We start from the raw sequence: 288,358 nt of genomic DNA, 5'->3' as shown, positions 1-288,358 counted from the left end.
ACCCTGCCTGCCCCTCCACCCCAGACTTTATCTGTTTCCTCTGGTGCCTTGTGCTCCTAGTTTGGGGCTCCTTGCAGTTCCTCCAACTGTCAAGGTTTCTACAACTACATGGCCTTCACATATATTCTCTTGTCAAGCTGGCATGCTCTCCAGATATACGCAGGGCTCACTCTATCTCTTCATTCAAATCTTGGTTGAAATATCTCAGTATTAGTTAGACTACTCCAATGAAATCAGTCCCTTAATTACCATACCACTTCTTCTGATTTATTTTTCTTCATAACGTTTGTAATTATATAATGTATTATAATCTAATACAGAATATTGTTACATATTATATGTAATATGGGATATATATATGTGTGTGTGTATACACACGCACACACACACAAACAAAACAGCAAACATTCACAAGCAAAATTCCATCTTCTTTCTTGTATGCACACTCCCTGTTACAAGAACTTAAATCAGTTTTTGCCTGTGCCCTCAACTTTTCTTCCCCATACACTCATTCTTCCTAGCTTCTTTTGCCAGTCATCTTTTCCTGCACGCACACATGCATATCAAAACCTCTCAGTCTTACATCTAGAATAGAATCGTCATAAAACATACAATTTTACATTGCCAACCCACAAACTACTTATTACCTGATAATCTCTTTTCTCTCTTAAGAATAGAGTACTAAAATATTGCCATGACATTACTTATTTTTCTACAACACCTTTGTTATCAGCAATACAGTGTTTCACTTTATAATTCCATAAAATAATTTATGTATTCAACCCCTTTTTTGTCTTTTAGGCTATTTCTCATTTTTCACTATTACCAACAGACTTACTATGAATATCCCTGGGCTTGCTTGCTGACTCAAGGGCTTAGCACCTTGTTAAAATTAATAATCATCTTCTAGGATTATTAAAACAATTTGCACACTTAGCAGCAATGCCTGAAAAGGCCCATATTTTATCACCTGCACAACACTGTCCTTTTAATCTTAAACAATGATGGACCAAATGGCACCCATCTCATTGATTTTTAAATTTATTTATATAATAATTGCTGAGTTTTAACACTTTATATTTAGTAAATATTTGGATATGATCATTTGTGTACCTGATTTATGTTTTTGAATCATTTTCTGTTACATTATTTGCTTAAAATTTTACATTTAAATAAAGTGTATCTTAAGTTTATTTACTTTTATGTATGTATGTATGTATGTATGTATGTATGTATGTATGTATTGAGAGAGAGAGAAAGCATGAGCAGGGGAGAGGGGCACAGAGAGAGAGAGAGAGAGACAGAGAGACTCTTAAGCAGGTTTCATTCTCCATGTGGAGCCCTATGCGGGGCTCAATCCCAGGACCCTGGGATCATGATCTGAGCTGAATTCAAGAGTCACATGCTTAACTGACTAAACCATCTAGGTGTCTCTTTACTTCTTTTCTTTTAAGTAATCTCTACACCCAACCTGGGGCTTAAACTCATGACCTTGAGATCAAGAGACACATGATCTGCTGACTGTGCCAGCCAGGCGCCTCTAAACGAAATGTTTATTAAGAGTAATAAACATTTACAGGTAGAAAATATTTTATTAAAGTTTTGCATTGGTTCTTTAGATGGCCAAGAGTAAGAGGACTTTGTTACCTGGGGCCTTGGAGAAACCATGGATAAGAACTACAGGTTGCCACTGACGGTGGCCCAACTGTCCTCTATGAATTTCCTTTGATGCTGTCTAGGTTTGGAATCTCATATCTTCTCCTGTCTATATTAGAGCTCTTCCTCAAAAAAATTTTTTAAAGGGCACATGGGACTAACTTTCTCAGCCTAGAATATCTCTAAAGTTCCCTATTTTCTGTTTTTAAGTTAGTTGACAATTTTTAGCTATGACTTCATTGTCATCTAACATTCAATATTGCTTTTCAAAAGGTCAATTACATTGTAAGAAGACTACATGAAATGACTGGTTGGTATGGCAGGACACTGACTTATCCTCTTGCTTTAGTTAGGATAGCTCTGAAGAGCCTTTTCAGCTCCTGAGCTGGTAGAATCAGCTTAGGCCTCTGTTGCAAGTTCGTCTCAGTTCAGCTTTTTTTTCCCCTGCCTAGTCCTGTGGCTCACCTTTCTCTCCCAGGTGTTTGTTTTTGTTTTTCTTTTTTGGGTGTTTTTTTGTTTGTTTGTTTGTTTGTTTGGGGTTTTTTTTGGTGAGAATACTCCTAGCAAACTTCCTGCATGCAAATCTGCATCTGTGAGTCTGTTTCTTAGGGCACCTGATCTAAGACAGTTGGTCCAAAGAGCGGACTGAGAAAACAGACCTTAAATTGGGTTGTTGGAACTGGATCATTGATGAATGGTTGGTAATGGGTAACATCATTGGTGGTTGGTGGAGTACAGGTAGGCTTTGGCACACCCTGGTGATACAGTTATTAAAAGTTTCACCAATGGTGAACTGGCATAGGAAATCAGAAAAGGACTTCACTGACAGCTGCAATATTTTAGGGGCTTGAGAGGTTCAGGGGAATTAGTAATTGTATGGAATATGGAATCCTGTGGCTCTTGATGAGTACAAGCTGTGTTTTGAGGAAAGATAATGAAATATGAAGAATGATTGGTCACCACTTTGATGTTAAGTGTAAAAATCAGAATGGATCCTCCATGGCATATGAAGGGATGCCAATTTCTTACAGCCAGAGAATAGAAAAAGCCAAAGATAATGCCTAGGACTTAATTAAAAAGATAGTATAGACAGAGTTCTTAGTCTAGCAAGTTTGCTGTGCTCTGAACCTGGTTGGGAAAGAGAGGGACTTTCAGCCTGGGATGGGATATCTGAGTCAATGCCTTCAACAATATTGAAACCCCATATCTCCTTGAATCCTCTGGGTCTATAGAAGTGCTTCACTCCTTACTGTTAAGTGTTAGAACTTCACACTTAAATAAAATGCAGAGAACTCTGTTTTACAAGGCAAAATGTGTTCTCTCTCTCTCTCTCTCTCCACATTTACCTTTATGGCCTCTCTGGTCATAATTAGGGTGAAAACCCATCACAAATTTGGGAAGATTTTGGGCTTTCCAAGGGATAACGGCAATTGTACATTGAAAGAGAAAAAAAAGAAAACAAAAAAACCCTAGCCAAGATATACTAGCAAGAACCAGGAAAGTGGGTTTTGACTGGAACCTGACAGCACTGGATCAAGGAGGCTAGAATCAGAAGTTGGACAAGGGAGAGTATATTGACTTGGGAATTCTTTCCTGTGGTAAAGGATTTCATATCCTGGCAAAGATCCTGTCAGATAGTGCTTCCAGGCAACTAGATGGGAACTTGGAAAAAGCAGTAGTCTATGCTGAATTAACTATAAGTGAGCTATTGAGGTTCAGGGACCCCTCACATTAGTGAAGTTTATGGCAGTTGATCAATCTGAGGCATGCTAGGACATACTCTCCAAAGTAAAGTACACATTATTACATTTTCCAGATCCCATCATGAACAAGGAGTGACTCCTGGTAAACCTCTTTGGGTGACAGAAGCTGCTTAGGCCACACTTTGGTAGAATACCCATCTACCAAATGTCATGGAAACTGCCAGCTTTGAGTGTGGCTCACAGCAGGAAAGGACTTTAAAATGTTCATACTCTAATGGGCCATGTGACCCAGCAGACTCTATGGTGTTAGAAGTATCTGTGGTGAAAACTGTTCTGTAGGGTTTTTGGAAAAACCTCAAGAGGAGGATCACAACATAGATATGTGTGGTTCCAGAGAAAAGTCATTACATCTGTAACAGATACCTATGTGTCATTCATAGCTCCTGGCATGTTAATTGGTCCCTGATAGAGATGGAGTGCCTGCTTCTGGGAGATTAGGTAGCCAGGCAGCCAGAATTACTCGTCACGAGCTTAGTTCTCTCAGTTCTAGTAACTCATAAGGCTAGATGGTCTCAGTCACCATCCATTGCAAATTGGAAATGTTGCATCCAGGATCAACATTGCTAGGCCAGAGGGCACTTAATAGCAGAGGAGGTTCAAGAATGGGTACTGGCTATACAATAACACCACCGAGGAGTTAGCAGCCTGGATGAGTTATGGAATGACTCAGCTGTGTCACCAGCTTGGAGATAATACCCCATGAGAATAGAGAGCTATTCTCCAAGATGCATGTACAAATCAATAACTTCTATATAGTGCTGTATCCCCAACAGGTAGGAGACACATGGAGCCAGAGACAGAATCTGATTTCTGTTATTCCTGGGAAGTTACTTGAGGAATTTGTGCTTCCCGTTCCCCCAGCTCTAAGCTTTGCAGGTCTGAGGTCTTAGTTCTAAGAGGGGGAAACGTTTCTATCAGGGAACATAGCAGTAATCCATTTAAACCTAAGTCTTTGACTGCCTGTGATCACTTCTGATTTTGGATGGCTAGGATTCCTTATGTTTCCTTCCAGCAGGCAAGAAAAGTATCCTGATCATTAGGAAGAGGTAGGGCTTCTACTACACAATGGGGGCAGGGAAGAATGCTTGTCATTTAGGTGATCACTGGATGTCTCTTGATATTCTTCTGTTCAGTATTTAGGCTAAATGAAAAGAAAAGCAGCTGTAGGCTGAAGAGATCATGAAGACCAGGGGCTCAGAACAATATGGTCTGGATCATCCCATCACAAACCACTTAGACCAGGAGAGGTGCTAGCTGAGGTTGAGGGAAATGGAGAATCTTAGAAGAGGAGGGGGATAATGAGTATCAGTTGTAGCCACAAGAGTAACTGTAACAGCAGGGACTATAGTTGGTCCTACTTACCTTCCTCTTATAAGTTTTCCCAGCCAGAATTCTGGAGGAGATGCCCCTAGATGGGTGTTAGAAGATGGAGGATGGTTAGTAATGTATCCTCCAGGCTGAGAAGGCACTTTAATAACAAAACACAAAGGAACTCTGTTAACACAAAGCAATTCTGTTAACAGTGTTAGCGACTCTGTTTATTCAGAGTAACTTACTGATGGAGGAATTGGACAGACAGCTCCAGGCGGTTCACTGCTGCCCTGCACCCCGATTGGACTCTCTGCCTCTATATGGACCTTGATTCTCAGCTTTCACGGAGCAAGGGGCATGGTGGTGAGCTCACAAGCTAGTTATCTAAAGTGGCACCATATGTGCACCAGAGGATTGGTACTCGTTATCTAAAGTGGTGCCACCTGTGTGTCAGAGGGGAGCACAAGGTGGATGGCCAAAGATGGGGTCAGTGTTGTCAGCACTCCTGCAATGGTATGCTTACTGTATGAAGCAAGTGGATCTTAGTAGCCTGAGCATGATCAGTAGTGGATGATATGGTGCAGCTACAAGATGCCTCTGGCATGAATAAGGCACTCATTCTTCCAGCTGCCAGGAGTGCTGGATGCTGACCAATCACAGCTGAGTCCCTCCCCTAGCATTTTCTTTAGCCACCCACTTATAGCCCTCTTTAGGGGAAGCTTGTATGCCCTGACTGGTCCACGGAGGCCTACAGAGGCCTTGTTTCAATTTGGGAGAGCTCTAAGAGCTTTCCCAGCTCCAAAGCTCCCTGAGTGTTTGGCTAAAGCATCTGTTACAACACCATCTCAGTCCAGCTTCTCCGACAGCACAATCCTGCCTTCATTTTCCATCACAGATGATGTTCCAGAGATAATAAACTTTCCATACTCTTATTTCCATCTCAGGGGCTGCTTCTTCCGGGAAAATAAAAACAAACAAAAACCTAAAACGGAAGATGGAATAAGTGGAAAGGCATTGTTTTGGATGATAAGATTCAACACCATTAATATGTCAGCTTTAGTTAATTTTTCAGTTTATTGCTGACCCAATAAAAATTTGGACAGATTTTTTAAATTTGTCAAGGTGATTCGAAAGTTCATATAGAAAAAGAAACAATAAAGAATATCTGATGAGCCTGGGTGGCTCAGTCGGTTAAGTATCTGACTTCGGCTCAGGTCATGATCTCACAGTTTGTGGGTTCAAGCCCCGCATCAGACTCTGTGCTGACAGCTCAGAGCCTGGAGCCTGTTTCAGATTCTGTGTCTCCCTCTCTCTCTCTGCCCCTCCCCCACTCATGCTCTGTCTCTCAAGAATGAATAAACATTAAAAAATTTTTTTTCTTTTAAAGAATATTCAGCATAATGCAAAGAGAAGTTAGTTAGTCCAGATCGTTCTATATGTCAGAATGTCTACTTTTTTAATACTACAACTGTTAAAAAAAATCTTTTGTAGAAAATGTAGTTTTTTCTTTAGAATTTATTTTGAAATCATGTTTATTCCATATTGAGACAAAAATAGCAAGATATATTCAAATATATGTATTCAGTGAGTGGGGTTTTTAAATAATATATTGAAATTCTGAAAGAATTCATCTATCACCAAGGTGTTTCATATACGACTTGGACCCTTCTTACCACCGAGCTCAATCTTGTCTCATTTATATCTTATATTCTTTTTTTAAGTTTATTTATTTTGAGAGACAGCGTGAGTGGGGGAGCAGCAGAGAGAGAGAAAGGGAAAGAGAATCCCAAGCAGGTTCCCTATAGTGCAGAGCCTGATGTGGGGCTCGAACTCATGAACCATGAGTTCATGACCTGAGCTGAAGTCAGATGCTTAATTGACCAAGCCACCCAGGTGCCCCTATATCTTATATTCTTATAGCATAAGCATAAGCTTACTCATGACTGACCATTGTTTTATTAGTACTATTTTTTTTCTTTTAATAGTATGTTTTATAATGCTAAAGCAGTTACATTAAATAAACCTAATGGGACATCCATCATTAACTTTTAGGAAAAGATCAGGATGGTAAACATTACCGGGGAAAGGTGTTATGTAGCTCAAGTACATAGAAATTAATTGTCTGTGGTTTGCATTTTTCTGTTTTATAATGGCAGTAATAAGTCATAAGTACTGACCTCTAAGAAGTCAGCAACTGGCTGAAAACATCTGACCTGTAAGCTCAGCTAAGAATGTGTAGATACTAATATAATTTTACTGTTCAGTTAAATCAATGGTTATTTTCTGATTTTCTTCACAGTGAGACAAATACTTGTCACATGAGGAACTATACCCACAAGCTGTGTGATATTTTAGACTGTGGGTTTAAGGGCAAGAGAAACTAGGTTCATTACTAAAATGATACTAGGGGTAAAATAACTTGTATTTGTAATTGTTGTATGAGTTCCTTGCACTCCCCTTTTATGCAAAATGTGGCTATTTCAAGAAAATAATGAGTTGATAATATGGGGTGAGATAAAAATTCTTTTTATAAGGAATCCAGCTCTCTGATTACTTCTAAAATTTTATGGTATCTTTGCCTTTACCTCTCTTACCTCACATCCACCATTGGGAAATTTTGAAAAAAAATATTGGAGTGTACTTATAAATTAATAGCTAGCCCACTGGAAAATAGGCAACTGTATAGCTATTTTTGTAGGTGAAGCTTTATTCAAAAATAAGCTATTTTTTTCAACAAAGCAAGAAAGAATATCCAATGGAAAAAAAAGCAGTCTTTTCAACAAATGGTGTTGGGAAAACTCTACAGCAACATGCAGAAGAAGGAAACTGGATTACTGTCTTACACCATACACAGAAATAAATTCAATACGGATGAAAGACCTAAATATGAGACGGGAAACCATCAAAATCCTAGAGAACACAGGCAGCAACCTCTTCGACATCGTCCTTGACAACTTCTTATTAGACTCGTCTCCAGAGGCAAGGGAAACAAAAACAAAAATGAACTATTGGGACTTCATGAAGATAAAAATCTTCTACACAGTGAAGGAAACAATCAACAAAATTATAAGGCAACCAACAGAATGGGAGAAGATATTTGCAAATGATATATCTGATAAAGGGCTAATATTCAAAATCTATAAAGGACTTACACTAATTAACACCAAACAAAAAACCCAAAGAAACAAATACCCACCACACCCCATACAAATACACACACACACACACACACACACACACAAATAATCCAATTAAAAATGGGCAGAAAACATGAATAGACATTTTTCAAAAGAATACATACAGATGGCCTACAGACACTTGAAAAAATGCTCAACATCACTCATCATCAGGGAAATACAAATCAAAACCACACTGAGATATTGTCTCACACCTGTCAGAATGGCTAAAATTAACAACATAGGAAACGACAGATGTTGGCAAGGATGCAGAGAAAGGGGAATCCTCTTATACTGTTGGTGGGAATGCAAACTGGTGTAGCTACTCTGGAAAACAGTGTGGAGGTTCCTCAGAAAGTTGAAAATAGAACTATCCTATGACCCAGCAATTGTACTAATAGGTATTTACCCAAAGGACATAAGGATACTGATTTGAAGGAGCACATGCACCCCATTGTTTAGAGCAGCAGTAGCAACAATAGCCAAATTGTGGAAAGAGCCCAAACGTCCATCGACTGATGAATGGATAAACAAGAGGTGGTCTATGTATATATATGTATATGTATATATATATGTGTGTGTGTGTGTGTGTGTGTGTGTGTGTATATATATATGTGTATATATATATATAATGGAATATTACTCAGCCGTCAAAAAGAATGAAATCTTGCCACTTGCAACAATGTGGATGGAGCTAGAGTGTATTATGCTAAGCAAAACAAGTTAGAGAAGGAAAAATACCATATGATTTCACTCATATGCAGAATTCAAGAAAGAAAACAGATGAACATGAGGAAGGGAGAAAAAAAAAGAGGGAGGCAAACCACAACTATAGAGAACAAACTGAGGGTTGCTGGAGGGGAGGTAGGCAGAGGATGGGCTAAATGGGTGATAGGCATTAAGGAGGGCACTTGTGATGAGCACTGGGTGTTATATGTAAGAGATGAATCACTAATTTCTACTCCTGAAACCAATATTACACTGTATTTAACTAGCTAGAATTTAAATAAAAACTACAAAAGGTAAGAATAAACATTTTTTTTCTGGGATGCGTACCCTACCACCTGTATCCTGTATTTCCTACTCAAGGAGCTGTTATGTTTTGCATCAATCCAGGACTTTGCTAGTTCCATGTAACTATTTGATTCTGTTTGTCATCCTTATTTCTTAACCCTGACTCTGCTACAACCAAGCTGATCAATAGGTTGTTGCTGTTGCCCACAATTTGTGTTATCCTGCCTTAGTGGCATCTCGACCATTCCTTCTTTTATCCACATTCAGTACTCCCTTCAAGAACCAGCTCCCAAATTCTCTCCTTCCTAGAACAAGGCTTGCTTTTACATTACCTTTTTGAGCTCCCAGACATTCAAGTTTTTTTTTTCTTCTTGCTCATATTTACTCTACAGAATTTAAATCTTCACATTTTATCTACCCCAATTAAACTCAAGGAGCACTGTAATTGTTACCTCATATCCACCTAAAGAACTGATTTGTTTACATGGAGGCTGATACATACTGTTTACTGTACATAACTTTAGAGAGATAATTTTTGTCTCTTGTATTTTTTTTTTTTTTGCTGTGAGCTGTGACGAAGTGAAGGCAAAATAAAATAATTGCAAATTTCGACTTCTTGGATAGTCATCACCTAATGTGGTCGTAAACGGAACATGATTATTTCCAGTACTCTGGCTCTACCTTCTCATCTACAATTATGTTTCCCCAAACTCTTCCATTCTCAACATCAATGTCAGACTTGTGTCACTACGTAAGATTCAGATGTTTATTAAAAACAAAACAAAACAAAACAACAACAACCACAACAAAACAAGTCACCAAGGAGTACAGTTGGATTTGCAGATAGTTTTGCTACCCTGTTTCTTTCAATTGAAGTAGTTGTTGAATTTAGGGCAGAAGATGAGCCAAATATGAAATGAAAACCACACGTTAGCAGGAGTTGTGTGGGGAGGTGGAGGTGTCCACTTTGGCTCATTCAAATCAGATCACCTGCTGCTTAGTCTCTTAGGAGGGTGAAGGCGATGATCTGGTGAGTTTTGTGTTCATAGTGGCTACAGTTCTGTGGAGAAGGCAGTTCTGGAACTTTAAGGGCACATTTCATGGAACCTAGGGTATGCTCAAGTACATTTGTGGAGTAAACAATTGAATTAAAAGGAATGAATAAATGTCATTTTCTAGTTTTTTGTTTCTCAGACAGTCAGCCATGTCAGAGATAACAGAGGCAAGCTTCATGTTGACAGCCACCACTCATAACGTTAACAAGGGTACAACTGTTAGAAATTGACGTAGGGAGCTCAAAGCACACTGAACAAAATTTAAAATCAATGTGCAAATAAGATTTTTTTATCTCATTGTAAATCTATGTGCATTATACAAATAGGATCAGTATACAAAAATTACCAGTAATTTCCTCATGTGGCAATCAGTTTTGTTCTCCTGCCCTTTTATGCCATCTTCTCTTTCACATTCCCGAAGTTTCATATGAAAGATTATTGATATACTGATGACAGGCTTTAAATCAAAGCACACAGCTAAGTGGGTCTTTATTTGAAAGCTTTCTTTAGCATAAAGCTAAACAATGATTTGTTCTGCATCAAGCTGATACAGAAGTGGAAACAAGTGTTTGAGGTCACAAAATGAAACATGGTTTGCCAACGTATAAGTAATCTTTCCAGACATTACATATTTCTTGAACACTTAGTTGTAAAGTTCTGTCAACTGCTATGGATTAATTTGTAAAAGAATATGTTTAAGCATGGGTCCTCAAAGAGAACGCAATCTAAAGTGGGAAAGACCCACTTATATATGATAAAGACAGAACACGTATATGTGATCAAAATTATAATAAAATCCAGTAAGTTCCACATAAGTGATGCAAATAATAGAAAAGCAGAATCGCAGCTGAGTTTTGAAAAAGAATGACATTTTGTAGGTAACTCAGAGAAGGCTTATGCCTTTCATAGTAAAAATAGCTCCCTGAAAACAGGAACTGTAAGTCAGCCTCCTTTAAACCCCATTTTGGCGTGTGAGTGATATCAGTGTCAGCTGCAATTTCTCTGAATAAGAAGAGAGGTTATATATGAGGTATATAGGGGCAATAATATGATGGCAAAAATAATCATTCCACTGGCAAGTCATGGAGTTCATAACCGGCCAGAAGCACACGTGTCAAAGTAACTTCTGTGTTGAACAAGCAAAACTCAGGGGATGCAATCATAAAACAACTTTATATTAATTTCCTCTCTCCATTTAAATTCATCTCAGGGGCTGCTTCTTTCTCTGTTCCTGGCAGACCTCATAACATTTCTCCTTACTCTTAAATAAAACATCTTCTAGTCAAGTGAAATCACAAAACATAGGCTCAGTTCAGTAATAAGCATGATCAATACCATCAGAAGCAGGTAAGATTCAGAACCCCAAATTTATTTAAATTCTAGACTCCTTTCCTCCCCCTGTGGCGGTGGGAAGTCTACTGCCAGGGCAAGAGAGTTGGTGTTTTCTCTTTTCCACCATCTGAGGATTTTATGCTCCTTCCCCTAGCCTGCACAAAGCAGTACTTCCTGACCACTGGGGGTTGGTGACTGGGAAAGGAGGAGACGGAAGGTGTCAAGAAATATCCTAATATACTGGTGTAGTTGTGAATTGATGCTGTTGATTTCTGGATCTTGTAGGTGTCTGAGGCTAGCAGTCTATTGCTATCACTCTGTCTCTCTTCTGAGCATTTCATGGCTTCTTTGGAAAATTCCCCTATTTCTGAGGATTTCTCCCTGGGTTCCTCCAGAAAGGTCAAATACATCTCTATTCTGGCTTGATGGCTGATTCCTTCCACTTCTCTGAGGAACCCAGTCATACCTCTAGCTTCACTAGTCTCTCTCTCCAGGCAGTCTTCTTGCATAGCCCTAAGAAGAACCATGTGGGTCTTCTTAGGTCCAAGAGAATCACTCCTACACCTACATATGAACTAGATGTTGAACACCTCCTGTGAAAAATTTTCACTTGATCTAATACTTTTTGTCTTTGAGCCACAGCTGAAATGTAACTTGTTAACATCTCTTTGTATGAGTATAGTATATGGCTAAGGAAAATAAGCTATATAACTTGAATTTAGTCAACTCTTCTAAGCTCTAGTGTTCTAGTCTTTTAATTTTTTATGATTAAATGATAATATTTATGCGTAGCACTTAACACATGGCCTGTCACATAGTAAGTGACCAGTATTTATTTGTAGAATATTTGTACTTGAGAACAAGAAAAAAAATTAATTTTCATATATACTCTCAAAAGATGTGTCAATCTTGTAATTATTGTTATACTTTGAGATTTCAAAATAATAAATATGTCCAGTGACTTGAGTATTTGCTGAAATGTTTATTCCCTCCTGTACACGGTTTGGATGTCTTCAACATTTTATTTACTCTCATGGTTATGCATTTTTCCCCTTTCTAAACTGCTCACTTTACTTGAAGGGGAAAAGGAAGGGGGGTTATTAACATGCTCTGATGTGTATGTCCTTTCCTAACATTGCTTTTTACAGGAAAAATGTCTTTTGGTGATAGAAACAGAGTGGTGTGAGTAGGGCAATAGTAAATCTGTCCTAAAGCCACTTTCCAACTGTAAATCATCATTATGGAGGATTGGCTTTCTGCTCATGGTGACACTTTACCCAGTGAAGTGACCGGAAGGATTGGAAGTGATTTCTACAGTATCGGCCTCTTTGGCATGATTCATTTCTGCCCTCCTCTCTGCCTGAGCAAGTAGAAGCTTAGTTTCTGGTACAAAGGATCAAAATATGGCAGGCCCATCACAATGAAATCTTCAGACATTACTGTAGCTCCCATGGTATCAGCTTCCAGTAGATAAAAATTTCTTGAGGCAGTTATGTAGTTTTGTCAATACTGCTCAAAGTTGCATCTGTGTCTAGCTTGTAGGTATGATAGTCATAAAATAATAAAATAATAGGCTAATTATTTAAATTACTAAGAATTCACAAAGATATCTTAAGTAATTATACACTTTGTACAAGTATGTTATTTTTATAGTGAGACAAATTATTTTAAAGTTGGTGTAAAATACTGATTGAATATAAATATATTTTTCTTTTAATTTAAAGTTTTATTGTATAGTAAAAGATCCAGAGAACTATACCAAACAAATGTGTAGCTTAATGACTTATTTCAAGTAAAAGTCTTGTAACCACCACCCAGGTCAAGAGCTAAAATTTTTTTGGCCACGGTCTCTATTTTTTTTTTTTAATATATGAAATTTATTGTCAAATTGGTTTCCATACAACACACAGTACTCATCCCAAAAGATGCCCTCTTCAATACCCATCACCCACCCTCCCCTCCCTCCCACCCCCGATCAGCCCTCAGTTTGTTCTCATTTTTTAAGAGTCTCTTATGCTTTGGCCACTGTCTCTATATGTGCCTTATTTTAATCTTTACTTTCTTCTTCCCCCAGAAGTAATAACTCTACTGACTCTTCTAGCAATCACTTCTTTGAATTTGTTTATAGTTTTATAACCCAATGTGTGTCCCTAAAAGCTATAATTTTATTCAGTTTTTTATTTGATGATTTTAAAATTTTCTGTTAATCTAAAATTTCCCTGTTTGTAATTATCTTTTTTTTAAGTTTGTTTGTTTATTCTGAGAGAGAGAGAGAGTGAGAGAGAGCATGCATGCAAGTGGGAGGGGCGGAGAGAGAGGGAGAGAGAATTCCAAGAAGTCTCCTTGCTGTCAGTGCAGAGCCTGACGCAGGGCTCGAACTCATGAACCACGAGATTATGACCAGAGTCAAAATCAGGAGTTGAATGCTTAACTGACTGAGCCACACAAGTGCCCCAATTCTTTTCTTCATCATGTATTTTCTGAGGAACATAAACCTTTGCCCTGCACAGTTTAAAAGACTGGATATTACTTATTGAATACTATAGGTGCAGTTCTACATGTTCCTATATTTTCTGTATTTCCTAAAATTGGGCAGGTAGTTGGATGCAGAGGATTTATCAGAATCAGGTGCAATCCCTTTGGCAAGATTTTAGGTGTCTTCATTAAGAGGGCAAAATGTCCACATGTTTCTCCTTCTGTGATTTGAATAGCTGTTGATGTTCAACACCTAGTTTTATTAATTTAGGCAGTTGCAAAATATGGTGATAGTCTAATCTCATAATTGTTTTTTCATTATTAGATAGAAAACTTAAAAAAAATTAATGTTTAGTTATTTTAAGAGAGAGAGAGAAAGAGAGAGAGAAATAGAGTGCTAATGGGGTAGGGGCAGAGAAAGAGAGAGGGAGACACAGAATCCAAAGCAGGCTCCAGGCTCTAAGCTGTCAGGACAGAGCCCGATGGAGGGCTCAAAGCCATGAACCATGAGATCATGACCTGAGCCGAAGTCAGATGCTCAGCTGACTGAGCCACCCAGGTGCCCCAGCCAGACAGAATACTTTTTTTTTTAATTTTTTTTTAACGTTTATTTATTTTTGAGACAGAGAGAGACAGAGCATGAATGGGGGAGGGTCAGAGAGAGGGAGGCACAGAATCCAAAACAGGCTCCAGGCTCCGAGCTGTCAGCACAGAGCCCGACACAGGGCTCGAACTCACGGACCGCGAGATCATGACCTGAGCCAAAGTCGGCCGCCCAACCGACTGAGCCACCCAGGCGCCCCCAGAATACTTTTAAAAAGGGATACTTTCTCTCAGATACTATTTGGCTACCCAGTGCTTCCATTTCCATACGAAAAGTAGGATCATTGCTTGATTTTTAAAATCCATTTTTAAGAAAAGTGATTAGATTCTTAATCTCCAAATGTAACATATAACCATATTTTTTTCTTTTTTAAAATACTTATTCTTTTTTTAAACATTTATTTATTTTGAGAGACAGAGACAGAGCATGAGCAGGGGAGGGGCAGAGAGAGAGGGGGACACATAGTCCAAAGCAGGCTTCAGGCTCCAAGCTGTCAGCATAGAGCCTGACGTGGGGCTCGAACTCACAAACCATAAAATCATGACCTGAGCTGAAGTTGGATGCTTAACTGACTGAGCCATCCAGTTGCCCCTAAAATATTTATTCTTTAGTAACTTGTGGTTTAACATATTTGTGTGGATTTCACCCAGTGGTTGTTATTGACATGACTGGAGCTCAAATTGTCCCAGCTTTGGCCTGTGGGAGCCTTTTCAAGTCAACTACGGAGTTCTTTTGACGCAACTGTAGTAGATTTTGCTAGCCCCCTTGCTGACTGGAATGGCACATGCTCCAGTTTTATATTATTTATGTTCTGCTGTAGACTTGGAATTGCCATTTTTTCGAGAAGCTTTAGGTTCATTTAATGGGAAATAGTATTTCAAGACCACCGTATGTATCCACTAGAGAGTATTATTGGTCTCAGTTATTTGGTCAGTGTTTCTAGGCCTTTTGAATGGGAAGAGTTAGAATATATGTGCACATGTGCGTGCATGTGTGTGTGTGTCAGTGACTCATGGTTCATACAGATACTTCTAATTCAAATATAGCACTATAGATTTTTTATTTAACCTCTTCTATAATACATACATATTCCCTTTCTGTGGCACCCAAAAGCCTGATTCTCAAGGATAATAAGGGATTGGGACTCGCAGGTGGCTCAGTTGGTTAAGCATCTGACTTCAGCTCAAGTCATGATCTAGCAGTTCATGAGTTCAAGCCCCGTGTCAAGCTCTATGCTGACAGCTCAGAGCCTGGAACCTGCTTCAGATTCTGTGTCTCCCTCTCTCTTTATGCCCCTCTCCCCTTCTCTCTCTCTCGCTCTCAAAAATAAATAAACATTAAAAAAAATATTTAAAAAAAATGTAGTATATAAGGGATGACAGAATTAGTATATCCCATACTATATACACAACAGCATCAAAATAACAGTAATAATACTCCCATGTACTAATAGATACATGATATTAGTACCATGTACTAATAATACTAATATGTAACGGAAATTATTTTTAAAAATCCCTTGCATATTCTCCTGCCACATGCCATCTTATACAGTTATGTTATTTTTAAAATTTCAGAGCATACAGTTATTACAGATCATCTCCTTTTAACCTTCATTTATATTTCCATATTTAGTGCTTACTACCAGTGCTTATGTCAGAATTTCTCTGGTCATTTTAATGTCTGGTGATTGTTCTTTATTTTTCAGAAGGAACTCATGGAAACAATATTGCCTGTCTTTCTGCATGTGATAACAGTTTGTCTTTGTTCTTTGTGTTTGAAAGTCAGTTTTGCTGGGTAAAAAATCTTTGGCTTTTGTTCTTTTTTTTTTCCTCGTACGTATTGTGTTACAGTCAATAAATCTAATAATTTAATTTTACATCTTTTATAAGACACTTCCTTTTTGCCTATATGTGTAAACTAAGATTTTTTCCTTTTTATTTTAGTCCAGTAACTTTGCTAAAATCTCTACTAATATTGTTCATTCTGAGTTTATAATCTCAGATGTAAGCTCTTTCAATATCTAAGATTTTTTAAAAATTTTAAATGTTTATTTATTTAAAAATTTTTAATGTTTATTTATTTTTAAGAGATGGAGAGACAGAGTGTGAGTGGGGAAGGGGCAGAGAGAGAGGGAGATACAGAATCCGAAGCAGGCTCCAGGCTCTGAGCTGTCAGCACAGAGCCTGATACGGGGCTCGAACCCATCAGCTATGAGATCATGACCTGAGCCGAAGTCGGACGCTTAACCAACTGAGCCACTCAAGCACCCCAATGTTTATTTATTTTTGAGAGAGACAGAGTGTGAGCAGGGGAGGGCTAGAGATAAAGAGGGAGACACAGAATCTGAAGCAGGCTCCAGGCTCTGAGCTGTCAGCACAGAGCCTGAGGCAGGGCTCGAACTCACAGACCCGTGATCATGACCTGAGCCAAAGTTGGACGCTTAACTGACTAAGCCACCCAGGCACCCCTCAATATCTAGTTTTGAGTGGGGTTTAAAATTATAGATTTTAAGCATGTTTTCTGGAAATACAGCTATGGTTTTTTCCATCAGGAATCATTTTACTATATGCTCTGTCTTTGTTGCCTGTCTTAAGTTTTTCCCCTTTTTTTCCTTTTTTTTAGTTTAAAAAAGTTCTTCCTTTTGTCTTCCATTTCTCTTAAAGCATTAACCTCTTGTTTATTCATTTATTATTTCTCATTTATCCTTTGTTTCTGATTTTTTCTGATTGTTTTCTGATTTTTTTTAGCATGTTATGATTCATGCTATTCTTTCATATCTTTGATCATTTAAAAAAAACCTTTGAGCTTGTTTTGAAATAGTAGGACACAGTTGGATCTGTTTTGTGGACATGTCTTTCTGGAATGCTTGCAATTTTTTTAGGAATGTTATTTTGGTCTTTGTTTTCTTTCATCTTATAATAACTTTGAATAGAATTTGACATTTTTCTTTTTGTGTTGTTCATGTTTTTGGTGAAATTAACTTTACTGGACTTTTAGAAGGAGGTGTGGTTCAAGATAGCTTGTAAATACACCTTTCCTCTTTTGTCATTTTGTTTCATAGTCACCAACATGTCTGCTCAGTCACAGAGATTTCCTGGCTCTGTTTTTTCTCCAACCCCCACATGTGCATCTGAAATTTCTCTTTTGTTTGTTTATGTTGTCTACATATTGCTGAGCAGTTTCTCCTCACAGTGGGTCCCAGATCATAGGAGTTGGTCTGCTCTGTCCCCTTCTTACCTTAACGTCAGGCCCTTGGACTCACCTGTTGGGTCAGGTAAATGCCTCCCTGTTCAGCTGCTTCTCTCAAGTTCAAACACCAAACATCCAGGGGATTCCTGGGGCTATTTGGGGATTCTCTTGTATTATGGTCCACTAAATATCTGTTGCTTCTCTCTGCTTTCTTCTTTGCTGGCAGTGACCCCAGGAACACCTTGTGCTGTGGTAGTTTGTCCCTACCTGCTTGTTTTTGTGGGCAGCTTTTCATCTAGTTTTGTTATACGTATTATCAAGGGGGTTTTGGTTTTACCATCTAGTTCCTCTAGTCATTTTGGTATGGGGATCTGAAGAAATTCAAAAGCCATGATACTACTACTACCTTTAGCATTTTCTTTTTAAACAAAAAAAAATTATTAGAATCGTTTTCTAATATACAGATAACACACACACACACACACACACAGAGTGTACCATAGTCTCTACATTCCAGCTGTTATTTTTAAAATAATAAAATGTGATACAGAATTTACAGCACAGAGTTTATTTTTACTTTTCTCAATGAAATCTCAAAATTCAACCAGGTATTATTCTTCCTCTAAAGCTCTCACAATAAATTCAAAGTTGGAGAAATGTTTTCGTTCATGTTGAAAACCTAAACAAAAAAGTACCATGTGGCCATTGAATTGACTTTTCCACTTTGATGTTCAATATATACAGAGAGTGTGTCTTTGGTGTCACTTATGGAATAACACCATATATGTATAGAAATAGAAAAACAGTGGTTTCATGAGTACCTTAAACAGTCGTAACTGAGTGAAGAGATAATAAGCGTTGCTTTGTGCATCTTTTCCTTTGCATTTTGAGCCTAGTACATTTGTAAAGTAGAAACAACTCCCATTTGACATTCTATAGGTTTTCAGAAAAGCCATCATCAGCTTCTATTAGTTACAGTAGGCCTGTAATGAATTCATACCTGAGACAATTGCCTTATTTTCAAAAAGTAGAGCAGTTGTAAATGGGTTCTGATGATCCCATCTGGTGATATTGTCTTGTAGTTGTACCTGTAATAAAGAAAAAGAAATTAGATTTTTGATATCCCCTTTTATCCTAATGTATCCCCAAGTGTGTGACATAATATCATAAATCAAAAAGTTTCCTTTGCAATGCTCACATAATGTTATCTAGTTTTATGTGATTTTTCCCAGTCTACGTAAGAGACTCTTTTTTTAAAGAAGTGTTCTACTTACTGCTATGTTGCCTATAATGTGTTGTCATGTTTCCAAATTGCAGCTAACACAGACTCATAGTAACACGCTTATGCTCAGTCTTTCCTCCTTGATAACAACATTTGATAATTAGAATAGCCTCTGCCACATCTAAAGGCAAAGTGAGATCGTTACTTGGAGAAGTTTGAGTCACTAGTAAGAAAAGAATAACTAAGTTTTTACTCAATACTATTTTATTTAAGTTGAAACGAGCAAAAAGGGAGGTACCAAAACATTAAAACTACCTATTTATGTGTGTTGCTACTGCCTGAAGAGTTCCATAGTCTCATCAATGAGATTAAAATCTTTTCCTACATCCTTTTTCAACAAGGTAATTTTGAAATTTTGTTTTTATGTTTATCTATTTTTGAGAGAGAGAGAGAGAGAGAGAGAGAGAGAGAGAGAACGTGAGTGGGGGAGGGGCAGAGAGAGAGAGAGAGAGAGGGAGACACAGAATCCGAAGCAGGCTCCAGGCTCTGAACTGTCAGCACAGAGCCCAACAGGGGATTAGAACTCATGGACCACAAAGTCATGACCTGACCCGCAGTCAGACATGTAACCGACTGAGCCACCCAGGTGACCCTCAGCAAGGTAATTTTGACACCTGGTCAACTTCAGAGCACAATTTGAAGGTTGACTTTTTCCCTTCTCTCAAGTGCTGATTTCTGAGGTCCAAATGTGTTTTAAGGTTTAGCTTACTGTAGACAGAACCATTCTTCAAATGTGGGAGCCGAGTCTTACAAAAGAAAACCAATGTGTTTTGGAATCATAAAGCCCTTAGTTCGTTCCTGGCTCAAAGCCTCCTTGTGTGACCTGGGACAAGTTATCTTCCTTCCCAGTTCTATTTCTTCATGTATAAAATAATTATAAGAATTTCTTATTTAGAATGTGGTGTCTAGATTTGGAGTTTGGTGTATTATATATTGAAGACATTAAAAAATTCATTCTCTTGTCATATGCGAAAGAATATATCTTCCAAAGTAAATGAAGGGAATATATCTTCCAAAGTAATTGAAGGAAATATATGTGACTTGAAAATCTCCCTAGATGACTTTCTATGCTCCCACTACTCCTGAAGGCTCAATACCTTAAAGTTCTTAGCTTTTTCATCAGAGAAAGCAAAGCTTCCTGGCACTTATGACCAAGCAACTAAACAAATCAATCTCTTAGATATTAGTCACCAAATAATTAATTTGAAATTAACTGTCATTGTTCATTGATACTTTATTTGTTTAAATTAAAAGTTATTTACTACTTATATCCATTACATTTGTAAAAGATCTGATTATGATTCATTTAAATGCCACCCATGCTTATAAAAACAAAGCTGTGTGAATCTTTTTCTCAGGCTAATATTTAAAAGTAAAGTACTTACTTCTTATGTAAAGAACTGATTTGTTGTTTTCACTTTAAGGAAACCCTTAGCATCGGAAAATGTAAACTTACAGAAAGTGGGATTTCTAAAAGCAAAGGAGCACTGGATAGGACAGGCAACACATTGACATTATGCTAATTTGAGACTTGAATCACTGACACCTGCGTTGCTTAGTAGGACACAATGCAGCGTCAAGGTCTCTGTCCTTTTGTTGATTTAAAATGTTATCCTTGAAATATCAATGTTATAAATATTAATAAAAATACTAAGAGCTTGGCAAGTGGATTCCAGGAAGACTAATGACTTCCAGTTAAATATCAAGTCATTATTCTAACAGACCTTTTACTAGGCAACAAAGATGGAACAGCACTATGAGCCCTTCATAAAGGTCTTAACAACTATTCAATTGAGACAAAAATTCCATCAACTAGCTGTTTGACCTAAATAGACTGATTGTTTCTGGGTGAATTAATCAGCCTTTGCTTATCATCTCTCAATACCAAAAACTGGTCTGGTTGAGTTTTTGACTCTAATTGGTTGTCTTTCCAGTTGGGGCACGCAGACACACACACATACACACACACACACGCACTTAAGCCTACACAATTATTTGTGTGAACCAATAATTCATGTCAGTTCATTCCCAGGTAGTCTGATGTATGTCAATATAGATACATCTCACAAACATAGAATAAGCAATGAGGGTAAGGTGCATAAGGATATGTAGAGTAAAATATCATTTTACTGTCCATTTATCAAAACTATACTGTATGTTGTTCATGGATGCAAATTTATGTCAATAAAAGCACAGAACGTAAATAGAATGGATATGCATTAAGTGTGCAAGACTTGTGTATAAGAAATGGTTGGAAGATTGGGGCAGGGGCAACAAAATGGCAGAAAACAAGGGGCCATGTTATGACCAAAAATGATTGGTCACAATAGTGTGATTAATCATAGTAATCCTACAGTAGAATATAAAAGCTAGAATCTTTGTTTTAGAATATGGGCATTTTTCAAGCTGACTTAAACCTATTTAGCATGTGAAATGACAAAATGGTGTCATTCCATTTCCCCTGTGCCAAGTTCAGTGTGGAAATGATAGGCGTCCCTTAAGTAAGCATCCCAGTTCCAGCTGGACCTCAAAAATCCTTTTGACGTGAACTGGCTGCTAATTCCAAATTCCACTACACACCTTGGCTGATCTGGCTGTTTGTGCTGGTGGGGAATGTTTTTTTACTTCACTAAAATTTGTGTTATCAATACTTTCCACCTGTAATAGATTTCATGTAAAATTCCACAGTCAGGACATCATCAATTTAGCTTCATTGTTAAAAGAATAGTTAGTGGAACACATTGTGCCTTACAAATACAAAATACCATAGAGAACATGATGCCCTAATATTTCGACACAGAGAACACTTTCAATGTGATAGGCTGTAGAGAGTTACTCTTCTTAGAGGTTCTGAAGATGAATGCAAACCCGTTTAAGATTGTTTGTGTCCTGATTTGTTGCAAAGTTAGTAGATCTCAACAGTGCAACTTGATTGCCAATCTTTGTCCATACTACATCCTAAATCATAGAGTGTTCATATTTACATTAAACTCTTTTTGTGGACACGCACATTTTACTTTGTAGCTGTTTGTGTGACATAGTAACTTTCAAGGGCCACTTTTTTCCCCTTTAAGCCTGGTGTTTTGAATATAGTACAAAAAATGTGGAATAAAACTGTAGCCTATTCATGCTGATGCATTCATTTCACAGAGAGGTCTTCCTTTGAGATCAATCAAATCAAGGAAGAGAAAATTCTCTGTAGTCAACAAAATATACAGTGCATGTCTCTGTTTCTTGTCAAGTACCTCAGATCTGCATATGAGGATGCCCTAAAACCCTGTTAACAGACTTCAAGAAGGAAAAAAACCAGCAGGAGTAAAAAAAATGTAAATAATTGCCCATTTCTATAGCAAAGTTCAAACTTTTCTCTTGAAATGGTGAACCAACTTAAATAACAACATTAGGGAATGTCCTTGTTTAGGGATAATTAATGGCCTTGTACTTTTCTCGCTGTTTATTGTGTACAGTCAAATAGGAAAAGAAAATGTTAAGAGCTCAAAGGCTAAAGCTACAGTGAAATGTATACAGCAGATTTATATGTTTTCAGTTTTTGTTTTGAGAAGGTGCTCATTTTAATTTCACATGTTAGCTCTATTATACAGAACAAAGAAAAATACATTTGTTACTCATGCAGGACCCGCAGGCATTTTTTAAAGAAAAACTTTAAGCTGTGTCAAATCTATTGAGGTATCTTCTACTTAATAATGTCAAACGACTGAGTTAGTTTTACATTTCAAACTTTAAGGTGGGTAGGTAGGAAATAATGTTTATCGCTAATAACCCAGCAACAATGACAAAAACCCACAATACAGAGTGATGCTCAAATATTCGAAAATGTTAAAATATAAACAGAATGCTAGAAAATATTGTACAAGATAGGGAAAAGATAAACATTATTGTTACCTCAATGGTTGGTAATAGCAATTGACTAGTGAAATGGTTTGCACAAAACTGTGCTTTTCTGAATGCAATTTCAGTAATATGGAATGATATATCCCAAGAAATATGGGGGAATGTAGGAAATTGTTGCATAAACTGCTTTGACTAAAGTAGACATTGTGATGAAGTATAATCTCCCCAAGTAAACAGTTATTATGTTAAGAATGGAGAAGCAATCACACAATTTAACTATTTTGCCTTGGCATCTCTACTCTTATTTCCCAGCCCTGCTTTACCCTGGGATGATGCATTGCAGCTAGTCCACGACTTACAAAAAATAGGCAAGGGGCCAATACATATAGGAATCAAAACCTGTAAAGAAAGCAGTCCTTTTTAGCGAGCTGCTAAATGTACTTAGACCTACTGTCTTTACCTTGACCGAAAAGACTACTAATGGACACTGCATCCAGATGAGATATCTCAGTTGACTGAAAATATTTCTGTGGCATAAATCACACTGTGCGGCAGATATCAGCCTGAGCATCACCTTTTGAAACAAGCAAGGAGAGAAAATTATCACAGACTCCACTTGTTATATTCCCTGTACGGTAGGCTAAATGTACTTCCCTCAACACCTGTCCTGTGCTCCTTCCCTCATGCCCTCATTTTTTCCCTCAGCTCTACGCTAAATAGATCTCAAAATTGCCTCACACTAAGGCAGTCAAGACTTGACTGCAAAAAAATGTATATGTACTTAAAATATCATCAGGTGTCCTATGCATCCCTAATAGTAGTTTTTCTTTCACTTCAGTAGGCACTGATTTTCCTTTAAATATTCTGGGAATCCTACCCAGGACGTGGCATGCATTCTTTTGATTATCTGTAGTGATGATAAAATTTTGTTCTCCAGAGCAGAATTTGATTTGGGGTGAAGTCATACAGATAAGATGGATGCTGAATCTTTTTGGCATTCTTTTGGCTTAAGAGGACAAAAAAAAAAAGGATAGTGATTTTATTTTGCAACTTAGAAACTAGTCCTAAAGGCAGTTACTAAAGAGGTTTCCAAAACATGTTGAATAACAGTATTTGGAACTAATCTATGGCCATCTAGTGTGACTACTTTGAAAAGCAAGATGGTGTGTTTGTCTATAGAACCTCCGGGTGCTTTCAAAGCTCTCTAATAGAAAATTTCCATTACTGAGGCATTGAGTTTATCTCCTGGAAGATATGCAGATTCTCTACTTGTTAAACTGTCATTTACATACACCAGATGATGTCCCTAGCATTTGAGGAAACTGCTGAAGCATGTCACAGTTGCTGCTACCAGGAAGGAAAGAACACACTCAGCAATTCAGTATTTTTTAAATCTCACTAGTTTTTAGCATAAGTCGCATATCTTGAGTTCAAATTTCAATTCTCTCATTTATTAACTATGTGGCTTTTGGACAGTTTACTAAAATGTTTTGGGTATTATTTTCTTCATCTATAAAATGGGGATAATAATTATACCTGCTTTGTAGGACTGTGGTGAGAAGCAAATAAATTAATTTGTATATTCATTCTTGGCACATAGAAAACATTTAATAAATACTTGATAGACTTGCTGATTTTATGGTGATACTTTATAAATGTTATGGCTTAAAGCATTATTCTTCCTACTTTGCTTCTCATCTTAATAAGGTAATAATGGTTTTACCTAAAAATAAGTATATTATTAAATGAACCTCAGACATAAAGACTCATTAAAGGATTGAGAAGTATTTTGAGGCAGAATACCCCTTTACATCAAGCTTCTTATTGTATGTGTTTCAGCCTAAAATTCAGTGAGACTATTTGTTATCATCTACAACTTTGGTTTTTGCCCGTCTGATAATCTCTCACATAACTGAGGGTCATTCTTCCAAATCAATATAAAGGGGTAAAATTTTTAAAGTATGTTATTAAGCACGTTTTTCATACCTTTTTCAGGCCTAGAAATAAATACCAACATATATGCATGTTAAAAGGTTTTTTTAAATGTATTACTCTACAATGAAGATTTTTATTATTTATATTCTGATTTCAACTAGAAGAATTCTAAAGATAACAAAACTTTTTTATTTGAAAGATAAATTATATAATTCATTGGGTGTGGTATTAAACATTTTTAAATTGTTGCATAGATCTCCACACAATTGATAAATAAAGATACGGCAGATAAATACATAATCTTACAAATTAGCAAGGGGGGGTGCCTGGGTGGCTCAGTCGGCTAAGTGTTCCACTTTGGCTCAGGTCATGATCTCATGGTTTGTGATTTTGAGCCCTGCATCAGGCTCTGTGCTGACAGCTCAGAGCCTGGAGCCTGCTTGGGATTCTGTGTCTCCCTTTCTATTATCCCCACCCTCTGCTTGTGCTCTCTCTCTCTTTGTCTTTCTCTCTCTCTCAAAAATAATAAAAAAATAAACATTAAAAATTTTTAAAAATTAGCATGGTAAATTTTGTAACCATTTAGACCTCTAGGCTTGACACTACCTAAGCTTTTCTGGTTTACCTTGGCTTTTCAAATGATAACATGACCCAAATAGTTCCTGAAAGGAATGCAAAAGAACTGCATAGTTTTAAAAACTGTATTCTCAGGATGGGTAAAATGGGTGAAGGGGAGTGGGAGATACAGTCTTCTGGTTATGGAATGTAGAAGTCATCGGGTTGAAAGGTACAGCGTAGGGACTATAGTCAATGGTGTTGTAATGATGTTGTATGGTGACAGATGGTGTCTACATTTGTAGTGAGCATAGTATAACCTATAGATTTGTTGAATCACTATATTGTGCACCTGAAGCTGATGCAACCTGGTGTGTCAACTACAATAAAAAATAAAATAAAATAAAATAAAATAAAATAAAATAAAATAAAATAAAATTAAATTAAATTAAATTAAATTAAATTAAATTAAATAAAGACTATGATCAGGACTAAGTTTTTTAAAAAAGGGAAATGTTTAAAATTTAAAATAAAAGCTTGTATGTGGGGATGTCTTTGAAAGTTAATGGCTAAAATAGATTTTCCTGAGAATCACTTGACTTGGTGATGTCTGTGAAAGATTGCAAACACTGAATACAGAAATGTGTTGCCTTACTTTGGGTTTCCCAGAAAGTAGTGCCGAAGCAGAGGGTTTGTATGCTGCTACTTTATTGGAGAGTGTAATCCTGGGGAGTAGAAGTGGGGAGAGCATCCATGGGAGGGAAACAGGAAAGGAGAGAAAGTCAAATGATGGTGCATTTATTTAGTTTACCATTCAGAAGAGCAACTCATGGCCTAATCCCACAGCAATGTTTTTTCAAGAAGCCAGAGATGCTGTGTCTTAAGACAATCCATCAGGGGACAAAAGGGAGAATTATTTGTCAACTGGCTTTCTGAATGGTCAAAGGTTCACCTCATGAGTGTAACACCTTGCATGGCTGGTTCTCAGGACACAGAAGGAAAGGTCTGAGATGAAGCACTGTCAGGATGTGCATATATGAGATGGCTGGCCAAGAAGCAGGCGAAGACTTTTGCTTCTGGATTATAATGAGTTCAGAGGAAAAATCATCCACTATATTTTTGCAACCCCTGGCTTGTCCAGTTTTTAATGTATTTTCTCTCCATTATTTGTTTTCTATACCCAGTTTGGATTATTTTATGTAAATGTGATCTCTTCTAGTTCAGAATTGTGTTTGGCTTTAAATAATAAAAACCCAATGACCCAAAGCACAAAACTTGAGGATAGGCATATGAGGACTATATAGGTAACTCATTTTTGCCACCAAAGAAGTAAGTTCTTTCTGTGGCCTGTCCCACATACATTCCTTATTAATGGCTGTTCCAGGTTATTCCACCTGACCATTCTTTAGTCAAAAAAGACAAAGTAAAAAGGACAGTTGATACATAATTCTGTGTATTTATTTTTAGACAAAACTGAGTTACATGAGATAACTTAAAACATCTACCACTTGAATGAGTTTTACGTATATTTAAAAATTAACATTATAAAAAAATAAGTACTTTCCATGATATGCTGGAAGTGCATTCTACTCAAGAGTTATGTTCAAATATTAGTGTCTAAAAGCAATTTCCTACAATCAAAATCATTCTTAAATTGATTTAACGTTCTAAAATTGATCAATATAATTCACCACATTAACTGAATAAAGGAGAAAGAATAGTATGATCATCTCAATACATGCAGCAAATGCATTTGATAAAATCCAGTACCCATTTATACTTTTTAAAATCTCAACCATCTATAAATATTAGGAGGTTTCTTCAATATCATAAAAGCTATTAAATAAAAAATGCTACAGTGAATATCATACCTGATAGTAAAATACTGAATGCTTTCCCCCTAAGTTTGGGAATAGAACAAGTATGTCCACCATCACTCATATTTAACATTGTGCTGAGCATCGTAGCCAGTGCAGTAAGACAAAAAAGAAATAAAAGTTATAGAAAAAAACATAAAACTGTCACTAATTTCAGCCAACATGATTGTATACAAATAAAATTAGAAGAATATATAAACTATTGCAGTTAACAAGTGAATTTAGTTAAATTTGCTAGCTAGAATCAAAGTCAATATACAAAAATCTATGATAATTTTCATAGACTAGCAAAAATTAGATAATGAATTTTTTAAATGCTATTTACAATAACATCACAAAAACATTAAACCTTTATGAATAAACCTAGTGAAAGATGTGCAAGTCCTTTGCAACAGAAAGCTCAAAACACTGATGAGAACAAATTAAAGACTTAATAAATAGATATACTATGTTTTAGAATGAAGACTGGGGGCACCTGGGTGGCCCAGTTGGTTAAGTGTCTGACTCCGGATCAGGTCATGATCTCATAGTTCGTGAGTATGAGCCCAGCATCGGGCTCTGTGTAGACAGCTCAGAGCCTAGAATCTGCTTTGGATTCTGTGTCTCCTTCTCTGTCTGCCCCTTCCCCACTCATGCTCTGTCTCTCACTGTCTCTCAAAAATAAATAAACATTAAAAAATAGAGAATGAAGACTCAATATTATAATTCTCCCATTTAAATTCTCTTTACTCTCTCATTCTCTTCCTTTCATTTCTTGCCCTTTCACCATTTCTTCCTTTTTTTTTTTTGTAAGGTAAGAAACATTTCATCATGACTGCATGAAAATTGTCTCATGTAGTATTTTCCTTCATGAAAAATATATTTATGAATCTTTGATCCTATCAGTAAATTTATAGCAAGACTCAACAACTCAGGAGTCAGTCCTCTTGAAAATTTGTTTGGAAGTCAATTATTTGGAATTTTAAACAAGTTTGAACAATATTTAACATTTGACATTTAACAATTTAACATTTAACAATATTTAATGTTTTAATTTAAACAATATAGATGCAGTATTAAAAAGGATAGTTTGTCTCCCAGGTCAGCCTATAAAATCCCATTTACTTCATAATATAATTTTTTGAAGTTTATTTTTATTTATTTTGAGAGAGAGAGAGAGACAGTGAGTGGAGGTGGGGCAGAGAGAGACAGAATCCCAAGCAGGCTCTGTGCTGCCCAGAGCCCGATGTGGGGCTCGAATTCAAGAACTGTGAGAGATCATGACCTGAGCTGAAATCAAGAGTCTGACGCTTAACTGTCTAAGCCACCCAGTGCCCCAAACTCATAATATAATTTATAAATCTTATTTTACAAAAAAATGAGAAAGAAATTTGTTTTAACACTTCTAATTAAACAAAAGACCAAAATATAACGAGAGAATTTTTAAACATTTTTGAGCTAGAGGAAACTAGATTTAATGAAATGAAGATGAGGTTAAGTTACAAATCGACTCTCATAAGTGTTTGCCAGGCACCCTGTGAGTATTGTCTATTGAATTCAAAACCTTACAGCAACCTTGTAAGGAATATATTATTCTGATTTTGTGGATGTATACTCTGACACTTAAGTTTAAGAAACTTACCTAGAGTCAAATAGCTTGAAAGAATCTAAGCATGAATCTAGGGCGACCGGCTACAGTCCACATTCTTCCTCTGTGCCATGCTGTGAGGAGTCCTAGGGAATTTCAGTTCACTTCCGAAGACTTCATGCCCAGTCTTCTTCCCAGATTTCCTGAAGTGAAGAAACTCTTGAGAAAACTTTTTTTCCAAACCTATTACTTTACAATTGAGAAACTAAAGCTTGGAGAATTTGAGGGACCCCATGAGGGCAGGGGCAATCTCAAATTCTGTTCCTTTAGATTGTAGTGGCTGCCTTCTCGTTTCTACCACTGGTCACAAAATTCAGGTCTTCATTATTTCTTGCCTCACACTATTGCAGTGGCTTCTCACTGATACCTTTGTCTCCATTTAATAATCCTATATACTGCTGTCTGAATAAACTTATTAAACACAAATACTTGTCACACTAGGGATAATAAAGGGTTGTAAGGATTATAAGAGATCATACATGTGAAGCTCTTAGCATAGGGCTATGCACTTAGCACCCAATAAACACTTGCCATTATCAGTTTTCTATGCAGGGCCACAAATGACTTTCCACTGTTGATGGTGGGGGGTGGGGAGACCCTTTCCCTAGGTTGGGCTTCTTAGAAGCAGAGGGTAGGAAGAGATATCAGAGATATCAGGTGCAGGTGATTGTCTAACAAGAAGTTCTCTGGAGCAATTGATAGTGAAGTATAGGAATCAGGACAGGGAAGGGGAAAGATCCAAGCAAAGGCATGATTTCAGATGACATCTTAGTACCAACCAGATCTCATAGAAGCTCTGAAGGATATATTACACCTCAAAGTGTGTTCTACCTTGAGGCACAGGAGATGGGCTGGCTTTATCTTCCTGGCCAGTCATTGGCTATAAGCCACCCTGGGAGGGACATAAACTCCCAGCATTTCTGGCTCTTGGCCTATGTGTTTAAAGCATCTAACATAAAAAGGTCCTCAGAAAAAAATTTCCAGGTGGAAGCCATAGAAGCAAAGCACACAAAGGGCAGGGGATAGGTGCACAGATGTGAAGGGAGGGTGGGCAGAGCACCAACAATGTGCAAGGTTTCTGCACTGGAGTTGCAGTCTTTCTGCTAATTCAGCCTGTTTCGCATGGCTGCTTTTTACTTTTTCTGTGCTCCGGCCGAGCCCTACCCCTCATTCACACAGCCAGGCACTGTTCTAAGTGTTGGGAAAACAGTAGTAAACAAAAGTGTCCTCTCTCATGGAGCCCATATTCTCTTGGGGGAGGAAAATAATAAAACATAACCAACATGCAAACATACAATCTCATAAGCTATCAGGTAGCGATATGTGTGATGAAGAAAAATAGAGTAGGCTAAGAGGATAGAAGGTTAGGGCTTTTTTGCTGTTGTTTTCCTTCTAGACAGAGGGGTCAGGAAGGGCCTCTCTGAGGAAGAGGTGACTCAACAAAAAATATAGGTGAGGTGCAGAAGTGAACAAGGCTAATATTTAGCAAAAGAGAATCCGGGGGAGAGGGGAGCCTGTGCATGAGCTCTGAAGTGAGAATGTCCCTTGTTTCTTTTGAATGACACAGAGGCTATGATGGCTGGAGTCTGGTGGGTGATAGAGAGTGGTAAGAAGTAGGGTGAGAGCCAGGAACTGCACGGTGTAGGTCTTGGAAACTACAGCCATGGTGCAGACTTTGGTTTTCATTCTAACCATGGTGAGAAGTCACCAAAAGCCTTTAAATAGATGAGTGGCGTATGTGTCTTATGTTTCCAAGTGATCACTGTAGGGAAGTATATCAGGTATTTATTGCTATTCCAAAAGCTATCTGAAAACTTAGTAGCTTAAAACAACAACCACTAACCTAACTTGCATATAGTTCTGTGTGTTGGCCATTTGGGAAGGCCTCAGCTGGGATACCTTGACTATGCCCCCAGCATGGTTGCTGAGCTCACTCACACTTAGGGGGTGAGTTGGTAGTCAGCAGGGGGCTGGTTGGTTTTGGAAGGACTCTCTCTCAGAGGTCTGACAGTTGGCTCAGGCTGAGAGCTGGGGGTGGGGTGCTTGGTTCTCCTCCACTGGTCCCTGCATGTAGGACTCCTCACAAGGCCTATGGAACACATCTGAGCAGGAAGATCTGGAAGTCAGTTATGGTTATGTGAAGTTGAAAATATTCGTTAGCTGTACAGAAGTATTAAGTAGGCATATGGTATATGAGCATGGATTTTAAAGGAGAGATCGAGTTGGGGATATATGTTGAATTGCTATTTAAAGCCGATGGATTGCATGAGATCATATAGGTTGTGAATATACATAAAGAACAGAATAGATTCATGACTTAGTGGTTCTTAGGTTGGGCTAAGAACTTGATTCAGCTAGAGACTGGCAAGAAGAAGGTGTTTAGTATGTTGTTAAGCACAGTATAACTAATAAAACAAGTGTAGATGGTGAGTATCATGAAAAGAAGAGTGTGTTTCATCTAATTCTGTGCACCTTTAGTTTTCAAAATGAAGAGAACAAAAATTATTTGATTAGATTGCACTCTATTTCAGTGATTTTTCTTTCTTACTTTCCTATTATTTTAACTTCTACTCTTCAAAAGCTTATTCACACCCAAGTTCTGAAAAAAAAATAGATGGAGAGCAAAATGTCACCTTCTTTACCAGTAAAATGCAAGTTGGAGGATATAGCTTCGTATTAGGCAGACTTACCACATGGCTGCAGGCAGCCCTAGACAACCTCAGGCCTCCCCACGTGCTAGCCTTACCAGAAGTTTCTCAACTACGTATTTTGTCTCCCAAATTCTACTGTTCTGTTTTTATTTTTTATGGATGATGTAGCAAATGTAACATTTGTGGAGGTCCAATAAATAGCATCCTACTTCCTTGCCAGGATTCAGAAAAAGTGAAAAATAAAACAAAAGGATGGCCAACAGAGATCAGAATGTCAGTTGTATTATTGGCAAATGCTAATTTGGAGGACTTCTCATAGTTTGAGGGCCAAAGGAACGAAGCTTCAAAATTAGGGAGACTTACCAACACATGACAAGCAGCACTGGACCCGGGCAGGCCCAGCTTGTGGAGGTGGGCAAAGAGCTGCCCTGGGAGAACAGTGGAGAATAAATAGCTTCTGCACGCAGGGCAGTGTCAAAAGGGAGAAGGGAGGTTCTGGTCATATAAGTCTTGTTTAGGGGCTCCTGGGTGGCTCAGTGGGTTGAGTGTCCGACTTCGACTCAGGTCATGAACTCGTGGATTGTGGGTTTGAGTGCCGCATCGGGCTCTGTGCTGACAGCTTGGAGCCTGGAGCCTGCTTCAGATTCTGTGGCTCCCTCTCTCTCTGCCCCTCCCCAGCTTGCACTCTGGCTCTTTCTCAAAAATAAAGATTAAAAAAATAAAACAAAATAAGTCTTGTTTATTCTTCCTCAAATTATACCTTCAACCCTGATGGAGTAAATAAAAAGGTAGAGAGAGGAATGAGGGTAAAATTTTGCCCTCACAAACACTCAGGACTTTTGCTTTGTAAAGGGTATATTATTGGGAGTATTTCATATTTAACTGCTTTTTGGGAGAGGGTACAAAAATGAATCAATAGTAGTATTTGTAGAAGTAATTGGAATCCTTAGAAACTGTTACAACAACATCCTTTTATCGATATTTTCATATGCAAAAGGAATGAAATAAAAATTTACATGTATGTGTATTCGGGAGGTGTTAGGAAGTTGGAGAGTGGAAGCTTGGCAGAAGAATGAAGCACGTGACTTAGGCTTGATTCAGCTGAATGGGATAAAAGGAAATGGCAGAGGAAAGACAGTGAATATAAAGTTCCCTGAATGACCATGGTGAAAACATGGGCTCAGGGGCACCTGGATGGCTCAGTTGGTTAAGCCATCCGACCTCGGCTCAGGTCATGATCTCACGGTCCATGGGTTTGAGCCCCTCAACGGGCTCTGTGCTTACAGCTCAGAGCCTGGAGCCTGCTTTGGATTCTGTGTCTCCCTCTCTCTCTCTGCCCCTCCTCCACTCATACTCTGTCTCACTCCCTCTCTCTCAAAAATAAGTAAACTTAAAAAAAAAGAAAAAAAAAAAAGAATACTTGTGATGCTGTCCAGAGTGAAAGGTTGGTGGAGGGAGAAATATACTGTGAAGTTCAATGTTCAGAAAGTGAGTATTCTCACTCTAGAGTAAATGGGCCAATGTCAGAAAAGGAAGGAACATAACTTACCTTAACACCATTTCCTCTCCTTCAGACAATGACACTGGTGTCAGGAATCTGCTGCTTTGATTTGGCCCTGAACCCTTAAGTAGGGAAATGAATTCTGGTGTATCCCAAACAAAAAGCAATGCTTCCTAATCCTTGCCCTAGGCACACTTTGAGTCGCACCTCCAAAGTCCACTTAATTACTTTAAGTTGACAGCTACTCTTTCAGGCAGCCCCCTGAATGGCAGTCACTCCGGGGAGCACCCCCAACACACAAAACTGCAGGATTGGGACCACATAAAAACTCTTTTTGAGAATTCCACTTGAACGGAAGTTCAAGGATACATACCCCCTCCCTCTGGATATGTTCACTATTTTTTAATGACGTTATCTGACATTTAACAATGTATGCAGAGCAGCAGAGCCTTGAGTTTGTTGTTTAAATATCTTTGATGCTGTGTCATAACAAATTAGTTTCTAAATGTTGCCAATTTGGCAGACAAAGCTGATTATTTCCTGCAATCGCACTGCATATGTGCACAAGATTATAATTAATGATCAGGGATGCCAGCCATACTTTAATAATGATCCTTCAGTGTTTAGGAGCCGATTAGAGCACTGGCATTTGTGCCCTCTATTGGGGCAGAGGCTAGAGAAAGGAGGCAGTGAATCTGGATAGATCTATCAGTGTCAGAGAATCAATAGTTTGCTGATTTCCCTTATAAATTTGAAGATTCTGGGGGAGTTATTGACAAAGCTGCTGCTGTGAATATTAACAGAGTGTTTATGTAGCCTTCACTGAAGCAGTGCAAGTCCTAATTAGATTGGAATTGGTCTTTTGGCAACTTTGCAATATTTGCTTCCTCAACGTACCAGTATGCCACACGAGGATTCTGGATTAGTGATATATTTCTGAAGAATTATGTGAGCACAAAATGTCAAGATATGAAAGGTGTTCCATCATAATGAAATGAGATTTATCAACTCTCACTATCCAAGATCTCAGCTTTCTAAAAAACCATGTTTTCTTTCTGTTTCTTGGCAAAAACTTGGCTAACGAGTGAATGTTCTTAAGTGAAGATGGTGGCATCGACAATAAAAATAAGGAGGGAGGGAGGAACAAGAGAGAGAAAACACAAATCTTCATAAATGGAACCTATTTTAAGAGTGTGTCTGGAGCCCTAGAATTCCAAAGCAATTAAAGTTCAGAGTCATTCCTTGGTTAACCAAAGGATTCATCCGGGGTAGTTTTAGATTGTCTGGCATTAAAAATAAAGCTCGATTTGCTTACCATTTAGGACTATCTTCTGTACAAATTGAAGTAAATCTATAGTCCCGTGACCTTTTTGAGATGCTGCTGAGAAGCAGCATATGAGAAGCACATATGGACAAATACTATTAAACAACTCATAAATGTGACAAGACTCTGGAATGCTTCACTGGGTTCAGTGGTCACATCATCCTCATGGATATGGTTACTTCTGCTTTGGAAGTAAAGGAGAAGCTGCTTTATTCTACCTTGGAAGAGAGAAGTAACCAGTGACCTTGCCTCTACAACACATCTTATTTGCTAGCTGTCCAGTGTTGATAAATTCGTTCCTTTGCTTTCTGTCATTTTACCTTCCACTTTGAATGTAACTTTGTCTTTGGAGAAAATGTTTATTTTATTATGATGACCCTGCAGACCTGTGTATGTAGTGGGCGCTAAGCGCTTTGGAAATGGGTTGGAACATTCGTTTCTCTGGAACTGCCACATACAGAATCGCACCATGTGCTCTGTCTTCTGATTCTGACACTCTGCCAAACTGAATCTCAAATTCTTCATTTAGACTTATTGAAAGATTACTAATAATACATTTTAGAAATGTTTCCCCTGCAGGGTATTTACATTTTAATAAGGTTGTAGTGCAGAAACTGAAGGCCTGAAGCTCAGAAAAGAGAATTTAATGTCTCAGTTAATAGATGGAGGTGGATTTCAGGGCCCATAAAGACTCTCTGATGCCCTTATTTTCAAGCATGGTGCTGTTTGTTGCAGGATGTATATTGTATAGATATTAAGTGTCCAAGAAGTCTTGAAGAAAAATTCACTAGGCGACTGATAACATGTGTTCCAATTTTAGGAAGACGTATATTATAGGATTGCAATCACATACATGTTGTCTAAGTTAAACAGCAGCATATGTAAGCCAGTCATTTTTCTTACAACCTGATTTCTTAGGCTAAGTGCTTCCCAGTATCTGTATAATATGTGATGTATATCTTAACACTCTTTAATTAGCAAGTATTTATTGAATCTTGTATGTCCTTAACCTTTTCTAGAGGAAATATGAGACAGCCATTGCCCTTATAAAATTTATAATGGCAAAAATTAAAGAAAATTCAATAATGAGCTGCAGAGAATTTAAGAGGAGTTCAAATGGCTGGTGAAGGCAGTCTCATTTTGGAAGGTAGGGTTTCCTGAACTCTGAAGAACAGACATGTTTCGCAATAGCTTGAAACTTAACAGAAAGTCAGGAGAGTTGAGGAAGAGTCATCTTGCAGAGAGAAGAGAGTACTGTTGTGGGAATTGGTGTTCTCACTTTTGTTCTGAGGCTAGTCTCAAATGTACTTTGATTTTTAAAAAAATTTTATTTCTGAGAGAGAGACAGAGAGAGAGAGAGCGCCTGTGGGGGATGAGGGTGCAGAGAGAGAAAGGGAGACACAGAATCCGAAGCAGGCTCCAGGCTCTGAGCTGTCTGCAGAGAGCCCAATGCAGAGCTCAAACTCACAAGCTGTGAGATCATGACCCGAGTCGAAGTAGGACGTTTAACCGACTGAGCCACCCAGGCGCCCCTCAAATGTACTTTGAAACACTTTTTCAGGAGTGAGTGGCCAGTGTTTATGGACTTATTTTTGGTGTTATGCTTATTTATTTTTATTTTTTTTTTTAATTTTGTTTTTAATGTTTATTCATTTTTGAGAGGGGGAGAGAGAGAGAGAGAGAGAGAGAGAGCATGAGCAGGGGAGGGACAAAGAGAGAAGAGCGGCAAACAGAATCTGAAGCAGGCTCCAGGCTCTGAGCCATCAGCACAGAGCCTGACTCAGGGCTTGAACTCAGGGACCGGGAGATCATGATCTGAGCCAATGTCAGAAGCTTAACCAACTGAGCCTCCCAGGAGCCCCTGGTTTTGCTTTTAATTTGTTAGTATCATACTATGCAAAATAGTCCATGCACCAGCAGCTTGGGTATCTTCTAGGGCCTTATTAGAAATGCAGATTCTCAGGACCTCATCCAGACCCACTAGATCTGAACTGGCATTTCAACAAGATCCCAGGTGACTCATATGCACAATAAATTTTAAGGACTACTGCTCTGCAAAACTGTTGCTGCATCCTAGAATCACTTGGGGAGCTGTAAAAATCCTGATGCCTAAGCCACACTCTGTATCCATTAAGTCAAAATGTCATGAATGGGTACCTGGGCATTACAATTGTTTTTTAAATCTGCCCAGGTGGTTCCAGTGTGCACACAGGTTGAGCGTCAGTGTGTGAGATACTGCGGCATAGCACTTGGAGCAGCGTCAGGTAGAATTTAAGAGTATCTCTCAATACTTTATAAATTCTGATTACCTAACTTGCTTCACAAATTCTCATTGAGAGCACACAAAGTATTAGCATATCCTTTTAATCTGTGTGTAAAAATTTAATTAGGTGTCATATGAGCAGCTGCTCTTGAGACTGGCTTTTCCTTTCTCAAGATTTTTCTTCAGACAGGTTTGGCTTTGCAAAATATAAAACATTGAAGTTTTTTGGTTCCCAGAAGGAATATGCAATAACAACATTTGATCAAAGATAAACAGGATGAAATAAAATAGGATATACTGCAAAAGAAACATATTCTTTCTATATGAGAATTCATCTGAAATTCCTTTTTGTTTGAGCAACTTCCCTAATGAATAAGAATATTTTTGTCTTTTAAAATAATTATTTCTTTTTTGTAATCCTTGAACCATAAATAGGAGAGTATAATTTAATCACTTATAGTGATAAAAATAACCATTTTTAAAACAGTAAGTATTCAAAACAATAAAATGTTAGAGGTTAGACATTTGGGGAAATCAAAGAGACTCAATCAATATGTTGGAGAAAAATAGTTTTTGCCTTTTCCTATAAAACTTGTAGAAGAGGCTTATGAATCCAAATTGGAATTAGAACTAACAGAATTAAGGTTTTCCTTTTTTGTACATTGTTGATGCAAATAATTTTGTGGAATTACATCAGTTTCACTTACATGATGTAAGTTTCATTTTCACTTACTTTATTCTTCAGTAACTTAAGTATTTTTAGATATAGTTAAGGTCAAAATAAAAAATAAAGTGGAAGTCAAAATGAAAAATAAAGGGAAATCTCATTATAATATAGTATTATAGTGTGTGTATATATATGTGTATACACATATATATATGTACATATATAGTATTATAGAATTCTGAAGTTATGTTTGGGGATAAGCCCAGTGGATATAAACATATTTTTTTCGTAAATCAGATTTTGTTATTTTCCTCACCAAATATGTGCATGTGTTTATTTTATTTTTTTAAGGTATGTAAGTTTTTAAAAATTGAGATATAATTGACATATGGCATAATATCAGTGTATTAGCTTTGGGTGTACAACATAGTAATTCAACATTTGTATATATTATGAAATGATCACCATACTAAGTCTAGTTAACATCCACCCACACATAGTTATAATTTTTTTCCTTGTGCTAAGTCCTGGGGATGTAATGTACAGCATGATGACTATAGTTAATAATACTGTATTATATATTTGAAAGTTGCTAAGTGTGTGTGTATGTTAAAGGATTATTTTGAAATAACTTTAGATCTGCAGAATAGTTGGAAAAATAGTATTAAAGGAGCAGAATTTTGAAATTTGCTCCTCACTTAAGACAATAAAAACACTGGCAAAATTGTTAAAAATCAGCTTTTTCAGAATTCTGAAAACAGCTAAAGTTTTTCAAATATTCAAAAAAAGAAATTTATTCAACAAATGACTGCATATTAATAATAGCAGTGGGCTTGCTTTGTGACAGAAAACCCACTGTGTGACATCCACTGGAAAGGGAAGAATAGATTGTATACAATCCCTAGGTCATTGGAGTGTTGCTAATCAGCAGCAAATGCTTAATATTGATGTTGCCTCAGATGGTGATACCAGTGGGGGTAAATAAGTGGTGAATAAAAAAAAATTTACAAAAAGATCTACAAAATGAGAAGTCCAAATGTGACTTTAGAAAGTTTCTATATGTTCCTGGAAACCTAAACCATGTGCATGCCTAAGCTGTGCACATGTGCAGGACTGTGTGCATGCTAAGGAAAGACCAAATCTCTCACATCTGGTCAACCTTGGGGTTTTTAATCTCTCACCTCTGGTCAGCCTTGGAATTTTTCAAGTGAAAGTTAAAGCAGAGTTCTAATTTGTTGGAGCGTTGAAGCTATGCCCCAATGCACACAAAAGGCCTTTTGACAAAGGGTATATGACATCGGTTCAAGGCATTTAAGGAACTATCTGTCTAATCATTAACTGAACATTAAGCTAATCAGAGACTTAGATGGCTACACACAACAGAGACTATAGAATTTACATAATTAATCCAGAAATGTTACTAAATAAACAGAATGCAACAACAAAAACAGACAGAAACAACAATAGTAGCAACCAATCCTGGCCAGGGGATCTGATTTCCAAAGTTGTCATGCTATATTATTTAAAATATTCAATTTTCAAAAATAATTTATGAGACAGAGAGAGACAGGGAAGTATGGCTTATACACACACACAAAAATCAATCAATAGAAACTATCCTTGAGAGAGCTCAGATGTTAGATTTACCAAATGCAGTATTTTTCTCTTGGCAACATAACGAATTATCCAAAACATAGTGTCTTAACAATATAAATGTATTATCTTACAGTTTTGTAGGTCAGAAGTCTGACATGGATCAGCAGGCTAAAATCAAGGACTCAGCAGGACTGAATTCCTTTCTGGAGTCTCTAGGGGATATTCCATTTTGTTACCTTTTTCTGCTTTTAAAGGTCACCTGCACAACTCAGCTCATGCATTATTTCTTCATCTTCAGAGCTAGCAATGGAGGATAGAGTTTGTAGAATTTTGTATGTCCCTGGATCTTCTTTCATATTTACATCTCTTCTGACTGCAACCAGGAAAGGCTTTCTGCTTTTAAGGACTCATGTGATTAAATAGGGTTCATCCAGATAATCCAGGATAATTTCCCAATGTCAATGTCCCTAACCTATATCACATCTGTAAAGTTGTTTAAATCATGTAGCATAGCATATACACAGATTTAAGTAATTAAAGACTGGACATATTTGGAGAAGAGGGATTATTTTGCCTCCCACATGGGGCAAAGGCTTTATTTTTTTAATGTTTATTTATTTTGAGAGAGAGAGAGAGAGAGAGAGAATGGGAAGGGACAGAGAGAGAGGACAGAGGGAGAATCCCAAGCTCCCTACTGTCAGTGCAGAGCCTGATGTAGCGTTTGATCTCATGTAATGGCAAGATCATGACCTGAGCCAAAATCAAGAGTTGGATGCTTAATTAACTGAGCCACCCAGGTGCCCCATGGGACAAAGACTTTAAATCAGCTACTATACATATGTTCAATAAATTAAAGGAAACTATGTCTAAAGAATTAAAGTACAAGGGTGATGTTCTTGCTAAACAGAGTATATCACAAAGGAAAAAACTGTGAAAAAGAATCAAATAGAATCACTGATATTGAAAAATTAAATAAAATTTAAATTTTATTAGAGGGATTCAATATCAAATTTCACTTGGCAGAAGAAAGAGACAGTGAACTGTAAGACAAATTAATCGAGATTATACATTTTGAAAAAAAAGTAAATAAAATAAACAGAATTTCACAGACCTGTGGAACACCATTAAATGTACCAACATACATACAATGGGAGTCCCAAAAAGAGAAGAGAGAAAAAAAGAGCAGAAAAAAAACTTTGAATAAAGAATGGGGGGGCTCCTGGGTCAGTTAAGCATCCAACTCATGATTTCAGCTCAGGTTATGATCTCTCTCTCTCCCTCAAAAATAAATAAATAAACATTAAAAAAAAGAAAGAAAGAAAAAGAACAAATGGATGAACATGTTCCACATTAAATAAAATACAATCTGTGTGTCCAAGAAGCTTAATTTTATTCCAAGTAAGATAAAGTCAAAGAAGTCTATAATTATACTCGTCATTGTTGAAAGTGAAAGGCAAGGAGAAAATCTGCCAGCAGGAAGATAAAAATGGCTCATGTTGTGCAAGAGATTCTCTTTAAGATTAACAGTTAACTTCTTATCAGAAATCAGAGAGACCAGAAGACACTGGAAGGACATATTCCAAGTACTATATGAAAAAGACTGTCAATGAGCATCCTACATCCAACAAGGCTATCCTTTAAAAATGGAGGATATAGTAAGATATTCACAGATAAACAAAAACTGAGATTTCATCACTAGATGAAATCCCTTAGAATACAATAGTAAAGAGTAAGATGAAAGGACAATAGACAGTAAATCAAATATATATGAAGAAATAAAGAACACTATATAGGTAAGTATAAAAGATAATTTAGTCTCTATAACCCTTATTTTGTTTCTAAACATTTTTAACCCATCTGATTTAAAAGACAAGTTAATAAGATAATAATTATAAGTATGTGTTTATGGGCATACAATGTATAAAGATGTAATTTGTGTGTCAATAATAGCATAAAAGAGAGGAGTTGGATATATAGAAGCAAAGTTTTTGTATGCTATTATAACTTATTCGTATTAATTTGAGCTACATTATTATGAATTAAGAGGTTAATTGCATTGCCAGAACAACCAGTAAGAAAATGACTAAAAAAAATATGGTAAAGAATGACAACAGAATTGAAAGACTTAAGAATTGCAAATATATATACACAAAAGAGCTGGAAAATGACAAAAAAACCTGACAGACTAAAAGGACGAAATAAACATTGTAACATAAATATTTAAAGAGGTCAATACTCCACTTTCAGTAATGGATAGAACAACTAAGCAAATGATCAACAAGAAAATAGAAGACATGAATATTATTAAGCAACTAGACATAAAAATACCTGTAAATCCTCCACCCAACAATAGCAGGGGGCACATTCTCGAGTGCACATGGAATATTCTGTAGGATGTGTGAGACCTTAAAAGAAGCTTGGACAAGCGAAAATAATTTGTTATACCAATTATGTTCTCCACGACAGTAAGATTAAATTAAAAGTTAACAACAGAAGGAAAATTTGGAAATTCATAAATATATGGAATTTAAATACACTTCTAAATAACCATCAGGTCAAAAAGGACCCCCCCAAATGAGAAAATAATTTCAGACAAATGAAACTGAGAGCACAACAAACTGAGACTTATGGAAAGCAGCTAAAGCAGTGCTGATAGGAATTTTCTGTATAGCAATAAATGCCTATATTAAAAAATAAGAAAGATTTCAAATTTATAACCTAATGTTTACACCGAGAAACTAGAAAAGAAGATCAAACTTGACCCAAGGCAAAGAGAAGGAAGGAAACAATAAAAATTAAAGCATAAATAAATGAAATAGAGAATAGAAAAATAACACAGAGAATTTTTATAAAATGTTGATTCTTAGAAAAGCGCAACAAATTGACAAGCATTTAACTAGATTGACAAGAATAAAGAAGACTCAAACTAAAATCAATAATGACGGAAGGGGTACTATTACTAAACTTAATAGAAAAAGATCATAATGAAACACTATGAATAATTGTATGTCAAAAATTAGGTATCAAAAGAAATTGAAAAATTTTTAGAAAGATACAAACTATTAACAATGAAGACAAGAAGAAATAATCTGAATACACTTAAAACAAGATAAAGAAATTAAATTAGTACTCAAAATCTCACAAAGAAAAACCCAGACCCAGTTGACTTCACTAGTGATTTCTACCAAACATTAAAAAAGAAAAGAAAAGAAAAGAAAAGAAAAGAAAAGAAAAGAAAAGAAAAAAAGAAAATATTTGTTACCAATCCTTCACAAATTCTTACAAAAAATAGCAAAGAACATTTCCCAACTCATTCTATGGGGACAGAACTAATCTGATACCAAAAGCATAGAAACACATCAGATGAAAAGAAAACTACAGAACAATTCCCTGATGAATATAGCCCCATAAATCTTCAAAATAATAGGAAACCAAACCCAACAACATATAGAAAGGATTATACACCATGATCAAGTAAGATTTGTCCAAGAAAAATGAGTTGGTTAACATCAATCAAAATCAATCACTATAATACATCATATTATTGGAATAAAGGATAAATACCACACAGCCATGTCAGTAGATGTAGAAATGCATTTGATCAAAGCCAATACCCTCTCATGATAAAATACGTAACTAACTGGGAATAGAAGAGGACATCCTCAACCTGATAAAAAGTATGTACAAAAACTCACAACTAAAATCATACTTAAAGGTGAAAAAACTGAATGCTTTCCTCTAGGTTAAAGAACAAGATAAGGATGTCTTCTTTCACCACTGCTATTCAGCATTGTGCTGAAGGTTCTAGCAAGGGCAATTAGGAAAGAAAAAAAAAAGTTCTCTAGATCGGAAAGGAAAAGATAAAGCTATCATTATTTGCAGATGATATGATTTATCTATCTATTTCACATCTTCATCTACTCCCCATCGATGGACACTTTGGTTGTTTCCAAGTCTTAGCTATTGTAATTAGTGCTTCAGTGAACATGGGAGCAGTACAGATATCTTTTTGAAAGAGTGCTTTTATTTCCTTCAGATGTGTATCTAAAAATGAAATTGCTGAATCATATGATAGCTCTATTTTTAAATAAAAAAAATAATGTTTATTTATTTTTGAGAGAAAGAGACAGAGTGTGAGTGGGAGAGAGGCAGAGAGAGAGAGGGAGACATAGAATCTGAAGCAGGCTCCAGGCTCTGAGCTGTCAGCACAGAGGCCAAGGTGGGCCTCAAATTCATGAGCGGTGAGATCATGACCTGAGCTGAAGTCGAACACTCAAGCGGCTGAGCCACCCAGGTACCCCTCTGTTTTTTAATTTTTGAGGAGCCTCCATACTATTTTCATTAGTGACTACACTAATTTACATTCACCAACAACACACAAGGGTTTTTTTTCCCTTCACATTCTTGTCAACACTTATTTCTTATCCTTTTGATGGTAGCCATTATAAGTATGAGGTGATAGCTGACAGTTTTGATATGCATTCCCTTGATGATCAGTTATGTTGAGGATCTTTTCATGTACCTATTAGCCATTTGTATGTCTTCTTTAGAAAAATGGCTATTCAGGTTCTTTGCCCAATTTTTTAATTGAGATGTTTATGTTTTTTGCTATTAAGTTGTATGAGTTCCTTATGTGTTTTGGATATCAACCCCTTATCAGATATATGATTTGCAAATATTTTCTCTCATTGAATAGATTGCTTTTTCATTTTGTTGTTGTTTCTTTTGCTATGCAGACGTTTGTTAATTTGATATAGTCTCACTTGTAGATTCTTGCTTTTGTTGCTTGTATTTTGGTGTCATACTCAAAAACTCATTGCCAAGACCAATGTCAAGGAAGCTTTTCCTGTATTTTTATATTCTAGGAATTTTACAGTTTCAGATCTTATTTTAAATCACTTTATATACATTAGGATGGCTTTGAAGAAATTACCCAAGAGAAACAAAACATGGATCAACTCAAAAACTTGTACATATGTATTCTTAGCAGTGTTATTATAAGAGTTCACTCCCTCCATAGATGAATGCAAATGTCTGTCAACTAAAATGGATAAACAAAATGTAGCTTATCAATGCAATGGGATATTATTCAGTAATAAAGTAAATGAATAAGAGATACGTGTTGCAACATAGATGAATCTTGAAGACATTATGCTAATTAAAAGTAGCCTCTTTCTAAGAACCACATATGTATTACTGTGTTTATATTAAATGTCCAGAATAAACAAATTCATCATACAGAAAGTAGGTTTGTGGTTGTTAGAGGCGGAGTTTAGGGGAAAATGGGGAGTGACTGCTAATGAGGTGATGAAAACAGTCTAAAATTAGTGGTGATTATTGTACGACTCAGAAAATATACTAAAAATCACTTAATTGTACACTTTGAAACAGTAAATATAATATAATGTATATTTATATAATAAATAAAATGGGTATATAATCTATTAGTGGTGATACTAACTTTGATCATTTGATTACACATTTCTCTACTGTAAGGTTACTATTTTTCCCCTTTGTACTTAATGAATATCTTCTGGGGATGTACTTTGGGATGGTGTAAATGTCCCACTTTTTTCCATCATGACCTCACCTATTTAGTTTTAGCTTGGAGAGATATACATGTATATATTTTTTCGGCAGCATAAGAAGTTAGACCAAAGCATGTGTTTGTGCATGCCTGTGTGGTAGGGCTGGGGGTGTAGTTGTAAAAGCGTAGGAAATTAAAAACTGAGTGTACAAACATAAATTTCCTTATTCTGATTAATTTAAGCCCTCCATAACTTGGATTTAATATGACTTTCACATCTGAGAAAATGAATTATAGTAACTTTGGACAGTGTTTTTAACACTGAAAAGATTTAAGCTGCATAATTGATATCATGGAATAAAAAAATGAAGCTAATACATATTTAACTGAGTTCCGTAAGTTTTCTTTTGTTAAACTCAATATCTATGCTTCTTAAATATCATGTGTTGTTTCTTAAAGTATTCTACATATGCACACTGAGTGCTTAGCGAAGAGTATGTCATATAATCTTTAATCTGCCTTCACATGTATTTGTTGAAAGCTAAAACTTAATCACCTCAGAATTTACGGAAGTACATTAGTCTGCTCATCTGCTCAGATTTTAAAATACTTGTAACCAAGTATACAGCAAACCATTATACCAAATCTGGACCTTAATGCACCTCAAAGTTTCCATAGCACTCGAAACATGTGGGATTGACAGGGACCGGAAGCAGGACCATCTTCCTCATTCTTTTGATTTGCTCACCCACAAAGGACTCTACTCTCATGAGGACCCAATTTTTTAAGGATTTATAGGAAAAAGGATGTCCAGATGGTTTCCTGTAATCTGTGAAATAAGTAGGCTAAAATTATGCTGCATTGCACAGAAGTTTTGCTGTCTTTGAGGTGAGGTTCATCCAGCAGAATCACGTTTCACTCAGAGCTTAATTCAGAGAGAATAAAGCTCCTCCAAGCAATTCCTTAAAGTTTTTTTTTTCTTCAACTTGAGATCTCTATATACTTTAAATATCCATGACCTACCAAATGAAAATATCATTTTAAAGTGATCTTCCTACCAAGTAGATAATTGCTTAATGTTAAAACTCAGTATTTCTAGGTACACATTTTAATGCTTTCTGAGCCTGTTAAATTCTATCCCTAACAACCTTGCACCCAGATATAGCCATTTTTATGATAATGAAAATCCCACTTTATATTTATATGGGTCACCCTCTGAATTTTTATCTCTTTCTATGTCTCCACTTGTATGTCTTTCACAGTCACTCTGAAAGTAAGACTCATTATCCACATTTTACTTTATTTATCTCTATTTTAGAAATTTGGAAAGTGGGACTCAGTGAGGGTATTTCTAATGATGCTGAAAGAAAGAGAAATCCAGGTCTTGTGAATTTTATTCCTATACTTGTTCTCTTATACAATACTGTTGTTCCACCTCTTAATGAATGGGATAGTTTTGAACACCCAGGAATGTGTGTTGGGGTATTTATTTTCAATGAAGTACTATGTCTGTCTTGTGAGCAGGTACAGTGTGTGGTCCCTTTTTAAGCCAACTCTGAACTCTCCAATCATGTAAACCAAAGTCCTTAGCCATGTTTACTAAAATAGTGACTACATTTTTCTGTGTGTTGTATTTTACACAAAAATGTGGTAATGGAGATGGCAAGACAGTCTTATAAAGCAAGTGGTTTCTATGAACTATAAATCCAGATAAATGGCTGCTAGATAAATGGGGTTATAAATATATATCAGTGGTTAGAATTTGTGTATGATTGGTTAACATAAATAGGCTAAGCCTTGGTACCATTCTGTGGATTGCTCCATAATATTTAACAATTCATATTTAAAACCAATTAAAACCATCAACAAGTCCCTGATTGTCTCTACCCTTTGGACAGTCTAACATGTTTGAGGGAATATAGTTGCCCTGTTTCACTTTGCTGATCTTATAGACATATTTGCCTCTTTGATGTACGATTTATACTTTTTATTCAACTACCTCATGTTTTTGAGGTAATGATAAAGCCTTACTATTTTTGTTGTGGACATTTAGAAAAACTCACTAATTCTTAGTAGCTGAAATGGCTCCCTGAACTTGAAACACATAAAACCAATAGGCGTGCTCTTCAGTCTCAAACTCGGTGCTATTCAAAATGCTTGAAAGACATGCTGAACTCAACTCATTTTGTTTGGTTGAAAATAATTCTTATGCCTTTTTTTTTGGTGTGGTTTAATTAGAACTATACTTTCTTCCTGAAAGTGTACAAAATATGTTGCCTTCAAAAATAAAAATGAAACAGTATTCTGGGTGTCTAAAATGGACACTCTGAAGAGGGCAGGGCAATGGATATCTTAATCTCTTATTTATTCTCAGTGCCTGACATACAGGAAGTGTTCAGTTCTTATTTGCTAAATGAACAAATGTTCAAATGAACAAACTCTTCCTGATATTACACAGACCAAATTTGAGAATGGGGATTGAGAATTGAATCATTAAGTCGTTTTGATTAATTCTATTGGATCCCATGTAATTAGGCAAGTCTGAAGATTGTACTTGATTTTTCCATGTAATTATTTCTGAACTTCTGCTTACTGCCTACAGTGTACAAATGGCATGAGTTAATTTCTTTCTGTCACAGGATTTCTCAGGATGGTTCATAGCTGTACTAGTCATTTTTCTATAATATTTTCTAGAGTATCACATTATCTTTTGACAGACTGGTAATTAACCTACATCTTCATTAGATAGAGAAGAAGATATATGGGTTTTATGCATTCTTAATAATGAGATGATGTATTTCTAATCAAATTGGGATCTAATATATTAGTGATAAGTATTATAGGGCTTACTAATTTCATTTACATTCATTTATCTAACAAACATTATTCACAGTTCTATGAACTTTATTATAGGGCAAATAATGTTTACTTAAGTATTCTAGTGACCCTTTGAAACATGATAATTCCTTGATCTATTTGAAAATAAGGTTGAATTCAGATTGACTTAAGGGTGTCTGTGCTTGCTGTTAGCCTGTTAAGGGCAGGCATTTAGACTTCTTCAACATCTGTATGTGTAAGACAATAAGTAGGTTATTGATAAATAATTTTTATTCAATTGATAGATACCTCCTATCTGAGGTATTTAATAAATTGCATTAGAAAGAATGAGCTATGTTATGCTGAAGAAACAAACTCAATAGCTTAAATAATTGTGGTATAGATTATATTATCATTTCTGATTACTTGCTTTCCTTGCTGTCACAAGATCATACATGCCTGCTGGTTCCCATGTGACGTACAGCATCTCCTCGAGGGATAATGTACACCCCAATCTTGTTGACATGAGATTAAGCCATTTGTCTTGCCTTTGCCAACTGCATGTGAATGAGTGTCATGTATACCACATTCAAAACAAACACTTTTGTAGCCATTGTGGGATTCTACTTCTACTCTGGTTCTTTTCTCCATAGCATTAGTTCAAGACAAGGGGGCTTTCGAGGTCTGCATCCTGGGATGGGGAATACACCTAATAATAGAAATTCAGAGGTGTGGCTGACTCATGGCCATGATGGAACATGAGAGAGAGAGAGATAAGCATTTGTTTTTTTGTATGCTTGTTTGTTTTTATTTTTCAAATGTTTATTTAGTTTTGAGAGAGAGAGAGAGACAGAGACAGAGAGACAGAGTATGTGCGAGGGAGTGCAGAGAGAGAGAGGGAGACACAGAATCCAAAGCAGGCTCCAGGCTCTGAGCTGTCAACACAGATGCTCGAACTCACCAAGCCTGAGATCATACCTGAGAGGAAGCTGGACACTTAAGTGATTGAGCCACCCAGGTGTCGCAGAGATAAGCATTTGTTATTGTAAGCCACTATTATTTGGGGGTTGTTTGTTCCTACAGCTTTATCTAACAAAAGCTGACTAATACAAATAGCAGAGTTATTTGTCACTTATTCCACACATCCACCTACAATTCCACTCTACATGTTCCATGTGGTGTTGTTCATTGTCCTCCCTCAGGGACCCAGTCTGACAGACCTTTCACCATCAGAAACATTGCAACTGGTGCGGCAGAGGAGAAGCAACATGACAAATTATGGTTCAGCAGTTGAAGTCTTTCTCTTGGAAGGGACTTACAACAAATTTGTTCACATTTCAATGACTAAAGCAAGTCACATGTGATTGTAGACCTTGAATTAAGCTAATTCATGGGGGTGAAAGGAAGACAATTAACAAAACTAGTGAATGGTAAACTGCTTACCACACAAACTAACAATCCCCAGTCTACGATCTCTTTCAGGACTGACTGAGTGCATCAACTTCTGTTTGCAAAGAATTCAGGTCTGGCTTCGGAATATTCTCTCAGAAAAGACTTTGATACACAGAACTGACAGGACTAATACATAATACAACAAGATTGAGGTGACAAATGAAAACTAAATTACATTTATAATTTGAGTGATTCCATGACCTATAAATTGATATTTGAGGACAAAAGCTATGACAGTCCATTAGTTTGTAATACATTTTTGTGATGATGGAAATGTTATATTTCTGTGCTGTCCAATATGGTAGCCACTACCAACATGTGGCTGCTGAGCTTTTGAAATATGGCTAATACAAATGACGAACTGACCTCTGTCTTTTAAAAACTTAAATTAGTTTAAATTTAAATAGCCACAGGTAGACTTTTGTATTAGACAAATCATGTTTAGAAGCAAATGCATGTCTTTGGAGAAAACAGTTTTATCTGTTCTCGGTTTATCTTAGAAAAGCAACTTATAGCTTTTCCCATTTTAGGTTTTCCTTTTTTATAGATGCAAGATTTCCCAAAGATCTGGGTCTGCCTGCCACGATCTTCAAAACAATCAGAAATATACTGACCTGGTTCCTTGCAAGTAATAATGGCCATTATGCCTTATTCTTGAGAAACATGCCTTAAGGAGCCCCACAGATTTCATTGTATGAGTCTCCTCAGGAATTTTTCTGTAATACGAAGTTAAAAGATAGAAAATGGGTGTCATTTATAGAGTAGGGACCATTTGCTTTGCTATCTCTCCCAAACTCTGGATATGAATATATAAACATTACTTCACATGTTTGTGTTGGATGACTAATAGGTATCTTAGATTTAATATATCTAAAGCCAAAATCTTTATTTGCCTTCCCAGATTTACCTGCTCCTAGCATTACCCATCTCAAAAAATTTACTCATTTGCAAATAAAAAAAATATTGGAGTTGTTTCTAATTCCATTTTCTCTCTCATGACCATTACCCAGTGAATCAGTAAATCCCATTCCTCAAAATATTCATAGAATCCAAGTGCTCATCATTCCCTTTACTGCTATTTCCTAAGTTATAGCACCATCACTTTCCTCTTGGACTGCTCTGATGCTTGTTAACAGATCTCTTACTCCTAATGGTCTCCCTGTTTCCTTACTGTCTTTTTCCGAAGAAAGACAGAATTCTTTTCAAACATAAGACAAATCCCATGACTCCCCTAAACTAAACCATGTAAGGCCTATAAAGCCCCTATCACTTGGCTTCTGCCTACCTGTTTCATTTTAGCTAAAAAGTCTCTGCTCTTCATTGAACACATCAGATAACTTCCTGCCTCAGGCCCTTTGCACTTGCTGTGCCTTCTGCTCTGAATGCTTTTTTCCCCAGAGATCTGTAGGGCTTGCTTCTTTTCTTTATTCAAGATTCTGGCTCAAAAGTATTTCTTTAGAGAGGCTTTCCCTGACCACATTGTCTAAAATTTTTCTATTGTCTGTCTTCTCACTTTGGTGTCCATTAATTTCTACCTGACTTTCTATTGTATATTATTTATTTAGATTGTTGTTTGTTTTAGTCAACTATCTTCTTCCACTAGAATGCAAGCACTTTAATAAGGCCAGACACTTTGTCTTATGTATAACTGTACCTCACTTCCTAAAACAAGGCAGGGCATAGGATGGAGGCTACTTTTTGAATAAATGAATGAATTTCTGAAAAATTGTGCAAGCTTTAATTATACTCTTTGGTAAAAGGATTTTGAGATTTGGCAGTAAGTTGCCTTAGATGGAGTCCATTAAGAAATCATTGGTTACCTACTTATGTGGTAATTCCAAACACAATTAATTATGAATAGAAGACAAATTAATTTTATGTACAATGTATTAATTTTGAATCATACTTTACCAAAACTTTACACAAATTAACAGAAGGAGTTATGGGCGTTTAGACTAAGTCAATTTCTAGTAGACTTTCAAACTGTGGTATTGTTTTACAAGTGGTTAAGTGGTTATGCAGTAATTCATATTTTTGGAAAAGTTACTTTTAAAAAGAATTTACCAATATAAGTTGATGTACAGTATATAATATGTGGGCAACTCACAAGAGAGTTTTCAATTACTTAAATTATTATGTGATTCTAGAAGGCCTCATAAGCTTTAGTCACTGCTTACTAAGGAAAACATTCAAAATATTCCACACTTTCATGAGTCTTTAGGGCATCTTGTTTCAGTAGGAAGAAGCCTTCAAGGACCCTCAAGATCTAGCAGACACTGCCAGTGTGAGTGTTCACCTGGCCTTTTGAAGTGATCCAAGACAGGGGTGCCTGGGTGGCTCAGTCGGTTAAGCGGCCAACTTCAGCTCAGGTCATGATCTCGCGGTCCGTGAGTTCGAGCCCCGCGTGGGGGCTCTGGGCTGATGGCTCAGAGCCTGGAGCCTGCTTCCGATTCTGTGTCTCCCTCTCTCTCTGCCCCTCCCCCGTTCATGCTCTGTCTCTCTCTGTCTCAAAAATAAATAAAAAAAAACGTTAAAAAAAAAAATTTAAAGTGATCCAAGACAGATGTCCTTAATGCCCTTGAATGAATTGGATTCCCCAACATCTTCTTGTTCCATTGACCTAGCTCCTCTTGTCTCATCTTGTTTTCCTATTTCTCATCCCTCACCCTTTTTTCTCATCATGACTCTGAGGCTCACCACCACAGGTCCAAGATTGTTCCATTCAGGCTTCTTCCCCTTCATGCCTGTGAAACACATCTAGAAATCCTACCTGTAGTCTCCCTCTGACTGCAACTGTCACATAGCTTCTTCGCTAAAACTGCCTTCATAATTCCTGAGTTCAGTTTTGTAATGCTCTATGTCACACTGTTGACAAGAAAAATTCCCTGGGTCTCTCTATTTTAGTAGATCTGTTGTTTATTAAACATTCAAAAGGGGCTCCATTCTTACAAAATTGACGATGGTAAATGCTATTAATTGAAAGGCTTACCTTACTTTAGTGCCCCAAAATTTGAGTGATTCTCATTTCTCAGACAAAACTGAGTCTCAAAGAAATGACTTAAATGATCTTCCCTAATTTTCCTACGGTAATATTTGATGAATTCGCATTCAAAAAGAGTTCTATTATTATTGTAAATTTTCTTCTGTGTCTGCTGCATTGCTATTGTAAAGCATATATATTTAAGAAACAAATTCTAACATGCAATCGATGTTAAAAAGGAAAAAAAGAAAGGCTCCAAATACCTTAAAGTCTTGTATCAGAGAGCTAAAACTGGTACTAAAGCCTTAAAATTAAATTCTGCTTTTAATGTTCCAGGAAGGAGCCTTTGGCATTACATCATTATTCTTTCCAAATTTAACTAATTTAAAGGTGACATGAATAAAATATTCATTAAAACTACAGTAGCCATTTATCTATGACCTTTAACAAAGCTGCTATTAACTTTCAATTGACTCACAGTTGTAGATTGAACCTTACCTAATAAAGTATCCATTCTATTCTAAACCTTCCTGGTAGAGTTTTGATTTACATCCAAAAACTGTCTATAAATACTCCACCTTAGCCAGCTGCATGCCTCCTACTTCTTATTTCTTAAATCACTGTAATGCTTCAAGCCAATATTATTCCTAGTATTTCAGTAAAGAACATCTCTATTAAGTACATCTGAAGCTCTCTATTTTAATTACTGATTCCTTTAATCTAGATTTCCTTATAGGGAATAGCAATGCCAAATGGTTTTTAAAGGATTCAAAAATGTTCCCAGGTGAACTAATTATGTTTTTTTATTTCCGTAACGATTGTAGTAGGACCTTCTGAGGAATATTTCTGATGGATCTATATCCCTTGCCTCTCCCCCCAAACTCATTCCTGATATCTTACACGCACAAAATACACATTTATAGTTGCTGTAAGGTTAAATACTCATCATCTGTCTGAATCTAATCTGCCTAAATTTCTAAAGTCTAATTGATTTGAAATTATATTTTAGTGTATAATAATTAAACCTGCAGAAGAGCCAACAAATAAATGGTAGCAAAGTTAGAAATTTCAAATCCCTTTTGCTCTAGATATCTCCCACTTTCCACCCTCTCTACCCTACTTTGCTCTGTATCCAGAGATTGATATGTATGTTTGGACTCCAAACAGTGGCTTCCTATGCCCTGTAACATCTGGTTGGGTTTGGTAAGTAAGGGCCTGGAAAGGGAGAAGGGGATTCATGTATTCAGAGTATTCTGGGTATTTATTTCTCTGTAGGGAAAACCCTCTTCTTACAGTGTTCTTAGGTTGATTGCGACCCTCCAGCTAAGATCAGCTTACTCTGTATGCTTCTCTTCTGGATCTGGTCATGGTTTCTTTATTTCTTAATGTCTAGGAGTTACAGTCCTTTTACTGCTACTAATCACAGGTCATTGCACGCACTATCACTTCTGGTTCCCCTGGACCCAAATTAGGGCTTTTGCAAATAAACTATCCCTGATTTATTGTAATTTTTAAAAATTTAATGTTTATTTGTTTTTGAAGGAGAGGGAGGGAGGGAAGGAGGGAGGGAGGGAGAGAGAGAGAGAGAGAGAGAGAGAGAGAGAGAGAGAGAGAGAGAGAGAGAGAGAGAGAGGCATAGCACGAGCAGGGGAGGGCAGAGAGAGAGGGAGACTCAGAATCCCAAGCAGGCTCCAGGCTCTGAGCTGTTAGTACAGAGCCTGACACAGGGCTCAAACCCACCTGAGCTGAATGAAGTCTGATGTTTAACCAACTGAGCAACCCAGGAGTCCTTGATTTATTGTAATTTAAATGCACCGTTTATTTCCTATTAGGATCTTGAGTGTTACATTTACTTTTGAAACCCAGAAAATATTTTTTTTAACTGTATATACTGTACTCTTCTGGAAGTCAGGAACCATGATTTGGTCTCTATGAAAAGTACTAAATTTGCTCCAGATTGAATAACATTGAGTCGTTTCGAAGTAATTCTTTGGTCAATTTTATACTTCCAAATTCATATTTTCTCATGTTACCATCATGCTTCAAGTCAGCCTTATTCCTCAAACTCACTTATATATTTCAGAAACAACACCTCTTTATTAAGTGCATGTAAAACTCTTGATTTTATTCAACATCTTTTAAAACTAGTCTTTATATTTTGGCATTCCTGAAAAAAATTAAATTAGGTGTTTTATTCACTTAATTTTATTTTTAAGCTAATGTTATTTAATTTTTAATGAATTGCAAATATTCATTAGTTGTGATACAACACAAGGAATTAAACATAACATGGGAACTCTGATTGTATCCTGAGTTGTCATAATGTGAATTTTCTGCTCATTCAAGTATTACTGTAAGTTCCTCAGTGGCTCTGTTTTTTTATTTTGTTTTGTTTTCAAGTTTTTATTTAAATTTTAGTTAGTTAACATACAGTGTAATATTAGTTTCAGGCATAGAACTTAGTGATTTATCACTTACAACACCCAGTGCTCATCATAAAAAGTGAAGGGCTCTGGTTTTTTTTTTTTTAATGTTTGTTTATTTTTTGAGAGAGAGAGAGAGACAGGACATGAGCAGGGGAGGGGTAGAGAGAAAGAGAGACAAAGAATCTGAAGCAGGCTCTAGTCTCTGAGCTGTCAGCACAGAGCTGAACATGGGGCTTGAACTCACAAACCACGAGATCATGACCTGAACCAAAGTCAGAAGCTTAACAGACTGAGCCACCCAGGTGCCCTGTGCTCTGTTTTTTTTTTTTTAATGTTTGTTATCTTTTATTTATTTATTTTTAATTTGATAGAGAGAGCAAGCAGAGAAGAGGGGCAGAGAGAGAGAGAGAGAGACTATTAATCAAGCTCATTGCCCTAACACAGGGCTTGATCCCACAACCCACGGATCATGACCTGAATGGAAATCAAGAGTTGAATGCTCAACCAACTGAGCCACCCAGGCACCCTGTGAAGGGCTCTGTTTTTAAAGTAAGTGCCTGATGATAACTTTGGGGATTTAATCTTCAGACTCACTCATGCTTGTGGCACACAATGCTCCTCTTGAAAAGAGGTAGAGAAGTTTGATGAAATACGACAACCATCTACTTGGAAATGGTGAGGAGTGGTTCAGGTTAACATGCTGGAGAAGAGGAATCACAGGGAGAAATGTTGGAAGCCAGGAGAAACAATTAGCACAGTATTTCAGCCAGAAACAGACTCACACAAATATACCAATTGATTTATGATAAATGGTCTATGGCTGAGGAGTAGGGAAGAGAATGATCTTCTCAATAGAAGGTGCCAGGTAAATGTGACAATTAGGTAAGAAAAAATTAACCTTGACCTGTACTTCCAACTATAAACAAGTATTTATTCTAATTGGACTGCCAGTCTAAATGTGAAGGATAAACCAATACAACTTCTATGACAAAACCTAGTAGAGCATCTTCATGACCCCAGGGTACAATGTTTTCTGAAATGGGATGCAAAAGTACTAGCTGTAAAAACAAAACAAAACTTGGAGTACATTAAAAATGAAGACCTTCTGCTTATTAAACAGTATCATTGATATAGTGAAAATGTATGTTATACAAATAGGATAAAGGACTGGTATTTAGACAAATTGACTTGAACAAATCAATAAAAAAAAAAATCACCTAATAGGAAGATGGTTAAGTAGCACCTGGGTGGCTCAGTCACTTAAGCGTCTCTTGATCTCAGCTCAGGTCTTGATCTCAAGCCTCTAGTTAAAAAAAAAATGATCAAAAGACTTCAACGGGCACTTTATAAAGAACTATATCTCTAAAAGCCAATAAATGTAGAAACAGTGACTTATTCTCATTGATCATCAGGGGAGTGAAAATTTAAATGACAGAAATACCACTAGAGATACACCAAAATAGCATCCATATGAAAAGACTGAGAATACCAAATATTGGTTAGAATGTAGAGCAACTGGACTTTTCTTACACTGCTTATTGTGTGTAAATATTACACTCCTGAGATCTGTTTGGCAGTGTATACCAAAGTTGTCATGTGTACACTTTGAGACATGAATTCCACTGCTGTATATATGCCCCAAGGAAATATGCATCCCTGTTCATTATAAGACATTTTAAAAAAGGTTCGCAGAAGTATTATTAACAGTAGACAAATATAGGAAGTGACCCAAATGTCAATCAGTAGTATAATAGATTAAACACATTTGGTGTGTTTTTACAGTGGATCATTATAAAGCAGTGAGAATGAAGGATATATTGCTATACAGTAACATGTGTTGAGTGCTATAAACTAGGACAGTGATTGCAGGAATAGTGACAGAGAAAGCATAAAATAGTAGATACTAGTAGTATTCTTTTTCTTCAATTTAAAGCTGGTTACAATGGGTGAATGGTTATTGAGCTGTATGTGTGATATACTTCAGCCAAAAGCTTTAACTAAAAAGAAAAAAAAAAAAAAAAAGAGGTATCCCTGTTCCAGGTAAATGCCAGCAATCTGACTGACTCTTCTGTTTAATACGAAAAAACAAAAACAAAAACAAAAACAAAAACAAGGGTGCCGAGGTGGCTTAGCCGGTTGAGTGTCCAAACTCTTGATTTCGGCTCAGGTCATGATCCCAGGGTAATGGAATCAAGCCCTGTGTCAGGCTCTGCATTGAGTATGGAACCTGCTTAAGATTCTCTCTTTCTCTTCCCCTGTCCCTCTTCCTCACTCGTGCTCTTTCTCTCTCTCTCTCTCTCTCTCTCTGTCTCAAAAATAAAAACACTTAAAAAATGAAAAACAAAACCAAAACAAACAGTACATTACATTTTCTGAGTTACTAGTCATCACAGATAAGCTTGATGTATTTAGGAGGTATCAACAGCATCCAATACTTAACTACTACATTAAACAGAATCTTTTAATCAAGTACCATTGATATTTGAGATAGTGGTGTTGAGAGGAAGAGTTTATTTAGTTCTTTGAAGTGGTTTCTCCAATCTCTACAGGCTTTGGAAATTTTTGAACACAGTTAGTTTTCTATTTCTTCTACCCTTTTTCCATTTTCTTTTTACCTGAAGGAGCAGCTCAGGAGCAAGTACAGGAGTACCTTGGGGGCACCTGGGTGACTTCTGATTTTGGCTCGGGTCATGATCTCATGGTTCGTAAGATTGAGCTCTGTGTCTGGCTGTGTGCTGACAGTGTGGAGCCTGCTTGGGATTTTCTCTCTCCATCTCTCTGCCCCTCCCCTTCTCATTCTCTCTCTTTCTCTCTTTCTCTCTCTCTTCCCCTCTCTCTCTCAAAATAAATAAATAAACATTTAAAAAAGGGAACATGAGATATTTGGAGGTAACTTCAGAAACTAGTCTCCTTCACCTTCCCGTCACGTCAAATCTCCTTCTTATGAAAGTTTGTGTTTCCTTTGGGAGTTTTGGGACAAAGTATAGCATTGGTGTACTTTAAATTTCATTAGGAGTAAATATACATTTAAAGTGGTTATTATATGACCCAAAATTTAGAAGCAGGCTAAGTCCCACTAATAATCAGCAAATGGATTGTATCAATACCTTGAAAAGAGAAGTGTGAGCGTTTCTCAACCATCCTTGGCCGTAGATTTCTTGGAGTCATGCCATCGCTACCAAAGGTCCGTTTATAGGCAGCTCTGCTTGAGTCCATATAATCTGCTCAAGAGGTCTTATTTATGAATAATTGGAAGATTGAGAAATTCTGATTCCATTCAGCTGGAGAATTTTCAGTAACAACTGCAAAACACTTTCTAAGGGCTTTTTATGCTTCCACTCTTTCTCTACCATAGTCTGCTTTTAATGTAGTAGCCAGAGAGATCTTTTACTGCCATGCATACAACTGTCCAATAATTTTCTATTCAATTATAATCTCAAAACTTCCATGCTTATATAAAACCCAGTGTTCTAGGCAGTGGTATGTAGGCAAATATTTAATAACCAGATCTCTGGGGGAAGGGAATCTTGGATGTTTAGTTTTTACTGATTTCCATGTAAATGATCCCACCATGGCTGATTTTAAGATGCCCATGAATTCAAGAGTAAGCTCACAAAATTCCTGAAGTTTTTACATAAAGCTCATGTAACCTTATTTGAGCTGGTTTCAGCACACCACCAGATCTAGGCTATGTCTCTGACCTGCTTTCCTTCCATTTCTCCCTTGTTCACCGTACACCAGGCTTCTTGCTTCTGTCCTATTAACTCTGTAGTCCTTACCCAACTTTTTTTGTCTTAAAATTTTTCACTCTTTGATGTTAGAATGTCAAGTTTGTGGAAGCAGGGATTATATCCCCCAAACCTACCAGACTCCTAAAAGGTGCTTAATCAATGCTTACTGAAGAACGGAATAAATATTATATTCATTAATATGCCTTTTCTACATTTCAAAAAGTATTTAGTTATCATATTGAAAGACAAATAAATTATAATAATTATAAGAGCCATAAGGTGGGTGTGCATAGCCATGATTATGAAAGTCAAATTCCCAAACTGGGAAGATACTGGGTACAGAGAATGTGATGTCACTAAACTCACTATGTCTATAGGTTCTCAGAATATGGCCTTACTGGAAATATTTACTGCTTCCAGATTAACCAGTAGGATATCACCACCATTTAACAGTGGGAAGAAACCTCTGGGGGAAAACTTTCAAGCATATTAAGATTCTCAGAAGCAGAATTACAAAAAGTGATAGGCTTAAGGAGTAATATCTGGAGCTATGAGCCAACAATGGTCAGCAAGGAAGAGACACTGTGTTATGTGTCATTCTTTGTAGTCATGTGCAATTGGGAGAGACAATTCCAATACGATATTAATGAATAGAGGAGAGCAATTTTCCCCAAGTTTTTTTGCAGCATACCACCCACCTTATAATTCTAAAGAATGAACAGCTTGAAATATTTCCAGCTCCTCACTGAGCCTAATTTGTTAAAAACTAATCAGAGGTATATGAATGAGGACAAGAGCTAATCAGCGGTTAATCAAAATAAAGGAGAAGAAGATATTTTGACTTTGTCCTGACGCCGGTTATTCTCTCACCCAGAAAATTCATAATGTTTTCATGCCATTAGTTTTGCTGTAAGTGTTTCAGCAATGCTTAAACATTGACAAGGAAAAAAGGCTGACCGCATAGCTGTGAGTTACCCATGTAAGTGTTTATCTGTGGTTAGAAGAATGTCCTTCAGCGATGTGTTTGTTCTAATACTATCAAAGTGTGTTTGATCAAGTCAGGGAGTAAAGCCCATGTGTTTCCTCTCAGAGGGCAATATTAGAGAAATAAAGAGGGAGAGAAATTCCATCCTTGTATGTTTAGAAACATTTATACTCTGACAAATTTATTTATGGAATATGAAGTTAACCCTTTAGAAATAATGTAATCTCTCTAAGGAAAACAGTACCCATTTTTAGCTTCAGCTGTGTGGGAAATGTGCAAAAATCTTAGGACAAAAATCTTCTTTGTCTCTCCATATCTTAGGATAGAAGAGCCATTAAAAATTAGTTCCAGGGCACCTGGGTGGCTCAGTAGGTTAAGCGTTGGACTTCGGCTCAGGTCATGATCTCACAGTTCGTAGGTTCGAACCCTGCATCGGGCTCTGTGCTGACAGCTCAGAGCCTGGAGCCTGCTTCGGATTCTGTGTCTCTCCATCTCTCTGCCCCTCCCCTGCTCGCGCTCTGTCTCAAAAATAAATAAAATTTAAAAAAAATTAAAAAAAAAATTAGTTCCAGAAACCGGCAAAAACAATGCAAAATGTATAATACTTAGGGAAAGCGTCCTCAGAGCAAGCTTGTTTGCACATGCAGGTGGACATGTGATCCAACAGCACCTCCATACACATCTCCCAATGAGATATCCAGGCTAAATATAAAGATTATATGTTCTTCACCGGATCCTCAATGCTGAGCTTTGAAAATGAGGAACGTATGCTTATGTGCAAAATGGGAGGTTCTTACTACATCCCCAAACATTTACAAAAAGCTAACATGGAGAAATTGATGTAATCTGAGCAAATATATTCTCATTCTTAGGAGCTCTCTGCTTCCAATTTTCCTGCCTTCTGTTGAAGTCCCTGGGAGGAAATAAGAAATGGATAAAGTGCTAGTATTTATACCATCCTACCACTAAAAAAGGGGGACAACATCATATATGTCCTCAGCCTATCGAGAATTAGTATTTTCCACCCTTCTTTCTTCTGCTGCTCTTAGTCTCTGTTTTTCTATAATCTAAAGTAGTGTCCTGCAAATAGTGTGCACAAAATGAGTGTCTCTCCATCGTCTCTGGGTACTGTTCATTACAACCACGAGAGTCGGGGGTAGCTTCTAAGTTGTGAACAATTTGGAAATAGATCTCTGCACTCTCAGGAATGTATTGATTTTTATAATTTCTGTGTTACAGTCTCATACGCAGTTTCTTGTGGCAGACACCTGGGTTTTAATACCATGTGGGCTTGGCTATGTCCAAGCTGATTAAATCCTGGAAAGAGGTCCACATCCTGTCTGATTTCTATCTCCTATTGAACAAGCAGTTTAGGAGTGAATTACATAGGTAGAAAGATGTTCCATGGCCCAGAAGTATTCCCATCTATCACTCTTCTGATTACCCACACATTCTCCTCTTCCCCAAGAAGCCTATTTTCTAGAAGCCCCAGTACTGAGCTGGTTGGAAGCACTAGGACCACACTGATCGATACTGCTTTATGGCTTCTCCAGTAGCTCCTGAGGGACATTTCTTAGTCCTCCCTCACTCCCTAGAAAGGGAAAACACGTCTTACCTGTTTCCTATCGTTTGTTTTTCCAGCCTGCTTGACTTCAGAACCACTTACTTTCCTTTGCCTCTTTGATTCCCTTGGTGGATAATTTCTAAAGCAAATGGCCCGCAGAAGAACGCATTCCCTTTTTAGCCTGTCTGATCTGAGTCTGAATCAATAGTCTGCTCACCTATTTGTTATGTTAGCCTCTCAGCTTAGCCCAGGTAGTAGCCACATGGCTTCCATGATATTATACTGTGTCTCATTTACTAGTAAACCATATTTTCCTCATCTCAGTCTCCTTTGGGACCTCTTCAGAGTCTCTGTTTTCTCTCAAGGAGACATGAAACTCTCATTTATATAAAACAAAAGCAATACATATGTCTTAACCTTAATGACCACTTCCTGGCTCAAATGATCAGTTTTGTCCGCTTTCTAGATTGGCTTTGATGACTCCTAATTCCCAACTTAAAAAGGGAGGGCCAGGGGCGCCTGGGTGGCGCAGTCGGTTAAGCGTCCGACTTCAGCCAGGTCACGATCTCGCGGTCCGTGAGTTCGAGCCCCGCGTCAGGCTCTGGGCTGATGGCTCGGAGCCTGGAGCCTGTTTCCGATTCTGTGTCTCCCTCTCTCTCTGCCCCTCCCCCGTTCATGCTCTGTCTCTCTCTGTCCCAAAAATAAATTAAAAATGTTGAAAAAAAAAAATAAAAAAAAAAAAAAAAAAAAAAAAGGGAGGGCCAGACTGTTCTAAAGTACTTTAAATGGATCCCTATAGACAATATTTTTAATGTTAAAAGAGTGAAATACTATTCAAATATAATAGTGCTGGTAATGTTATAATAAAACAGATACACTTATACTCTGCTGATGACAGTGGAAATTCGTATACATTATCTCAAAGAGATTTGCGATGTATATCATAACTTGTAAACATTTAATTTTTCAATGCAAGAGTAGGCATTCATCTACGCTAATGAGATAATTAGACTTGTTTGCCTAATTTATATAAAAGTACTATTGACAGTTTTGTTTAAAATCTCAAAAAACTGGGAACAAAGAGAAAGAGTAGGATATAAAAGCTAGAATACTTTAGTGTAATAATATTATAGAGCCAATAAAATGTGTTTTCAAAAATGTTATTGGCTTCGGAGATATATCTTATAAACAGTATAAAGTATGAATCAATATAAATGAATGACCTGTATTCAGCTAAGGCCATTTTATCCCTCAAAGGTCCAGTTGAACTTGACCTAAGCCTTGTGTCCATGACTCAGTGAGTTCAGAGGCCTTCTGCTTGCTTGCTGTGAAATTTTACACCTTACTTTACCATGCTGTCTTCAACTACATTCCCCTTTTGTCTTGAACTATCTATACTTAGATTGCATTGCCTTCATTGGTCTCCACAGGATAGTTATTCAGAGCAGATATTTGTGTTTTCTGAATCTGTGTTGAGGACTTAGGTGGGCAGGGAGTGCTGGCGAGGAGTAATTATAAGGAGGGTTACATATTGTAACATGATGTTCTGCCTTCTGGCTCCACCTTTACTTTTCCTTCTTCTTTTCATTTATCCCCCAAATCATTTAAAAAAAAAACAAAAACAAAAAACAAAAAAACAAAACAAAAAAAGCAAAAGGAAAGAAAACCCTTCCTTAATACCATGCAGTGTTAAAACAGCCAGACCTAAGCCTTTTTCCCCCAATTAGGTACAAGAAGGGCTTTCTTCTCAATAGTCTGTTCCTGCAAACTTTTCTAATATAAACACTTTTATCCAATGAATTATGAATAGATTGATCCCTAATAATATCTAATATATTGATTTATCCTAAACAATAGATACATTTGTTGCTATTTAATTCTCTAGCTATCTACTCCTTCTTTCTGAGACCACTTGTACCCTCACTAGTAAGCACATTTGTGGTTAATGTAACCTGCTGGGTAAATGCTCTTTTCCTTTTCTGCTGTTTCATTTGTACTCACTCTGTCTAGAAGGATGATGTCCATATAAAACAAGACTGTTCTTGGATTAAGGGTATAGAGGTTGCTGTAAACCCACATGAGAGTCACCCAAATGTTTTAAAATTCCATTTGAAGGAAGGAAATAAGTTTTATATACATAAACCAAAGACTGTGAGGAAACACATCAAGATAGTAATTAGCGGCTTTTGCTGATCAATATAATCATTAGTAATTTTTATGTTTTATTTCTTATAGCTTTCAAATATGTATACTTCCACACTTTCAATTAAAGATAATAAAACTGTTAACTATATAAAATGAAGGATATTTTATCATAGGATTACACACATAGTGTTAGGCCATTGATAGATTAATATTCTAATGGTTATTTAGAGTAATTTTGTATTCTGTTTTAAATTCAGAAGTATGTTTACTCAGAAATAAGTATTTATTCTCTTGAAACCTAAGAACTTCCAATAAACAGAAAGAATGAAAAACTTAAGCTTCAAACCTTGGCATGTTTCAAGATAGAATGCAAATAGCAAAGTAAGTTCCAAAGTAATTTTCACATTCTCAAGTAAATGTATTATTTTCTTGATCTTTTCGTTATGAAATCTTTCTGTAGCTGAATATCTTATGGAATTATGCTAAGCTTTCAGCTGCTTTGCTCTGGTGGCATAATGTTTGCAAGTCTTTTCTAAGCCAAACCACCTATATTATGCTGTATCACTACACATTAGGTGTCATTAAATATCTATTTCATTTATCACAGATTTCGACATGTCTGTCGTAAATCGAAGACCTGGTTTAAAATTGCTCAATATGGGGCTGTCACTTAGTATTAGACCAGGGAAAAGGCGATATGCTGGCATGTAAAGACCTTAAAAAACAATTTTCATCTGTTGTTAAGAAAACAAAAATTGGCTTTCATGTTGTGAATTTTAATGAAAAAAAAAATAAATTTTCTGGACCTTGTTTTGAAAAGGCATTTATGGAACTAGGGAGTTCATTCCTACTTTTTCCTACATGCTGTCATTTGTCAACTCTCAGTATCAATCTAAAAGGAATTTTGTAAGGGATATAAATGATAAATAAACCAAGTATGAATACCCAGGTATAACTTCTTACACAGGATATTTGCAGGAAGTAAGGAGGTTGTATGATAAAAGAATATAGTCAGATGCATCTTGTTTAAATTGTACATGTTAAATTCTATATGCCCTTGTTCCATGACAATGGTCATAAGTGTTTAAAAAGGTTTGTGTAAATTTTTCTGCATGTATTTCAGCTGTCAGGTTGATAACTAGAGGAATATTATTAATACCTGAACTGTAGGGGCGCCTGGGTGGCTCAGTTGGTTAAGCATCCAGCTTCAGCTCAGGTCATGATCTCACAGTTTGTGAGTTCCAGCCCTGCATGGTGCTATGTGCTGACAGCTCAGAGCCTGGAGCCTGCTTCAGATTCTGTGTTTCTCTCTCTCTGACCCTTCCCTGCTTGCACTCTGTCTGTCTCTCAAAAATAAACACTAAAAAAAATTTTTTAGATAACTTAATTATAATTATTAAATTAACCTTTAAAATTTTTTAATGTTTATTTTTGAGAGAGGGAGGGAGAGAGAGAGAGACAGCCTGAGCGGGGAAGGGACAGAGAGAGAGGGAGACACAGAATTCGAAGCAGAATCGAGAGACTCTGAGCTGTCAGCACAGAGCCTGAGGCGGGGCTCTAACCCAGTAGTAGGGAGATCATGACCTGAGCCGAAGTCACATGCTTAACTGACTGAGCCACCCAGGCGCCCCTAAATTAATCTTTTTACGGTGTGGGAGGTAAACCATCACCACATAATTGTCTGAAAGCTGAACTGGCATCTCTAGTATTAGCATAAATCACCAGCAGTCAATATGTATTTGAATTATCAACAATAACAACAAACAATAAATATTTATTGTATAGACACTTTGTGCTTGGGACAGTGCTAAGGATCAGGAGGGACATGTGATGTGTAAACTGTGATTCGAGATGTTGTGGAGATTCCCACAAGTCATGTGATACAATTTGATTCAAGGCAGCCCAAAAGAAGGCAGCTGAGGGATTCTATAGTTCAGTTCAAAATACCCCATGAGCAATTGTTAGCAAATCAAGTCGTAGTACAAATTGTTTTGTGTAACTTTTGCTTCTCATTCTCACACAAAAATCCAAAAGTTAAACTTGTACTGTTGGTTCTTTGTCCCCCCTCTCTCTTTAACTTTGCAGCAGTGACAATTTATGGATTCAATAATTTCTCACATTCTACTTGAGAAATGTTTCTTTATCCAAAGGTTAACTCCTTTAGGAGTACAAACCTCTAAATTTTCTCTGTTGCTGTATTAGTCGGTACAACTAGATTCACTGGACTCATAAATCTGTCAATTTTCTAGTCTATAACAGTGTAATCCCTGAAATCTCATAGATATAAATGGAATTGCTAATTTTCAATAAATCTACAGAAACAGGTAATAGTGTCATGGGCCCCCAGTTCCAATCATTTTAGCTATAATAAATGATACCACAGGGACTCACTTTGGTTCATAAAATTTACTGATCAGGATACAGATTTTAACCCCCAAAGTATTTTGTAAGTTTTCCCTTTTTTGCCACTTTAAAGTATGAAATCTAAGAATGATTTCTCATTGAAAACTTATTGTAGATGGAAAAGGAAAACATAATTTAGGAATTTTTCCAAGTTAGTACTTGCTTTTGAAAGGAGACAACACTTCAGTAATATTTAAGTTATTTTGAACATGTACATTAATACAGATATTGGTTACTTGATATTTAAGCATTCGAAAAGAAATGAAATTACCATTTACATTCTCATGTTTTACAAAAAAAGCAGTTTACAAAAGAAATGTACATTGCTAATGAATGATAAACATAGATTTTTGAAACAAATTCTCTAAATATATAATTAAGGATTTGAGTTTACTTAAATAATCACAAAATATTTTTCTATTGTTCTTTAAAAACAGAGTAATATACTTTCATTTGACATTTTTATTCCTGTTTCATTGAGTTTTATCAATATGTTTAAAATACTTATCACTTGTCTATAACTATCATTCATCCATATATTAAGATGAATTAAAGATACTGCTTCAGATGTATCTCAAAGGATTTTTTTTCTAACTCTGCAGTTGAATATAGAATGACCTCTGAAAAAAATATGACTATAATCACCTTTTAAAGAAACTTAAGGAATTGGTAAAAAATGAAATTATCAAGAGTACTATAAATGTAACATTTCAATAAAATAATTTTGAAAGGTATGAGTTGAAATTCATTCTGAATGAATGCTTACCTTGTAGTATTGAAATCTTTAAAGTCCTTGAGTTTTACAGAATGAACTTTGGGATTTCCTGGGCTAAGCTCAAAGTGGATATGTGACAGAAAGGATGGATTAGCTGTGTTCTTTGCGATATTTGTGTAATCAAAGCCAGAATGAATAGTGTAGTTGAAATGTTAAATCAGTATTCCTTCATTTATCTACTCTCACCAGACATGCACACACAAATCAGGTACTGGTCAGCAAAACACAGATCTGATAACATTCCAATTCTATTTCTTTTGTGAATAGCTTATGGTAATATTCAGAATGCTTCTCTATTTCTATAATGTACATTCTCCTCCTTTCTATGTGGCTGAGTTGGTAATAGATGCTAAATAAGCCATAGAAAAGAAGTTCAGTATACAGTTACTTGGAAATAAGTCTTATGTGACTGGTTGTAGTATAAATAAACAGTATGGAAGAAAGCTCTGTGACAGTTGGGATTCACAAAGAGAAATCCTTAAAAAAGTAAACATTTATTATAAAAAAAAGTTTCTAGTAATCTTGACAAGAAGATTGGTTTTACTGGTCAGGTCAGTACCCTTATGAAAATTAAATGCTCTGTTATACAACAGAATCTATGCCTAAACTACAAGATGGATCACAACATGTTGAGAAATACGTGAATATACTCTTATACTCTCCATAAATATTTATTAACAGCACACATGATTTTGAGAAATATATTCTGAACAGCAACTCATATATGTCATATTCGAGACATTGAAGAGAGGTGTATGCCTTCCTCTGATTAACTCACTGAAAACAAGATTGAAATTTCTAGGGTCAAAATCATTACTACCGTCTCCGACTTTGCCACTAATGACTGGGCAATAGCTATTAGAATTTGGCAGACTAAGTATTATCATATTGACCTTTGGAGAAATAAAATATTATTCACTAGTTCTGGTACTGACACTATATTTGGATACAGGAATGTCTTTTTCACTTAGCAGGGCCATATGTGTGAATATCGCTGCCTGAACCTTTCACGTGTATGAATTATTCATTCGTTTATTGTAATCCAGGCATTTATCTATTTATGTCTTCCCATAACCTTATTCCACGAGACATCTGAACAGCATATAGGCAATATGGCTTGAATCCTGTCCTGGAACTTGGCAAAATGATTCCACTATGGCCTGCTTTTAAAAAGTCCTGCCAGACAATGCGATGGAAAGGTGAGGGCTTTCCGCCATGCAGATGTTTTGTTGCAGTGATGCCAAATGTCCACTAGGAAGCTAAAACAGCTGGATGCTTGAATTAGAATTTTCCCTTTTCAGCAGATTTTTGTTGTTTGGACAGACATTGTGTCAATGAAAAGACTTTGCCTTTTTGTTTAATGTCCTGGAATATATGAATGCAGATATGTGAACCCAAATTGACAGGCATCTGATTTAAATCGGTGTTCCTGGCCTGACCCCTTTTTAAAATGATAAAACTCTTCCTCCCAAATCATAGAAAGTGTATTCAATTGGATGGACCAACATAAAAAGAATCTATTCTAAAAGACCTAATTCTCAGGACTTAATTTTCAGGTTTCTCTTTTCCAGACAGGTTATTTTCTTTGAATTATCATTTTAATTCATGGATTAGTGACAAAAAGAATGTAGTATATGAAAAGATGGCCTAGTAATTATAGGCTTCCCTACAGACTGAGACAGTGTATCACATTGTACACATAAAAACATGAAAATGTTTGAGATATTATTATTTTATATTGAGAAACAATTTAATTATTTAGAATGTGGTTTTATTTTTTCACATGCAGCCAATCATGTTCTATTATTAAAAACAGTTGCCATGGTTTCCAGTTTGGAAAATTATATTTATGGTATAATGGCAACATTGTGGAGGTTTTGCTTTCACATTAAAAGGAAAAAAAAAGATTGAATAAAATTAGTTTCCCAATAAATTAAATTGTGCCACACAAATGTATTTATAATTAGAACTTATTAGAAATATCCTGTATCAATCCAGTTTGCATTTTGAAAATTCTCAAGTTAGACAAATGTCAGCCCCTTTTTCTTCTTCTTTTCTCTTTTTTTTTTTCTTCTCCTTTTCTCAAATTAGGTTGGCTTCATTTTTCACATTTAAATGTTTAGGGATAATCTGAAAACATTCCAGGTAGGATTGCAATATAAGATCTGCAGGGACAGGGGAGGCTTGGCTATACCTCTGCTTAAAATAAAAGGAGGGAAGTATGCAAGAGAGAGTGTACTCTAGAAAGCAATATCTGATTAATAAGTTGGGGTATTTTAATTTTCTTCAGCGTTTGCTGTCTGTGCCTACCAGGCCTTATTGCTTTCATACACACCTTCTTTTCCCCCCCTTTTCCCAGCAAATTTATAATAATAGTATATATACCATTTTATTCTACTTAAATTACTACCTAGTTCACACTTGATCCTCAGAACAATCCTACAAGGTGCATTTTATGTACCTATTTCAGAGTCCAGGAAAGGACTCCTGAGATAAGCTTCAGCAGCTCGCCCTGGTCAGGGCTGCTGGTGGAACGCCGGGACTGCATCTCAGTACTGCAGATTCCCCTTCCAGCGTAGGGTCCTCTTGGCCATATGCTTTTTCTGGGATAGCCTATCGTTCAGCAATACTCTGCTTAAGTTGTATGGACAACTAGTTTAAACATGACTTTGGCCTTTGGTTGAACCACTTTTTGAGTCTTCTGTTCTTTTCTTCATATTTTAAGAACATGTGCTTTCTACATCAGGAAACTCCTATCGCTTAGGAGTGACCGTGGCCGACACTGAGGACAGGCCCCAGGAATGAGTGACAGTGCCAACGCGGACTCAGACACCTAGCCCAAAAAGAAACAAAGAAGGCTGTCAATTTCTTATTTGTACTGATTTTCTAAAGATGGAGTTATTAGCAACGAAAGCTAGACGACAGGATTGAGTTTTTGAAATAGGTAGCTGAACTACAGAGCAAACCGCCACACCCTTTCTCGCTTGCGTTTCACCATGGTTCCAGAAGGCAGGCAGGAAGTAACCTTTCTGGAGTGCTTACTACATACCAGATTCTATGCCAAGTGTTTAACTATGTATTAACTGATTCAATCTACAGAAAAATATATAAAATTGACATTATCATCCCCACTTCACTGATAAGAGACCAAGAGACTCAGAGAGGTTCATGTTGTTTTTGGAAATTAATAACAGATAAGACTGTATTAGCATTGACTGTGTATCATGTACCATGCTCATAGGGACTAACTCATTTACTCTTTATCACAACTTTAAAAAGGAAGTAGTATTGATTTCTCCATTTCCAAATTTAAAAAATACAAAGTTTAGAGTTGTTAAGTGTCTTGCCCAAGCTCAGATAGAAGAAACCGATTTTGTTGTTTCAACCGTATTGTCTTTTACTGAAAATGTAAAAAAAATAAATAGGTAGGACAGGAGCAGGCACAGGGGACATTAGGGGAGGAGCAATTAGCTGCTGGGTGGAACCACTGGTCCTAGAGAATGGCATGTCTGCTGCCCCCATGGCATCTTCTCTTTCTAGTGATACAGCTAGCAGTGGGCACCTTGATTCTATATGATGCCTCACCAGGCACAAAATGACTTCACTTGATGAAGTGCCCTTGTGTTCACTCTAAGGCTTGTGGTAAATTCTGGAAGAAATTTCCCAGCCTGAGGTACTATCTCTTAGTAATATCCGTAGGTTCCTCTACTGTTTTTTTAGTACCACAAATAAAGACAGAGTGAAAAACTCAGATCAGGTGATGAACTATTTAAAAAATACATTTTACTTTATTTTTTTTCAATATGAAGTTTATTGTCAAATTGCTTTCCATACAACACCCAGTCAGTGCTCATCCCAAAAGGTGCCCTCCTCAATACCCATCACCCACCCTCCCCTCCCTCCCACCCCCCCATCAACCCTCAGTTTGTTCTCAGTTTTTAAGAGTCTCTTATGCTTTGGCTTTCTCCCACTCTAAAAAAGAAATACATTTTAGAAGAATAGTTGCTGGAAAAAGACATAACACTTTTTGAATTTTCTATAATTTTGAATTATTTTTGGAAATTTTAGTGACTCATAAATGACAAATATACCCAGATTTACCCTGCACTTCAATGTTTAAAAAAATAACCAAGAGTAAATTGGAAATACCACCAGATTTCTCCTTCAAGGCCAAATACATATATTTAAACACATAAAATATTAAATATATATAATTTATGTATATATAATTTAAAATATATAAATATTTCCTAGCATATGCGTATCCTGATTGGCAAGAAAGCTATGGGTTTTTACAGATGTTAAAAGTATAATATTTGAAATGCAAATATATTATTTTGCCATGAATAAAAGGACAACCTAGACAACTATTCCCTGAGTCACTGAATGAACTTACATTAAAATATTAAAACATGAAAGACACACAAGAAAAATAAAATACATATAAGAAAAACTCATTAATCCAGGAGCATTTTGGAAAATTCATTTCAACACCGAATGAGAGAAATAATACCAATAATACCGAATGAGAGAAATAATACCTATATTGGTACTTCTCCATAGAAGTATGTTTTCTAGCTATACCAACCCTATTTGCATGGCAAGGTCAAGAGAGCAAAATACAATTAGAGCCTGAAATCTGTGTGGTTAAATGGAATAAAAAAAGATTAAAACAGTTCTAAGTTTTCAGTGATGTGTTTTAATGTGAGCACCAAAAACCATAAGGATTCAATTGAATTCAACCATGGAATACAAAAACGTCTGTCACATTTATGGATCCTCAATTTAACAAAATATGAAAGTGTTTTCCCCGCAGTGATTGTGTGTCTTGAGTATCCTCTGGGTTAACTTTTTTGCGGTATTTCAACTTGCTTTGGCTTATTTCAGAAGGTAATCATTCATAGCTCAGGTGTATTGGGTCCCATGTCAGAAGCCACGTGCTGTCTCAAGAGGTGGGTGTGAAATATGGTCTTGCAGGGTGATCCTGCAATTAAGGTTTCTTCTCATTTAAAAACATTGCTGATACCAATCTTCTGAACGGCAAAGTGATATGATTGATAGAATGCTTGGAAACATGTTCTGTGCCCATTTCCAAAGTTTACCTTTTACATACACCTTAATGGGTTTGGGATGTGAATTTTCATCAAATGCATAATTTTGCATTTCAGGGCAAAAAAGGTCAAAGAGTTTGGTAACCAAAAGGAAACCCCAAAATCTCAGAAAACAATTTAAATCCCTTGCATCACATGTGGTTTGAATTTTAGGATGAAGTTTAATATTAAAAATATAATTTTACTGCCTCTCTCTTATCGTTCAGGAGGAGATTACTTAAGCAGTGGTATTGGGAGAAAAGTTTTTAAGCAAATGCACAAGAGCGCTTCAGCCCTGAAATAAAGATACAGCTATTCAGAATCGTCAAAGGAAAATGCTCTTTTCAATCTTTCACCTTCACTGTATGCTGTTTGTACTTTTGAAAATACTTTACACATTGAGTTTCACTTCTTCAACAGTTGTTATAGCTCCTTGATCCTTTTCTCAGCATGGAAACTGACTCAATCTCAAAGATAATATCTTTCAGATGGAAATATTTCTCTCACTGATATCAAATAAATTTCCAATGTGAAATTGACACCCCAAGTTTTATTTAAAGAAGGAGGAAACTGCACTAGCATTTCCAAAAAGAATTGGCACAGGTATGTGGCTTTATAAAAAGAGGAAAGTCAATGAATGAGAAGTCTCCTTTGGTTCATCAGCAAGCGAGGCATTATTTTCATTGGAGCAAGCATGTTAAAGATTGGGAAGAAGAAAATATGCCTTTGTAAACTATGAATTTTAGCTGCTATTTTTTTTTTCTGCAAGCCCCCTGTAGGGAAAGAGTAACCTCAAAGCTCTCTGGAGAGATGAGGTATGAACAAATTGTGCATTGAGATAAATTTGAATAAAGAACATTTACAAAAATAAAGTGGATTGAACACCTTAAAAAATCTCAATGTAATGCTTAATGGTACATTCGAGGAAAAGACAGCTTGCAAATGTGGCATGAAATAAACAGATCATCACTTAGAAACATAACACTCACTAACCCTAGAGACACAATTGAAGTTCATCCCAAGTACAGGGCCTGGGAGTTTGGCCAAGAAAATTATCTCATGGGGTCTAGGGCTTGATTTGTATTTCACATAATATGAAGTGGCATTCATTACCTTGTAATCGATATGCAGATAAGAAGAAATTATTTATGGCACAATTAACTGGGAAGGAAAGAGTACCATATATGTACATATGGGAAAACTGAGGGTTTTTGACAGGACCATAAACCATAAAGAGACTTTGACAGTGATCAGACCTCTGAGATAAGCTGCTGCCTTGGAAATTCATCCAGCTTTATGCACTCTAATATATTTGTAATCATCTTTTAGTGTCATGCTTCAAGTGTAAACTAGATGTTTAGGAAATTTCCCTCCCCTACAAAAATAGCTAAAGTTGTTTTGATTTTTTGAAATGCTACAAAAGTGTTTCCAGAATTGTCTCCTTAGAATATAAGTTCCATGAGATGTTAATAATCAATTTGGGAGATGCTGGGCTGAAAAAGGAAATAAGATTCCTCGAAGTCTTTAATATTGTAATATATATTGTGCCTCTCCAAGAAGAGCATAAATTATAATAGTATTTAGTATTTCTTACTTAATTATTGAATTACAAAACCGTCTTCTTTGGCATGTCTTTTTGAAAAAAAGAGAGAGAGAGAAAGAAAGAAAAGAAAGGAAGGAAGGAAGGAAGGAAGGAAGGAAGGAAGGAAGGAAGGAAGGAAGGAAAAAGAAAGAAAAAGAAAGAAAGAAAGAAAGAAAGAAAGAAAGAAAGAAAGAAAGAAAGAAAGAAAGAAAGAGAAAGGGAAAGAAAGAAAGAAAGGAAAGAAAGTCTATTTTCAGAATTTCACTGATAAGCACTGCAATGTGTCTCCCTTCTGCATCAGACTAAGTGCTATTCATACAAGGCCTTTATTTCATCTTGCTTAGCAAGAAGGAGGATTCTCCATCCTTGGCCAGAGTGCTTTCAAGCATGGGACACCTATTTGGTAGGGTAGCCTGTTTGACGAGTTTCTTCCCCATTGCATCGGTTGATACCATCACTGCCTTACCCTGCAGATCTCACTAAGCCCAGTTACCCAATAAGCATCAGACCACCAACGTCTACTTGGGACTTCCAGGTCTCCCAGGTCTGGTTTTGCCCACATAACCGATAACTGGAAATTCAGAGCCTTATGTTCTGAGGCATGAACTGGAATGATAAATAGCTCATAGAAATACTTCTAGCATGAAGGATTACTCTAAAAGACTGTTGACAACATCTCATTAACTCTTGACATGCTCCTTTTAAGTGTGCCTTTACCCATGTAGATTTCCCCACATTAGAAGGCCAATCCTTTCTACTTTTGTTTTCCAAACACCTTTTTTTTCATCTTTAATAGCAGTAATAGAAATGCCTCAAAGCTATGAAGTGTTTATTATATATTAAGAATTATGCAAAACACTTTAAAGAAGTATCTTTTTAAAATTAATTTCTGAAAGTATATTAAAACTTTATTTTGGGATCTTTAAAAAAATTTAGGAGCACAACCACCAGTGTATCCATTACCCTGAATTTATGGATGTTAAAAATGACATCTGTTTTCTTTCATTTTTTAAATAAAAGAAATAAAATACTCTAGCTAAATATGAAGTCTTTTTTTATCCACCTTCTCACATCTTTTTCACCTCCCCCATTCCTAGAGGCAAAGACGATCATGAATTTATTGTATCTCCTTACATTTATTTTTATAGATTCTTATGCATGAATATGATTTCAGGAAAAATATATGGTATTATTTCATGTGATTTCCATAAAAACCCATACAAATCATACCATATTGTACATACATCATTTTGACACTAGCTGTTTTCTCTCACTGTTGTTTATAACCTCCTATTCATATCAACATACTTCAGTGGTTCTTAACCTCTGTTGTGCCATAGGCCCTTTTGGTAGCCTGTTGAAGCTAACAGACTCCTTTTTGGAGGGAATTAAACATTTTTCCTTAATAAAATACACAGAATTAAAGAGAATTCAATAATATTAAAGCATAACCAGCAAAATATTAAAAAACAAATAGTAATGGAAGTAACACATGTCTTTCTTTATTAATGCATTAAATAACAAGACCTAGTAGATAATCTATACTACTCTTATCTGGAGAAAGTGATGAGTATAAACAATATTTCTAGGTGGTTGCAACAACTATAATGCTGCATAAAAAATCCATAAACTCTAATCTTGATGGTCTCAGGTATAACTCATGCCACTCTGGTTTGTAGCCTACATTTATTGTAGAAGAAAATGCTGAAATTTCAGTTAGAGTTTAGTGATAATGAAAATGTAATTTTATTTCCATTCAAGCTCTTAGGAGTCCAGAATTATTTATATATTCTTGATTCTAATTTTTTGTCACTTCTATTAATTGGCCAATCTGTTTGATTTTTTAACTGTTTATGGAGTCTTAAGATCAAGTTAAAATCCTTGATTTAGTAATACATATATATATATTACTATATATATAGTAATCATCTTTCCTCATTTATATATATTAATGTCTTTCCTCCTTTAGTAATAAATATATTTTACTATATTTAATATATATTATATATGTACTATATATACATATATATTACTTTGAGAACTTTGCCTTTTGTGTCTTGTTTAAGGAAGGATATTTTCTTATATTTTATATCAATAATTTAAAATGGTATTTTTTGTGTTTAGTCTTTTTATGTACTGGAAATTTTTAAAATATATCTTGTAAGAGAAAGACTTAATTTTCTTTTCTGCAGTGTCTTATTTAATCTTTACAATAAAGCTAACATTTTGGTAATATTATTATCTTCTTTCAAGGAGCAGATTAGTCTTTCCAATGATATCAATGCTGAACAACATTCCCTCTAGCAGGTATCTTCATTTTTCTGAATATGTATTCCATTTGCATTCATCGTTATAGTTTTATACTTAATTCTTCTTATTTCTTGTGAGTTAATTTGTTGCTTCCAAAGACTGAAAGAAAACATTTTGAGGATGGAGATAATGTGTTTTTTGTTTGTTTTTTTAATTTCCAGTAGCAACTAGCAGAGTGGTGGGCCAAATGATTGAAATTACTATATTATAATATGTTTTGTTTCTAAGCTCTTCCTAATTTTAATAGAAATTTAGAAAAAAATTACATAGTTCATAGAAGAATTTATCCTTCGAAATGAAGGAAAGGTTTTCCCCTTTTCTGATTAGTTTTTCAGCATTAGATACATTCTTACTTTTGGTATTCCTTACTCCAACATTAAGATAGCCTGAAAAATAATGACAGTGATTTATATAAGCCACACCCAGACATCAGACCCTTCTCTGCACAAGAGAGATACAGTTTCTCTTCTATAGGGAAAAGCAAGAGGAAAGAGCCTTGTGGCCTCCAAAGTCCAGCCTGCCTCCTGCTGCTCCATATCTGGTCTTCATGCAGTCAGGACATGCACGGAGTATCTGGCTGTGAGGACCCCGGGGGACAAGAGACATTCATTCTACAATGATCCCATTATGCCCTCCTCTTCTTTGACTCAATTACAATTTCTTTTGCTTTCTTAGACTAAAACTCTGTGAGTATGTGAAAGTCAAAGAAACTACTTCCACTTAGAAACAATACAATAGACACAGCAGTTCTCCTTTTCAGTTTCTGGAAATTCTATGCTATTAACCTGAATATTATAACTTGAGAATGTTGTCACTAAAAAGAAAAAAAAAAGAGGAAAACAATAAAAAACCACATTGGGTTCCTTAGTCAGAAAACTGATTTTTCTTTATTCCAGCACATTTTCTTTTCTTGCCTGTTATTTTGAAATAATGTTAGATGTACCAAAAAATTGCAGAAATGGTATAGAGAGTTCCTGCATAACCTTTACCCATTTTCCACTAATGTTAATATTTTCTATAACTGTAGCACAGTGATAAAAGCTAAGAAACTTTAATTGTAATGATAATATTAATTTACAAAAGACTATTCATATTTCCCACTGTCTCTTTTCTATTTCAGGATACTATGCAGTATCCTGCACTGCATTTATTTGTGGGGTCTCCTTAGTATCCTCAAACCTGTGACAATTCATCTTTCTTTGTCTTTCCTGACCTTGGCGTTTTTGAAGAGTACTTGTTACTTATTTTGTAGAATATAACTCACTTTGGGTTAGTCTGATATTTTCTCACAATTAGACCAAGGTTGTGTTTGTAGCGAGAATATCACAGAGGTGGCATGACCTTCTCAGTGCATCTTAACAATGGGGTAAATGATGTCCATATGTCTTTTTACGAGAGATGTTAACCTTGAACACTTGGTTAAGGTGGTATCTGCTGGGTTTCTCTACTGTTACTATTTTTTTCATTTGAAATTAATAAATATCTTAGGGGAGATACTTTGAGACTCTGCCAATATGCTGATTCTCCTCAAATTTTCACTCACTAATTTCAGCAGCGATATTTTTCCTGCAACAATGTTATTGTGGCATTTTAATGGTGATGTTGTTTTTCTCTCATTTCTTTGGGATTTATTTATTTATATTAGTATAGGCTTATTCATGACTAACATTTTTCTCTATAGGTTGTAATCCAATGTTATCATTACTTATTTTCTGCCTCGAATTGTTCCAGCTTTGACCACTGAGAGCTCTTTCAGGTTGGCTCCTGTCCCTTTTTGACAGGGCCCCATCCTTTTTGGAGCACTTCCATAGTTACTGTCATCATAAGATGCTTCAGGCCCATTTTGTATTTTCTCTGCTACAATCCTTAAATCAACCACTTCTCTAAGGATCACTATTTATTTATATTGGTGAATGATATTTAGACACCAAAGCTAGGCTTTTAAATTTTTTTAATGTTTATTTATTTTTGAGAGAGAGAGACAGACAGACAGACAGAGACAGACAGAGCATGAGCAGGAGAGAGTCAGAGAGAGTGGGAGAGAAGAATCTGAAGCAGACTCCAGGCTCTGAGCCATCAGCACAGAGCCCGATGTGAAACTCGAACACATGGACCACGAGATCATGACCCAAATCGAAGTTAGACACCCAACCGACTGAGCCACTCGGGCGCCCCCAAACCTAGGCTTTTAAATATCAAATAGATATATGGTAGTTCCTACTTTGCTCTAGAAAAGGGATCATTAATTTTTATAAATGTCCACATTGCAAATAGGTTTTGCAGGCCATGCAGTCTCTGTTACAGCTACGTCATTCTGCACTTGGTAGCACAAAATTCAACCATAGATAATAGCTAAATTATTAGGTGTGGCTATGTTCCACTAAAACATTATATATATAAAAAAAATAGGTAATGGGCTGGATTTGGGTCACAGAGTGTATAGTTTGCCAACCCCTGTGCTAGAATGACCAGCCATGTGCCGATTTTCACATATAAAAACAACACAGAAACCTAGTGTGTTTTCATTTTCTCTTGTGAGGCAGGTACTGGAGTATACTGATGTAAATGGGATTCCCTTAAGTATTTATACTTTTTAAAAATTTTGAGTTGGGCTATTGCACTCAAAATAGGGAAAAATGATAATTATTATTTCCCATCAGCTTTAATAGCTGGACATGTAGATGGTGCAACATTTATTTTTTTCTTCAGATGAATCAGTAAATAAAAGTTTAAAATAATGCATAGAATATGAAAGATAAATAAGTACAAAATTAATGGTACAGAAGAAGCCAGAAAGAGCGGTTCCTACCTTGCTCTAGAAAAGGAGTTGGCAGGTCACAAATAGGCTGTGCAGGCGTTAGTCTCTGCTGTAACTATTTGCAGGGCAGAGCGTTCTGAAAACTTTCATGGAGGAGGCGGAGATTGAAATCGATACCAAAGAAAGGACAGGACTTGAATAGCTTACAAAAGGAGAAATAAGATTGATAATTCAGAGATAACTTGAGCAAGAAAATGAGAGAGAAACGGGCTGAGAGTTTGCAGGTATAATGGGTAGCAAACAACAGTAATAGGAATTTGTAAGGGGCCAATGGAGCCAAACCCATGCCTCCTAGCATCTCTGTTCTTCACACGGATGAATCCATATCTTTCAAATCATGTGGTGTTATTAAAATCAGTTGAAACTAAGCTTTGTATGTTTACGTGATCCTATAGAATTTTTAAAAGATCTTGAAATGGGTTAAAAATATTTTTGTATTTGGGGCGCCTGGGTGGCTCAGTCGGTTAAGCGTCCGACTTCGGCTCAGGTCATGATCTCACGGTCTGTGAGTTCGAGCCCCGCGTCAGGCTCTGTGCTGACAGCTCAGAGCCTGGAGCCTGTTTCAGATTCTGTGTCTCCCCCTCTCTCTGCCCTCCCCTGTTCACACTCTGTCTCTCTCTGTCTCAAAATAAATAAACGTTAAAAAAAAATTAAAAAAAAATATTTTTGTATTCAACATTACATTAGTTGCAGATGTTCAACATAATGATTTCATATTTGTGTATATTGCAAGATGACCACTGCAGTAAGTCCATTTAACATTTAAACACATAGTTACAAAAAAGATTTTATGCTGAAGACTTTAAGATCTACTTTCTTAGCAATCTTCATATATGCAGTACAGTATTATTCACTGTAGTAACCATGCTGTACGTTACATCCCCATGATTTATTTATTTTATAATTGGAGGTTTGTACCTTTTGAGCCCTTTTACCCATTTTGCCCTTCTCCAACCCCCACCGCTGAAAACCACTTATCTGTTTTCTGTATCCATGAGTGTCATGTTCTGTTTGCTTGTTTTGTTTTAAATTCCACATATAAGTGAGATCATATGGTATTTGTCTTTCTCTGCCTGACTTATTTCAGTTAGCATAATGCCCTCAAGGCCTGTCCATGTTGTTACAATGGCAAGATTTCATTCTTTTTTTATGGCTGAATAATATTCCATTGTATCTATATACCACATCTCCTTTAGTCACTTATGGACACTTAGATTGTTTCCATATCTTAGTTAGTTATTGTAAATAATAATGCAGTAAACATGCAGTGCATATATCTTTCCAAATTATCTTTTGTCTTTTTCAGATAAATACCCAGGTGTAGAATTTCTGGATCATATGATAGTTCTATTTTTAATGTTTTTTGTAACCTCTATATTTTTTTTTTGTAGTGACTGAACCAATTTACATTCCAGCAATAGTGCACTGGTATTTCTTTTTCTCTATATCCTCATGATACTTATTATTTCTTGTCTCTTTGATAGTAGTCACTCTAACCTGTGTGAGGTGATATTTCATTGAGGTTTATTTGCATTTCCCTGATGATTAGTGATGTTGAACATCTTTTCATATATCTGTTGGCCATCTGTGTGTCTTCTTTGAAAAAAGTCTATTCAGATCCTCTGCCTATTTTGTAATCAGATTGCTTTTTGTAATTGAATTGTATAAATTCTTCGTATTTTTTGGACATTAACTCCTTATCAGATATGTGATTTACAAGTATGTTCTCCCATTGAGTATGTTATTGTTTCATTTTGTTGATGATTTCCTTTTTGTCCCCCAAGTTTCTTTATTTATTTTGAGAGAGAATGATTGCGAGCAGGGGAGGAGAGAGAGAGAATCCCAAGCAGGCTCTGTGCTATAGAGCCTGCATTGGGGTTTGAACTCATGAACTGTGAGATCATGACCTGAGCCAAAACCAAGAGTCAGATTCTTAAACAACTGAGCCACCCAGGCACCCCAATGATTTCTTTTTACTGTGCAGAAGTTTTTATTGTAGTTGCACTTGTTTATTTTTGCTTTTGTTGCTTCCACTTTTGTAGTCATATCTAAAAAAATCATTGCCAAGAGTGAGATCTATGAGCTGACCCCTTAAATTTTCTTCTAGGCGTTTTATGGTTTCAGGTCTTAGAGTCAAGTCTTATTAAAAGCATGTTTAAATTGTCTTACAGAATTTTTAAAAGATCTTTAAGGGGGTTAAAGATTTTAATATTTTAAATATTAGTTATTAATGTCTTGTGTTAATATAGTAATAAGAATTTGTTGCCATTATCTGCAAGCTTTCCAGTTTAATTTTGTAATAAGCATATATTGCCAAGAAGACGATCTTCTAAGACACAAGAACATTTACATTTGTACTCAGTTTCTATGACAAACTTTTTGGCTTTCCAGTGAGTACACAATGAGCCAAAACCCCAAATTTTAAAATTTTGAATCTAATTCCACTTTCATTTTTGAGTCAAGTACCTTCTGTCTCAGTTGAATGCAATCCTAATCTCATACACAGGTGATTTTATTGCCTTTGGCAGACTCTGTGTTGGCTCCTAAGATGATGGCTCAGATGGACAAAGGAAGTGTCAGAGAGTTTATGTGGGAATATCTCTGGTTCTTCAGTTTTATTTTTTCCCCAAGAATTAATTTGTCATTAATGATGGTTAATGGAATCTGAATCCATGAGGGGAGATGATTTCCCAAGTAAAATCAAACTCTTCATGAAAAGTATACTGCAGAAACAGTTCTTATCTGAACTGGCTGCAAATATTCTTATTTAGAGGTCGCTAAATCCATCACTAATTGTGCTGCAAAGCAGATTAATAAAAAATGACTAGAAATTAAATTTAGCTATACCTTCAGCTTCTTGTATAAAAGCTGGTAATTATTGAATTAAACAGATGCTTGATTCCTATATTTCTGACAATTAACTTTGCTTTGATAGAAAATAATATGCTATAATATTATAGTCAAACATACCAAAACCAAGCCTTTCTTCTATGGAGTTTAGTGGGTGTAAACTTAATATTTTCCATATGAACTGCCACATGTCAAAGGAAGCTAATTTCAATATGCAACCTGCTCACACTTGCATATCTATGGTAAGGAACCTTCTTCATGTCTGGTTGGTGGTCTCTCCCTTATTCTCATAATCTTTCTGCTTTCTTCATTAAGGTCTGGCCGCCTATTAGCCAACTTTGTTACCTGCTTTAATATATACTGCCTCACATCCCATGGTGGGCACCACTGAAGCTTCTTCAGGAAATAGCTCCAGGCTTCCCAAATCAAAGACACAGACAGCATCTCTTTACTTATATTTTATTTGGAGCTCCTAGAGAAGGTGTGTGTGTGTGTGTGTGTGTGTAGGGTGTGTGTTTTAATGTTCTCAGATCCCAAGGACCATGCCCTATGGGCTATCTCAAGAATGACTCTTCACCCTTCATTTAATATGGTGGGTACATTCCATTCTCCTGCTTAGCCTGGATCTTGAAATGACCTTTCTGATTAACTCTCAGTCAAAGTCCTACCTTGCTTTGAGACTCAGGCTGAATACCTGACTCTTTTTGAGATCTTTGTGGACCCTAGTTCCATCATAGGCCCTCAGTGGCCTCTGTTTCCTGTGAATTCTTACATATCTTAATAGATCCCTTGAAGATGCTGGTTGTCATTGCTGTCTCCCTTTTTGCACATTGCCATCTCCCCCAGCACACAGTAAGCCCCATGCAGAAAGGAAACATGCCCTGTGCCTCCACACACAGTATATATAGCATAACAGTGTATCCATCCAAAGTAGGCCTTCGGTCAATGTTTGTGAGGAGGTACAATGGTATTCATTAAGCCCTTGCCTTCACCAAGGAAGGGTATTAAAGAAGCTTCTGTACTGCACCAAATTATCTGAAATAAATTTGGTATTCCCAAAGAATCAAGTCTGTTGAAAACCAAATCACTTCAGAGTTCCAGTTATTCATGTGAGGATTTATGAGCAAATAAATTAGATTGTAACAAACCAGTACTCCATTTTTCTTTTCCTCCCTCCCTCCCTTCCTTCCTTCCTTCCTTCCTTCCTTCCTTCCTTCCTTCCTTCCTTCCATTCTCTCCTTCCTTCTTTCTCTTTTGCAATAAAATATTCTTTAATGTACAAAGGAGAGTCAAGGAGACATTCTCACCTCAGTCTAGAATGAGCATTAATTGAGAAGTCAAACATCTATAATTTTAAGTTTAGTAGAAAGGTACATAAACAGAAGTATTATAATCCCCCCAATTTTTAGGGACTCTGAAGATTTCTACATGTGAAGTATTATTTTGCTGAGTTCAGTAGAGACTTACCAAGTGCAATAGCATTAGTGTTAAGCATTTGGAGCCTTCAAGGCAAGTCATATGCTCTTAAAAGGAAAAGTGATATATAGAAATGTACGGTGTAGACATGCACACATAGTCCCAGGGACCCAGTGCTAAGTTTTATCTTAGCAACGGTGTTATATAACTAAAAGACATATGGATTATATTATCACCTTTTAAAGGTGAAATATTTTGTGGCCCTTTTCCAGATGTTTTAGCTGTTAGCATGATCTGATAAGACAACCCATTGGTATCAAGCCAGCTTCTGTAACATGGCTAATCTAGGTTCACATCTCTGAATGCAGCAAGAAACTAGGGTGGTTTCTAGCAGAACCTTATATACATATGTGTTTGGAGTCTACTTACTTCATATGAACTAATTTGTGACTTAAACAATCTAGATAAATTATGCTAAAGCCAAAAAGATGTTTCTCTCATCATGAAGATATTGCTTTATGATGCAAAGATTTTTCTAATAGTAGCCTATTCATAAACTCTTAATACCAAACAGATAACTCACAAGTACCAAAGGTCTTAGATTTTATGCTTAATATCTTCACTTGTCTATGTGTGTTACTAAAGTTTTTAGACATTTGAGGAAAGAAAGGAGGCCCAATTCTGATTCCTAGTTCATACAATAAAAACAGACCAGAAATTAAGAAAATAAGATACTTATATAAAGCTAATGAAATTCCTGTTAAATACAATGTCAAATCCCCAGGAATCATTTTCTTAATCTTCTCTAAAAGAATTATTTTAAAAAGATCTCTCTCCCTCCATATATATATATATATATATATATATATATATATATATATATATCCTTTCACCTTCTCCATACCTGTTAAATAAACTTGTCATTTTTATAGCCAATTCAGGAAAAGAGTTCCTCACTCTTCTCTTTAGAGACCTACACATAACCCATCTGGTCTCTGGGGTCGACCCTGTCTCTTCTGGAAGGCTGGCTGCATGATTTGATGGTCACAGCTGTCATTATCATCCAGCTTGGCACATGCCTCTAGGGTTTTCCCATTTGAGCAAGGGTCTGAACTGGGCACCCCATGCTTCCTCATACCAATTATAACTTCCACGCAGTTCTCTAAGAGGAAGAAAAAATGATCAACATCATTCCCAGCCTTGTAATGAGGAAGCAATTTTCTCTTGTTATAACTGACTAAATATGTGCAGGTTGACCTTCAGGGCCCCTCATCGCCCTCTTCCTGTCCCTCTGGAAATCTTGGTCAAGACTCACTTTTAATTTCAAGTTTCCTTGACTCCCTACTTGTTTCGTTTATTTCTCTTAATCCCACACTTGTTCCATCTTTATCTTGACTGTGCTGAATGCCTTTTCTCACTCTGTGCCCCCATTACACCTCCTTCTCATGTGCTGCTCATTAAGGACTGACTTCTGTTTCTCATTTCTTGCTTTCCTGTCACTGGACTCCCTTACCACAAATTTACTGCTTGGGCACTAAAGGAGGAGGATCCTTGAGCCATGCAAATGATCCAGCAGATTTCACTCTCCCTTCCTTTTGTCACTTCTAAGACCTCCATGTGTACTATTCTTCCTTTTGGTTCAAAGAATTTATATTGTGTATATCTGTGTTAACCAGAAACAGTGACATCTGTTGGCTGTGAGCATTTGAAGTATTAGATATAATGATGAAAGAAACAAGGATTCATAATCATTTTTCTACCTTTCTACTTCTAGGTAGACGTAATTCAAAGACATTACACAAATAAGTCACTATCCCCTGAATTGGAGTGTGAAGAATTATCTCTGGAGATTTGATGATAAACAAAGAAAGATATTATAGAAAAGTAATTTTGGACACCTGTATATCAGTGGCTCCTCCTTGACATGTAACCCCTAGTTCCAATCTAATAAAAGGCCTAGACTTAGACCATTTCACACTGATGAAAGTTTATGTGCTCAGGATTTTGATTTGGGAATATGGAAGAGACTAATATCTGTCTAACCAAATATTCTCTTCTTCCTTTTCTTTCTTAGGAATATAACCTCCAATTTTAGCTAGTCTACATCAAGCCGAATAAAGACTATATTTCTCAGTCTTCTATAAAATTAGCCAGGTGCACCTTCTGCCAAATGATATGTAGGCAGAAATGTTTTGTGTGGACTTCTAAGAGATCATCTAAGAGTTGGGGCATGCTCATTGACACATCTTTATTCTATTCTATTCTCTGCCCGATTTCCTGGATCATGAGGCAAAGGTTGGATCTCTAACAATCATATGGGATTGTGAGGTCAAGGGCAATGTCCAGGGCTGGTGAAATGGTGAGTTGGAAAAAAACCGAGTCTGGAAACTTCATGGATTAGAAATATCATATCAGGCAGGGAATAGTTTTTTGTGTGAGAAAATGAGAAATAAACTATCTTGTTTGTGTCACCACTGTTTTGTTTCCCCCTGTCACATATAGCCACATGTCATTCTAATTGAGCCAGGAGGCTTTGTGGTAAGTTAGAGAGATGCACAAGAAATCTTAGGGGATTGTGACTGTACTGTTTGCTTATGGAAGGTGTGAAATCAGAAATTATCTGAGTTTAGGTTCTGGCCACGTATAAATCAGGCATACGTAGTTGCCTATATATCCCTGGAGACATAAACTAGTTCTCTGATAACCTTGCACTTCCATTAAAGGAAGTTTTTTCCTAGAGTGAGAATCTGACAGGGAAGCAAAGGCATGTGTTCATACATGTTAACTGTAATGTTATGTGTAATAGAAAACAATTTTAAGTGACCTATTCATCAGTAGAAAATGTGTTAACTAACAGAGGCCTGGGTTTGTGGAAGCCCACTAGGTACCTGGTGCCATGGAAGCTCCCAGGGCCACAAAAGTCATCTGAGGCTCTGGTACCAGCAGGCACTGGAATAGGCCAGCGGTTGGGTTCACAGAAGTCTGCCAGGAGCCACCTGCGGCCATGAGAGTAGGCATTTTTGTCTAAACATAGTTATACTTTAGAAATCCAGTGTGAATGTGTGTATAAATTATGTGTTTAATCTATTTTTATAAATTCTATCTCTACTTTAGCAGATCCTATCACTTTAGAAATAGATACTTTCTTAACGCGATATAAATAATAAAACACAGGATTTCTAAAATAACTGATAATTATGACTACATAAAATTTTTGAACTTTTTTGTGGAGTAAAAAATAATATAAAATGAAAATAGGGTGTACTTAGAAAAACATTATTGCAAAAAATATGATGGAAGAGGTAAATTGTCGTATTGTATAGAGAGAGCTCAGACAAGTTAACAATAAAAAAACCAAAAATCCAAAATAAAGGGAAGGACAAATGTTTTAAAGGGGAGTCCAACAGAAAAAAAGAAATATAAATCAATTATATAAACTTGAGATTATGTACAGTATCACTCATAATTTAAAAGACAGTAATTAAAACTGTGAAATAGTGTATTTCTCATATGTAAGATTGGAAAAAATAAACTAGAAATACACAGCATTCGCAATGGTGTGAAAAAATGAACAGTCTCACACATGTTGGTTTGGGAAGAGAATGGCACACTTCTTTGCAAAGCAATTTCATAGAAATGTGCCGTATCTGTCATATTTAATATGTATATACCTTACCCATTTTTAGAAGTTTATCCTAAATGAAATATACGCAATGCATGAAAAGATGTGTTAATCATAATGATCATTATAGCATCAATTTTGGTGATCATAAAATTGTTTCCAGCAGAGGGCCACAACTGGTTGAACCCATTATGCAACTGGGTCTGCCATTAACATTCCCAGGCCTGGAACAGGGTGCATGGAGGCCTATATACCATATAGCTAAATATTAGAGAGTTCTAAATCAAATAAAATATATTTCCTCTTCCTTCACTGACAAAGATGCCTTCATAACTACCTAAAATAACGGGATGGTAACAAAGTAAAAATGACCCAATATGACATTCAAACCTTCCAACAATGAGATTCTACAAACCTATTTAGAGCTATTTCCCACCACTGCTTACTCAAACCTAGCTCAATGTACTATATGTCCAGTCACAGAACTCATCTCCATTCCCAGAATGTTTTGTGTCCTTTCTTCACTCATGCTGTAACTTCTGTTTAAAATTCTTCCTGGCTTATCTTAATTTTCACCTTCTTTGTTATTACCAGGTCTGATCTCCAAAAGGAATCAATTATTTTCTCCTCCGTTTTCCCTTAGCTTTTTGCTGTACATTTAAAAAAATAATCTATCTCAAATTATAGAGGATTGTGGCAGAATTTATTCTCCATCAATTCATGATCTACTTTAGATCTTGGAGTTTATCTCAGTGATCTTTGCACGTTCTTAATGCACTTGCGACTTGTAACCAATAGAGAGAATGTAATCTGAACCTGTGTCTTTTAACCAATAGAGAGAATATGATCAGACACATTGAACAACTAAAACCTCATGGCCAATCTTGTTTCATCTGTACCCTACCCATTTGCAACCATGCCTAATCTTAATCTCAAATTATTTTAAAGAAATACTATAATTTTTCTGTAAATACTTTGGTATGTATCTCTATAAAATAAGGAGTCCTTTTACAAAGCATAACCACAAAACCATTGCCACAACAAACATTTAACAATCATTCTTTCATATCATAAAGTCTCTAATTAGAGTGAAAATGTCCTTGATTGTCTAATAATTTTTATTTGAACCAGTGTCCAGATAAAATCCACTTATTAATATTGACTTACTTGGCTTCTATATCACTTTTAACCTGCAAATTCATCCTCTTCCTACTTTCTCTCTTTTGAGCGATTCTTCTTCCCTGCAGCTGAAAGGCAAGTACATTTCTGATGACAGATCTGAGCAGTACAGTAGCCTTCCTTTATCCGTGGTTTCACGTTTTGTGGTTTCATTTACCTGTGATCAGCCACTGTCTGGAGGCAGATGATTCTCCCTCTGACATATCATTGGAAGACCAACTGTAGCCCAAATACTGTATCATGATGCCTACATCTTTCACCTTACTTCATCTAATCACTTGAGCATTTTACCATCTCACGTTACCAGAAGAAGGGTATGGCACAGTAAGATATTTTGAGAGAGAGACCACGTCTACATAACTTTTACTACAGTATATTGTTCTAATTGTTCTATTAGTTATTATTATCTATTATTATGTGCTTAGTTTATAAATTAAGCTTTATCATTGGTATGTATGCGTAGGAAAAAACATAGTATATGTAGGGTTTGATACTATCCACAGTTTCAGGCACCCATTGGAACATATCCTCTGTGGATAAGGGGGGGGGGGACTACTGTATACCTCATGGCTGCCACTTGATGTTAATAATTTCTTTTAATTTTTGTTGCCCAGATCCAGTATTTCATTAGCAGTTACAAAACGGTGACTTTCTCCTGTAATTTTTCTTAATTTATTAGATAAAGTAATTTTTGAAGGTGAATCCATCCCTTGGAAACTCTTTGGCTATTGAAAAGTACAGGTTATATAGGAAAGATATGTTTGACATATTTCCTTTATTTACCAATTTTTTAAAAAAGTAATTTGTTTTCTTCAAGTCTTCAAAAGAGGATGACTATTTTTTTTTTAATTTAAGCATATTTGACGGGTGCCTGGTGTCTCAGTCGGTTAAGCGTCCGACTTCAGCTCGGGTCATGATCTCACGGTTCGTGGGTTCAAGCCTCGCATCCAGCCCTGTGCTGACAGCTCAGAGCCTGGAGCCTGCTTCGGATTCTGTGTCTCCTTCCCTCTGTGCCCCTTCCCTGCTCACGCTCTTTCCTTCCTTCAAAAATATACATTAAAAAAAATTTTTTAAATAAAAAAATTTAAGCATATTTCATGTATTTCACAATATTGCAGTTATTGATTTTGTTTGTGCTTAAATTATTTAATCTTTGTCTAGTAGAAGCTTCTTCATCTTGTCTCTTTTATCCTTTTGACATGACACTAATTTTCCTTGTTAACTTTCTTACTGTCTATGACAAAATTCTGCAGGTTCATCTTACAAATTTCTGGTGCCAGCAAGATCTAACTGTACAGAAGGTCTTTGTTTCTTGTTGTGGGATATAGTATTTAAAAACTATAATTTGAACACTAGGATTTTGTTGTTGTTTCCTTTGTGTTACTTTTTGTTTCTAGAACTTTTTTGGTTTTTAAAGATGAGAAATATTTATTTATATTATATATATTTATATATTTACAAATATAAATTATAAGTGTATACTCATAATTAACTTATTAATAATTAATTCAAATAATTCAATAATTAATCAAATTCAAGACTGTAAGGCTTTTAGTTAACCTCTTTGATCTTATCTTTTTCTCATTTTATTTAAACATTACTAAAGTAATTATTCATTTGTTTTATTCTACAATACACACACAACAGACTCAGGATAATAATATCAACATAATTATCAACATTGTAATTAGTGAAAACAATTTCAGATTTTAATTTTCCTTTATTTTTGTCCTTCATAAATATCACAGTAGGAGTATTCAGTTAAGGTCCTTGGTTTCATAGTCACCTGAAATATTTCTTTTTTTTTTTTTTTTTAGTATTATTAAATTTGTACAAAGTTTGGTGTATGTGATTTATTTTGCTTCATATATATCAATTGCATCTTTAAGTTTTAATTTTTTATTATAATTATTAAAGTATTTACATAGATTAAAGTAAAATATATGAAATCTGTTACATCCAAAGAAGTATAGTATTCTGTTTCTTTCCCTCCAATGCATTTTAGTTAAATATTAGAGTGTTATACATACATTGAGCCACATATGGTTTACCTTCTTACATAAACACACACACATATTCAATATTCAACAATACTGAATGAGAACTGAATGGAAACTTAATTGCACTTCGTTGGAAATTAAATTTTTCATTAACAAATGTATATAATATTCAAAAATATAAAATGTGATATCTCAATTGGGTTGTATTGACCATAATTTTGAATAAAATGGCATTGATGCCCTAATATATGCTATCATGATTTTCCCTTAATAAGGATGCTGTTGCCAGGCCATGTCCTTACAATGCACTTTTATACTCATTTTTAGCTATTCATTGAGTATACTTGTTGCATTTATTCCCCCTGTGAACAACATTAGGAAAGAATTAAAAAGAATTACATCCATAGTTGCTGTGTTGTATAGCATTTCTCAGAATTAAGCCAACCATTTTTTACAAAGATTCAGTTCGGTACTAAACACCAGTAGCTTAATGACTTAATAACCAAAATAGCTAGTCAGAATTTGTGCTTTAAGATCCATTATAGTGGTGTCTAATCAGACCATTTTTATGAGATTGAATTATGTTTGACTACATAAGACAGAAACCTAAAGACAATAGTACAACGAAATAGGGGTTCTTTTTTTCACATTATAGGAAATCTGGACGCAATTAGTTTAGAATTGTTGCAGCTGCTCAAGGAAGGGCCAAGATTCTTTAAATTCCTACCCCATTATCTTTTTCATCTGGTATTTATTTTTTGATGGTTTCAAAATGGCTTCTCTGCCTCCCTGAATTGTGTTCATATTCTAGGCAGCATGAAAGAGAGAAGAGTAAAGAGCAAAATATGTCTGTCAGCTGAGCCTATTCTGTTTATGCTAGGAAAAAAGTAGACCTCCTGTAAAGTCTACCTACTCGATATATTCTCTGATCTTATTTGTCGGAACTGGATCACATGTCCATCCCTAGTTACAGTAGAGTCACACTACTGCCCTGAAAGCAATTGGAATTCCATAAGTAAATAAGTAAGAATGGATAATTACAGATAAGGAACCAAGAATTTCTGCCTTATCCCATGAATCCTTGTCAGTGATATGTTTTAAGGTAGTTTTTCTCAAAACAAAAGCATGATGTGCTTGTGCTACTGATTATCTAAATACGAACCAAATCTACTTTCCGGAACACTGGAAGTTTAAGATTTAAGATTCAAATTTTGAAGTTGCTTCTGTTGGTTTCCTAGAACGGCCATAACAAAGTACCACAGACTAGGTGGCGTAAACTACAGACATCTACTTTCTCACAATTACGAAAGTGAGAAATCTGAGATGAAGGTGTCAGCAGGGTTGATTTTTCTTCTGAGGCCTCTCTCTTTGGCTTGTATATGGCTATCTTTTCGCTAGGTGTTTACACGGTCTTTTGTGTGTGTGTGTATCCATGTCCTAATCTCTTCTTACAAGGACATCAGTCATATTTGTTTAGGGCTCCCCATATAACTTAATTTAACTCAGTTACCTCTTTAAGAAAACTTTTTCTATGTACAGTCACTTTATGGGGTACTGGGGTTTAGGACTCCAACATATGAATTATTTAAAAATTTTTTCATGTTTATTTTTGAGGGAGAGAGAAAGAATGTGTGTGAGCAGGGGAGGGGCAGAGAGAGAGGGGGACACAGAATCTGAAGCAGCTCCAGGCTCTGAGCTGTCAGCACAGAGCCCAATGTGGGACTCGAACTCATGGACTGTGAGATCATGACCTGAGCCGAAGTCGGACACTTAACTGACTAAACCACCCAGGTGCCCCAACGTATGAATTTTTGAAGGGACACAGCCCATAGCACTGCTGAAGCTTAGAAAAACTGCAATAAAAAAGCAAAAACAAAAGCAAAAACCAAAAAGAGCTGACAAGGGACCATTTCGGGGTCATCCGTTTCAAAGTTTAAATTGTGTCAACATTTCCAATCTCACTTCACCAGTACCGTTTGAAAGTAATGATCAGAAAATAATTACTTAAAAAAAAGAATTACTTAGCCAAATATAAAACTAACATTGCCAAATGATTTCCAATTCTTATGATGTATAGATTCTATTTAATAGCTTAATAAATAAATTTGTTTAGCTGGGATAGTAGAGTCATATGTAATTGCAGTTATTCACGCATTAAACTGTAAGGAAACAGCAAATCCAATTATATTAAATCCAAGCACATCTCTCTGGGATTTGTGGAAGACACTTAAGCAAAGAGACATGCTCCTTTCATAGTCCAATTTGCTTGTACCTGTCTACTTAAATTTATTGTGATTTGTCCTTGGTTTGTGTGTGTTTATTTGTAGATAACAATCAATTGCAGATGCAACAGACAGCAGTGTAACTTAGGAATATTTTTGTTAATTAACTTGGGTTCAATTCCTAATAACATGTGTGAATTATGACTAGGATATTAATGGAGTGTGGAAAATAGATGCCATTGCTCTTATCTTGCTTATTTTTCTGCTATTTTATGTAATATACAGTGTCTCCTAGGCTGTTGAAAACAAAACAAGCACGGGCAATGGTGATGTTTTATGTGAGTCATAGAGAAAAGAAGGAAAGGTTACCATCCAAACAAATGTATATTGGTATTGATTTTAATTAATTATAGATTATTTAAGAGTGAATCAATATAAAAAATGTCTCATTCATTAAATAATTAAGGTAATTATATGTTGCAAATTAGACAGAGATCTTAGGGGGAGGGAACTGAGAGTCTGGCCCTGTGAGCTGGAGGCTGTTATTGTGGACACAGAAGGATTTGCTAAATTCCACCAAGCTGAACTATCTAGGGGAGACCTTCGAAGTTGAGGCATTTGAAACCAGATCTGTTAAAAATAAAGAGACCTGTCTAATGCCAAGGAGATAATCACTGCATGAGATGATCCTTATGAATTAAATCCCGATGATGTAATGCCTAATGCCTGTTTCTTCTGTTACCTCTTCTACAGAATTCTTTGACTTATGAGAAGATTGGGATGAGCAATAAACCCACTATTCAATGCTTGCATGAGCATCTAAAATAGAACAATCTATCTCAAAACATTCTATTTCAATTCAGTTAATTAAAAGAACTTAAATTCATCAAAAATATAGAGCTTTTATTAGATGCCTTGCTCAGACTAAGTACATGAAATACAGTGATAACCAATTGTGTAGGTTACAAGGTGATAGGTACTAAGGGGGGGGAGAAAAGGTAGAACAGGGCATATGTTGACACAATAATACTATGTAATATTTAATCACAAAACCTCAGTGGCATAAAATAACAATCCTTTAGCTGCTGTGTCTTTGAATCAGTGATTTAGGCTGGGTAGTTCTTTTGGTCAATCACATGGTAACTCTGCCACATCCCAGCAGTCAAAACAAGGCTCAAAGCCAATCCATGTTCAAAGGGTGGGGAAATTGACTCTATGTCTTTGGTTAGAGGAACAACAAAATTACTTGGGAAATGCGTGCATACAGAGAGGAGAAAAGAAGCGGACGTATTAATACAATCAATTTGGCATGCTCTATCGTCATGGAGGACATAATTATTCACATCCCACTCAAGTATAACATATGCTCTCCCCTTCCCATGACTAGTGAAAGGAACATCCAGTCACAGCATGAAATTCAGAGTCTGTGATTTTGTGATCTGTATTGATCTGGAGTGGCCCCTCTTGGCTGAGGACCTATAACCCAAAAGACAAATGATATGCCCCTAAAACACCTAATATACAATGAAGAAACAAGGTAAGTTTTTCTTTATGAAAAGTAAAAGTATGAGAAACACACAGTAGTCCCTGGTTTGTAGAAATTCTGAAATTTCATTTAGCAAATATTCCAGATTCCCCTCTGGTTTTGGAGTGTTTCTTTGTTTGAGCCTAGTTCTGCTTTGTAGAAATGAATCCTCTGTCAATTGTTCTCTTAAAAGAGAAGTAACAGTTCTCTTAAAACCTTGTGAATTTTCTTTTTTTAAATTGAGTTATAATTGACATATATATATTGCGTTTGTTTTAGGTGTAAAACATAATGATTTGATATATGTGTGTATATATATATATATATATATACACACACACACATATATAATGTGTATATATATATATACACACATATATAATGTATATATATTGTTTCAAAATGATTCATATGTTTCAAAATTATTATCACAATAAGTTAACATCCATCACCATATATAGTTACACATTTTTTTTCTTTTGATGAGAATTTCTAAGATCTACTCTCTTAGCAACTTTCAAGTATACAGTACAGTCTTGTTGAGTATAGTCATCATGCTGCACATTACACCCCAGGGCTTACTTATCTCATAACTGTAAGTTTATACGTTTTGATCATCTTCACCTATACCCCCTACCCCCATCCCGTACCTCTGGCAACCAGTCTGTTTCTGTATCTATGAGTTCAATTTTTTTAGATTCTATGTGTTAGTGAGATCATACAATATTTATCTTTCTCAGTCTGACTTATTTCATGTAGCACAATATCCTCAAGGATCATCATGTTGTCACAAATAACAGGATTTCCTTTTTAATGGTTGAATAATATTCCAGTGTGTGTGTGTGTGTGTGTGTGTGTGTGTGTGTGTGTGTGTGTGTGTGTATGTGATATACATGTGAGATATATTCCCTTGATATTAACTTAGATTGTTTTCATGTCTTGATTATTAAAAATAATGTGAACATGAACATGCAGATATCTTTTTAAGTTAGTGATTTCATTTTCTTCAAATAAATGAAGGTGGAATTGCTTAAAGGTGGAATTGCTGGATCATATGGTAGTCCTATCTTTAAATTTTTTAGAAACCTCCATATTGTTTTCCATAGTTTCCATACCAATTTACATCTCTACTAAGAGTGCACTAGAGTTCCCTTTTTTCCACATCATCGCCAACACTTGTTAATTCTTGTCTTTTAGATAATAGCCATTCTAACAAGTGTGAGATCATATTTCATTGTGGTTTTGATTTGCATTTCCCTAATGATGTGAACTTTCTATGTAGTGGAAACAAAATTCCAGTTTATTGATTAAGCTATGGGAATTTACAAAATGTAAATATGCCTGAATATATGCAAAAATTTATATAAAAGGATATTTACTACACAATTATATTGAAAAATGAACACTTCTATACATTATTTCTGGAAGGTACTAGTGAAATCCTTTTAATAGAACATTTTAGCAAAAGTGTTTATTGAATATGATCCAACAATCCTTTTTTCAGGCTTTTACCCAATAGGATATATCTATGTAGATATGTAAACATTTACATAGAACTATGTTCACAGAGAATAATTTAAAATATTAAAAGATTGGCAATAACATAATAATATGGTATGTGATATATGATACATTTTGTACTTTTCCAAAATTTTTTCATATACAATTAACTTACCTAAATAGTATATTCATTTTATAATTTTTCAGGTACAAAAATAGTTCTGATTTAGACAGGTATGTTCAGGAGTTGGAAATGTCTGAAATAATTAGCACTCTAAGTGGAAAAGTATTTAGAGATAAGCAGTCTAAGGACAACAACTTGGTGAAAATATAAATTCAATGTTGGGACAAGTGAAAAGATCTAATAAAAAAAAGGCCTAGAAGGCGTAATTAGAGACCCAGAGGATGAAGACAATACTGAATTCCAGAAGTCGAGGGAGGAGTACTTCAAGGGGAGTGTCCAAACTCAGATGCTTCAAGGAAAAATCCACGACAGTGCGTCCATGTTTAAAACAAAACAAAGCAAAACATTGCATTTGGTAATGAGATGGTTGATGAGAACTTTTAAGTGAAGAGTCTTCATAGAAAAAAAATATTGCAAACTGTTGAGGAGTAAGTAAGTGAAAAAAAAAGTGAAAACTAAAATAAAGTGACTTTCAAAATGTCTTCAGGTGAATCCAGTTTCAGAGACAGGACAGCAATAGAAAGAGATCGAAAAAACTGTTAGCGATTATGCAGATTTCTTGCCGGCTTCTACACCGACTGTATTAAGGAAGGGAAGTTCTCAGAAGCTTTTTGGCTTTGACCCATTTTAATGACACAGAAAAATCTCTTTCTATGGCAAAACTTCGGAAGGAATATTTGGAAGACCTCAGCTTCTGTGCTTAGAAATCCCTCACTTCTCGTGTAGCTGCTTCCACAATAACTGAACATGACAGGGACAATAAGGCAGGCACATTCCTGGAAGACAGTGACTTTGGCTCCAAGACTCCCCAAGAGCCCTACTGACCCCTCCTTAAACTCTACAGCTTGCTGAGGTGCTTTCCCCCAACCCTCCCACCCTTTCTCCTTGGCTGAGGTCAAGGAGACTAACACAGCAGTCTGGTGACTGATGCAGCCTCTCCAGCTCCTGTCCCATTTTCTATCACACAGGTATTCCCCACCCCATGAAATCCTTGAACATTTAACCCCAATTTGGCATCTGCTTCTCAGAGGACCTGGACTAACACATACTCATGTAATAGGAATTCTCAGATGTTCTTTGAAGCGGTGAGCTGCTTAAGCCACATGCTATTTATTGTAAACAGTGGCTTACCTTTATCACATTGATGTTTAAAAAGCAGATCCTAATTAGGCTTTTCTAATTTTACAGTGGAGGAAGCCCATCTCTGCCCACATTCCCCTTTTCATGTCTCCTATACAGTGTTTTTCAGATTTTGAATATCCTGAGTTTGAAAAATCTTGAATAGTACCATCCAGTGATATCTGGCATTCTTTCTGTTCTTCACTGCATCTATAACCTTTTGTGAGCCTGGTGAAATTGGCAGGCAAGAGCAAAGATTCTTTTCTATTCCCCTATTTGTTATGTAGTATTTATGTTATTTGATGTTTGTCCAATTTGTGGAATGATGGATACCCGCTGATGAGGTGGACACAATATAGACCAAAGTTATAACCTTAGTACTAGGGTAAAGGAAGCTTCCAGTGTTCATTAGCATGTAGTTTGCATCGCAAGGTGTAGAACAAAGGAGAAGAAAATATCACTGAGTAAAGGCCTCAAAAAAAAATACCTCTAAATTATGGCTAAAACTTGTTCCTCCAATATTTTCTCATAATGCCCTTCTCCTCTTTGGGATAAAGGCTATACTAGTGATTGAATTAAGAGTGTGGGTGTTGCTGTATGGTGATGAGTTAACTGAATTTGATCCTAATTTTATTAATTATTTTTTCCAGTATAGTTCCCCCAAATCAGGCAAGCATACTGACCTCTGCTGTCTCTATGTCACTCTGACATTACAGGATGCCGAGGAATTTGGTAGTGGTAACATATACACCATCATTACAGAATAGGAGCCTTCATACCTATATACATTTTCTTTCTGCAAAAGACTCTGAGCTCATCCAGTTTGAAGGAGAGGGAGCCTCTTGAGAATCCGGCTGTATATAAAGGGTTCATATTAAATGATACTTGATCCTATTTAAGTGAAGGCATGTGAAATGTGCAGAGTGGGTATAATTATTTTGATTAGTGAACTCTAATGCAGACACCATCACATTTCCATACCACAGTTAACATTTAGCAGAATAGGCGGCCTCAGATCATTAACAATGGGCCATAAGCAATCCTGGCATTTCCCAGGAAACCTATAATTGGAGACCATGAGTTGGGGAGAGGCAGCTATTTCTTTAAAATTGATTACTTTGTTCTATTCAGAGAAAATAAAGGTATAGGATATACCATGATAAATGGTCATTACCCAGTGTATTGAGAAACTAGAGCAGTACTCTAGGAAATACATCCAGGAGATGAGAATTAAAAAGTTTATGGGTAAAGAAAAATGCACAAAAGTCACAAAATCCTTTCTTGCACCCATGGATCAAAGACTTCAACTCCAATAAGCTTGGAATAAACATTAAAAATTAAAACAAAAAGTAGAAACAATTTTGAGTAACTCCATTAGGTAATATTTTTCACCACCACTTTTCTAGAATTATAGCTGGTGAATATTTGAAAGTAACTATAGAGAGCATACTTTAAACAATGTATGATACTCCTCACAACGTTTATTTTTTTTTAATTTTTTAGACATTTATTTATTTTCAAGAGATAGAGACAGAGTGCGGAAGGAGACACAGAATCTGAAGCAGGCTCCAGGCTCTGAGCTGTCAGCACAGAGCCCAACACAGGGCTCAAATCCATTAACCGTGAGATCATGACCTGAGCTGAAGTCGGACGCTTAACCCACTGAGCCACCCAGGCACCCCCACAACATTTCTGATTAATGGATATCTGGTCTTCAGTTGAATGCTTTCAGTGACAGGAAACTCATAACTTTTTGAAGCTGATTATTCCATTTCAAGGCAACCCTAATTTTTATTGTTAAGCCTTTTAACTGGCTTTCTTTAACTGTAAGACTGATGATTTATTTGGCAGCCTGATCTAAGTTTTAGCACATGCTTAGATTGCAAAATATTTATGTGTTTATGTGTAAATCATATAGATTTAGTTTAATTGAAGTTTATAAAATTAAAAATACTTTGAGAAAATGAATATGACACAAATATAGTCTCCAAAGAACTCCCTTTGGGAAAGTTTATTGCTGCAGGCTTAAAATATTTCTAGCTCAGATTTAGGCCTGGCTCCCTGAATTCGATACAAGCTTGAGTTTTGTTAGTTCATCTCCGTTGGAAAATGTTTACAGAATCTCATTGTCCTTTCCAAACTTCCTGATTTAGAATCATATTTGGGCTCGGTAATAAGTGGAAAGATATTTAGATCAATATGAATGTTTGATTGACTAAAACTTCCTTCTACAAGAGGAGAAGAGTTCATGTATATGAACATTATGACAAATGTTTTTTGAAAATAATAATCTGCCAAGGTGAGTGAATAAGTTGCAGATAATTCAAAGTTCAAAAACTCTCAAGAGTGAGTAATAGTCTCCACTTGGCCTAAAACATGTGGCTAATTGCTGTTTATTAGCAATATGCTCTCCTCTCTTGCAATGGCTACCATAAATCAACAATTGAATTCCCTTGATGAGCTATTTCGTGGGCCAGATTCAGGATTTGAATTTCTGCTGCAGAAAATGTATCTTTATTGATCGAAATCACATACGTGAAGAATAAAGACACACTTGCTTATATGTATATTTCAGAATTTATATCAGGAGTGGAGACTCATGGAAATATTTGCCGATAAAGGACATCTAATTAAAACAATCCTTCAAATCTCTAGTGGCTTTATCACTTATGTTTAGTGATGTCTGTTTTTATCAACAGGGAAATCCAGGGAAATAGAATTTGTTGTGAAATAGTACATTAATTTGCATTAGTATTTGAATTTGTTACTTATTTAATACTCTTCATAAATATAGCTTGAGTAGTTTGTGACTTGGAAGCTATAACTGAAGACATCCCTCAATATTAATGTGTATAAATCTTACGTGACTAAGAAGTACAGTAGTTCATACTTCCAGAAGGTTGTGACATTGGACATTAATCCTTGTGAGTCCTCTAGTTAATTTCTCCTAAAACTTACCTTGTTGCCTACCCCTGCCTAAATCTACTTGTGTGATATGGCAGATAGAGGTGCAGAGGTGAGGACAGAATTTTAGGATGACCACTCCTGCTGTCACAGGTTGGGCAACCCAAGTATCCACCCACCCACCTGCTAAAGCAAGGTTGCAAAGTGTCCAGAATTCAAAGTTCAAAAACTCTCAACATTTTTAAAGCACCATACTGTCACAAAGACCACTACCATGTCTAGAACATCCTTCCCATCATGACTTCCTGGTTAATTCTATTTACTCTTCAATTATTATCTCAGTTGTATCTTCCGCTGGGAAGTCTTCCCTGATCTCAGGGAAGACTAAGTATTTAAGCACTCTTTCAGAAAAATGTACTTTTGTTACTATTGTATGATAATGTAAAAGTGGTTATTTAATTAGTAGTCATCTCACCTCCCGCAAATCCTAGGCAACTTGAGAGGAGCGTTACCTTTTTTTTTTTTTTTTTTTTTTTACTGCCATTATATTCCTAGCACCTCTCATAGTGGCTGGCTATCAGTAAGCACCTGATTAAGTTTGGTCAAATGGGTAACACCTTTACACTCTTTCAAAACATGATTTCTCACAAACCTATACCATTTTCCTGCCTCTTTGTTATGTAGAGGAAGAAGGATTCCTCTTCTTGTCAAGGCAGATCCTTTCCCTGTGCTTTGGATCGCCTCCCCTCCAGACTGCTTCAGTGTCTCATTCAACAATTCCTGATTTTTTCTTGTATCTCCAACCTTTCCCTTTTCCCCTTTAGAATGAATATATGCTCAGGTTTTTCCCATTTTAGCAAACAAATAAAAACTACAAAAAAAGGTCAGAACTAAAAATCCATCCTTCCAAACATCCATTTAGCTATTTCATTTATTGGATACATACTGCATCAGAGCTACAAGTGGCAGGGGTCTCCTAAGAAGGTAGATGCTATTGTTTAGAGGTCCATGAGGTCATGCTAGCAGATGTTCTGGTGCCACTCCGTCTGGTCTTTTCCATCTCAAGAGACCTGGAATGTAAAAAATATCTTTATTCTTCATGTTAGAGATTTCATTAGGTACATTTGGTGATTATATCTCTAGAGTAGTGCTGGTTAACTACTTATCATACAGGTTCCTTGAATGATAAGCAAGTATTCCTATCCCTTGAGCCTAGGCCCATGTGTTCCTTGGTTGGTCCAGCCATGCCTGAGGATAATATGACCTCTAATGTTGTGAAGTGACAAGAGGGATGTCTGGATAGGCTTCAAACCTACACTTCCCAAAATTGGAACGTTTCTTCTTTATCTAGATAGCCCACAGATCATTTCCAAAACAAATTCACTGTCATGCCCTTCACAGATCTTCCTATTCTCAAATTTTAGTTTATTTATTATTTTTATTCTTTTTTTTTTCTTTTCCCTCAAAAATGCCTCCTTTCTCCCAGGTGTTAGAATCAGACCTTGGTTTTCACCTCTTGATTTCTGTCTACTTCTTCCCCTCACTTTTGATGTGATAGCAAATCATCAAGTAACAGTGATTTCACTTGCCCAAAATTCTTTAACTTCCATCCTCTTTCTTCCATGTTCACTGCTATTTTTCTTTAAGATTTGTCTTGTCTTACCCAAATTACTATAATAGTGTTCTAAGTGGTTTTCCCTGTCAATCCAGTTTCAACATTCTGACCAACATTTTTCTAAGATACCATGTTGTTCTAGTGCTCACCATTCTTCAGTGGATCACCAGACTGTCTAGTCAATGTCAGCCTTTTCAGAATGCCATATAAGGTTCCTTATGCCTCAAATTTTCATCATTCCTGTCCCTTGTGCATGCCTTTTTTCACATCCTATATTTAAGTTTTATTATTCTATTTCAGTTTCCTGTAAGGAGTCATGTTCTCTCTAACTTCCAGGATTAGCACATGATTCTCTTACTTCTATTAAGTCTTCTTTGATCTTCCCAGTATAGTTAAGGGGCTCATTCTTTGTCCTTCATTGGTAAAACCCCATGTTTGTATTTGTTATTTTTTATCCAGTCTAGAGGATAAAATTCACTCAATTCTTTAACTACAGGTATCCTTTTTTAACCATCACCTTTCACCTTCCCACACACATGCATATGATATACGAGAGAGAGAGTGGATAATCTGATTTGATTTCCTAGTAGGAATTCATGTTAAAGGGTCACACCATGAAGGTGGCTCTTTCTTCTATCTTCTCTACCTTTTTAATTTATTTTATATTACTAAAATAGTCCACAACTTTTTTGTTTGTTTGTTTGTTTTCTGCCTGGGGAAATTTTCTTCTCTTTTAGATAAGCTCTTTTCTTCTTTCCTCTATAGGATTAAGTGTGCATTGGCCTAAGGCTTTTCTCCTTGGATAGCTATGAACAACTCTTATGTCTGCTTCTTCTTTCTTGTAGCTCCAACTGTGAAAATGCTAAGATCATGTCTCGAATATAAAAAAATTAGCCATCTCTGTCTTATATTAATCATCAGGTATTCTTATTATTCTTTTTTAAGTTGGTTGGCTTGAAAAGGAGATTTTGAGATATAGATTTGGGTTCATGAGAAGCAAATCCTTTCCATATTTACTATTACCATTCAGGTTCTACCTATCATCTTCTTTCATGAGAATACCTTAGCAGCCCTCTAAGGAGTTTATCCACTCTTATTCTTGCACCTTTTCTAATCCATAACCTACCCAGCACTCAGAGTGTTATTTTTAAAATGCCTGTCTCCTGGGGTGCCTAGGTGGCTCAGTCAGTTAAGCGGCCAACTTCGGCTCAGGTCATGATCTCACAGTCCGTGAGTTCGAGCCCCGCGTCGGGCTCTGTGCTGACAGCTCAGAGCCTAGAGCCTGTTTCAGATTCTGTGTCTCCCTCTCTCTGACCCTCCCCTGTTCATGCTCTGTCTTTCCCTGTCTCAAAAATAAATAAAACGTTAAAAAAAAATTTAAAAATAATGTCTGTCTCCTGATTAAAATGGTTTCCCATTTAATCATATATATATACCCTGTTTAAAAATGGTCTCCCATTACACTAAGAATAAAATGTAAAAACCATCAGATGGTATAAGATGCTTTACCCCCATCTGCCTCCTGAAACTCATTCTTCTCCACCTCGCTCACAACTCTTCAGCTACTATGGATTTATTTCAGTTCTTTGATGCTGTCAAGGTCCTTCCAGCATCATTGTCTTTTCTGTCTGAATACTCTCCTCCCAAACCCCCATTCTTTATCTGGTTCTTTGTGCCCATCTTTTAGGTCTCAGGTTAAATGTCAGTCTCATATAAGCCTTTCTTGATTTTTTATTTTATAAAGAACCCCTCCTGTTAGTCTCACACTAGGCTTCATTACGGTATCTCATAGAATTATCATAATTGATAATTATAATCTGTCTCCTCCATTTTACTATAAGGCCCATGAGCCTGAGACCATATCTGTTTTGTTCATCCTGTATAATCTGTCAGACATCTACAGGTGCTCAGATACCTTTACTGAAAAAGTGATAATGGGATGCTTTGGGGAAAAAGAACCTAACATGCTTTCATTACTTGCTTTTTGGAAGGGTAGGGGTGGAAGATGACCCTGCTGACCTTTGCATCCTCCACTCTTGTTTTTTAGATTTCTTTGTTCTTTGAGTGCATCTCAGTTGCTTGAGTGTTTTCATTTCCAGCAGTCAACCTCTGTATCCATTTGCCAAGGTTGCTGTTAGTTCAGGTGAGATCCTCAGGACCTTAATATGGGGATTAATAGTCGTCTGGGGTCCAAGCCCTTAACCAAGGTCTGGTGAATTTGGGGGGGAGGAAGAATGAATATTCCATCTCTTTTATCCCTGATTATGACCATAATCTCCTTTGTTTTCAGTGCTTCTGTGTAGAATTGAGCCATTGTTACTATACACTGTGGGACTTTGCTTTGTTCTACACTCTTGCTGGATATGCACCCATCTCTTCATTATCTCACTTCCTCACTAACTTACTGGTTTTTCTAACAAATCACTTTTGCATGAATTCTTGACTCAGTATCTGTGTCTAGGGAACTCTGCCTGAGATACCCAACTTCACAGGAGAGGCTTTTAAATGTTTCTCATGTCCTTAGTACATAATGTTGACCTAGGTTGTCAGTCAAATCCTAAATTATTTCTTGTTTAAACAGGCACAGATGGAGAATGTGCTGGAAAGGCCTTCGTGATCCACCCATCCAATGGCCTTGTTTTATTGATGAGGGACTGAGCAGCAGAGAGGTGTGTGCTCTGCACAAGGTCACAGCCTTCATGAGCTGCGGGGTGGCAACCAGGACTAGAATCCTGATGTTCTTGACATCCAGACTCATGGTTTACATCAAGAAATTTTCATAAATTTAAATTGGGTGATTTAAAAAGGATGAAAAGAAACCAAACACTATTAAAGTTAAAACAAATTGGCCTGTGGATAAAAATAATTCATAGGGGTATTAAAAACTACTAAAATATAACCTGAGGAGAAACTGAACTGACAGCAACTTAGTGTCCTTTCCTATGTTTTATTCTGTAGTTTTGTATAAATGTCATTTCCTCTAATGCCTCCTTCAGAGTAAATTTGGGTAAGTATGTAGCTGGAAGATATGTGTATTGCATGTGTTTGTCTGTATATGTCTATATATCACATAGCATTGAGTTAAATGAATGTCCTTAAAAATAAAAATTTGAAATATTTACAAAATTACCATTAAAAGCCACAGTATAGCTGCTTTACAGATTGTGATGAGTAATAGCTTCATACGTCTTACTTGAGAGGCCTCAAAGTACCTTAAGTGTATTGTACTTGTGACTTATGAGGTTCCCAGACAAGACATAAACCCATAATTTTCTGTAGTCGCTGTTACTCAAAATGATGGACTTAACCTAGAGTGGAATTGATTTATTAGATTTTTTTCTTATTCAGATGATGAAGCTAACATATAACTCTAAATTCTCTGATTAATGAAAAGGTTCTAATATCAGAGCTAGCGCATGATTTGGTCTCTAAAACTAATTTAAGCCAAGTTGTAAATACCACTGAATAAAAAGCACCTAGTGCTCCCTGTGTGTGTGTTTGTGTGTACGTGTGTGTGTGCTAATGCATACAGTCACTGGCGCATGATATTTTATGGGAGATGGAGAGGTCTCTTCTCATGACATCAATTTCATTATTACCAAAGGGTTAGAGAGCTATTATGATGGTTTTGCTAGGAGGGACAGTGTTGGAAATGTAAATATATTGCCTTAAAGCCCATTTCTGATAGCATTATTTCAACTGAGATAAAAACACAGAGTGCAATGCTTTTCAATAGGCAGAGTGAAAAGGGTTTTAATTCTCACTCAAACTTCCACACCGTGCAAGGATTCCTTAACTACCATTTCTTAGAATTGATGTTTGAGTACTGCCAGAGATGAACAGTTTAATATTTATAATTTTAGACAACCATAAGTTTTAGAAAAAATGTACTTATATTCGTAATGAACCACAATGTCTTTACAAACACAAAACACTTGTCAGAATTCTGCCCTGTGGTGATGTATAGAATTGTGTGGTCTTGGTTGCATGGGGCACTTTTTCAGATCTTTGGAAGACAGACAGCTGCCATGTGTCCATCCCTCTTTACTTTTCTAGATGGAAATTGGAGACTTTGTCATCCTGTAAACATTTCTTATGCTATGTGGTTTCTATAGTTTTCATAATCCTGCCGTAGTTTAATTGGTGAAATTCTCTCTTCAAATGTGCTATCCAATTGAGAAAACAGTACTTTTGCTGCTCCTGATTTATTCATTCAACAAATATCTATTTAGTGTCTATTTTGTATCAGGAATTATTCTAGGTATTGATTGAAGCATATAAGGAGAGGAAAGTGTCCCTGTCTTCATGGTGTTTCTATGTACGGTCAATAGGGCACATTTTAAAATATGATCTCCCTCCCTAGATCCAAATACTCTATTCTTTTCACATGGTATAAAATTTTATCAGAAATTTGAATTTAGCAAATAAATCGTGTTATTTGTTCTTACTTAATTAATCATTAATTAAAATATTTCAAGTTTTCCGCATGAGCATGGCACAATCTTCCATTCTAACCACTATCTTTAATCATTTCTAAAATTAATGCTTTCATTGTCTTTTTAGATTTAATCTCCTCATCCAATGTGAAACAGTTTTAATAATTTAATCTTCTTATCTGTGCATTGGCCCTTCTGGTTTGGGTTCAACAAAAAATGGATAAAGACATTTTTTTTCTGACTTTAAGCTATGCTAAGTGTTTCTTAGGAAAAGAGTCAAGTACAGGATCTCACAATCTCATGGTACATTTACATTATTCTTACAGTCAAGATGGTAATATTTAAAACAAATATCAATTTTTTAAAAACTTTATTAAGCTGTTGATTTTAATTCCAATATAGTTTACAGTGTTGTATTAGTTTCAGGTGTACAGTATACTGATTCAACAATTCTGTACATTACTCAGTGCTCATCATAAGTGTTCTTTTAATCCCCATCACCTATTTCATCCATCCTCCTACCTGCTGCCCCTTTGGTAACCATCAGTTTGTTCTCTGTAGTTAAGAGTCTGCCTTTTGGTTTGTCTCTCTTTTTTCTTTGTTTTGTTTCTTAAATTCCACATATGAGTGAAATCATGGTATTTGTCTTTCTCTGAATGACTTATTTCATTTAACATTATACTTTGGAGCTCCATCCATGTTGTTGCAAATTTTTATGAATTTAAATTCATAAATTTTAATTATAAATTAAATTTAATCTTAAAATTAAATTAAATTAAATTTAAATTTAAAAAGAATTTAAATTATTCTTATGGCTGAGTAATATTCCATTGTATATATGTGTATATACATAATATACATTGTGTGTGTATGTGTGTGTGTGTGTATATATATATATACGTATTTGTGTATATATATATATATATATATATATACACACACACATAAAGCACATATTCTTTATCCATTCATCTATTGATGGACACTTGGGTTGCTTCCATATCTTGGCTATTGTAAATAATGTTGCAGTAAACACAGGGGTGCATATATCTCTTTGAAGTAGTGTTTTCATATTCTTTGGGTAAATAGCCTGTAGTGCAATTATTAGATCATGTGGTAATTCTATTTTTAATTTTTTGAGGAGTGTTCATATTGTTTTCCACTGTGGCTGCATTCCCACTAATAATGCACAAAGGTTTCTTTTTCTTCACATCCTTACCATCTGTTTCTTGTGTTTTTGATACTAGCCATTCTTTTTATTTTTTAAATCTAAGTTAGTTAACATATAGTGTTATAATGATTTCAGGAATAGAAATTTAGTGATTCATTACTTATGTATAACACCCAGTGGTCCTCCCAACAATGCCCTCCTTAATGCCCATCCCCCATTTAGCCCATCCACCGCCAACACCCCACCAGCAACTCTCGGTTTGTTCTATGTATTTAAGAGTTTCTTATGGTTTGTCTCCCTCTCTGTTTTTATCTTATTTTTCCTTCCCTTACCCTATGTTCATCTGTTTTGTTTTGTAAATTCCACATATGAGAGAAACCATATGATATTTGTCTTTGTCTTATTTCACTTAGCATAATACATTCTACTTCCATCCATGTTGTTGCAAATGGCAATGGTTCATTCTTTTTGATCAATGAGTAGTATTCCAGTGTGTGTGTGTGTGTGTGTGTGTGTGTGTGTGTACATACCACATCTTCTCTCTCCATTCATCAGTCGACGGACATTTGGGCTCTTTCCATACTTTGGCTATTGTGGATAGTTCTGCTATAAACATTGGGGTGCATGTGCCCCTTTGAATCAGCATTTTTGTATCCTTTGGATAAATACATAGTAGTACAGTTGCTGTGTTATAGGGCAGCTCTAGTTTGAATCTTTTGAGAAACCTCCATACTGTTTTCCTGAGTGGCTGTACCAGTTAACATTCCCACCAGCAGGACAGGGGGGTGTTCTTTCTTTGCATCCTCACTTACATCTGTTGTTGCCTGAGTTGTTAATTTTAGCCATTCTGACAGGTATGAGGTGGTATCTCATTGTGGTTTTGATTTGTATTTCCCTGATAATGAGTGATATTCAGCATTTTTTCATGTGTCTGTTAGCTATCTAGATGTCTTCTTTGGAAAAAATGTCTATTCATGTCTTTTGCCCATTTCTTTACTGGATTATTTTTTGGGGGTGGGGCGGCTGTTGAGTTTGATAATTTCTTTCTAGATTTTGGATACTAACCTTTTTCTGATATGCCATTTGCAAATATCTTCTCCCCTTCCATCTGTTGCCTTTTAGTTTTGCTGATTGTTCCCTTTGCTGTGCAGAAGATTTTTATCTTGTTGAGGTCTCAGTAGTTCATTTTTGCTTCTGTTTCTCTTGCCTCCAGAGACATGTCAAGTAAGAAGTTGCTGCAGGCAAGGTCAAAGAAGTTGTTGCCTGCTTTTTCCTCTGGGATTTTGATGACTTCTTATCTTATGTTTAGGTCTTTCATCCATTTTAAGTTTATTTTTGTGTATGGTTTAAGAAAGTGGTCCAGGTTCATTATTCTGCATGTTGCTGTCCAGTTTTCCCAACAACAATTGCTGAAGAGACTTTTTTCCATTGGATATTCTTTCTTGCTTTGTCAAAGATTAGTTGACCAATATGTTTCTGGGTCTATTTCTGGGTTCTCTATTCTGCTCTATTCATCTATGTGTCTGTTCTTGTGTTATTTTGATAGGGATTGCATTGAATATGTAGATTGCATTGGGTAGTATTGACCTTTGAACAACAATATTTGTTCTTCCAATCCATGAGCATGTAATGTTTTCCCATTTTTTTCCAAATTTCTTTCATAAATTTTCTATGGTTTCCAGTATATAGATTTTCACCTCTTTGGTTAGGTTTATTCCTAGGTATTTTATGGGTTTTGGTGCAATTGTAAATGGGATCCATTCCTTTGTTTCTCTTTCTACTGATTCATTATTGGTGTATAGAAATGCAACCAATTTCTCTACATTGATTTTATGTCCTGTGACTTTACTGAATTCATGTATCAGTTCTAAGAGTTTTTTTGTGAAATCTTTTGGATTTTCCACAGATAGTATCATGTTGTCTGTGAACAGTGAAAGTTTGATTTCCTCCTTGCCAATTTGGATGCCTATTATTTCTTTGTGTTCTCTGATTGTTGAGGCTAGAACTTCCAACAGTATGTTGAATAACAGTGGTGAGAGTGGACATCCCTATTCTGTTCCTGACCATAGGGGGAAAGCTCTCAGTTTTTCCCCATTGAGGATGATATTAGCTATGGTGGGTCTTTTGTATATTGCCTTTATGATCTTGAGGTATGTTCCCTCTATCCCTACTTTCTTGAAGGTTTTCATCAAGAAAGGATTCTGTAGTTTGTCAAATGCTTTTTTTTTTTTTGCATCTATTGCTAGGAACATGTGGTTCTTAGACTTTCTTTTATTAATGTGATGTATCACATTGATGTGCAGATATTGAACCAACCCTGCATTCCAGGAATAAATACCACTTGATTGTAGTGAATAATTCTTTTAATGATTTGTTGGATCCTAGTTTGCTAGTATCTTGTTAAGAATTTTTCATCCATATTCATCAGAGAAATTGGTAGTTCTCCTTTTTAGTAGGGTCTTTTTCTGGTTTTGGAACCAAGATAATACTGACCTTGTAGAATGAGTTTGGGAGTTTTCCTTCCATTTCTATTTTTTGGAACAACTTGAAAAGAATATTATTAATTCTTCTTTAAATGTTTGATAGAAACCCCCTGGAAAGCCATCCAGCCCTGGACTCTTGTTTGTGGGAGATTTTTTATTGCTTATTCAATTTCTTTCCTTGTTATGGGTCTGTTAAACTTTTCTATTTCTTCCTGTTTCAGTTTTGGTAGTGTATATATTTCTAAGAATTTGTCCAATTCTTCCAGATTTCCCATTTTGTTGTCATATAATATTCTTTTATTATTGTTTATATTTCTGTGGCATTGGTTGTGATTTATCCTCCTTAATTTGTGATTTTATTTATTTGTGTCCTTTTCTTTTTCTTTTTGTGTCCTTTTCTTTTTCTTTTTGATCAATCTGGCTAGGGGTTTATCAGTTTTGTGAATTCTTTTAAAGAACCAGCTCCTGGTTTCATTGATCTGTTCTACTGCTTTTTGTTTTTGTTTTTTGATTTTAACATATTTGATTTCTGCTCTAATCTTTATTATTTCCATTCTTCTGCTGGTTTTGGACTTTAGATGTAACATTAGGTTTTAGATGTAACATTAGGTTGTGTGTTTGAGACCTTTCTTACTTTTTTAGGAAGGCTTGGATTGCTATACACTTCCCTCTTATTACCGCTTTTGCTGCATCCAAGAGGTTTTGGACTGTCATGCTTTCATTTTCATTGGCTTCTGTGTACTTTTTAATTTCCTCTTTAATTTTTTGATTAACTCATTCATTCTTTAGTAGGATGTTCTTTAGTCTCCAAGTATTCATGGTCTTTCCAAATTTTTTATTGTGCTTGATTTTGAGTTTCATAGTGTTGTGGTCTGAAAATATTCAAGGTATGATCTCAGTCTTTTGGTACTTGTTGAGGGCTAATTTTTGACCCAGTATGTAATCTGTTCTGGAGAATGTTCCATGTGCACTTGAGTAGAATGTGTATTCTGCTGCTTTAGGATGAAATGTTCTGAATATATCTGTTAAGTCCATACAAAGCCATTGTGTCATTCAAAGCCATTGTTCCCTTATTGATTTTCTGCTTACATGATCTGTCCATTGTTGTAAGTGGGGTGTTGAAGTCCCATACTGTTATGGTATTATTATCAATGAGTTTCTTTTTTGTTTGTTATTAGTTGATTTATTGGGGCACCTGGGTGGCTCAATTGATTAAGAGTCTGACTTCTGCTTGGGTCATGATCTTATGGTTTGTACGTTTGAGCCTCACATTGGGCTCTGTGGTGAGAGTTCAGAGCCTGTAGCCTGCTTCAGATTCTGTGTCTCCCTCTCTCTTAAAAATAAATAAACATTAAAAAAATAAAAATTAAAAAATATATATTTGGGTGTTCATATTGGGGGTATAAATATTTGCAATTGTTAGATTTTTCTTGGTGGATAGACTCTTTATTATGATATAATGCCCTTCTTCATCTCTTATCACAGTCTTTAATTTAAAATCTAGTTTGTCTGATATAAGTATGGCTACTCCAAATTTCTTTTGATGACCATTAGCATGATATATGGTTTCCATACTCTTACTTTCAATCTGCAGGTGTCTTTAGGTCTAAATTGAGTCTCTTGTAAGCAATATATAGATGGGTCTTGTTTTCTTATCCATTATGAGTGTGTCTTTTGATTGGAGCATTCTGTCTATTTACATCTACAGTGAGTTCTGAGAGATGTGAATTTAGTGTCATTGCATTGCCTGTAGAGTTGGTGTTTCTGGGGATGTTCTCTGGTCCTTTCTAGTCTTTGTTGCTTTTGGTCTTTTTTGTTTTGTTTTGCCTTTTCTCCACTTAGAGTCCTCCTAAAAATGTCTTGCAGGGCTGGTTTAGTGGTCATACACTCATTTGGTTTTTGTTTGTCTGGGAAATTCTTTATCTCTACTTCTATTTTGAACAACAGTCTTGCTAGATAAAGAATTCTTAGCTGCATATTTTTCCAGTTCAGCACATTGAATATATCCTGCCACTACTTTTTGGCCTGCTAAATTTCTGTGGATAGGTCTGCTGCAAACCTGATCTCTCTTCCCTTATATGTTAAGGACTTTTTTCCCTTGCTGCTTTCATAGTTACTTCATAGTGTATTTTGTGAATTTGTCTACAATATGCCTTGGTGATGGTCAGTTTTTGTTAAATCTAAAGGGAGTTCTCTGTGTTTCTTCGACTTTGATGTCTGTGGCTTTTCCCAGATTAGGAAAGTTTTCTGCTCTCATTTGCTCACATAAACCTTCTACTCCTTTTTCTCTCTCTTCATCTTCTGAGACTCCTATGGTTTGGATGTTATTCCTTTTTAATAAGTCACTGAGTTCTCTAAGTCTTGTATGATGATCTATTGCCTTTGTTTCTCTTTTTTTCTGTTTCTTTATTCTCCATAATTTTATCTTCTATGTCTCTGATTCTCTGCTCTGCTTTGTCCATCCTTGCTGTCATGGCACCTTTCTATATTGCATCTCAGTTATAGCATTTTTAATTTTGGCCTGACTAGATTTTATTTATTTTATCTCCACAGAAAGGGATTCTCTGGTGTCTTCTATGTTTTTTTCAACCCCAGGTAGTATTCTTATTATTGCGGTTCTAAATTCTAGTTCAGACATCTTAATCATATCTGTGTTGATTAAGTCCCTGACTGTCATTTCTTCCTGTTCTTTCTTTTGGGGTGAATTCCTTTGTCTTGTCATTTTGGAGGAAGGAAAAAATTAATAATGTAAAAATTAAAAAATTAAAAACAAAACAAAAAATCAAATAAAGGAAGCTAGATCATAGATGTGTTTTGGTCTGCTTATTGAAAGAAGCTTGATAGAGTGAGAAAACAGGGAAAGGAAAGAAAGAAAAAGTAAGACAAATTTAAAAAATTAAAAATTATATAATAAAATTGAATAAAATAAAACAACAGAAAACAATTTAAAAAAGAAAAAAAGAAAAAAATTAAAAAATAAAAATAATTTTTTCTTTCTCTAAGAAAGAGAAAGAAAAGAAAAAAGAAAAAAGAAAACAATTTAAGCAAAATAATGCAGCAAAGAAAATGAAAAAAGAAATCAACCAGTGAACAAAATGAAACCCAAATGAAGTTACCTCCAGTTTCCCCTGGAACTGAAACTGTGAAGCCTTCTATAATCCATACAATAAGCAGGTGGAGTCACTTGTGCTGGTCTTCTGGGAGATGTGCTTGGAGGGCATAGTTGGGTGGGGTTGGTGTAAGGTGAAGCCAGCAACAAGAGATATTAAATCAAATTAAAATGGAACAGAGAAAAATCAATCACGAGGGACCTTCTGAAGCCAAGAGGAGCTGTGTTTGTTGCTTGCTTTAAGGACTGGCTGGAAGGTAGTTTAAAAATGAATAATTCTTAAACTCCTGTTCAGATACTGGGGTAAGATTCTCCTACATTCAGAGGTGATTACACTTCTGATTCCATTTATTATCCTCTCTGATATGGACAGGGTTGTTCACAGATCAGTGTTTCAGCTCTGTGAAAATTTAGGTTTTGCATAGTTGGGTCATGAGATTGGGAATTAATAGAAAGTTAACAATGCTTTGAACTGGCATGTATTAGTGCTGTCCCAGATCATTGGGAGCATATAAAGTGTGATAAAGTACTCTGGTCCTTCGCTGGGAAGATGGAGGGATATCTAATGAATTCTGGCTATGTGTTGGTACTAGGATAATGGTGGAAGAACTCAGATTCAGGCTGGAAAAATCAAACATGCTCAAGTGACAGGTGACAGGAAACTACCCCTTGACAAATGTGTATTGTAGTCTGATTCCTGTACACCATTGTGGAGAGAATTGCCATCTTGATAACAGTGAGTCTTCCAATCCTTGAACGTAGCATATAAATACTTTCACTTAGATCTTCTTTAATTTCTCTCAATAGTGTTTATATAGGTTTAGATGTTTTACCATAGGTTTATACTTAAGTACTTGATATAATGATGCTACTGTAAATTATGTCTTTTAAAATTTTATTTGCTAACTGTAGCCAACAAATGGAAATAAATTATCCAATGATCTCGCTAAATGCACTTATTAAATTGTAATGGTTTTTCTGTAGATTGGTTTTATTATATGTACAATTGTCATTTGTGTAAGATACACTTTTAGGTCTTCTTTTATTAAATAAAATTATTCCTTTTGTAGATAAGCATTTTGGGAGAAGAATGATATGTGCAGGAAGTAAGTAGAACACATAAAATGTAATCTGTTTCCAGGTGCTTGGTTAGGACCATAGGGAAGCATGGGTGGTGTGTGAGGAACAACACCAAGTTTTCAGAAATGTCTCCATATGAAGCTGGATGAGAGGGGGTTTCATAGATCCCTTCCTCCCCCATATAGGAAAATATTTGATTCAGTCTGGTTATAGAAGCTAACATTTCTAAGCATTTATTATGTGCCAGACATAATATGCTTTAACTTTTAAATCATTTCAATTTCAAAACAATCCAATGTGATATAAACAACTATTATTCCTATTTTATAGATGAGAAACATAGGCACAGAGAGGTTAAATAACTTTCCTAAAATTACACAGTAAGAATGAAAATGATACAAATTGAGATTCTGTTTCTAAAACTTGTGCTTTATCCTGTTACTCAATTTTTCAGTTGACCGTCTGGGTCATAGCTTCTTCAGAAAGCTATTATATATCCCTGAGTCGACCCCAAGGAGGGTATATCCTATGAATGAGTAAATAAAATTCAATTTGCCACGTAATAGCTAAAGCCGAGGCCCAGTGGTTGTGTAGGACAAATTTCAATACTTGTCCTTGTATCGGCAGGCTACATACTTTCTGTTGGTGGTTGTTGGTATTATATGGACCAACACCATGCACATGACCTTCCATGTTGCATTAAGTACAAGACCCATTACCAGGAATCAGCAGCCAGTAGGTTTAGAGATACAGCTTCATGAATTTCCACCGCACCTTGTCTTAGAGAATGCATTCTCTAAGCATGACCAGATCTCTACATCAGATAGGGTGCTTTGTGCAATTCAGGAGCTACCAGTAGCTGTCTCCAAATTCACACATAAACCAACCATTCCTTACAGACAGTGCCGACAGCTCAGAGCCGGGAGCCTGCTTCAGATTCTGTGTCTCCCTCTCTCTCTGCTCTTCCCCCACTCACACTCTGCCTCTCTCTCAAAAAATAAATAAACATTAAAAAAAAAAGGCTTGTCTTGCTGATACAGTTGGGTATACTGGAAAGGCTGCTCTATTTATAAGGGAAAGATTGATTAATTTTGTAAAAATTTCGGCCATTTCCTATAGGACTGATATTTCCCATATCCAACTGTTTTATGACAAGTGTTCCACATTTTAGCTACCAATATTCATAAATGAATAAAGCAAGGTACTAATAGCAAGCACAGGATGTTCAAATTCAATCTACTGAGAATTTTAAAACAGACAGTTCTTCTCAGAGATCATGAGACTAGTGCTCAAGGCAATAGCCAGTGCACGGTCCGTGGGAACTTAGAGAAGAAAGTGAAAAATGAAATACCACTTTGCTTTTAAGAATATAGGTGGAATATACCTTACTGTAATGTGTTTATTTGCCAATGAATTGTCTAATTGCAAACTACATATAGACCATTCTACACAGATTTTTCAAAAGTGAACTCCAAAAAGTAAATGAGTTGAGAGAGCTAATGGCCAGGTGTCCTGGTTAAACATTTGAAAAGATTAACCTAATCCATTGGCTTGCTCCAGTGATAAGAAAACAAATATAAATGATGGCTATAAGCCTTCTGTTATTACCTGAAAGATAAGCCAGTGCTAAAAGGGAAGTGTCATCAGGGGAAAATACCTATAAAATCACATAAGAGCAACTTCTTTGAGAGATAGCTGAAAGGTTGCCCCTCCGCTCCCTCTCCCCAACCCTCCCTTCCCCTCCCTTCCCTTTCAAAAAAAAAAAAGTGGAAAAAAGTGACTATACTATTTACCTAGAAATAGTCACTAAAGATAGAATACTAGCCTGGATTTAAAAGACAGGACTGCTTATAAGACACATTGCCTCCCCCTAAACTCTGGTCCTAGGGGAATATGGAACCCCTGTGAAGCATCAACAGCCTGTCTGTGATTGAAATGACCACCTGTTTCCCCTGCCGAGGCAATTAATCCCGAGTGAGAAGGGTCATGCTGTTCTGCAGATTACAGAAATAGAAATTCTGAGGGTGATATAAGACTAAGAACTCTGATTTTTAAGTTAGAAAGGAGGGGAATGGCATGTGAGTCTGGAAGGCATTTGAGTCCAGAAGAAGAATATCAGTTGTTTTTTGTTTTTTGTCTTTTTGTTTCTTTCTTTTTTCTTTTTCTTTCTTTTTTTTTCTGCTTTGTATTTGCAATGTTCTTATATTAAGGCTGCAAGTGTGTTAGGAACCATACATGCATTTTCTCACTTAACGTCAATTTAACTAGGGGAGACCCACATTTTCATTCCCATTTTACGAATCGGTAAACAAATGTTTTATCACGTTAAGTCCCTTGACGGAGATGAACAATTTACTTAGTGAAGGAGCCAGAATTCAAACCCATATCTCCTGGGCTACAAATGTTGGACACTTTCTTTTGCAGCATATTAGTTGTAGAAAGTTGAATGAGTCAATTAACTGACTCGGGCCTCAGTTTCCTCACTACAGGTGGATAGCAATACAGATCTTAGATGGTTTTTATAAGAAATATTTGGGGATGATCCACAGGAAGGACTCAGGACGGGGCCTGTCACAAAGCAGGGCTCAGGTGGAAAGGTTAGGTGGTGGAAAGGTTAGAGCAATGGAGAATAGTGACAGAAAATGATGAAGCCTGAGGCAGGTGCTTTGCCAAGAGATGGCGCCCCATGACAGAGTGAGATGCAGAATAAAGAAATTTTGAAGAAGGAAAATAAAGACATTTTAAAAATGCAGATCCACTTTAGAGAAAAATCTACATAGATTATCATAATGAAGTCCATAGGCAAACAGAAGACAAGATGAGGGAACTGAGCCGTCAGGAAAGCAGGGGTCAAAACAGAGAAGGGAAAGCATATTGGGCCTATGGATAAATAAATAAATAAATAAATAAATAAATAAATAAATAAATAAAGGTGGGGCCTCAGCTGGAAGCTTTGTATCTTCTGTCCTCCGGCCCACAGGACCACATATAACGACTGCCTCATAAATGCCTCATTCCAGGCAGTCATCTTGAAAACGTATTTGGAATTGCTCACATGAGGAAGAGTATAAGAGAATATGGATGGAATAGTGGAAAGCCCACTTTGCTGCTGGGAGAGCAGTTCAAACGACTTCCCTAATGTGACTCAGTGCCATTGCTCAGAGTACATTATTAGAGCACGGATCCTATAGCAATGTTGTAAAACCAGATTATTTACAGCTACTATCCAGCACCACCTACTGGTAAACCAACAGAAAATCGAACTCAAGCTATGCACAGCTAACACTGAGCAAATTGGTTTTAAAAAGTCAGTTTGTCATAGGGAAATAGTGAAAGGAGACACTGTCCATCCATATAATAGAACATTGCATAGACCTCATGTAATAGGGAGCATATGTAGAAACGTGGATTTTGGACGAGCAAGTAAAAATTAGATTACAATATTATAAACTAATATACAAATGTGAATTCGGGGGATTTAGAAATGAGAGAAAGAGGAAATGATCAATTAAAAATTTTTGTCTTTCAGATTTGTTTTGTGCATTGACCGCAAACATCCTTCGAAAGTAATCTGTAATAGATTTGCAACTGTACCACAATATGTATTAAATAATTATTGGAGAGGAAAAGAAATGAAAGTGGTCATATATTTTGGGATGCATTATTTTTTTCTCTTATTCTTTCCATAATCATATTTTTAAAAATCATGCCCCTGTTTAAATTAAAGGGCTAATATATGCACATGGTAAACAAAAAATCTAAACTGTGCAATAGGTATATAATGAAAAGTAAGCCTCTCTAAACTCCAGAATCAGTCCCTCTCTGAGAAATTGATCAGATTTATGAGTTGTTATTTACTTTTCTAAAATTTTTCTATGTGTATACAGCAAGTGTGTGGGGGAGGGTTGCTCACACGTGTGTGTGTGTGCGTGTGTGTGTGTGTGTGTGTGTGTGTGTGTGTGTGCGCGCGCGCACCATGTTCTGGTCAGGAGCCTCTGAGACTTCCCATAACACTATCAAATCATTTCATCCTTGGCTAAAAAATTGGTTGGTACAACTAGATGACAATAAAATAATTTGAATTTAGGCAGCAGAGCTATATTTATATGTGTTTTTTTAAGTTCAATTTAATTTTCATCAAAGATGTACTTACATGGAGTATAACAGATCCAGTAGTTCTGTAAGGCTCACAGCCAAGATCAACAGTCCTTTTTATTGTACTTTGCACCCTACACAAATTCCCATTCCTCAGAGGAAACCACTTTAACTTGTTAAAACTTTCCTATATTAGTTACCTTCTTATTTCCACGTAGTGTACTTATGGGCATATTTCTTATTTAGTTAACTTTAAAAAATGCCTATTTCTTTTCCACTTTGGAAGATGAGGATTTAGCCTTCTTAAACTGGCCCCCTCCCCCAAAATACACAAACGCATATTGTCTCTCCTACCCAGCCAGGAGAGTTATTTCATACTTGGCTTGCTGGATACTCAGTGTGTCCACGACTGATTGTGTAAATATCTGCAGATGAGGCACATTTGTGGTTCAGGAGTAGGTGGACATTATACTATTTTATTTCTTGTATCCATTTTGCTTTTCCTGGACTTAATAAAGGTCTTCTTTTAAACTTTGCTTGGGGTTTCTATGTACCCATCAGTAAATCATCCATAAAATCTAAGACCCCTGAAAATTTCTTCTCAGTATATTCAAACACAAGAGATTTTCTATCAGTTTCATTTCCTTTTCTTTTTAAGCAACCCCTGTTGTCCCACTCAAATTTGGGTGGGTGGCCCTCCGGGCCTGCTGCCCAGCTGTCATCCTGGAAATTTGTTTACCCTTTTCTGTGTTGTATCCCCAGGACTCTGTGTCTTATACTATCTTGGTTTGTGCCTTCATGTGGGGAATAAATTGCTTAGAACCTTCCTAAGAAAAGGTACTTGGGGTTTTTGTTTGGGGTGTGACAGCCTGGCTCAAAGAGAACTTCTAGGTTGACAATAATTTTCCCTTAAAACCTTGAAAGCATTATTTTCTTGTTTACCAGTTTCCAATGTAAATGTTTATTTTTGTTTGTTTCTATTTTGTTTGGAGAAATCTGACCCAGTTCTGACTCTTGAAGGGTGGTATTTATAACCTACAGTTTTGTGTATATAACATGTGGTGTTCAAGTTGTTTAAGGTCATCTCTTTGTACCCAGGGTCCAGAAGTTTTATGATTATGTTTTGATGTAGTTTATTTTTCATTCATTTTAAAAAGAATAGAGTGGATCTTTTTAAAAATTATTTCTTCAGCAATTGTACTTTCTAAATTTTACCCTGTTCTTCTTTTCCCTCTCTCTCTCTTTCTAGAATTTATTTTGTTAGCAAATTCGACTTTCTGGGTTAACTTTTGAATTGTCTCCTCTTAAAGTTTCTATTTCTCTTTATTTAAATCTCTGGGGATTTGCTCAGTTTTGTTTTCCAAAACTTCTCAATTTTTTCTTTCCTTTGTCATGTATTTTCTTTTTTTCTACAGCACTCTTGTTCTCCAAAAAAATGTTCCACCTTTTTTGTAACTGTCTTTTTGCAGGAAAATGGTAACTTCAGTTATCTCTTGGAGCCTAAGAGAGTTTCCCCATCCTCCCCTAATTCCATTCAGCCTTCCACACTGTTTCTATTTTCCAATATTTTCCAAGTCTTTCTCTCTCTCTCTCTCTCTCTCTCTCTCTTTTTCTACTTGTTGACTTTGATCTTTGTTATCTTAAGGATTTCTTCAAAGGTCTCATGATGCATGACTCTATTAATAGCACACAGGGACAAGAGAGAGAAAAGAGATAGAGACAGAGACAGAGAGGGAGGTTGGGAAGAGATGTGTTTTTAGTGACTTTTGTCAGTATGTGTAGGATTGTTTAGGATTGTTTTCTGTTAGGACTGTTTTCTCAAAGAAAAATCCTCTACTATTCTTCCCAGTGAATATAAGCTGCTTTAGGATTCTGGGGCCAAGCAGAAGAGGACTGGGATCCCGTTATTCAATATTCATGACTCAGACTCTTATCTCTACCTCCACCCTGTGCTGTATCTGTTGTCTCTAAACCCAGACTCCCTTTTTTCCACTCCCTAGTAAGTAAGCTGGCCGTCCCATCATTGTAGGGGTCTAGCTGCTCTTTCTGTAGAGTTGATTTACTTGAATTCCTCAGGGAATATTGACTGAAAGCTCCCTAAGTGCCAGACACCGTTTTATGTAACGTGGAAATGTGTGTCTGCGAGACAAATAAAATCCCCTGCTCCGGTGTGGGGCTCTCATTCCCAGCCAGACCCTCACTTCCAGAACTCACTGATGTCTCTAAGTTCTAAGCGTCAGTGTTCTGTAGTGTGAACTGGCTTGTTTCTTGTTTAGCTCTGTGCATACTCGGTTTTTATTTTCTGTTCAGTCTGTTCAGTAAGGAACCAGTTGTCCTTTTGTTTTCCACTTCCAAAACCAGGTAGCTTTCAGCACCTCTTCAGTTCTTTTCGTATTTGGGGATTGATTTTACACCTTTTTGGTCATTTCATGGGAGTTGAGGAGGACAGAGAGGTAAACACGTCTGTCAACTTACCACGTTTGCTACATGAGGTTCTGAGTAATTTGGCCCAATGAGCTCAGCACCTGAGTGTCTGCCAGCCTGCGATGCACTTGGGTGTTGGACAGTCCAAAAGTCTCAACACAGCTGGGAATCTGGACTCTTCTCTACTAGGAGTCATTTCTATTACAAGCTGACCCTGCCTGAAAAGGTCTTGAGCCACCAGAATATGCATCCAGTCCGTGCTCCTATTCTTGCAATCGCTGTGTCTTCTGACAGAACTGCTCTTCCTTCTCTGGCCAGGCCACAAAGGGCCCAGATTTCTGACGACGTGTGGTTCTCAGAACAATGCCTACCCCTCAACCCTACCCCATCATCTATTGCCTGAAACTGAGAGAATCTGTACAGCTTCAATATTTTTTTAAGCTAAGCCTCCTCATATTTTCCCCTTCTGGATCTTTGGAAGCTGAAAAAGGAGGCAGCATATAAGTTTGTTTTTATCACTATTCTGTGCATCTGTGTTTTGTGGGGAGGAAGGAGCCACTTGAGCAGAAGAGGAAGGGTCTTGTTTCGTCTCACCTGGAACAAGAATATTCCTCTTGCACACTTTCCCAATTTTCCAAGTAAAAGAATGCACACGTCATACCACCCTTCAGAAGCTCTTCTCGGTGGCAGACTGTGGATCTGTGGAATGTGGACTCCACTCTGCCATGGGTGACAGGCCTTAGCCCAGTGTCAGTGTTGTTCCAAGAGATCAAAACTGCACATTCTTATGTGAAATCTTTACTCTCAGAGTATTTGCTAATGGCTTCTCATATCCTCAAGAAACTTTGAATCCCCATACTTTTTAAAACAGAGCCTGGTTCCAGAGATTACACGTAGTGAGATCTCCTAGGATTTCAACCTTTGGGTGCTATTTTTTATTTGAGCACTAAACCTGGAAAATGCTTTTTAGACCGTTTTAAAGGGATTTAGAGGAAGGGAGAAGGAAATAGTCATGTAAGCTAGTGAGCTAATAAGCTGGTTTGTGAATTCCATACCTGTGGTTGGAAAGGAGTGAAGAAACCTAGTGCTTCTGAACTCTTGTTTCTAAAAATAGCTATTTTGTTTAAGAATCTCACACACCTGAAAGAAAATATTTCACAGGGACTAAAGAAAATCTCAGAGGACTTTCAAACTATGAAAATTAATTATGCAAAAACTAATATTAGAACAGTGAACATTGTCAAAGTGTAATATTACCTGTAATAACCTTCTGGCATATATTTATATTCCTTCTAAAATGCTTTGTAAATTGACTACCCTTTTAGATATTGTTTCAGGAAGAAACTCTCCTCTATACTTATTCGAAAACTTTCATATCACTTACAACACACTTAGTACTTACAAAATATTTACGGATATTGTTTACGTTAACTTTTTAGCTATTTTCACCCAAGGTAAATACATGTGCTCTGAAAAGCACATGGAAACAAACAAATTGGTTAATCATTTAAACAAACAAATTGGTTAATAGCTGACACATGGTTGAATCCCAAACCATGTGTCAGCTATTCTGATAAGCTTTAGGAGTGTAGGAATAAATTAGAGGGACGTGACAATGTATTCACCAGGTTACAATAGAGTGGCAAAGGCATATTATTAAACAAACACAAAATATGGGATCAATACCATAGTGGCAGAATTGTAAACAGTGTAGATGGCATTATAGCAAGGGGTTCTATCCTATTAGGGAGGTGGAGAAGGAGTCTCAGATAAGGCTGCTACTTGAATGGCAAATAGGAGGAGCTTTCTAGAAAAAGAAGAGAAACTGGTTTTCCAAGAAGAGAGACTATTATGTGTAAATACCTAGAAATAAGAGAGGAAAAAGTGTTAGTGAAAGTAGAACAAAGAAATGTGTGAGATGAAGGGTGGTGAGAATTAAGGTAGCATGTAGGCAGAGATCAGATTATTCAGGGACTTTAAAGGCATATTAGAGGTATAGATTTCATGACAAAGATAATAAGGTGCCATTTAATAATTTTTAGGATGGTAATGTGATTAGATTTGGACTTAACACAGATCATTTTGGCTGCATATGAAAAGTAGATTGAAAGGAGGGGCGCCTGGGTGGCTCAGTCGGTTGAGCGTCCGACTTCAGCTCAGGTCATGATCTCACAGTCTGTGAGTTCGAGCCCTGCGTCGGGCTCTGTGCTGACGGCTCAGAGCCTGGAGCCTGCTTTGGATTCTGTGTCTCCCTGTCTCTCTGCCCTTCCCCCACTCATGCTCTGTCTCTCTGTCAAAAATAAATAAACATTGAAAAAAAAGTAGATTGAAAGGAAACAAAATATTAGAGGCAGGATTTCTTGTTTCAGTCTTGTCAGAGTAGCTGGCATTAGACTTGTCACCTAAACAGCTATGAAACGAGAACAATTTGCAAAGCAAATATGTTTAGGCAATGGACACCAGTCAGTGTGAGGTTGAGCTCCTTGAGGGGAAAAAAAAAGGCGCATAGAATTAGTTTATTCTCCGTGGCTTTCTGCCCAGCCGATGTCCAATGCATGAAAGCAGAAAGGGGAATTCTCAGGGGGTAGAGTAAAACAGAGTTTGTGGTTTGGAGACTGTTAATGTGACTGGAATTTGTGGGGCAGTTGACAAGATGGAGGTAGACATAGAGAAAGAGCCCTGAAATTCTGCAAGGGGTTCTTCTTTGGTCCTTGGGTTGCAAGGTGAAATTTCTCAGGAAACAATAACACCATGCAACTGCTGATGAGAGGTTGACAGCTCGGTGGAAATCTCTGATCATGCAGAGCATAAAATGCTGAGAAGGTGTTGGAATTCCGACCCAACTAGAGTCTAGATATCTTAATAATTAAGCCAAGCGTTCAGTTGGTACCTTCAAATAATAAAGCTCACACTCGTTAAAAGTAAAAATCACACTCTAGGCCTACTTTATACTTATTTTAATAACTTCCTTGCCCTAGAACTAAGGACAAAATTGAAATAAACAGACTTTTAACAAGGAAAAAAACAAATAAAACAAACGCCCCCAAAGTCACAAGTTTGAAACAGGAGAAAATGGTCCATGTGTAATTTAATTGCCTCAAAATCAAGATAATAACATAATTAATAGTCTTCACAATATACCATCTACAGTGTCCATCATAATAATGGAAAGTAAAACAAATAAAAAAGACAAACAGGAGAGCAACACCCCTTACAACTTCTGAAAGATAAAAACTTATAGAAGCAGGCCTACAGATGAACCAAATATTTGGAATTATTAGAAAATGATATTAAAATACTTCATTGCAAATTTGTTAAAGAATCTAGAGATGAACAAGTAAACAATTGGTGGAAGAGGGTATTTCATCAGGAAAAGAATGTGACTGTTTTTAATTTTTTTTAATGTTTATTTATTTTTGAGACAGAGACAGAGTGTGAGAGAGAGAGAGAGAGCAAGCAGGGAAGAGGCAGAGAGAGGGAGAAAGAGAATCCAAAGCAAGCTCCAAGCTCTGAGCTGTCAGCACAGAGCCCGATGTGGGGCTCAAACCCATGAGCCGTGAGATTATGACCTGAGCCGAAGTCGGATGCCTAACTAACTTGAGCCATACCGGTGCCCCAAGAATGTGGCCTTTTAAAAAATGTTTTTTAAATGTTTATTCAGTTTTGAGAGAGAGACAGACAGGGCATGAGCAAGGGAGGGGCAGAGAGAGAGTGAGACACAGAACTCAAAGCAGGCTCCAGGCTCTGAGCCGTCAGCACAGAGCCCGATGCAAGGGTCGAACTCATAAACCGTGAGGTCATGACCTGAGTCGAAGTTGGACACTTAACCAACTGAGCCACCCAGGCACCCCAAGAATGTGACTTTTAAAAAGAAGTTTCTCCAAATATTTAAGAAAGAAAATGCCAGTCTTACACAATATATTTCAGAAAACAGAGGAAGTGAAAACATAACCAACTGTATAGTAACCTTGACAAAAACATCAAAAGAAAATTACAAACCAATATTCTTCATTCCAAAAATCATTAATAAATATTAGCAATATTGACATTCATAAACCTGTCATCATAATTTACCACAATAACATAATAAAGAGGAAACCATGATCATCACAATATATTAAGGAAGAGTAACTTAATTAAGATTTAAAACCGATTAAAGATAGAAATGATTTTAGCAAAATAGGAATAGAAAGGAACTTTCTCAAGTTGAAAAAGAACATTTATAGAATGAAATATGACATTTAATGGTGAAATAGTAAAATGTTTCCCTGTAAGGGAAGAAGAGCACTCTCTCAACACCACTTTGTCTGGCAGGTCCTAGCTCGTACAGTTAGGGGAAAAGGAGAGAAAAGAAAAGGTGAGAAAAGAGAAGGAAAGAAAGATAAGGAATAAATAAACAAAAGGCATAACAAAATTATATTTATTTTTAGAATGGCATAATTGTATCAAAAATGCAAAGCAAAGACATCTATGAAGAAATTGCTAAAAATAAAAAATTAATTGAACAAGACGGCTGGATTAGTCAATATACAAACATGAATGGAAGTTCTGTAGAGTAGCAAAAAAACAACTAGAAAACAAAATTTTATGATTATTTATAATAGTTTCAAACATCAGAAATGTAGGAGTAAATTCAACACACATGTAAAAACTCCACACTGAAAATTACACAATAGTGGTAACAACACTTGAAGTCCAAAACAAATGGAAAAATATGCTAATGGATGGGTTGGAAAACTTAATTTTTAAGATTTTATTTCTCTTAAATTAATCCAAACTTTCAATGCAATTCCAATAAAAATTTAGCAATCTTTTCTATAGAAATTGATACATAGATTCCAAAGTTTATGTGAGAATGAAATCCACATTATGTATCTCTTGACTGGTCAAAACATTCTTGAAGAAGAAATACAAATTCAGAGGATTTTTCTATGAGATTTCAATACATATTGTAAAACTAGAGTGATTAAGACAGGATCACATTTTATTAGGATTAAAAAATATCAGTGGCACATAATAGAAATTCTAAGTCTAGATTTACGCATATGCAGTCAGTTGGTTTTTGTCAAAGGACTAAAACAAATTCAATCTGAGAAAGGAGATTCTTTTAAGGAAATAGTGCTGGAAAAAGTAGAAAATCATATGAAAAAATAAACATTGATCTTTTCCTCATACACATAAACAGTAATTGATGTTGGTTCATGTACCTAAATATAAAATTTAAATTCATACATCTAGAAGAAAATATAAGACAATATTTTTTACAAGTGTAGTGTTGGGCAATGATTTCCTTGACTCAAGAAGCACTAAATATAAAAAAAAAATGATAAAATGGATTTCATTAAAATTGAAAAGTTTGCTTATCAAAAAAAGGATTTAAAAAGTGAAAATCAAGCCACAGAGTAGGAGAAAATATTCTCAAAACATATATCTGACAAAGGACTGTATGAAGAATACCTACAGCCTAAGAAGGAAAGGGAAAATAATACAATTAAAACATGGAAAAAAGGGTTGAACTGATATTTCTCCAAATTTTATATAGTATTCACAGAGCATATGATCTGGCTGCTACTGGATCACGGGAAAAAAAAGCCACAATGTGATGTGAGTACACCATCACTAGAACAGCTTAAATGAAAAGTAGTAAAATATTAAATATTGGTGAGGACATGGAGCAATTAGAATACATGTGTATTGGCGATATAATATATATAATATATATTATATTATATTATATATAAATATATTATTATATATTATATATATTATTATATATATTATATATTATATACAAATATATTATTATATATTATATATATTATTATATATTATATATTATATATTATATACATTATTATATTATATACATTATATACATTATTATATATTATATATATAATATATATTATTACATATAATATATATTATATATATAATATAAAATAATATAATGACTAGGAAAATATTTAAGATTAAATTACTTATAAAATTAAATATCTTCCCAAGTACACTCAGCATTTCCTCCTCTTGGTGTGGGACTTAAAAAAAAATGAATGTATAACACCTCTAATCATAAGAGTCAAACACCAGAAATATCGATATGAGAAAGAATATGAGAAAGAATAAACTGTTATATTTTCATGCAATGGAATACTATTCAGTAATAAAAAGAACAAATACCAATATAGGTAATAATGTTGCTAATTCTCACAAGCCTTATTTGAACAAAAGAAGCCAGGTACAAAAGAGTACATATTCTGTAATTTCTTTTGTGTAAACCTCAAGCATAGCCAACTGTTCTAAGAAATCAGAACGGTGTTTGTCTGGATTATAGGACAGTGAAATGACTAGAATAGGGCATAAGAAATATTGTGGGGCGAAGAAGATGTTCTTTAACATGCTTTGACTTCTGTGGTATCAACTAGACACATGTGACCACTGAGCACTAAAAATGTGGCTAGTCCAAATTGAGATGAACTGTAAGTGAAAGATACATATTAGATTTCAACCACTTTGTATAAAAAAATAATACAAAAGATCCCAATATGTTTTAATTGATTACATGTTGAAAAGACAACATTTGGGATAAATTCTGTTAAAGAAAATGTTATTACAATTAATTTCACCTGTTTCCTTTTTTACTATGTCTACTAGATAATTTTTAAATTACCTATGTGGTTTGTGTTACATTTCTATTTGACACACTGTTTTATGACTACATCTGGAGGCTATATGTATCTTTACATTTATCAAGATGCGTGGAGATATGTACTCAATATTTGTATATTTCACTGCAAGTGAATGAGAGGTCAATAAAATACTCATAGTATTTAAAAAAAAAGCGGTGGGGGCGGGGAGTTGGTTAGCAGGACACTGCTGAAATCCAGGTGAAAGAGGATGGTGGCCTGCATCATTGTGAAGGGAATAGGAATGGGAAAATTCATGGAGATTTAAGAGTTATTCAGAAAGTGGGGCACCTGGGTGGCTTAGTCGGTTAAGTGTCAGACTTCAGCTCAGGTCATGATCTCATAATTGGTGAGTTCCAGCCCCATGTTGGGCTCTGCACAGGTGGTGTGGAGTCTTCTTGGTATTCTTTCTTTCCCCTTCCCCACTTCGTGTCTCTCTCTCTCTCTCTCTCTCTCTCTCTCTCTCTCTCTCAAAATAAATAAATAATAAAGAAAATTTTTTAAAAATTAAAAAGAAATATTCAGAAACTAGTATTGATAGGAATTTATGATTAATTTGATGACAGTGTTTAAGATGGCACATTCAGGGATTATTCTTATAACCAAACAAAGTAGATGCAAATGAAACGTTTCATTAGAACCAATGAGGAGTTTCCAAAACCGGGTCTCACATGAGAGACTGCTGATCACTCCTTCCAGCGTAGGAAATGTACCAACCATTTCTCTGATCTGTACAGACATCAGAAAGTTACCAAATGGGAGACTCGAGATGAGTTTAGAGGAAGCTTCAAGCAGAAGGAAGGAGGTGGAGGAAAGTGGGCACACGCTGTAGGACAGGACATCCTTTTATACCCCAGCTTACACATGTGCTTCTGTTTGTGTGAACTAAGGTCCATGACACGTGTGCCTATTTGTGGTAGCCCATTGACTAGGAATGGGATGCTGGCCTTTTAGCAAGGCTTCTGACATTTGTTAAGCCTTCATCGCTCCCTCCACCGAATGTAAAACAAACAAACAAACAAACAAACAAACACACACACAGCAGGCACATCCTCTTTCTCATCTCAATTTCTGCCCTAACTTGTCTTACTTGATGAAAGAAAGGATGATGTCATGTTCTTGTACAAAGAGGACTCACACCACTGACCAACTAACAAGTGGGAAGTGAGAAGGGGAGGGACTTGGGACCCCTTGCAGAAAATGCAACCATGTAAGCATGCTCTTGCTTGAAACTTAGGCTCTTCAAACCAGTTTGCTCTAAGTCGTATGGGCAAAGGTGAGGACCTGCCTCATTTGTAAATGATTCTTGTGCTTTTAGTGATTAAAAAAACAAAAACCAAAACAGAAAACAAAACCCTCATACAACCTGTAACCTGTAACCTCCATTACAACCTTTAAGGTTTTAATGGATTCTTCAGTTGAATCTCACTTCTCTTCTGTTTTTTCCACCTCCATATAAGACTTATATATTCCTTAAATGATGTTACTGTAGGGCTTAATGTGTGGTATCATTAAAAACGAAAGAAAAATGTGTTCCTTTATGATTTTCTAAGTGATACATTGAGAATCTTTTTTACGCTTAAGTTTTAGATATAAGAATGTACTATAACATTTCTAGAAGGATTAACTTTAAAATAGATTTGTCATTAAAAAGCACATTCTTGCTGATTAGGTTTTATTTTTCAGGATTACCTAAGTGAGAAAACTCATCATTTTAGGATATAGTGAGTCTTTGTTCAAGCCAACCAAACTTATTTTTAGCATGGAGGAGGACAGAAACTAATGACAAGCATCACTGAATACTGAAGATGCACAGAAACTGAAAATCTTCATGCATATGAAATAAAAGTCTTCACAATAAAGTAAATAATATAAGACATCTTATACAAAGAAAACCACTTGTGAATTATAATGATGATTCCTGACATGTAAAATAAGTACTTGTATGCATAACCAGATCTTAGCTAACTATGAGTCATGAGGAGACATTATAATAAGAAAATTCCTATATAGTAGGCAAGCTTTTGTTAGCCGCTGTATCAATCATTGTGACAATCCCTTTCACCAGCCAGATTCTTCTTATTTCTATCCCCTTCATTATTCCTGGTGGAGAGTCTAATGAGCAGTGAAATGTCCAAAATGTAGGAAGCAGGAAGAAGTGAAAGTCCTTAATAAGTCAGCATGGGAAAGTTAGTTCCCCCTAATGTTTCCTGAAACAAACCAATTATAGAAAGGGTACAATTTTTATCACAAAAGCTTTTAAGGATTTGCTACAATTTAATTTACAACTCTTTCTAGAAGTGCCCTTAGGTAAATAAAAATCATTTAGCCTCTTAAACTAAATTTACCTTAAGTAAAATTACCAGTTAATTTTTTTAAGAAGAATGACAAATATCATCTGCATTGTTACCGCTCTCATGGGGGATCTGGATAACTTAAAAAATAAACGAAGAAAGAAAACCAAACAACTGGAGGATTAAAATTTTATCTGGGCACAGGAACCATCTCTGGAGATTTAATGATAAACCCCTTGCTTTGAGATTCAGACAATGTCACAGTCCTGATGCAGATGTAGAAGCTCTCATTGAGACTTAAAAGCCCCAAATAGAATAACAGCATAGATTTTCTCCCCAGCTGAGTTCACCTTCCATATCCATGACAATTCATATAATAAGATGGGGCAGGAAGGGACATTCTTTACACTATCTTTTTTCCAGGGATTGTCTTCCCTTTCATAGTCCATGGTAAGAAACTCAGTGTCCCTGTATCATACATTCCAAGTCCGAAAGTATGTCCTATATATATCAGGCAGGTGGTACAATAACCCTAGCATCTTTTCAGTAAGTACTTCTGTTTGCAGACCCTGTCACAGGTCCCAGCTAAATTGTTTTCAGCCTTGAAGGGGAATGTTCTAAGGAAAAACAAAAGTATAAAAGACAGCAAAGTCATTATACAAATGTAAGGTCATTCAAAGTTTTCCTGCAGGCGGAGATAAGGTATGAAAATGAGAGAAGGAAGACATTTAAACTTTACTAGGACATGTCACATTATTTCAAATATTTTTAATGCTAATCATAATTATTAATGTGTTCCTATGTTCACACACAGAGTTCAGCATACATCTTTTGCCAAACCAAAAAGCTTTCCATTTTGTGCTCTGTACTTATATTTTTTTCTTCTGAATAATTCCAGATATTTAGGCAGCTGTCTCTAACCTAAATTAGTATACAAACATTCTTCTTGGCTGCTTCAATGACTTAATATATGGTCAGATAACTGGATTAAGAGTACCAGAGACTTTTCTAAAAATGCCTCCCCACTCCTCTCGTATCCTCATTTGGGCAAAAAAATTATGTAACTTTTAAATATTCGGTGACGTGATTTTGTGGAGCGGATTTGATTCCCAACCAGTAAAATTAGAAAAATAAACAGAAGTACCAGTAAAATTAGAAAAATAAACAGAAGTTCAGAGAAATCTAAAAAGACACGGTGTATGTCTTAGCAAATTTAAAAGAACAGAACTCATACAAAGTATGTTCTTAAATTATAATTGAGTTAAACTAGAAGTCACAGCTAGAAAATCCCAAAATATTTGGAGTTTAAAAAACATACTTCTAAATAACACATGGCTCAAAGAATTCTCAGGAGAAATTTTAAAATATTTTGAACTAAATGAAAATACAACTTATTAAAATTTATGAGATAAAGTACAAAAAGTAGAGAGAAATTTATAGCATTAAATGCATGCATTGGAAAAAAAGAAAAATCTAATGTAAATAATTTAAGCTTCAACCTTAAGAATTAGAAAAGAAGAGCAAATTCACCAAAGTAAATAGAAGAAAAAATAATAAAAATTAGCAGAAATCAATAAAATTGGAAATGAGAATAGAGAAAATCAATGAAAGCAAAGACTGATTTAAAAAAAAAAAGACCAATAAAATCGACAAACTTCTAGCTATCTAAGAAAAAAAGTGAAAAACCATAAATCATAAATGTCAGAAATTAAAAAAGAGGCGATCATTACTGAGCCTATGGACAGGAAAAATAATAAAGGAATATAATGAAGAATATTAGATGAAATAGACGAATTCATTGAGAGAGAAAATTTACCAAAACTCACACAAGGAGAAATAGATAATTTGGATAAGCATTTATCTATTAAAGAAATTGAATCAACAATTAATCTTCCCAAACAGAAATTACCAGGCTAAGATGGCTTCGGCTTCACTGGTAAATTCCACCAGGTATTTGAACAAGAGATGTCTCCATTCTCCCAGAAAAATAGAAGCAGAGGAAATACTTTCCAAGTCATCCTATGAGGTCAGCATTACACAAATATGAAAACCAGAAAAAAATATTACAAGAAAAGTACAGACCAGTATCTGTCATGAACATAGATGCAAAAATCCTCAACAAAATATTAGCAAATCAAATCCAAACAACGTATTAAAAAGTTATACACCATTACAAAGAGAGATGTATTCCAGGTATGCAAGGCTGGATCAACATTCAAACATCAATTAATATAATCCATCATTTCAAGAAGCTAAAGAAGAAAAATCATGTGATTTATATCAATAGATGCAGAAAAAAGCATTTACAAAATCCAGCACCCATTCATGATAAAAACCCTTAGCCGACCAGGAAGAGAACGGTACTTTTCAGTTTAATAAAGAACATATATAGGGGCGCCTGGATGGCTCAGTCGGTTAAGCATCCGACTTCAGCTCGGGTCTTGATCTCACAGTTCATGGGTTCAAGTCCCTCCTCAGGGTCTGTGCTGACAGCTCAGAGCCTGGAGCCTGCTTTGGATTGTGTGTGTGTGTGTGTGTCTCTCTCTCTTTGTCCCTTCCCTGCTCATGCTCTGTCTCTCTCTGTCTCAAAAATAAACACTAAAAAAATAAAAATAAAAAAAGAGCACATACAAAAACTCTATAGCTGACATCATACTTAAATGGTGAAAAACTAGATGTTTTCTCCCTAGGAATGGCAAGAAGACAAGAATGTTCCTGCTTTACTCCTATTCAACATTGTACTGCAAGTCCTAACTAATGCAATAAGACAAAAAAAAAAAAAAAAAAAAAGCAAATAAAATGTATACATATCAGGAAAGAAGAAATGAAACTATCTCTGTTTGTAGATATGCCTGTCTAGGTAGAAAATGCCAAAGAATCAACAAAAAACTGGAACTCATAAGGAAATATATCAAGGTTGCAACACACAAGGTTAATATGGAAAAGTCAATTGCTTTCCTATATGCCAGCAGTGAATTATAACTTGCAATAAAAAGACAATACCATTAACACAGCACAAACAAATAAATTACTTATTACAAATAAATCTAACAAAATAGGTATACAGTCTATGAGAAAAATTATAAAACTCTGATGAAAGAAATCAGGGATCTAACTTAATAGACCTAAGTATAATATGCAAAACTATACATTCCCTAGAAGATAACAGGTGAAATCTAAGTGACCTTGGATTTGATGATTTTGTAGATATAATACCAAAAGCATCATCCAGGAAAAAAAATGATACGTTCATCAAAGTTAAAAATTTCTGCTCTGCTGAAGACATTATTAAGGGAATGAAAAGACTGACCACAGACTGAGAGGAAGTATTTTCCAAATACATATTTGATAAAGGACTTGTACCCAAAATATATAAGGAACTCTTGAATCTCAACAATAACCAAACTAAATTATGGACAACATCTCATCTAAGAAGACAGACATATGGCAGATAAGGATATGAAAAGATAGCCATTGTGTGACATGAGGGAACTGCGAGTTAAAGCATCTGTGCCATACCACTACACACCTGTTACAGAGCTAGCATCCAAAACACTGGCAGCACCAGATGCTGATGGGGTGTGGAATGTCAGGCACTGTTGTTCATTGCTGGTGGGAATGCAAAATGGTACAACCACTGTGGACAGTTTTCAGTTTCTTACGAAGTTCATTGTCAGTTTCTTCCCAAATATTTGAAATGAGTTGAAAATGTATGTCCGCACAAAAATCTGCACATATTTATAACAGCTTCATTCATAAGTGTCAAAAATTGGCAACAGCCAGATTGTCCTTCAATAGTAGAATGGGTAAACAAGTTGTGGTACATCTATACAATGGAGTGTTTTTCAGAAATGAAAGAAATGAGCTATCCGGCAATGAAATTAAATCGAAGCTTAAGTTCATACTGCTAAATGAAAGAAACCAGGCTAAAGGTGCATCCTGTGTGATTCCAACTATGTGACATGTTGGAAAAAACAAAACTAAGGAGAGAGTAAAAAGATCAGTGGTTGCCAGAATTTTGAGGGGAGGAAGGGATGAGCAGGGGGAGTATGGCAGATTTTTAGGGCAGTGAAAGTGCTCATAGAAACCCATAGAAATATACAACGCTAAGAATGAACCCTAATGTGAAATACAGAAATTAGTTAATAATGTGTCAGTGTTGGTTCACCAATGGTAACGAACATGCCACACTAATGCAACATATTAACAGGAGGAGAAACAATGTATGGATGGGAGGTGGAAGAGGAGAAATATGGGAACTCTGTATTTTCTTTGCAGTTTTTCTGTAAATCTAAAAGTAGTCTAAAAAATAAAGTCTGCTGTAGGGCACCTGGGTGGCTCAGTTAGCTGAGTGTCTGACTTCGGCTGAGGTCATGATCTCCAGGTTCATGTGCTCTATGCTGACAGCCCAGAGCCTGGAGTCTGCTTTGAGTTCTGTGTCTCCCTCTCGCTCTGCCCCTTCCCCTGTTCACACTCTGTCTCTTTGTCTCTGTCTCTGTCTCTCTCTCAAAAATAAATAAGCATTAAAAAAATAATAAACTCTGTTTTTTTTTTTTTTAAGTGGTAATTGGCCTAACATTACTCAGCACTCAGGAAGTGTTTGCTCTTGTGATAATATGGTTGTTTTTAACATAAACATGCAGAGGTGCCTGAGTGGCTCAGTCACTAAAGTCTCCAACTGTTGATTTTGGCTCGGTCATGATCTCACAGTTGGTGAGATCTAGCTCCACATTGGGCTCTAAGCTTACAGCATGGAGCCTGCTTGGGATTTTCTCTCTCCCTCTTTCTCTGTCCCTCACCTGCTCTCTCTCTCTCTCTCTCTCTCTCTCTCTCTCTCTCTCTCTCAAAATAAATAAACATTTAAAAAAGCAAACATGCAAAATTAATATATTCAAATGATGAATGTCATTATGTAGCTGCCTTTTGAAGTAGTACACCACAATGTGTCCTTTGCTCTAAGATTTTTCACAGAAGGGGAGGTGGTAAAATTTTGCAAGAAGGTGAGGTGGATCTGTTTCATTGCCCTAAATCCACTGTCCACCTGTCCCCACATTGTCCTGAAGGCTGTTGTGAGAATCACATTAGCAGACTCTTTTGCCCAGTAATGTGCTCTGACTCATGGCTGTGTCCAGCTAGGGGTGAGCAATGGCAGGGACCAGAGGAAAGATAGAGATTGAGACTGGGTTTATGTTCCTTTTCTTTCCTGTGAGGTCATCTTTGTCGGGCTGGGTCCCTTAAAGTGTCCCATCAGCTAGACGACACTGCTTTCTGTACCTCTTTGTCTCTGTTTGTCTCCAGGTTCCAGTCACTGCTCCATCCCCCTACTCTTTCAGGCTAAAAAGCAAGATGTTTCCCTGTTCTTCCTAGCACCATTGCCTATAGTTTCCAGGCTGTCAAAACATTACAAGTTGTCTTTTTAAGCAATCACCATAGTACTCAAGTTGAATGTGCTGTCATTTTCCTGCTAGCCACATCCTTTCTGATATAGGATTAATAAAGGAAATTGTCAGCATAGGCCTTAAGATGAATATTAAGTAATTTAAAAATGTTCACCAAAGTATTAGGGGAATAACCCCTTTGTCTCCAACAATATTGTGAATTTATTAGCATTTGGTAACTTACCCCATGCTTCTTTCCTAAGATATTATTCATGTAATGCCGTATTTGTTGTACTGCTCAATACATACAAGTGAATTTAATATCCTTTGTCTAATCCAAAGAAACTAATGCACTTTTATTAATGTCTTATTTTTTAAAAATGTTCATTTATTTATTTTGAGAGAGAGCGTGCATGAGGGCAGGCGTGCGTGAGTGGGGAAGGGACAGAAGAAAGGGAAAGAGAGAGAATCCTAAGCAGGCCCCATGCTCAGCACTGAGCCCAACACACAGGGCTTGATCTCACGACTGTGAGATCATGACCTGAGCCAAAATCAAGAGTAGGACGCTTAACTGGCTGAGCCACCCAGGCACCCCCAAAATGGAAATTTTCTGTACTTAAGAAGAAATTAGGCAAAGGAAAAATATGCCTCTGTGTGTGTGTGTGTGTGTGTGTGTGTGTGTGTTGTGTGTGTGTGTGTGTGTGTAGGAACTGGCCAGACAAGGGGCAAGGAATCTTGCTTAATGGAAAGAATAGCAATTTTAACAAATCAGTTATTAATATTGGTATTTTCTATTTATTTCTACTTAATATTGGTATTTCTGTTATAGAGTTTAACTCTTGTGACAACAAAGTAACTTCCTTAAAAGGGGTAGACTACATTACTCATTTTCTAACAGCCAAAACATCCGATATTGTATGTCTTGGCCCATAGAAATAATATAAATCTATCTATCTATCTATCTATCTATCTATCTATGCCAAACTTTTTTTAATTTTAGTGATTTCCTCTCCCTTAATTTTATAACAGAATTTAGACTTTTCTCTAGAATTCTGTAATAGCAATTTGAAAGCCTTATCAAGAGTTTATTTGATTCAGATAATCATTTGACCTTTGGAAAAGTAAACCAACCTAACTACTCTTATGACTATGTCATTATAGTAATATTTTAAATTGGTACAGTGCTTTGCCATTTTCAAAATGCTTTCACATACATTATTTTCTTTATTATTACACTGGTTTACAGAGAGCTTGAAAATTTTTTTTTTTGTATTACAGATGGGAAATAAAAGCCCATGAATTTTCCAAGATAAACTAAATGAATTTTCCAAGAACAAATAGTTCCCTAGGGAGAAACAGAATTTGGATAAAAATCTGAATCTTCTAATCTTAATTCTAGTGCTCGTTTCAGTCAATCTTGTTTGAAAAATCGCGGCAATATTAAATAATTCAAAATAAAATGCTTTCTAAAATCTAAAACTTCCCAATTAAAACTAAACAAACACACAAGTGAGAAATTTTAAGAATCTGTGTTCATGTTATGCTAGTTTGTTATATATGCTGACAGAAGCAGGGCACAGAATATTTACCTCAAGGATACTAGCCTAATGACCTTCGGTGAGGCATTTAACCCCTCTGTATCTCAGACACTGCCTCTACTAACCAAGGAGGATAATTTCTTAGAGTAGGGTTTGCCTAAAAGAAGGCATTTCATAAATGGCAGTGGAGGCTGACAATGCCATTTTTGCTACTATTTTCCCGCCCAAATCTGGATTGTCTTTTTATTCAGAGAGAGAGCATGGTGCTATTTGTTATTTGCCCTGAAATTTCAATAGAGGAAGGTAGGGGAGAAATGAGATGGTCTGTCTTACCTGGATTCATTGTCTCTCTTATTGAGGATGCTTTTATTAGTTTAGCTTAGCTCCTTTACTTAAATATTTTATGATTTTCTTTACTAAGCTATGGAATGGGAATTCTAGTGTACATAAAAACTGCTTTGGAAACTGCACATATTATTAGTACATGTGGTGATTTTGAGGAAGAACTGTAATTCGTGCTAAATAGTCATTATCCACTTAAAGGCTTGTACCATTGCTTTGCTAAATTAATAATCAAAGTATGTATTGTAGACGATATATTGGGAATCAAATGGAAAACGTATAGGACAAATACTTTGCAGGTGGTAAACACTATGACGTGGACATGGCAGAAAATGTTGAAAGTCATCTGTTCCCATAATACACACAGGGTGCAGCTTTGCTAACTGGCCTCAGAGTCTGTACCCTTGCCTTAACCTTCCTGTAGGCTAAATTAATAATATTGTCCCTTTTTCTGCAGTGTTTGAGGCTTTCAAATTAATAAAGTCACTTTCAGAGAGGAATTTTATTGGCAGGTGAACATATATCTGAAAGTGGATCAGCAAGTTTCAGTTACTATAAGTTCTCTTGATTTTCTGTGTCTATATACTTAGACTCTTTATTGCATTTACCAATTGTAGCAAATTCCGACACCAAAACACCTGTGACATTAATACCTTTTATCCACTAGATGTCACTATTTTCAAAGTAATAAAATAGAATTTGTGCCATGATGTAATCAAAAGACTGATATTTTCAATTTGCTCCTTTCAGTCTCTTTCGCTACCCCACCCCTCCATCCCTCCCTTACTTTTCCCTGTGTCTCTCTTATTCTTTCCCCCCTTTCAGCGTGTGAATTTTGCTTCAAAAATAAATAAAACTAGATGTCTAAGGACCATTTGGAAAGTAAAGCAGATCAATATGCCCAAACCTATACATCATTTTTTGATATGAAGATTATCATCCTGAAATGTTCTTTTGGACAAAAAAAAAATACAGCATTAGACCAAAATAAGTGGGATTTTGCCAAGCATCTCCTAAATAATCATAAGCCACTTGCAAAGAGAAGGGCTGAGAGACAAAGGAAGTTGAGTTACCATGAAAGAAAATTTTCCCCATTACTTTTTTCTTGTACGATAATTTAGAGAAAATTCATCCTCTGCATTTGTATAAATAAAAGAACTCACAGATATGATTCTACTCTGGGAAAGATTTCAGTAAACAGAAACAGTCAGAACATTGAGTTCTGAGTCAACAGAACTCAAAATTCTACCTTGGCGAAGGGGAAAAAATAAAACGGTCTGTAGCAGTTCATTGGCTAGAAAAATAACACCTTCTCAATAAAAATTTTCAAGGAAAGTGAGCTTGGAAAGATAGTATATATTTAAAGTGGTTAATATATAATGGAAGGTAGACTTTATGCAATTTTTATATTCTTATTTCTGATTCTCTGTACTTTACAAAGAACAAGTATTACTTTCTTGTTTAAAAAACTATATAAGCTGCACAATATGCTATTGTAAAAAATTAATACATCTTCATCCTCTGTCTGGAATATCAACAACAGAGAACTCATAGTGTGGCACACTGAGCTCTGGACCTGCACAACATACCAACCATTACTCTGTTGGAAGAATGAACTACCTATAATGTGGGGAGAAACACCAAACATATTTTACTGACTTGACTTTTCTCTAAATTTTGCCCGCTTTTACTTTCAAGCCCACAAGGCACCTGGGAAACTGTATTCGATTACCCAGAAAGAAAAGTCACCTGTCAACAATTTTCAGTTATTTTCTAGACCCTACTTGTTAGTGAGAAAGAGAAATACGCATGAGCATTGTGAACTGTGGAGTCACTGTGGCTCAGCGGTGGCCATCTTTTTTCACCAGGACTCACATGGTTACTTGATGCACTCTCTTGAGGGTGATAAATGTTACAGAGCCAGCAAAGTGGCTTGCTGCTTTTTCGTAATTTTACTGTTCCTCCCGTTCTCCTCTCAAAGGGAATTAAAAGATGTACTGGTCAGAAAAATGAAGTTTTATTATTATAATTTCATGACAAAATTCCCTTTTTGCTGAATAGATTAAATCTAAGGTTAGTCTATTTTTGCCATTGCTTATTGAGGAATTGAAGGTAGTCATTTTCTTCAAGTGTTACAAATCAAACGAATCTCTTTAAATAATGGTTCATTCATTCATTCTCTGACTGTATATTGAGCAACTTACTGTGCCCTGGTGTTATTCTATGTACTTGGAATAGAGCAGTGAATGATAGAAGGAAATAACCTGTGCCCTTGTGGAGCTTATATTGTAGTAGAGGAAATCACAGGGAAAATGTGTAATTGTATACCTTTTTATATTTATTTATTTATTTATTCATTCATTCATTCATTCATTATTTACCTTTGACAGAGGGAGAGACAGGTTGTGAGCGAGGGAGGAGCAGAGAGACAGAGAGACACAGAATCTGAAGCAGGCTCCAGGCTCTGAGCTGTCAGCACAGAACCCTATGCAGGGCTCGAACTCACAAACTGTGAGATCATGACCTGAGCCAAAATCTGATGCTTAACCAACTGAGCCCCCCAGGTGTCCCTGACTTTCTTATTTTTTAATTAAACCTAATTTGGGTACATTTTTGAAAACCCTTCCCAGTAATACCCATTTATTCTTTAAGTATTTTAATGCCTGTAACTAGCATTTCTGTAAAAATACCAATATGTTAATATGAAACCATAAAATATTTTGTAGGTTTTTTGTGGTAGTGTTCTACCATCCAACAGCAGTTATTTTCATTTTGTTTAAGAGACATAGTGTCATCAAAAGAGGATATACCTTTATATATCTATATATATGTACATACATTATATAATATATAAATATATACATACGCACACACACAAAAACAAGTGTAAAGAAACCAAAACTATTTGGTTTCTTGATAATTTTGTCATTGGTAAATTATCTAGAAACTGTTCTCTGTATTAAGCTATTTTGAAATCTGCAAGGATGGTATATTGTTAGTATGTTTTTGATAGAAGGTATAGCTATTTTTTATATTTTTAATTTTTTTTACCGTGAGATCCCCTTTGCCCATTTCTCCCATTCACCCCCGCCAACCTGCCTCTTGCAATACCAATCTGTTCTCTGTATCTACGAGTTTGCTTTTTTACCTGCCCCCCACCCAGATTCCACAAGTAAGAAGGATTATACAGTCCTTCTCTTTCTCAGTCTGAATCCACTTAGCATAATACCTTGAGGTTCATCCATGTTGCCACAAATAGCAAGATTTCATGATGTTTATGGCTGCATAATATTCCATTCCATAATTCACAGTTTCTTTATACGTTCATTTGTCTATGAACACTTAGATTGTTTCCATATCTTGGCTATTGTAACTAGTGCTGCAGTGAACTTGGAGGGGCATATATCTTTCCAAGTAGTTTTAGTTTTCTTCAGATAAATACTCAGGAGTGGAACTGCTGCATCATACGGTAGTTCTAGAGGATGTAATCAACCTACTAATACAAAAAAGATTTCTGTTGTATCCATTGAAATGGAGGATTTGTTATAATTAACAAATCCAGTGGTCTTTCCTCAGGTTTTTGTTTTCTTTTGTTTTCACATTTTATTATGATATTAGTGATGAATAATCTATCTTTTAATGGCATTATATATCTTTAAATGCACTTACCAAAATAAAGTTATATACACAAGAATGAAGAACAGCATTGATTCATAGAGGAAAATAATCCAGGTCACGAGGAATTTTACAATTTTAGAACTCCTTTTTTTCACATTCTCCTTTGCTTGCTGCATTATTAAGGCCATTTCTTATTTTACTTCTCATCATGGCCCTCTGCTTTGTTCTTCCTCAAATGTCGGTGATTCTTGTTTGACCATTTGTATTTATTAATGAGGTACTGGTTGACCATGTAACTGATGAAGGTTTCCTTTGCATTTGATAGGTTTGTGGAGTACAGCTGCTCACCTCTGAATGTGAGCGATAAAGGAGGTTTGGGGTAAGTGCATGGTTTGTTGTTAAGCAGACTTTCCTCCAAGATGAGAGGTCAGGACCTCCAAATTTGCCAAGCTGATTTTACTTTTTATGTAGGGTTGCTGGATTTAGTAAATAAAAATACAGGATGCCTAGTTAAATGTTAATTTTGTATTAACAATGAATAATGCGGAGTGTCTGGGGATTGAGTCAGTTAAGCATCCAGCTCTTGATTTTGGTTCAGGTCATGCTACCAGGGTCGTGGGATCAAGCCCTGCATAGGGCTTCACTCTGGGCATGGAGCCTGCTTAAGATTCTCTCTCTTTCTTCTTCTGTCCCTGCCCCGCTTGCATGCATGCTCCCTCTCTTTCAAAAAAATGAATAATGTAATATGAGTATGTTACGTGCAATAATTGGGAAATACTTATTCTAAAAGTTTTTCTGTATATCTGAAGTTGACCCATCCTGTCTTTTATGTATTTTGCCTGACAGCCCTATCACCAGGTGTTTGTGGGAACTTAGCTATGTCTTAAGTTCCGCCTTTCATCTTTCTTCATTTCAATCATCCATTTCATCGTTCTACAGAACTGCATAGATAAATCTCCCACAAAGATTAGTGAATAGGGTCGGGGGGCACCAGCCATGCATGTAGGTAGTCATTTCCTTATGCATCCAGTTCGCTGTCCCTGAAATTCCTGCTTGAGGTCACTCATGGCCACTCTTTGCTGTACTGTGAAAATCGGTGCTTGTGTGGTGCATTTGTGATTGCTTCTGCTTTGGTGAAGCCATCAATGAACTTTCATTTGGTCTTCCAGAAATTGGTCAAAACACTTGCGCTGAAAATGACGTAGTTTTGTATTTTTCACACTGCTATGCATCCAATTGTTTGATATATTTTTATAGTCTTTTGCATGGGATTTTGGAGAGGAAGAGAGACTATATGGACAGTGACAGCCATTATCTTTCTATGTGTATCCACACCTCTTATTTCAAATTGTTCATCCAAGCTCCAGAAAAAAAAAAAAGTTTAAGAATTTTTTCAGAGAATTCATAAGTTCTGACTGCACTTCTTTTAGCTGTTAACATATTTTTTTCTGCTTCAGTTTACAACAAAATTCTTCAAAAGAATCACTCATATTATTTGTCTCTAAACCTCCCTGCCATTCTGTTGTGAATCACCTTGAATCAGGCTGTCATCCACAACCATTCCATTTGACCACTGAGCAATCAGAGAATCACTTTCACAGCATATAGAGTATCATTCTTGGTTGGGAATTTTAGTTGCTATTCAAACCTGTTTGGCTTCAAATATAGTGTTAATTCAGTAGCTAAACGTATGACAAAAAGAGTGAATGTAGATCCTCATTTCACAATTTTTCTCAAATTTAAAATGAATTAACTATTTACATAAAGAATATTAGAAGGAAATGTAACTAAATGTTCAAAAAATTTGGGAGTTAAGAAACTTTTCTTAACACAACTGAAAGGCAACATCCGTAGGGGAAATTATTGATGGATTAACTACCAAAAAAATAAATACTTTTGTGAATCGAAAGAGAACATGTCTTAGTCCACTCAAGCTGCTCTATAACACAAGTGCCATAGACTGGTGGCTCAAATAACAAACATTTATTTTTCACAGTCTGGAGGCTGGAAGTCCAAGATGAAGGCACTGGCAGATTCAATGTCTAATGAAGACCTGTGTTCTGGTTCATAAATAGCCTTTTTCTTACTAGGTCTTCATGTGAATGGAAGGAGCAAGGGAGCCCTCTGGGATCTCTTTTATAAGGGCACTAATCCTGTTAATCATCTAAACACCTCCCCAAATTCCTAACTCCAAATACCATCCCTATTGGGAATTGGGTGTATCAATGTATGAACTCTGGAGGACACAAACATTTAGTCTTTTGCAGAGCGTAAAATAAAAAATTAAAATGTTAGAGAAACATGTACAGGAATTACTGACAATGAATCACAATACTTAATGTGTAATTAATATCCTAAGAATCAATGGAAAAAAGATAGAATAGCAAAATGGACATGGCATAATCAGGCTTGTCAGAGAAAAGACATGCAGAAGGTTGTAAACAGACCGTACAAAACTATTCAGTCTGATGATAGTCAGAGACAAGGAAATAAAACAATTTGTGCCACTTTCCTATCAGAGATATATAATCTTTAAGAATCTTAATGTTATTGGAGAAGATAAATATATAGACTTTGTCATGCGCGACTGATAGATGTTTAAATTAACAAAAATGAATCACTTTCATTCTTCAAGAGGGAAGATGGCAATATGTAAAAACAAAAAAATTGAAAAGCTGTACAATCTGTATGTATTTTACTAAGTCTATGAATTTATTCTAAGAAAATAAGGAAATAATCAGAGAAGTATGCAAACATATATTCAAGGATATTAACTGTAATGTTATTAATAAGAGAAATATTTACAAATAGACAAAAATGGGGATTTGGTTATATAAATCACTGCTCATCTTTATGGTGGTGTATAATTCAGTTATAAATGATATGATATAAAGATATTTAAATCATGCTTTATGCTCTCAATTATATCGTTGAGTGAGAATATTAGCTTACAAAATAGTACACATAATTGTTACAGAAAAGTACAAATGATATGAATATAAATTTTTCCTGCCTTCTGAAATTTCATATTCAACAAGTGTAAGTCCTGTATATTCCATTATTTATCTCTCAGATTCTTTCTCTCCTCTCCATCCCTACTACCAGTGAACTTACTGAGACTTTTCCCAGTTGAACTGTTAAGATAGCTTCCTTAATCAGTCTCTTTGTGGCTTTCATTTCTATTTTATGACAAAAACAATCTGATATTCAAATCTAATGATTCAATTCCTTCTTCAAAATTCATCAGTTTTCTATAGCATGTCTGTTGTGTGCCTGTCTCAGTCTACCCATAACCGATGCTGTGGCTGGACCAGCCCTTGTGGTCCTTACTATGATTTGAAGACGTGCTTCTGCAGTAAACACCAGGAAACTGAGAAAAACAGAAAGGTCTCTTATTTGCAAGTCTTGGAAATTAGATGGCATGGCTGTGGCTACACAGCTAGGTGGGACAGGGTGGGGACAGGGAGGGTGGCAGGGAGAGAAAGAGAATTAGTAAGCACTGGGCCTGGGGTTCTGCTTTAATTGGGGATGGGGGTGATGGTCTATGGTTTTGTGGGGTCACTCTTTATTGATGAATTTAAAACATACAAGTGGGGAGCGCCTGGGTGGATCATTTGGTTAAGCATCCAACTCTTGGTTTTGGCTCAGGTCATGATCTCATAGTTCATGAGTTCCAGCTCTGCATCGGGCTGCACTCTGACAGCACAGAGCTTGCTTGGGATTCTCTTTCTCCTCCTCTCTCTGCTCCTCCCTACTCTTTCTCTTTCTCTCAAAATAAATAAATAAACTTGAAATATATATAAGCAGGAATTTAAAATGAGAGAAGAGGGGGAAAAAACACCAACAAGAAAACAAGCAGCCCAAATTGTCAGTTATGTAAATCAACCAAGATCTCTAAAACAAAGGAGCCTCGAGGCAGGTAGGAGGCCTGGCTCTCTATCTAGTGTGTGACTGGCAATGTATTGATAGAGACATTCACGTTTGAAGTGAATGCCTCTTTGAAGTGAATGCCTGGGCAATCAAGGCTTGCCAGGTACTTGCATTACAAAAAAGAGAAAACCCAACTGTCAGGGCTTACAGTACAATGCTGGAAAATGTGCAAGCTACTCAACATATAATGCCCACCAATCTTTATGGTCTGAAGCCTAGGTACCTGTCTAGGCTCATGCCTTATCATTGTTCTCCTTAATTCCCTTCTGTATTAGTTTTCCAGAGCTGCCATAATAAATTACCACAAACTTGGTGGTTTAACAGTAGAGAAATTTATTCTTTCATACTTTTGGAGGCCAGACATCCAAAATTAAGATGTTGGCTTTGTTGGTTCTCTTTGGAGACTCTAAGGGAGAATACTCAAGCCTTTCTCCTGGCTTTTGATGGCTGCCAGCAACCCTTGGTGTTCTTTAGCTTAAGGGTACATAACTCTAATCCTTGCATCCATCTTTACTTGGTCTTCTTTTTCTTCCTTTTATGTCATCTCCCTTTTCTTTCTCTTACAAGAATACCAGTTATTGGATTTAGGGCTCACCCTAAATTCAGGATGGTTTCATCTGAAGAACCCTAATTGCATCTGCAAAAACCATATTTCCAAATATGGTCACATTCTTGGGGACTGGAGGTTAGGACTTGACTCCTAACCTAATTGAGGGGACACAATTCAACCCACTGGACCTTCCTTTTTTATGCTTTAGTATTACTGAAATTCACATAGCTCCCATACCCATTCTTGTTGCAGATGGGATTCCTTCTGTCTAGAATTTTATTCCTCATGTGTCTTGACAACTTTTCATTCATATTTCTAGTTGTATCTCAAGGGCTAGTCTGTACAAGACTTCTGTAACTCTTACATGAAGATTTAGTAGCTTCTCTCATGCTTCTAATGACCTAATAGCTAGTACCTCAAAGCACCGCTATACTGAGGTACTTTCCCTGATGAGTCTCTACTGAACTATGACTCCTTATAGACAGGGACCATGCACTTTAACCTTTGCATCCCTAGGATTCCTGCAATTAGTCAATTATCTCCTTTTGGCATAACTTTGTAACAGACACTATGCCATAGAGGATGCTAAACCCATGCAACAGATATCATTGAGCACTAACTCCTCCATATGACATGGTACCCAGTACTGAAGGAACTTCCAGAGAAATGGAGGACATAGCTTCGACCTTTAGCATTTTGTTATAGAGTAAAAACAAACTTTGAATGGATTAAATCACGATTTGAGACTAGCATGTAATTACCTAACAAAAGAGAGGAAATGAATCATCACTGTGAGTTGGTAGGCTTCATAGAAGATGCAAATTGGGCTGAACCTCAAAGAAAGGGTGGGATTTGGAGGATACTTCAAAACATACTTTAGTTAATCAGATCATAGGAGGAAATAGTTCATGCAAGTAACTGAATCTTCAGTTAGTTCTGTTCATTTGATAGCTCCATCCATGAAGACCTCCTATGAGAAGTAAAATGTTATATTGGACAGAGCTTGGAATTACCCTGCACTACTTTCTAACTATGTGACACTGAGTGTGCATTAATATTCATAAATCGGAGATAGGAAGTCTTGCCTTTTCTGATGGTCATGACAATTAAAATGATAGTACGTATGGAAGGTGCCAACTTATAAATGTTAGTCAATAAAAATGAAATCCCTTTGGAGTTGGGTCTCCATTTGGTTGTTATTGTTTGTTTTGTTTTTGTTTTTGTTTTTCCAGTAAGCTGGTACCAAGGTCAACCCAAGATAGTGCCAATATGACTGGGTGACTAGATGATTTAGAAACGGAACACTGAAAACTGTTGTTGATTCAACTAAAGGGGAAAGACTCTGGCAACCTGGACACTTACTGCCTGACTTATGCTTGGAGAGGTCATGACAACCAGGCTTTACCACTGATCAGGCAATAGAGAGAGCATCAGTCATGTACCTTCCCAGGAGGGATAAAAGAAGGAGGCAGACATGGTCCTTGCTCAGTTTAGAGCTTCTCTGTAGGAAGAGGTTAGATTTGTACTGAGTTAGTAGCTAGCTGGTATTAAGAGCCTGCTATAGGTTGGCTTACTGAATTTTCTCATTCTAAATTTACAGAAACCTGGGTAGGCAGAAAAATTAAAGGAGTCTTCAAATTGTGGAATTTCTCTAGCAGGACAACTGTTGTTCTTTGTTGTCCTGTGGCGGTGGTAGTTCTCAAACTTAAGTGTGCACCAAAGTCCTTAAAGGGCTTTTAAGCCTGGATTCCCGGGCGCTCACCCCAGAGTTTCTCAGGAGGTCTGGGGTGGGACCTGATCATTCATGTTTCTAAGAAGTTCAGAAGCTATACTGCCCATCCAGGGATTATGCTTTGAGAACCACTACATTAGAGAAACAATACTTAATCTCATGAAAAGTCTTTGTCTTTAGTAATAAACTTTAGGTGATTAACATGTAACTGTCTTCTTGCTATGTCAGATAGGAAACATGGAAATTGCTTTACTTTACTCTTAAAGAAAAAACGCTGCCAACACCTCAATTTTTTAGACATAAATGTGTTCTCTAAAACTCCCACTTGTCCTCTGTTTTCTACACCTGTGATGCCCTGTATGGTTTTTGTAACAGGCAAATTCCAACAGATTGACAAGAGTTACTTGAAGTACAGTGTTAAGAAGGAGTCTGAGGTAAGGTTGCCGGATAAAGTGTAAGACATTCAATTTGGATTTCCAATACACAATAAACACTTTTTTATGTAAATTTGTCTTGTGCTATATTTGGGATATACTTACACCAAAAAATTGTTTTTGTTTATTTGAGTTTAACTTTACCTGGATGTTTGGTGCATTCATTTGTTAAATCTGGCCATCGTAGTGGTGGCATACCCAGGCCAGCAGGGAATGTGTGGTGATTACTTTGCCAGGTCTGCTGGTGAAATGGGACTGGGGATCAATGGCTGCATACACAAAGAATGGAACGATCCTTGTATTGAAACTGGAATTCTCTATCTGTTCTTCACTCATATTAAATGTAGGCAGGCTTCTTATCAGTAGGGGAACAAGGGGACATGTTTTCTGTCATAATACATCAACCACTTTCACTGCAAACAATCTGATATTCTTTACCTGGAATTCATGTAGCATGGGATGTGAGAGAAGGAGAGTGTTGGCAGCAGCTGCTGTGATAAGTGTTGCATCATTTTGTGATAGTGGCACTTAACAGTGGAAGCCATCAACTGCTTTAAAATTAGGGCAACTACAGCTCTGCCATGAAATGACTGTTTGTTACTACACCAGTCTCAGTCCCACAAACACAGCTGGTTCTGAGGGCCACATGATGCATTTGCACTTAATCTGTGGGCTTGACCAAATGGTTCTGGTGTTTTGCAGCCCAGATAGCCTTTATACCATCAGCTCTGAGTCAGTGTTCAAACAGGTCCCCTGAAATTTTCTCCCTACTATGTATTTTCTTAAGTGAAACCCTATGTTTTTCATATCCTGAAATAAAAGTGTAGTCTGGGGACACCCTTACAATGAAATGCTTTTTCAGCTTGTAAGAGCCATCAACATAAATTTTGGTAACCTGGACTCAGAACTTCAGTGAAGAAAATGCTGTTTCCACTTTACTGTAGAAGAGTACACCCTATGCTCAAAAATGTGTATTCTAAGAAAAAAAAATTATCTATTAAATTCTTGAAAATTGATACAATATGGACTCCTGTTTTCAAGATTAAGGAGACATAATTTTCTCTATTCCTCCTGCTTTGTACAAGTAAAAAATCCCAGATACTATATATAAAACAAACATAAGATTCTGAAAGCTGGAGAGAAAAGAGACAGACTATGGACTCTGGGGCCCAAAGAACAAAACAGTGTAAGTTTTGTTCCCTAGGTTTTCTCTTCACCTCATATATCCCAGATTTGAAGTAGAAGGAAGTGGCAACTTGAAAATATCATCGGGGGCACCTGAGTGGCTCAGTCAGTGGAATGTCCGACTCTTGATTTTGGCTCAGGTCATGATCTCATGGTTCATGGGATTGAGCCCCTCATCAGGCTTTATGCTGAGTGTGGAGCCTGCTTAACATTCTTTGTCTCTCTCTCCCTCTGCCCCCCCCCCCAACTCACACATGCTTTCTCTCTAAAAGAAAAAAAAAACTTGGGGCACCTGGGTGACTCAGTCAGTTGGGTGTCTCAGGTCATGATCTCATAGTTGGTGGGTTCGAGCCCCGCATCAGGCTCTGTGCTGACAGCTCAGAGTCTGCAGCCCAGTGCTTGGAGCCTGTTTCAGATTCTGTGACTCCATCTCTCTCTCTCTGTCCCTCCCCCCACGCACACTCTGTCTCTGTCTCTCAAAAAATAAATAAACGTTAAAAATTTTTTTTAAAAAGTAAAAAAAAAAAAAAAGAAAAGAAAAGAAAAGAAACAAAGAAAAGAAAAAGAAAAGAAAAGAAGAAAACATCATCAGGCACTAGAAAAAGAAACCCCAACAAAAGCTTTCTATCTCTAGTCAAAGGGCTAGGGAGAAGAAGCAGCAGTAATGAGGCATCTCCTACTCTCCCCACTGGGGTGGTATCAGAGGAAACTTAGTGGAGGTTCAGGACTCTTAACAACACCCAGTAAATAAATCACTCCTCCCACTGCCTATGGTGAAGGCCATATGGGGAGTAATGAGGCACTTCTGTCTATATCACACATAAAGCCTGGCCACAGAGCTCCAGGGAAGCAGGAAGTCTAGAATTTAGGAGCCAAAGCTTTGGACTAGATGAATGCCAATTCAGCCTGTACCTATGAGGCTTTGGTCAAGTCACTTAATTTCTCTGTGGCCACTAGTGGCCTAGTGGGGAGGAGGAAATCAAACAATACAATGAACTAAAAGAAAGGAAGATACACCATATTATAATTTGTGGTACACAGCTAAAACAGTGCTGAGAGGGATGTCATAGCATGAAATGCATGCATTAGATGAGACGAAAAGTTGCAAGTCTGTAATTTAAGCTCCTACCTCAAGAACCTAGAAAAAGAAGAGCAAAATAAATCTAAAGCAAGCAGAAGGAAAAGTAATGGTAAAAATAAATCCAGAAACCAATAAAATCCAAAATTGAAAAACAATTCAGGAAAGTCAATAAAACAAAAAGTTAGTTGTTTGAAAAGATCGATAAAATTGACAAATCTGTGACAAGATTGACAAAGAAAAAAAGAGAGAAACATAAAGTATCAGCATCAGAAATGAAACAAGGGAAAGCACAGCAGCCCTTGAGATGTCCAAAGGAGAATAAAGGGAGTACTATATATAACTCTGCACGCATAAATTTGACAACTTAGATGAAATGAAAAACACCAATTACTTGAAAAACACAAAATGCTACACTCTCACAATATGAAATAGATCATGTTAATAACTTTATAACTATTAAGGGAATTTAATTTGTAATTTAGAAGCTCCCTGAAATAATTCTCCAGACCCAGGGGGTTTCACTACAACATTCTGGCAAACATTTAAAGAATTAACACCAATTATACACAATCTTTTCTAGAAAATGCAAGAGGACGTACCACTTTCTATTTCACTATATGATGCTAGTATTATTCTAATACCAAAACCGGACAAAAATAATACAAAAATTAAAGAAATGGCAGACCGATATGTCTTGGAATATAGATGCAAAAATCCTTAACAAAATATTAGCAAATAAAATTCAGCAATGTATAAAAAGAATCATGTGCCGTGACCAACTGCAGTTTCTTCTAGGGATGCAAGACTGGATCAGTACTCAAAAATGAATCAATGTAATCCACTATACTAACAGGTTAAAAGAGAAAAATCACATGATTATATCAATTGATGCAGAAAAAGCATTTAACAAAATCCAATACCCATTCATGATAAGAAGTATCAGAAAAATAGTAAGAGAGGGAGACTTTTGCAGCTTGATAAAGAACATCTACAGAAAACCTGCAATTAACATCACACTAATGGTAAAAGACTGAATGCTTTCCTCTAAGATCAGGAACAAAGCAAGGATCTCTGTTGTCACCATTTTAATTCAACATAAGGATGAAAAGTGTAGCCAGTGCAATAGGTAAAAATGGTAAATAAAAAAGCATGCAGATCAGAAATAAAGAAATAAAACTGTCCCTAACTGCAAATGACATAATTGTCTACATAGAAAATCGCAAGGAATCTGAAAACAAAACAAAACAAAACAAAACTCCTAGAACCAATAAGTGAGTTCAGTAAGACTGCTGAACACCTAACCAACATGCAAAACCAAATGAATTATATTCAATATACTAGCAATGGACATACAGATACTGAAATTAAAAATACATATATAACTGCTCATAAAATGAAATACTTAGGTATAAATCTAACAAAACCTGTACAGCATTTACATGCTGAAAACTACAAAATCCTGACAAAATAAATCAAGAAAGACCTAAATAAAGTGAGAGACATAAGATATTCATAAATTGGAAGAATCAATATAGTAAAGTTTCCAGTTCTCTTCACATTGATGTATAAGGTTTAATTCTGATCAAAATCTCAGCAAAATTTTTTTTATTATCTAGACAAGATTTTTTCTGATATTTATATGTAAAGCCAAGGGAAATAGAATAGCTAAAACAAACTTGAAAAAGAAAAATAAAGTGGGAGGAATCAGTCTACCTGATATCTAGGATTATTATATTGCTATTGTAGTCAGTACTGTGTGGTGTTGGTGGAGAGACAGATGTAGATCAGAGGAACAGAATAGAGAACCTGGAAATAAATCCACAAAATTCTGCCCCACTGATTTTTTAAATTAAATGTGCAAAAGAAGTTCAGTAGAGGAAAGATAACATTTTCAACAAATAGTGCTGGAATAATTTGAAACCCATTGCAATAAACAGAACTTTGACTTAGCTCTAACACCTTATACAACAATTAATTCAAAATGGATCAGGAGATTAAATGTAAAATGAAAAACTATAAAGCTTAAAAATAGAAAGAAATCTTGGGGGATCTAAGGCTTGGCAAAGAGTATTGAAACTGGACAATAAAAGCATGATCCATAAGAGGAAAAATTGATAAACTGAATTTCACCAAATTTAAAAACTTTTTTCATGAAATATGTCTGTAAGAAGATGAATAGACCAGCTATGAGAGGAAGAAAATATTTATAAACTGTATCCCACAAAGGACTAGTATGTACAATATATAAAGGACCCACACAACTCAAAAATAATCCAATTAGAAAATGAACAAACAGGGCCCCTGGGTAGCTCAGTTTCTTGAGTGTGTCTGACTCTTGATTTCCGTTCAGGTCATGATCCCAGGGTTGTGGGATAAAGCCCCATGTTGTGCTCTGCACTGAACATGGGTCCTGCTTAGGATTCTCTCCCTTTGTCCCTCTGCCCCTCTTCCTTACTCACATGCTGTCTCTCTCCCTCTCCCTCTCTCTCTCTTTCTCTCTCTCAAATATAAATAAATAAACAAACAAAATTAAAAAAAAGAAAATGAGCAAAAGATACAAAGAAATATCCATACCCCCATCTACATTTGTCATATACGGATCATTAGCCATTAGGGAAGGCAAATTAGCATCATTAGCCATCAGGGAAGGCAAATTAAAACCACAATATCAGTATGTACCTCTCAGAATGGGTTTAAAATAGTGACACCACCAAATACTGGAAGAATGAAGAGAAGTAGATTATTTGTACATTGCTGGTGGGCATGTAAAATCACATAAGCCCTTTGGAAAATAGTTTTACAGTTTCTTAAAAATAAATGCAACTACAATATGCCCCATGTCGCCAAATGGGCACCTTTGTACACTTATCCCAGAGGAAAAAATTATGTGCACTCAGAAATATGGACATAAATATTTATGCAGCTTTATTCATTATAGTCCCAAACTGGAAACAACCTAAATTTCCTTCAATGGGTAAATGACTAAACAAACTGTGAGATACACATATTATAGAATACCACTTGACAGGAGAATAGAATGAACTATTAATATATACAACAACCTAGATGAATCTCCAGAGAATTAGGCTGAGTGAAAAAGCTCATCTCCCAAAGTTACACAAATTATGAGTCCATTTATATAACATTCTTGAAATGAGAAATTTATAGAAATGGGAAACAGATTAGTATTTCTTAGTGATTAAGGAAGCGGGGATGAGAGGAAAGTAAGTGTGGTTATAAAAAGATACCATGAGGGATCATTGTGTGATGGAAATATACTGTATCTCAATGGAATCAATGTCAGTATCTTGGTTGTTACATTGTACTACAGTGTTGCAGGATGTAATTATTGGGGGAAACTGAGTAAAGGTAAATATCTCTGTGAATCTCAATTATCTCAATTATCTCAAAAAAGAAAGGTTAAAAATTATATAATCTGATAATTCCCTGCCGTTCAGACTCAACTAATCCTAAACTAAGGACTATTTATCATCGTCTCATTTAATTTTTGTAACAAGAAGTAAAAATTAATACTTTACTTTTAATGAAAGTAACATTGGTGCTCTGACATATTACATAGTTTTCTAAGGTTATGTTTTTGTAAAAGGGGTACCTAAATTTTCTATGGTGAACAGATAAAAGTCACAGCCAAATTTAAATCAGGATCTTCTAATGTCACATTTGATGCGCCTTCTCCTACACCACCCTCCCTTCTCAGGGAACTCTGCCATTTATTCTTCTAAGTGGTTAATAGAGATAAACTATTCTAGAAAGTAGATTTTATATTTGCATGGCATCATATATTTTTTAGAACTATGAAAAATATAGTTCTTCTAAAGAAGGCACGTAATATTATCCCTCTCTGAAAACTGAGAGAACTGAGACATATCATGATTAAATACCTTGTTTCAGGCATCTTGAATTCCATTGTAGCATCAGCAGTGGAGACAGAAAGTGGTGAACTACTCACCAAGGTCACTGGTGGACACTTCTACTGAGATAATTCTTGCATTGGTTTTAAATTCACTTATTTCTCCAGGGCACCTGGGTGACTCAGTTAGTTAAGCATTGACTCTTGATTTCAGCTCAGGTCATGATCTCGCTGTTCCTGGGATCAAATGCAGCATGGTGCTCTGTGCTGTCACAGGAGAACCTGCTTGGGATTCTCTCTCTGCCCCTCCCCTGCCCACACTTTCTCTGTCTCCCTCAAATAAAATAAATAAACTTAAAAAAATTCATTTCTTTCCCCTTTTGTATGATTTAAATAGCAAATATCAAGTCTAAACTACCTAAGCTAATGGCACTTACTTGTCACTGGTATTCAGTTTTGAAACAGGGTCATCCTGTCTACTCTACTGCTGAAGTATATATATCCAGCTTGCTTCTTCCTTCAGCAGAATAACCTCAGCTAAGATCAACATTTTCTATAAATTTCAATCCTATAACAAACTCTTAGTTGGCTTTCCCACTTCTGATTTTTGTCTTTTAATTTCTTCTTCATTCTAAAATTGTTCAAAAATATATTGAATGTTAACATTCCTCTGCTCTGTGGTATATTTTATTATTATTCAACAATAATTTCTGACCTTCTCTACTGAGATCTCCTTGTGGGAGGATTTTGTTTTTGACTCCCCTGTGGTCAGGCTTAGCCATAGTCCAATTATTTTGGACTATGGAATGTGAGTAGAAGTGATATGTGTCACTTTGGAAGAAATTTTTAAAGAGTTTTTGAAGGGCTCTGTCATTACTCTTTTTCCCTTGGTCGTATAGCTAGCATGGCTTCTCTGTCAGCCCTGGTCCTGAAGTAAAGGAGATAGAGAGCAGAGGCCCAATGGAGCCATAGTAGATATTTAATGTGAACAACAACAAAAAAAATATACCATTGTTTTGATAACCACTAGCACTTTGGGATTTGTTTGTTATTACAGCAGAACTTTGCTTGGGCTGTCTGATACATGGGCTACATTCTCTAATTGCTTCCCTCTGCACTTACCATAACAGCCTTCAAGATAATCTAAGCCTCAGCCAACTCCACTGGCCTTATCTCCAACCACATGTCTAACCCCTAAAGAGTCTCCAAATGCATGAAACGTATTTTTGTTTATTTAATACATTTACCATATAATGTTGCTGTTGTGAGAAACACTCCATTCTTCACTGTAAGTCAAAATTTTTGATTCCAGTTAAGTGTCATTTTCTCAGAAAGTACTTCATGACTACCTGAAATCTAAATTATGTCTCTCTTTTACACAATCACAACTATCTATTGTTGAGAGTATTCTTTTCTCATTTTTAAAATTTTTAATGGAAGTATAGCTGACATACAATATTATATTAGTTTCAGGTGTACACATAGTGATTCAGCAATTACAGGCATTATGAAATGCTTATCATAAGTGTAGTTACCATCTGTCACCATGCAAAGTTATTACAATATTATTGACTATATTCCCTATGCTATACTTTTCATCAAACAACTTTTCTTCTACAAAATAAGTGTATTCAGGAAATTGTGAGGCAGTTGCAATGCTATTGTCACTCTTCTAAAGGGAAAACCAGGGAGCAGAATGTGATGAGGACTTCACTGAGATTCAGTTTCTCAAATTTATCAGACTGTATTTCTGAGAAAATATGCACACTGAGTCAAGGATTTATATATTATCCTTGATAATACCTGATGCCTAATTAGTAAATATTAAATACAATTCATTGGTGCACTAATAATTTACTAGGTTTGGAAAATTGAACATTGAATTTCTAAGGAATTACATATAAATAATTAAATGCAATCTTAGTGCAGTAGAAATGTGATGCGTTCCATGCTCCAGAATCCACATTGCTATAAAAAAGAGCTAGGATCTAGGTCAACCAAGTCTCGGAATTTTGGATTCTCAGAATTCTTCACAGAATCTAGGGAGTGTGGAGTCACAGGAGTGCAGGATTTTTAATTACTACATTTATATTTGTTTACTTACTATCATAATCTGTTTTCTCCACTTGACTACAAACTCAACAGAGGCCATGGTTGTATCATTGCCAAGGACTATACCTGACATAATGTAGAAGTTTAAATAGTAGTATGGTAAAGGTTTCTTTTTGAAGAAATATAAAACAGTAAAGCTTTATTTTGTAGAATTATGGAGTCCACCTGAATTATCATGTGTAATCGAGTAGCCGTGACATTTCTATAAAAATAGTGAATACTCAATACTAGTTCTTCCTATGAATACCCAAAAACCGCAGGATGTTTGGCATTTGTTTAGGAAAATAATACTCAATGATTTTTATGAAGGTTCTTCTGTATGTTGACATTTTGTTTGAGCCAATAGTAGCTGCTATTTCTTGCACACATATGCCAGACACTGTTGGAAAGTATAATATATTTTATATTATTTAATCTTTACAGCAATCGTGCAGCATAATGTTTTTTTTATTTGACAGACAAAATAAAAAAATATGATGTCTAGAGAAATTAAGTGATTTGCCTAAAGACACATAGGTAGCAAATGACACAGACTGGACAGGAAATCAGCTCTAAGTCAGTATCCTTGAGTCTACATTGCCTGCTTCCCTACAGCTCCATGGTCAACCCCTTCAAGTCTTGTGTAGATTTCTGACTGCTTTACAGGTTGTTTATACTTTCCTCCTTCAATGCTAAATTGAACTAAGAGATTACATCTACTTTTTATTTTAATTTCACCACACAATGATAAAGCCAGAAATTTAATGATATAGAAAAGGCTAATATTTCATGATAAGGAGTCTATATGGACAGTTTAGTTGATAACTTAATTGACGCTTTTATCTACTGTGAATATAAAACAGCCAACTTCATTATGTAAACTGCCTTCTTTGTAACTTGACAGGATCAATATTCTCTGAGATTCTAAGTTTCAAAGACAACTGAGCAATGGGAAGTGGATAAGTCAGGTGCACTGCTATCAATGAGGAGCTCACATTTTATTAGGTCCTTTTTCTTGTTAAAAATGCGGATGGGACATTCTTAAAGGAGTAACACAAGGTGCCTTAGGATCAGTCAGTAAAGAAAAAAAAAAGATTACATGGAGTGGTGAGGAACCCTAAACTCCTACTAGTACTCTTTCTTCCTCCTCTCCTAGGAATCCTGCCTAATTTTAGAGACATTTTCAAGTAATTATGTTAGCATACTTACAAAATTGCCTTTATTTGTATTTATTTTAAGGCATCTTTTCCAAAAATATCATTGCCAGAATGCCAAAGTCCTAGTGCCATTTTCTGTGCAAGGATGACAAGTCTCTTCCAGAAGTGTCACTCACTCTAGCAACAATCTGCAGGTATCATGTCATCAATGTTAGTTCTAAGAGGAGTGGGCAAAGGGCATAAATATTTAATAATTCCACCTCTCTTTACAGAATTCCCAGGAACAAAGAGAATACTATTTAAGGACCCTTTCAAATGCTACTTAATGAGCAAATTATATCATCCATTCCAACTGTATTTATTGAAAATATCCCTTGTAAAGGGCCTACACTTTAAATCATACATGGTATGTCAGGCACTGTGTTCTGCATTTTTATTTTGATTTTATTTGACTTCACAATAACGCTGTAAGGTAGCTATAACTCGCTCCATTTTACAGATGAGAAAACCAATAATTTAAAAAACATTAGTGTCCAAAGTCACCCTTTTGGCAAAAAATGGAGCCAGAAGTTGAAGTAGGGGTTTCTAACTTCAAACTCTGCTTTGCTTCCTACCAGTACCTATTTTGTGCAGAATCTCTCACCAGGCATGCAAGGGACTACTCCCAAATCTAACGGTAACCAGAATTCCTGGAGTGCTTGTAGATATACAGATTCCTAGGACACATCTTGAGAGTTTCTGATAGAAAAGTTTTGGATAAGACCCGGAACAAAGTATCTTAGCAAGCATCCTAGGAGTTTCTGATCAGTCAATTCAGAGTAGCTTCCAAGACGTAAAGAGAAATGTAACTGGATTCAACCCTCTAGGTGATTTGATTGTTACAAAAATTATTAGCTACTAACAATTAGAATATACATTTTGAATATATTCTGTCTCTATAATTCCACATTTCATAGACTTGAATAAATCCTTGTTCAATCAGAGAACAAATGCATTTTTTCTTGACAATTATTACTTTTTTTCAAAATGAGAGAAAAATAAAACTGTTTCAAATGAATATTATAAGCACTCTTGGTACACATTTCAAATTCCAAAGTACTCAAATTTTGTGTAAATTTTAACCTATTTGAATATATGTTAAGTAGCCAGATCGAGTGCCACCATAACTATTGCATAATTCCAATAACGAATGCTCTCATAGGGTTAGGTAGAAAGAGTTCAGGTTTTATGGGGTTTTTAAAATGTCTTTGCTCATTTATTTTTTTATTTTACTTGATGTCTATATATTCATCTGCTCTGGATTTCCTGAGGCATTCTTCTTATCTCTGTAAGTATATTTATTATGGAACTAATAGCTAATACCTATGTAAGCTTCCCATGGACTCCTCACTTGTTTTAAGCACTTTATTTTCAGTACTTTGAGTACATAATGCCACTCCCTTCTGGCCTGTAAAATTTTTGCAGAAAAATAAGTTGATAGCCTTAGGGAGTTTCCCTTGTATGTAACTGTTTTCTTTTCTCTTGCTACTTTTAAGATTCTCTCTTTATGTTTAGTTTTTGCTATTTGAATTACAATGTGTCTTGGTGTAGACCTCCTTGGGTTGATTTTGTTGGGGGTTCTCTGTGCCTTTTGAATCTGAATTTCTGTTTTCTTCCCCAGATTTGGGAAGTTGTCAACTATTATTTCTTCAAATAAATGTTCTGTCCCTTTTCTCTTTCTTGTTCTTCTGGGATCCCTAATATGCAAATGCTTGATGGTGTAACTGTGTTCCCTTAGTCTATTTTCATTTTGCACTATTTTTTTTCTCTCTCCTATTCAGCTTGATTACTTTTCATTACTCTGTTGTCCATGTCGTTTCTGCTTCCTCTAGTCTACTGTTTATTCCATGTAATGTATTTTTAATTCTAGTTATTGAGTTCTTCATCTCAGATTGTTTTTATGTTTTCTCTTTATTAAGGGTCTCACTGAGGTCCCCTATGCTTTTCTGAAGTCCAATGAATATCTTTATGATCACTACTTTAAATTTTATATCAGACATATTATTTATCTACATTTCTGTTTCACTTAGGTCTTTTGCTATAATTTTATCCTGTTCTTTCTTTTGGGACATATTCATCTGTCTTCTCATTTTGTCTAACTCCTTGTGTCTGTTTCTATGTGTAGAGAAGTCACCCATGTTTCTTGTCTTGAAGGTAGTGGTTTTATGAAGAAGAGGTCCTAAAGTGCCCTGCAGTACAGTATCTCCTGTTCACCAGAATCTGGTGCTTCAGGCATGTCTCTTAGGTATGTTGCATGTGCCCTGCTGTTGTGACTGAGCCCCTTTTACTTTCAGCCCAGTCATCTGCAATGTGTCTCTTTTCCTGTTGTGGGCAGGATTTGTTCCCTGTGCTGTTAGTGGGCCAATCTGGGGCTGCGTTGGGCTTGAGTTGAATCAGGCCAAAGCTGTGGTTGCAACAAACTGCAAGGCATTCTCCCTGTGTTGTCCTCTGAGAAGCTTCAGTTGGTGGATTGGGCCTCCAGTCAGATCAGATGCCTTCCCCCAGCCCACTTCTGGGGCCACAGTCTGACTGGTATGTGTGGTTATTTTTCCATTTCCTGGGGGCAGGAGTCACGTTAGAGTGATGCTGGACCCTGTTGCGGCTGGTTGCATAGTCAGTCTTGGGGCACCACTTTGGACGGGCTCCAGCCAAGGGCAGATTGGAGGTGGCAGGCCCACAGGAGAACTCAAAGTAGGGCATGTGGTAATAGGAAGGTTTGCACAGGTCTGCTATGGGAGGGGACCTGGAGTTGATGCCTGGATGAAGGGGCATGTCTGCTGGAGAACAGGGAAGTAGGGCACACTGTTAACAAGTTAGGTAGTGAGTGTTGGCACAGAGTTGATTCTCATAAGTGTCCTTGTGTCTAGGCTCGAGGGCAAGGAGAGGAAATGGCACCTGTCAATTCCTTTGTTCATAGAGAATTCCCACAACAATCCCTGCCCCTCCAGCATGCTCTCTGAGATTAGTAAACAAATCTCCCGCCTGTATACCCTACGCACTTTTCAAACTGCTGCTCTATGCTGAATCTCTGCATGGTTGTTTGCTATGCTATCTTTTTAAAGGTGGAGACTCAGTTTCCTATTGTCCTCCTTGTTCTCAGCCTGCTGATTTTTAAAGTTCCAGGTGGTAAGCCCTACTGACTATCAGAACTCGTAAAAGTCTACCCTTCTGGTTTTCAACATCAAATGCTATGGGGGATTCGCCTTTTCCATGTGGGCGCCCCCCCCTACCTGGAGTGTCTGGTGTGAGTCTCTGCTTTTTCTTCTGTCCACAGCTATGCTGTCCCCCCCCCCTCCGATGGACAGCCCTGTGGCTGTCCCTCTGCCCTTTCCACCCTCCTGAGTGCGGTCTACATTTTGCTGTGGAGAGGCTGTTCTGCCAGTCTTCAGGTCATTTTCCAGGTTATTACACTGATGTCAGTGTTATCTAGTTGTATTGGTGGGCTGAGGGTGAGCTTAGGGTGCTCTTATTCTGCCATCTCCCCCAGAAGTCTCTTTTAATCACTTAAAACATATTAATTCATTTAACCCTTAAAACACCTCTATGAGGCAGCTCCTATTATTATGATTTCCATTTTACCTGTAGGGAAGTGAGGCACAGAGTTACTAAGCACATACCAGTGATCTCTTGCAATTTGAAAAACTGAAATATCCACATATATAAGAGGAATAGTGAAATCTTTTATTTCAGCCTAGTAATATTAATTTTCTAAATTCTTCATCACTGGATTCCAGCCGAGGAAATTATTTGTTCATTGAACTGCCTTATAATTCCCTGAAACTTAGCTCCCATAAAGCAGTAGTTCAATGTTCTACATTACTTATTAACATGGGCATTGTGTAAGGTTTGCTTTTACAGGGAAGAGGCAACATTTAGTATCTACAGTGAATTAAGCTGTATTAGCAACCCTCATAAAATCAAGAAATTCTCAGTTGAATTTTCTTCTCATCAAGGTATTTACACACAGCGATTCACACTGTTTTCCTTGTGGAATTTTATGTATAATAAATGTGCATATAGATATGGGATGTACATATGATAGTTATTACTACAGCTAACATTTATAGAGCAGTTTCTATGTGCTAGGCACTGTGTAAATATTTCTCATGGATTATCCCAATTAGTCCTTGCAACTATCTTGATAGGTAATTTGTTTCTTACAATTTTACAGATTAAAAAAAAAACAGTTCTAGAGGTGTAACATTTGTAAGGTCTAATAAAAGAGTTGGTGTTTGAATGTAGATATTTAACTTCAGAGATTGCCTTCTTAACCACCATGCTCAGACTAAAACCAAGGTACGCTTATGGACCCAAACATTGAACATTGGCAGTTGTTTGGCGACCACCTTCTCCTTCCCCCAAAAGATCACCTATATAACTGCAGGAAAAAGAGATTTAATTTTATATAAAATATAAAACATAATAAGTGGAATTTTTAGTGACCCACAAGGATAACTGCAACATTTTCAAAAGCTCATAAAACTTTAAATTGTGCTGATATTTGGATTTAATTCACAAAACACTTCTTTAAATTTTTTTTAATGTTTATTTATTTTGAAAGAGAGGGAGAGTGAGAGAGAGAGAAAGCACACACACGTGAGTAGGGGAAGGGCAGAGAGAGAGGGAGAGAGAATCCCAAGCAGGTTCTGCACTGTCAGCACAGAGTCCAATGTGGGGCTTGATCTCACAAACCATGAGACCATGACCTGAGCCGAAATCAAGAGTCAGCGCCCTAACCGACTGAGCCACCCAGCTGCCCCAATTCACGAAACATTTTTAAGCATCCACCAAATATCCAGCACTATGCTTAGTGTTAGATTTACAAATTTTATAGGATGGACTCACAACCTCAGAGAGCTTAGCGTCCTACACAGCTGAGAGAATTTGTATGAAGCTTAGACACAAAAAAGTATGTCCTATAAGCACAAAGTCAATAATTGCTATGAGTCTAAAGATGAAAATCATTAGTTCTGCTGCACTGGAGAAGAGCCTGGGACATTTTCAGAGTGGACACATTATTCAGAGGAGAGTTTTTGAGATGGGTAGATAGGATTTCACTAGATTGAAGGGCAAACATAAGGAGGAAGAACATATGTAGTATAATGGGGGGATGGTTCATGTGGATGGTGCAGGGAAGGAGGCAATGAGCCCAGAGGGTAAATTGGGTCCTCTAGATTATACAGGTGCCAGAGTGCTTTGCCAAAGAGTGTGGATTTTATTCTGTAGACAGTAAAAATCTTATTTTAAGCAGGAGGTTATCACTATTAGGTATGCATATCAGATATAATTAGGGCAGTAAATGATGGAACCAGAGGGGAACGGCTGTGGAGCTGACCCGACAGACCTTTATGCAAAGCGCTGAACACAGAAGGCAGAGGGACAGGTTTTGGGAAAAATAGTTTGATTTTATATGTTGGAGTTTGTAGTGCATGCAGACCACCCAGGTGACAGAGTTTGGTCAGCAGTAAGAAGTGCAAGTGAGAGGCTGGCGCAGCAGATCTGGAGAGCGGAGGGGAGCTCTTTGGCCATCCCTTGGTGTGAGTTGCAAGCCTGGATGCCTAGGAAGCAGTGTCCCAGTGCTGGTTTGCAGATTGCAGCCGGATTAAATATCCGGTTCTATCTGGCACCTTTTAGGACGAACACTGGAAATCCCCCGAAGACAGCTAGATGATGAGGAATCTAGATCTTCCTTTCCTGAGGTACCCTTAGTCTGGAAAAGAATATGAGGAAGAAATGGTAAATGTCTTCAACTGTTGGCAGGTCTTCAGGAGACAAACATCTAGGCAGAAAAACGCAGCTCAAAGTCAACGTTTGCCTCTCACTAGGAGTTTGCACAGGGAGCTGCAGCCTAAGAAACAATAAATCAACTGGTCAGCTGTCTGGGCTTTCTACGTGCAACAGAGGTAAAATGGAAAAAACAAACCAAAGAATCTTTACATTTGGGTGTGGGGAAGGCAGCTGCCACCAGAGGGCAGTCACACCTTGAGATGTCCAGCAGGCCAAACAAAGCAAACCTACCTGAGGTTTTGATGGAATCCATGGCTTTGAGGGAAATGCTGCTGCAACATGGTCACCAGTCATCTACACATGGGGTGAAGGAGGGGGCAGTAGTAGGAGGATGGGGCAGAATTGGAAGCTTACAGATTCCCAGGCTGGCAAGTAATTTGATCCACTTACCTGGCCATTCAGAATTAACTGGGTTAATTTCAATACATGAAAAATTGGCTTTTTTAAAATTTCCTTTCTGTAATAACGGAAACCTCTCACTCCTTCCAGAGCAGGGAGCACTCCGTGAACTAGGTTTAGGTAGTAACAGCCTTTGCATCTTAAGAAAACTGTTGTGAACTCGGTCACAGACCACTTACGAGTTTAAGAAAATAGTAGAGAACAAGGGTGGAGCCCAAAAGAACAATGCAAACTCTACTAGCACAGAGATATTTGTGGGTTTTAACAACAGCTACCTTTTCCAGAGTGTGAAGACAGCTAATAGGAGTTTTCTTTTTCAATCACCATACGATGATGCCGCTAACTATGCCGCCTTACTTTATTTAACAGATGCGTAAGCCTCAGAGCCAGTATCTACCCGGATCCAAGGTATCACAACTAGAATAGAGCAGCACTGAGATTTGAGCACAGATATGTTTTGATCCAAAGCTTCTGTTCTTTATTCTCTACAAATTCTCTACTCCGCATTCAGAACTTTCCCCAGGAACAGCAGAGAGAAGGGAGGAAGAAGGTATGAAAATGCATCCAGGAAAGCATTAGGGAATGTCCTGATGTCCTCCAGCTCTGACCTCAGAACAATGAAAACCTTCCTTGGCAGGGAGACAAGGCAACACTTTGACCTTTTCGCAGATGAAATCTCTGCCACTACTGATATTTAGTTTCTGTCATTGTTCATAATAATCTGTTTGGCAATTAAGCCACATATTTTATCAGCCGTTTTGCATATGATTTTTAATGAACCTAGTCATCTTCAGTGAAGGGAGGAGATGTCTGTAAGTCAGCACTAAAAAACATGCTGTGGAGGAGAAAATAGATTAAATCCTGCTCTCCATTTGCCAGAGGAGGGAAGATAGAACAGAAGCCATGCTCTGCCCTAAACTGGCCTGAAGACCCACGTCCCACACCACTCAGGGGAGTTCGAGAGGAAGACAGAAAGTGTGTCCCTTTTGATGACTGGAGAGGCTGAACCGCACTGGAGTCAGCAGATGACACGGAGCTCTTTATTGTTCAATTTGGCAGCTACTGTCTAGTGATAATACAGTGAATGTTATAATAAATATAATAACATTATAATATAATAATAACAATGGTTCCCATGATAACAGGCACCATCTCAAAGTTAAACACAGGGAACATATGCTTTCTTTCCATAATATTGCACTAATGTTAAAGGCGTGATGCTCTCCACTGAAAACAACAATTTTAAACAGCAATAATAACAGGAAAAGAAGCGTGTTTTGCGATTCTTCTTTCCCACCCTGTTGGGTGCCTCTGCTTGGTGCTGTTTCAGTACACCGAGCACACCAGCATATGCAGCTCTTCACTTGGTATAAATGTTTTGGAAGCTGGCGTTGCTAAGCTATGGCTAATTTCAAATGCAAAAATATACTTCTCCTGGAAAATATGCTTGCTACAACCTTCATGCCACCTTCAACTATTTGTGTAGTTCCTAAGTGGAAAATGTTTGGTTTATGCAAAGCTGAAGGAAAGAAAAATGGAACAAATATCCAAAAACACATTGCTTTTTCTTCTCTCCGTGCCTCAAACAATCACACGGTTGCTTGCCGTGTGACCTTGCTGAGCAAGGTCATCGTATCTAGAGGACACTGGATTTTTTTTGAGTGGATGATACATTGATCACATTTTCCTTCACAGAATCTGAATTTTTGAAAAGCAGGGGGTTATCTATCCCTTGTTTAAACTCCATGTGCATGGCTATAATTTACTTGTATTTTTATTATTTCTTCCATAATTTCATTAATTAGTTTACATATCACAATTATGCATCGAGTGTCTTTTCTATGTTAGCACAGGGGTGACTAACAGATTCTGACCAAGTTTGCACTTAGACTCTCAAGCCTGAACAGGATTGTGGTTTTATTGTTCACAACTGGGAGAAGCTTATGATATTTTTCTTGGATCCTTTCTTTTGGCTCATTATCAGTTTTCTATTGCTGCTGTAGCAAATTGCCACAACGTAATGACTTAAGACAACACAAACTTACTGTCTTACAATCCCGCAGGTCAGAAGTCTTACAAATCAAGGTGTCAGCAAAGGTGTGTTTCTTTCTGGAAGTTCTCAGAGAGAATTAATTGTCTTACATTCTCTTGGCTTATGGTCCCTTCTCCACCTTCAAATCCAACAATGCAGCATCTTCAAATCTCTCTCTTCTCTCCACTTCCCTCTCTCTCCTTCTCTCACCTCTTCTTCTGTCTTCACATCTTCTCTGACTCTCCTCTCTCTTATAATTATGATTACATTGGTCCCACCCAGATAATACAGGATGATATTGCCATCCCAAGATTTTTAACATAGTCACATCTGCAGAGTCCTTTCGGGCATAGGAGGTAGCTGATGCACAGGTTCTGGGGATTAGGATGTGGACTTCTATGTGTGCATAGGGGCATTAATGCACCTGGTACACTCACATAATTACACTCCCCAACTTATAGTTAAAATTTCTTTGCTTATACTGTTTTGTGTGTTCCTGAAGTATCTTTTGAAAACTGAAGTAGTTTTGAAGCATTTTTCCCAAAATAACAGGAACAAGTTTGCATCTTTTTGATCTGTGCATAGAACTCAGCATCAGTCCTCTGGATACAGGGTCAAATCTTCTAAGAAGTACATTTTTTTTCTGGCTGTTGCAGAAAGCGACTATTCACGGGGTCCAAATTCTCTCAGCATAGACTCCAAAAAGTTCAGTTTCTCTAGCTGAAGGTAAAGGCTCTTTGAATTCTACTGGATGGTACTCCAAGGAATATATTTTTTGTGTGTTTAGCACAATTAACACTGTAATTATGTTATTGCATATAAGCATATTAAAATAGAAAATCAACTTAATATTTTGAATCTTAATAAGTTTTCCCCAAAAGGAAATCATTACTCACAGTTCACACAGTGTGGAAACCATGAATGTATGCCTTTGGCAGACTGGGACTTAACTGTGACTCTATTTCCATATTGAATACAAATTCACTTAAAAATGTATTCATTCTCTGGGGTGAGAGACCAGAGGGCCACATTCTGAGCTCAGAGGTTTTAAAATTTTGCTTTCCTTAACCTCACAAAGTATTTGCTTTCTGATATTGCTCTTTCGTAGGCTACCTGATGAGGATAAAGAGGGAAGTCATGCCCAGTCTTGAGTGAAAAGGAAGGGTGGATAAAAAGGCATGGCTAGGGTATTCAGGTCCATGATTCCTAGACCCCTACAAATGAAACCCAGTTTCCTCTAAAGGTGGAGACACTGTAGCACGGTTGAAATCAGATCTTGTCCTTCATAGAAAGCATGTTTTGCAAAGCTTTGGATGATGTGGCCTCAGTGGTTCTCTAACATGCTCTGACTCTCTTCAGTGGACACTGAATTTATTTATTTATTTATTTATTTATTTATTTATTTATTTTTAATGTTTATTTATTTTTGAGAGAGAGACAGAGCATGAGCAGGGGAGGGAGGGGCAGGGAGGGAGGCACAGAATCCAAAGCAGTCTCCAGGTTCTGAGCTGTCAGCACAGAGCCCAACGCGGGGCTTGAACTCACAAACTGTGAGATCATGACCTGAGCCAAAGCCGGACACTCAACTGACAGAGACAGAGCATGAGTGGGGGAGGGGTAGAGAGAGAGGGAGACACAGAATCCGAAACAGGCTCCAGGCTCTGAGCTGTCAGCACAGAGCCTGATGCGGGGCTCAAACTCACGAACCGTGAGATCACAACCCGAGTCCGAGTCGGATGCTTAATCGACTGAGCCACCCAGGTGCCCCATAGTGGACACTAAATTTAAAGACCAAACCCTATATACTAGTGTTGGAGATTATAGTGTTTAACAGGAAAATTGGGAATATATCAGGATGAGAACAGAAAACAGAAATAACAAGAATTTCTTATTCTGTAAAAATCTTAATAATCTTAATTTGTTCTTTACTAAGCTTATCACCTTCCTCTAGTATATAAGAGCTTCTGCATCTAAAATTCCTCCCTCTATTTTTACACCATTTTTGATTATAGTTTATAATTATCATTTGATAGTTACAGTTTAATAAACTATTACACATTACCATACCAAACTATGTGCTTTTGGAATACAAGTTTGCTGCCCCAAATTTAGAACTTTGGATTTTCTTTTTGACTCCTGGCTCAAGCATCTTGAAATTGACCTCAAAGGATACAGGCCAGAATCACCTCACATTAATCTTACTTGGGCTCTAAATAAATAAATAAGTAGATAGATAGATAGATAGATAGATAGATGATAGATAAATAAGAACTGATTTCTTGGTGCACCTGTGTGGTTCAGTCAGGTAAGCATCTGACTCTTGATTTCAGCTCAGGTCATGACCTCACAGTTTTGTGAGTTCAAGCCCCACGTCGGGCTCTGCGCTGAGAGTGTTGAGCCTGCTTGGGATTCTTCCTCTCTGCCTCTCCCCAACTCATGCTTTCTCTGTCTCTCTCAAACTAGATAAATAAACTTTTTAAAGAAAAGATGTCTTTTTGGAGGAGCAGCACAGTCAGTCAATCCAAATGTACAGAGATGTAGGATCCACATAAAATTATGTATAATTATTGAACAGTAACAATAAGGAGGATAATGTAGACAAATATAACCCTTTGTAGTTCTATTTAAATTTTGCTTTTAATACTCTATTTTACATATACTCTATTTTACTATTTATCTCTCATCGTAAGGTTGTATAATGTTGATTTCTGCTGTTAAAGAGGTGTTTAGATAAATATAGTCATTATTTCAGTACTCTGCTAGCTTAACTTTCTAAAGTCTAACTACAATACCAGAAAAAACAAGATAATAACAAAAATTATCAGGCATTTAAAACATCTTAACCAAAAATTTTACATGAAATACTTTTGAAAGGCTATTTAATTGCTTAGACACACACACGTATGCAAATGGGTACACACATGCACACAGACAATGTGTATCTGCATCTGTACATTTGGATTGAAACAATTTTCACAGGCATTTTTACACCTATGTATTTGTTGATTTCAAGTCAGGAAGTGGTCTACTTGAGATCTGATATTTCCCCTAATATAGATTGTATTTTCACCAAAATGTAAATGGGCCAGCCAGGCTTTCCATTTGCTGCTTAAGATTATATTGGTGTCTGTTATAATATTTACATATTTCCACTGTTGTATGTTATCCTGTTGTTTGAATGTATTACAATTTATATGTTCTACTAATGAACGTTAAGGCAGCTTCACATTTTGCTATTATAGACACTGTTGCAAGAAATATACAATTATCTGACTCCTGACGCAAAATACAAAAAATACAAAGTTCCTCTACATTATATTCTTACAGCTTATGATATACTTATTTTTAAATTTTCTGTAAAAACCTCAAGTTGCTTTCTAAAGTGGTGGTACCAGTTTGCACTCCAATTGGTGATGTAGAAAACTATACTTCACATCCATGTTGATACTAGGTATCATCAGACTTTAAGTTTTATTTAAACACTAGCTCATGATGTTTTTAATTTTCATTTTCCTGATCACCAGTGAACTCAAGTAGCTTTTCCAGTGAATTTTTTTGCCACTCACACTTCCTACTTTGTAAAATGCCCATTAACAAATGTTGCCATTTTGCCTACTGGGTTATCTGTCTTTTTCTTTTTTTTTTTTTTTTTAATTTATTTATTTTTATTTTGAGAGAGAGAGAGCATGCATGCCTATGCATTCTCAAGTGGGAGAAGGGCAGAGAGAAAGGGAGGGAGAGAGCATCCCAAGCAGGCTCTGTGCTGTCAGCTCAGAGCTCAGTGCAGGGCTCAAACTTACAAACCATGAAATCACGACCTGAATGGAAGTCAAGAGCCAGAAGCTTAATCGACTGAGCCACACAGGCACCCTGTCTGTCTTTTTCTTATTAATTCATTCTTAACTGCCTGTGCATATCTCCAGTGGAGACTTCCAATAGTATCCAAAAGATCTAAGCTGCTTCAGGCTCACTAGAATAACCATCCACTATGAGACTCTGTTACTGTCTTGTCCTCAAAAGGCTACCCACTTCCTTAGGGGAGAAGTCCAGGAAATCCGGGTCCTCCCTTCCAACAGTCTTAGGGAAGAACTCAGCAGATATCTTCTATCGAGGATTGAATGTTCTCACAGATGCCTAGCCTAAGCCTAGAATCCCTTTTTCCTGACTCCCTGGATCCTCCTTCATTTCTAACAAAGTGGGGGAGAGTCTTATTTTTGACAAGGACTTGTTTGATTCTCATCCACCTATGTCTCTTGTTGCCTCTTTCATATTAGCAAGGTTTTTTCCAGGCACTGTGACCATTTCCAGGGCAGAATGTGGGCACGTGCCTCTAGCTGTGGTCACTAATGCCTCTAGCTCTGAGTGCAAATCTGCTTTCACACTTTGCTCATCTCCCATATACCTGGTACTACTTATTTTCTGTGAAGTCTTAAATGATGGACAGTTACCCATCCTTCTCAACTCCCCCAACTAATATTAACATTTTAGTAAATTTGCTGATTTCACATATTCTTACTAATTAGCCCAATAGTTGTACTCCTCTAATACAGTGTGTTTTCCCTGGGTAAAACTCTAAAATGACCCAAAGGTGAGAAGGGATAGGACTTCCTCAGATTTGTAGCCTTGGAGAAATCAGGCATGTCACCAGCCATCCACTTTTTCTTTTTCAAGTTTATTTATTTTGAAAAAGAGAAAGAGCAAGGGACAGGCAGAGAGAGAGAGAGAGAATCCCAAGCAGGATCAGCACTGTCAGCACAGAGCCTGAGTTGGGCTTGAACCCATGAAGGAACCCACAAAACAGGAGATCATGACCTGAGCTGAAATCAAGAGTCAGACATTCAACTGACTGAGCCACCCAGGTATCCTATCAGCCATTCACTTTATCTCATCTGATTTCAATCCAATAAGGTTTTATTCTCCTGTAAATAAAGTCCTGTTCAAAATACAATAGTTATTTAACACTTTGGGATCACTCTTGAAATTATAAAGTTCTCAATATTCACCCACTCAGAATAATCTTGGCCAAATTCCTAATCATTCATTTCAAGTAGAAGTTTTTAAAAGAGGTGTGCATACACCATTATCAATGAAAATATTTAAGCAAACTCAGAAGTTTCTGGCCACTGTTTAAAGGGAGATAAATAGAAATAGATTTTTCCTTAAATTGTAGCTACCCACGTGACATCTAAACCTTGGCATATATTTAACTTTCCTTGTTTTGTAGTCTCCTCTGCTTCCCTCTTTCTCTAACTTACTTTTCTCCAGCAAACTCGGTTAGTACTCTGCTTCTACGTTTCTATATCCATCTAATTTTTGCCTGGAAAGTTGCCTACTGATAGTCTAACGGAATCTTGAGGGAGTTCTCAGAGCTTTTTCCCCTAATGCCCTTGCATTTTCAACTCCCTTTCAAGAACCTCAAGTGTTCTCTCTGTCTTAGCTAACCAGGGTAGGAAAAGCCACGGCAAAGGAATTTGGATGGACCTGCCTCCAGCTGTCTACTGGGCTGACATTTCAGAGGTCCGAAAGAGGGATGTAGCCCTTTGGTACGGCTCTTTCTCTTTAGAAACAACTACCCAAAGTTTTCCTTCTCTGGGCAATTGAGTCTTCACTTGAACATCTTTACCTCATGGTTCTCTTCTTCATTTTCCCTGTGTTTGGGCACCTCACCCCTGCCCCCAACATGAGGTATTCACTTATTCTCACATCTGACAAACGTTGAGGATCTTTCAGTGATTTTGTTAAGAGCAGGAGCAGATCCGGAATATCTCAGAAAAATCTTCACTTGCCCCTTTATTCCAAAAAGGATTAAAAGGGTGCAAAGCATCTGGTGACAGTGACTCAAGAATCTCATGAGATTTGGAAAGGCAAGTCTTCCTTGTCCCTGTTACACTTGAGGCTGTGTAAGCATTTCAAAACAGCACAAACATTCAGTGATATTTAGTTCAAAGACATATTTACAAACATTGGTCTTTCTAGTGTCCTGAGCCAAATATACAGAACTGTGTTCTCATCGAGAGAGTAGAGATAGTAACTAGGAATGCAGCAATAATTCCTGTATCCTGTTTTCCAGCTTTTTGGACAGTCCATATTCCTATAGTCATTTCCCTCATTCTTATTAGATATGTTTTTACCTGATTGGTTCTGAGGTTGAGTTTCGTCTTATAACCATGGTCAATAGGCATTTAACCTACATTTCCATATGTTCCCTTGGAGACTTCAATAGGCACATTATCTCGTACTTAGATATAATAGCTCACATTTATTGAGTGCCATCTATGTGTCAGGCTGGGAAGTGAGTGCTCTGTAAGTGCTGCCTCAATAAGTAACTAAACCACCTCTACCCTGGTATGAACTGGTAGAGGCAAGATTAAGCCCAGGTGACCTTGATGCCTGAGCCCTAGCTCTTTACCACTATCCTCCACTGGATACATTTGACCATTGACCATCTACTTAGCAACTTCCTTGAGAGGAAGAGCTTTGTCTCATGCAGAATCCCTGCTTTGAATGCTCTACATCTTAGACCCATCTTAGACCAAGTAACACTTGGTAAGTCATATGACATTATCCATTGTGGATGCCTTTACATCTTCAGTGGATAGGCTCTCTATATATCAGAGGAGGTTCCAACAATCACATGGCCAGTGGTTTATATTTACATTTATCAGTGCTTTACGATGTGGCCTCAAAGGAGGGCTCAAATTTTCACATAATAGGAGCTTCTAAAGTATTTGCTGGGAGAAAGATACTTCAACTTAATCCAAAAAGCAAATAATTTCTGGAAATAGAATCACAGTATTTTTTAGACTCTCATTATTGTTCAGTTCACCTGTCTGCTATACTTCACTGGTTACTAAAAAAAGAGCACAGAAATGACAGCTTTTTTTGAAATGGAAAGAAATGACGAAAAATAAAAACAAGATAAATGGAAGCTCAGTGAATAGTTGCACGGACCCATATCCATAGAGGGCAGAAGATGTGACTGACAACAGAAAAATTAGTGAGCTATAGAAACAGGAAACTTGTATGCATTCTAGAAAGAAAAAAAAGTGAGAGAGAGAGAAAGAGAGAGAGAGAGAGAGAGAGAGAGAAACTAGGAAATAGAATAGCAGCAACACGGGGAAGAAAAATGATCATGTCAGAAATAGAGCCAAAATGAACAGTTAATGAAAGAATTTCTAAGGGAAGGACTGGAACATCATACAAGGAAAGACAAATAGCATTGGGGGTCCTACCATGGCCAATCAGACTGATATCTCTGGGTCTTTTGGTTTGGATTTTAAGTTGGAGCACTGGCAGAGGGCTTGGTATTAGCCCTCATTTTAGAACCTGTTAAAGTATATTAGGGTTGGCTTACACCATCAGGGATACTTTAAATTTAACACTAATGTTAGATCTTTCCATTTTTGTCTAAAACCCTATTTCAGGGTCTAAAGAATGTTCCTAGACAATATATTTTATATCAAAAGACTTACTAGAGAGGAATATAACTAGCCACAGTACAAAATGTAATTTAATTATTTTTACCCAAAAAATTATGCAGTTTTGTGCAAATACAACTTTTAAATAAGTAGAGACCATAGCTATGTTTTCATTCACACACAGAAAAATGCATATGCAGATAGTAGCACATGTTCACATGTACACACACACACACACACACACACACACTTCATTTCTACTATTGACCTTAGAGGGGAAAAATGGGACAGAAAGAAATGGAAAGAGAAGTAGGAAAATGTAAGGCAGATGGGAGTGGAACAGATACAAGTGGTCTGAAAACCCATTGTCTTTCTACTGAAATATTTCAATATTCTGGTTCATTCCCACGCCTCTAGTTTTATACCCTCCAAGCTACCGTCTACACTGATGTTAGAATCACCCTTGTAGACAAATCTGATTCTACAATTTTCTTGCTTCATTACTTTCAATGACTCCTTATATTCTCTTGAATAAAACCAAAATTTCATGGCTTGACCTTTCTGAGAACCTACTTTTTTTTCTTTTTTCCTCTTCTCTTTTTAACCATCACAACACTCTACAGTGGGAGTAGTACATAGCTACTTGCCATTTCTTTCAAGCATGCTGTTATCTGTGTGTATACTATCCTTTCCTATTTTTCTTTAACCGAGTTATGCATGAATGTAAAGAGCAAAATGATTCTACATCACTTATTAGAGCCAAACAAAGTTTTCTGCCTCACCTCCTGCTCCCACTCGAGGGACAACCAAACTTTCATCTCTATTTGTTAAATTATTTTGGTTTGATCTTAGTTTCTAAAGAAAATGCTTATACTGCAGCATCTTGATTTTTCCAGTCTTAATCATTACTAGCTGATCTCTCCCTTTACCAAGAATTTTGATGTTTTTTAGTTTTCCTATTGCTATCCCACCACACATGAATGCTCTTCCTATCCCCTTGCCAGTAGTACTATGTGGAAATTTTTATAAGATACGATTCAGTATTTGCATTATTATGGTAATGTAAACATGATTCACAGGTGAACCTGTACACCAACTATAATTGCTTTTCCCTCCTGGAACTACTTTTTATTTTCCTGGGTGCTAATAATTGTCATTACTTGTATGTACTCATCAGTAATAAACTGTCAAATTTTCTGAATCTCTTCTGAGTACAGTTAGTGATTTCACTTATTCTATCCATTTTATCTTCTTGCATCGGGGCCTCTTCTAAGCTGATCTGGCTGCCCTGTATATTTGAAATCCAGTTTGCATGCTGGACTTGCCCTTTACACATATTCAAGGATTCCTTCTATTTCTATCCTGTGTTTGATTTCCTGTTTCCTGTTATCCCATGCTTTCCTTTTTCTTAGTTTATATCCTCATCTGGTGGAATACATCCTTCTGTAACTTCCTGTGAATGTGTGCATGGGAGGTAACTTTTTCGAGACCTTGTATGTTTGAAATTATTTTTTTTTATCTCATCCTGTTTCATAATGAAAATTTAGAAATTTATAGAACTCTAGGTTGGAAATGATTTCTCTTTTTTCTCAAGTTTTTTTAAATGTTTATTATTTTGAGAGAGAGATGGAGAATCAAGCAAGGGAGGAGCAGAGAGAGAGGGAGTGAGAGCATTCCAAGCAGGCTTCATGCTGTTGGCACAGAGCCCTCCATGGGGCTCCATCTCAAGAACTGAGCCATGAGATCATGACCTGAGCTGAAATCAAGAGTCAGACATGTAACCAACTGAGCCACCCAGCCCCTGGAAGGGATTTTTCTTCATAATTTTGAAGGCACTTGTGCAGTTAAACGTGTCTGGGGGAAGACACAAAATCAAACTGATGGGTCTCACTTAAAATTCATGGCCAAGAACCTCAAAACACCAGAGAATCACACTGTATTTCCAAAATCCATTTATTCTCCCACTGTCCTTAATGCTTATTTCACACCCTTTCTTTCATTTCATATTGCCTTCAGTATTGTCTCCCTCCGTACTCTCAGTTGATGACCTTACTGACAGCTTGCCTGAGAAAGCTGAAATAATCAGTAGAGATACCCCACAGTTTCCCACAACTACACCTACCCACCTACTGACCCAACTACAGGGCCTTCCTGCCTTGGACTGATAAACCATCCATGCTCTGGTCTAAAGCCTTTCTCTCCACTTAGGCACTAAGATCTAATTTTCTCTACCCTAGTCAAGAATATCTTTTAAAAGATTTTCCCTCCTCTCTCCTACATAATCAAAATTTCTTCTCAAATGATTCAGTCCTGTCAGCATAGAAATATGCTATTTCTCATGTTTTGGAAAAAAGAGAAAGAAACTTTCTCTTGATCCCATTGCTGATTTGAGCTCCCATTCATTTGCTGTCCTTTACAGCAAAATTCCTAGGAGAGATTTCCTACTCATACTGTCTCCCATTTCTCTCCTCCCATTATATGGTTCCCCTTCCAATTAGACTTTATCCTTTACCCACACCTTGCAGTTCCTTTTTTTCAATATAAATTATAACCTCCATGTTGCTAAATCTACTTGTCTGTTCTCAGAACTCATGTCATGTAACACATTACTCCTTCTTCCTTAATGATACTTCTCTTGGCTTCAAGAACATCACACCTGGTTTTCTTCATTGAGTCAAACTCAGTGGCTTCAGTCTCCTTTGTGATTTCAACCTCTTTGTTCAACCTCCTAATGTTGAGGTCCATCTTCTTTTCTCCTCTAGTTATACTTTTCCAACTCAGTTAATGGCAATGCCAACTCTTCTGTGGATTGGGCTAAAGCTTCGGTTTCAATCTTGACTCTTCCTTATACTGTCCATATCAAATATAACCAGGAATTTCATTGGCTGTACCTTAAAAACAGACACAGAATGTAAACATTTCTCAACACCTCACTGTCACATCCTGCTCTAAGACACAGTCATCTCTTTCCTGTATTACTGCAGTAGTCTTCTAATTGGTCTTCTTGACCTTTGCTGTCTTTTGAGTTGTATTATATTCTAAACACAATTAAAAATTAATAACAAAAGTCAGATCATGTTAATATTTTACTCAAAATGGCTAACATTTCATTCATACAAAAATCTGAGTCCTTGGGAAGCTCAACAGGACCTTCATGCCACCCTTTCCATTGTCACACACTGTCATTCTGCCAGCCCTCATTTTAGTCTTTGTGCTGGATGCTGTCTATCTCACATGTTCCGACTGCGTCTCATTCAGGACCTTGCTTAAATGTCACCTTTATGTGAAGCCGACCATTAACATCTGACTTACTATTCTCTTAGTCTATGTCCCCATCATGGCAGGTACCCTGAACACTACTCTATATATTCTTTGTTGTTCTTGTTATAACACTCATTCCTTCTAAGATATGATATAAATGTTATTTTGTGATATGTGTTGTGCACCTTCCCCCTGTTAAAATATAAGCTCAATTAGCATAGGGTTTTTCATATGTTTGTCACAAATGTGTTCCAAACTCATACAACAATGTTTGGTACTTATTGAGGGCAATACATATTTTTTGTTTCTTAAATGAAGGTACTGTTCCACTGCCTTCCATTTCCAGTGTTTCTGTGAAGTCAAAAGCCATTCTGATGCTCAACGGTATACAAAGATGAGGATTGGGGATAGGATAATGATTGACCTCAGGTTCAAATAATGAGTTCATTGAATGTAAAGTATTTAAAAACAGTAATATAAAAATCTATCAGTCAGCCTTTTTAAAAAAATGCCACTATAGAAAGACAATTCTAAGCAACATTGGTTACAATAATTTTCTACCTTGCAGGGTGGGCCATTTTCATTGCTGCTCGTCCTCACCCTTGTTACACCCTTGATGGTTCCTGATTAGTTTTATATCTTGTTTTGTTTTGTGTGTGTGTGTGTGTGTGTTTGTTTGCTTGTTTTGAGAGGGGGTTGTTTGTTTTCAGCTCTGCATACTTTTAAGGACTTCTAAAATTTCATCATGATGTGTTTGATGTGCATCTATTTCAACAATTAGGTCAGGTTGGTACTTTAGATTTTGAATTTCTTGGCCTTCAGTTCTGGAGATTTTTTTTTTAATTATCTCCTTGATTTTCTTCCTCATATTTTCCTATTCTCTCTTTCTTGAACTATTTTTCAAATAGTGAATCTCTTTGTTTTCCTGTAGTATCTTACATTTCTCTTCTATTTTCTTTCAGTTTGCCTTTTGCTCTACTTTTTGTGAAATTTCTTAAAGTATACCTACCAATCTTACTATTATATTATTATACCATCATAATTAAAGTGATATTTTTAAGAACTTTTTTTTCCTTCTCTGTATTATACTGTTACAAGTTTGTTGTTGGAATTAAGTCTTTCTTCTCTTTGATGATATTGATGATGAGGTTCAATTTTTAATTTATAAAAATTAATTTCCTTTCTTTCAAGTGTTTTCTCTGAAGAGACTCTGTTTTGACAAGGTTGCCCTTTTTTTTCTTTTTTCTATTTAATATTTTGATCTTTATGTTTCCTCAGAAGTCCACTAATCCTTGGTTGGCTGCCTGTGTTTTAGATTTGTGAGGCTAAACACTGACTAATAGTTCTGAGCATCTATATCACTCAAGAATAATATTCCTTTTCCATTTATTTGGGGAACCTCAACACCTCCATCTTGAGGTCTTTCTGTTTAAGCCATTTTCTCTAAGACTCTGAATATATCCATTTTGGTTAGTTGCCAATGTTCTTACAGCAAAGTGAAAAAAACAGGGCTGAGAACCTCAGCATCCATTATGCACATGTTTTTAAAAATCTTCTGTTTTAAGTACACTACACCCACTCTCAATTTGGTCTGTTCATCTCCCAGCCCAGAAAATCTGTCTTATCTGTTTCAGCAAATAAAACATCATTCTTGCAACATTTGGGGACTAGCTTGTAGAGTGGTAAGGGAGATCCAAAAATTTGTTTATTAAATAGACTTTCAATAAATCATCATTATTTCAGCCTCTCCCTTTTGTCCTCTGTCCTTGAGGCAGCCCAGATAGGGTAAAATATCACAAATGAGGTTTCCTTTGCTCTCTCCAGTTTGAGAGAGGAAACTGGGGTCTGGGTTGCCACTTCCTCCAGACTAAGACCTTGGCATACTAACAAGAGTATGCAGCAAGGACAAGAAAACACACTACACTTCCTTACCTTTCTGAAGGTGGCTTTTACTTGATTTGCCATTTGCTTAATTGCGCTAAGCCTTTCTTTCCCAGAGCTTCTGTGGAGTTAATTCAGCCAATTTCTTACTGTGTTTTATTTTTCTATGGTGGAAAAGAACTTGGAGGTTCCTGGTTCACCATTTTGCTAATGTTCTGCAAAGCCAACTCTTCATCTTTTATAATAGTTTTCAAATCTCTACCTAAAATATTTTCTTTTAATTCCTTATATCTAATTATTTTAATGTCTAAATCTAATGATATATGTACTCCCTGTGGTCTTTCTCCACTGTCTTTTAAGAATTTTTTTAAATTTTTTTTTAACGTTTATTTATTTTTGAGACAGAGAGAGACAGAGCATGAACGGGTGAGGGTCAGAGAGAGGGAGACACAGAATCGGAAACAGGCTCCAGGCTCTGAGCGGTCAGCACAGAATCTGACGCGGGGCTTGAACTCACAGACCGCGAAATCATGACCTGAGCCGAAGTTGGCCGCTTAACCAACTGAACCACCCAGGCTCCCCTTAAGAATTTTTTTTAAATGTTTATTTATTTTTGAGAGAGAGAGAGAGAGAGAGAGAGAGAGAGCGAGCAGGGGAGGGAGAGAGGGAGACACAGAATCTGAAGCAGACTCCAGGCTCTGAGCTGTCAGCACAGATCCTGATGTAGGGCTCAAACCCGCGAACCCTGAGATCATGACTTGAGCCAAATTTGTATGCTCAATGACTGAGCCACCCAGGTGCCCCTCTCCACTTTTTTCTCTCTTGAATTCTATTAAGACTTGTCTTCCTAAAAACCTATTGTTTTTAAAAATTGAATTCTAGATTCTATATAAAATGTATCAATACAATTTGAATCCTAGGGTGGTATCTTTGTTCATTGTGAATTTGCTTCGCTTACTTTTCTTATGACAAGCATCTAAACTAGGGACAAATCCAATCAAGGATCAAGACAATAATTTTATGAGGTTTATTCTATTTCCTTGCATGTTGGGAAAAGGCCTTCAGGGTCCTACCTAAAGCCCTGATTATTTGCTAGTATTCTATTTTTGTTTTTAGCAGCCCGGTAACTGCAATTTTTGTCTCTCTAGCCACAAGAGTCTTAAAAGTGCTTAATTTCTCACCCTTTCAGCAGCCATTGTGATAATTTGTGAAACAAAAACCCAAAAATACACAGAGCCCATTTCTCCAGGTTTCCCTTCATCAAGATCATGTCCCTGCAAATTATATTTGATATCTTCAGAAACACATTTTATTTTACTTTATTTTATTTGTAAAAAATTGTCTATCTTTTCTAGTTTTTCTCAGTGGGAAGACTGGACCTCCACAACAGATAAGAAACTAATCTGCCACTGTCTGAAGCAGAACCCTTGATTTTTGAAATCTTTAGAAAATTGCATTAGAAAGATCATTTAGCCAGTCACAAAACCCTCCAGAATATAGAGTATTTCTCAAGTCCTAAATTGTTTCAAAATTTTTTAGATAAATTATTTATATTTTTATAATGAAATCATATCCATAGAGATTCTGAAATCTGACTAACAGACACATCTCAATAACTGTGCCATTTGAGTCACAGAATAATTATTAATATCAAGCTTTTTCACTCTAAAAAGTATTCTAGTCTGAACAATAAAGTATGTGGTCACCTTATATATAAATAAATAGATAAATGGATTTTAATTAATAACTTCACGCTGCCAGAAACTGAATGGAAATATTTGATTATGGGCATACAGATATATACTCATTTTTAAATTTATGAATAGCAACTGTGTATCACTTTTTCCTGCTTATTATGGAGTGTGTATCTATTCATCTTCCAATGTTTTTACTAGCTATCTTAAATCATGAGAAAACTGGTAAGTGTAGGTTTTCACAGCCATTTTAAACAAAATGTAACTAGCATTAGATTCTTGTATATAACAAGTAAGTGGCATTTTCAGAGGTGTGTCTGTGTGTGTGCGTACCATCAAGACCCTGGGGCAAAGTGTCAAAAGTGAGTTATGTTTTAATGTGATTTTACTGAATTAAGTTTTATTTTGAGGGCATAGATTTATCCTGCATTATTACATTTATTAGAACTCAACCATTGCTTTAAATAGAACAAAAAGCATATAAGGATAAATTTTATAAAGATCATAAATAGTTCATAAGCCAAATGGGTCAAGTGGTTGATACTTCTCACAGGGTAAAATAGTTCAGTTCAGTTTTTTTTAATGCACTTGAAAAAAGACAATTGCATTCTAAATCAGCGTCTCTCAGGAATTGTGCAGGGGTGTGTGTGTGTGTGTGTGTGTGTGTCACTCTCTTAGGTGTGCTACTGAGGCATGTGTAGTTTTTAAGTTTACAGTTTTGACTGATGTACATCCAGAGATGGAAGCCTCTGTTGCAGAAGTCTGTCAGGTTCAACTCCTCTATTGAAGGAAAGGGACACTGTGAGAAACCATGTTTGGGTCGTATGTACCTACTTCCCTGAACACAGAGGTTGTTCCAGTAGTTAAGGTGAATCATCTAATGTGTATATGACTAAACCCAGGTGCCCAAGAGAGGTAGCCTGACTGGAGAACTCCCAAAAAAAGAAATCTCTCTTTAGGAAATTTGAAGGTAAATTTACAAGAAGGCACACATAACATACACAGTGGTATAGAGTTGAATCTAGTGCAATGAACAGAAAAGCAGAATACAATAGGAGAAGCAAAACATCAGAGAGTGGGGAAGAAAGATATATGAGAAGTCTTAGCCATAATTCAGAGAGCATCAAATATTCACATGTCACTGGATGACATGATAACCATATATCCAGATCTGCACTTGGGTCAGAAGAGTTGCACTTTTAACAAGGAAAGAAGTAGTTATTATTATAGGTCTTTATAAAATGTGTTTGTGAAGCTGGTTGATCAGCTTGGGGCATATATATATTTTTATCCTTGTGTATTTTTATGTGACCTTAAGTAACCTGGATATACCTCTATTTTTGCAACTTGCATGACACTAATTAACAGAGTTATGAATGAATATGTCTTTAAAATTAGAAAAGAGTGTTATGTGGGAAGAGTAAGAGGCAGCAGATGTGAAAATACCAAAAGGAAGCAATATTTAAATGAGATATTTTACATTTTGCAGAGAATCTGTCTTAATTTAGAATAGAAAAATTTCATATTGCTTTGTAATAAATCATTAGGTCATAATTTTAATAGAAAAAATATGACAGCTCTGCCTCAAAAATACGTCCTTAATGTCATTGCTATTTTCCACTTACATTTTGCTGCCCTGGAACAGATTGCAGCAGACTTCTAGCTGGTCTTATGCTTCCTCTCTTGCCCCGGAGTTTATTATCCTTCTGGGAATGGGAGTGATGCTTTGAATTTACTTATCAGATTACATTACTCCCTGATATAATACCCTCCAATTGCCTGACGTTCACCTTGAACAACCTACAGACTTCTGGCCATAGTCTGACATGTACTCCCTAATTTAGCACCTGTCCTCCTTTGTGACCTAAACTCATACAATTTTCCCCTTCTTCCTTACATCCCAGCCTTACTGCTTGTTCTATTTTTTTAAGAAAGCACTACACCCAACGTGGGGCTTCGACTCACGACCTCAAGATCAAGAGTTGCATTTTCTACCAACTGAGCCAGCCAGGAGCCCCTGTTCTATATTTAACATATGCCAACTTCACTACTGCCTTAAAGCCTTTGCTTCAGTTTTTCTATTCTGCATTCCTCTTTCTCTAGATCATAGAATGGCTGGTTTCTTCTCATCATTACATCTCCCTGGAGAAGCTTTCCTTACCACCACAAGTAAGGTGCAATCCATCACTTCCATCCCATTACCCTTTTTGCATATTCATAGTGTTTATTACTATTTGTATTTATTGCATTTATTTTTATGTGTTTATATATATCTTCCTCTTTTACAGTATATACTCCAATAAGGTAGGAACCTTGTCTGTCTTCTTCATCAATATAATCATTTATCTAGAATTATATCTACCTAATTGAAATTTAAAGAGGGTTTCCAAGAAGAAAAACATTTCAGATATTAGTTTGCTTATGTTCGTGCCCGGAATTCCTTTTGTAGCTTGCCCCCCACCCTGGTATTTCTAATTACTCTTTTTATTTTATTCTTTGTAGAAGACACATTTGCCTTCTTTGTGACTCTAAGATATTCTAGAATATTAAAAATGTTATTTATTGTACACAAGCCTTTTCCTAAAGTTTCTTTCCAATAGAACACTGTTAGAAATCTGATATATTGGGGCACCTAGTTGGCTCAGTCGGTTGAGCGTCCGACTTTGGCTCAGGTCATGATCTCACGATTTGTGGGTTCGAGCCCCGCGTCGGGCTCTGTGCTGACAGCTCAGAGTCTGGAGCCTGCTTCAGATTCTGTGTCTTCCTCTCTCTCTGCCCCTCCCCTGCTCACACTCTGTCAATCTGTCTCTCAAAAACTAAATAAACATTTAAAAAAATTAAAATAAAAAAAAGAAATCTGATATATTGCTTTCTAGGTTGATATACAGGTGTTGACTTGGAACATCTTTTCATTATCGTCCTGTGTTAAAGTCACTGCTTCTTACTTTCCAAACCTTTTTATTTCTTAGATTACTATTCTTCTTTTAAAAACAGATACTCAGACAAATCTTATAAAATTTTATTTACTTACTCACATGATTGGAAAGTGTAATCGAGGGTGGAATCAGATGAACAAGCTATGTATGGTAAGATATAACCCACTGTCACAGACTTTTATTGCTTGTCAGAAAAGTTCAATCCCATCCTTTGAAAGGTGTTTGTACTAGGGAGAAATCTTTTCATGATAGCTTTAACAATCTGCTCAATACTTTCCCCTGTATTTTCATAAGATTTCTCATTCACTAAATGCTATGGCAGTGTTCTTCATAATTAATAACCTCTTCCCTGGGAAAGCACGTGTTCTTTGTCAAGGCCCCCAAAGAGTCCTATAAGATACTGATTTTTCCTTGTAGTCAACCTGAATTCCTCAAATTTGGCAAATGTGAACCAAAGTCTGCAACCCTGAAAATGCAGTTCGATCTAGTTTTTAATCTGTAGGAAATCTCCATGCTCTGTGCTTCTATTCCTTTCTGTACATCATCACTACCCTGCTGTCAGAATATTGTGCTTTTATTGTAATTACTTGTTTAGTATCAGCATCTAAGCATTTCCTTCACAAACTTAAGTTCTGTGAGGGCTGGTACCAGGCCAGTTGTACTGCGTCCAACACTGAACACAGGCTTCTGGAACATAGTAAACATACACACAATATATCTATTAAATGATCGAAAGTGCAATGGATAGATAGGCAAGCTCTTGCTGTTTTTCTGTTTTTGTTTTTATGACTTTAGCCAGCATCTCAGAGATATCCTCCAGCTGAGTTATTTAACAGTTTAAAGAAAATGTTAGCTATGGACAAAGTGTAGATCCAAAGGCAGGAATTCAGTAATTGTTAAAAGCTGCATTAAGCCCATCGTTGCTAAAGCTGAAAATAATTACCTTTGGGGGTGCCTGGGTGGCTCAGTTGGTTGAGCCTCTGGCTCTATTTTGGCTTAGGTCATGATCTCATGGTTCGTGAGTTCAAGCCTCCCATCAGGCTCCACGCTGTCAGCCCAGAGCCTGCTTGGGATTCTTTCTCTCTCCCTCTCTCTGCCCCTCCCAAATTGTTCTTTCTCTCAAAATAAATAAATAAACATTAAATAATAATCTGTTGATACCTGTGATATCACTAATGTGAAAATATAGAGAGTGCCAAAGCATACAGAGAAATTCCGAGAAATATAATTGACTAGTATTCCTGCTACTGTTTATACGAGGACTTGTAGTATACCCTCTTTAGCTCCACGAGAGTATATTCAAGGCATGTTCTTCTGAATCAAAGTTCACCTAGCAGGGAGCCCAAATCTCCTGTGTAACACATTTCTGCAGACTGTGTTAATGGGGGTGCTCTTCTCTGCCACTTCCCCTTCTTCCATATGGAAAGCAGTTTATAGTTTTTTGTAAGCTAGTTTCAAGTCTCCAATGAGTACTGAGCATAAGAGACAACTTCAAGAGGATCATTTCATCTTTAGCTGCTTCTAGGAAGCCCCTAATGAGTTAGCTGACTCAAAGAATTGGGAAAACAAACTTACCTTGCCAGCAAATGGGATCAGATCTGTCAACAATACCAAATTGCCCCACATGCTGCAGCACCTGCTACAGTAAAAGAAGATATAATATAATTGCAGTTGGGAGGAGATGCCCAACCAGGGACTGCAGCCAGAGCTTCAACAGCTGTTAGCAATGGAAATCTGTCATCTTCTATCTGTGCCCAGTGCTTGGAGACAGTTACACAAATGACATTCTCCTAGGCTGTCTCATAGAATTAGCAGTGCTTTCCTTTGGAAACCTTACCAACATGGCCCTATAAGGAGACATATTGAGGAAGTTCAATAAAACTTCCATAATGCTAGTAAGCCCCTACAAAGGAACTAAGGGTTTGGTTTTTCAGTAACCAGTCGAGAATTGGCCTGTAATATTGAATCTACTAAGTTGTAATCCAACTTTTCATATGTTTACATAAAATTTCCATCATTAGATCTTAAGCAACTTCAAAGTTGGATGTGTCTGATCCATATATTTGTACAACTATGGCATCTGGTTTTTCAAGTAGTGTGTGGTCAATGGATATATGTTAATTACATTTTGGGTGAAAATAGAATGTACTCTATGACATTCTTTTACGTAATTATAACACCCAGTTTTTTTAAGGCATTCAATCTGATTGTCAGTATATCTGAATCCAAGCTTTATGTAAAATTGATACCTTTCTGTGCTTGGAGTGCAATAGTATATTTGTAAAGAGGAACCACATGATTTGCTAAGCTTGAGATTTAAGCTAATATTTAAAATCAGGAGACATTATTTTAAGGAATATTTAAATAAATACTATGGCTGCAACCCAGCAGATTGAGAAAGTAGTTATAATACATCGATGAAAGGATTTAATTATGCTAAATCTATAATATGTTTCATTTTCCATTTCCCATATAAGCAGGTGAGTATTAAGATCAAATCAAAGTCATTAAAGTCAGATGGTGGAAATAGATTTGTTATCCCCTCCACCACTGCTGGGTAGGTCTCTGATAGATTTCTTTGGTGTACTCTCCTTACCAGCCTATGGCGGGTCTGTCACTATACATCCAGGTTTCTTAGCTAATGCTGCTAGTAAATGATCTTTTCTGTAGCAAGAAAATAAATCAAGCATTTAGCTGCAGTATGATGGAAGACATTTGTATCTGAATTGTCACCTATAGCAGGAAAATCACACACAAGTACATCCAAACTCTCCTGTTAACAGAAAAATAATACAATAAATACCAGACTTTTCAAAAGGCAGGAAACTTGCTCACCTTGAATAAATTAAAGACACCTGAAGTGTAGGAAAGCTTAGTTGGAAAAATGCTTAGATTAGATTTCTCTTTTTCTTTCCTTGATTTGAAATGGATTGTCATCAACAGGGCTTTTAATCTGCTCCGAGATCAGGCATTAACTTTCTTTCAAAAATATATTTTTTAATATTTGTTTACTTTTGAGAGAGAGACAGAGAGAGAGAGAGAGAGAGAGAGAGCGAGCATGAGTGGGGGAGGGGAAGAGGAAGAGGGGGACAGATGCAGAATCTGAATTAGGCTCCAGGCTCAGCTGTCAGCACAGAGCCTGACACGGGGCTTGAACTCAGGAACCATGAGATCATGACCTGAGCCAAAGTTGGGTGCTTAACCAACTGAGCCACCCGGGAGCCCCCTTATCAGGCATCAACTTTATGCCAGTCTGTTCAAAACATCACCACTTCCTCAACTGCCTCATATATAGGACGGTAGGGATTCAGAACAGAACTGCAATGAAAGCTCAACAAGTATTCAGTCATCAAAATAAATCAGTTTTCTTTGTTCTTTGGTTCTTCCTGTAAAGTGCTTTTGGACCCTGATCCACAACTTGTCTCCAGAGATGCAGTACTATGGATGTCTGTTTTGTCACTGGTCACCGTGTGACTGCTGTCATGAACATAAACTTCTATCTTAGTTTTGAGCATGGCTATATATATTTAATTAAAAATATTGAAACAGCCTTCCTTCCTCTAGAATGTAAATACTTTGTGGTTGAGACTTGTTTATTTATCATTATATTTCTAGTTTTTCAAATAATTCCTGGTATGTAATAGGTACTCTGAAATAATTATTGAATAAACCAATTTATAAATATATGAATGAATGAATAAATGGATGGGTGGATGATTTCTGTTAATTTGGAGTAAAGATGATTGTGATATTGTGGGTGTTCGAAGAAAGGACATGAATTAGGAATGCAAGTATCTGTTCAGGCAATTAAACTTTTTGTTTAGATTATCTGCCACAAACATAGGAATACTTAAATTGCCTTTACCCTATCTCAAAAAGATATCAAAAATAGAAGAAAAAAACTTCATCTTTAGAATAAAAAACCTGAATGACTCTGTGTGTGTGTGTGTGTGTGTGTGTGTGTGTGTGTGTGTGTGTTTCTCCAATGATTTTAAGCTTCTAAAGGACAAAGCCATTGGGATGTGTGGGGTGCAATTGGCAAACTAGGTAAAATATTCAGCCTTGCGTGGTAGAAATAAATTTTATGATTTTTTTAATATTTAAATTTGTGAGTTGCATAGATGACTCGGAAGTACATTCTAAATTAAATTTTGATTTATAATAGTGGAACTTACAGAATCCAATTAAAAAAAAAAGAACCAATAAAGGATTGGGGTAAAATTCTAGGAAATATCTAAATTGTACAGATTCTCATTTCATTTATACACAAGATACAACCTGCGAGTCAATGAAAAGATTCCAGTGATTGATATCAAACCACCAGACTGACTGTTTAAATTCCTGTTAACAATGGCTCTTTTGTGACTTGGTTCACCCAATCTTAACTTCCTACAAGACTCTGTCCTAAGCCCTGCCTTCTTTGATTAGGTGACACTGAGTACTACTTACTGAGAGAGATTTCTGAGGTTTTGGTTAATTTTCTACAATACTAAATATAAAGCCACAGTTAAAACTTCTTATTTAAAGACGTTTTAAGTAAACTGAACATGCAATTGATTAGATCTGTGATCTAAGTACACTTACCATCCCTTGCTTTTCTATTTCTTTTTAATCCTTAACAGATGGTACAGAATTCATTATGGCTCAGCCAGAATTACAGCAAATTTTTCCTTGTCACCAGAACAACATGCTTAATTCCTTAGAGAGTGAGTTAACTTCTAAAGTCTCTTAGAAAAGACTTAACTTTTAAGAAGGCAATCATCAAAAGATGCACCTAAGCTTATTCAGCATTTCCTTTCCATTCTGCCATTCTAGAGGCAAGGAATAAATACATTAAAAGTTCTATTAGCCAACAGCTATTTATTGAGCAGCTGTAATGTGCTTGGCATTGTGCTATGGCATAGATATATGGAAAAGGAAACAGCAAGTTTTACTGTGAGATGCAAATATACTAACATATACTTAAAATATATTGTACTAAAACTATGATAGAAATAAGAACAAGGACTTTGCAAGAGTGACTAATTCCCCTTGGCGCAGGGTGAAGCCAAAAGAATCCCAGCCGAGTATTAGCTTTTTGAGTATTAATTGCCAAAAATGAAAGCATTGTGTTCCCAAGTTGCCTAGTTGCTGTCTCTATTGCAAAAGAGGATAGGATCACTCTTCATAAAAAGTTACTTAATGCTTAAAAATGCCATTGTTTATTTTCTCACTTAAGGAAAAATGTATTTGATTTACCCACTAGGTACCTCATTAAGAAAGTAAAATCTCCAGACATTCCTGCAATGTGAAAAAAAGCACAGCATAAAAATATCGATGTTGAAAAGTCATTTGATAAAATTCAGCAACATATTTCTTATGAAAAAAATAAAAAGCACAATGGAAAAGTGGAACCTATTTAACTGTGAGAAATACTGTTTACCAAGAATAGGAACAAATACTATCTCAAATATGAGACTCTAGCTTCACTTCAGTTAAAATCAGAAATTGGGTCAAGATGTCAGAATCACAATTATTTGACATTGATTGGAATAAATGCAAAAAAATAAAATAATTTTCCTAACTGGAAAATTTATTTTAAAAGTTATAAGAAGGAATGAATACCTAATATTTGATGGGAAGGAAAAAAGTAACAATATATTTTTAAAACTAGATATTAGCATATAATATAAAGCTACGTTAAAAAAGTAATGTGGTGTGGAAGTAAATTAGCAATAGATACATTATTCACTGGAGTCCAGCAGTGTTCAAAAATAGATCCCAGTCTATATATGTGAGAATTTAATACAAAACTAATAAAATAACATATTCAAAAACAAGTTCCAATTTCATTAAATAATGTATGATGCCGAAAGCATTTATAAATTTTGAAGACAGAATGAAATATCCAGTAGAAAAATGTGAGGAGGAGGGAAGAGTTGAGACAATTTGGAAAAGAGTAAGTGACCAAGATACAAATGAAATCCTCTCTCTAGTCAATTGTCTGAAAAATATAAATGGATGTATTATTGCCTGCCACTTTATATCCGTCAACAAACATGTTGATGAAAATAAAGAAAAAAGAGTACTCTTGGTAGCAAGTTGGGAAAAATTTATGTTCTTACACTTGGCTGATGAGATTGCAAATTGTTCATTTTGAGGGTGTTATCAGGAAAGATTTATTCAAATTCAAAAATAAATACCTTTTAATCTATTAATTTCCCTTTTGACAACCCAACCCATGGAAAGAAAACTACTAATATTTAAGGTCATAGGCACAATGATAATTATTTAAACATTTCCAATGACTTTTTCCAATGACAAAAATGTGGAAACAAAGTATTGTTCATCAAATATAGAAATTATTGAATACATTATGGTATATCTACATGATAGGATATTAAATCAATAATGAAAAGAATGAATTACAGCTATGGTGATTTACTGTAGGAATTAAAAAAAAATATTTATGACAGTGAAAATCAATATGCAGAAAAATGCACATAGTGTGATAACCATTTCTTATAAACAATGACAATAAAACTTGTCCATGCATATGCATGTGTGTATATGGTTGATTAAGTTGGTTATATATTTTGTGTGCATGTGTGAGAGAATATTTTTAGAGTTTTGTGTGTGTATAGATACACAGATATTATACATACATATATTTTCGGGGAAAAATAGGATATATGAGCTTAGTGGTATTTGGGGATGAGGTGGGGTAGCGAGCTAATGAGGGATGAGGGAAGAAGAGAAAAAGTGTAAATAAGTAGAAAATGAAAAAAAAGATAATATAAGGCATTCAAGATATGTTATTTTGTGAATTTGTAAAAATTACATAAGTGCATATGCATAAATATTTAAAAATAAATTCCTAAAATGACTACAGATTAGAAAACAACTGAATTACATTGATTTGCAATTAAATCTCTTTGTGAATAGAGTTTAACAAGACATATATTGGTAGATAATAAGGACCATGATTTGTCTAATCACTAGGGATATTTCAGTTTGCAAATTGTCATGGAGTGTGGACCGTCCCATTAAATGAAGCTTAGACTGTTGAATTGCTATCCTAATGTTTGGCAGCCTATAGGCAAGTATTAAATGATAACATTTTTTTTTCAGGAACTTAAACCCTGAGCATGGATTTTGGCATCTGATGAAGTCCAATTCACCTCCTAGTTTAGCTCCTTAAAACTTCTATCAACTAGAGTAAACTATTAGAGCTCTTTAAAATCGGCTTTTCTGTAAAATGAGCATCATAATGCTTAACTCTTCTGCGTAGTGAGGATTAAGTAAGATAACGCAGAAAAGTTCCTAGCAGAGGGCGAGGTATAGAGTAAGTGCTTAATAAATACTCCTATAAATAGGGCCTCACCTTAAAAGTGGTGGTACAATAATATAGTGGTGAAAGCACTTTCCAATATCTGATGAAATGTATCAGGCCAAAGAAAACTGACAGGTGCTACATATGAATGAGTTTGGGTATGGCTTCTGTTGCATCAAAACTAATGAAAGACAGCAGTGAACCTCTCTTTCAAATGCTCAACAGAAATTCACTTATCACCAAGGAATACCTCATTTTGGTTAGGTCTTCAACAGAGTCAAGTCTGAAAGGCATTTGCTTTAACAGGATATTACAGTTATTACTAGGATGTCAGAACACTCTGAATTGGAAAAATTCTAGATCTGTAAGTGAATGCAAGAGAAAAAAAAAACTCCTGGATTTTTCCTTTTTTGGCTTTCATTTAATTTCTTTTCATCCAATCCTGACATGTTGAAATATGATATACTGTGATAATATATATCTTATGAAAGAGAGAGAGAGAGAGAGAGAGAGAGAGACAGGGGGGAGGAGAGGGAGAGAGAGAAAGAGGTAGAGAAAAAGATGTGAATATGCTCACTTACAGTCTTTTGCAGACACCAAGAATGTCTATGTTGTTGGCACTGGTGATTCAGCTCATTTTCACATGCATTGGCAAATCTCTCTTTAATCTCTTATTCTGTACAATCTGTGTAAATGATGGTTTAAAAGATCTGCATGCGACTCCTATATTACCAATAAATTGTGCATTCCTTGAACAGGGTGAGCATAAATGGCATGGGTAAAGCTTACTTGACTGGAAGGAAGTGACTTCTGATTTCTCATATCGGAAACTAACTAGCTATATGACTTTAAGGACTATCTACTGTAGCCAAAACTCTTTGAATATGTTTTCTCATTCAATTCCCACAATTACACTTCAAGGGAGATGTTATAATCCCTACTTTATAAATAAGGAAACTGAGGCTTGGATGAGCTGTGCTGTTTGTTCCAAGTCACATAGTTTCTGAGTGGCAGAGACAGCATATTTACCTATGACTGTGTTAAGGCCACAGCTCTAAGTCTTTTTTTGACAAACTTGATCTTCTCTCCCCTCAACTCAGTTCCATCTTAGGAAAAAAAAAAGTAGCCTGTGTGAACTCTTAACTCCCTTTTTTGACTGTAATCTTATGATTCATACCCATAGAATTTGGTTATACCAAGTGCTAAGTACCTCAGAATAAAAGGTTTTGTAAAACAAGAGAGGAATAAAAGAGAAAATCTTGAACATTTAAAATTTACTACTCTATCCTACAGCAGGCAATTTTTTTGAACAATGGGACATTGCAACAAAATTAAAATCTCATATAGAAGTTTTCCTTTCCCTTTGACATGTTACATAAAGCATTTGTTCCTAGTGAAAGGAGGATATTAGAATAACCTTACTTTGGTAAATTCACATACTAAGTACTATCCTATACAGTGGTCTTAGAAAACTTAAAAGAAATAGAGAAAGTAGGAAAAATTAGTGACCAAAAATAGGACTTCTCTAATGAAAAGAACAGGAAAATGCCCATTTTAAGATTGAAGCTAGAGCACACAATTCAGTTTCTAAACTTGATTAGATTTCTTTACACAGCCTGAGAAAAATGAGCCTCAAATCGAGGCAATTACAGAATACAGAATAAAACTATTAAAAAAAAACTGTGTCTTTCATGTAAGGAAAGGTCTGCCAGGGCACCATCAAACTATAAGATACTTGGCTGTCCAAAGTAATCCCTTAAGAAATAGAGCTTGAATAGAGGTAAGGAAAAAAAAAATGAAAAATAGCATTATCTTACTAAAAATATCCTATACAATAAGGGAACATTTTATAAAAGGAATTGCAGCTGTAATCTTAAGTTACCGAAGGTGCTTCATTTCTTTATTCTGTCATATACCTACAAAATAATTGCTGTAAGGAGTAGTATTTACCTTAAAGTTTCAAAGAAAAAAATACTGCTCTATATTTTCATTTCTCCTATTTGTCTATTTCAGCTAAAAATCCACTTATGATTACATGTAAAGTCTCACACCAGAGAGTGGTGTGTGTTGTCCTATATTGTTGTCCTAAATCATTGTCAAATAGACATTCAGCATCCCTACCTCTATACAGAAAAATAAGGAACAAACTGAGGAGATTTGGTAAATTGAATTATTCTTCATGCTTCCCCTATAGCCATGCCCCAATGTTTTATCCCTCCTGTGTCCATGTCCTTTGCCATATGCTTTGTGGTCCTTATCATAAAAATAAACCGTAAGTTTATTTCCCTACCCATGAACGCTGAGTGTAGTGGTATGATTGACTTTCTTTCAATAGGATAAGCCAAAAGAAACAGTTTGTTACTTCAGAGCCTAGGCCTTAAGAGTTCATGTGGGCTTCTGGGGCATCTGGGTGGCTCAGTTGGTGAAGCTTCTGACTTCTGCTCAGGTCATGATCTCACAGTTTGTGAGTTCAGGCCCCGCGTTAGTACTGACAGCTCAGAACTGGAGCCTGCTTCAGATTCTACCTCCCTCTCTCTCTGCCCCTCCATTGCTTGCACTCTGTCTCCCTCTCTCTCTCAAAAATAAGTAAACATTAAAAAAAATTTTTAAAAAGAGTTCATGTGGGCTTCTGTTTGTGTGATCTCACTTGTGCTCTTGTCATGAGAAAAACTTTCATTAGACTGTTGGATCTCAGAGGAGAAAGAGAAGCATGAGGTACAGAGCTATCCCCACTAAGCCCAGCCTAGATCAGCCAACTCCAGTGGACCCAGGACAAATGGGAATTAATGACTGCTCTTTTAAGCCAGTAGCTTTTGAGTAGTTCGATATACAGTGGTATTTGCCAGTAGATTAAATTATAGAGCAGATGTATGTGAAATCTGATACATGAGATGACCACACACACATATCCATATACTCAGCAACTGCTATGTTTTTGTGCCAGCAGGGTTTTCACATGAGGCTTCAGAGCTTTTTTCAACTCAACTGCTTAACATGTGTTGACACTATGAATCTGGATATGAAATGAGGTCAATTTTTTGCTTACTTTACTCTAAATAACAGGAATGTTTGTTGTATAATAAGTGTGGCAGTCTTTTACATACTCACAAATATCCTTTAAGTCCCCCTTTGGACACATATCACATTTGTAATACACTATTAATTTTATTTAAATCTCTGCTTTGCCCACTGGGATGAATAATAGCTACAAATCATGGTGGCCTTTAGTAGTCATACAATGTTGTAAGGAGCTCTTAATATCCCCATTTGAGAGATGAGGAAACTGAGGTCCAGAGATGATAAGTAAATGTCCCAACATCACACAGCTGGGAAGCAGAAAAACTGAAGTTCAAATTCAAGCTGCTTGGTTCCAGAACCCTTGCTCTAAACCACCGATTGATAGCACACAGTCTGGGAAGTAATTATTCTATCCTTAACACCTTGCCCAGCACATGACACATAGAAATAGAACAGTTATTGAAAGGTGTAACTGAGCATGCTTGGGCTAAGGTGGCTTATATGTTATGGAAAGAGGAAAGCTAATATGTTGAAGCCAAGTATTTTATTTCATTAACATTTTTGAGTATAACCATGAGGCAGCTGCTGTGACATGTGCTGATGATTTATAAGGTGGCAAAAAAAGACAAGACATGATCCCTACTCTTCTGGTGCATCTATTCTAGTGTTGGAGATAGAAATAAACAAATAAACAAGAAGTGAAAATTGCAAAATAGGAAGCGCTGAAAAGGAAACAAAATAGGGTGATGATAGAAAATAATGGAATGAGCAAGAAACATTTTATTTTCTTAGTGGTAAGGGAAGGCCTCCATTTAAAAGGACACATTTAATCTGGGAGCTGACAAGTGGACCTGGGACCTTCAATCCAGGAGCAATGGAGGTGATCATTCCAGGCAGAACGAGTAAGGGTCCTGAAGTAGGAAGGCCCTACCATCCTACTTTTTCTAGATGATTGCTAAAACCTTCCAATGGTCTGTCCGCATCTACTCTGTTCCCTTCTCAATATATTCTCTACACTGTAGTCACAGTGATCTTTCTCAGACTGTTCTGTGTTATTTTTAATCTTTTTAAGCGTTTATTTATTTTTTAGAGAGAGAGAGAGACAGACAGAGTATGAGTGTGGGAGGGACAGAGAGAGAGACACACAGAATCCGAAGCAGGCTCCAGGCTTGGAGCTGTCAGCACAGAGCCCGACATGGGGTTCAAACTCACAAACTGCAAGGTCATGACCTGAGTAAAAGTTGGACGCTTAACTGACTGAGCCATCCAGGCACCTCCAAATTGTTCTCTGTTATTTTAAGGAAAAGAAAAATACCTCTTAAGAAGGCCTGCAAGTTTGGCTTATGCCTTTTTCCCAAAATTCATCTTGTTCTTTCTGGTTTTGGTCATCTGCCTTTCCAACTCTGTGTCCCTGTCATGCCTTATCATACTTTAAGTCTGCATATTTACATGCCTAATTTTCTGCCTGGGTCTCTCTTTTTTAGAGAACTTGTGCTAAAGGATTAGTACAATCCATGTTTTATTTTCGAACCATATAAATTTCCTATTTGAAGACATTCATAGCACTGTTCATTACTCTTCTGGATATTTGCCCATTAACATTTTATAGGTGTGTGTGTGTGTGTGTGTGTGTGTGTGTGTGTGAATATTGGATAAATGTAAATTTAATGAAGTTAGGAACCACATATTTTCGTAATTATCATTATATCCCCAATACTTTGAACAATGCTTGGTTCAAACAATAGATGGTTAATACATATTTTTTAGTACATCGAGTAAAAGTTATTGAAGAATTTTAGGCAGGGGAGTTACATAATACAATATTTGAAAATGATCACTTTTGCAGCTTTGAGAGCAACGAATTGGAGGGTGGTGCAAAAGTGATGAAGAAAACGGTTCATAGGTGGCTGCAGTGGTCTAGGTGAGAGGTAATCGTGGGTAGATATGGAAGTGATGGAAGAGCAGATCTTAAAATGTTGTTGGATTTCAGATGATTTTAGAGAAAGAGTTTGCAAGTTTTACCACTATTGGCTGAGAAGTATAAGGGAAAAATGTATTAAGCATGATTCCTAGGTTTCTGAAAGCATAGTGGTAGTATTTCTAGAAAACTCATATTAACGGAGCTGTTCTATAATTGTGGACTTTTAGACTGATATTAGCTATGTTAAATTTAAGATGTCTTCTAAACACTCAATAGGCAATATCAAATAGACCGCTGAATTGAATTATCTGGAGACCAAGGCGAGAGTGTTCAAATGCAGATATACATGTGGGCATCATCAATATTTTGATTTTATTGGAAGTCATGAGAAAGCAAAACCATGTAAGAAGAGAGTGTAGTAAAAGAGGGCTTAGGGCCAATACCTGAAGAATATCTATATTTGGAAAAAAAGAAATAAAAGATATTTTCAACAAAGGGCGCTGAAGCATCTGGATAACCATATTGCAAAAAATAAATAAAAAGAACTTTGATCTCTACCTCACTTTAAATAAAAATTAGTTCAAGTTGAATCATAGACCAAAAGGAATAACTAAAGCTCTAAATGATATAGAATAAAATATAAGAGTGTATCCTTAAAACTTTGGGTTAGGTAAATATATTTTTTTGCCAGGATCCAAAATAAAGGAAGAAACTGATAAATAGACTTAAGACTAAAAGCATTTGTTTTTCAAAAGACACCATTAAGGAACTGAATAAACAAACAATAGACTGGAAGAAAAACTCCACAATTTACATCTTAGACAAAAAACTTGCAGAATGTAGGGGCGGTTGAGTGCCTCAGTCGGTTGAGCGTCCGACTTCCGCTCAGGTTATGCTCTCGCGGTCTGTGAGTTCAAGCCCCGCGTCGGGCTCTGTGCTGACAGCTCAGAGCCTGGAGCCTGCTTGGGATTCTATATTTCCCTCTCTCTCTGCCCCTCCCCTGCTCATGCTCTGTCTCTCTCTCTCTCTCTGTCAAAAATAAATAAACATTAAAAAAAATTAAAAAAAAAAAACCTTGCAGAATGTGAAAGGAAACTCTACAATTCAGTAATAAAAAGGCAAACAATGCAAATTAAAATATCAGCAAATGACTGAAAAGATACTTCATAAAAAAACACAAAACACTTACCTGTAAAATGTCTACCTGAGGTGACTTTTGCCTGTCTCTCTGACCTCATCCTCATACACTTGCTCCAACCACCCTGCACTTCCTCCCATTATTTGAGCACACTCTTTCCTGTTTCCACACATTATCCTCCCTGGTCTCTCTGCCTGGAACATTTCCCTCTTCTTTCTTCGCATCACCTAGTTCCTTTTCATCTCTCAGGCCTTAGTTTTAAAGTAATTGCTCCCAAGAAGACTTCCCAACCCAGCCCAGCTATAGCTGTTCACCCTCCAAATACAAACCCAATACCTAATCCCACTTCATTTGCTTATAGCACATATCATGTACCAAAATTCTCTTGTTTCTTTTTTTATAATTTAATTATTTAATTAATTTTTAAGAGAGAGCAAGCAAGAGTGAGCAAGGGGCAGAGAGAGAGGGATAGAGAGAATCCCAGGAGGTGCAGAGAGGGAAAGAGAGAGAGGGAGAGAGAGAGAATCCCCTGAAGTGGTCTTGAACTCACCCAATGTGGGGGTCGAACTCACCAACTCACCACCCGTGCGATCATGACCTGAGCCGAAGTCCCACACTCAGCCAACTGAGCCACCAAGGTCCCTATCCCATTGTTTCTATATTATCTCTTTCCTCTGTTGGACTCTGAGCTTCAAGAGCAGAGACTATATCAGACTTATTTATCCTGGTGTCCTCAGCTCAGAATATGTGTAGCATAAATATTTGTTGAGTAACTGAATGACAGAAAAAATAGCAATAAATAAAATAAAATGAAATGAAATAATACTGAAATGAAATAATAAAATGAATAATAGAGTGGTGTGCATTTGATTCCCAGTTCCACCAGTTGGAAAACTTAGAGCAGATTTGTTTCCCTCCCTGAAAAATATGGGTGAAAATATCAACTCAGCAGGTCTGTAGTGAAGATTCCTTGAAAAGCCTCATGAAATGGGCCTGAAACAGTGACTAGCAGTTAAGAGTATCTCAAACACAAGGAAGCTTCGAGTTGGAATGAAGGGCTCAGACTCTGGGGCTAGGCCAGTTGCGTTTGATTTCTGACTTTTCTACTTGCTGGCTTTATGAGTTTGGGCAAGTTCCTTTACCTCTCTGTACCTCAGTTTGCCCTCCTGTAAATATCTGTACTTACTGTATACAGTTACTGTGGGGATTCAGTGCATTAGCGCATGTATTATAGGTCTTAGGAAAATGATTGGAGATGGTAAAAGATCCTAAAGTGTTTGTTAAATCTGAGCTGGTCTTCCTTGAAGCATTTTTCACCTGGAGGGTATCAACCAGGACTAGTTATTAAGAACGCTTGGCATTGGTTCTGAAATTAGCCCACTTACCCCATGCCCCACATTGCTTCATTACATAGATATGCAGGGTGAATGCAGTCTTGAGATGTTTTTTCTGAACCCAAACTCCTGAATTTCTTCCCCATCCCCTTATGGGTTAGCAACTTCTGTGTTTCCTGCCCCTGCACACATGCAGTCTTATAAGAGAGCTGCTGGAAGGCTCTGCAAAGCTATCTTCTAGCCATACTGGACCAAGAAAAGCCTTTCGGCACTACTCAGGCACCTGGTGTTTTATTTTGAAAGTATCAGACTTACATAAAAGTTGAAAGTATTTTTGCCTTGAAAACTCGAATCCACTAGTTAGATTCTTCTATTAACATTTCTATACATACCACATACTTAGTTCATCTGGCTATTCATCCATCATTCATCTTATTTTACATATATTCCAAAGCAAGCTGCAGACACCAGCACTCTTCACTCCTAAACACTTCAGCATGAATATCATTAACTTCATGTCAGTATCTGATTAGCATTTAATTTTTTTCTTTTGATGTAAAATTTTCCTACAAAGAAATACAAAAGTTATAAATATGCTGTTGAATGAGTTTTGACAGTGCATACAACTGTATAACCTAAACTCCTATCAAGTTAAAAAATATTACCACCATCACAGAAATTCCTTAATGTTTTCCCCAGTAAACTTTTAACCCAATTTCCAATAACAATCATTGTTCGATATCTCATCTCTCTCCCCCACAAATTACTTTTCTTGTTCTAGAACTTCAGACAAATGGAGTAATTTGAACAAGGCTTCTTTCACTCAGCACAGATTTTGAGTTTCATTCATGTTTTTTGTATGTATCAGTAGTTGCTCATTTTTATTGCTGTATAGTATTTCATTGTATGAATATGCCACAGACTATTTTTATCTATTCACCAGTGGATGAACATATGTATTTTTCCAGTTTGAACATTATTGTACAGTTTTTTTTGTTAGTTCTATTTTTGTTTGTCTTTGTCTACATCTTGGATTTGAATTTGTGAGTTACAGGAATGCCTGGGTGGCTCAGTTGGTTAAGCTCTGGCTTCGGCTCAGGTCGAGCCCCGCGTCAGAGTCTCACAGCCTGGAGTGCTGTTTCGGATTCTGTGTGTCCCCCATCTCTCTCTGCCCCTCCCCCGCTCATGCTCTGTCTTGCTCTCAAAAATAAATAAAACATTTAAAAAATTTTGAATTGCTGAGTTACAGAGTAGGTATGTGTTTAACTTTACTAGGAAATATGATACTTTGGCCAAAGTGATTATAACACTTATAATCACAGTGTACAATAATTCCTGTTTTTTACATCTGCTCCAACATTTATGCACACCATCTCATAAATTTTGCACCTTCTGTATCATCTGTCAGGTATGTTCTTCCCTTAGATATTTATGTGGAATGTACACTCACATACTTCCAGTTTTTGTATGGTAACAGATGGTAACTAGACTTACAGTGGTGATCAGTTCATAATGTATAGAAATGTTGAATCACTATGTTGTACACTTGAAACTAATACAATATAGTATGTCAGCTAATAACTAATAACTAATATAATATAGTATGTCAACTATATACTTCAATGAAAGAAGTCATTTTGTCAGTTTAGCCTTTCTTTTCCATCATATTTTAAATTACACTCAGCATCCAACCATGCCACCCACCACCATTATCTCCGTTATTTCCTAAATTTTCCCAGAGAATTTATGTACTTGTCAGTTTGTCTATTCCCCCTAGAGGATTGTGAGCTCCATGATAGCAGGGAATTTTTGCTCTTTCTTCCATACATGTTTTTTTAAAATTAATTAATTATTTTTGAGAGAGAGGCAGAGACAGAGAGCACGAGCAAGGGAGGGGCAGAGAGAGAGGGAGACACAGAACCTGAAACAGGCTCCAGGCTCTGAGCTGTCAGCACAGAGCCTGATGTGGGTCTGGAACTCACTAACCCGAACTACCATGACCCAACCCGAAGTACCACGTTTAACTGACTGAGCCACACAGGCGCCGCCCATTCCATACGTGTTTAAAAAGGAAGTGTATTCTGATGTTGTTCAGTGGATTGTTCTATAATGTAAAATGCTACTCTTTCATTCCTTGTCTGTGTAAATTCCTGGCTGACAGTAGTAAGCACTTAATATACATTTATTGAATGATGAATGCCTGGAAACACTTGTGGAATGGATAAAGCACAGCATGACTCTCTTTGCAAAAGTGTACTTGTAGTCAAAAGTCATGTAGGGACAAACTTGAAATACTTGGGTTAAACCTGATCACCTGATTGGCCAATTAGAATGTGTCACTCTTTTCCTTTGCTTGTTGAACCTAAAAAAGGACAACAGATGTGGTAGTAATTCATCATGACTGATGGTAGATGCTTCAATGCCTAGCAATGAAGGAATATCTTTGTCAAAGCCAACAACTAAAACTTTAAAGAGAAGTAGATAGTTTTCCAAACTAATTTTAACATCTCTTAAAATGTCTGGAAGATGTTCATGGTAAAAATAAAAGTCTGTGAAATGTTTGCAGCCCTCACCTCATTATGTATTGTGTATCACTCATAAAGAAGAAACACATATGGCAGCTTAATTGTATATTGTTTCTCGAAATTGTTTTAAGATCTACTTATCTTCCCAGAATTCTTTGCTTTGTTAATGAGGTTCTCATTTGAATATATTGAGAAAAGTTTCAGAATTGGTACAGCTGTTCAGTGAAACGCTGTTAAACTTTTACTTCTATCTTCTTCTTCTCTGAGTGTTTAATTTTCTTTTGGGTAGGTTATAACTTTGACTCTTTTTCATCAGAATAAGGCCACAAATTCTCAAGGTAGCCTTAATAGGGGCATATATGTTTTGTTTGCTTTAAAAATTGCTTACATTATTGAACACAGGAGTCCTTCTTCTTACAAGTGGTTAAGTTTTAAAAGGCAATTTGGGAACACATTTACTTCTAAGTCCAGAAAGTGTTCGAGGTGGGGGAGTTGGGGAGTTAAGCTTGGAGTCCATGGGTATACTACTGAAAGTTGGGAAGTCTGTTGTCTCCTTAAAGCTTTAAAAATAGCTTTTTAGGGGTTGGAGGGAAGATGGCAGCGTAGGAGGACGCTGGGCTCACCACGCGTCTTGCTGATCACTTAGATTCCACCTACACCTGCCTAAAGAACCCAGAAAACCACCAGAGGATTAGCAGAACGGAGTCTCCAGAGCCAAGCGCAGACGAGAGGCCCACGGAAGAGGGTAAGAAGAGCGCAGACAAGAGGCCCACAGAAGAGGGTAGGAAGGGCGGCCAGGCGATGCGCGCTCCACGGACTGGCGGGAGGGAGCCGGGGTGGAGGGGCGGCTCGCCGGCCAAGCAGAGCCCCCGAGTCTGGCTGGCAAAAGCGGAGGGGCCTGACGGACTGTGTTCCGACAGCAAGCGCGACTTAGCGTCTGGGAGGTCATAAGTTAACAGCTCTGCTCAGAAAGCGGGAAGGCTGGAGGACAAAGGGAGGGAGAGCTGCTGAGCCCCCGGACGGCAGAGCTCAGCTTGGCGGGGAACAAAGGCGCTCGCCAGCGCCATCTCCCTCACCCATCCCCCAGCCAAAATCCCAAAGAGAACCAGTTCCTGCCAGGGAACTTGCTCGCTCCGCGCAAACACCCAACTCTGTGCTTCTGCGGAGCCAAACCTCCGGCAGCGGATCTGACTCCCTCCCGCTGCCACAGGGCCCCTCCTGAAGTGGATCACCTAAGGAGAAGCGAGCTAAGCCTGCCCCTCCTGCCCCCGTGCACCTTGCCTACCCACCCCAGCTAATACGCCAGATCCCCAGCACCACAAGCCTGGCAGTGTGCAAGTAGCCCAGACGGGCCACGCCACCCCACAGTGAATCCCGCCCCTAGGAGAGGGGAAGAGAAGGCACACACCAGTCTGACTGTGGCCCCAGCGGTGGGCTGGGGGCAGACATCAGGTCGGACTGCGGCCCCGCCCACCAACTCCAGTTATACACCACAGCACAGGGGAAGCGCCCTGCAGGTCCTCACCACTCCAGGGACTTTCCAAAATGACCAAACGGAAGAATTCCCCTCAGAAGAATCTCCAGGAAATAACAACAGCTAATGAACTGATCAAAAAGGATTTAAATAATATAACAGAAAGTGAATTTAGAATAATAGTCATAAAATTAATCGCTGGGCTTGAAAACAGTATACAGGACAGCAGAGAATCTCTTGCCACAGAGATCAAGGGACTAAGGAACAGTCACGAGGAGCTGAAAAGCGCTTTAAACGAAATGCAAAACAAAATGGAAACGACGACAGCTCGGATTGAAGAGGCAGAGGAGAGAATAGGTGAACTAGAAGATAAAGTTATGGAAAAAGAGGAAGCTGAGAGAAAGAGAGATAAAAAAATCCAGGAGTATGAGGGAAAAATTAGAGAACTAAGTGATACACTAAAAAGAAATTATATACGCATAATTGGTATCCCAGAGGAGGAAGAGAGAGGGAAAGGTGCTGAAGGGGTACTTGAAGAAATTATAGCTGAGAACTTCCCTGAACTGGGGAAGGAAAAAGGCATTGAAATCCAAGAGGCACAGAAAACTCCCTTCAGATGTAACTTGAATCGATCTTCTGCACGACATATCATAGTGAAACTGGCAAAATACAAGGATAAAGAGAAAATTCTGAAAGCAGCAAGGGATAAACGTGCCCTCACATATAAAGGGAGACCTATAAGACTCGTGACTGATCTCTCCTTTGAAACTTGGCAGGCCAGAAAGGCTTGGCACGATATCTTCAGTGTGCTAAACAGAAAAAATATGCAGCCGAGAATCCTTTATCCAGCAAGTCTGTCATTTAGAATAGAAGGAGAGTTAAAGGTCTTCCCAAACAAACAAAAACTGAAGGAATTTGTCACCACTAAACCAGCCCTACAAGAGATCCTAAGGGGGATCCTGTGAGACAAAGTACCAGAGACATCACTACAAGCATAAAACATACAGACATCACAATGACTCTAAACCCATATCTTTCTATAATAACACTGAATGTAAATGGATTAAATGCGCCAACCAAAAGACATAGGGTATCAGAATGGATAAAAAAACAAGACCCATCTATTTGCTGTCTACAAGAGACTCATTTTAGATCTGAGGACACCTTTAGATTGAGAGTGAGGGGATGGAGAACTATTTATCATGCTACTGGAAGCCAAAAGAAAGCTGGAGTAGCCATACTTATATCAGACAAACTAGACTTTAAATTAAAGGCTGTAACAAGAGATGAAGAAGGGCATTATATAATAATCACAGGGTCTATCCATCAGGAAGAGCTAACAATTATAAATGTCTATGCGCTGAATACCGGAGCCCCCAAATATATAAAACAATTACTCATAAACATAAGCAACCTTATTGATAAGAATGTGGTCATTGCAGGGGACTTTAACACCCCACTTACAGAAATGGATAGATCATCTAGACACACGGTCAATAAAGAAACAAGGGCCCTGAATGATACATGGGATCAGATGGACTTGACCTATATATTTAGAACTCTGCATCCCAAAGCAACAGAGTATACTTTCTTCTCGAGTGCACATGGAACATTCTCCAAGATAGATCATATACTGGGTCACAAAACAGCCCTTCATAAGTTTACAAGAATTGAAATTATACCATGCATACTTTCAGACCACAATGCTATGAAGCTTGAAATCAACCACAGGAAAAAGTCTGGAAAACCTCCAAAAGCATGGAGGTTAAAGAACACCCTACTAACGAATGAGTGGGTCAACCAGGCAATTAGAGAAGAAATTAAAAATATATGGAAACAAACGAAAATGAAAATACAACAATCCAAACGCTTTGGGACGCAGCAAAGGCAGTCCTGAGAGGAAAATACATTGCAATCCAGGCCTATCTCCAGAAACAAGAAAAATCCCAAATACAAAATCTAACAGCACACCTAAAGGAAATAGAAGCAGAACAGCAAAGGCAGCCTAAACCCAGCAGAAGAAGAGAAATAATAAAGACCAGAGCAGAAATAAACAATATAGAATCTAAAAAAACTGTAGAGCAGATCAACGAAACCAAGAGTTGGTTTTTTGAAAAAATAAACAAAATTGACAAACCTCTAGCCAGGCTTCTCAAAAAGAAAAGGGAGATGACCCAAATAGATAAAATCATGAATGAAAATGGAACTATTACAACCAATCCCTCAGAGATACAATTATCAGGGAATACTATGAAAAATTATATGCCAACAAATTGGACAACCTGGAAGAAATGGACAAATTCCTAAACACCCACACTCTTCCAAAACTCAATCAGGAGGAAATAGAAAGCTTGAACAGACCCATAACCAGCGAAGAAATTGAATCGGTTATCAAAAATCTCCCAACAAATAAGAGTCCAGGACCAGATGGCTTCCCAGGGGAGTTCTACCAGACGTTTAAAGCAGAGATAATACCTATCCTTCTCAAGCTATTCCAAGAAATAGAAAGGGAAGGAAAACTTCCAGACTCATTCTATGAAGCCAGTATTACTTTGATTCCTAAACCAGACAGAGACCCAGTAAAAAAAGAGAACTACAGGCCAATATCTCTGATGAATATGGATGCAAAAATTCTCAATAAGATACTAGCAAATCGAATTCAACGGCATATAAAAAGAATTATTCACCATGATCAAGTGGGATTCATTCCTGGGATGCAGGGCTGGTTCAACATTCGCAAATCGATCAACGTGATACATCACATTAACAAAAAAAAAGAGAAGAACCATATGATCCTGTCAATCGATGCAGAAAAGGCCTTTGACAAAATCCAGCACCCTTTCTTAATAAAAACCCTTGAGAAAGTCGGGATAGAAGGAACATACTTAAAGATCATAAAAGCCATTTATGAAAAGCCCACAGCTAACATCATCCTCAACGGGGAAAAACTGAGAGCTTTTTCCCTGAGATCAGGAACACGACAAGGATGCCCACTCTCACCGCTGTTGTTTAACATAGTGCTGGAAGTTCTAGCATCAGCAATCAGACAACAAAAGGAAATCAAAGATGAAGTCAAGCTTTCGCTTTTTGCAGATGACATGATATTATACATGGAAAATCCAATAGACTCCACCAGAAGTCTGCTAGAACTGATACATGAATTCAGCAAAGTTGCAGGATACAAAATCAATGTACAGAAATCAGTTGCATTCTTATACACTAACAATGAAACAACAGAAAGACAAATAAAGAAACTGATCCCATTCACAATTGCACCAAGAAGCATAAAATACCTAGGAATAAATCTAACCAAAGATGTAAAAAATCTGTATGCTGAAAACTATAGAAAGCTTATGCAGGTAATTGAAGAAGATATAAAGAAATGGAAAGACATTCCCTTGCTCATGTATTGGAAGAATAAATATTGTCAAAATGTCAATACTACCCAAAGCTATCTACACATTCCATGCAATCCCAATCAAAATTGCACCAGCATTCTTCTCGAAACTAGAACAAGCAATCCTAAAATTCATATGGAACCACAAAAGGCCCCGAATAGCCAAAGTAATTTTGAAGAAGAAGACCAAAGCAGGAGGCATCACAATCCCGGACTTTAGCCTCTACTACAAAGCTGTCATCATCAAGACAGCATGGTATTGGCATAAAAACAGACACATAGACCAATGGAATAGAATAGAAACCCCAGAACTAGACCCACAAACGTATGGCCAACTCATCTTTGACAAAGCAGGAAAGAACATCCAATGGAAAAGAGACAGTCTCTTTAACAAATGGTGCTGGGAGAACTGGACAGCAACATGCAGAAGGTTGAAACTAGACCACTTTCTCACACCATTCACAAAAAGAAACTCAAAATGGATAAAGGACCTGAATGTGAGACAGGAAACCATCAAAACCTTAGAGGAGAAAGCAGGAAAAGACCTCTCTGACCTCAGCCGTAGCAATCTCTTACTCGGCACATCCCCAAAGGCAAGGGAATTAAAAGCAAAAGTGAATTACTGGGACCTTGTGAAGATAAAAAGCTTCTGCACAGCAAAGGAAACAACCAACAAAACTAAAAGGCAACCAACGGAATGGGAAAAGATATTTGCAAATGACATATCGGACAAAGGGCTAGTATCCAAAATCTACAAAGAACTCACCAAACTCTACACCCGAAAAACAAATAACCCAGTGAAGAAATGGGCAGAAAACATGAATAGACACTTCTCTAAAGAAGACATCCGGATGGCCAACAGGCACATGAAAAGATGTTCAACGTCGCTCCTTATCAGGGAAATACAAATCAAAACCACACTCAGATATCACCTCACGCCAGTCAGAGTGGCCAAAATGAAGAAATCAGGAGACTATAGATGCTGGAGAGGATGTGGAGAAACGGGAACCCTCTTGCACTGTTGGTGGGAATGCAAATTGGTGCAGCCGCTCTGGAAAGCAGTGTGGAGGTTCCTCAGAAAATTAAAAATAGACCTACCCTATGACCCAGTAATAGCACTGCTAGGAATTTATCCAAGGGATACAGGAGTACTGATGCATAGGGGCACTTTTACCCCAATGTTTATAGCAGCACTCTCAACAATAGCCAAATTATGGAAAGAGCCTAAATGTCCATCAACTGATGAATGGATAAAGAAATTGTGGTTTATATACACAATGGAATACTACATGGCAATGAGAAAAAATGAAATATGGCCTTTTGTAGCAACGTGGATGGAACTGGAGAGTGTGATGCTAAGTGAAATAAGCCATACAGAGAAAGACAGATACCATATGGTTTCACTCTTATGTGGATCCTGAGAAACTTAACAGAAACCCATGGGGGAGGGGAAGAAAAAAAAAAAAAAAGAGGTTAGAGTGGGAGAGAGCCAAAGCATAAGAGACTGTTAAAAACTGAGAACAAACTGAGGGTTGATGGGGGGTGGGAGGGAGGGCAGGGTGGGTGATGGGTATTGAGGAGGGCACCTTTTGGGATGAGCACTGGGTGTTGTATGGAAACCAATTTGACAGTAAATTTCGTATATTACAAAATAAAAAATAAAAATAAAAAAACACACACACACAAAACAATAGCTTTTTAAATGTTTTAAGAATTCTTCTCTTCTTTAATGATATAACAGCAGTGACATTTTAAAATCATTAATGCGATTTTCTTACTTGCCTTTCTGAACTTATAACCTTTGCCCTCTTCTGCCTGAGACATCCATTACTTCTGGAGAAAGTGAAGATTTATAGAAATAGGGCTTATTAAGGAAAGAATGTGTAGAAAATATTTAAAAATATAAGTAGTGGCATTATTGTCCTTGGATAGACTTTCAAAATTCTTTTCCTTTTATCCTTTCCTTTTCAGGATATCTAGGATCAGTCAGTGAAAACCCATGTCATAGTTTGAGCAACAATGTAGACAGGATACCCATTTGTCTATGACATCAAGACTATCTCTCCCATAGAAGGAAATTATGGCTTAGGAGAATTAAAAGGGAAAGCCAATTTCTATTCCTGAGAATTATGGGAAGATAGAAGAACAGAGAAGCAGGAAATGACATAGGTATCCTTTGCTTATCCTTAGGAAATGTCCTAATTAAAAAAAAAAAATCTAAGTCCTATGAGAAGATGGATAAGAATTGGATAAGATTTCAAGCATCATCTATTGTAAGTAGGTCTTCAAGCAGAAAGTTAGACAAAAGATTTGCTTCCTAAAGAACAAAAAGGAGTCATACTGGGTATGTGGGAAAGTGGGTGCTGGTAAGCTCATTTATGGAGTAGTCTTTTGATTACTGCTAGGCTAGTGAGCCCTTTCCAAGTTTTCATGAGCAAATTCAATTCTCTGAAATATATATGATTTACAGGCTTTGTGGCTATCACATGTCCTGCAGTTAAGATTACATTTTAGAAGATTAAAATATCTTGATGTTAAACTGTTAAGTGGCTTGAAGGGAATTTTGCCCTCTTCTTTTTGAAAGAAAGACTATATAAGGAACTATAATCACAATAAAAAGAAATGGAGCATGCTTCACTTTAATTTTAAATAAAGTCTTTTCTTTAGCAGTAACCTTTGTTCTCCATGCTTCTGGGATCATCACATTGTTTCCACTATAAAACTCTGCTATAACTTTCATAGCAGGAACTTAGATTAGGGTATATTGTCATTGCTTCCAGTCCCCTGCTGTCTCGGAGAGTGAGGGTTGGAAACAGGCTAATGTTCTTATTTTGGGGGGTAGGATGTGAGGAGAGTAAGGCAGGCAACACTGCCTTGTCAAAGAAAGATCTGTAGAATTCTCCAGGCTCAATTTCCTTGACAGGGCTAATAAATCAGGTATAGGTTGCCAGATTTAGCACTTAAAAACCACAGGATCACCTGTTAAATTTAAATTTCAGATACACAACAAATAACTACTTAGTATAAATATGCCCGCGAAATATTTGGAACTCATAATACAAAATTTATCTGTCATTTATTTGAAATTTCACATTTAATGGGGCATCCTGTATTTTGTCTGGCAGCCCTCCTGAAATGTTAACTGACCAGAAGATTCTTAGGACTACTGGCCCTGTTCTGCAAATTACAGGTAGCCATGAGGCTCATAAATGTCCCCATCAGTATTCTTTTGCGCCTCCCACTGCCACAGCCAGAGAAGCTCTGATCACCTCCACACATTTGCAATGGATGATCATGTAGAACTGCTCCAATTTCCTGATCAAGAGGAACAAGCAAATGTATAGCACTGATCCACTTATCTGAAGGCCTGATTACTGCTCTAGGGAGCCGGTTCACCTTAAGACTGTGGGCACAGAGCCGGCAGAGGATCACAAAGGCATCACGGTGGTCCTGAAATAGGAGGTGAGGCCGGCAAGCCAACTGCCTCCTATGCATGGCCATCAACAAGGACACCCAGGCCACCCTCAGCAGCATCTGGCACATGATCTATAAGAACAAATACCACCGGATCTGCACATGGCCGCATAGGCAGAACCAGTGCCATCCTGCACAGCTAGAAGCCTCTGATGGTGGATAGGAAGCCAACCACCCAGCAAGAGATCTTGAGTAACCTCCATCCCTGCCCCCCAACCAGTAAAGATGTCAGCCAACTTTTCTCAAAAAAAAAAAAAAAATTGCCACCCACTCATGGTAAACTGCAGCCACAACAAAAATGGATTTGGATCATGAAGGACCTTCAGAATATCAGGTCAACTAACTGTACAGGTTTGCCATGGATATTTCAATAATTTCACAATAAAGGCAATTCTTCATCTTCATATTTTTGGACTGTTTATTTTTTATAGCAACCTTCTTTTTCCTGTCTCACAGAAAAGAATGATAATTAGCTCAGTACTTGAATTAGGAAGGTTTATATTAAGGACAAGATTATTTCCATTTAAATGTCTTTTCAACTGGCACTGTGATCTATAATTTATTTTAATTAAACAAAGAAATATTCATATGTTAAAGCTTATGATATAGACTGTAAAGACTAAAGAGGAAGAGGCATAGCTGATAAATGAGGGTTTTCTTGCCTTGTCATTGGCAGTCTGAGAAGTGGCTTCCTTGAAAAGCTGCCCTTGACAAATCAGGGGTTCTGTTTCATTAAACCAAATGTGTTAGTGCTAAGCAGGATCTGTGAGGTTCATCTTTCTCAGCTACCCAGGGTTTCTAAGTGGCAATGATCCAGAAGTAACTGGTATCTTAATGGAGAACTTGCTAAGGGCGGGGGGCGGGGGGTGGTGGTGGTGCATTAAATAGTAAGATGACTGGCAAATCCAAGAGGAGCCATAATGGGAACTCAGAGGAGTCTGTACCACCAAATGAAGAAGTAGTTGAGGTCTGTTGGTGGTAAATTTGAGGTATTGGTAAGAAAAAGAAAAAGTCTTTGTGTGATACCAGCTGCTGACTTCTGCTAGGAATATGAAGTCTCATAGGTATACAAAATACAGTGATCAGAAGACCTACTTTTCTTCCTGACGAAGTTGCATAATCTCCACCCTTCTCCCTGTATATGCAGTCACCAGTGTAGGGAAAGAAGCAGAGAAGGGGGAACGTTGCCTGAGAAACTGAGAATTGTTCTCCAGAGAGACTCCCTTCTCTCGCTGCCTCAGTATCATATACCTTGGATTTATTACATGCATCAAAATTCCTTTATATACCTTTATTTTTAATGTGTTTGTGAGATCCCTGAGGGTAAACATTGAGCCTTGGTATACTTGCCTGCTGAGAAAAGACACATCTAAAGAGGTTGAATTATACAGAAAAACATGATAGAAAAAAAAAAAAGAGAGAGAGAGAGAGAGAAAGAGACAGAGAGAGATGCCAAAGGAATATGTAGCTAGAATTAATCTCCTTCTATTATCCAATATTTGTAGAAAATTCTAGAAAATGTAAGCAAGCAAAAATCAATAAAAAATGAAAAATCGGGGATCAGAGGCACCTGGGTGGCTCAGTCGGTAAAGCATTCGACTCTTGACTTCAGCTGAGGTCATTATCTCTTGGTTCATGGGATTGAGCCCCGTGTTGGGCTCTGTGCTGACAGTGCTGAACCTCCTTGGGATTCTCTCTCCTCTCTCTCTGCCCCTCCCCCTGCTCATGCATGCTCTCTCAAAATAACTAAACTTTAAAAAATGGAAAATCACCTGTAATTCCATTCTTTTAAACATGTTTCCTATTAAATTTTTGTCACCCCTGCCCCCACCCTTTGCTACAGAATTATATCAGGTGTAATGGTTATAGTCTTGACTTTCAATTATAGGTATAACCTGAACAACTCTATTTGGTAATAAACCCAAAACTGCATCTGTTCTTAACAGCACAGCATGATTCTTAGCTTTAAATATTTTACAGATGAAATATCCATTTAAGTAAACTTTCATTTTTTATTATGTTAAACAATGATACAAAGGGAAATTATGTATATACATAATTGGTTATGTGGTGTTTATTACTTTGTTTTATGAGCTCATGCTTCATTATTTTTAATTGTATTTCATGCTTTTTCCATATGAATGCCAAATTTATTTACAAAGATTTTTCTCCAGACCCTCATTTGTATTAATTTGGAAATATTGAAGCTCTTCAGAGCATTGTATCTTCTTCAAAAAAATAAATAAGTGATTTATATTTGCAATGAGAGTTATGAGATAATTAATCCACTGGATGGTCGGGGAAGGTGTCTTCATGAATGGAAATTTAAGCTGAGATATGATATGTACAAAGTAGAGGAGGAAGAGCATTAGTGAAGGAGGGAACAGTTTGTAAAAAGGTTCTAAGGCTGAATATTTTTGAAGATCTGAAACATTGGCACGATTAGAGTATAATGAGCAAGGGAAATAATACAAGATGAACTAGGAGAGATAAGGCAGAGTCTTGTAGGCTTTGGTAAGGACTTTAAATTCCGGGGGTTACACTGTGCAGCTATTAAAATTGTAGTCATCTATGAAACATACTTGCAATTTGCCTGAGGAATACTTTAAATCACCTCATGTTTAGGTAGCGGTGTCATTTTCCACTGTGAAACAGTTCTAATTAATTATTTAAGATTTAAGACAATAGGGATAATTAGAAGTACACCATCTAAGGAGGCAATGATCCATCCAGTAAGAGTTATATTCTAAAGACATATTTGGGTTTCTTAATTTTTTTTACCTGTATGCAATACAAGCATACATCTTATATATGCTGTTTATGAAGTCTATCTTTATTTTTAACCTTGAATCTTATCAGTTCTGATGAACCTGCTGCATTTGTAGCAGGGTGTGGCTAGAAAAGAGTTGGGGCAGAGCCAGGACCTAACTGGATCCTGTCAGTGGGTGACAGCTCTTATCTAAAAGAAGATGTCACAGGATGTGATTTTACAAAGCCAGTTCCTGCTGTGCCAGGCTAGATTTTGAGAACTAATTTTCAAAACTTGAAAATTTTGGAAGTCCAAACTAATTCTTACATAAACACTTAGGGGTATTTCACTTAGGAGTGTTTTTCCTGAACGGAATTATAACAAATTGCTTTCCTTTATTCTTCCTTCTGTGGCTTTAACCAGTGAGTTATATAAGTATGTACCAAAAATAGAATTGCAAAGCTCTGTATCTATCAAAAACAAACCCAGAACCAAGGATTAAAAGTTTATGACAGTGCTTCTCTTAGAATTTATTATGGATGCTATTTAAGTAATTCCTGCTCTATTAGACACTGTGTTTCATGCTCCTTGTGTATTATTAGCTCTATGTGTCATATCAAGTCTGAAAGACAGGAATTGAGATTTCCATTTTATATGTGAAGAAACGGAAGTTCACAGAGGTGTATCACTTTCTCAAAGTCGCCGTACTTAAGCGGCAGAGCCAAGATTCAAACTGCATCTGTTTTTCATGCCGAGATAGTAGTAACTTTTCTATTACACCGTTTCTCTGAAGGGAATTCCTATAACATCATGTCTCATAATCAGGGATGCTGAAGCCCACATGGCATCATTTTTATGCTAATTCAAAAGAGCACCTCCTATGTGTATTCTGTGCATCTTGGTGCCAAAGGTGTATGACTTGGCAAACAGCACAGACTGAACTTCAGTCTCCACTCACTCTCTTAACCAGGATCCTAGGGATGTGAACAGTGCATACAAGTGTAAGTAGGACTTCAAGCATGATGGAAAGTATATTGTATCGATAAGTGATCTAAACTAAGTCTACTTATATTTGAAAACCAATGAACAAGTTGAACGGCAATCAAATAAAAATAAGTCCTTAGTTTTTTCTGGTGAATATGATTATTCTGAATATGAAATTTTATCCCTAGGCATAATTCAGAAGACAGATTTCTGTTATATCCTGACAAATTCTATACAACCTTGTTCACTGTGTGCCTGGTATCTGCTTCATAATGGAATTTAGCTCTGCTTTTTCAACTTCTTTTTTTTTAAGTTATTAAATCAAGATAGAGTAAAATACCCAGTTAAGTTTCATTTTATAATATAGCTTTATTAATCAAAAAGTTAACTATGGAACACTATAGATACTGAGAGTAACATAGGCCTGAGGCAACTATAATTAACAGGAATCAAAACATTGGCTTCATTGTCTATTAAATAAAAAAAAAATCTTTATTTGCCCAGCCCTTTTTGATAACGGGACATGGAGTGGAATGTGGAATCTAGTGCAGGTAGATGTCATTTTAAAATGAGATCTAGGTGTGTGACTTCAGAGACTAGTTCAGAAATGTAACACAGCTTCCATCTGCCTTTTTTTTTTTTTTTTTGAAGCTTATTTATTTATATATTTAGAGGTAGGCAGCATGAATGGGAGAGCAGCAGAGAAAGAGCAAGAGGGAGGGAGGGAGGGAGGGAGAGAGAGAGAGAGAGAGAGAGAAACCCATGCAGGCTTTCCACTGCCAGCTCAGAGTATGACATGGGGCTTGATCTCACCAACCATGAGATCATGACCTGAACTGAAATCAAGAGTAGTACGCTTATCCGACTGAGCCACCCAGGCATCCCCCATCTGCCTTTCTCTCTCATGAGACCTCCACCTTTGGAATCCAGCTGCCATGCTGTGTCAAGTCCTAGGCACATGAGGAAACCATGTATAGGAGTTCTGGCTGAGAACTCCCAGTAAGATCCTAGCTCACAGAAAGCATCAATTGCCAGACACTTAACTGAGGTGGCCCTTGAGATGACTTCAGTCCCCAGGTGCTGTCAGATTGCAACTACATAACAAATCCTATGGGTCAACTGCCTAGCTAAGACCAGTCACTCCGGAATGAGAGATAAGAATAATACATAATTGTCACTGTTTTTACTAGTAAGTTTGGAATTTGTTACACAGCCCTAGGTGACCAAAGTCTTTTTACTTGACAGAATAACACATACGCACATGAGCTTCAGACAACAATAACACTTAATATTTACAAAAAAATGAAAGATGTCCGAGGCAGGTAAGATCAATGTAGGTCATTGTATCTGGGAAAACCTTCATGGAGAAAGTGGAATATTAGCTGCATATTGAAGTTGGAATGAGTATAAAACCCATTCAGCAAGACTTGTATCAAATCAAGTAGCATGGTATAGAAAGTGGGTTAACATTTTACCAAATAGAAAATGATATTTTAATGATTTGGGGGAGGAGGTAATTTAAAGAATTATGAATATAGAAGTTAGTAAACAACTTTAATATTGTTGTTCTGTGTCTGAAATCATCGTTTTACCTTGAATCATGTTAGACCACCTTGTTCAATTGCCAGGGAAAAACACTGTTTGTACTTGGAGGATGCAGAAGGGTCAAACATTTGATCTACAATGAGAAAGAAAAATATGTTACATCGCTGCATTTATAAACCAGAGAGGTTATGTAGTTAAGTACATGTGAATTAACAAATATAATATAGATGGCATTTTCCTTATTTTGGGGAAGATAATTTGATGCAAGAGTTTTAGATTGATAAATAGAGAATGTATGATAGCCCCTGCAATTTTATTCCTTTTTCATTTTGACAATGAAAAGTTTGCCAAACCATTTAATTAAGAACATTGTACATTATTTTGGCACTGATTCTGCAATAATAAATTCACTTTAAATTTCCAAGACCTTTGGACAAAAGAAGAGATTATAGTATGATGTTGTTTTCTGTACCCAAAGAAAGTCTAAGTTCTTGACTAGACAAAGTGTCCAAAAGTGTCATTTCCTCTCAGACTTATTGAATGTTGTTCACTCAAGCAGAACCTATCATTTTATCTTCCTCCAGTAGAGAATTTGAACTAGCTCGTCCATATTGTGATAGCTTAGATTACTGTTCATCAAATACTCACTGCCTTCTCCTCCTCATGGGTTTGGAATTTGACCATGGAACTGGCTATGGCCAGTTGTTGTGAACATCAGTGACAGTGTGCCAGTTCTGAGCTGAGACTTCAGGAAGTATGACAGTGGAAGAGTATACCCCATGTATCCGTTACTCTCTTAGATTGGATCCTAGAATGACTGCATGGAAAGTAGACCTGAACTAAATCCAAAGTTCATAATGTCACCCAGCCTATTTAAGCTCAGACAAAATAAATGAATTATAGCCAACTGGTAAACCTATGAATATGTTTAATTCATATTCATATTCATATGAAATAAATGTCTAGTATTGTAAGCCACCATAGTGGGGATTTTGCTGTACAATAGTATCGTAGTAAAACCTTACTACATACTTCTACAAAAATCGAAGACAATTTTATTCCCCTAAATTTTCAACTTTTCCTGAGACTATAAGAACAAAATTTCCCAGGGACACCTGGGTGGCTCTTTTGGTTGAGTGTCCAACTCTTGATTTCAGCTCAGGTCTTGATCTCAGGGGGGTGAGTTCAAGCCCCGTGTATGACTCCACATTTTTTAAGTAAAAAGAAAGAAAGAAAGAAAGAAAGAAGAAAGAAAGAAAGAATAAAATTTCCCAAAGAAAAAGGTTATCAATTTATTCTAACATATTTGTTATTTCCAAATATTAAAGGATTCACAGATCATTTTGTAAAATCAATATTTTCCCAAAACTTTATTTTGCTGATGGAATTTCAATCACCCCTATGATCTACAAGTGAAATTTCTTTATATGTATTCTGCCTACATCTGCATAAGTTTGGAGTATATTAATGTCTTCTTAAAGAATAAAACACAGTCAGCATGCTAGCAGACAACTCCTATGAAACCATCTTTTAGAATATGAAAGATTTGGGGTCTGAGTACATTTTGTTGTAAAATGGGATACTATAGATAGATGACAAATCTTCTTATAATGCTATACTTTATAACCAAAAAATAAAAAATAAAACAAAAATCAAAAACAAAAATCAGTCAACTATTTGTCAATAAAGTAAAGAAGTTATTATGTCGTACAGACTATCACTGACATGTACCCCAGGCAATTTTCTTATTATTCAACCCATATGTTGCTCCTCAATTAATTTTAATTTACAGTAATTCCTACAATTAACTCAACCCTGTCTGGATTGGTTACCAGGTTTTTATTGCCTCACATATATTTGTTTGCATAGAGAAATGGTATTGAGAAGTTCAGCTATCACCTCCCTAGATTTTTTCTTATTATAAAGAGTAAGATCTTGCTGATGAAAGTATGATAAAATTGCTATTTAGAATGTAAGTAAATATGTCAGTTTCCATTCCATATCCTACTCTGCTTTATAATTTGGTTCTAATTTATATTCCAATTGAAGCTTACTTTTGAATCAAGCGAATCTATAGACTACGTATTTTCTTCAATTTTTCAGTGAAAATGTGCTACTTATATTTATCTCTTTAGGTCATAAGACTATTCAGTCATTCTAGAGATACATGAATCTGGTATGCAAAGTGAAAACCCAAGTGGCCTGCCCTTGTGAAATTTAAACAAAACTGCCAAGTTAAATAAATATATAATAATTTGAGTTGGACCATTTATATATTACCTTGCTTCAAAAAGGGAAATGGACCATATAGCTTGTGGAGGCCAATCTTCTATCTACTTAATGGGTTAAACATTGAGTAATATTTTTTATTTCTTTAATATTTCTTAAGCTACTGTGGTACCTCATTTTTCAAAAACCCTATGAAAAAAACAAGAAATACATACCAAAACATAATAACTTGATAGATGGTAATTGTTGATATACTTGATAAGTAACTGGATCCATTTGGAAGATGAAGAAAGAAAATCAGACTTCTGCCTTACTATTTTATTTTATATAGTTTTTTTAATTGGATATAATATTTATTGTGAAATAAAACCATAACTGTACTAAAAGGAATATAGATGCATATTTAAATAACATTGGATGAAATGGCCTTCTAAGCATTAAAACAAGAGTTAAAATTACAAGAAAAATTATATTTGATGCAAGTACATTAAAAACATTTTAACACAAGTGTATCAAAGACCAGCAAAGGGGCACCTGGGTGACTCAGTTGGTTAAGCGTCCGACTTTGGCTCAGGTCATGATCTCAGGTCATGATCTCAGGTCATGATCTCACAGTTCATGGGTTCAAGCCCAGTGTCACGCTCTGTGCTGACAGCTCAGAGCCTGGAGCCTGCTTCGGATTCTGTGTCTCCCTCTCTCTCTCTGCCCATCCCCTGCTTACTCACACTGTTTCTCTCTCTCTCTCTTCCTCAAAAGTAAACATTGGAAAAAAAAAAAAAGGATCTTAGTGAATTCCTTTGGTTCCAGCTACACACCTTATTGCTTCAATTGACTTGTGGTAATCTAATCACCCCGTCCAATACAGCACATTACCTGTCATTTGCTTTAGCAGCACAGCATCAGGAAACTGTAATAGATGAGAAATAGCCTTAGCTTACAACTTACCAAATTTCATTGTGTTTCCTAGTGGAACATGCTTTTTTGAGTTAAAACCTGAAATCTATTGAATTAACACCTGCAAGGGTAGGAAGTAGAAATTCCTCTCAAGTGGGTTATTAGATAAAAACATTAGAGGAGCCATTCTCACCTTGTCCCTTTATTCTTGAAAACATGTATTCTAATGTTGAGAAAGATGTCACCAGATATTGTCTGCTGTTTAAGCCATGCAGTGTATCTCAAAAGACAGCATTCCAGGCTGACGGTGTATTATCTCCCCATTGGTACTATAACAGAGCCTCCAGCAGCCACTATACTGTCCTATCAAGCTATCTGTGCCTGGATGTGGGATACATCCTAAAAATTGTGAATTGTATCAGAGGGAGTCTATTGCCATACTATCTTCATTAAATATCAGGTTTTTGTTTTGTTTTGTTTTTGTTTATTTTAATCAGAATCATGCCGAATGTCGTATGATGATGAGTAAGTCATTCTGAAAGCCCACGGTGTCACAGGCAGGGAAGATAATCCTTATCTAAAATATATTTCTATTCCATAGAGGAAAAATTGCTGCCTCCTCCATGATGAAAAGTAATCAACTTGTCACCACATGGTTGTGGTGTCCTCGTCTCATCAGGGAAGGGTGGCTTACTGGGGACACAGCATTGGCTTCTGCTATTGGCAGGTTGGGCACTCAGCAGTGGTGGTAGTGAATCAGCATGGAAGAGGAAGTTCATGATATCGGTTTATTGTGTACATTGGGAGACCAGGAGAGTGGCTGGGAAAGTGATGTCCAAAGAATGGGAAATTTCTTCCACTAATTATTGACAGACTCTCCCGTAGTAGATTTATTCAGGGATCATGACTGGATTGAGTAGCAATAAACAAACATTTATTTCCATGTAATCTGAGTAGGCATATATTTGGACATAAATATCTTCACACTCTGTGATCATTTTAATAGTTTATCTATCTACCTCTCCCTTTAAATTCCTAGCTCTAAATCTCATAAACTGCCAATTATTAGAAGCAGTCTGTAAATCAATGTAGATTTGTGCTTCAAGATTTCTCCCCTATGTGAAGTGGATAAGCAGATGTACCAACTGACATTATTCTAAATACTTTGAGGATTTCATCAGGATTACCCCTGGGAATGACTGTAATTCTCTGGGAACACTTCTAACTGGCACATTTGCACCAACAGACCCAACTATGAACAGGGCCATCCTACTTTATCTGTTAACTGATTACAGACCACCTCCCGTGAGGCTATCAATGTTGGTGGAGGTAGAGGCAGAAAGCAGTAGGAACAGGTGCCACGGGAGTCTCAGCCATCTTCTCATGCAGTTTCCTAGTGCCTTCCAGCAGACTTGCTCAGGCTTCTATATACTATTCCCCTATTTCTATTTTCTTTTTGTAGATATACTTTGTGGATATATACACTATATATGTGTGTATATATATATATATATATATATTCATTTATATGTGTATATATATTCATTTATACTATTTTCATATTTAAATATAAGGCTGCTCAGCATACCTAATTCTATAATTTGATGGATCATATAAAGTTCAAGTCATAGTAGGCATTGTGGGTCACATAAACACTTGCCGTTTCATGGTCAGTGTTAAGCCTGTAACAGGGCCCCGTAGCTTTTCAAATAGAGGAAATGTTTTTAAGAATAGGAAAGCATGACCTCATGCCAAAACTTGTGCTGTGATTTTCATATTGTAGTTTGCCATAGATTCCATACAACATCTCAGTCTGTCACAGACACTTTGAATACCATTTGGTCATTTAATGATAATGACTGAAGACCATGCTACCTTGCATCTGGGCTTCGGAACTGCTGCAGAGTAGTTTATACTCTGAGTCTTATACAAAACAGGCAGCCAGGTAAATGGACCAGAGCGTCACAGCCAAGTGTGGCAAATACTGCCTTCAGAATCCAAAACAGCCCAACATGCACCATGTCTCTTCTTACTTGTGTGTTGTGCTAAACTACGTAATTATCCAACTGAATAAAAGATGGCAGAGGACTGTAAAAGACTGCTTATCTTTAATGCATGTCGCTTCATGTTTCATTGCTTTTGCATGAAAAGAGAACAGAAGTATCCTTGATATCTATATTTGTATCGTCTATATCTGTGTCTATATTACCTGTGTATTCATGTATGTTTACATATATACTTGACCCCAAACAACATGAGTTTTAACTGTGCAGGTCAATTTACACATGGATATTTTTTTATAGTGCTATACTGTAAGTGTATTTTCTCCATGACTTTATTAATAATATTTTCTGTCGCTTACTTCGTTGCAAGAATACAGTATAAAATAATTATACAACGTATGTGTTAATCGACTTTGTCGGTAAGGCTTCCAGTCAACAATAGGCTATTAGCAGTTAAGTTTTGAGGAAGTCAAAAGTTATATGTGGATTTTTAACTGCACTGATTGTCAAGCACCCTAACTCCAACTTTGTTCAAGGGTCAACTACATGGCATTTTAGAAAAAGGACACAAGAATACATTAATAAATTTTCGAATTTTGCTTTCTCTTTTTAGGGCTTCTCTTTATATTACTTAAGTCTGGAAGGATTATCTCAGCTGATTTACTATCTTAAGGCAGCTTTTGATATCCTGTCTCAACTCTAGAAGTATGGGAGGGAAAGCTTCAAAAGCAGACATTTGTCTTTTTAACATTTTATTTTGAACCTACAGGAAAGTTGCAAACACAACTTTAAAGAAACTTCCCATATATTCTTCACCCAGCTTTCCCTAACGTTAACATCTTAAAAACCATTGTAACACTATCAAGAAGAGAAAACTAACCTTGATACAATACTATTAAATAGTTTACTGGCCTTATTTGAATTTTGCCAGTTTTCCTACTATCACCCTTTTAATGATTCACAATCCAGTCCTGAATGTGACTCTCTATTTGCTTGTCATACTTCCTTACTTTCCTTCTGGGGTAGTACCTCATTTCTGCAGTCTTCCTTTTGTCTTTCATGACCTTGATTGACACTTTTGAAGACTCCAGAACAGTTATGTGTAGAATCACCTTCAATTTGGATTTGTGCAATGTTTTCTCATGATTACATTGATGTTATGTGTTTGGGGCAAGAATGCCACCAGAATTATATGCCCCTCTCATCACACCGTATCAGGAAGTGCATGAGGTTAATATGTCTTCTTGCTAGTAATGTTAACCTTGATCGTATAGCTAATGTGGTGTCAGCCATTTTTCTTCACTGTGAAGTTATAATTTTTCTTTTTGTAATTAATAAGATTCTTGTAAAGAGATCCTTTAAGACTATCCAAATATTCTGTTTCTCATCCTACTCTTACCCATTAATTTTAGCATCCATGGATGATTCTTGCCTGCCATACCTATTATATGTTTAATATATATGAATTCTATTTAATGAATGATGAATTCTATTTTGTTTATTCCTGATACATTTTTAATTGTAATTTTCCTCCAAACAAGGAGCCATTTCTTCTTCTGCATTTATGTGACTATTTATTTATTCATTAGTCCATATACTGGTATGGATTCACATATATTTATTTTATTCTAATTCTTATAATCCAGTATTTATTGTTCATTGTTTTGTTAAATTTGTGCCAGCTTTAACAATTGGCTGCTTTGAGTTGGCTCCTGTGTTCTTTCAATATGCCCCATGTCTTTTCATGTATGTTCTTACTGACTGGCAACTCAGGATGTTCCAGGGTCATGTACATTTCTGTGCCCCAGCTCTGACATCAGCCATTTTGCAGGGAGACCTGGTTCCTTTTATTGAAGAATAGTATTGAGAAGACAAGTCTGGGCTAAGCAGCCCCTTTTCTTAAGCAATTTTTTTCTTTTTTTTTTTTTTTTTGCTGAGAGTTCAAATCAGACATGAGATCATTGATGTGAGTCATCTCCAGAGTATACCTTCCGGAACAAAAATCTCAGAAAGTTTATGGGAACACTAAATTAGTGTGTGCATGTGGCTAAGGGTGAGAAATTTGCAGCAGCAAATTAAATATCACACCCTAAAAGGTGGTAGAAATCCAATATGGAAACTATTTAACTTCATTTGTAAAAGGAAATAAAAACATTCACTCAACTTCTGATTATCAGAGGATAGGAGATGTGGTGTGATCCAAAACAGGGCATGATTTTACATTAGAAATTAATTACAGGTTGCTGTGTTAATGTAAGGGACTCTGTTACTTACTAAAAGTTTGTAGTTCCCATTCTTTCAGTGAGAAAATATAGAATGTGATATTATTCTGAATATAATGCTAGTACCAAAGGTTTTTAAAACCTGAATTCCTAACACTAAAATCCCAGCTGATTAACTTAAAATGATGAACGAAATATACTTTTACACCAATAAAGGAGAAAACAATGCAGCCAGTGTCAAGACTCTATCCATGGATCCTGACTCTCTGAATCAATAATCTAATTATGCGTAACAATAAGCAAACTATGGATATTTTAGACATTATTTATAAAGTATGATAAATCAGAAAAAGCAAAATCTTTAGGTAATTATAACTTCTTGAGCTTTCAAATGTTTTATTCCCCTCTCTGTACCAAAAACACAACTTAGAAGAAAGTCAGACATTTTAGTCATTTAAAATCTACTTCTGAGTCAGATGATCTAATATCAAAGAAAACAAGAATTATTATAGGCTTGGAATTTCAGTGGAAATATTCTCAGACATATTTGCACTTAAGTTCAATGCCATCTAATGTTCTCCAATGTAAAATAATCTTCACACTTGAGGTATCTCATACTTTATAGGAGTGTGTTTATCATCAGTCTTGTTAGGAATATCATGACATTTTACTATCAGAAGATCTGCTATACCCACTGCCAAGTTTTGTGTAGCAACTGAGGGCACTCCAAAATGCCACCATTGGATCTATCGGATAAGTACTCCCTAATGGGCATGTGCTCTGAAAAATGCCAGGGCTTGGATTCAACACAATCTTCAATTTGAACTGGCACTTCAGGTTCACCTGAATTTAACCAAATCACAAGTTATAAAGAAGGATATTGCTATTTAGTATTAATTAGCATACAATCTATGTGAGAGATTTCAAATTCTGAGCCAGGGTATATGTACAATTCTACCAAAATGGAAACGAGACTTGCCAATCTCCAGCTTTATCGAGATAACATAATTCTCTTTATATTACTTCCACGTTGATTATGGATATTAATAAGTACAATTCAATTAAAGACTTTTAAGTACACAAAATATTTTTCTAAAATAAGAGGTTGAAATGATATTACCTGAGGCATATTTTGCTTAAAAATAACTATACCATATGCATCATTTTCTTAAGGAAGATTTTGTCAAACTCATCAACTTCATTTTAAAATCATTTTAGGGTGCTAAACCTGAGGAATTCTGCTTTCAGAATTTAGTAGTTTGTATAACTACAAAATTGCATAACTTGAATCATTATGATTCCCATTTCACATATCAGAATATAAGAATTAAAACTAGTATCAGAAGAAAAATACAGTGTTTATAATTCTATGGTCTAAATTAAGCAACTTTGACCATTGATAAATACGAAAATTGAGCATGTTCCCATACCTGGTTTATGTTTAGTTGTTTACATCTATCCCCCTTTCTTTATCTCTCCCTGGGAAGTGGTCTTGTGGGTAGGTGTGATGCAGGCATTTGGACCTCTTCTACTGATGTTCTCAAACTCTGTGATATAGAATTGAATCATCAATGGGTATGCATTCTTTTCAATCATTTATTCCAGCGTTTTATCCTTTGGGCCTATGAAAGTAGTAAGGGAAACTATTTGCAATGTTTTTACTTAATTAAAATTATATATTTCTCAACACAATATGAGATATCTGATTGTTAATTTTTCCTTTATTTTGGTCAGAATTTAAGTCAATTCAGGATAACACTGGAGTATCTACTTGCAATTTTCTATGACTTTAATTAGTACAGAAAATAAACAGGGAAATGGAACATTACCACTTAATAAATATAATGTTTCATTAGTCAACAATTTAAAAACCTAAATCTTTGAAAAAATAATAAAAAATGAAAAAATAAAAGAAATAATAAAAATTACCCTGGTACTATTCATATGTGCCCAAAATGAACAAACATTTAAAACTAACCAGGGTGTGGTAAGAACCAAAAACACTAACAAATGAACTTAATGTATTACAGATGAATAACACATCCACACTAAATGAAGTGGGGAAATTAAGAACTAATATAAGTAACTGTGGAAAACAGTATCTTGATTGAATACTGTCAGGCTAAAGATAAAAATGATTTCTTGTCATTGAAATGTTTTTCATAGGGTATGATTTAGTACTTCTGAAACTATTTTATGTGTACACTAAAATTGAACAAATTAGGAAATATAGAATAAATACAATGAGAACAAGCTTTCTCACTTTTGTGGAAAGAAGTTACAAATAAAGAAATGATAAATAGTTACATAAAAAATACGTGTGTGTGTGTGTGTGTGTGTGTGTGTGTGTGTGTGTGTATACACAGACTTGAGCTTACATGGGGTTAGTACACAAACATCTATTTCCTAGTTTTGTCTATTGACATGGCCTAGAAGCCATGACATCCCATTAGCAATGAACACACCTAACCCCCAGATCTTTGTTCATAAGCACCACACTCCAATAAAAAGAACTAGAGCTCCTTAAAGAAGTGCTTGATTCCAGGGGTGCCTGGGTGGCTCAACTGGTTAAGTGTTTGACTCTTGATTTCGACTCAGGTCATGATCCCAGGATTATGGGATCAAGCCTGGCATCAGGCTCTGTGCTGACAGTGCAGAGCTTGCTAGGAATTCTCTCTCCCTCTCTCTCTGCCCCTCCTCTGCTTACACTTTCTCTCGCTCTGTCTTTCTGTCTCTCTCTCTCAAAATAAATGAGTAAACTTAAAAAAAAGAAATAAAAAAGAAATGCTTGATTCCAAAACCGTAGCAGAAAATATAAGAGGAGTCTGAAACTTTTTCTGGTCCCAGAAAGTAAGAAAAATTTTAAAAGAATTAAAAAAAAAAGAAACAACACAAGAACCAACCTGAAAGAGCCCCTAATGGGCAAACCTGGAACAAGTTTTTCAATAGAATAAATAATGATAGTATTGGAATATAACTCATAGAATAAAATAAATGTTCATGGAAACTTATAGATATAAATAAATAATCAGATTAATAAGTGGAGGAGATATGACAAGTCTTCCTTTCAGTAAAATTCAAATGAATGCATATGGAGGGAACAAAAGAAAAAAAGTAGATTCATAAGTCAATCACTACAGCAATAATTGTTCCAGAGAAGATCCACTGATGGATACTAAAATTAGGGAAAATTAGAAAAAACGTTTGAGGAAAAAAATGATTTTCATAGCCTACTCAAAGGGAAAGAGTAACTTTACTGTGGGGAAATTCAGCAGACACCATCGTAAGTAACTAAGTGATCAAGGTAAACATCACCGAGAATAACACATATCAACATCGTGAACCCCTTGATAGGATGCATGAGAAAAGCGTAACATTATTTTCATGGTACTTTTGACAAAATGCATGATAATCAATCTAAACACGAGGCAGCATCAGATCCCAAATTCAGGGTCATCCTACAAAATTACTGATCAATAATCCTCAAATGTGTCATTTTCATGAAAGGCAAGGAAAGACTGAGAGACTGCTATAGACTGTATAACAAATATAAATAACAACTAAATATAATGTGAGACGCTGTAGAATCCTAGAAAAGAAACATAACATGGAAAATTGCGGGGGGGGCCTGGGTGGCTCAGTGGGTTGAGCGTCCAACTTCGGCTCAGGTCATGATCTCACAGTCTGTGAATTTGAGCCCCGCGTTGGGCTCTGTGCTGACAGCTCAGAGCCTGGAGCCTGCTTCGGATTCTGTGTCTCCCTCTCTCTCTACCCCTCCCCTGCTCATGCTCTGTCTCTCTCTATCTCAAAAATAAATAAACATTCAAAAAATAAAAATAAAAAAAGAAGAAAATTGGGGACATTCGAATGAGGTCTGTGGTTCAATTAATATTGTACCAATTTTACATTTCTGTTCTTAATAATTTTACTATGGTTATGCAAGATTATAAAATTAGCAAGAGAGATATAAGGAAACCGTACTATTCTTGAATACTTATGTAAGTCTAAGATTAGATTAAAAAGCATTTGAATAATTTTTTTAAAAAGGGCTTTGAAGTAGAAACTTGGAGTCCTATGATGTCTTCAATTCCTGTATTTTGCGCATTAGAAGCCCCAAAATATTAAAGGACTTACCTACAACACACAGTTTGGGAAAAGCCAAGATGAGAACTTACAGCATTGCCAAGTTCTCTGGGTATTATTTTCCTGTGGTCCAATGTGTGAAAACAGAACGTCATTCCTCAGAAATCAGTAACTGTTGGGCATCTTGTGTGAATCAGATCTTCCATAGTCCATGTTTATGCAGTGTGGAGAGGAATGTCAAAATTCTTTTACCTATCTTTTGTCATACTGCCACGTTACATTAAATAAATACAGCAGTGACAAAAATGCTGTATCACAGTTAGTCTTGTTTGTCTATATTACAGAATTAGTAAAGCTACCATATGCTACTAATTTAAGGGGAAAAATCAAAATTTGTAAATAAGATATATTTAATTATATTTATTTATACTTAAAACATTACTCAGCTTTTGAAATGTGAATATCAAGATGCTTTTATTAATTTGGGGAAAATGTTTGATTCACACAATAGTAAGTTATAACATAAAGGATTCTTGTTTTTAGAATAGAAGCAAGAACTATTTAACCTTTAAAGCTGTCTTATTTCCTTATTCATTAACTGTCCAGTTTAGCATTCAGTGAATGAACATTATCTTTGAGCCTAACAATGATTTCCTTAAATTTGTTTATTGAAAGTAGAAACTAACAAAAAAAAATAATCAAGCATGAAAAAAGTTAATGGTGGAAGCAAAAAAAGTGATCAGCTCCTGCTTGTATTCCTGTTCTTTATAGATACAAGTCGTTGGGCATGTATTTTCAAGCTGAGAGCCTTAGAAGTTTGGTTAGCACCAGAACTATCTTGAGTTATTTATGTGGTATGAATTAGGCTGGTCAGAGCTGCCTGTTCCCACATATTTTCACTACTGAATTGCCCATTACCTGGGACTCTAGCATTAGTGTTTTAGAGATAATACATATGTATGATGAGCAGAGAGAAAGCTTATCTGAGAGCCTTGGATTTGGGGTTGTAGAATGCTTTACCAATAATTCTTTTTGTTGCCTTAGACATAGCACTTTACATGTCTTGTTCTTCAATTCCCTTCTGGATAAGTTTCCCCAATTTTATCATTTTATTTCTGCTATTAAAGAAGATGGCCCTGAAGTTCACAGAACCACCTTGCACGCTGTCTCTATTATGGTGTTACCATTCTGTCTTCATTGCCATGATTCACATGCCAAATTTGAAAACAGTTTTAAATATTTGCATATATTCTTAAGTGTAGTGAACAGTTTTGTGGCAAAACTCTATTATCAGAAAAAACCATTTGTCAGAGATAGTAAATATAACCTTCATTTTATGTGTTTAAAGTTCATAAAACATTTTACATATATCGGTTAATCTTCTACATAGCCCTAAAAATAGATAATACGATGATTTCATGGAAGATGAATCTGGAGCTCAGAGAATGGATGCCTAGAATCATACGTTAGTCAGAGAAAATTGGGGCTCATGCAGCTACTCCAACTTCCATTGTATTATATTGTCTTGTGGACACACCAATTAGCATCAGTTATTTGAAAGACAGAAAGTTCTGGAACCACTTTTTTTTTGAGGGAGAGAGAATACGCAAGCAGAGGAGGGGCAGAGGGAGAGAGAGAATCCCAAGCAAGCTCTGTGCTCAGCGCAGGTCTTGGGGTCATGAGTGGAGATGAAATCAAGAGTCAGAGTGTCAACCAACTGAGCCACTCAGGTGCCCTTGGAACCACATATTAACTCTTAAGTATTTTTTGATATCCGTGCTTAATAATAAGTGGATGAAAGGAAAAGAGGAAGACAAATATTACTTGACATTTTGTTTTGTTTTAGCCTGTGCAAACGATGCCTCCTTTGGGCATTTATGTCTACTGTCTCCTCACTGCATTCACATGGAATTAGCAGTGGTAGTTTAGGAAATTCTTTTATAGGAATGCCTCTCTTGGCTTTGAGGTATAGACAGAGAAAGATTTTGGATGAATACACTTGAAAGTGAACACTGCATTATATTAGACTTAAAATATATCAAATCTGAAAAGCCTTACTTCTGAGCCTGTTCATGAAAGGGCCTGAGACAGCAGAATGAGTCATGTATATGATTGAAATGGAAGAAAATTGTCCAAAATTCTCATTGACTGCCACATTTCTAAAGTTAGAAAAAGTGAAAAATATGATAGTACAGAAAGTGTCATCCTGAAATCCTAGAAAATGAGAATTCTTGGGAGTTTAGGGAGGAGGCAAAGGAGGAAGACAGGCATATAGAACAAAGAAAAATAAAGTAAAAATTCTTAGAGCTTAGAAAATATTAATCTTAGGTAAGAGAATAAATTTTATCTTTACCCAAGGAATCAGCAATAATAAAAGACTGATTAGTCAAATTAAAAACCTTTGACTCCAGAATCACAATTACATGGATATAGGAAAAATCCTAACTCATAGTTCTGGGCAACTCCTTAATTACTATATGTATTGTATATATATAGTACATACCATAGTATATGTACTATGTATTAGTAGTTTAGGAAATTCTTTTATAGGAATACCTCTTTTGACTTTGAGGTACAGAAAGAGAAAGATTTTGGATGAATACACTTGAAAGTGAACACTGCATTATATGAGACTTAAAATACATATACATAGTATATGGTATGTACTATATATAGTATATATACTATATATACTGTAGTTTGTATAAATATATAGTACATATACTATAAAATACATGTTATAGTACCTTAGCTATGATCTCTGCAATACAAAAAAAATTTGCTCAGGAAAAGCTGTGAAATTGAAAACATACACCTTTATTATCTCTCAACCTACACCACTTCCCTTTTACTGTCCTTTTTAATGAACACACTCTTAATATAGAGCTTGGGTAATGATCACTTAGCTTTTATCCTGACATCATTCAGTTATCAACCTGCTGACTGTGGGCCAGTGTCCTAACCAGGGGATGATTCCAGGACCCTGATCAGTGCCAAGGCCAAATATATTCTGATTTGTTAGAATCTGTACAGTACTGATTTTTTAAATATTATTAATAATACCTCCAGAATCAAGCACTGTCATTCATTATTTGTAAATGCATAAGACATTTTGTAAACATAGGAATAGAACTTAAATGAAGAAAGGGGGAGGAGAAATTTCTTTTTACCATATATGATTTAGTTCAGTTTGTACCATGAGTATATATTGCCTCATAAAAACAGTGATTATTTTTTTCTTAAAATGAGAAAATTTCTTTCTTTTAATTTTTGTAATGCTCATTTAATTTTGAAAGAGAGAGAGACAGAGCACAAGCGAGAGAGGGGCAGAGAGAGAGAAAGGAGGAGATTCTATCTCTCCTTCTCTCTGCCCCTCATCTGCTGTGCTCTCTCTCTCTCTCTCACAATAAATAAACTTAAGAAAAAAGAAACACCTTAAAATTACTTGCAACTTATTTATTGATTTAGAAATAAGATCCTTTGTCCAGCAGTTTCCTACAGTTTAGTTTTTGCTGATTGCATCCCTCATGTGTCTTTTAACGTGTTCTTCTCTCTTTGTCAGAGGAGGTCATGGAGACAACGTGACTTCCAGTTGACTTTCAAGGTGCACCTGGGCAATCAGAGGCTCCTTGCTCTCCCTTCTATCCTTGGAATGCAGCTCTGCCCTCCATTCCAACATTGGGAAACATTTTCAAGGGTGTAGCCTTGAGAAAAAGCAATGTATTATTGAGACTATCTGAAAGGTATACATGACTGAGCCCAAGTAATGGCATAAACTTTTACAATTCTGGTGGGCAAGTATAGAGATCTACTCATCTGGTAGCCGCCCAAGACAAACCTGCAAGTTTTCTTGCTTATTCAACCTGTCACCTGCAAATCTGGAAAGGCTTATCTCTTTCTTTGTTTCTTCTTGCCGTCTTGTCCATACAAGAGCTTCAGCTTCAGATTTCACCAGGGAAATTCCAAAGTTTGTGAGCCAATATTCTTGTGTATTTTTCTGTAGATTAGAACTGGAGCCTTGATATGATTCAAAGTTATGAATTTTTCTTTTTTTTTAGCAATACTGTTTCATAGATAGTGTTGTGTTTGTCTCAAATGTGATGCATTATGTGTTTGTCTTATTTTCTGATGTTAGCACTAGTTGTTGATCAGTATCTAGAAAATTAATTAATCTAGGTATATACAATGATATAATTCTATCTACTGCATTACTTTATTTTCTGCTGTTCTCTCTTAAAAGTAAACTTCTTCGCGCTCCTGGGTCGCTCAGTTGGTTAAGGTTCTGATTTCGGCTCAGGTCATGATCTCACAGTTCATGAGTTCAAGTCCCGTGTCAGGCTCTGTGCTGACACTGCAGAGCCTGGAGTCTGCTTCAGATTCTGTGTCTCCCTTTCTATCTGCCCCTCCGCTGCTCATATTCTCTCTCTCTCTCAAAAATAAATAAACATTAAAAAAATAAAAAAATAAAACAAATAAACTTACGTGCTGTGTGATTATGCAAAAGAAGAGTTATTGTAGAAAATAGTGGGATACATGCCTTTTTTTAAAAAACATTTATTTCACACCATAATGAATCCATTTACCAGCATTTGACGATAATGATGAGTAATTATTATTTTTTAGCATCATGATGAACTCATATATTTAAATAAATTTTAGGTGTTCAAATTATCTTACTTTTGATATTCAAACTTTCTTATCTTCACTGGTAAGTGTAAGAGTGTGAGACTCTTCAATTACTACTGAGTCCTTTAACATGATCCTCACAGTATATTTGAGATTTTTGCTATCTAAGATTTAAAAAAAAAAAGTTTCCATGAAGACTTTATATAATTCTGTCCATTTTTTTTCAAGGAATCTTGTTTTTTTGCATAGGAAAATTATATATTAAGACCACATTCTGGGCAATGAGAATGTTCTTTGCTACCGGGTTGTTATTGTTTTAAGGACTTTCCAATGAACATGGATAGGAAAATCATTTTTTAAATTTTACATTTAGAGATTGTTTTTCAATTTGTGTTTTATAATTGCTAATATATTGTACAATTACAAAATCAAACTTATTAAACTATATATACAAAACATATGTATATAATTTAAAATCTATATTTTATCCCTATTTTCTTACTTCCTTGAGTGGCCAACTAGAAATAGTCTTTTATTTGTTTTACTTTATATTCCCTCTCTTTCTCTCTCTGTCTCTTCCCCCTCTCCTGCTTCCTCTTACAGAAACAAGTAAGTTAGAAATTTTAATATGTCAGTATAGTTGAAAAAGGATGGACTAGGGTGGCAGCAGGTGTTGAAAAGCAGTCGGATTTGGAAAGTGGAAACGACAGCATTTTATGACAGTCTGTATGGGAAGTGAGGGAATGAGGGAAAACAAGAATAGCTCTGAAATTTTGGGCAGAAGCAATGGGGTAAATGGAGATGCCATTTACTGAGATAGGAAAGACTGGAGGAGAAATACATTTGAAGGGGAAGAGGATTGAGAATTATTTGGATTTGTCAAGTTTGATAGGCCTAGCAGACATCGAATATTGGATTCAAGTACAGTTGGATGTAGCCCCCAACCAGAATGTAAGCTCCAAAAGGACTGCCACTTTTGAGTGTGTTGTTCAAAGTAGTATCTTCAAAACTTGTAAGAGACACATAACAGGTGCTCAATAAATATTCATTGAGTGAATAAGCAAATAAATAAGCATTTAAATGTATTTTAAAACATAGCAAATATGTCTCTTATTATTCCAGACTCCTAACCTCTCCAGTCCATATAATTTTAATCTTCTACTTAATCAGTAGTTTCAGTTTATAGCAATCATGATACAGGGGCCATTTAACTCCTAATAGAAGAAATAAATAAGTAACAGGCAGATGGACTTTATGCGTCAAATAAACTACTTAGATTTGAGCCTTTTATTATCTTTATGTCTGATAGCTATCGCCAATTTTTTTTTTTTTTTTTTACTTTCTGAGGTAAACTTGGAAAGACAAAGAGAAACAAAGGCTTTGTAATGGGTTCTCAGTTTGGTATTCACTCTAGTCCAATCTCAGTCCCAGTGTTTCATAGCATGTCACTAGGGCATAGTAGCACAAAATAGCTTTCTCACCTGCTCAGATATCTTTGGTCTTGCTCTACTGGCATAAGATGGCTTTCTATGTATTATACCCTATTTTAAGCTTTCATGAGGCTTTTATACTTGCTTTGCCAGTATTTTCTGAGGTGACTGAAAAAAATGATACATTTATTTTTGGTTATCCTTGGTCTTCTTTTGGCCTCAGACTTTCAGAGAAGGGGCATCTGGGTGGCTCAGTCAGTTAAGCCTCCAACTCTTGATTTCAGCCCAGGTCATGATCTCACCGTTCATGGGATCAAGCCCTGTGTTGGGCCCTGTGCTAACAGTGTAGAGCCTGCTTAGGATTCTCTTTCTTTCTCTCTCTCTCTTTGCCCCTTCCCTGCTGATTCTCTCTCTCTCTCTCTCTCTCTCTCTCTCTCTCTCTCTCTCTCTCTCTCAAAATAAACTTTAAAGAAAAAAGAATTTCAGAAAGAGATGCCTTATATTCTGTACTCTCTTGTCAAAGCAAATGTTGGAAAAAATGATATTGTCATTTATTCTAGATAACTCATTTTCATCACTTAAAACTGGATTAGCCCTTGCAAACCCAACAGTGAAGACCAAGTGATTATTTTTTAAATGCCACATGGTGAAGTTCCAATAGTTTACTATAACCAATATAATATATTTGAGCTTGAATTATATAAAAATGTTTTTTAAAAATGTCTATTCTATAAGTTCTATTCTCAAACATTCAAGTTAATCCAGTAGTAATAAACTCACTGTAAGAAAGTTTATATAGCTGATAAATACAACTTTCAGGAATATTTTCTATATTTATGCTACTATCCCACTTTTTAGGGTCTGCTAAATTAATATTCAAGATTATAAATTCATTTTCATTTTTTAATTTAATTTTTTAAATTTATATCCAAGTTAGTTAGAATACAGTGCAACAATGATTTCAGGAGTAGATTCTTTAAGTCCTGTAAAGGTCTTGGGAACATAAGGTTTTATATGCTTTTCTCATTTGCAAAAGTATAATGTGAAATTATATGTTAATTATAAACCAAATAGTCTATCCTTCTAGAGGTAATTTTTCAAGCCTTTTGTAGACCCGAGGGCAAGTGCCTTTATAAGACTTGCATTCCTAAGCTCATTATACTGCATTCTAAAATTAATTTGATAATATATTCATTAATTTTACAGCATTTTATTTTAAACACTTTTCATGTGAGCTCAGACCCTTTTACAATCAAGAAAAGTGCAGGGTGCCTGGGTGGCTCTCAGTTGGTTAAATGTTTGGCTCTTGATTGCAGCTCAGGTGATGATCTCAGGGTGGTGAGATCATGTCCCACATTGGGTTTCTCACTGGGTATGGAGTCTGCTTAAGATTCTCTCTCTCCCTCTCTCTCTCTTTGCCCTCCCCCCAAAAAAGGAAAAGTGCAATATGGCATAACTTTAGATAAATGCATTAGCTTATGATGAGAATGCCCATGAGGTTGGAGGAAAAGTAAAGAAGTGAACAATGAGACCTAGAGAAGTTTGCTAAGTCAAGTAGGAGTTAAAAGAAAGGGGATAGTAAAAAAGAGAAAAATTCAAGAGGAGACTTAAGAAAATTTCCTTAGCTTGATTTTTGAAGGTGAAGGCAAGAATCATATCTGTTGTGGTTCTCAGTAGTACATAGATTGTGGTTTTTATAATGCAGAATATCCTTTTTTTTTTCTAATGAAAAAATGAAGATCAGCCCATGTATATTAAGGAAAATTTGGAATATACAAACATTAATTAGCTTGTTTGTTCTATCTTTTTTCATATCATATTGTTACAGAGAACTAAACAGGGTATATATAACATCCCATTTTATTTCTTTTATCTACCCTCAGAGTAATTTCTAATAAGGGCTGAAATGATTAAAATACCTAAGTTTTGCTTGAATAATGTAAGTAGAATTACAGAGAATTATTTGTATTTGTAGTTTGCAAATACATATTTTTTTTTCTAAATTCTTTACTCCTGCGATGTGCTAAGTGCTTGTGTACATCTTATCATTGTTTTGGATTTTAGGCCTTACGCCAAAGAAACAAAAACAAAAAACCAAATTATAGTTGTGGTTGAAGTTATAATCTTGCTAATATCATATGGCTGTGATATAAAGAAGCATGACTTATTCTTTTTCAAATGTTTGTTGCACTTCTGAAATATAAAAAGGAAATATAATCTACAAAGCCCAAGGTGAAGAGTCTTCAGTGAAGGCTAACTTCATTGTTAAAATTTAAGTACAAATGCACATTTTTACACAGAACTATTTATGAAACATTTTTGATAACTCTCAACACATCTTCCTTAGAAAATAGAGTTGACAAGAAAGAAAAGATTAAAAAAAGGTAACACTGAGGTAAATTAAATGACAGCCTTAAAAACAGTTTTGAATATGGTTACAGACCTTCTTCCTACCATAAGCAATGATTAAACTGGAGAAGATGTTTAAAATATCACCTCTGAAATTATCTCATTGCCTTGATATGTCCTTAGAAGTGAGCAGAATGATTAAAAACAGGTATTTCAACTGCATGATTTTAGCATCACATAATTATTTACAGAGACACTGAAGGTGACCTTTCACTATTGGGATGAACTATTCTCTGAAATTAATAAGAATAAGTAATTTAACCTGCCAAACAAACTTGATGAAAGAACTTCAGAATCTGTAGCTTTTTAAATTCTTCAAGGTTTATTAGTTTCAGTACCTTGACAGAGCAAGAAGCTAATAGCTATAATGGATTAGCTTCCAGTAAAGAAAGTATTTAAAGTCCAGACAGCTACAAAAATAGCTTACCATATATTAGGAGGATGGGAACTTTTATAGCACAATATCTCAAAAACATAATCCAAATGTTGCTCATTAGTTCTAATCCTATAGCTAAAATTGAAACTGAATAAGTCAGATTATGAAGTTAGTGCTGATTTCAATAGAGTGCTAGACCAAAGAACTCTCAATTTTTGGAAATAATATTTATCCTGATGTAGTACCGCTGTGAAGGAAGACCTTTGGGAAGACAATTAGAATATGATATTTTAAATGTTTTGCTGACTTAAAATACAATCATTTCATTCACATCTATAAATCAAGACAAATCAAGAGTGAGTCACTGTTCAGTTGAAGGAGGGACCTAATTGAAAACATGGCAGTAGGAAAATTAACTTCTTAGACTTGGTAGAGGGTCTTTATGCTTTAAATGGTTTCAGAGCTAATCCTAAACTCTGAAAGAGGAGGCAGAGGAGTGACTTGCCCCTTGCTCCAGTTTTCAGCATAGTTCCACAGAAGTAAAGGACACCCTGAGGAGGGAGGTATATAACACAATGGGCATTCATTTTGGAGAGAATTTAACCTGTCTCTTTACTGGGGATAAGAATGCTAAGGGATGGGCATGTATGACTTGCTTATGAGCCCCACTTTCCTTAACACCCATCCCAATACCACACGTTGATATATATATATTTTTTTCATTTTCTGACCCCAAATTTCTCATATCATCAAAAACTAAATGTGTTTTCCACAAATGGAGGAAAGAGTGAGACTAGAATAGTTATCAGTTTACCCCTCAAATTTCCCAGAAAATGGTAATTAATAATTATGCTGATGATAATGAACATTATGAGCTAGTTAACATTCTTGGCACTTCACCTATACAAACTTACTTAACCATCTCAATAACTTTCAGTAGAAGAGGAAACTAAGGCATGGAGTAAGAATTTGCCTTAAGCCATAAAGCAGCAAATCCAGCATTTCAAACCTAGAAGACTGGTTCCATGTCCACAGCCTTTAAATACTGTTTTATATTGTTATGCAAGAACCTTCCTTATTTCACCTAACTTAGTTCAAAAATTCAAAAGTATAACTCCTTGGAACTTTCTCAGAGTTGGCATTCTGTATGTCTTCATTGCAATGGATATAGAAATGCATTAAGGCTTTAAGATGGCTTCTAAGGAAGAGCATATCAGCTCAATTATGTTTCTTTGAACTCTAGTCCCATGAAACGAACTGTGAACATGTTCAGAAACATTTTCAGGTCACATCCTCCTATATATTAAAAGCTCATGGAAGTAGTATATAAGAAAGGAACTTGTACAATGTTGTGTAAAACCCAGTTACTCACATTTCATTTGAGAGCAGACTACCCCTTACTTTTTGGAGAACACTGCATAAGCTCTGGAGAAACTGATCTTCCCAGAAACATCAGTTGAGAAATACACACTGGCCTCTGGAAATAGGTCAAATGCTGTGTGGCCCAAAGTGGCCTACTCTGAAGTCAAAGTACTAGGAAAGGATGGAGATAGAATCTCTCCCGCTCTGTTGGAGTCATACCTTATGCATTGATACTATTTTAAACGTTTTTCCTAAACTTATTTATTTGCCCATACATCTTGTTTTTATTGGAAATATTTAGGTGCTTGCTTTTAGTCCCCGCTGTGTTTCATTCCATTTACAGAGGGAAAGCCATTAGAGAGCCAGAAAACACTTTGCTTTAACATACTATCTGCAGCTACATCTGGGCACTGCTGGTTCTTTTGATCTGCAACAATACCAGCTGTAGAATGGAACCAAGAAATACAATATAAAAGGCCATTTGGCCCTGGATCTTTTCCTCCAACTATGAATACAGAACACAAGTCAATTTAAGGATTAGAGCAATGATTTGCAGTTTTCTTTTACCATAATTTGCCACCCCCAAGTTATCTACGGTGGTGCAACTCCTTCCTCTAAATGTTTTTCTTTTTTCTTTTTGCCTAGAAAACTTTGCCTTCCAAAAGTAGTTAAAAAAACAACAACTATCAATTAGTTATTGCATTGGACTTCTAAGTCTTACTGTATAGTGGCTGAAATTACAGCATTTGGTACAACAGGGTATATTTATTCAGAGCCTGCTATAGCAAAGGATTTAGCTACCATCACTTGTATTGGGCAGAGACTCAAAAGTCTGGGAAGTGGGGAAGCTTTACAGTAAAAAAGGGAAGGCATCAGGAATGCTCTGACTGGAGGGTGTTGGCATGGGGAAACTGGAGGTGGGCTAAGTAACAGTGGGATGTCCGATGTGATTGGCGTGGGAGCATATTTGGCTGTCTCTCTCTAGTTGGTCTAAGTTGGACACAGATGGGAGTGGGGAGAATAGGGAAGCTGGCAGTCATGGTCAAGTCCTGATCATGTTGGGACTACTGTTACAGAAGTTGTGGGTCAGTCTTCTATTGGCCTATATGGTCTAGATACTTTCCATCTGTGTATTCAGTCTCTCAGGAATCACACAAACCTAGATTTACATCTTGACTCTGCTTCTTGCAAACTGTGTGATCTTGGCTTGGGCAAGGTATTGCTCAGAGCTTTAGTTTCACCACGTATAAAATTAAAACTGTAATACCTTATAAGGTTGTTGTGAGAGCAAAGTGAAATTTAAAAAGAAATCATTGTATGCTTCTAACATAGCAATCAATCCACCAGATAAGAGCTCTTGTTACTGTTATCATGCTAAAATGTCCTTTTAAAAATTCATTTCGAGTAGCTTTAATGAGAAGATTCTCCTTTTCAAGTTGCTGCACTTGAAAGCAGGAGGTTATTGTCTCTAAAGTATTGACAACTTATAGATATTGATAATGCAGCCTTAAACCTGTACCCCCAACCCAAATGTTTTCATATCCCTCCTCCGAACAACTAAGACGTTAGGAATGAAACAACTTTTCTTTCTTTGAGGAATTTGAATGACACTCCTATGTCTTCCTAATTCTATTTCAGCCTTTTGGTTTGTAGTAGTCTGGTCTATATTCAACTTATTTCATTAATCTCTCCATAGAGAGGTTTATAATATAAAGAACTCTGTTTGTTTCTTTGTAGCTATAATTCATTATGTGATTTACTAATGCCTGATTATGAAAGTTACAAAAGAAATAAACAATGTCAAGTATATTGATACTATATTTTTTCCTTGCCATGGAAGCACTGTGCTAGAATTACATTGATTTATCTACATTTTAAATACTCTTACTCAATGTAAAATGAGCCAAGTGTCAAGTTCAAATAGATTCTTCTTCTTTTACATTCCCCTGTTATATTCTAGCATATTCTCAATTTTTGCAAGATCTCAACTATACTAATTTTTCTACAGACTATTATTTTTCCTATGCATAGACCTGTCTTTTCATGTCCTCTATTCTCTGCCAATTCTAGGCTCATGGAGCCTAAGCCTGTAGCAGTTATGATCCTTGGATAACTCCCACCACAGTGTTCTCCTAAAATGTATACTTTGTTGTTTTTCTATTATTCCTTTTTTGGTTTGCATCCCTCGGTAACTTATTAACATAAAAGAGGTGTCCTTGCCTGTCTGAAAATATTTCCATTTTGTCAATGTTCTTGGTTGTGATTTTTAATGACTATGAAGATGAGTCAAAACTTTAGGATGACAATAATTTAATTCAGCAATTGGGAGTCATTCAAGCTTGTAGCTTTCTACATCAGATGTTGCTAGTGAAAAGTCTGATGGCAGTTGAATATTGTTTTTCCCCCTCACACTTTACCTTAGAACACATGTAAGCTTTTCTCTTTATAATATGGATTTTTTTCCCGCTCATTTTTCTATACACTTGGAGGGTCCTCTCAACTGAAGATGTGTTCCCTTTTTCAATTTTGAGCCTTTCTTCTATTATTTCTTTGATCATTCCATCTTTTTCAGCTTCCCCATTCTTTATGCAACTGTTTTCAGTCGTATTTTTGATTCTCTTGATTGATCACTAGTTGGCAAACACATTATGTAATGTACTAGATTGTAAATATTTTCAATTTTATCAGGGAAGTGGCAGAATCAAAGATAATATGTGGTATTTACATAATAAGAGAGAAAATCCTGCACTGCCATCACTCCTGTGATGGATTTCATGAAGTAATAAGCATGGTTTGCACCCAGCTGCTACACACGGGAGACACTTTTGGGATGAAGAACAAAGAGCCACCATCCAGAAAGAGGAGAATGTGGAGGATGAGGTAAGTGAGAGGTGGGGCAGGAAGCCACCCTTATCAAGTTCATTCACTGCCTCAGTGATCACACCTGATCAAGATGTGCCATTCTCCCTCTCAGGAGAGCCCAGCTGTCTCAACTTGAGCAGTTGGCTGGAAATGAGAAAATTGGCTGAGTCTCTCAATAGTCAGTTGATAGTCCGCCTTGTGTGCCTGGTAATTACCAATTGCAGAGACACCCACATTCAGGGGGTAACCAGTCCAAAGCTTGACCACTGCTGTGTCTGCCAGTGAGGAGGCAGGCAGGAGCTGGGAGTGAAGCAGGAATAGAACAGAAGGAGATGCCCCGACTTGTTCTTCTGGGAGTGCTAAACTTCTTGAGCAGTGTTCACAGGCAAACAGGAAAAAGCAGTAAACCAGATTTGACCCATGTGCCACAGTTTTCCAACCCCTACTGTAGATTTTCATTTTCCTCATATTTACAATTTCTTTGTCACTGTTCTGGAAGAATTTTTTATTTTTTCAATTTTTTATTTCCAATTGTAATTATATTTTCAAGATTACTTTCTTATTCTGTGACTGTTACGTTTTCAATGCCATCTTTTTGGGATTTATTATCTGTTTTCACAAGTCTAAGAATTGTAGTTTTCTTGTGGCTAGGATTGTCAGAATGACAAAAAGTAAAAGTAAATAAATGAGGAAAAAAATTTAATACAAAATGTCCAGTATCACATGGGACATACTTACACTAATAAAACTTGTTTTTTATCAGAAATTAAACTTCACTAAGCATCCTGTATTTTACCCGGCAACACTTCTTCTGACCCTTGAGATATTTCAGTTTCCTTTCTTCAATTCACTTTCTACCTTCAAGAAATGTATTGAAATATCCACTAAAGTTCTCTTCAGATTGCCTCTATGTTTTGTAGGTTTATGTTTTATTTTTATCCTTCATTATCCTTTAAATGAAATTTCAGGGAAAGAGAAAAAGTAAATGTGAGTGTGCAGACTTTAATATTGAAATAGAAATACTGTCAAAAAATGTAAAAAATATAGAGTGGGGCTATTCACACTACAAATATTTTCAAAATGTTTAAAACTGTCATGTTGTTAATACTTATTTTGTAATTTTGACACCAGTATGTCCTTAAGTCTCTTGACATTCTTATATTCCCTGTCAATACTGTTTGAAAACTGACCATTCATTTTCTGAATTTACATATGTCTGTTATTATTTTGTCAAAAGAATCCTAAAATCACTAATTTATAATATTAGCAGGCTCTTTTCCAGCAGCACCAAAGCTATAAGCTCATTGGAATATCAGCTGCCTCTCAAGTTATTTTAGGTGAGTTTCAGCAATTCTTTTGTACCTGCCTATCAGTGATTACTGTCCTCACATTCTCTAAAAACTTTCCCCATCCACATTTAACATCCACCATCCACCATTTAACATAATGGCAAATACCACCTCTTGAACCAATTTATATATCGATCAACATAGGTTCAGCTACACTTCTGGTAATGAGTAGCCCCCAAATCTCAGAGGCTTGAAACAACAAACTTTATATCTCACTTGTTATCTTTACATATCAGCAAAAGGGACTCAGACCCTCATGGCTGTTTGGGTGCCCCAAAAGTTGGAAGAAAATGAGTTGGATATTCTGCACTTTGGCCCAGAAAAAAACATATGTCTTATTTTTGTTCGTATTTTCTTGAACAACCCAAGTTACATTACTATACCTTATTTTAAGTTAGTGAAGAGGTAGAATCCTACCATGTACCCCAAAGGCAAAAAATCAGAGTACTTGGTGAATAGCTCAAATGACTACTACAATGGTGAAACTACTTATTAATCAGATGTCAAACATCTTATCAGTTGAAATCTCACTAAGTTTTAAGAAGGGAAATTTAACATCTAGGAACACATAATTAAATTAAGAAGAAAAGTGAAAGGAACAATGAAAGGAAACAAGATTAAGAAGGAAATTCAGAAACTATTTTTTTCCTCCTGTATTCTTTTAAATGATGCTGTCAATCTTGATGTACTAGTGTAGGCATCATCAAACTTTTTCTGTAAAGAGCTAGATAATAAATATTTCAGGCTCTGTGGGGCCATATGATTTCTTTCTTAACTCTCAACTCTGCATTAAAATGTGGCTGTGTTCCAATAAAACTTTATTTACAAAAACAGATGGTATGTCAGATTTGGTCCACAGGCAGTATTTTGTGCAACTCTGTAATAAGAATCCCTGTGTATGCACATGTTTTGAAAAATGAGATATCCACTGGCCAGACACAGGCCAATACAATCTTTAGACTCTGAATGTGAGCAAGACATACTGGTGCTTTAATTGCATTATTGAAGAAAAAGATAATATGTAGTTTTGTGGATAGAAAATGAAATTTTGAGGTAGTGAAAATGTGTGTATATCAATTTTTTGCACTCTCTCTTGAAGATATTATTAATCTGACAGTGAACCTTGAGATTAAAATAGTTCTGTGATGAAGTAAGCATACCATTAATATGCTATACAAATAATATTTAAAGAAACATAATTTGAACATATAATAAGAAAGGACAAAAAGTCAAATTTATAGATCTCTGAAAGAATCTGTGAAGAGAATTTCTTCTCTTCCATAATATCTCCCTGCAAATGATAAATATCAATGTGAAAAATCTCTTTGCTGGCAGAGATCTTCTTTTAGTGTGAAAATTCATAAACAAAATTGTGGTCTTGTATAAATGTAAAAATTCGTTCTATTCTGCTTTATAGAGACCAGATGTCTTCATGTCCTTGGAAGAGAAATGTGATTGAAGCATTGAGACATATTTGGGAATCTAATTTAGCTGTGTATGTTATCAGAACCAATTGTTAATAGATGGATAAATTGGGCAGTGAGGCATAGTTGTAAAAGAATACCAAAATGATCAAATTAGCCATGCATTGATTTTTAGAATCATGTCTAATTATGCAGTACTTTTACCTGATGGAATTTTGATTTGGGGATAGTATAAGTGATAAAGAGTTATAAGAAATGAGTTTTGTTTTAATGATTTATTTGGACTCTCTAGACTAAGAACAAAGACAAAGGAGATGGCCTGGGAAATCGAGAGGTGATATAGTAAATCACGGAATAATTGCTTCAATGTTGGCACATTATAGTAAAGTGGAGCATGCAGATAGCTTATGACCTAGGAGTTCTCCCTAGAAAAATTCTTGTGTTTGTATAGAAGACACATAGAGGAATATTTATAGTAGTATTGTAGGTATTAGCATAAGTCCAGTAACTAAACATTCATAAATAGCAGAGTAGATAAGTAAATAATATATTCATGTAAGAAAATAATCCATTTCAGTAAAAATGAAAAAATACAACTATTGCATTAATATGAATTTTAGAAATATGTTAAGGTAAATCTCATATAAGAATATTTACAATATGATTTTATTAATTTAAATTTTATAAGTATTACAAATTAAACAAAATATTACACTGCACATACTGGTGGAAAACTATAAACTAAGGAAATAATTGACATTAAAGTTAGGATACTGCTGGGGTGCCTGGGTGGCTCAAGTCGGTTGAGCAGTGGACTTCGGCTCAGGTCATGATCTCGCGGTCTGTGGGTTTGAGGCCCGCGTTGGGCTGTGTGCTGACAGCACAGAGCCTGGAGCCTGCTTCAGATTCGGTGTCTCCCTCTCTGTCTTCCCCTCCCCTGCTTGCTCTCTGTCTGTCTCTCTCTCTGTCTCTCAAGTAATAAACGTTAAAAAAAATTTTTAAAAAAAGGTAGGATACTGCTTAACACAGAGTGGGTAGATAAGGGGATGAGATTAGGAAGAATAATATAGGGAGCATTTAAAGAATGTAATTTTCTATGTCTTCACCTGTCTAAGGAGTATGTATGTGGATGTTTATAAAATTATTATTTGTATAGTGTATATGGTCTTTTTATGGATATTTCACAATTAAGAAATTAAAATAATTTCTGGCACTCTAAGTTGTTAATATATTAAAGGCAACTTTCTTTTCACAAATTAATTTCAAGGAACATCAGATATGTGAGTCTTGACTTCATCAATTGGCCCCTCCACATACACACATGCACAAACACACCAAACCTGCATTTATTTCCTGGCACTAAATGCAATTTTCAGCAATTACAATAAATATCAATTTTACTCTGTTGCAGGTCTCAACAAGAGTAGTCACCTTACCTAAATGATTAAAATCATATTTTCTCTAGCTAAAATATTATGTTGTATATAAGCCCAAAGGAATAAACATAATAAATTTTGTGTTATAAAATCAGTGGGCAAGCATAATATCTGTAAAATTTATGTAACCTAGCTTAGAAACTATGTGTTAAACTTGAGGGAGGCTTGGATTGACTTAGAGAGAGTAGAACAGTCAGAAAAAAGAAAATCGTCAAGAAGAGAAATCCCCTGAGAAGCAAGATGAGAAAGGGATAGGACTCAATTTACTCATTCAAAAGCACTTGCCTATCTATTATATTCCAGGAAATGCGCTAGTTTGAATGTAAAGATATATAAGAATTGAGATCTGATACTTGCCAGGAATAAGAATTAGAATAAATAGCTATTTCTCCCCCCCCCAAGTCAACCCAAGAGATTATGAAAGAAAACAGAACCCAGAAAACAACATCACCACAGATAGAAACTTTTCTAGGGAGAGAAAGCTCCTTTGAACTAGGGGTTGAATGTTCCGGTCCTTTGCAGAAGGTTGATCAGGAGAGATAATGAGACCATAAACTGCAGAAAAGCTACTTAGGTTCAGTTATTCTCCCATTTGCTACAAGACATTTTTCTTCTTCCCCTTCACTGTAGAAATTCACTAAATGACCAATGCTGTTGGAAAAATCTTGCTGAGGTACAGAGTTTGGGTAAACACTTAGGACTGAGTATCTCTCCCTCTGCCCTACACAACCAGTGTTGGTAAAGTTCAATCTAAGAAGACTTTCTTTTCTCAGATGCTGAATCTCTCTAGTAGTTTGAAGAAAGGGGATATATAGAAGCAAAAACATCAGAATATATAGATCAAGAATTAAAAAAAAATAAGCATAATATACAGGCATAATAATTATATTACAGGAAATAGAAAAATATTGATAATATGAAACAAAAATGGAATTAGGTAGAAGTATTGGAATGAAAATTGAATAGTAGGAAGAATAACAGAGTAGACTCTGGGAATGGAGGGATAGATATACCTGCATTAGTAATAATAAGACTAGATTGAGAAATTGTTCCAGAAAGAAAAAAGGGAAGTAAAAGAATATTGAAAATCTAAAACAAACAAACAGACAAACAATATTCCCAGAAAGTGAAAAAAAATTAAATTCATTAAGAAGAAACATTTTAATAAATGCACAGTAAACTTCCTGGAGTTAAAGAAAAATGAAACAAAACACCTCAATGTTAAAGGGCCCACTGAATGTCAGAAGAGAGAAATAAGGACATTTTAAAAGAGAGCCACATAGATGTGGCAGAACTAAAAAGTACAGTACATTAAATAAAATTAATAGAATGGACAAAAGAAAGGGTCAGTGAACCCAAAGACAGATGAAAAAATTATGCAATGTGAAAAAAAAAAGAAAGAAAAAGGAAGGAAAAAAAAATATACAAAGCCCCTGTAACTCCTAGGATGAAATCAAGTAGCAAACACATCTATAATTGGAATCCATTAAAAAAGAAGAGAAAAAAATGAGCCCCAAAAATATTTGAAGAAATAATGTCTAAAACTTCCTCAAATTTGGTAAAAAATATAAACATGAGAATCCAAGGTACCCCACAAACCTTAAAGAGTATAAATAAGAAGAACATAACACTTCCATATCACAGGGAAATTGCTGAAAGCTGAGAGAGAGAGAGAGAGAAAGAGAGAAAGAAAAAGAGAGGGAAATTGAAAACTACCATAGTAAAAAGACACATCACTTAATAAGGTGATGATGATGGCTGCCTTCTCATTGGTAGCTATGGGGTATGGAAGACAATGGAATGATCTCTTTAAAAGGGATGAAAGGGATAAAAACCTGTCAAAAAAGAATTTACATCCAGTGAAAATATCTTACAAGATTGAAAGCCTAGATAAAGGCATTTTCAGATAAATGAAAGGTAAAAACTGCTACTAGCAGACCTGCACTATGAGAAACGATATACAAAGATTTTCCGTATCTTCTAAAAATGTTTAAAAGACAACTAGATTTCTACTAAAAAGTGAGTACCAAAACAGCGCAAGAACTAAAAACTAAATGGCATTATAGTGATTTTAGATTTTTAGATTCTATAACGGTAGTACAATATTTAAAAAGACTGTGATGAGAATTAATACTGCAATATCTAGATCAACCACTAAGAAATATTGCAATGAGTGATTATAGCTAAAAATAAATTGATGAAATAACATGAAATGGCACATGAATACTAGTATTCAATCATCCCAAAAGAAGTCAAGGAAAGAGGAAGATAGAAATAAAAATCATAGAGACAAATCGAAATAAATAGCAAAATGGTAGACCAACACATACATATATCCTACATTACATTTACCTACATTTACCTAAAATGTAAATATGCCAAACATTCAATAAAGAGACAGAGATTATCAGACTAGATAAGAGAGACTCAACTCTATTCTGTCCAAAAAACGCATACACTTTAATATAAAACCAAAAAGTAGATTGACTAATAAAAGGATAGAAAAAAGATGTACTACATGCATTTCACATAAGAGACAACCACTATGTCCATGTTAATAACAGGAAAATGGGCCTCTAAACGTGTCTTTCCAGAGATGAAAAGGGACAATTTTCAATTCATTAGGAAACAATAACCACACATGTGTATGACCTTACTAAGAGATTCAAAATGCATTAAGGAAAGCCGACATAGATAAACAGAAAATTACACAAATACACAAAGATACTGGGAGATTTTAACAACTGTATTTGTTAATTTTCCAAGACATACACACTGAAATGGAGTTAGAACAGCAAAAGGTATATCCATATACCTAGAAAATGAAAACAGGGAACCTGGCAAGAGATCTCACATTGTGATGAAAATCTGTCTTTCTGGTAAAGAAGAACTCCAGAGCAATTAGAGGAATGTCCCAGTAGAGTAGTAACTAGATTAGGCCCTTGTGTTACACTCCTGCTCAGCCACTAGCTGGGGCTACCTTGATAAGTATGATTTTTTAAGTTCTGAGGCAGACCTAAGAGAGTTAACACCTGGATACTGTCTTTAATCACATTCTTCACAGCTGGGCATGAGTCCTTTCATGAAAAGGAACCTGGGAATCTCATCTTTTGAACTATGTTTTAATGAATATAAACAAAAATTAAAGATACGAATTAAAAGTTACTATGACACAATATTTGGCTTTAAAGTCAGTATTAGAAAATAGGAATGTTCTAAAATCAATGACCTGTGTTTTCATCTTAAGAAGCTACAAAAATTAGGGGCACCTGGATGGCTCAGTCGGTTAAGTGTCTGACTTCAGCCCAGGTTATGATCTCCTGGTCCATGAGTTCAAGCCCTGCGTCAGACTCTGTGTTGACAGCTCAGAGCCTGGAGACCACTTTTGGATTTTGTGTCTCCCTCTCTCTCTCTGCCCCTCCCCACTCACTCTCTGTCTCTGTCTCTGTCTCTGTCTATCAAAAATAAATAAACATTAAAAATTTTTTTTAAAGGAAGCTATAAAAATTAGCAAATTAAATAAAAAGTACAAAGAAAGAAAGAGTAAAAGGACAGATAAGTGAAAAGTTGGTTCTTTGAGAAGTGGACATTCTATGCTAATGGATTATAAGAACAAACATTGTTAAAATCTCTATACTACTCAAGCCGTCTACACATTTAATACAATCCCTATCAAAATACCACCAGTATTTTTCACAGAACTAGAACAAACAATCCTAAAGTTTGTATGAAGCCACAAAGTTCCCCTAATAGCCAAAGCAATCTTGAAAAAGAAAAACAAAGCTGGAGACATCACAAGCCTAGACTTCAAGTGATAGTACAAAGCTGTAGCGATCAAAACAGTGTGGTCCCGGCACAAAAATAGACACAGAGATCCGTGGAACAGAATAGAAAAACCAGAAGTAAACCCACAATTATATAGGCAATTAATCTTCCACAAACCAGGAAAGAATATCCAATGAAAAAAAAGTCTTTTCAACAAATGGTGCTGGGTAAACTGGGCAACTACATGCAAAAGAATGAAACTGGACCACTTTCTTACATCATACCCCAAAACAAATTCAAAATGGATGAAAGATCTAAATGTGAGACCAGAAACCATAAAAGTCCTGGAAGAGAGCACAGGCAGTGATGTCTCTGACATCAGCCATAGGAGCATTTTTCTATATATTTTTCTGAGGCAAGGGAAACAAAAACAAAAATAAATTATTGGGACTACATCAAAATAAAAACCTTCTGCACAGCAAAGGAAACAATCAACAAAACTAAAAGCCAACCCATGGAATGGGAGAAGACATTTGCAAATGACATATTTGATAAAAGGTTAGTATTCAAAATCTATAGAGAACTTGTACAACTCAACACCTCAAAACAAATAATCCAATTAAAAATGGACAGAAGACATGAACAGACATTTTCCAAAGAAGACATCTATATAGTCAACAGACTCATTAAAAGATGCTCAACGTCACTCATCATCAGGGAAATGCAAATCAAAATTATAATGAGATATCACTGCACACCTATCAGAATGGCTAAAATCCAAAACATAAGAAACAACAGATGTTGGTGAGGATGTGGAGAAAAAGGAACCCTCTTATATTATTGGTGGGAATGCAAACTGGTTGAGCCACTGTGGAAGACAGTATGAAAGTTCCTCAAAAAGTTAAAAATAGAACTACCCTATGTTCTAGCAATTGCTCTACTGGTATTTACACAAAGAATACAAAAACACTAATTCAAAGCGACACATGCACCCTATGTTTATAGTAGCATTATTTATAATAGCCAAAATATGGAATTAGCCCAAGTATCCATTGATTGATGGATAAGGAAAAAATGGTATATGTATACAATGGGATCTTATTCGGCCATAAAAGGAATGAAATCTTAACATTGGCAGTGACATGGATGGAGCTAGGGAGTATAATGTTAGGTGAAATAAGTTAGTCAAAAAAAGACAAATAAATACCAATGATTGGGACAGCTGGGTGGCTCAGTCGCTTAAGTGCCCGACTTCGGCTCAGGTCATGATCTCACAGTTCGTGAGATGGAGTACCATGTCCGGCTCTGTGTTGACAGCTAGGAGCCTGGGCCTTGCTTCAGATTCTGTGTCTCCCTGTCTCTCGGCCCCTCCCCCACTCATGCTCTGTCTCTGTCTCTCTCTCTCGCTCAAAAAATATTTTTTAAAAATAGCAGTGATTTGACTTATATGTGGAATTTAAGAAAAAAAAAACAAGTGAGCAAAGGAAATAAAAGAGAGAGTGACAAATCAAGAAACAGACTCTTAACTATAGAGAAGAAACTGATGGTAACCAGAGGGGAGGTGGGTGGGGGGGATGGGTAAAATAGGTGATGGGGATTAAAGAGCATGCTTGTGATGAGCACTGGGTGATATATGGAATTGTTGAATCACTATATTATACACCTGAAAATAATATAACACTGTATGCTAACTTTAATTAAAATAAAAACTTTAAAAAGCTGGTCCTTTGACAAGATTAATAAAATTGACAAAACGCTAGTAATATCAATTACCAATATCAGAAATTAAATTAAATACATCCCGATAGATACTACAGATATTAAAATTATAATAAGTAAATATTATGAACTGCTTTTTGCCAATAAATTCAACCAATTGAAATGGACAATTTATTATAAAATACATTTATTAAAACTGACAAAGAATAAATACAAATCTAAAGAAATGAATTGAACTCATCATCAAAAACTTTCTCTCACAGAAAACTCCAGGTACAATATAGTCTTTTATTGGTAATTTTTTTTTACTAGTAAGGAATAAATATTTACGGTCATACACAAACACGTTGAGAAAACAGAAGAAGAGGACATACTTTCCAGTTTGTTTTAGAAGGCCAGCATAACTGTCATAGACAAAATTGGACAATAAAATTGTAGAACAACATTTATCATGGACAGAGCACGACAATCTTCAAAATTATTATTATTATTATTATTATTATTATTAATGTTGAACAAAGCACAATAGAGGAGGTGGGTTTATCTTTGAAATGCAAGGTGCTTTAATAACTGAAAATCAGTCAATGTACTTTACCTAATTAACAAAGAAAAAAAAACATGAACATATTTATAAATGTATTAAATGAAATATTTGGCAATATCTAACAGTCATTCATCATAAAAAAGTATTCAACAAAGTAGGAATAAAGAGACTCTTCTTCAACATGATAAAGAGCATCTGTAATACTCTCCCCTAAAATTGGAGGAAGGAGGAAATGCTCGTGCTCACTCCTTCTATTTAGTATTGTACTGGAAGTCTTGAGAGCAACAAAGCAAGAAAGAGAAATGGAAGAAACAGATTGGAATGAAAGATGTAACACATCTGGTCATTCACAGATGACTGTGCAAAAAGAAAACCCTGAAAAGGTATAAAACAACTTCAGTATCTAATCAATGAATTTAGCAAGGTGACCAGACAATAACTACCTCATTAAACAATGTAAATAGTATTTCTCTGGACTAGATGCAGTGTATTGAGTGGTGTTTCCTCCATATTCATGCCACCCAGGACCTCACAACATGACCTTGTTTGGAAGCAGAGCCTTTGCAATTAAGAAATGGTCATACTATACTCCTATGGGCTCTAAATGCAGCGGTTAATTTCCTCATAAGAAGAATAGATAAAAGACACGCAGAGAAGGCCATGTGAAGATATCAGCAGAAGTTAGAGTTATTTGCCATAATCCAATGAACTTGGGAGTCCCCAGAGCTGAAGCTCAAAGAGACAAGCAAAGATTTATCCTTAGAGCCTTCAGAGGGCTCCTGATTGGACACCTTGATTTCAGACTTCTGACATTGACAAAAACTGTAAGAACAGATTGCTGTTGTTTTAACCACCCATTTTGTGGTATTTTCTTAGTTTATGGGAAACTAAGAACATTCTATTTACGCTAGCATCAGTATAACATAAAATATTTAGAAATAATTTATATATATAATTTATTGTCAAATTGGTTTCCATACAACACCCAGTGCTCATCCCAACAGGTGCCCTCCTCCATGCCCATCACCCACTTTCCCCTCTCCCCTGCCCCCCCCATCAACCCTCAGTTTGTTCTAGTATTTAAGAGTCTCTTATGGTTTGCCTCCTTCCCTCTCTGTAACTTTCCCCCCCTCCCTCTCCCCCTGGTCTTCTGTTAAGTTTCTCAAGATCCACATAAGAGTGAAAACATATGGTGTCTGTCTTTCTCTGTCTGACTTATTTCACTTAACACTTCCATCCACATTGCTACAAATGGCCAGATTTCATTCTTTCTCATTGCCAAATAGTATTCCATTGTATATATAAACCACATCTTCTTTATCCATTCGTCAGTTGATGGACATTTAGGCTCTTTCCATAATTTGGCTATTGTTGAGAGTGCTGCTATAAACATTGGGGTGCAAGTGCCCCTATGCATCAGCACTCCTGTATCCCTAGAGTAAATTCCTAGCAGTGCTATTTTGGGGTCACAGGGTAGATCTATTTTTAATTTTTTGAGGAACCTCTAAACTGTCTTCCAGAGTGGCTGTACCAGTTTCATTCCCACCAATAGTGCAAGAAGGTTCCCATTTCTCCACATCCTCGCCAGCATCTATAGTCTCCTGATTTGTTGATTTTAGCCACTCTGACCGGCGTGAGGCAGTATCTCAGTGTGGTTTTGATTTGTATTTCCCTGGTGAGGAGTGACATTGAGCATATTTTCATGTGCCTGTTGGCCATCTGGATGTCTTCTTTAGAAAAGTGTCCTTCATGTCTTCTGCCCATTTCTTCACTGGATTACTTGTTTTTCAGGTGTGGAGTTTGGTGAGTTCTTTATAGATTTTGGATACTAACCCTTTATCCGATACGTCATTTACAAATATCTTTTCCCATTCCATCCATTGCCTTTTAGTTTACTAGCCCTTTGTCTGATCTGTCATTTGCAAATATCTTTTCCCATTCCGTTGGTTGCCTTTTAGTTTTGTTGATTGTTTCCTTTGCAGTGCAGAAGCTTTTTATCTTGATGAGGTCCCAGTAGTTTATTTTTGCTTTTAATTCCCTTGCCTTTGGAGATGTGTCAAGTAAGAAATTGCTGCGGCTGAGGTCAGAGAGGTGTTTTTTCCTGCCTTCTGCTCTAGGGTTTTGATGGTTTCCTGTCTCACATTCAGGTCCTTCATCCCTTTTGAGCTTATTTTTGTGAATGGTGTGAGAAAGTGGTCTAGTTTCAACCTTCTGCATGTTGCTGTCCAGTTCTCCCAGCACCATTTGTTAAAGAGACTGTCTTTTTTCCATTGGATATTCTTTCCTGCTTTGTCAAAGATTAGTTGGCAATACATTTGTGGGTCCAATTCTGGAGTCTCTATTCTATTCCATTGGTCTATGTGTCTGTTTTTGTGCCAACACCATACTGTCTTGATGATTACAGCTTTCATTCAGTAGTAGTGACTAAAGTCTGGGATTGTGATGCCTCCTGCTTTGGTTTTCTTCTTTCAAAACTCAAATGGGAAGAAATAGAAAATTTGAACAGACCCATAACTGGTAAAGAAATTGAATCAGTTATCAAAAATCTCCCAACAAATAAGATTCCAGGATGAGATGGCTTCCCTGGGGAATTCTACCAGACATTTAGAGCAGAGATAATACCTATCCTTCTCAAGCTGTTCCAAAAAATAGAAAGGGAAGGAAAATTTCCAGACTCATTATATTAAGCCAGTATTACTTTGATTCCCAAACCAGACAGAGACACAGCAAAAAAAAAGAGAACTACAGGCCAATATCTCTGATGAATATGGATGCAAAAATTCTCAACAAGATACTAGCAAATCGAATTCAACAGCATATGAAAAGAATTATTCACCATGATCAAGTGGGATTCATTCCTGGGTTGCAGGGCTGTTTCAATATTTGCAAATCAATCAGTGTGATACATGACATTAATAAAAGAAAAGATAAGAACCATATGATCCTGTCAATTGATGCAGAAAAAGCATTTGACAAAAATAGAGCATGTTTTCTTAATAAAAGCCCTCGAGAAAGGCGGGATAGAAGGAACATACTTAAACATCATAAAAGCCATTTATGAAAAGCCCACAGCTAATATCATCCTCAATGGGGAAAAACTGAGAGCTTTCCCTCTGAGGTCAGGAACACAACAGGGATGTCCACTCTCACCGCTGTTATTTAACATAGTGTTGGAAGTTCTAGCATCAGCAATCAGACAACAAAAGGAAATCAAAGGCATCAAAATTGGAAAAGATGAAGTCAAGCTTTCACTTTTTGCAGATGACATGATACTATACATAGAAAACCTGATAGACTCCACCAAAAGTCTGCTAGAACTGATGCACGAATTCAGCAAAGTTGAAGGATACAAAATTAATGTACAGAAATCAACTGCATTTTTATACACCAGTAACAAAGCAACAGAAAAACAAATAAAGAAACTGATCCCATTCACAATTGCACCAAGAAGCATAAAATACCTAGGGATAAACCTAACCAAAGATGTAAAAGATATATAGAAAGCTTATGAAGGAAATTGAAGAAGATACAAAGAAATGGAAAACATTCCATGCTCATGGATTGGAAGAATAAATATTGTTAAAATGTCAATACTACCCAAAGCTATCTACACATTCAATGCAACCCCAATCAAAATTGCCCCAGCATTCTTCTCGAAGCTAGAACAAGCAAACCTAAAATTTGTATGAAACTAGAAATAAAGTTTCAAGTATGTGAAATTACTATAGGAAAACTACACAAATTATTACTAGGAGAAAATAAAGACGTTTTAAGTAAATAGCTATGCCATGTTTGTGAGTTGGATGACTAACTATGACTCTCTATAAATTGATCTATAGATTCAACACGATCTTAACAAAAATCCTAGGCTTTTTAAAAGTAGAAATTGACAAGTTGTTTCTGAAGTTTATATGAAAGAGGAAAGAGAAAACAACTAAAAGAGAAGTCAGAAAATTCTATAAAAGAATTGAAAACAACATTACTGTTGGAGAGCTTCCACAATAAAGGTAAACTTATTCAGTGAGCTACTGGTATAAGGTTGGTTAAAATGATGAATGGAGCAGAATAGAGGCCACAGAAACAGACCAACACACATCCTATCAACTTATTTTTTTTCTACTTAGGTTCCAAACTAATTGAAAGAGGAAGGGTCATCTTCTTAACAGTTGTGGATGGAAAAATTAGTTAAACATGAGGGGAACAGAGAAATGAACCTTGATTCATCATCATATCATAAAATTTAATTCCAGATGGATCATAGATATAAACACAAACTAAATCTAAAACTTCTGGAAGAAAACATAAGTGATTATGTTTGTGACCAAGATTTCTTAGAATGCAAAAAGGACTGTTTAAAAAAAGAAAAAAATATATATTGGGCATAAAACCTCTTCTATATGAAGACATTTTGTTAAGAATGAGTATGCAAGTTAAAGACAAGAGAAATATTTACATATATATATATATATATATATATACACTTGACAAAGTACTGTGTGTGTGTGTATATATATATATATATATATATATATATATATATATATATTTCTTTTTTTAATAAATAATGAAAACAGAAACAACTCAATTATAACGAGCCAAAGACTTGGGTCCCAAAGCATGCAGAAAGATACTTAGCACTTTTAGTCTTCACAGACATACAAATTAAATTATAAAATGAGAAATAATTTCACATCAAGTAGAACAGTTAAAATGTAACAACTTGCAATACAAAATGTTGGCAAAGACATGGATTAATTAGAACTCTGTCTTTGCTGGGAGGAATATAAATTAGTACAACTACTTTGCCAACCTTTTTGGCTATTTTTTATACTGTTAAATATATACCTACTCTATGACCCAATTCTACAAAAATTGAAACATGTCCAAAAACCTGTGCAAGAAAGCTCATAGACACTTTAAAATATATATATAGCTCTGAACTGGAAACAAGAGTGTCCATCAATTAGAGAATGGATAAACAAATTGTGATAAGAAATACTAATAAACCCAACAGTATGCATGAATCTTAGAAACCTTATGCTCAGTGAAAGTGGCCAAATACTGAGCACATACTGTGTGATTCCACATATATGAAATTCTGAAACATTCCATACAAATCTATGGAGATTGAAATAAGAACTGTGGTTGCCTATGGGGAGAGGGAGATTGCCATTAAGGGGAATCGAGTACGCTTTTTTGGTGGATGGAATTATATATATAGTGATTGAGGTGCTACTTACATGGCTGTACACATGTATCAAAATTTATTAAATTGTGCACTTAACTTCAAATATATGCATATACACAAGCACACGCATACATATTCCAGTTTATTAGATGAGTCTCTGACAGCAAACCCTGATATCTCATTTCATTTCCTCTCTCAGTTTTTTTTTTATGAAAGTTAAAATACATTGAAATGCAAATCTCTTTCCAAGTGTGCCATATTAGTGAGTCTTATCCCTTTTTCCGGTCTAATTGAAGCTTCACACAGTTCCTACCCTTTTGGAGTGACTGATCCATAATTATGGCCCAAACTTCATGCATTTCAACTGAATGGCATTACTTACTTCTTAATCATTTTGGCCCGATGTATGGAGCTCTTCACAAGGTTCCCTATTATGTTCCGTTTGCCACATGCTCACTTAGCTGCAGGGCGTGTTGAACCCTGCCTGTGTTTGGTTGTAGCTTCTTCTACTCTCCTCCCCTGCAATTTTGGCTGATTAGTAATTCCAGCTAGTTCACAGTCATTTCCTTTCTCTAGATCATTTATAAAGATTAAAATCAGCAGAAGTCCAAGGACTAATTTCAGCAGGATGCCAGATTAAGTATGTTCTTAATATATAAATGTTTGTCTGTTACCAAGGAAATAAGGTAAAGGAAAATATCTACCTAAATAACTGTTGGTGGGAAGGAGAGTGTTAGGTTCAAAAGTTGACAAAATGTTCTATGTCCAGAAGCCATAGCAACAAAGAAACTTTGCTGTTGGAAGCCTAGGTGAAAAGGGGAGCTATTTGGAGAAAATAATTATTAGGCTAGAACATTCAGGCACCATCAACAAGCAGAGACAGTGTGATCACCCTGCAGGCAAGCATTTTATTAAAGAAGTGGGGAGTCAGTCTGCCAGGGAGAAAAAGGTGTTAATGGAGTTATTAAGAAGATTTTAAGATGTTACTGAAGATCTTGCAGAGCAGGTGCAATGGACAGCAGGGCATATCTGATACTGGATCAGTTTTTCTTGCAAGCTCAGCACAGAGATACTTAATGTCTTTAATACTTCAAGAAAGTGGGAAAGGGCTGTGCGTTTGAAACTACTTCTCATATGTTTCTCAGCCTGAGTCACACAGGAGCTCATGTATCAGGGCATGGCGTGATTTATTAACCCATATTGCTACTTTGGAAATATATTCAATCATCCAAATAGAAGTTTTCCTTCTACATTTTATATCCATTTCCAAAAAGTCTGACTCTTCCCTTAAATACTTCTCAGATCATCCTCTCCTCACCGACCCCACTGTTACTCTCCTTGTTTAGAACCTATTTATGTCTAACATGATGTATTGAAATAATTCAGAATTAGTCTTCTTTTGCCTAATGTAAAATTGGTTAATTCATAGAACTTCCAATGATGATGAATAAGATGGAGATGATGCTACAGTTACTACTACTTTTATTGCCTACTACTGTTTATTTAACAATAGGAAAAACGTTATATACATTATTTAAATTTTCCTCGAAGACAAATAGGATAATATCCTTATCTCTTATTATAATTGGATAAATGGAAAGTCACGTGACTTACCAAAGGTCACATGTATCTAGTGCATGGGATAATATTTGATATTAATTTCCTATTGCTAATGTAACAAATTACCACAAACAGTGACTTAAAACAGCACCCTATGTATTATCTTAAAATTTTGGAGGTGAGAAGTCCAAAATGGGTCTCAGTGGGCTCAGTGACTGAGTTTTCCAGAAGCTCTGAGGTAGAATCAATTTTATTGCTTTTTCAAGCCTTAAGAGGCTAGCTTCATTCCTTGGCTCAGGGTCCCCTTCTATTTTCAAAGACAACAATGGCCAGTCAATTCTTTTCTTACACTATATTCATTCTGACACTAATTCTTCTGCTCTCCTCTTCACGTTTTTTAAAAAAATGCTTTTTAAGGTTTATTTATTTATTTTGAGAGGGAGAGAGACAGCATGAGCAGGGGAGGGGCAGAGAAAGAGAGGGAAGCCTAGGCAGGCTCCACACTGTCAGCACAAGCCCTGAAGTGGGTCTCGAACCCATGAAACCATGAGATCATGACCTGAGCCAAAACCGAGGAGTTGGACACTTAACCGACTGAGCCAACCAGGCACCCCTCCGTCTTCCATGTTTAAAGGACCCTTGTAATTACATTAGGCCCGTCTAGTAATACAGAATAATCTTATTTGCAGATCTGCTAATTAGCAATCTTATTTACCTGTTGCCATGTTACCCAACATATTTTCAGGTTCCAGGGATTAGAACATACACATCTTTGGGGACCATTATTCTGCCTACTATAGATACAAACTGAGCTCTCTCAGATTCTGTATTACTAATCACTACCCAGTTTTAGCAGTACCATTCTAACATAGAAATGGGATTGTGTTGTACTCCCACTTCAAGAACATGAATGATTCAGTATTTCCTTTAAGATAAAGAATTAACTCAGTATGTGAGGTCCTGTATAATTTGGACTCACCAGATTTTCCTACACTAGGTTTTCCCTACTTCCCACCATATTATTATATATAGCTACACTTAAATAGTTGCTTTTCACTGAAAGCACTATTTTTCCTACTTCCGTAAGTGTATACAATCTAATCTGTGCATTGTCATATTCTCTGTCCTTTTTCAACCTAATTAATTAAGGATAGAATTCAAGTACCAATTTTTTTTTTTAGATTTTAATTCCAGTATAGTTAACATATAGTGTTATATCAGTTTCAGGTGTACAATATAGTGATTCAACAATGCCTTCCATCCCCTGGTGCTCATTCCAACAAATGCAGTCCTCAATCCTCATCACCTCTTTTACCCATTCCTCCCCCCCCACCTCTCCTCTGGAAGCCATTAGTTTGTTCTTTATAGTTAAGAGTGTGTTTCTTGATTTATCTCTCTCTTTTTTTCCTTTGCTCATTTGTTTTGTTTCTCAAATTCCACATATGAATGAAATCATCAGTATTTGTCTTCCTCTGATTGATTTACTTTATTTGGCATTATACTCTCTAGCTCTGTCTGTGTCATTGTAAATGGCAAGATTTCATACCTTTTTATAGCTGAATAATATTCCATTATATATAAATTATTATATTTATTATTTATATATTATTTATTATATTTATTATATTGTATTATTATATATTATAATATATAAATTAATATATATATACACCACTTCTTCATTATCCATTCATCAATCAATGGACACTTGGGGTCCTTCTACATTTTTAGTATTGTAAATAATGATGCTATAAATATAGGGTGCATGTATCCCTTTGAATTAGTGTTTTTGCATTCTATGTGTAAGCACTCAGTAGAGTGTGTTCTAAAAAGAGAGAGAGAAAGAGAGAGAGAGAGACAGTCTTTTTTTCCATTGGATAGTCTTTCCTGGTTTGTTAAAGATTAATTGCTGGATCCTAGGGTCGTTCTATTTTTAACTTTTTGAGGAACCTTCATACTGTCTTCCACAGTGCCTGCACCATTTTGCATTCCCACCGACAGTATAAGAGGGTTCCCCTTTCTCCACATCCTTGTCAACATCTGTTGTTTCCTGTTTTGTTCATTTTAGCCATTCTAGTAGGTGCAAAGTGATATCTCATTGTAATTTTGATTCGCATTTCCCTGATGGTGAGTGATGTTGAGCATCTTCTCATGTGTCTGCTGACCATATGGATGTCTTTTTTGGAGAAATGTCTTCATGTCATCTGCCCATTTTTTTAAATTTTTATTTATTTTTGAGAGAGAGAGAGAGAGAGCGCGTACACACAAGTGGGGGAGGGGTAGAGAGAGGGAGACACAGAATCTTAAGCAGTTTCCAGGCTCTGGCTGTGATCACAGAGCCCGACATGGGACTTGAACTCATGGACCACGAGATCATAATCTGAACCAAAATCATAGGCTTAACAGACTGAACCACTCGGGCGCCCCTGTCTTCTGCCCATTTTTAATTGGATTGTGTGTTTTGGGGTGTTGAGTTGTACTAGTTCTTTATAGGTTTTGAATACTAACACTTTATCAGATATGTCATTTGCAAATATCTTCTCCCATTGTGTAGGTTGGCTTTTAGTTTTGTTGATATTTCCTTTGCTATGAAGAAGGTTTTTATTTTGATGTAGTCCCAATAAGTTATTTTTGCTTTTGTTTCCCTTGCCTCGGAGGACGTATATAGAAAAATGTTCTTATGGTCGATGTCAGAGACATCACTGCCTTCCAGGCTCTCTTCCAGGATTTTAATGGTTTCTGGTTTCAAATTTAGATCTTTCATCCATTTTCAATTTGTCTTTGGGTATGGTATAAAAAAAGTGGTCATGTAGCTGTCCAGTTTTCCCAGCACCATTTGTTGGAGACTGTCTTTTTTTCATTGGATATTCTTTCCTGATTTGTTGAAGATTAATTGCCAATATAATTGTGGGTTTATTTCTGGTATTTCTATTCTGTTCCATGGATCTCTGTGCCTGTTTTTGTGCCAGGACCATACTGTTTTGACGGCTACATTTTGTAACATCACTTGAATTCCGGAATTGTGATGCCTACAGCTTTCCTTTTCTTTTCAAGTATGAATTATTTTATGAAGCCATCTTTGATACTGTGGGAAGACAGTACATCTCCCCTCAATGTGCTTGTTTAGAATTGTGTGTACTTGCATTTTATACAATGTAATTTTCACACTACTTGATTTTTATTACATATATAGGTAATAAAAAACCCCTACTAGCATCTGGGGGTATCAAGTTCAGGGACATGTCTTTTTTGCCTTTCTATTGTGGAAGCATGCAGAGTTTTTATAATATGGTAGAAAGTAAACAAAGACTTTGTGAACAAACCCAAGAAAGTAAGAACAGATTATGCCTTGAAGACTGTTCTTTATGAAGTTTTAATTTTTTTCTCCTTGTCATTTTTTTTGTAAATGCTTACACAGGAGAGAAAAGCTAAATAAAAATTTGAGAAAGCAGTCCAGAAACTAATACAGCAACTTTACGAAGTGACCATTTAGTACACAGAGATGTGTGCATAAAAATTTTATCAAAAATTAACTAATAAGAAGAGTCCACTATGTGATTTTTGTATAAATAATAATATTTGTAGAAAAGTGTACAATTCTAACAGATAAAATACTGTACATATTATACAAGAAATTTCCCTAAGTGGTCCATTCAAAGGTTTAACTCTTGTTGTTTTTTGTTTGTTTGTTTGTTTGTTTGTTTGTTTGTTTTGTGTGCATCTTTTTCCAGATGCAGGTTTACAATGTCAAAAAAATTTTCATCTGGTTTAAATTTTGAAATTTGGGATAAAGGTATTATGCAAATAAATGCAGTCCACTTAAATGAGGGCAAGCTGAGGCTATTGTTCGGAGCTTACTACAGCAAGGAAGTCAGCCACCATCATTTGTGTCTGACAGAGGCTCAAAGGTAGAAGCAGGAGACTTGAAAACTTTAGAGTGAAAACCAGGGAGGAATTCAAGTGAGCTCTGAAGGTTGCTGCCCTGGAGAAGCTGGAAGTATTCTATGCAGAGCAAGAAAAGCATCTGATATGATTGGTTTGGTGAGCATAATCAGCTTTTTTGCTTGGTCTCAAAATAGAGGTGGGGCCAAAAATTAGGGTAGCTGGCAGTTTTTGACCAAATCCTGACCAATATTAGCTATTTGCTACAGATGTGTGCTTTGGCTTCTTGGACTGTTTGCTACAAAAATTGGGGTCAGAGTTCTATTTTCATATATGATCTGGAAATTTTCCATTTGTATATTCAGTGTCCCAGTACCTCTTTTGGTCATGCTTTAGCATGGGAGAAGTTGAGAAATTTAGGGGAGGCCAGTGATACAGATCTTCACCACTCAGAGCTATTTTTCAGTGACCTCCACAGCCAGCTCTGTTGTATGACCTTCTTGACCTTTTCTGTTGTTTCATTATCCTAATGATCATCTGAGGAGAAGGCAGTTGTGCAGAAACATGTAAGACTCTGCATAGAATCCACTAGACCAGCATCATGAACAATATGAAAAAAATAAACAAGTTAATAGTCCTTATAAGATGCCTCAGAATCAGAAGCCTCAATTTCCCAAAGCAAGTGAAGAAAATGAATCCCACTGGCCCTGAAGATAGACCCTACAGAACTAAATAGATTTTCCTGAAGATCATTCATAACCTCTTCTACCATATTTTTTCTATTGATCTAAGTACAACAAGTAATATCGCAATGACACAGAAGCCACCATGACTGGCCAACAAAAATATCCAGAGCAATGTGATTTTCCGTCACCACTTGTATCAATGAGTTGAGACTGATCATTTTTCCAGGTAGGGCAGAGAGGTGGTATCATTAATAACTTCTCCCTGAGTTAGTGATACATTTCTTACAGTCTTTTCTGTTTGAATGCATGCTACTGATGGGAACACTGTTCTGCTTCCTCACATAAAAAAAAACAGGTCAGTAATTCCCTCAGGTAGACTGCCTGAATAATCAAGGTGGCCTCATGGTGGAGCTTGCTTCTGAGTTGTAATTTCCAGACTTCGTGATTTATAAAATTAGGGTCTTAGTGTATGGACGAGTCTTAGAATATAATTGCGAATGTGCATGAGGTGTTATTATGAGGTGAACAGGACAAGTGCCATGACCTCAAAGGAAATAGAGGAGATTCAGGGAAAAAACAATTATATACAACATAAGATCCAAGTCCTTACATAAGCTACGTTACACATATAGACCTCTGTTAGTCTTTTCTATGTTGAAAGTATTTGCCCATGTTCTATGAAGACTGTTGAGTTCAAATTTAAAACTTCGTATGGTCTGATCAATATTTAGATTTTAATAGTTGATCCTTTTTCTGAGAAAGAGACACTAGCAAAGCCATAGGTTGATTTTTTAAACATCATTTGTCCATGTAAATAAAGGTAGAAATGCCACTGTCTATAATTCCTTATGGTGTCATTGATGATTCCAGCATTGCCCAGAGGTTTTTATTTATCACTGAGGTCCTGAGATGTGTGAGAATGTTCTAAATTAACAATTATAGTAATGAAGGAGGATAAAGGCTACTATGGGTGGATGACAGCCAAGGCTCTATAGAAAATGAAAAGAAAAAATAATTATTAAAAAGTGTATCAAAGGCAAAACAGGAATTAGTTATGAATGTTGGTCCTACATCTTGGGCAGAAGCTGTTTACTATTTGAAGTCACTGACTTATTCCAAAGGTCTTGGATCAACTATCTGCTTTCAAAGATCAGCTGCTTCTAGGCCATCTCTGAGAATTTTCAATTTGAGCCTCCCTATTGGTGTAGTCTGACAGTTGTGTAGAATTCTAAATTTCTTCTTAGTTTTGAAATGCAAACCCAAGGTTTGACTCTCTGGAGTTTGTTTGGAATTTGTTCTTCACAATACCTGTTAATGTCTTTTGTGACAAAGTTCAAGAGCATATTTTCTCTGATCTCTCTTCCAATAGATGAAAATGTCTTGGTTGACAATCATGAAGAGTCTGTTAGGAAGATGTTGTGAGAAGACAGGCTTAATGTGGATAGTACATGGGTGTAGCATATCAGTGCCTTTCAATGTTTTTCCATGCCTGCATGCAGTATGGCAAGGCCTTGTATCAGAGATAAATTCCCTAATGGGGAATTATAGGTCAGATAGTGACCCAAGTGGCCATCACAGGGAGTGGGAGTACCTTTGGCCAAAGGGACTTGAGGATTTCTGAAAGTTTTGGTAATTTTAATTTAAGGATGTCATTGGTCATTTCAACCTTTCCAGGAGATTGTGGGTGGCACAGAAAGTGTAGTTTTTGAGTAAAGGTTAACATTTTGTGTGTGTGTGTGTGTGTGCCTATGCGTGTGTGTGTGTGTGTGTGTGTGTGTGTGGTCTAAGAGAGTGTTTTTTTCATTCTTAGATAAGTTATACCCTGAATAATGGATGGTGTTTTGGCAAAATTATTATTTATCTTTTGAAACTTTATGTACCTTTTCTGCTAAGACTGAGGAAAAAAAGTGGAATACTTCTCTTAAGTAGGCTTACTTGTTCTCTGAACAAAGTGGAGCATCTACATATTTTATCAGAATTGACGAGCAAAACAAAATTTGTAACTTTTAAGTCTGAATTGTGGACCTGGGGAAAATAGAAGAGGCAATCCTCATTCTGTTCTCTGCTTCTATGAGTTTGACTATTTAAAAATTTTTTTAACGTTTATTATTTTTGAGAAGAGACAGACAGAGCATGAGCGGGGGAGGAGAGAGAAAGAAGGAGACACAGAATCTGAAACAGGCTCCAGGCTCTGAGCTGTCAGCACAGAACCCAACGGGGGGCTCTAACTCAAGGAATGTGAGATCATGAACTGAGCCAAAGTCGGACGCTTAACCGACTAAGCCACCCAGGCGCCCCGAGTTTGACTATTTTATATACCTCATATTAGTGGAATCATATAGTATTTGTTCTTCTGTGATTGGATTATATTCACATTTGGGTTTGGTGATGGCCCACTGCAAAGTTTTTCTGGATGACGCCAGTCTGGTGAGAACCACAAACTCAACAGGCTGTGGTTTGGCTTGCACAACAGGCTTATAGGGCCTCTATCTGTTTTCTCCCCAGTGATTCTCCTTCATATGAAAAACACTTTTTTATATAGTGCCCTCCCACACCACACTGCCAAATGGATGCACAAAAAGAATTAAAAGAAATGATCTGATTCCACCAAGGATACCGATAAATGGGAATTTATAAAAAAAAAACCCGAGACACTTACTGAAAATAAGTAACTGAGAAACTCAACACAGAGAATTCCCTAAAATGTCCATCAACTGATGAACAGATAAATAAAACATGATGCATGACCATAAAATAACAAAGTACTGATACATGCTACAACAGAGATGAAGTTTGAAGACATTAGGATAAGTGAAAAAAAAACTGTCACCAAAGACTACATATATTACATAAAATATGCAGAATAGGCAGCTGTATAGAAACAGAACATAGATTCAAGGTTGCCAAGGGTTGTAGAACATGGGATAATTGGGAGATAAAATTGGGGCTAAGTGATATTGTAACTGAACTAACCTGAGCTCACTCCGTGGTGAGTTACAGATAGAGACTACACCAGATGTAGCTGTCACACAAAGGAAACTTTATTTGCAACACATAAGGAGATCATGGGGAATAATTTCCAAAACTGTGACTTTGAGCAGGGATGGATGGGCTCCTTATATTTGGGTCAGGATGCATTTTCAGAAAGGAGAGCTTTGTTGTGGCATGTAAAGGCAGGCATAAGCTGCACAGGTGTACTTAGAAAACATGCCTATACAAACATCCTAGGTTATGTTAATGAAGCTGTGCTCCTCCTCAGGCAGAAACTGTAACATTATAATGAAGCAGAAGCAACCTAAATGGGGAGAGGGGGCCATGGGCAAGCTCCAAGATTCAGTATAAACTGGATGGGCTCTTGGGATCCTTATCTCAGGTCAGGAATGCAGAGTCTTGCTTACTTTTGAAACAGCACTGGGAGTGATTAGGCTATTTCCAGGCCTTCTAGATACTGAGTTTTTGTGTTCCTTTTTTTTTCCTCTTAAATTCCCTAACTACCGAGGTTTTTGCATTTCTTTGTAATTCTGACACTTGCTAGGAAATTCTGCAAAAGTGTGCTAGGGCAAGTAGAGCCAAGAGCTGGTTGCGTAAAATGACTTCTCTTTCTTTTTCTTGGGACCCCCTAACTCTTCCTGCTTATAATATAAGAGGTTTTGGGGGAGTGATGCAATGTCCTAAAATTGATGAGGTAGCAATTGTACAACTCTGTGGATAATCTAAAAGCTATTCACTGTACACTTTAAATAGGTGAATTGTATGATATATAAATTATATCTCAATAGGGATATCAACAAAAAACACCACAGATTTATAGTCCTCCTACAATCTCTGAAAAACAAAAAGAAAGAATCAACTATGTTAAGAGAAACTGAACTTGAAATTGCATCAATAGAAATCATCAGGTTTAAAGAAGGGAAAAAGTGATTTTTAAAAAATGAACAGAGACTCAGTGACTTGTGGGAGAATTTTAACATGTAAGTAATTGCTATTCCAGAAGCCGAGGAGAAAAAAAAGTATTTGAAGAAATAACCACTCAAAAATTACCAAGTTAGGTGAAATATATAAATTTTAACAATTTACAGATTCAAGAAATTCAGTGATGGTGCTCAAACAGGATAAATTCTAAGGAAACAAAGCTTACACACATCATCATCAAATTATAACTGTTTTAAAATAAATGTAAGAAAAAAATATGAAAGCATCTAGATAAGAATGATATCTGAAATATAGGGGTGAAAAAATTCAAATAAACAGACATCACATCAGAAATTATGGAAGCAAGAAAGCATAGATTTTAAAGTACCAGGAGACTTTTGAAGCACAAGAAAAAAAAATGTCAACTAAATTTCAATATCCATCAAAATATCTTCCAATTATTAAGCAAAATATAAAGTTTCCTTTTTTGAAGTTTATGTGTTTATTTTGAAAGAGACAGAGACAGCATGAATGGAAGAGGAGCAGAGAGAGACAGAGGGAGAGAGAGAATCCCAAGCAGGCTCCACACTGCCAGCACGGAACCTGATGCGGGGCTTGAACCCACCAACTGTGAGATCATGATCTGAGCCAAAATCGAGTCAGATGCTTAACTGATTGAGCCACCCAGGCACACCCAAAATATAAACAATTTCAGATAAAGTTAACTTACGAGAATATTATCAGCAGACCTACATTCCAAGAAATAGATTTTCGTTCATGTGAAAGAAAAATGATACTACAGGAAAGCTTAGATTTTTGAGCACGAATTAAAAGCATCAGATAATTAACTATGTGGTAAATATAAAGTAATTTTTCTCTTAATTTCTTTAAGGTACATTTGACTGTTTAAGCAAACATTATGACACTGAAGGTGAGCAGACATTTACATTTATAAGGGAATTCTATTTGTAAGTGTGTCTCCCTCTGTGTACCAGGAAAAGAAGACTAAAATGCTAGAATCTCGTATCAAGAGAGAAAGCAATGACTTAAATCTGCATACCAACCTTACCCTTTTTTGTAAGCTTTTCCTGGTGGCCTCCCACAACCTCCCACCAACATCTTTTGTCTTTAGCTGGAGATGTTACTTAAGGTGATAGCTAGAGCCCTCTTGGAGAGATACTCAGTTTTCCTGCATACAGGAGGTATACATGTTATTTAAATTGTTTGTTTTTCTCCTGTTAACCTACCTTTTTTATTACAAGGTGGGAGGTGGGTCTCAGCCAAGAACCTAGAAGGGTAAAGGAAAAATTATTTTTCCTCCCCCACAGTGTTCTTGTGAGATTTATAACATATGCTAATGTAATGCCTATGAAATGTATGACATAAAGGACAGCAGAAAATGCTTAATGGACCTATACATTTGCAAAATTTGTATGCATTGAATGAAGTGGCTGAATATGAACTGTAATCAGACTGAAAAGTTAAAGATGTAATTTCTAAAACAATTGTAGAAAATATAATACAAAAAAGTTTAGCTAAAAAGTTTACAGACTAATTAAATGGAATTTTTAAATGTTCAGATATCATAAATAACAGCATTAAAGGGGAACAGAGGAATAGACTAACACAGAATATAAAACAAATAATAAAAGAGTAAACTTAAATCAAACCACATAAATAACTGAACTATACACTTCACTTAAGAAGCAAAGATTATCAGAATTGGTAAAAACATGAAACAACTGAAAAAACATGCTGCCTATAAGTGAAAAACAGTAAAGAGAAAGAATGAAATAAATTGAAAGTGAATAAGTGGAAAAAATATACCATGCAAACAGTAAGTGTAAGAAAATCAGGTTGGTTATATTAATATCTGAAAAAAACAGGCTTTTGGGCAAAGGTAACTATTGATAAAGAAGGAAACTTTATAATGATAACAGAGACATTTCATCAGGAAAACCTCATAATCATATTTGTAAATGTGCTTAATTACAGAATTCAAAACATATTATGTAGAAACTGATGGAACTAAAAGGAGAAATAGACAATTCTTCCATCATAGTTGGTATTTTCACTTCCCTCTCTCAAGAATTGATGGAGAAGGATGACAATACAAGTCTTAGCTTGGTAAGATTTTGGGAGAAAAATTTAGGTAATGGAATTAAACAGACATTAATCAAAAAGGTCACATGTAAAACAGGAAATAAGATATATGGCCAACAGAAAGGGAGAATTGGTGGGTAAGAGAGTCTTAGAAAGGAAAAAGTAAACTAAGGAAACAGAATGTCACTTAACAAAACAAGGGAGCAAGTGGTGGAATTTGTACTTTCCATACACAAGTGAACTTGCTCGCTGGGTTTTTAGGGATTTCCGGCATGTGTAGCATGGAATCAGTGATTAAAGGAAACCCCTTTGAAGAGGTCTTAAGGAAAACAATACTTTTGGTCCAGACTGAAGGTAATGTTACCATGTGAAGCACCTGAATGCAGTAATTGCTTTATAAGTCTGGGTACTCTGAAAATGTCCTTGAGGGCAGCTTATCCCACTCTGGGGTGGGGGTGGGGGGTGTGGGCAGGGCAGACTCTGTGTCCTGGGAGTTGCAGCCCATGACCTCAGTCTCTTGTGCAGAGGACATTCAGTGGCGACACCCTTGAGACCTTTCTTTGTTCTCTTCTTGTGAACATAATGCCACACTGGCAGCTTACCTAGACATGTAACATTCTCAAGCAAACAAACAAACAAAAACTTATTTCATTTCTCAGAAATATATTACTTCTGTGTCCAGACAATTTAGTTTAAGATTATCAGCCAGCTTCACAGGAGGATCTGGAAGTTGGGAACTCTTCTCATGTATCTACCTCCGTTTTCTGACTCTTTCCCATTTGCTTCTTTGTATGAATTTTTATTTTTTTCCTTAAAGAAAATGCATAACAACCAATGACAGACAAAAACAAAACAAACAAACAAAACATCAAAAATCCCTTAGCTCCTCAGTCCTCACCAAAGTTTTGTTTATGGAATAAAAAATGAACTATTAGGAATCCTCCACTCAGTAACAGGTGAGGTAGGGGAGGGGGGACTTGGAGATAAGATCAAAGAAGTGTCCTACAGGAAAATGGAGTCTTCAACTGCCGACGTTTGTAATAAGCATCTATAGCACAAAATTGTGAGTGCTGGTTTCATCTTTTTCTCTTCCACTCATTGATTTGTCCTAGATGTGTACTTAGACTAGAAACCGAGATCTCCTCAGTAGATTCAATGAGATTTTATAAAACTCATGCTCTGGATTTCATTATTGTCAGTTCTGGCTGTGAAAGTTTATTTTCTTTTGACGGTCTTCGGCAGAGGGAAATCAAGGTGTAACACGCAAGCTTTTCAACAGGATTTCAAAGGTGTCCTAAACCTGATTTCTTTCAGAATTATGATTCTGGCTGGGTGGCTGCTCCCCATGAGATCTGAGTGCTTGTGCATGTTTTCTGTCATTGCTACTGTGGTTTTGCCTCTGTCATCCTTTCACACAGAGGAGTAGAGTCAGTTTACTTCAGTTCAGACCTTCACCAAAGCAGCAGAAGAGGGTTTCCATAGACAGTGCATATGCTGTGATCCCGTTCACACAATATTTTAGGTTGCTCTCTCCTTCTAGGGCATGAAAAAATCTAACTCTGGAGCCTCTGGGGACTGACTTGTTCCATTCCATGGTTTTTACTGTTGTCATTATGGTTAAAATCTGCAAGCACATTTGGAACTTCCTGAGGGAAAGAAAAACAAAAATATTGAATAGACTGAGGACTATTATCAAATATTAGCCAAGGACAGGATTAAAAAAATATATAACTCAAAACCTATTATTCAAATAGTGATATATTTACGGAATAAATCCATTCTTGGCTATTGAATATCTTTCTTAATAAATTGAAAATAATAATGCAATACAAATGCTATTTCAAAAGATGCCTCCGGTTGTGCACTAGATTTATAGTTTTACTACTTACTTTTTATAGTCTAAATGCCAACCTACCGGCTTCTGATAAACTACACATTTTATTATTTCTGAGAGGGTTGAATGCAAATCTGGACAGACAATTTATAGATTTATGGAAAATTGATGTATATTTATATGATGTGAAAGGCATAAAATATATAAAAATATAATTTAAAAGAGCAATAGACTGAAATGTATATTCCCTTCAGGTTATTAAAGGCAATCACATTTAATAGAATATTCTATTCATTTAAACCTAAGGAAAATGCTGTTATAAATTAGTGATAAATTGGAATATCTTAAAAGTAATCATCCAAAGCTTTTGTGATTTTTCAAGGCCTAGTAAGCATATGAAATTAAAATATTCTTTTAAATTGACTAAATCTATATTTGTATTGTTGGGGAAGAACATTTTTTCATTACCCTCAAAGTATTAAACCAACATGAGGCAGATTAATAGGAGAAAGTATAATTTAATTTCATATGTACAGGAAGCCCACACAAGAAAGGTTCAAAGACAGAACGGTAAAATGAGGTATATATGCCATCCTGAGCTAGGAATGGGGGCGCCTGGGTGGCTCAATCGGTTAAGTGTCTGACTTCAGCTCAGGTCATGATCTCATGGTTCTTGAGTTCAAGCCCCACATCAGGCTCTGTGCTGATAGCTTGGAGCCTCGAGCCTGCTTCAGATTCTGTGTCTCCCTCTCTCTTTCCCCTTCCCCTGCTTGGGCTCTCTCTCTCTCTCTCTCTCTCTCTCTCTCTCAAAAATAAATAAATATTAGAAAAAAAACTTAAAAAGGGGGTGGGGAGAATGAGATGCAGGCCTGAGGGTTTGAAGGAAAGAAGGGCAATTCACAGGGCAATAAGAGCAGATGTTTAGAAATTAGATGTTGCCCTGCCATACAGATGGTTCACTCAGATCAAACTTATCTCTGGTAATTACTCTTATAATGGGAAAGACCCCCATTTAGATTAGTCTAGGTTGTTAAGGGAGGGAGAAAAGTTTCTCCTGAGCTGAGAGGGTCTTGATTGTCTTTAGCTCAAAATAGTCCATGTGCCAAATTCATTTGCATACCCGTCTGACTCCAAAATCATGCTCCAAGTCTGAAATCATTTTCTACACCTAACTGCCTTAAGATTCTTAATTAACTAAGAATCGTGGATAGAGTGCAAGAAAAATCTATTTCTTGCCATAACCCTGACTAAGGTAAATTATTTATTTCAGCAACGTTCCAATGTACTTGAAAAATTCTATCTTGGAAGTTGATAGGTTCTATTTGAAGCGGTTTTGATTTTGAAGTTTTAAAGGTCCCAACAGTGGGAGGGTAAAAGCCTATTGTTGACTCTGCTGCCATATCACACCTCACTAAGGTCAATAAATGAGACAATTTTCTTTTGAAGTACTGCAGCTCTCTGGACTTGTGAGGGAATCAGAAAGGAAGAGAGGAAAGTAGAATTGACAGCTGCAAATAAGGTTACCGTAGCCCCTAGAGACTGAGAGCTATTCCCAAAATGAATGCCTTGCTAAAGAAGTGTGATTTAAAAAAAAATCTTAGGGCTTTGTTTTTCCCTGTTCTCTTTCACTTGAAATTCCTGAAGTGGTTGCTCAGTTCAGTTGTGAGACTCATGTGCCTTTTTATTCTCTAGGGTTTGCATCAGCTTCTTGGAGACTGCACCTGTGTTATTGACAAAAACCGTCATGATAGCAAATGCGGGCCACTTTGTACGCACAGGGCTTCAGTACTCAATCTGCCTCAATAAAGAGGTGTGTTCGATACAGGCAAAATGTTCTATGAAAAGACACAGAGGAGAGGCGCCCTGGGGGCTCAGTCGGTTAAGCGACCAACTCTTGATTTGGGCTCAGGTCATGATCTCACGGTTCCTGAGTTACAGCCCCACCTCGGGCTCTGAGCTGACAGTACCCCTCCTCTGCTCGCTCTCTCTCTCTCTCTCTCTCTCTCTCTCTCCCTCCCTCTGCCTCAAAATAAATAAATAAAACTTAAAAAAATAAAAATAAAGAAAAAAGAAAAGACACGTAAGAGAGAGGAGTAAGGCTGCCATGAACCTGTTTGGATAGGCACTATTTTAATTCCCAGAATTGAGTTTTCAAAGACTAGCTGATTTTATCATTACATAACTCATTGTTTCTTTGGATTTGGAAAGAATGGTTGAAATTGGTTTTATGAGTAAAACTAATTCATGGAAAGAAGGAAGTTCATCTTCCTGTAGAATATGCTGCTGCAGTCTATGTGGTAGGCAGCACAGCTCATGAGTAGCTAATGATTACCACATTTAGAAAGTTACATCTCCCTATTCCCTGAAAGAAAAGACTAGAACATACAATGTTTATTTACATTTTTGTGTCTGTAAAATTTTAATCCTTATGGTATGTATTATAGAGGGTTGTTGTAAGGTAAGCAAGTTAGTAAATGTAAATGCTAGTACTATTACCTGATAGAAATATGTTAACTCATAACATCAGAAATTAGTAATTTAATAAAGTACTTAATGACAATTATCAGGGTCCAAGGGTCTATAAAGAAAATTCAGAAAGCCAAATTGGTCATGTTACAAAAAGAGATCTGATTGAATATAAATCATTTCAAGTGAATGTTTTAAACGTCTCCAAGCATCACCTTAGCATCTTCATTTGGAATACAATTTAGCATACGTCAAAATTACATTTTGTATTTCACCATGTTAAAAGATAAACTCAGGCATATTAAAAGTTTTAAGAGTTTAGGGGCGCCTGGGTGGCTCAGTCGGTTAAGCGTCCGACTTCAGCTCAGGTCATGATCTCACGGAGCGTGAATTCGAGCCCCCGCGTGGGGCTCTGGGCTGATGGCTCAGAGCCTGGAGCCCGCTTCTGGTTCTGTGTCTCCCTCTCTCTCTGCCCCTCCCCCATTCATGCTCTGTCTCTCTCTCTGTCTCAAAAATAAATAAGCGTTAAAAAAAATTAAAAGTTTTAAGAGTTTATTGAAAACCTGTTTGAATTAGGCAGCATAAAACCAGAAACGGTTATGAGTGTTCCAAGGACAGGAGCCAGTTAAAAGACTTGTATAAAGTCCAGAAGCAATAAAAGAAGAGAAGGGGAAGAGGAAGCAGCAGCAGCAGCAGCAGCAGCAGCAGCAGCATTTGATTGGATGATTGGCTAGAGCTTAAAACCTCATTGGCTGGAGAGAGGGAAGATGGCGGCGTAGGAGGACGCTGGGCTCACCGCGCGTCCTGCTGATCACTTAGATTCCACCTACACCTGCCTAAATCACCCAGAAAACCGCCAGAGGATTAACAGAACGGAGTCTCCGGAGCCAAGCGCAGACAAGAGGCCCACGGAAGAGGGTAGGAAGGGCGGCGAGGCGGTGCGCGCTCCACAGGCTGGCGGGAGGGAGCCGGGGTGGAGGGGCGGCTCGCCAGCCAAGCAGAGCCCCTGAGTCTGGCTGGCAAAAGCGGAGGGGCCTGACGGACTGTGTTCCGACAGCAAGCGCGACTTGCTGGGAGGTCGTAAGTTAACAGCTCTGCTCAGAAAGCGGGAAGGCTGGAGGACAAAGGGAGGGAGAGCTGCTGAGCCCCCGGACAACAGAGCTCAGTTTGGTGGGGACCAAAGGCGCTCACCAGCGCCATCTCCCCCGCCCATCTCCCAGCCAAAATCCCAAAGGGAACCAGTTCCTGCCAGGGAACTTGCTCGCTCTGCGCAAACACCCAACTCTGTGCTCCTGCGGAGCCAAACCTCCGGCAGCGGATCTGACTCCCTCCCGCTGCCACAGGGCCCCTCCTGAAGTAGATCACCTAAGGAGAAGCTAGCTAAGCCTGCCCCTCCTGCCCCCGTGCACCTTGCCTACCCACCCCAGCTAATACGCCAGATCCCCAGCACCACAAGCCTGGCAGTGTGCAAGTAGACCAGACGGGCCACGCCACCCCACAGTGAATCCCACCCCTAGGAGAGGGGAAGAGAAGGCACACACCAGTCTGACTGTGGCCCCAGCGGTGGGCTGGGGGCAGACATCAGGTCGGACTGTGGCCCCGCCCACCAACTCCAGTTATACACCATAGCACAGGGGAAGTGCCCTGCAGGTCCTCACCACTCCAGAGACTTTCCAAAATGACCAAACGGAAGAATTCCCCTCAGAAGAATCTCCAGGAAATAACAACAGCTAATGAACTGATCAAAAAGGATTTAAATAATATAACAGAAAGTGAATTTAGAATAATAGTCATAAAATTAATCGCTGGGCTTGAAAACAGTATACAGGACAGCAGAGAATCTCTTGCCACAGAGATCAAGGGACTAAGGAACAGTCACGAGGAGCTGAAAAGTGCTTTAAACGAAATGCAAAACAAAATGGAAACGACGACAGCTCGGATTGAAGAGGCAGAGGAGAGAATAGGTGAACTAGAAGATAAAGTTATGGAAAAAGAGGAAGCTGAGAGAAAGAGAGATAAAAAAATCCAGGAGTATGAGGGAAAAATTAGAGAACTAAGTGATACGCTAAAAAGAAATTATATACGCATAATTGGTATCCCAGAGGAGGAAGAGAGAGGGAAAGGTGCTGAAGGGGTACTTGAAGAAATTATAGCTGAGAACTTCCCTGAACTGGGGAAGGAAAAAGGCATTGAAATCCAAGAGGCACAGAGAACTCCCTTCAGACGTAACTTGAATCGATCTTCTGCACGACATATCATAGTGAAACTGGCAAAATACAAGGATAAAGAGAAAATTCTGAAAGCAGCAAGGGATAAACGTGCCCTCACATATAAAGGGAGACCTATAAGACTCGTGACTGATCTCTCCTTTGAAACTTGGCAGGCCAGAAAGGCTTGGCACGATATCTTCAGTGTGCTAAACAGAAAAAATATGCAGCCGAGAATCCTTTATCCAGCAAGTCTGTCATTTAGAATAGAAGGAGAGATAAAGGTCTTCCCAAACAAACAAAAACTGAAGGAATTCATCACCACTAAACCAGCCCTACAAGAGATCCTAAGGGGGATCCTGTGAGACAAAGTACCAGAGACATCGCTACAAGCATAAAACATACAGACATCACAATGACTCTAAACCCGTATCTTTCTATAATAACACTGAATGTAAATGGATTAAATGCGCCAACCAAAAGACATAGGGTATCAGAATGGATAAAAAAACAAGACCCATCTATTTGCTGTCTACAAGAGACTCATTTTGGATCTGAGGACACCTTTAGATTGAGAGTGAGGGGATGGAGAACTATTTATCATGCTACTGGAAGCCAAAAGAAAGCTGGAGTAGCCATACTTATATGAGACAAACTAGACTTTAAATTAAAGGCTGTAACAAGAGATGAAGAAGGGCATTATATAATAATTACAGGGTCTATCCATCAGGAAGAGCTAACAATTATAAATGTCTATGCGCCGAATACCGGAGCCCCCAGATATATAAAACAATTACTCATAAACATAAGCAACCTTATTGATAAGAATGTGGTCATTGCAGGGGACTTTAACACCCCACTAACAGAAATGGATAGATCATCTAGACACACGGTCAATAAAGAAACAAGGGCCCTGAATGATACATGGGATCAGATGGACTTGACCTATATATTTAGAAATCTGCATCCCAAAGCAACAGAGTATACTTTCTTCTCGAGTGCACATGGAACATTCTCCAAGATAGATCATATACTGGGTCACAAAACAGCCCTTCATAAGTTTACAAGAATTGAAATTATACCATGCATACTTTCAGACCGCAATGCTATGAAGCTTGAAATCAACCACAGGAAAAAGTCTGGAAAACCTCCAAAAGCATGGAGGTTAAAGAACACCCTACTAAAGAATGAGTGGGTCAACCAGGCAATTAGAGAAGAAATTAAAAAATATATGGAAACAAATGAAAATGAAAATACAACAATCCAAACGCGTTGGGACACAGCAAAGGCAGTCCTGATAGGAAAATACATTGCAATCCAGGCCTATCTCCAGAAACAAGAAAAATCCCAAATACAAAATCTAACAGCACACCTAAAGGAAATAGAAGCAGAACAGCAAAGGCAGCCTAAACCCAGCAGAAGAAGAGAAATCATAAAGATCAGAGCAGAAATAAACAATATAGAATCTAAAAAAACTGTAGAGCAGATCAACGAAACCAAGAGTTGGTTTTTTGAAAAAATAAACAAAATTGACAAACCTCTAGCCAGGCTTCTCAAAAAGAAAAGGGAGATGACCCAAATAAATAAAATCATGAATGAAAATGGAATTATTACAACCAATCCCTCAGAGATACAAACAATTATCAGGGAATACTATGAAAAATTATATGCCAACAAATTGGACAACCTGGAAGAAATGGACAAATTCCTAAACACCCACACTCTTCCAAAACTCAATCAGGAGGAAATAGAAAGCTTGAACAGACCCATAACCAGCGAAGAAATTGAATCGGTTATCAAAAATCTCCCAACAAATAAGAGTCCAGGACCAGATGGCTTCCCAGGGGAGTTCTACCAGACGTTTAAAGCAGAGATAATACCTTCCTTCTCAAGCTATTCCAAGAAATAGAAAGGGAAGGAAAACTTCCAGACTCATTCTATGAAGCCAGTATTACTTTGATTCCTAAACCAGACAGAGACCCAGTAAAAAAAGAGAACTACAGGCCAATATCCCTGATGAATATGGATGCAAAAATTCTCAATAAGATACTAGCAAATCGAATTCAACAGCATATAAAAAGAATTCTTCACCATGATCAAGTGGGATTCATTCCTGGGATGCAGGGCTGGTTCAACATTCGCAAATCGATCAACGTGATACATCACATTAACAAAAAAAAAGAGAAGAACTATATGATCCTGTCAATCGATGCAGAAAAGGCCTTTGACAAAATCCAGCACCCTTTCTTAATAAAAACCCTTGAGAAAGTCGGGATAGAAGGAACATACCTAAAGATCATAAAAGCCATTTATGAAAAGCCCACAGCTAACATCATCCTCAACGGGGAAAAACTGAGAGCTTTTTCCCTGAGATCAGGAACACGACAGGGATGCCCACTCTCACCGCTGTTGTTTAACATAGTGCTGGAAGTTCTAGCATCAGCAATCAGACAACAGAAGGAAATCAAAGGCATCAAAATTGGAAAAGATGAAGTCAAGCTTTCGCTTTTTGCAGATGACATGATATTATACATGGAAAATCCAATAGACTCCACCAGAAGTCTGCTAGAACTGATACATGAATTCAGCAAAGTTGCAGGATACAAAATCAATGTACAGAAATCAGTTGCATTCTTATACACTAACAATGAAGCAACAGAAAGACAAATAAAGAAACTGATCCCATTCACAATTGCACCAAGAAGCATAAAATACCTAGGAATAAATCTAACCAAAGATGTAAAAGATCTGTATGCTGAAAACTATAGAAAGCTTATGCAGGTAATTGAAGAAGATTTAAAGAAATGGAAAGACATTCCCTGCTCATGGATTGGAAGAATAAATATTGTCAAAATGTCAATACTACCCAAAGCTATCTACACATTCCATGCAATCCCAATCAAAATTGCACCAGCATTCTTCTCGAAACTAGAACAAGCAATCCTAAAATTCATATGGAACCACAAAAGGCCCCGAATAGCCAAAGTAATTTTGAAGAAGACCAAAGCAGTAGGCATCACAATCCCAGACTTTAGCCTCTACTACAAAGCTGTCATCATCAAGACAGCATGGTATTGGCATAAAAACAGACACATAGACCAATGGAATAGAATAGAAACCCCAGAACTAGACCCACAAACGTATGGCCAACTCATCTTTGACAAAGCAGGAAAGAACATCCAATGGAAAAGAGACAGTCTCTTTAACAAATGGTGCTGGGAGAACTGGACAGCAACATGCAGAAGAATGAAACTAGACCACTTTCTCACACCATTCACAAAAAGAAACTCAAAATGGATAAAGGACCTGAATGTGAGACAGGAAACCATCAAAACCTTAGAGGAGAAAGCAGGAAAAGACCTCTCTGACCTCAGCCGTAGCAATCTCTTACTCGACACATCCCCAAAGGCAAGGGAATTAAAAGCAAAAGTGAATTACTGGGACCTTGTGAAGATAAAAAGCTTCTGCACAGCGAAGGAAACAATCAACAAAACTAAAAGGCAACCAACGGAATGGGAAAAGATATTTGCAAATGACACATCGGACAAAGGACTAGTATCCAAAATCTATAAAGAGCTCATCAAACTCCACACCCGAAAAACAAATAACCCAGTGAAGAAATGGGCAGAAAACATGAATAGACACTTCTCTAAAGAAGACATCCGGATGGCCAACAGGCACATGAAAAGATGTTCAATGTCGCTCCTTATCAGGGAAATACAAATCAAAACCACACTCAGATATCACCTCACGCCAGTCAGAGTGGCCAAAATGAAGAAATCAGGAGACTATAGATCCTGGAGAGGATGTGGAGAAACGGGAACCCTCTTGCACTGTTGGTGGGAATGCAAATTGGTGCAGCCGCTCTGGAAAGCAGTGTGGAGGTTCCTCAGAAAATTAAAAATAGACCTACCCTATGACCCAGCAATAGCACTGCTAGGAATTTATCCAAGGGATACAGGAGTACTGATGCATAGGGGCACTTGTACCCCAATGTTTATAGCAGCACTCTCAACAATAGCCAAATTATGGAAAGAGCCTAAATGTCCATCAACTGATGAATGGATAAAGAAATTGTGGTTTATATACACAATGGAATACTACGTGGCATGAGAAAGAATGAAATATGGCCTTTTGTAGCAACGTGGATGGAACTGGAGAGTGTGATGCTAAGTGAAATAAGCCATACAGAGAAAGACAGATACCATATGGTTTCACTCTTATGTGGATCCTGAGAAACTTAACAGAAACCCATGGGGGAAGGGAAGGAAAAAAAAAAAAAAAAGAGGTTAGAGTGGGAGAGAGCCAAAGCATAAGAGACTGTTAAAAACTGAGAACAAACTGAGGGTTGATGGGGGGTGGGAGGGAGGGTAGGGTCGTGATGGGTATTGAGGAGGGCGCCTTTTGGTATGAGCACTGGGTGTTGTATGGAAACCAATTTGACAATAAATTTCATATATTAAAATAAAAAAAAAAAAACCTCATTGGCTCTTGGTAATTGGTTGTCATTAGCATTTTGATTCTGTAACCTTGAAGGATCTCCAGGTTTAGATTTGGGTTGCTTACACAGACCTCCCTGGCATTAGAGCCACTTTCATCTGAGAATCTCCTTATTTAATTAACTTCACAATTCTCATCAAACAATAAACTTAATCTAAATTGAATGCTTGAAGATTTATAAAACAGCAAACTTCTTTCTCTTCCTATTTGGTACAATGCCCATAGCAATTTATTCTTTAGAAAAGGGTAAGGACTTCTAGCAGATTAACATCAAATTTGGGTGCTACTTAGGGCTTTACTGAATAATTTGCCTTACAGTTTTGGGAAATGGCTTTCATGAAAAATTCCTCAGGAGCTGATAGTTAGGACCAAGAAGTTTCCATATACCCAAGTGCCTAATGTTCTCTAAGTCAGTATTTCTAAGTTTTTGATGTGGATTTTAATTTTCTGTTTCAATTTCTGCGGCTCAGTGTTATTCTCACAATCCTATTTTTGGTACTTTATCACATTTTTTCTCCCTATCAGTCTTCCATCCTCTTGTGTCCTGTGCCAGCCTTTGCCACCTGGAAAATTTGCATTCCACTGGGGATCATTTTTCCTCTATATCCTATTGCACTTTGTACATTCTCTTCTTAGTTGTAAAAATAGCTTCTATATTTGTTTTTACATATGTTTTTCTATTTGGCTATTAGTTTCTTGGTGAAAGGAAGGGACTACATTTAAATATTTAAAAAATGTTCTGGAGTTCATTTATTTTGAGAGACAGAGAGAACGAATGGGGAAGGGTTAGAGAGAGAGAGAGAGAGAGAGAGAGAGAGAGAGAGAGTCCCAAGCAGGCTCTGGGGCTTGAACTCATGACTGTGAGATCATGACCTGAACCAAACCGAGAGTTGGGTGCTTAACCAACTGAGCCACCCAGGAGCCCCTGCCCCTAAATATTTTTATGTTTACAAACTAGCCAAACTCTCCTATATATTGGAAACTTGAGGGAAAGACAGCTAGTAACATGCCAAATATCTGTTTTCTTTACCAGACTTTACTGCAATCCATTGCTACTAGAAGTAAAGGCTACATTTCCAATCTTCACCCAAGCAAGATGTGGACCAAATAAACCTAAGTGTTGCAATCTTTCAAAAGATCTGAATCAACTGAGAGAAGCATTGTTTTTATCTTTCTCTTCTTTCTTTTTCATTAGATTGGCAACTCAGATGTGTTAACCAAAACTTCAACAGCCATCTTGACCTTGAGAATGGAAGCCACATGGTAAGTTGGTAAAGTAGGCCATTAAATGAAAGAGCCAGATCCAAGATACCATGAAGCTAATGGAGCAGATTGAAAAGGGCTGCATCCATTTATTTTTAACATGAAAAATTAAATCCTTGAATATTTATGTCACAATATTTTGATATTCTATTACTCCCAGTTAAATGCAATCTATAAGTGACAGAGAGCTAAATTAAAAAAACAAAGCAAAACAAAAACGTTGTTAAATGCAATATTCATGTGTGTGTGTGTGCAAGATAAAAAAAAAAAGGGACGCATTATGATAGTGTGTTTTTACATACATACATGCATTTTTACATATATAATCACCACCTGGTTGTTTGACAAAATAACAAAACATCAATAAAACTAACATTGTGGCAACGTTGTGATATATGTGCTGTCATGTAACAGAGTTGACTGAGCTTTTGGAAATGATCTTTTTTGGCTTTTAGAATGCTATCATCACCAGTGAGAACTCATTGTATGAGATATTCTTAGTGTCCCTCTTTGAATCTTTTTCTTCCACATGCTTTCAAATGCTATAGCTCTTTTGAGTTTTATTCTTGACCTTGTCTCTTCTCGTTTGTTATACTGTTTCTGGGTGAACTACTCAGCTGTCAGGATATCAGTTACTGAATTGATGGGTTAATGGTTCAAGATCTATACCTGTGTGTCTAACTCTCAAGTGAGCTTTCTTTAGGAATTCAGAATCACTGAAGGTACAAAGATCTCATGTATTTCTACTTCCATTCTCTGTCCCAGCCAGAGGTCTCAATATGTTCCTCCTATAATATCCCCTGTTTGGATTAAGTTGTTACCACTATCCTTACCTAAACTAGAATCTTAATCTCCAATTTTTTTTTTTCAAGACTCATCATAAAAATCACTAATAAGTGATTCTTGACTAATCACTTATTAATTGCTACCTCCGTAATGAAAGCTGAATTCTTTACTTCCTATCTAGAGGCTTTTGAATTAAATTATCCATCACTGAAACAGCCTCATTACCAACTTCCTGCCCCTGATTTCTTCTCATAGCTCATCCTCCACTCATAGCTCATGGCACCATTGGCAATTATCTTAAAAACAAACAAACAAACAAATTCAAAATGTGGTCATGTGTATTGCCTGCTCATTGCCTACAAACTGGTGTTGAGATTCTTTGTCATGTGAGGAAAGGTTCATCAAGGTGTATCTTCAATGATAGTTTCCATGCCTCAGCCAAGCTGAACTTTTTCAGATACACTGAAGTTTCTTTCATGCTTTTTGGACCAATCTTTGCCTCTGCCTAGCAGTTCTTTTTTCCCCATTTTCTTTGCCTATTTTGCTATTTTTCATAATTCCAAATTCATATCAAAAGTTGTCTTCCCTGCAATGCCTTCTCAGTTCTCCTAGAGAGTTGGTTGTTTTCTTATCTGCAGTATCATAAACTCCATGATAGCACTTATAACACTGTTATATGTAGTTTATTAACTATGAATTTATGAGTTTGCCTTCCATACTGAACTTGAGATTCTTGAGGACTTGGGTATTTTTTAAAGTATTATTCAACATATTTTTCTGAGATTTAAAAGAAGAGGTTCAACATGATAATTAAAAAGATCTCTCTCTCTCTCTCTCTCTCTCTCTCTCTCTCTCTCTCCCTCTCTCCGTCCCCTCCCCCCTTTTCCTTTTTTCTACATGAGGGACAAAATAGAAATGTGGTCAATCTCCAGATTTACAAGACAGGCACTCAGCAATGGTGCACAGGATTGTAAATATTCCTTTAAAACAGATTTTAGATGATTTTTACTGGGCAACTATAATCCAGAAAGGACACATACTTATGGAGATGTTTTGCAACTTCTGAATGAACCTGTAGAAACTATCTATAGCCTTTATTAAAGCAAAACTCATTTAATTTATCTCAGTTTAAAGACTACATGAGTAAGCCCACTGCTCTTAAACATGTCAAAGAAAATCATACCTGTGGGTCAATTTTGTGATTAGTATGACATCTCACTGTCAATGGAATTTAAAATGGGTCTTTTCATCTGAATTTCAAAGTTTGAAGAGGCTGATCTGTGAGTTTTACTTTTGTCTGCACTGATTGTATTGCTCCTGAAAAGACTACATTTTTAGCTTTGAAGTCTAGAATCCTGATTTAGTCAAAGAGGATAAGAGAAACAGCTTCAGTCGGGTTTTCATTTACAGAACAACCTGACCTGATTTTGAAGCTGAGTGAGGGGGGAAGAAGCTAATTTTCAATCTCTGTTAATACCATTTGGATGACTAGGGCACTGTGTCCCTAAAAATGGAACCAACACAAATTTCACAAAAGCTAATCGCAGTCCTCCACAGTTATTTTTTTAATCATTCCAAACATCTGACATATATTCTAAGAAGCAAAAGGCTAGATCATTAGTAAATCTTTATGACCCCTCCTCAAATCAGTCAGTTCCTCAATAAACTGTAATGATTTCCTCAGTAACAACCCTTGCCATTTCTTCTCTAAGGAGAGTTTGAAGCATCAAAATAAAATCCAGAAAGAAATTGAAATGGGCTATAATACTTTATCAGATATGAAGTCATGCTTGTTTTTCAGCTTGGTAATAATAGGACTTATTTCAAGCAAATACCCCATTTCCAAATAGATGCTTTTGACCCCTAAAATACAGTATTTATTACACTAGAATTGTCTAATTCTCTTCTAACAAAAGTTACTACTATCTATCAACACTTACACTATACTAGCTGAGGGGTAAATGATCATTTGTCAGATAGCTACTCACAATATCTAATATCATAGATTTCTGTCTCATAAATTGAAATATTGAAGGTAAAAGAAAATAATGTTTGAGAAATACAATATGTTAATTGCATTGCCCAGCCTCGATTACAATGCTCAGTGATGAAAATATGTATTCATAAAACTTTACTTGCAATTATATAATAATATGCATTATGAGTGTCAAAAATATCTTGAGCTGTATGTTTTAAGAATCAGAATTTTGGAAACACATTGCGTAGTTTTCGCTCAGAAATTGTGCTTATATATACATGCAGATAAGTGATAACCTTTAGCAAATGCCAAAAAAATACCAGAATGCATATGGTTATACCTAAATTTAGATTTTATCTTTATTACTCTAAAGTTATCCTTCTTGTCATTTGAAGTATCCACTGAATGACAGTTGTCTTATGTGAATAGTGTGAGTCTTCCTTAAGGTATAAACTTTTCAGAGTGATAGACTGGACAGGCAAATGGCCAGTGGTCAGACCATATATGAAAGCAGAAGTCTGACCCACAACCTTCAGCAGCCCACAAAGCCAAACCATTATGTGTAGTGGCCAGTCCAGGAAGCCAAACAAAAACTCTTATAACAAGTGGCCCCACATGGCCAGGACTTGATGGATAATGGACAGCTTCCCCAAGTTTTGCCCTCACAGTCAATTTAGGACCAACTGGAAAAAGCATATATGTTCCCCTAACCAATGACATGGATGCCCTGATTTTAGTTAGCCTGACTTCAGTTTCCCCAAGCCGACAGTTTCCAGATCATAACTGAAGCTTTATCCCTCTGACTATCTGTCTGTCTCTATCTCTTTATAACTGTAAATCTTCCCCAGTCCTCTGTCTTCCTCTGAGTCTTTGCTAAATGCAAGTGATGGTGACTGATTTCCTTTCAATAGCAAAGTCATTTAGGTTGTCTTCATTTATTTACATAAGATCATTGAAATTTCGTATCTCTTGCTGTGCTTCACCATTGTTAAACTATTGTAATAAATTTATTGTTTGTAAATTTTACTTTGTATATCTGTGAATATATTGCTTGACAGGTTTTAAAAAATCATATATTTATTACCATACAACTACCCTTAATATTTTTTAATTCTTATTACATATTAATAAATGTAGTTGATTTTAACTATAACAATATTCAAACCTATGAATATATAGTTTATTCTATTAATGGGCATTTAGGCTTTTTTTCCTAATTTTTGACTATCATCAAGAATATCTTAATAAATTTCCTTGTACATTTCTTCTTTTTAAATTAAAGAAAAAAAATTTTAGTGTTTATTTTTAAGACAGAGAGACAGAGCATGAGCAGGGGAGGGGCAGAGAGAGAGGGAGACACAGAATCTGAAGCAGGCTTCAGTCTCTGAGCTGTCAGCACCGAGCCCGACATGGGGCTTCAACCCATGAGCTGTGAGATCACGACCTGAGCTGAAGTCCAACGCTCAACCGACTGAGCCACCCATGAGCCCCTAATTTTTTTTTTTTTTTTTTTTTACTTATTATTTTTGAGAGAGAGAGAGAGGATCGGAGGTGAGCTCTGTGCTGACAGCAGAGTCAGATGTGGGGCTTGAATTCATGAACTGTGAGATCACGACCTGGGCAGAAGCCAGATGCTTAACTGACTGAGCCACCGAGGCCCCCCACCTTGTACATTTCTTCTTGTCCACATTTCTCTTGTGAGAAATTTCTCTAGTGCCATACCTACTGGTGGAATTGCTGGGGCATTAGATAATGGACTTTTTCACCTCAGTTTAACATTGTAAAATTACTTTTAAAGAAATTGTATCTATTTACCCTAAAATCAACTGTGTGCTATTTATATCCTTAGACTTTTTAAATTTTGCTGGTCTGATGGCTGTTAAATTGTATGCCACTGATATTTTAATTCACATTTCTCTGGTGAGACTGAGCATCATTTCATATGCTTATTAGCAATCCACACTCTGGAAGAAATCATTTGACCATTTCTTAGTGCACATTTATCCTTTTTTTTTTTTTTAATATTGGTTTATGAAAGAGAAATTTCACTGGACAAGTTAAGAAAGCAAGGAAGACTTTGTTCAAGACTACTGCATTAGGGGAAAGAGACTGAACTCAACCCCACTGAAATATTTAAATAGGGGAAATTTTAAGCCCTAGGATGAGCTAGTGGAAAAATATTGGAAGGCATTATAGGTAGGGTTGGTCAATGTAATTAGGCCATTACTGTTTGCTAACTGGTGCTTAGGGGAGTTAGGTTCCTACCTTCCCATAGGGACTGGGAGATAGAAGAAATGCTCTTTCCTTGCATGATTATATTTCAAAGGGACATCTCTGTCTTTGAGAAAGACATCCCTGGTACAACTGAAAGAGGATGGGGAAGATTTTTATCTCAAAGAGGCAGAGAAAGAGTTTACAATGGCAAATTTTCTAAAGTAATGTTCTAAGAAAAGGGAAATCACGTTCCTATAGTCAGAAAGCAACCTGTCATAAGTTTAGTTGAACTGGGGGGAACATTAGACCCCCTAGGTCATGATTTAGAAGAATTAAAATTCTATATACAAATCCTTTTTCTGATTTATCATTTAATCTTTTTAAAAAAATTTTTATTTATTTTTGAGACAGAGTGAGACAGAATGCCAGCAGGGGAAGGGCAGAGAGAGGGAGACATAGAATCTGAAGCAAGCTCCAGGCTTTGAGCTGTCAGCACAGAGCCCAACGTAGGGCTTGAACTCATGAACCGTGAGATCATGACCTGAGCTGAAGTCAGACGTTCAGTCAACTGAGCCACCCAGGCGCCCCTCATTTAATTTTTTTTTATGAAATCTTTTTTATTATTGGAGAGTCGAGGTTTATGAGTCAGATTTGTCAATAATTTCCTCGGTGGTTTGTGCTTCTTGTTAATTCTGCAGTAGAGATGCTTTTAGGTATCTTCAGTTTGGAAAGGATTTGAAGTTTACACAGAGAGAGAACAGACATGGGAGGTCAACTAAAAACTGAAAGAATATATAGCATTGTTATTCCTGGACTTTACGCTAATGTGTACTTCTGTGTTTCCAGGTGGCTTGTTGAGTCAGTGTAAATACACTAAATGTGACATGCATCAGGTTTTCTTTACTTTTCCACCTGGGAGGTCTGGTTACTTGGGAGGAAATTCCAGTACTGTGACAACAGTAGAGCTCTCTCTCGGGGTTAATATTTTATACTATGATGGGTATGATGACATTATCCTCCCTTAATTGCCTGTCTTGCTTTTTTTTTTTTTTGCTGCCAGAGGCATGGGGTTTGTCTTGTGCATAAAAATGGGTTATAGGACAAGACTCAATATCAAAGATGCTGTGCCTGTGCAAACAGGACATAGTTCTGTGGTCTGGTACTTCTTTGGCCTCCCTTAAGTTGCTAAGCATTGTGCCTGTGAAGGATGACACTATAGTCCCTAGGGAAACCCAAGTCCAAAGCTCCCACTCCATCATATAGCATGGCAAAGGGCTTACTGCTCTGTGGGACTTCGTACTGGACCAGAGACCACCGGCACCTAGTCACTTTGAAATGACATCCTCATCACCAACCCGCGATATTTACAATTTTAGGAGCTCCTATCACCCACCACTTATTTTTTAATTCTGCCAAATTACAGCAAGTTTTCTGTCATTCTCTCAACCCCTCTTCATCGTCACCATTCATCCCTCCAACCTGCAGTGCCTATTTGGTATAAAAAACACCCTTCAATTTCTTTCTTTTTTTCCCCCTTTCGAAAGGCTAGGTCACTCCTTGACAAATATGCTTTTTGACAAATACTTTTTATAAATCTTCTTTAAAATTTTTTTTAATGTTTATTTCTTGAGAGAGAGAGACAGAGTGTGAGTGGGGGAGAGGCAGAGAGAGAGGGAGACACAGAATCCAAAGCAGGCTCCAGGCTCCGAGCTGTCAGCACAGAGCCTGACGCGGGGCCTGAACTCACAAACTGCGAGATCATGGCCTGAGCCTAAGTCAGACACTTAACAACTGAGCCACCCAGGTGCCCTCTTTTTATAAATCTTCTAATCTCATTGAATCTGCACTGCATGTAGAAAAAAAAAAAAAAACAAAAACCAAACAACTTCCCCAAAGTTTGTGCATTTATTTGGATGTTTCTCTTCAGAGACATCTAACACTGATGCAAGATTTTGTGTATCTTTAAAAATCCATATATTTTTTCAAACAGAATAGGAGGTGAATGAATTCAGATGGGTTTAAAAATATCCACATTTTCCCAGAAGCAAGACCAGCTAATTTTAGTCCTTTAAGGCAACTATGCTTATTTGTTTGGTTGCTTTTTTTTTTCTTCCTCTGATAGGTGTTGAGGTCTAAACGTATATTCATGATATTGAATAAAATCATCCATAAACCCAATGCTCCAAAACAAGCACAGTCCTGATTTCCCTTTATTGCTCTCTAGTCACTAAATTTAGGCTGTATTTATTAAAATATTAGAATATTTTCTAAAAGCAAAACTAGCATTGAACAAATATGTCCCGGTGCCTTCCAAGCACTGATGCCTACAGCAAGCTGAAATCTTACAAAAACCTGTCTCAAAATACTCTTTGACAAGTAAATGCCTGGCTGCCATCACCCTAGCCCATTGCTATTTCCCTTTTGTCTTACTGCTGTTCAATTGTCAGGAAGCAGTGACTGTCATTATCCAATTTCAATAGGCCTTCCACTCAATAAGGTAAAGGTGGAGAAAGAACCTATCAATGAAAACAGCTTAAAAGAACTCAGTGTATACTGCTCAAAACAAGGTCATCCAACAGGATTTCCTGGATTCTTAGAGGTCTTTGTAGCTGGATTTTTTTTTTTTTTAAGGCAATAGTATCCACACATGAAAACCTCTCCGTATCCCATTTTATCCAGTGAATATGAATTTTTTGTGTGTGACGAGACTTGTGCGCGATACTTCATCTAGTGAAAGATTTAAAGGCTCAAACTCAGTCACACTTTAGTGGTGGGTAGCTACTCACTGGAGCCACTGCAGTAGATACTTTGATTAAATATCATCCCTAGTTCCCTTTGCCAGAGAAGCAGAGGGAAAGAAAAACTTAGTGTATAAGACATGACGTTGCTCATAGTTTCCATTGCAGAAATACTAAAAATTAAATTAACAATCTTAGAAGTTAATTTTCAATGTCATTACATGTAAAGAGCTATATATCATTTCCTGTGATAGAAATGGGCTTGCATACCTCAGTAATACCGGTTAAAATATCATTTTGGTTTTCTGCATCTTTTGTATATTTATGTAGGTGTTTTATCTAAACATAGAAAGCATGCAGAACAAGTGACTCTCCTATAATTACCACCGCAATCAGGATACAGAATATTTTTATCACCCAGAGAGTTTTCCTGGGCCCTTTTGCTGCTATCCCTCAAGCCCCATTTCCTACCCTGCTCCCCCATCACTGGCTTCCTAGCGATCATCAATCTGCTTTGTATCACTACAAATTCGTTTTTTCCATTTCATACAAATGAAATGTTACATTATGGACTCCCTTGCTTCTGGCTTCTACTAGAACAATATTTTGGTGGATATGCATACATAAATTATACATTGTTATTTTTAATTGCCAACTTGTATGCCATTGTATAGATAGACTACAATTTGTTTATCCATTCACTAGTCCATTGGGACATTATTTAAATTTGAGTTTCTTTAAATGTAGGTTTTTATTTCTCTGGAGGAAATGCCTCTGAGCTGAACTACCGTGCCATGTGGTAAGTGTATATGTAATTCTGTGTGAAATCACCTATTTTCTAAAGTGTTGTACCATTTTATGTTTGGAACTTCAGAGAATGAAAATTCCAGTTGCTCCATGCCATTTTGGACAACACTAGATGTTTTCAGCCCTTTAAATTTCAGCCATGATAATGGGTGTATAGTAGTTTTAATTTGCATTTTCCTGACTGTAATGATGTTGCACATCTTTTTGTTACTGGTTTACATATCTCTTTTTGGAACTGCCTATTCAAATATTTTGAGCAAGTTAAATACAGTAAAATTTACTTGCTCTAAGTTCCGTGAATTTAGACAAAGGCATGGGGTTGTAGAACCTGTTTCAGAATCAATATATAAAAGGGTTGTATCACTGTAAAAATATATTCACACATGAAAATATTTTATCCACGTAAAAATAACCCTCAAAATATTCCTTGGTTGTCTTTTTGAATTTTTTTTAACTGGGTTGTTTGCTTTCTTATTTTTGAGCTATGGAAGATAAAATATATATATTCTTAGATATTAGTTTCACAGCTGAAATAAGTATTGTAAATGCTAGCCTTTTAATTTCCTTACTGGTGGCTTTTAAAGAGAAGTTTAAATTTTGAAACAAATTAATGGGGTTTTTATCTTTTAAGATTTACATACTATTTAAGAATATCTGCCTAATCAGACTTTGCAAAAATAATGTCCTATGTGTTCCAACAAAAGTTTTTATAGTTTTAACAGTGTTTTAGAATATGATTTAGAGGTTGTTTTTTTGTTTGTTTGTTTTTGTTCTGTTTTGTTTTTTGGGGGGGGTACAGAGTCTGACATAAGATAAAGATAATTTTTTTTTTTTCAAATGGATAACCAATCCAATTGCCGTGTTCTCAGTCATAGAGGGAAAGCTTTCACTACTTTATCATTAAATACATGTTGGTTATTTTTGTTTGATAGATGTTTTTGGTTTTCCTAGTTTTCTGAAACTTTATCATAAATGGGTTTATAATTTTGATAAATGCTTTCTCTGCATCAATTGAAATTATAATAGGACTTATCTCCTTTATTCTGTTAATGGGGTAAATTAAATTGATTTGGTTTTCTTATGCCAAACTGACCTTTCACTGCATGGATAAATTCCACTTGGCTGGATTCAATTTGCTATTACTTTGCTAAGAATATTTGAATCTATATTCATGAGGAAGTTAGTTTATAATTTCTTTTCTTATACTGTCTTTGCCTGTTTTTGGTGTTAGGATAATGCTGACCCAATAAATAAGTCAGAGATGTTCTCTTTTTTATGAAAGATTTTTTGTAGGATTGGTTTATCTCTCTCTTAAATGTTAGATAGAGTATTCTAGTAAAGCTATCTGAGTTTGGGGTGAACATTATGCCCAGGTTTATTCATTGTGAACGTCTTTAATATATTCTCTAATATATTAATAGGCAATTGAGATTTGTATTTGTTTTGGAATGAGTTTTAGTAATAGAGTCTTTTAAAAGTGTTGTTATGGTCTAAAAATATAATTAGGTCAATTTGGTTGATAGTGATATTCAGATCTTGTATTCTCCTACTAAATTTGTGTCTAATTATTTTTTAAATTATTGAGAAAAGAGTGTTGCAATTTTCAGTAACAATGGCAGTTTTATTTATTCTTCAGTTCTGTTCTGCTCATGTACTTTGATACACAATTATTGAGGGTATACACATTTACAATTATTTATTTATGAATAATAAAGGTTTTAACATTATAAAATGTTTCCTTCTCCTTTGTAATATTCCTTTTTCTGAGATCTACTTGGAGTGATATTTATGAAGCCATTTCAGCTTTCTCATGAGCAGAGTTTGTATCATATATTTATTCATATTCTTTTAATTTTACTTATATGTATTTTTTAAATTTAAAGCATGATTCCTGCAATAGCGTATAGATGGTCCTGCTTTTTTTAAATGCATTTAAAAATTTTAAAAAGTTAAAAATTAAAAAATGCAGTGAATATACATTTTTATTTGCAGTATTTAAGCCATTTTTATTTAATGTAATTATCAATACATAGGAGTTGAAGTCTATTGTCTTGCTACTCGTTTTCTATATATTCCATCTATTTCTTCTTCTTTTTCTCTTCTTGTCTTCTATTATTTTTACTATTCAATTTTGCCTTCACTATTGGACTATTATTACTATTCTTTGTTTCCGTTTTAGTGACTTTTTAAATAGAAATGTATTTGACATTATAACACATGTAAATTTAATGTGTTCTTTTAGTAATTTCTCTCATGCTTACAATAAATAATAAATTATCCAGGATCCCCTAAATCATATTATTCTGCCATATTCCATATATTGTTTAGAGGATAATATTATTTCGAGGATAGTGTGACAAAATTTTGGCAACATTATTTCAGAATCCTCTTCCATCTTTTATGCGATCATCATACTTTCTACTTCTATATATGTTACAAAACACATGTTATATTGTTATTTTTCCTTTAAATGGTTAATTACCTTTTAAGGAAATTGAATAAGCAGTTATCTTCTGTTTTTCATGCATTTACCAGAACTCTTCATTCCTTTCATAGAACTAATTTGCATCTGCTATCATTTGCTTCACACTTGAACTTCCTTTAACATTTCTAATAGTACAGGTCTGCTGGACACATAATTTGTTTATTTTGCCTTTGAAAGATTTTCACAAGATTAACGGACCCTTTAGAGAGGTTTTGTTGAGTTTGTGTTGGCATAGTTTTTTATCGCTTTAAGAATATTGTTTGATTGACTTCTCCTTGGTTTGTTCCCAACAGGAAGTTTGCAATCATTTTGCACTTTTTTTCTCCTGTTTGTAATGTGTCTGTTTTCCTCTGCCTGTTTTCCAAATGTTTTTTTGTCATGGGTTTTTACCTTTTATCTGTTCCTTTTTCATATTTTGTTATTTTTCTTAGTATAATGTGTTGATATTATTCTGATAACAGAATAAAACTGCTCCCTCCATTAAAAAACAACAACAACAACAAATCCAATATTATAGCATGACCTTAAATTCCTCAAAAAAAAAAAAAATGGATCTCCGTTTGCCCTTTCTCAGGGCAATTATCTGCTACAGTGACCATTTCAACAAGAGTAAGAGAGCCAAGCCTCAAAATAGCTTTTCATCTTTTGGAAATACATTCCTTTAACCACTTTGACTCTTATGAACAACAATCAGCAGCTGGATAGCCAGTATTTCTTATTGATTCCAAACTCATTGAGCTTTCTTAAAATGCATGGAATTTTTAGGTTGAAAAAGAAAATGAATACTATTATTTCAATAAATATATTTCCAATGGCTCAGAGTATTTTAAATCTGTTTGTACAAGATAAGTAGTATGATTTGAAAGGCTTCACAAAATCACTTCACCTAAACGACAGTTTTAGTAGTAGTAGCTTGTCGCTATATATTGAGTATATCAATGACACCCATATTTCTTACTCATGGTGCTCCTGGTAATGCATGACATACACAGTATGTGTCTACTCTCATTACTTTGGGTTAAAGAGGTGGAAAACTGCCACCTTCACAGTACAGCAGAGAGGAAAAGCTATCCTATCTATTAGTGACTCATTAATTTTTAAGTAGCCCATTGGGTTAGAAAGAATTGGAGTCAACTGCTTAAAAGTTGCCTATATTGCCTGGACTGAGAAGGAGTTATACAGTTTGGGAAAATACCTAATTCAGAGAGGAATGTGAGAAATGTTATATGTATTACTTTCCTCATGGTGTTGTCACTTTCAGTGGCTTAAAACAACACAAATTTATTCTCTTGCAGTTTTGGAGGTCAGAAATCCGAAGTCATTTCCACTGGGCTAAAGTCAAGGTGTCAGTAGGGCAGGTTCCTTTTGGAGGCTCTGAGGGGAGAATCTGTTTCCTTCCGTTCTCTAGCTTCTGGAGGACTCGGGAGAATCTGTTTCCTTCCGTTCTCTAGCTTCTGGAGGACTCCTGTATGCTGGGGCTCATGACCATACCAATCTCCTGTCCAGTCATCACATCTCCTACACCTCTTCTACCATCAGATTCCCTCTCATTTTTTTTAATTGTATTTATGTTTGAGAGAGAAAGATGCAGAGTGCGAGCAGGGGAGGGGCAGAGAGAAGGGGAGACACAGAATCTGAAGCAGGTTCCAGGCTCAGAGCTGTTGAGCTGTCAGCACAGAGCCCAACACGGGGCTCCAACTCACAAACTGTGACATCATGACCTGAGCTGAAGTTGGGCACTTAACCAACTGAGATACCCAGGCACCCCCCTCTTCATTCTTTTATAGACACTTATAGTTACATTTAGGGCCTAACAAGATACTCCATGATAATCGTTGCAATATTCTTAACTTGAATCATATCAGCAAAGGCCCTGTTGCCATGCCAGGTAACATTCACAAGTTCCAAGGTTTAGAACCCAGAAGTCTTTGGAGGCCATGATTCAGCCTACCACAGTAGAGTTCTATCTTTGTCTAAATATGCTAGGATTTTTCTTCCATCAAAAAAACTTCTCTATATAGAATGACTTGTGATCATTTAGTAGTTAAAGTAAGTATGGTCCCCAAAACACTTTTTAATTTGTGCTATTTATAATTAAAGAGTAGTTAGTCATGCTTTTCATAAAACATGATCTTAATTTATCAAAGTAAAATTGGCATTTTACTGACATGTCTATTCTCACCTCTTGCTTAAGTAGTTTTCCCACTTTACTGTGTCATTCCAAATTGAAACCAATTATATTGTATCAAGGGCCCCACCTTACTCCAGTAATGGTCTCATCCTAATACAACTAATTGCATCTGCAAGGGCCTTATTTCCAAATAAGATCACATTCTGAAGTAGTGTGGGTTAGGACTTCAATATATGAATTTGGGGGGACATAATTCAACTCATAACCAATTGTGAGGTGGAAAACCATTGACTTAAACCATGCCTTCTCCTTCATAGATGAGAGACTGGAGCCCAGACAGGTTTGGGGTCCAGGCAAAGATCATACAGTGATAAAGGTTGAGCTGCGATAACAACTCAAGACTCCTAATTCCCATTCCGGGGCCCTTTCCATA

Source organism: Panthera tigris, chromosome A3, assembly GCF_018350195.1.
Source record: "Panthera tigris isolate Pti1 chromosome A3, P.tigris_Pti1_mat1.1, whole genome shotgun sequence".
Classification (NCBI taxonomy): Eukaryota; Metazoa; Chordata; class Mammalia; order Carnivora; family Felidae; genus Panthera; species Panthera tigris.
Note: the sequence above shows the minus strand (reverse complement) of the source record.